This window comes from Zonotrichia leucophrys, chromosome 3, assembly GCF_028769735.1.
Source record: "Zonotrichia leucophrys gambelii isolate GWCS_2022_RI chromosome 3, RI_Zleu_2.0, whole genome shotgun sequence".
NCBI lineage: Eukaryota > Metazoa > Chordata > Aves > Passeriformes > Passerellidae > Zonotrichia > Zonotrichia leucophrys.
In genome coordinates, this window is record NC_088172.1 from 89,057,918 (window position 1) to 89,346,275 (window position 288,358).

Here is a 288,358-nt window from a genome sequence, read left to right on the forward strand (position 1 = left end):
AGCTGCTGGTGCTCCCCTGGGTGTTCAGTCCAAAGCAGGTTTCAACAGGTCCAAAGAAAAGGGAAAAAAACCAAAAGTCCAGGGAACTTCTTTGCCTCAGCTAGCTAACACTAACTAAAAGCAAAAAAGAGCTCTGTCCCGCTGTCTGCCCATCCACAGACAGCACAGTCAGGAGCAGGAATGTGGAGGAGTAAGTGCAGTGTCTGAAAACAAAGTACTGCTTCTTCTTCCTCCCCTTCACTCTCTGGAACACTCTTAAAGGTGCAAAACTTATTATTCAACATAAACAGAATGAGACAATTGGGGATAAAAGCATCATATAGTCAACGCAGGACATATCCCAAACATGGATAAACATCAGACCCTGTGAAACAGGCCTCTCCTGCTAAGTGTTTGTAACTTTAGTTGACACAAAATTACATGAGGAATTTGAATGCCTGCTAATATTATCTGTCTTGCCTATATTAGCATGTTGTCAGATGTGTATCAATAAATCTTTCATTGCAGATGAAAAAGGAAAAATGTTATTATGACTGATGTGGAAGTTTTCATTACTAGGACTGTTAATTTCTTAGATTATTAACTGAGTTTCTTAGTTATAGCCTGAGCCATAGGATTTCAGGGCAAATACATAATTTTAAGAGCAATTGATGGTGTGTCATCTTACAAGTACCAAAAAGGAACTTGTCTCAGGATGACAGGGAATCCTTCAAATTCAATATCTTTGTCGAAGACGCAATCCACTGAGCATGCAGGGTGATGGTCTTTGTCATTCCTTTCCCATCTTTCAGAAGTATGTATTTCAAACAACATCAGAGAAAGCCCACCCTGGCAGGTCTGTAAGTGTGGATGGAGTCCATGCATGGTGTCTCAAGGATGTATGAATGATGCCTGAGTCTCCCTTCCAGGAGCTTAGCCAGACAGAGCTGGTTTCCCTGTGTTATACCAGTGACAGTGACTCTGCTTCTGGAGGATGTTCTGAGCCAGACCCATTGTATCAGGGGCAACGGCATCTCCAATCCCAGCACTGGCACTCTGTCACCATAGTGATTGTTATGGTTCCTTTTTATGTCCTTCACTGTTGGAGGAATAGCTACATGACAAAAGCCACATAAACATACTCTAAATGACTAACCATGAATTGAAAAAGTACCGGACCCAGCTATCAAATGCAAGGACACTGTGTCCTCGAGCATAGCTGTGGCCCGATAACTAGATGCTGTAATTGAGAGAGAGAGACGTGAGAAAAGGGAGATATAAGTCCTAAGGAATGAGGAAGAGCTGATATTGTAGTATAACCAATAGACTGCTTGGCTTACAGAATATGTATGGGCTTATTACTTGTTGTGCATAAATGTCTGATGCTCTAATCAATAAACGAAGCTTGCTGATTCTCATATTGAGCGTCCCGAGTCTTCTCTCACCTCGACACTTCACGTCACAGGGGGTTCTTTTTGTTCCACTTGCGGTTTGCCCACATTTTAACTACTTGAAATTCCTACACTGTTTCCCATCTCAAGAAGCTTGATCTTGAAATTGAGCAGCAAGTATTGCAAGATATCCCCAGTGGACCCTTCAGAACCTGCAGTGGCAAGTGAGCAGCTTTTTATATGTACTTTCATATTTAGATCAGCTTTATGTCGATTACAACTACCATAACCCCTAATTGACATAATAATTTTTTTCCCTTCCATTTTAACATAAGCTCAAATTTCACACAGAACCAGTTTTCTATGCTTAAACTCTATTCAATACTGGAGCTAGACATAGATTCATACATTTTAGTAAGTAGGGCTTTCCAGCTTCATTAACTGATGTACCATGACAAGTCTGGCCCACATGATGAGTTTCTCCAGTGTTGCTAAATTCAGATCTGATCAGCTAATGGGTAGTTTCATACACTCAGTGATGCAGAAGATTTTTTATTATTGAAGTAAAGCCAAACTAGAGTTGAATGCATTATTCAACAGATTTTGCTAGTTCATCAGTCTTCAAATGGATGGCCTGGAGTCACTTCACTGTCCCAGGAGACAGATCATCTAAGAGCTTTTCTTCTCTCTTATACTCTATCTCAAGTAATGACTGATGGTTGCAAGCTCTGCCCATATGTGCTGTTCTCACACTCCTACTGCAGAAGCCATGGATACGTGAAGTGCCCAAAACTCATTAACACACTATTACTCGTCATTCTTTTCCTGCCACTAGGAGGCTGCCTTGTGAAGATGATGTATAGCTCCTGTGAGATGCACTGCTCAAAACCTTCCCCTTTCCACTGAGCAGCCAGGCCAGAAAAGGCTTTTGATCACTATCACTTTGACTTTGTTAAAAATTTGAAAGGCTCTGTTCTCTATTGATTGATTTGCCTTATAGCAGCAGGGATGAAATAAGGACTAGCTTTTCAATTTTCCTTTCTCACAGCTTCTTGCACCTCAGCAGGACTTCATGGGATGTGGACTACCTGCTCTCCATCCAGATCCCTCCCTGGAGTAGTATTGTAGGGAATGCTCTTTGCAGAGTGTCCAAGCTGCTGCCATCCCTGATGGCAGCAAGTCCCAGACATACTCTGCAAATGATGATTTTATACAGTCAAAGCTGATCTAAAGAGCTGTTGAGGAAAACATTTTCTTGGTCCAGCAAACCCATAGGACTCCGTCTCTGAAAGCCACTTCCTACTGGTTGCTTACTCACTTGCTCCTGCTGACACAGCACTCCCCCCAAACATTTTCAAAGGCAATGAACAGTCCCTGCAACAACTCAAGTAGACAGCAGTAGCATTTTTCTCCTCTAACACCTAAAAAATCAACACATGGTAAAAAAGCTACTAATCCAGCTACTAATCTGCCAGAATTGGAGGTCAAACATAGATTTCTTCTTTTTTTTGAGATCAGGCTAATGTCTAGTAATGGATTGCATGAACTTGTTCATATTCTTTCTAGCTTGCATTATTGAGACGTAATGAATTAATAGGAATATTCCTACAAAGCAATTTGTTTTTCTTGAGATTTTAAATAGAGATATTGCTGTCAGTAAAATATATATTTTTTAATTATTTTTTTTAACTTGATTTCAAGTGGTTTCACCAGTCCCCACAATTTTGAGACAACCTGTATTTGGCTGTTGCAGAACAGGACTTCCATCTGGGATCTAATATCATACTCATGCTTTGCTTACAAGCTAATTAGAACTGCAGCAGACAATGCTTAAAATGACATTTTGTGCTGGTTTTGCACGACTTAATTTTTGATGAGGACCAAAGAAGCCAGCCACAAAAGTGATTTTCTGTGAGGAGCTGCTACAAGCTTCCTTTGTGCCTGGCAAAACCAATCGCTGTCTGGCTCTGAGAATAGGCACACTGCTAAGCCAATTAGAAAAGCTGGTAACATTGTCACTCTAGAGATGGACACACAACATACACATACACTTGTCCAGTGACAACAATGGCTTCTTCTTTATTACAAGTTGTTCTCAGGTACCCCTAACAAAGTGTGATCTTAAGTCATTTGTTTCATCAAAACAGCTCATTATATTCACTGGACAAAGAAAGAGCTTATTGTATTTTATTGGTACAAGGCAATTAACGTCAATAATTAATTGGCAAGAGTTTAGAACAAATTATTATTAAGGCATGTATGCTGCTTACTAAGGCACGTATCCTCTAACTGCAAGTATCCCTTATGTGTCTATTTGATCGGTTTCCATGCTAACGGTCTTGCTTTTCTTCCTTGCTATGGATAAACTTGTATTTTATCAATTTCTTCTGCTAACTCAGTTGTTTGGCCTGCAGGCCAGCTGCTAAGCCCGTCCATGTAATGTCTCTATGATAACATGTTTAAGAAAGGAAAAAAACATGGGAATCCTCTTTCTTCCTGCCCTCCAAAGGGTGGTGAGGGGGCCACTGGGCTCCTTCCCAGCGTGTCCAGGGTGCCTTCCTAGCGCAGCCGCTGGGGCCGTGCCGTGGCTTGCATGGTGCCAGCGGGAACCACATACTCAGCAGTGAGAGGCATGGCGAACAATTCTGCGATGTGGAGCGCAGACAGGATCAACCTTTCAGCCTTCCAGAACTCTACAAAAACTTTTTAATTGATAGAACTTGTAAACAAACAAACTTAGAGACACCAATTCTCTCTTGAATCAGAGAAAAGGGAAAGGTGAAGACATGTGAAAAGAACAACATGGCAACAACTCAGGTCAGTGCAATAGAGGGAGGGGGAGGAGGAGGTGCTCCATGCATCTGAGTTGAAGTACTTCTGCAAGCCATGGTGGGGACTGTAATTCAACAAACTATTTCCCTGTAATTCATGAAGTGAATGGGGAGGGGGCACAAAATTCAAAGGCAGCCCATGAGAAAAAGGTGGTTGTGTTGGAATGTGTGGATACTGAGAAGCTGTGATCTGGTGAGAGACTTGAACAGACAGAGAACCCTTGCTTCTAGAGACAGACGAAGAGGATCCTTGCGTTTATACTAAACCAGCTAATCCTTAAAAACTACTCTCCATGAACCAAATGGCCCACAAAAAAAGAGTTGTGGGAAGACCGCTTGGCCCCTGGGAGGGACTCACATTGCAGCAAGTTGGGTGGAACTGCTACTCGTGAAAATTTAACCACATTAGAAAAGTTCACAGAGAACTGTCTCCCATGAGAAAGACCCCATGGCATAGCAAAAGAGACTCCTCTCCCTAAGCAAACTGAAGAAAACTTTTTGGAAGTGACAAACTGACTAAAAACTCCACGTTTTATCTCCCTGTGCTGTCCAGTGAGAAGGAAAGAACAGCTGGGGGGGGGGGGGGGGGAAGGTATTCTAAAGGTTTATTTTAGTTCTCAGAATGCTAATTCTTTAAATTCTGTCTATAAATTTTTCCTTATATCTTTTAAGTTTTGATCCTGTTTTGCCTTTGGAGTTTTTTCTCCTAATAATTATCTCACCCCACATGACTTTTCATTGTTCTTTCCCCCTCCTCTGCCCAACTATAGCAAAGGAGAATGAGTGAATAATTTTTCTCATGGGTACCTGGTTTCTAGCCAGTGTCAACCCCCTGACACATTTATCATGACGTTTTGATAAACAGCAGGTTTTCGCTCGGGCATGTAAATGTCAAGAAGTAGAGCTCCTAACAACCAGTTTGCAAAGATATTTTCAACCTGAAAAGAAGGTTCATGGTGTGTTGGCAGATATATGTTTATTAGTGATCAGTAACTGACCCAGTAGCAGCCTTGGGTAGGTAGGATCTTCCTTACCTCTTTTTTTAGTTATTACCTTACGAAAATAATACTTGGCATGATAGGTATGCTCCAATCAGATGTTTTCTAGTTAGCTCAGATGTCTCAAACCAATCCAGAGACCTTTTATGCAGGAAGGATGGTGGGCAGACAACCTTTCAAGAATTAAATCTTTGTATCATAAGATGAGAGAAGCCCTGATAGTCATCCAGTCTGTTTTTCTCTGTAAAGGCAGCATTTGTGACATGTCCTGACAAGAGGGTTTTTTTTGAAAAAATTTTCTTAGATAGAAATCATGCCTTTCCTTAGAACATTGAGTTAGAAGAATAATTGTCCTTTTTGATAGAGAGACCTTTGGTTCTGCTTTTCTTTAGAGGTAACCTGATTTTTCATTGGTGTAGATTTAAGCCTCACCATTTTGTCTTTGCTTACTATGGGTGTGGAGAACATATAGGATTGCGAGAAATGTTCTTGTTGTCTAACACTGCAGCCTACCTCCAGCACAAACACAGCCAGAGGCCTGAGGAAGAGTTACTAAGTTCTCAATTTGATTCTTCCTCTCCTTGTGGCAATTTTGTTTTGTTTTGTTCTGTTTTGAATGCTTTTCCATCCCATTTTTTTTCAGACAATTCCTCTTTAGGCTGCACAATCATTGTATACTCTCCCAAGTCTTGTCTTCTAGACTTCTGACCATTGCCCTGTTCTGTGCCTTTCTGTTCCGGTTTGAAGGCAAATCGCTGGGAGGATTTAAGTCCACACAAACATCTTCTGAAACATTCCAAATGAGAACTACAATTTAATAGGAAAATTACAGTAAAGTCAATAGCACAGAAACACCGGTTTAAACTGATAAAGTCACAATACGACCTGACACCCTGTTGGTCAGGTTGATGGCAGCAGTCCGATTAAATGGTAACTACAGTCTCGTTGGTATGATGAGTGTTGTTCTGTCCAAGTGGCAATACTGTAGAAAAAGGTATGGTCCTTCTCTGGAGATCCAGTAGTGGTTATCAAAATTTTGTGCTCTGGGAGTCCAATGGTAGGGCTGCTCTGATGTCCTAAGCTTCACATTATACACAGGTAGGGATGTCTGGTTCCTCCCCTAGGGTGGGGCATCTCACAATGGGATGATGTAATTCTGTGAATCCCTCTAACAGACCTTGATGACCTTTTAGTGGATCTGGGCCCCCCAGGGTGGCTGCTGCTTCCCTGGAGGGAGCTATCAGGGCTGGGTTGTGGAGAAGATAAAGAACATTGCCCCACCATTTTTAACAGCTCATGTAGATGGTAATAGAATACTTTTGGTTACACCTTCCATTGTAACCTAAGACACTTTCTTAAACCATACTTACTATACTGATCATATTACATCAGTCCAACCTTCAGCCATGCTGATTATGTATGATTATGTACCTTCTTTATGTCCCATTTATATCTCGTTGATCTCCTTAATGCTCTGTGTTATCTGGGAAGTGTGTTCTGTTACAGATAGCATAAACAGGATTTTTGGCTAAAATACATGATATAAAGAAGATCTGTGACTTGCTTTTGAAGATGCTTCCATTCTGTTTGAACTAAATGGGGACAAAGTCACTTGTTCTTCAGATGACTATATTTGAAACTTCTAACAATGGAGACTATTTATACATCTCCCTCTGCATCTGAGACCTGTTCTTTCATTGTTACTGAGGCTATTGCTATTGAGTCCTGAAAAAGCTTGTAGTTGTCTTAACTTGTGCTGAAAATGACCTATTCCTTTGGACCAGGCAAAAGGATTTCTTTAGCAACAAATTCCAGTCCATCTCTGCAAATTTGGAAGCGGTACTCTTCTTGCATGTAAAAACAAGAGCTCATGCTTCTCCATCCTGCTATCAATTAAGTGGGTGTGTTCCCCCACACAAGTGTCTCTATATGACAGTGCAGAGCAATGCATTTAATATGGTAGCAAAAATGGGAGAAGGTAATCTATAAAAAGCCCACATTCTCTCGACATTTTCATGTACTTTGTTGTGGGAAACAATGCAGTATCGTGAGTCCCTAGATGAGAAAATGACAGACTGGATATATCTCTATATCTATCTATCTATCTGTCTGTCTATCTATCTATCTATCTATCTATCTATCTATCTATCTATCTATCTATCTATCCTTAAATGTTCAACCCTTGAATTTCCACAGTTTCATTGAGTATGTACTTGCTAGACTTCTGTGTCATAATAAATAGAGCCTTGAAAGTGTGTTTTAGATACACTACAAGCAATTGAGGGCTGTTGCTGAAAGTTACACTTGCTTGTAGACACTGACCAAATAGATGTTTGAAGGTGATATTCAAATGACTTCAAGATTCAAAGGGATATGTCTTGCTGAGTCTAAGGGAGCTTAAGTACATGTGTGGAACATTTCCCTTTTCTCCAGAGGAGCTCTGCTGTTCTTCGCAGGCATACTGAGAAGCAACACAAGAAGTGTGTGCCCCCAATGGTGCAGTGATGGAAGGATCAAGAGAGATAGATAATAGACAAAAATGGGCTCAGCTGTGGATGTAGTGGTGTGCTCTGTCTTCATCATTGAGACTATGACATGTGAATGAGTCACTGAATGTTATTCAGGATTGGGACAGTGTTTGGCATCTCAAAGGACTGGTATCTCCCTGAATATCTGTGTGACTGAGAAAGCTTTGCCTCAGAGAGGACTCTAATGATGTGAAACACGTTTTTAGTGGTTTGCTATGCCTGTGCTGATTTAAAGTGGTATTTTTGTTTAGAGCAATGTACAGGTTGTCCAGTCATATATTATCTTGGAGTGTTTTTAAGAGACTACATTTATGGAAAACCAAAACCAAACAAAACCCACAAATGTTGCTTCTTTTTCCATCTCCTCTCCCCTCTTGCCCAACTGAAATCCATGGTCAGGAAATTGCCATTTATTTGGGTCCCAGTCCTCGGCAAGTACTCTATACTGGCTTTTAAATCTTCCCAGTAGCTGAGAGTTTGTCCCAGACATTATAAACTCTATAAACATGCCTTTCAATTCAAATCTTATTAGCTTTTATTTGCAGAGAGGTTGCCCTAACATGGCAGAAATCATGAGCTGTTTTTCAGATGCTGTTACTGCATAGCAGCTGAGTTTGCCAATAGATCTTGAATTTCCTTTTGGCATCTAGCCCAAGGGAACATACAATGAGCAATTTCCTCAAACATAGCATTGGTGGGAAATTCATCTTTTTCTTAGCTAGCCTAGCTACCGGATCTAAGCAGGGGGCAGTATGACCTTTGGCTTTGATACTCTGAAACAGACATTGGAATAGAAAATCTTCCTCAGTATTGCGCTGTCTGTACTTCCACGGGGGCATTTCAAATGATACAACTGCTTTCTTATCCTACCATTTTCTTAGAAGTTTCTTTATTGTAGCTATCAGTAGGCTGTTTACTAAGTAATGTGTAGTCCACCAATCCTGAACAAATATTTTATTCCTGGTAAGGAGAGAGAATTTAACAATCAAAATGTAACCACACAGGCAGGAATTATATTTTGAGTCTTCAGTATTAGCTTTTCTATTATTAACTCTTTAGTGTCTAATTCTGATCTTGATATACTCAAACCTCCAATGGTTATTTCACCAGTCACTAAATTTCAGTGTTTTTGATTTTGAAGAATTTCTCATTCTTCTCTTTACCTATCTTTGCAGTTGCTAGATTCTTCAAATTATCTCTCACTTCAAAACCGTTTCTCACACTTTTTTCTTTCAATTGATGATTTTTTTAAGTGATGAAAAGCTGTATATGCATGACTTGTGATGCCTTGGATAGGTTTTCAAAATTTCTCCTGAGCTAAAGATTTCTATATATCCTCTCACTCCATCTACATAATTGTATTTCATAGTTCCCATGGAAATTTTTGTGGCCTGTTGCCTGTTATTGTTGTATTGCCACACTCTGAGTGTTCAAATAGACAGCTTGCTTTACTGTAAGGGCTTTGCAACATAACTGCTACTGCTACTTAGCTGTGGTTTTCATTCATGTCCTTCATTCATTTCTTTCCCTTCAGTTTGGATCTTTGGGGCTAAGATTATTGACCAGATGAAACCTTCAACCTGTTTTGTATCAGGGACAGAAATTCAGGTCACTAGACAAAAAGTTAATTCCCACTTTGGTTTGTCTGATTTTTGTTTTCACAATCGACATGCGCTCCATACATCAGGCCTCAGTCCCTTTCAGTTGGTGTATTTTGCCTGTCCATAATGTACAGGACTTTTGGAATAAAGACACTTCAGTGTAGTCAACTGTCCTCCTCCACCTCTCATCATTCTTCTTCCCTGGTAGATTCCCCTCTCTGGGCACAGTTGTCTAGGGTCTTTTGGCCGCTTTGCTTGATCACCCATCCAGCTCTGAATTAGGACAAATTCCATTATCTTTGCTTGGTTTGCATAAATGCCCTTTGCTTTTCTTGACAGTCAGTTTTGATCATTAAAGTCTTCCTCCTTGATGACTGCCTTTACTGTGCTCTTGTCATACATCTTAGTCCAGGTAGAACATTTTAACTTTCTGAATGGATTGTTGCTTTGCTGCCCTTTCTGCTAGATTAAATTTTGTCAACTTCAGCAAGAAGCTTCTGGGGCTTTTTTTGTTTGGTTGGATTTTAGGGTTTTTTTCCTTCCCCTGGCCTGGAGGCTTTTCACCAGCAAATTTTTTTCAGCAGTATTTTTGTTGGGGTTTTTTTTTTGTTTCTTTTTCTCCTTGGTCTGGGGAGCCTGAGGGGCGGCTTTGGCAGCTCTGAACTCCGCAAAGACCAAGCCAGCGAAAGAAGGGACATTAAACTCCACCAACTTTGCTGGCTGCAAGAAGATCCATGCCTGAAATCCATCAGGTTCCCAGCCGCTTTGTGAAGTCTATGCCCCTCGGCCACACAATGAGGTCGAGGTGGGGTGCTGTTGCAGCCTGAATAGTTGCTAGTAAAGCCCAGGGTAGGGAAATAAAAAGGGCTTTTGCATAGTACCCACAGATGTTTTATTCAGCCGTGCACTAAGATGTTCAGGTCCAAGGCACACACACACAGATGGTCCAGGTTTCTCTCTCCCTAGGGACCCGCCAGGAGTAAACCTGGTCTCAGGGCAGTACGAAGATGAAGGTAAATAAGGGAATAGGGAGGGAATGACTCAGGGACATACAAACGGACAGGAATGGGGGAAGGAGCCAATGGGGTCTTAACAGCTTTTTGAGGGAAGTTTCTTGTGTCTCCCTAAGTTAGGGGATGCCCCCCAGGGCATCCACAGGGTGGAAGGTTAAATTTTCTTTCTTTTTCCTGTGCTTTGTGGATATCTTGCTTTGTTAAAAAACACTTTTAATAAACTCTTTAATAAAGAAGTTTTTTTTTTTTCACTTTCATCCCTGGCATTTATTTCTCTCATTGACAGAAGAAAGTGGAGTTATTGAAGCCCTTTCTCTTTAGAGAAAAACACTCATTTTAAAGTGTTTTTCTCCTAGAATTTGTCTCCAAACCGAGACAAGGAGCTTGACATCTACAAGGAATATGCTGGTGTTGTTCCTGCAGAAGGGGAAAACAGGTCCCACTATTTTTATTCCTTCTTGATCTTGATTCAGGAACAGAGGTCATGCTTACTTATCTAGTGTTTATTATCTTTTTATTATCTTTTTCAGTGTCTTGCTTCACTTTTGGGAACTTATTAACATCACTCTCTTGAAAGAGAGACTTAGGAAGCGCTTTGCTGCGTCCTTCATCTTAGCTCATAAGTGCCTGGCTTAGAGGTCTTTCTATCCTTGAAGAAAATTTAAACATTCTGATGATGTCTACTAATCTTACTTTGACAAAGCCTCAATACAGAGAAAGGTGAGCTTAGAAATTATCCCTTAGTCACCTTTAATTTGCGTTCAGTGTCATTGTCACCATGCTAGAATCAATGTCTGACAAATGTAAGGATGAACACTAACTTGTTCAGCTTCACTGTGCTGTCCCCTGCCTCTACTAGAGGATTTCACATGGATTTTGATGTAAAATTGCATGTTCATGTGATGCACTGACACATGACTCTTCAACTAATTAAAGTTGAAAAGAAGGGTGTTTATTGCTGTGCACTGGACACATGTGGAATCATTTCCAAATACAAGTGCAAGGAGTGACAGACTCTTGCTCTCTATTTATAGAGAGAAGGTTTTACATATCCAAGCAGTTTCTAAGGACGCATAATATATAATCATTACCTGTCCACTTCATATTATAATCAGTTGAATATCCATTACGGCTGCACAATTGTACTCCCTTAATTGGGTTGGTGTGATTTTGAAATAAGGGAGTGGGTGTATGGGAGGAAGAAAACTGTCTTCCTCGTGGTGAACTCTTCACCCATGGCCCAGTTGACAGGACTTTTTGATCTGCTGGTCACAGTCCAAGCCTCTCCTCACTGTTGGATTATTCTTAAGGCAAGGTATTTCTATGATCTCTGCTCCTTCACAATTGCTGCATCTATCTCTGTCACTCCTAGCTTCTCTTTCCTAATGTATTTGTTACTCTTTAACTAAGGTACTTGATTCTTGCCACCTATATTACTAGCTTAGTTTCTTAACTAATTTTAAAATCTTAACTAAAATATGCAATCTTCTACTAGCCCAATTATATTCCCACCTGGCCCCTCAACTCGTCTACAGTTTTCAATGATCCTAAATATATTTCCAGCTGACCCCTTGACTCACATGTGTATATTTTTAACCTCAGGCTGCTAACAGTTGACTTGGTCTTTTTCTTCCAAAAGTTGTAAATGCAAATCTTTTTGTTCTTGGTAATTCCTGGTCCTCTGCTGAATTAAATAACTTTTTGAGTAATTTTATAGTGACTTGTAAAATTAAGTATCATCAAGCTTTTTATCAATATACCTGTACTTGTAGCAACTCTAAATGGGTGGTCTCAACTTTTCAACAGTGTATTTCTTCTCAGGGAGGTATGTTTTTTGTTACTTTTTCCTTCTTCCTTCAGAGCAACTGACTTGATTCCTTGATACTTTTATGTTATAAATGGTGTACATTTCCCAGTCCAGAGCTAAACTCACTTCTCTCTTTTATACTTCTTTGTAAATTTTTTGTGAGATTCTAGTTATTTTCATTATGGATTCTGGATGTTTTATATATTTTTTCAGAAGGGATGCCTAAGCTAACCAAGAACCAAAAGTGAGCCACACAATTGACTTGGATTCATTTCCTTCTTCCCATCATAATAGTCTGAGGTTTTATATCTTGCTTCACATTTACCTCTGTACTTGTCAGTTTCATTGAAGTAGTTTGGTTGTCTTGCTTTGTTTTGTTCTTTTCTTATTTTGGGAATGGCTCCAGCTGTTTTAGAAGTTGTTAATGAATTCATATTCTCTTTCAAAAGAGAATATGAATTCAGAAAATAAGCCCAAAAAATCAAGCCCTTGTCTTTGGGTTAGTTATTTTAGTAGCTGTGGCGTACCTTCAGGACAGGGAATACTACCTCCCAGCAGGATCCTCATCACAAAGGAATGGGGACCAATAAGAGGTTTTGTGCTGTTTACAGTTTCCTTTAAATTCAGCTACTATTTCAGCCAAAAATATAGAGTATTTGAAGTACTCTGCTGGTACTAATTCTCTGACCACTGAAGTAATTGTCTTTTTAAGCTCTTGTAACGCAAGTCAGCAAACTTACAGAGTTTGCTTTTATCGCCAAACAGGACTACCACATTGCACATAATTCTTTGATTTATGGTCTACAGAATTCTCTTGTCAAGAGCAGGATGTAGGTCTTTCAAGATTTATGCTATTAATATCATGCCGAGTCGAGTCTTTTATATTTCTCTCCCAGAATTTATGGGGTTTACTTGGTGCTAGAAGACATAAGCCACAAAAATTTTCAGGAGTAGAAAATATGAGGCTTGGGAAGCTTTCAATCATTTCTCCAATGGCCCAAACTTTGGATGCTGAGCTCAGTCTTTTGCACATCTGCTTGAACTTACCCATCATCTTTGGATGTTGTCACAACATACAAAGAATAAATTTACGGAATATTTTCTAAAGGGGTATTGAAAAATTAGAGGATTCCATTAAGGTACTGATCAGTATTAAATCAATGACTAATGATTAAACTTTGGTATAAAACTAGGCAACAAGCAATAATTACTCATTATTTTGAATATGATATAGATTCTGTTAATGTGTAGCCTCCAGTGCTGGAGGGTACTGTTAACTCGAGATCAAAGCTGCCCTGAGGTAGCTGGAAACATGTCACCTTGGTAAGTATCTGTGGACAGGGTGAGCATTTTGTTTACATCATCATATCTCTTAATTATCCAAATTTTAGGTGAAATGGTTAAGAGATTAGGAGGGGAGAGTGTGTCTCTTTCAACACATCACTGAGTCAAAACCTACCCTTTCTGAGGTTTGGTGTTTTTCATTGAAAGATTTGCAAATCTTATTTGTTAGTACTATTATTTGTTAGTACTGCAAATGATTTTCATCTATTTGCTGCTTCATGCGCTTAAGGAAGAGGAGGCATATGAGGAGGCGGGAAGAAGAGACAGCTTCTAAATATGATGTTTTCTCATGGTATCCAAGAACTTTGGTCCAAGCCAGTACAAAACAGAAAGGTAGGGTAGAGGAGAAATAATAATAAGGAAACATCAATATCTCTCACTAAGGTGGGTTGGTATGTTTGATGGCAGTAATAGCTTAAGCTAAACAGTCAGGGATCTCATACGGATACTTATGAGCACAAAAAATTAGGTGAATAAATGTTTAGAGTGTATTCTTATGGTGCTCATTACTTTATTTTACACAAGCTAAATGCTCTACCTGGCACAAGATGTGTAAGTCTGTGGTAAGACTATTACTGTCTTGGTTTGGATTGCTTAATGCAATATTAAAAAATACTTGGGCTTTGTCTTAGTTTTACCTGATATTTCAAGCAGAAGTGCCAAAATGTATTGAGCATAAATACTAGGGTTGTAAATAGGCCATATAAAGCCTAGGAAAAAGTGGTTTTTAGGGAGATGCCTGTGCAATGAGTTCTTTTCTAATTCAATGTCATAAGTTACAATTGCAAGATGTAACCAAATGTATGTATCACCATCTGTTAAAACCAAGTGGGGCAGTGTTCTTCATCTCTTTCATGACACATCCCGAAGTTCCCAAACTAAGGCAAGTCTAAGTTGGGTGATATTAAAGGATCTTGTCTACTATATGTATGCTGTAACACTTTTTTATTGCTCATATATATGATGCAAATTTGCAAATCAAACAATCACCCTATACCATCTCTGTCTGCCTGAGTTTAGTTTAGTTCATCACTGCCTGTTTCATATCTTGAGGAGTGTAATAATATTCATTATAGGAGTAAATTATGTTTCTTATGAACCTTTTGTTATGGCTTTCATTACAACCTATGATCTACAACTTTTTTTGAGTTTCTTCCTTCTTCATTGGTGTGCAATTTATTTAACACTTTTTTTTGGTACTCCTTTAATTTCACATTGTAAATGTTGTTGTTCTTCAGCTACTTCATTAGCTGCATTCTGTTCAGCAGAATTATTTCCAATAAATTTTTCTTATCTTATTTCTTGCTGTTTCACGAACTGTTGCAGATAAGCTTGAGCTCCAAGGGGTGTTCATTCTCCTCCTCCTTCCTGATCCGTGTCTCCACTTCATGAAATCCACCTAGTAGTTGCCTTGAATATCATTACTTGCATTGATGTTTTTATAGTATTTGTCTTCTCTGTTCTTGGCATATGCCCATGAACTTTTTTTAGTAATGTTTTTCATAAGTCTGTGCTCTTGCTGTTTTTCTCCTACATGTGTATCTTATTTTTGCTGAATTGGAAAACTTTGCCAGAGTACAAAGATCTGTGCTTTATGCACAGTGGTAGAAGAAACAGGTAATATCTGCTAGGAAAAATAGTGTAACAAAAGAAAGTGAGCTTTGAAAAAAGTTCTTTTGACTTTTCAGACAAATTTCAGTTTCCTGAAATCAACTGCTGAAAAAGGCAAAGTGAGTTATTTTTAAATGGATAGTTGTCACTCTTTTTGTCAAAAGCTTTGCTTTTCTGGGACATAAAGGAAGTATTTACCATGTAAGGTACTTTTGGGCATTGGTTTCTCCCAACATGGGGCCCTGTTTATAGGTGAATGGACAGGACACTTCATACTTTCAAGAAAGATTTGAAGTTTTGTGTAGTCTACCTGGGTGAAAAGAAGGACATGGGGCTGTATTTTATAATCTGAGGTGAAGTGTTAACAGCTGCTGTCCTATCATACACTTGATATGTCCTTTCATGTCTCTCCTTTCTGCCTGTTTCTATTGTTTCCTAGGACAGGGATCAAAGCCAAGGTCCCATTCAAGGCTGTGGGTAAGATCCTGGACTGATGAAACTGAGTGCATGGCAATGGAGACAACATCTCTATCTGACCTGAGGACAGAGATTAGGGGATTTGTCAGTGTTTGCCATTGCAACAGAATTATAAGATACATTAAACCCATGGTCTCTCAAGTTTAATGCTGAAGATGGGTATGATGCTGTAGTACACAGCCCAATTAAAAAGCAATTTGAGATTTTTTCCTCCTTTGCTATTTGATGACACTTTCAGAAGTTTACTATGACATCAACAAAAGGAAAGATTTTTCCTACAACCATAGCTCCTTAGTTGCAATTAAGATCCTACAATGATTAGGGTTGGAAGGGAACCTAATCAGAGATGATCAAATTCCAATTTCTGGGTCCTCAATGAGAACTGATGGACGCTGTGACAACTTAAACCAATTGTTACTGTGGAAATGCTGTACTACTGGAGGACTTTCGTTTTCAAATGAGCAATTCAAAAAATTGATGGTAAATAGGGCTTTGCAAAGCTTTTGTTGGGGTGCCACCCACGCTGCTGAAGTGCCCTGCCTAGCCAGGACTTGTTTGAGCGTATGGTGGGCATGCTTGATCACAGCTTGACCTGTGAGGGAGTGGGGAATGCCGGTCTTATGCTCCACCCTCACTGCTGGAGAAACTCGAGGAACTCCTTGGAGGCATACACTGGGCCATTGTCGGTCTTAATCTCCCAAGGAATCTCCAACACTGAAAAGGCTTGAACCAGGTGTTGTTTGGCATGCACAGCCCTTTCCCCTGCATGGGCAGAAGCATAAACCGCACCTGAGTATGTGTCTATGCGGACATGCACATATTTCAGGTGACCAAAACTGGGAATGTGTGTGATGTCTGTCTGCCACACTTCACAGCTCCCAAGGCCTCGGAGGTTAACCCCAACACTCACTGATGGCACAACCTGGAGCTGGCAATTGGGTCAGGTGGCCACAATAGCTTGAGCCTGACTCCATGTTAGTTGGAACTGATGGATCAGACCTGACACATTTTGATGGTATTGCTGATGACTTAGCTTTGCTTGTTGGAAGATGTCTGGAAGGCATGCCATTTCTGCTGGGGCAGCAAGGGAGTCTGCCTTGCGATTTCCTTCTGCGATCTCACCTGGCAAATCAGTATGTGACCTCACGTGCATGACATAGAACGGATGCTCCCTCTGCGAAACTAAATAACTTGGTTTTGAGACCAACCTGAAGAGATGCTCGTTCTTGATGTCTTTGAGAACTACCTGCTCTGCCCTGGACACTACTCCTGCCACGTAGGCTGAATTGGTAACCATATTAATTGGCTGCAAGAACTTCTCAAAGGTCTCACTGCTGCAGGCTGTTCGGCGACTTGGGGCGACCCCTCTACAAACTCAACATCAGCTTCCCAGTGCTGAGTCTGATGATTTCTCCAAATCATCACCGACTTGTGCGATGCCATCAGTGAACACTGTAAGCGCCTTGTGTAACCTCTGACTTATCTTCTCAGGAGCAATGAGGTGGAATTCCTCGTTAAACAGCTTGTGTGATGGGGCGTGGACTAATACCTGTCCACTGTAGCTGTCCAGAGATAGCTGGCAACTGGCATTGCTCCCAAGTAGGTGCTCTTAACGTCTCTTTGGTCAACCTCTCCAGAGAGTTCCTTCCGTCCTTACAAAGTTTGACCAGGAGGCCAATACACTGGAAGCCACAACCAGCCAGCTCACACAATCCTACCCTAGCCTTCTGGATCAGCTGAGCTATCAGCTCCCGTGGCTGTGTGATGGCTTTGGATCGCTGGTGGGAGAGGAAAACCCACTCTATGATTAAGAGTGAATCCTTCTGCCCTTTGATCCACTGGAATATCAACCCGTGTAAGTGTGGTAACTTTTCCAAAACAATGAATTTGAAAGGCAGCTCGGGCTGATAATGATGAGCCTGCCTCTTGGCCAAAGCCTTCTGCACTTTCTGGATGGTGGTTTTTCCGTCTGGGGTCAGTTCCCTGGGAGAAGCTAGCTCTCTCTCCCCTTTCAATAAATTGAGAAGGGGAGGTAGATCCTTGTTGGAGAGGCCTAGCCAAGGCCTGACCCAGTTCAAAGACCCACACAGGGAATGGAGACCTGCTAGGGTTTTGGGGTCTCTCTTGATTTCCAGTTTCTGTGGCACAACGGTCCACACAGTGATCTCCAAGCCCAGGTATTTCCAAGGTGGCATCCTCTGAACCTTGTCTTCCTGCAGTTGGAATCCAGCAGAGGTTAAAACTTTAACCACTAGGTCAAGTGTGTCTTGGAGTATTATGTCATCAGGGACACACACAAGCACATCATTCATGTAGTATAGGATGATTGACTCCATTTTCTGGGCATGCACTAGGGAGAGCAATGAAGCCACTTGCAGATGGAAAGACAGCATTTAAGGCCTTGAGGCAATACTCTCCACTGGAGCACTTCATTGGGGCTTCTGACTGATGGTTGGAACTGAGAAGGCAAACCGTGGCGCATCTTCCGGGTGTAGGGGAATACGGAAGAAATGGTCCTTGATGTTCAGGGCAGCCAATTGCAAATTTTGGGGAAGCATCGTTGGGGAAGGCATCCCTGGTTGGAGTGACCCCATGTCATCAATTACCTTGTTTATTTCTCTTAAATCATGGAGAAGCCATCACTTGTCCTTCCCTGGCTTTTTTATTACAAAGACTGGGGAATTCCAAGGGCTAGTTGTCTCTTCAATGCGTCCTTTAGCCAATTTAGCTCCTCGACAAGCTCCTCAAGTGCCTTCAGCTTTTCCTTACTGAGTGGCCACTGATTTACCCAGACTGGTATATCATCCAGCCATGTTAACTTGTGAGCAGGGCACTCCACAGTGGCTGCTTCTGAAAATCCTGGGGTGTCTAAGGGATGACGAATTTGACCCCCCACTGGGACATGGGAGTTTCTCCCCCACAAGGGAACTTTGTAATCAGTGACAAATGGACGGACACTGGCCAATTTTCCATCAGGTCCTTTAATTTGCACAACGGTTTTTGATATCTTTGCCAATGTGACTCCTTCTACACCTTGGATTTTTCCAGCCATGGGTTGCAAACCCCAAAGTGACTGACACAACCTTTCAGGTATGATTGTCACATCTGTCCCTGTGTCAAGCAACCCTTCCACGTGGACATGGTCTGCTTCACACATTAGGTTGCATCCCATAATGGGTTTGTCCTCACCAACCACTTCTGCCCAATAGACACAGGTGCCTTGTCCTCTACTGAGATTTCTGATGGAACAGGAATGGTCAATGGGCAATGATTTGCCCCTTGGCCAAATAGAAGGGTGGCTGTGGACCGTGCGCCAGGGGAATGAGGTATGAAGGTAAATGACATAAGGACATGTGCTGGGTTTTTGGTGGTTTTTTGTGATGGCAGTTTTCCTGTGAAAATAGCAGCACACTGACATTCAGATTCATAAATGTATGCTTTATGCTATAGAATCCGCTGTAAAGAAAAAATAACAAACCAAACCAGGCAAAGATCTCCTCAAGTACATGTAATAATACCAATTTCAATTGTTACTGAAAAATGCACGGTGCGTGACTAACAGCCATTTCCAAATGTCATAGAATTCTTTGTCCCGAGAGGGACAGCACAACTTATATCAGATTAGCTCTAAATTCAATATGTTCTGCTCTGGTGATATATCCAGGGTTCGAGTTGAGAGAGGGAATGTATTGTGAGTCTGTAATTCAGTTTTCTACTCACAATCTTGCAAGATTGTTAATGATCTGGATAAATTGTTTAATGTACTTTTTCATACTTTTCAACCCATATTTTTAGTAGGTCTTATTTTTGTTTGTAGATTAATTTACTTCAATAATGTGGGCACTAACTTTCATCTAAAATGTATTGACTTACCATTTTGTGGCATGTCAAGAAATGAGCCAGATCTAAACAAAGAAGTGTGTAGCAGTTTGTTTGGGGGATCCATGGGGAGTCCCCAGGGGGCCCCCTAAACTGTATGTTGGCTGGCAGCAGCAGGCAGGCAAGGAGACTCCACTCGGCTTCTGAGGCTGCTAATTAGATGAGGGTTTATTGGGGGTCCCACCGCTGGGAGCAGCACAGTTTCTGAGGGAGAAGGAGGGAATGAGGAGGGAGGGGGAGAGAGGGAGAGCCTAGGGAGAAAAGGAGCCAAGAGCTTCTCATCTCCCTTGCACAGCTTAACAGGGAGATTCAAAGTGGGCGTGGATTAAGACTTGGGCCCATGAGATTACATGATACCTCAGGAGAGGATCACAGGTTTGGAATAAACTGTACAGTTTTGAGGAGTGATTTTGCTGTCGGCAATTTGTATACAACTGTGAACAGGATGGGACACTGGAACTAGTGCTGTGATCTGTTTATTTCAAACATCAGTTTCAGTACATTGTTATGACAATGGCGACAAGAGATGTGAACAGCTCGCTGATTTAAATAGAATGCTAAGGAAACGCAACATTACAGCATAGCATAAAGCTATCTCAGTCTAAGTTTCAGCTAATCACACATAGAGCAAAAACATATTGACAATAATTCTATCTAATCATATGAAGCACACGTAACTGTAGTTAACACAATAGAGACTTATTCTTTAACACAATGGTTTGTTTATGAGAGACAAAGCACAGAGACTCATTCATATTAACCTTCTAAATGTATACTTCAAATATACTTTTTGCAACTTAGAAGGGCAAATCACATAGGCTTATTCTCTTTCTCACGTCTGCGCTACAGCTTAGAAAACTTTTTCTGCTGCCTTGTTCAATGTTCACAATGTTCAGCAATGTTCACGAATCTGCTGTCTGAGGCCTGTCTTTTTTACCATTTTCTCCAAATCTTGTAATTTTATGGATCCTAACAATTTCCCCTCTCTGTTGACTCAAAAAGAAACTTTCATATTCATGTCATTTACTACTTGCGTTTCATAGTTCTACTAAAAAATTTTTGCTTACTATTTGTTGGAGGTCTATTCTTGCTGACTCTAAGCATTGCTATGTTACAGCACAGCAACTTAATGCTGTGAAGTCTTAGTCAGTGAAAGAGATATGAATTATGTCTGACAGTAGCTATAAGTCATTGTTCAAAAACCTTTTGTCGGTTTTAGGGTCTTAACTCAAAACTGTCTTTTATTTCTACACCTTTGTCTACTATTTTCTTTTTCTGCTGCCTTAACAATGTTCACAAATCTGCTATCTGAAGCCTGTCTTTTTTACCATTTTATCAAAATCTTCTAATTTTATAGATCCTAACAGAGTGAGACTTAGCATACCATTTAAATAAAATGTAACACCACAGTTCACCCTCTTTTTGTTAGAAAGAAAAGATGAAGAGAAATATGACAATTAACAATTTAAAAAATGAAGCAGTAATTACACAGTTTCGCAGCATAAAAATAAATGCAATTGCAGTGAGGATTATGTTTTAAACAGTCCATTTGACCTGTTTGTTTTTGTGGTAGGCAGCAAAAAAAAAAATGAGCATTTAATTGTAATAAACGGGTTATGTGGGTCCATATTGCAGGTTTTAAACAAATTTAAAGCATGGGCGAGTGCTTAAAGGGCTTCAGCCTTTGGCATTAAGCTCATATGAGAGTTTTGGAATTGCCCTTTTCCGTGTGACTGGTCCAATGGTGTCTAACTTTTTCCAGCTGGCTTTTCGGACCACCACAGCCCCCAGTTTTATGCTGAGGTGTGTGAAATACAAGCTGTGTTTCTTGTCAGGTACATACAGGCAATGTGTGTATTTGTGATTGTGATATGTGTGGAGACTGACAACATGTCAGTTGCGAATTCTAATAACTGAGCAAAGTAAAGCATGGAAGAACACCTTTGAACCTATCTTTTGTTTGCAATTAACCTTAGTTGATTTAGGAGTATTAGAATTAAAGCATTAAGGATGTTGTTTTTTGCTTGTAGTTAATCCTTAAAGGGTTTTGCAATAATAACCTTTTTAGAATATTGCTTGTATCCTTGAAACGATAGCTTTGGAATATATATAAAGGAAATATGCTTATCTCCTGCCTTAATAAAGCAGAGAAAAACAGCTTGAGAAAGGAAGATGAGCATCAACTCAAGGATTTATAGTTTCAACCAAGGGAAGCTGGACATGACTGTTATGAGATTTATAGTCTTTGCAATTAAAAGGTGAACCCACATCTGGGGAGCTGGACTTCACCAGATGGGATTCGTCTTTCTTCTTTCCGAAACCAGAGTACCACCACCTGGGAATATTTCTTTTGGGATACATCCTGAGAAAAACTAAATCACAATAGTGTATAGAATTGTGACGTAAAAATTTGGAATAGAAACCGCTGATGAGTAAAAACTGGAATAGAAACTGCTGAGAAAGCTTATGAGTACCCCTATAAATACCTGCAACCCTCAACTATCGATGTGCAATTGGAGGGAAAACTTCCCCCACTGTACCCAGCGCTGTATTTCTCATACTTTACCGTATCAATTAATAAATTAGGCTTGAATATTGGCCTAGTCAAGCTTCTGATTTATAACAGGTGTGAACTTCTGCTCCCCCTCTCAGGGACAGGGAACCACCTGGAGCCCCCTGGACTCCAGGCAGGTTTGCGGCCTCAGATTCTCACCCTTGGATCTGAGTTTTACCACTGCTTTCACCTTCCAACCAGTTTAACCCAGAAGACCCCCAGTTTTAGGTCATTAAAAGAAAAACAAAAAGATAAAAAGGAAATTTGGTTTCAGCTACTACCTAAACTCAGGGAGCATTCACCACAAAAACCATCAAAATACTTCCTCAGACATCATTTCAGGTTATCAGTCACCCTCAGAAGCTACTGAGGACAGCATAAATCCAACAGCGATTATGATTCAGCAGTCTAATGCTATCTGAACACTCACTATTAAAGAAACAATTGAAAACTGCTTCTCATTGGATCTACCCTTGTGACCAGACAGATCCCTGCTTTATAAAAACTGAAAACAGACCAATCTGTGATACAAACACACATTTAAACTAGAAAAGCATAATTGGAAAAACTACTTCATGGGGATGGGAGGGAAATGGAGAGAGGATAAGAATGATAAAAACGTTAGAGGGTTTCAGGATAAAAGTTCTAGCTGACAAGCTCTTTTCAGCTAGAACAAGTGGGTAGGGATTGGGAATTGGGGAGGTTTAGAGGAAGCCAGGGGTCTGTAAAAGAAAAACCTTTTCAGGATACCCTGCGCCTTCGAGTGGCTTGTTCCTGGTGAATTAACCAAAATAAGGAAAAAAGGGGTATGGATTGCAGAGAAGGATGTTATCCTGCTCTTGGAATAACAGGAGAAGCAGATCATAAAGTACAATTTTCAATTCAACGAAATATACAAGGCTGTTAAAACTGGTATTACAAAATTACTTCAGCATTGGGGTTTTGTTTCTTAGATTCTTCTCTGATTCTAGCTCTACCTTGTGTGACTTGGAAGGCAGAAGGTGGGACCTAGGAGTTGGAGGGGAAATTGGTTCATGAGACAGGGAAGGGGTGGAGCATGGGGGCGATAAAGTGGAAAGAAAGAGATTTTGGGGACGAGAAGTAGAAGATGGTGCTGTGTTATGTGGCTGGAGTAATCTTGGCTGACACGTGGTGGCGGCTATGTTGTATCTCTAGGCTATGTAGCCACAGCACACACAGCGGTACCCATGTGTCATGGTTTGAGCCTGGCACAGAGCCAGTGCCCCCATGAAAATGCCGTCACCCTGGTGTCTTCTGTGAGATGTGACTAGAAATAAGCAAAACAGGCTCCAGCTTAAACATAAAGAACACTTTATTACCTAAACTACAGTTAAATAGGAGAAAACTATAAGGAAAAAAGAAAAAAAAAAAGTTGAAAACCTTACAAAAAACACTTTCTTCCTCCCCACCACCAGAATTTCCCAATCCGATACATTCTCCCAAATCACCAACTGCCCAGCCTGACACCACCCTTTAGTATACTCAAACTTCAGTCCATGAAGAGGAGAGGAGTCCTTCTTGTTTCATAGGCTTCCCCTGGAAACATGCTGAAACCTCGTGTGCTTCCAATGTCACTCGGCACCGCCCAGAAAAGTCCTTTTGCCGCTTGTGACATCTTCCTTCCATGCCCAGTGCTCTCACCACTGTGCATGGACCAGAGCTGCTTCTAGGGCTATCTTTTAAGGATGCCTTGTCTCACTCCAAAAAGGCACAGTCTCTGCTTCGGGACATCTGTCCCCCCCATATTTTTCCAACTCCCTGGGGCCGAGGGGTCCCCACGATGAACCCTCCTGGTTCTGAGGCACTGCTTCCCACCCAAGTGCAGTCTCTGTGTCACAGGAACAAACTGAGTCCATGGCTACAAGAAAAGTCCAGCCAAAAGGCAACTCCAATCATCTCTCACCACTCAATCATCTCCACATCTTTCGGGCCAGGCCCTTGTCTCATCTCATCTCCTATTTCCCTTCTTATTCAGCTCTGAGGGGGATCAGCATTTTTGCAAGGCCCCAATCATAAAAGAAAGGGGTTAAAACTTCCAGTCTCTGTCTGTCCCGGAGCACTCAGGTACTCCCACACGCGCTGCTGCTGCTCCGGCCGGCACTTCCCCCCCTTCTCCTCCTGGGCCGGCTGCTATCCCATTCAGACGCCGGCTCTCCCTCTCTCTCTCTCCTGGGGGGAGTGTTACTGCCCGATGTCTCTTGGGGCTGCTCCTCCACCCTTCCATTCTCGAGGGCCTTCTCACCCCCATGTCTGTCCAGGCCCGGGCCTACAGCATGGCTGCCCCTCCCCCGCCCAGCAGCAGCGGCTGGATAGAGGAGGGAGATCTCACGTCTTCGCCTCGACGTCCCAAGAGGCCTCTCAGGGCTGAAGCTCTGGTTTTTAACCCCTGTGTATTCTCGGAGGTGTGTCCAAACCCCACTGGTCACACCAGGTGCCAATATCAAACTCCGAACATCCATTGGTTTGACCACAGCCTCCCAGAATTCCCACTTCTTCCTGGTCAAACCACCATACCATGTTGAGCCTTAGCCGTGTGGCTGCTGTGCCGGGCTCAGCAGGACGGAGTGGACTCCCCGCGGTTTGATAAGAGGAAGGCGGGTCAGGGACGGAGTTAGGGAGAAGGAGCAGCGAGGGGCGGAAAGACCGAGGAAGGAGGTCACAGAACTGACGAAAGCAGTTTTGGGGAAGTGCAGGGCTTGGGCAAAGCTGAAAACTGCTTTTTGCTCGTCTGATGGCTCCCCCGCAGAAACTGGTGGAACTTGGTTCCTTCTTTCGCCACTGCTGTGCCCCAGGGCATCGGCTGCTCGGGCTCTGCGATCCCCACTGCCCGCCTGCTCTGAGGGCCCCCCCCCCACCGCCTCCGGGCTGGGGGGGGGGCGAGCTTTGCTCTGCCGCCGCTTGCCAGGAGCCGCTGCCACGACCAGCAGACCGACGAGCCGGCGGGCGGCTCCGAATAGCCATGTGGCAGCCACGTGGCGTGGGGGAGCCGGCAGCTGCGGGCGGAGATCTTAAAAGCTCTGGCGGTGGCGGGATGGCGGCGCGGTGTCTCCCCGGGCCTCTGCGCGGTGGTGCCAGGAATGGCTTTTATTGTGAAGCATGGCAGGAATGCCTTCTCTGAAATGTGAAGTGGCCTCCCAAAACAAATATAATTTTGATAATATGCTTATTTATAGCATGCTGCATTTTCCAGACTTATTCATGAACAGGGTGCCAATTTGCAAGCACACAAAGCATTTTTGTTTAAGTGGATAGAGCAGACAAGATAAACAAGGAAACAGGAAAATGTCTTTTTTTTCTCCATTGACCAGGATAGGAATAAAATCCTGTGGAAGGGGCTAGCAGTGGGCCTGTTAGCTAAAGGAGCAAGAAGTAAGAAGAAGAAGCTGATAAGGAGCTTTCTCCAAGGCCGTAACCAAGGAGATCGAGAGAAGGAAGATAAGAGCATTCTGCAGCTGGATGAAGCGATTTTAGAAAGTTAGGTGGAGTCAGAGTAACTTTTCACGAATGGCATGATATTGAATTATTGTGGCCAATAGCTAAGGTAGAAGAAGGGTAAACAACTGGAAAGTGTATAAAAGATCAGCCATTTTCATTAATAAACTGTTGCCAAGTGTTACCAACTGAGACTACTTGTGGTCTCTGCTTTATGTCGTGACCGCCTCGACTGCGACATTTTGGTGACGCCGACGTGATAAGAACATAGTCGGTGGGGGCCCATACGGGGTCCTAGCAATTGGCAACCGTGACCCACTGGGACGTAGTGGGGGAGGCGGTGTTGGTGCAGCTGAGAGTGGCAGGTGGAAGCCACAGGGAGGTCCGGACCTGATTCCCTCCAATCAAGACACCTGGAAGTAGGTGAGCCACCAACTAGTAATAATGGGACAAAATTTATCTAAAGAGGAAGAAAGTGTTTTGTCTACATGGAAAGTTTTGTTAAGAAATAAGGGAATTAATACGTCAGACTATGTGCTTCGTAATATATTGCTGTGGGCTAAATCACAGAATTTTGGCACTGATCCCGACACAGCATTTAGTGTTAAGGCATGGAAGAAAGTCGGGGACAGACTTTGGCAAGTTATTCGAGCGGGAGATAAAACAGCTGTTGATTTAGCAGTAACCTGGAACTCGCTCTTTGAGGCTTTAAAAGAATGGAAAGTAGAGAGAGAAACGGAGCAAGATGCGGACAAAGAGTCGGGGCTGATAACAGAACCTGATGGGGAGGCTGAGGCAGAGGGGGCCTCTGAGGTAGAAGGGGGCTCTGATGGGGAACTTGGTGAAGAAAGTTCGGATGCCATGGGAGTTACCTGGCATGCTGCCAGAGCTTCTGGGAAAGCTGCCAAAGCTTCTGGGAAAGCTGCCAAGGCTTCTGGGAAAGCTGCCAAAACTTCTGGGCAACCTGCCCTAGCCTCTTCTTATCAGACCCCTAAGCCTCCTTATCTCACACCTGCGCAGCAGCTCGAGATGGTGCCTGTATATACTACACCGCTACGCCAGTTAGCTGAAATGTCTTTAGCAGAGAGAAAAACCCAGCCATCTGCCCCCCCGCTTCCCTCCTCTCTGGTCCAGCCGTCCGCCCCCCCGCTCCCCTCTGAGATGCTTGGACAACCTGCAAGGATGTATCCTCCTTTACCTGACAGTGACAGCAACAGCGAGTCAAGTGATGAGTCTCCCGCAGTAACACCTGTGTTGGGGCAAGGAGCTCTGGTCCCTTCATCTTCTAAGAGCTCTAGCCTTACTGCCCCATGGACTTTGCCTCCATGCCAAGTCACTGTGCTTCCTCGACATCCTCAGGAGTTTTGGGAATTTGTTAGGAGGAAAGCAGTTGAAGAAAAGAATTGGGACATCATAGAAAGGTTAGGTGCTCCAAGAGTACCTCAGGAGAACAGTGCCAATGCAAATGTTGCTTGTGATAACCCTATGGCTTTTCCAGTTTTCAAAGCAGCTCCTGGAGCAGGACAGAATGACAGTCATCACGTCTTCGCCTGGAGGGTTGTGCAAGACGTCCAATCAAAAGTAGCTCAGTATGGTATTAATTCCTCAGAAGTAATGCAGTTAATACGTGTGATTAATGCAGATTTGCTTGCACCTTATGATATCACTCATCTTGCTACAATTCTATTCCAGCCAGTACAATATGGTGTATTTCAAGAAACTTGGAGGCGAGTGGCTGAGCGCACGGCTTTAACAAATATGCAGTTGCCTCAACATGACCCTCGTCATGCTGTGGGTGTTGATGCCCTACTGGGCTCTGGGCCTTTTGCTAATCCAGATTTACAGGCAAGGTGGGATCCTTCGATTTTGGCACAAGCTCAGCAAATTGGCATGACTGCCTTAACTAAAACAATGGAAATGGCAGCTCCAAAGCAGAAATATGTTACTATACAACAAGGGACGAGAGAACCATTTTTGCAGTTTGCAGAAAAACTTGCTGCCGCTATTGAGAAACAGGTAGATGATGAAACTTTGTGAGAGAAATTGTGTGTACAATTGGCTAAAGAAAATGCAAACCCAGACTGCAGAAAGATTATTGACACTTTGCATGGGGAACCCACCTTGTCTGAAATGGTTACTGCTTGCTCAAAAGTTGGTTCAGTTGAACATAAAATGGCAGCTCTTGCTGCAGTGTTAAGACCTTCAGCGAAGTGTTATAATTGTGGACAACAAGGGCACGTAAAGTCACAGTGTACTGTCCGGAAAACAACATTTAGGCCAAGTGCAAGCAGTGATGTTGTATGCAACCGTTGTGCTAAATCTGGGCACTATGCTAAGCAATGCAGGAGTAAATATCATGCAAATGGTCAGCTATTGCCGGGAAACCCAAAGAGGCGCGTGGGGAAACAAATACCCCAACAACCACAACAGCAAATGCGGGTCTTCCCAGCCCTGCAAAGCTACCCATTTGCGAACAATTCTCAGGGGCAACAAGCGGGTCCGCAGGGATTGATATACCCACCGCTGACACAGTAACCATTTTAACAAAAGAAATATGTAAAATGCCTCTTGATGCCTATGGTCCGATAGGACGGGGATTGAGTGCGTTTTTGATAGGGAGATCAAGTACTACACTTAGAGGTATTCATGTGCATCTAGGGCTTATTGATGCTGATTATTTAGGGCAGATTCATGCTATGGTATCCATTGATGACCCTCCTGTTACTATTCAGAAAGGAACTTGCATTGCTCAACTTGTACCTTTTGTGAGTTCTGTTCCAAATACAGTGGACCGAAGTCGTGGCACAGGAAGCTTTGGATCGGCAGGAGAACCTCAAGTGTTTTGGACTGAGAAAGTAACAGAGAGCCGTCCAGAAAAGACATGCACTCTCACCGCCAGTGGATGTCATCCAGGAACTATATCAGTAACAGGTTTGATTGACACTGGAGCAGATGTCACAATACTCTCACGACTTTGCTGGCCTCAATCCTGGCCTCTTACTCGTGCAAGTTTTGGACTCCTGGGGTTGGGTGGTGCTACAACAGGTGGCCTGTCAGCCATTGTAATTAATGTAAAACATCCTGATGGCCAACAAGCTAACATCAGACCCTATGTTGCCGATGCTCCTCAAAGTTTGTGGGGACGAGATTGTTTATCTCAATGGGGTGTCAAAATTACTACGGATTTTTAATGGGGGCCACTGTGTTGCAGGGCAATGAACGTCCAGTTGTACCCCTGACATGGTTGACAGATAAGCCTGTCCGGGTTCGCCAGTGGCCCCTGACTACTGAAAAGCTTACTGCCCTGCAAGAATTAGTTACAGAACAATTGCAAGCAGGACACATTGAGGAATCATTCAGTCCCTGGAACACCCCTGTTTTTGTAATAAAAAAGAAATCGGGAAAATGGAGGCTTTTACATGATTTACGGCAGATAAATGCTGTAATGGCAACAATGGGAGCTTTGCAACCAGGCCTTCCTACACCCACGATGATTCCACAGGAATGGCAAATAGTTGTCATTGATCTAAAAGACTGTTTTTTCACTATTCCATTGGCTGAGCAGGACAAAGAAAAATTCGCTTTTACGGTGCCTTCTATAAATCATGCGGAACCTGATAAAAGATATCAATGGAAGGTACTCCCACAAGGCATGAAAAATTCGCCAACTATTTGTCAATGGTTTGTGGCACAGGCCTTGTCAAAAGTGCGGGAGCAATTTAAAAACTGCTACTGCTATCATTACATGGATGATATCTTGTTGGCATCTGACAACAAGCAACAGTTGTCAGCTCTTAGACAATGTGCTGTGACAAATTTGAAAGCCTTTGGTTTGATCATTGCTCCAGAGAAAGTGCAGGAACACATGCCTTGGAAATACCTAGGTATGTTGCTGACCAACACTCAAGTTATGCCTCAACCTGTAAAGTTAGACATTGATGTTAAAACTGCTACTGATGTACAGAAATTGGTTGGTTTAATAGGTTGGATTCGATCGTATTTAGGCATAACTAATCATCAGATGCAGCCATTGTTTGATTTGCTTTCAGGCATCACTTCCTCCACTGATGAGAGGCAATTGACCTCAGCGGCAAAAAAGACCCTAGAAGAAGTTGAATTAGTCCTAGCACACAAATTTGTTAACAGGATAGATCCCTCTGTTGATGTTCAATTGTTTATTTTTAAGGACCATGAAATACCATGTGGAATACTGTGTCAATGGAATGATAATTGGGAAGATCAGTTGCATATTCTGGAATGGATATTTTTATCTTTCAGATCTCGGAAAACAGCTCCAGGACTTTATGAGCTTTTTGCAGATATTATCATCAAGGGTCGCAGGCGTTGTCATGAGATTTTGGGACAGGACCCTGTGACCATTGTGATACCTGTACAACAGTGGTATTTCGAATGGTGCTTTCAAAATAATCATGAATTGCAATCTGCCTTATCTTGTTTTACAGGCCAAATCTCGTATCATTTGCCTTCTCATCCTGTTCTAACACTGACTAAAGAGATCCCTTTTGAAGGCAAGCAAATTTGTTCTCCTGTTCCAGTGGAAGGTATAACAGTTTTTACAGATGGGTCCGGGAAAACTGGAAAAGCAGCTGTGGCTTGGAGAAAGGATGATCACTGGGAATATCAGACAATGATTCAGCAGGGATCTCCTCAACTGGTTGAACTTTCTGCTGTTCTTTTGGCTTTTACTTTGTTTCCTGGTTCTGTAAACATAGTTACTGATTCAGTTTATGTTGCCAATTTGGTTAAGCATTTAGATCAAGCAGTGTTGTATAATATTCAAGAGAAACCATTGTTTACCATATTAGTGAAGTTGTGGACAGTTATTGGTGTTCGAAAACATTCTTACTTTATTATGCATATTCGCAGCCATACATCATTACCAGGATTTTTTGCTGAAGGCAATGCCTATGTAGATTCTTTAGTAGCTGCTGCTGCAATCAAAACTGTACCCAATGTGTTGCAGCAGGCAATTTTATCCCATCAATTTTTTCATCAGAGTGCTCAAGCTTTACAGCAGCAATTCAAATTGTCTACTGCCGAAGCAAAATCTATTCTTTCCTCTTGTCCCGACTGTCATATGACTCATGTTACTCAGTATTATGGTACCAACCCTAGAGGTCTTTTTGCGTTAGAAGAATGGCAAACTGATGTTACAAAAATGCCAGAATTTGGTCGCTTTAAGTATATTCATGTTACAGTTGATACTTTTTCTCATGCAATGGTTGCTTCAGCATTCACAGGAGAAAAAACTTGAGATGCTATTCGTCATTTTTATCATGCCTTTTCTATTCTAGATGTTCCGTGTCATGTAAAAACAGATAACGGCCCAGCATATGCTTCACACAAAATGCAAGCATTCTTTCGTGCTTGGGGCATTGAGCATTCAACAGGTATTCCACATGTCCCCACGGGCCAAGCAATTATTGAAAGAGCTCACGGACTTCTTAAAGGTCAGGTTCAAAAACAAAAAGGGGGAATGCAACAGGAGCCACCTCAAGTGAGATTAGATAAAGCTGTTTATGTGTTAAACTTCTTGCGTCCCCTACCTGACTCACAGTTATCTCCAATCTTTTGCCATTTTTCTTCTTTGAATTCTAAGCAACCAAATTTCCATAGAAATGTCAAGGTATGGGTCAAGGATTTGATTACTGGTATATGGTCTGGTCCAGTGGAACTGATAACCTGGGGAAGGGGTTATGCTTGTGTTTTGACAGATAATGGTCCTCGATGGGTTCCTGCTCACTGTGTCAAACCTTACCTAGAGCGTGCGGAAAAGGACAGGATCGATGGTTCTGCAGCTGAAGCAGAGCGTGCGGATGACACTGGCTAAGACCATTTATCGGTACTTGAAGATGGATGAAGGACAGGAACAATTGTATTAAGAGTGGGAATTTTGTTGATGGTTGTGATTGTGATTTTGTGTGTCCCCTCTCTGCTTGGGTTTTTGCAAAGGGCCCTGCAAAAATCCATAGCAGCTGTATTTACAGTTCAAAAACAAAAAAGGGGGAATTGTGGAAGGGGCTAGCAGCGGGCCTGTTAGCTAAAGGAGCAAGAAGTAAGAAGAAGAAGAAGCAGATAAGGAGCTTTCTCCAAGGCCGTAACCAAGGAGATCGAGAGAAGGAAGATAAGAGCATTCTGCAGCTGGATGAAGCAATTTTAGAAAGTTAGGTGGAGTCAGAGTAACTTTTCACGAATGGCATGATATTGAATGATTGTGGCCAATAGCTAAGGTAGAAGAAGGGTAAACAACTGGAAAGTGTATAAAAGATCAGCCATTTTCATTAATAAACTGTTGCCAAGTATTACCAACTGAGACTGCTTGTGGTCTCTGCTTTATGTCGTGACCGCCTCGACTGCGACAAAATCCCATTGCCATTGTGAAAAACGCCAATCACTTGTTTTTAAAATTTTAAAAGTTTAATAGTAATAAAGTGGTTATAAAACTAGTAATACAATTAGAGTAATAATAATTTGCACAATTTGAATAAGGACAGTATGAGACAATAGAGACAAAGAGTTACGGACGTCCAGGTACCTTTTTTTGGGCAGCACGAGCCCAAAGAAGGACCCCTGTTAACAAAAGATTAACCCTTAAAACCAATAGCCTGTTGCATATTCATACACTTCATACATGATGCATAAATTCCATTCAAACACAGGATTCTGTCTGGTCATTGTCAGCTTCTTGCTCTGAATCCTAACAGTGCCTTCAAGGCAGGAAAAAGTTAGTTTCTTTTTATAAGAGGGCAATAAGTTCTTTTTCTCTGAAAGATTTAGGTGTCCTGTGGCTGCTATTTCGCTGCAAGTTGCAAGTCCTTTCTTTAAAAAAAGTATCTTACATAGCAGAGTTTCTATTTTAACATTTTTTTATACCCAAAGCTATATTTAACACAATACTTAAGAGAATTAATACAGCATTACTTTCTAACACAAGACATATAATATTAATTTTAATATTTGCGAAAAGCCAATCATAAAATCTGCATTTTTCACAGTCATGATTCTCAGCCTTGTGTTTTGCCTCAAAACTTGCTCTTCTCAAATTGGCTCCCTTGACAAACCTCAGATGCCATAAATTTTAGGTATGATAAACTTTCTGCTTATCTCTTCCTTCTTTTTTTGAGCTGGCCAAGGCACAGAGGCTACAGGTTAATTGCTTTATATCCCTTACTGAAAAAGACACAAGAGTCCCAAAGGGAAGCAGTCTAAGCTGCTCCCCAGATGTCTTTCCGCACAACATCAATGTCATGGACTCTAGGGCTTTTTTTGCTCAATCTCTATTTCTCTTAAATCATATGAGGCAGTGTGAGCTGGCATTGAGCTTTTTGATCTTTTGTTAGCCTTTCCTGCTTGACTTCGATATTTTCATGTTGTTCAGAGACATCAAATATTTTGATGACTCAGAGTAAGACACGCAATTAAGTGTAATAAACCCATTCCTGTGATTAAGGACCTTTTCGTTTAGAGGCCCAGCCAGAAGCTATAACTGAAGCAGCAGAACAAATTAATATTTCATTGATGGCTTCTCTGGTCTGGGGGTATATTAACTAAAAGTTGTGCACAACAGGAAAACAAATGCATTTTCATCAAACAGCAGAGAGCATGCAGAATTGATGACAAAGGTCAGTAACTGAAACATAAACACTGAAGTACAGTCATGCATTCCTGGGAGAAGTGTATGGGAAAAGGGAAACTCAAGAAACTTTAACGTAAGGACATTTTAAGAGATTGGGAAATGACAGTAGAGTGCTGCAGGAAGGATGTGGAAATCATACTGCTCAGCACCCTCCCTGCGGCAGGAACAGGGCACAAGAAAAATATTGGTATTATATTGTTCCCAAGTAAGGGGAGATATACACCTATATTTGACAAGATTTGGTAAATATACAACTGACAAGTGTTGACATGTGTGAATTCTCTGTCTTGGGATGGCTCAGTAACTGCAGTGCTGTGGGGTTAAAAGAGAATGTTCAGATGCTTTCCAGTTATTCAAGACAGAACAGCTCTTTCAGCCTCTCCTATTTCAGGAAAAAAAAACCTGACAGTTCTGGAAGAGATTTGTGCCCAGTTTGTGGTTCAAAATGTTTGGATGGTTTCTGGTTGTGGAAAACTCAGTGGTGTCAGTACTGATAACTGGCTATTAGAGAGTGAGGACTCAAGGAGTAGAACTTTTTGGGATCCTTCTTGGTGTTTCCTGTAGTTCCTCAGTATGCTTTCCAGTTTTCCTTTCTGTTTCATACAATGTTGCTATGTAGAAGTGGAACATTTCCACCTCCTAAACCCAAACTTCTTTCATCTTTCAATTTTGTGAGGAATTTTTAAAATTTAAGTATTTCTGGCCAGTTTTAATCAAAACTAGTTCAACTTCTCCCTTATTAGACTCTCTGTTTTCATGACTTGAGGATTTTTATTTTCAATCCGAAGTAAATGCTTCTCTCAAGCAAGTAAAAACATTTAGTTGATCACAGGTTCCAGGCAACTGTTTGGTGAGCGGGCAAGGCAAAAGCAAGGATGACTTCTAACATACTGTCAATCACTAAGCGCTGACAATTTTGCTACCATTTGGCCCTTGAAAAAGCATTGCCTTCTGTCTCTTAATACTGTTTGACCAAAAATGTAAGAAATCAGGAGTGCAAGCACATTGACATTCTACCCCCTGGATTAAGTCTATAGGTCTGGCTGGTTTGCTATCTTAGCCTATTTTCAAAGTCCAATCTAGTATTTTAAAATCTGGCCTAACTAACAGTACAGACCTGTACAATGAACAAAAAATATCAAAAAATATGGACGGGTTTTTTTTTTTTGTGATTTTTTTTTTTTTTATCCTCTTCCAGAAGCATTTGGTTTTCTTTGGGCACAAATAGTCTTAATTTTTTACTTTGATAATTGAGTTATGCTTTATTTAGTGTTAATAATGTTTATTGAGTTCTCTCTGAGATGGTTATGTATCCCTGCTTAAAAATAGATGTTTATAAAAGAGCTAAAATTATTTTCTGGCTGGCTGATTGGATCATTGCAATTTTGTTAGACCCACTGGGTACAGAGAGGTAAGTCTCATGTTTGCTGGATGCTCTTTTAAATGCATCAGCCATGAGCATCCCTGATAACATTTATTATTACCAGGATAGCTTCAGAGAGCTATAACTGACAGTTGAATTACTTAGCCGATTTCCTGTATTGCCATCCATTAGCCCAGCCTTAGCAGTGAATGACAATAGTATTAATATTCATAAGATAAGACTTTGGTAACATTTTGAATACAGATTGAGAAGCAGAGAAATGAGAAAAGCAGTCGGGGTCAGATCTTCAGACATCATAAATTTGTCCCAGTGGGCAATGGGGGTGTGCTGCATTTTGACATTGTTCTTTTGAGTACTTCCCACTGGAGAAAACTTCTTTAATTTTCTCCAACTAAAGACTATAGAAAAAATGTTATTAAAACCACCATAGAGCAGTGTTCCCTCTCCTTGCTTTTAGGCCAGAGGCCTGGGAAGTTGTGCTGGATTTGGCTGGGGTAGAGTTAGCTTTTGTCGCAGTGGTTGTTGTACGACTGAGTCTTGAATTTTTGCTGAACATGGGGCTGAAAATATAGAAATAGTTTAGATATTGCTGAGTAGGGCTTACACAGAGCCAAAAGAGATTTTCCATGCTGAATGGCATCATGCTCAGTATATAAAGTGGAGGAAAGAAGGAATAAGAGTGGGATGTTTGGAGAGATGATGTTTGTCTGCCCAAGAACTATTACATGTGATGAACACCTGCCTGTCCATAAGAAACACTGAATTAATTCCTTGTTTTGCTTTGCTTGCATATGCAGCAAATTTTGCTTTCCCTATTGAACTATGTCTTCATCTCAACCCACGAGTTTCCAGCTTTTTTACCTTTCCCTTCTCTCCCTCATCTTGCTCGTGGGGCAGCGAGTTGCTTGACTGCTGGCTGAGGTGAAACCATGACAGAAGTTAAGCTGGTTGCTGCTGCTCCAAGGTGCAAAACTGCGGTTTGGGGTAGAAGACAGGTGTGACTGTGCCTCACCTTTGTGATTCCCTTTGAAGCAGCCCACTAAGGCTCCAGGGCTCTGTCCCAGTCCTTCCTCTTTTCTCTTGCTCTTCAATTTCTGTGACAAAAAGAGCCCAGAATAGCGTGGCCTCTGTGACAATTCGCCAAAGAATGAGAGGAAATCTAGCTCCAATGTTGGCTGCTCTCAGGAGAAATAGCTTTGGAGACACTGCAGAAATGTAGCAGGCCTAGCTGAGACCGGTCTCTACACCCATCATGATCCCCCATACACCATGACAGCTCCCCCACTTTCTTGGCTTCATTGCTTTCCTTTTACAACAGATGAATTTTCAATTATTTCTGTATCAATAACATGAGCTCAAAAGATAGTATGAATGAGAGACAGCTGCTTCAAAATATTTTTTCCTTAACTAAGCAGTTGTGAAATTTTCTTTGGTTGTGGACAGAACAGAAGAGATATCAAAGGTTTTTAGCATTCAGGCCATCAATTATGCTTCATAGGAACTAGCACTGTCCTAAGAAGGCAGAAAGTGAACAAAACCTGCTCTGCTTGTTGCCTGAACCTAACCTCAACAGAAACTACTCTGTCCTATCATGGCGCCATTGACATAAGGCTATGCCAAGATTAAACTTTATAAAGAAAAATATAATTCTTGTAAATATTAATCCATTTTATTCAGTGGCAAGAACCTTTGGTGTTGCAGACAACTTTTATGAAAAATCCTTTCCTTAGGATTTTTCCTCCTGAGAAGCTGAGAGGCTTCAGGAACAAAACGCAAACATTGATCATCTGCTGCTGTGGAATGCAACAAGTAGATCTGTGATTGGTTCATGTTGGATGTTTGTAATTAATGGCCAATCACAGCCCAGCTGGCTCAGACACAGAGCGCAAGCCACAAACCTTTGTTACCATTCCTTCTTATTCTATTCTTAGCTAGCCTTCTGATGAAACCTTTTCTTCTATTCTTTTAGTATAGTTTTAATGTAATATATATCATAAAATAATAAATCAAGCCTTCTGAAACATGGAGTCAGATCTCCATCTCTTCCCCAATCCAAGAACCCCTGTGAACACCATCACACCTTTGGTGCTTTCTAATAATAATTTAATTAATTTCTAATAATAATTTAAAATCTTATGGTGCAGGCTAAACAGGTAACCAATTTCCAAGCAGACTGAGCAGTGAATGAGGCACCTGTTTTCCTGCTTTTAATTTAGGGGTTGAGTAACTAGAAGAAAGGCAAAAAACTTAATATATTTTCCCTTCAATTTTTATTCTTTGTTATTTAAATACACCTGGCTCTAGCAAATGTTTCCACTACTGCCAAGTAGCCAAAATTAGGATTTTCAGAACTGATTAGATGGACAAGGTATGTTGAAAGGTACCTGTGAAAATTTTACTGAGAAAAAAGTATGTGCTGAACTCTTTCTGAAAATCAAAAGAAGCAAGGCTTTTTTTTCTATTTTGCAAAAGAAAATCCTTCTTAATAATGTATTCAGTCCTCAGGTTGTATTGACACAGATCTGGGTGGGGTTTCTCCTTATATATTGTGGTTTTAAATGTATTTTTTTTTTTTTCGAAAGGAAGACTCATGGATTAAAAAAGGGATACACATTACTTGAGACTGTGTTCAGCAATGGACTTGGGTATGAGAAGTTTTCCTGGTAGCCTTCTGACAGGCTAAGACAGACCCCATGTCCTTTAAAGGGTGTGGGGAGAACAACTTTGTGCTTGAGAAGGAACTTTGATCCAAACCAGATAATAAGATTTAAGATGAGTATGAATTATGAATCTACTCCAGATTAAAAAGAAAAGATAAAAGCTCTCTGATGGTACCCTTTCTCAGTGGCTATTTGTATTCAAAATATGGCTGAATGCTTTTTTCCTGCTACCTCACTTAGTTATGAACATTTTGCTTTTATTGACAAACCTGCAATTTAGGATGAAAACAGTTTGCAGCTGATTAAGGATGGTGTGCCTGGCAATTTGTTGCTAATCTCTCTTATTATGCCTTCATAAAAATGGTAGTCATGGTATAAATCCTAGTTTAAATCAATACCTGGAAGTGCTAATCTCTGAAGAGGAAAATGTCAAATACCTCCTGCTGTGTGCAGAGTCTCAAATTCTATGGCATAAACATTAAAGGCTACTGAAATGATTCGGCTTTTTTTTCCTTTACACAAAGTTTTGCACTTCCTTTTCTAGCATTTCAGATGTCATTAGCCTTTCTTATATAAACTTCACCATGGTGGTGGGTGCATGATATGTCTGACAGTGACACATGGTCACTGTTCACCCTGTGGAGGAGCGACTACTGGTCCCAGCTCTCCCCCAGGTATTATCTTTGACAGTGCCTTGAGTTATGGAGTCAACTTCCTTCCTTAGTCATGGGATCTCTTCTGAGAAAAGTTTCTGAAAGCCCTAGGTGTTAGTTGCACATGTAACTGCAATGTAGCACTTAAATGATCAGTCAAGAATCCTGCAGCCAAAATAAGTGGTAAATTTAATCTGTTTTGGGACCTTAACCTCAGATTTGAATACTTACTGTCAGTATCCTATCCCATCCCCATGACGTTTTCCTTGCTATTAACATTGGGACACACTGTGTTTTTAAAACCCTGCTCTTGGGTCTGCAGTGCCAGAGGGGAAAAGGCAAGTAGATGAACTGTAAGACTGGAAGATGACTTAGAAATGAGGTCATAGTGTGTTTCAAGGTAAAACAACTTTACCTGCCCACTGTTTCTGCTCCATCTCTGCAGAAGTATGTGCTCTGGTTTCTAAATTAAAATTGTTCTCATAAAAATATTTCAGAACTTAGAGAGTATTTTTGCTGCCACTGATATCCTTGGTTCTCTGCAAAGACAAACTGCTTGAGCACCATAGTGCATTAGAGAACCTAATTCTGTAAAGCACTTTTTGTAGATTTTTCATTATTGAGATTAACAAACCGAGAAGGACAGAAATGATCTATATAAGTTTTTAAATTTTAGAAATTTTATTTTTATAAATTTTTTATAAGCTACATATATGTACCTTATAAATACATATATGTTTGTTTTTATAAGGTACATGTATGAATTTTGTTTGTAATTGTATTAGTTCTGTTGCAAAAATAGAAGCCAAAATTCAAAAAATCTTTAATTTCCTTTCATTATGCCCATGGATAAAGACATCACTGATTCCATCTCAGCCCCAGGAAGAGCCAAGAAATACTGTGCCATTAGTATCTGCAGATATGTCTTAATGCTCTCTTTGTTTTAGACAGCTGTTTCTGAAATATGTTCTAGTAGTCCTTCAAATACAAGCAGCAGAGCGTGTATCAGGCAGAGATAGTTGGGACTGGGGGGTCCCTGTAATCCTTACTAACAAATTAACAAAGTATTAACAGATTAGTGACTAAAGCTGCACTAGATTAAAGGTTTTCAAGGAAGAGACACCTGAGTTTGGGTGGTGTTCTCATAGCGATAGAATAGCATGAGAGAGGGATGACTGCTAGAAGAGAATCATAGTGTGTGCGAATGGCTGGTTGCAGATACCCCAAGAATTATTTGGTCTCAATGGACCTTTAAGAAGTGTTTTTTGAGATAGGGACAGCTTCTCTTATAAAAGAAGCTCTCTTCTCCTTAAGATTTTTGTGTGTTTCAAAAAAACCCAGCCTGTTTTCAGCTACCATCTTTAAGGAAGTGACCTTGAATTGCACATACTCACAGTGATTTTCTCCTGTAAAAATACTGTCAGAAAGAATATGTCTAACACAATTCTCTTTTTACAGCTCTGCAGCTGGAAGGACCGCTACTATTCTCCATTTCACAAAAGAAGGTATCGTTTCTCTCTGGTTTTTGGCAACTTTTGGAAGCCAGAAACAAGTAAGTGTTTGTCCTGGTTTAGGGCAAATTTGTTAAAGAACCTGCAAAGGAGGGCCCCTCCAGAAAGCAAAACCCACACGGCCCCTCCCCCCAACCGGTTCGGGAAAAAATTCCTTGGAGAGAGGTGGAAAGAACCTGTTTATTTGACTGGCCCAGCACCCCCCAGCACACAAAATGAACAATACCCAATGACACCGCTTTGAGAAAGATGGCAAAATCAGAAAGTCTCTTTCGGGGGGTGGTTGCTCTGTTCTCAGTCCCTCCGGCACTGGGCCAGCTGCTGCAGCCGAACCTTCGGTGTTCCCGGGTCCCAGTCCAGAGCAGGTTTGAGATGGTCACAGAAACAGGAGAAGAGAAACAGTCCAGGAAGCAATGTGGACTGTTTAGCTAGAACTAGCTAATAGGCAGAGGCGAAAGCAGAGCAGAAGCAAGAGCAGAAAAAGAGAGCAAGCAAAAGCAGCAAGCTGAAGCTGGAAGTGAAAAAACAGCCTTATGTACCGCTTGTCTCTGTGTCCCTGATAAGAGAACCCCAAACAAAGCTTCCACTCTTCAGAGCCGGTCTTAAAGGCACAGAACAGATGAATGGGGATATACAAGCATCATAACGTCACCCCAGGACATTCCACCCCTTATCCCCATATCATTCTTACCCCACTATCAGATCTCCCTGAGGTACACATCGTGTTGTTCCATCTCTTTGTATTATCCACCACTTGCAACCTGGTCCCTGAGCAAAGACAACCCCACGAATGGGTTTATCTGTACTCGAGGCAGAATTGATCCACACAGTCTTCCCTAACAAACCTCTGATATGTACCACTGGGACTTTGTCTCCTTCTATTACATTCAGGGACTCAGACTGGGCAGGACCTGCTCGGTTGGTGGAACCTCGGGTGTTAACTAACCAGGTGGCTTTTGCCAGATGCTGCTCCCAATTCTTGAAAGATCCCCCACCCAAAGCTTTCAACTGGGTTTTTAGTAGTCCATTGTACCTCTCCACTTTTCCTGCGGCTGGTGCATGGTACGGGATATGGTACACCCACTCAATGCCATGTTCCCTAGCCCAGGTGTTGATAAGGCTGTTCTTGAAATGAGTCCCCTTGTCTGACTCGATCCTCTCAGGGGTGCCATGTCTCCACAGAACTTGCTTTTCCAGGCCCAGGATGGTGTTCCGGGCTGTAGCATGAGACACAGGGTAGGTTTCCAGCCATCCAGTGGTGGCCTCCACCATGGTCAGCACGTAGCGCTTGCCCTGGCGTGTCTGGGGCAGTGTGATGTAGTCAATCTGCCTGGCCTCCCCATACTTGTACTTGGACCACCGCCCACCATACCAGAGGGGCTTCACTCGCTTGCCTGCTTGATGGCAGCACACGTCTCACAGTCATGGATAACCTGAGAAATACTGCCCATGGTTAGATCCACCCCTCGGTCTCGTGCCCACTTATAGGTGGCATCTCTGCCCTGGTGGCCTGAGGCATCATGGGCCCATTGAGCTAGGAATAACTCTCCCTTATGTTCCCAATCTAGGTCTATTTTGGACACCCCTATCTTTGCAGCTTGGACTACCTGCTCATTGTTTTGGTGCTCCTCATTGGCCCTACTCTTGGGTACATGAGCATCTACATGGTGGACTTTCACAGGTAGCCTTCCTACCCTGGTAGCAATGTCTTTCCACTCACCAGCAGCCCAAATTGGTTTCCCTCTATGTTGCCAGTTAGCCTTTTTCCACCTCGCCAGCCATCCCCACAGAGCATTGGCTACCATCCATGAATCAGTGTAGAGGTAGAGCTTTGGCCACTTCTCTCTCTCAGCAATGTCTAGGGCCAGTTGAACAGCTTTGAGTTCAGCAAATTGGCTTGATCCACCTTCTCCTTCAATAGCTTGTGCAACCTGTCATGTGGGGCTCCATACGGCTGCTTTCCACTTCTGGTTCATCCCTACGATGCGACAAGAACCATCAGTGAAAAGAGCGTAGCATGTTTCCTCTGGGGGCAGTTGGTTATAGGGAGGAGCCTCTTCAGCATGTGTCACTGGTTCTTGTTCCTCTTCATCTGTGACACCAAAATTCTCACCTTCGGGCCAATTTGTAATGACCTCCAAAATCCCAGGGTGATTCAGTTTACCTATACGGGCGCGCTGAGTGATGAGAACAATCCACTTGCTCCATGTAGCACTGGTGGCATGGTGAGTGGAAGGAACCTTGCCTTTGAACATCCACCCCAGCATTGGTAGTCGGGGTGCCAGGAGGAGTTGTGCTTCAGTGCCTATTACCTCTGAGGCAGCCTGGACTCCTTCATAGGCAGCCAGGATTTCTTTCTCTGTTGGAGTATAGTTGGCTTCAGACCCTCTGTAGCTTCAACTCCAAAATCCCAGTGGTCGACCCCGAGTCTCCTCAGGCACCTTCTGCCAAAGGCTCCAGGACAAGCCATGGTTCCCGGCTGCAGAGCAGAGCACATTCTTCACCTCTGGTCCTGTCCTGACTGGGCCAAGGGCTACTGCATGAGCAATCTCCTGCTTGATCTGGACAAAGGCCTGTTGCTGCTCAGGGCCCCACTGGAAATTGTTCTTCTTGCGGGTGACCAGGTAGAGAGGGCTCACGATCTGACTGTACTCAGGAATATGCATCCTCCAAAAACCTATTGCACCCAAGAAAGCTTGTGTTTCTTTCTTATTGGTGGGTGGAGACATTGCTGTGATCTTGTTGATGACATCTGTAGGAATCTGACGCCGTCCATCTTGCCACTTCACTCCCAGGAATTGAATCTCACAAGCTGGTCCCTTTACTTTGCTCTTTTTAATGGCGAAACCAGCTCCCAGGAGGATCTGGATAATTTCCTTCCCTTTCTCGAACACTTCCGCAGCTGTGTTCCCCCACACAATGATGTCATCAAATACTGCAGATGTTCTGGAGCCTCACCCTTTTCCAGTGCAGCCTGGATCAGTCCATGGCAGATGGTGGGGCTGTGCTTCCACCCCTGGGGCAATCGGTTCCAGGTGTACTGCACTCCCCTCCATGTGAAGCAAACTGAGGCCTGCATTCTGCTGCCAGAGGAATGGAGAAAAATGCATTGGCAATGTCTATAGTGGCGTACCACCTTGCTGCCTTGGACTCAAGCTCATACTGGAGCTCTAATATGTCTGGCACGGCAGCACTCAGTGGTGGAGTCACTTCATTCAATGCACGATAGTCCACAGTCAATCTCCATTCTCCTTCAGATTTTCGCAGAGGCCAAATGGGGCTGTTGAAGGGTGAGTGGATCTTGCTGACCACCCCTTGGCTCTCCAGCTCTCGGATCATCTTATGGATGGGGATCACAGCATCTCGAGTGGTCCTATACTGCCGTCAATGCACTATGGAAGTGGCAATTGGCACTCATTGCTCTTCTCCCGTCAGGCATCCTACTGCAGATGGATTCTCAGACAACCCAGGCAAGGTGTTCAATTGCTGGATGCCCTCTGTTTCTACAGCAGCTATTCCAAATGCCCATCTGAGTCCTTTTGGGTCTTTGAAATACCCACTTCGAAGGTAGTCTATGCCCAAAATACATGGGGCCTCTGGGCCAGTCACAATAGGATGCTTCTTCCACTCATTTCCCGTTCGGCTCACATCAGCTTCCACCAAAGTGAAATCCTGTGATCCCCCTGTCACACCAGCAATAGAAACAGACTCTGTCCCCACATGTCTTGATGGGATTAATGTGCCCTGCGCACTAGTATCAACCAAAGCTTTGTACTCTTGTGGTTCCGATGTGCCAGGCCAACGAATCCACACAGACCAGAAAACACGATTTTCCCTGACCTCTACCTGGCTAGAGGCAGGGCCCCTCTAAGCCTGGTTATCATTCTTTCCCTGGGTGTATGTTTTGGATGTTCCTTCGAGGGGATCAGACAGGTCATCATCATCATACCTGACCATTCGCTACGGGCAACTGGAGCTGCTTTCCTCCTGGTGGCTTCCTTCAGTTCACGCACCCGTCGTGCCAGAACAGTGGTAGGTTTCCTATCCCACCTTCTCATGTTTTCCCCATAATCACGCAGGTAAAACCACAGCTCAGCTCGTGGGGTGTATCTTCTCTCACCATCTGGGAAACGTCTGCCTTGGATACTGGAACTTCAGATCTGTACTGCTGAAATTTGGAGAAGGTCTTCTTTAATCTCCTCTCTAAGCTTATGGTTCTCCTCTATCTTATCCTCTAAGTTCTGCAGATGTGTTTCTACCGCTGCGATTCTGGCATGTGTCGGGCCATGTACAGCATCTGCATATGCTTGGAGCTTCCTTGCCATGTCAAGCACAGTCTCACCCCTCTCATCCCTCTTCATGATGGCTAAGGCAGAAGCATATTCATGTGGCCTGAGTCGTACGAGTTTTCGCCACATCACAGACATGCATGGTACTAAGTCTGGGTTCCTAGTTGTTACATCATCTGAGAAGATAATCTCGGCCACGGCCATTTCTCTCAGGCGTTGGATCCCTTGCTCTATTGTCTTCCACCGAGTCTGCTGCATATAGAGATCGTCTGCACACAGGTATCTTTCTGCTACACTTCTTAGGACCCGTTCCCAGAGGCTGTGAGAGTTAGCCCCCCTCATCATTCCTTGGTCTATGACAGGATTCTGTGACAGGGATCCCAAATGCCTGGCCTCAGTGCCATCCAGAATTGTAGTCTCGCCTGCAGCATCCCAAAGACGGACCAGCCAACTAATTATGGATTCATCAGACCTTCGAGTGTAATCCTTCCGTAGGCCACGAAGGTCCTTCAGGGAGAAGGACTCAATATTGGCATCTGATCTTGCATCTGCTGCTTTGCCTCCTGACTTTACGTCAGGAGGCACTGAGGTTCCTTCTCCTCCATCATCGTCATCATCATCATCGTCCACTGGTCGATTGGTCTTGTCTGTGCATTTCCCACTTCTAGTGCTGCTAGCAACAGCCATGGGTTTAGCTGCTGGCTTCAAGCCTGGAGTGTTAGCTGCAGCCTGAGTCACCGGGACAGTTGCTGATTTATCTCCCTGCCCCCCTGCCTCTGTCTGCTGCCCTAGAGTATCTAGCAGTGTGCGATAAGCATATGCCAGGGCCCAGCTCACTGCAATGACCTTCCTCTCCTTAGGCTCATCCTGGTACTTCTCTTTCAGATATTTCCCCACCTCAGCTGGGTTCTGAATTTGTTCATGGGGAAAATCCCACACTACAGGGTCAGAGAATTCCTTCAGGATTTGACCCATATCCTCCCATTTCCCACACCACTTAGGATTTTCCACACTGGGCTTTACTCCTGAGTCAGGGGTCTCATCAGCCCATCTAGAAATCTCAGCCCTCATTCTAGAGAAGCAGCAGGCTGTATAGAGGAAGGTTACCAGACTGAATACCAGGAAGATGGTTTCTTTAACATTGAAGGGAAACTGAACATCCTTCACTAGTGATGCAACTGATTCATAGGAGAAGGAGGAAAGCAGAGGCTGAAAAACCTCATTCCCTCCTGCTCCTCCTGTGACAAACTGGATGCATAACCACAGCCATGAACCAGTCATACCTGGAACAGACCCCAGCATGTTTATAAACTTCTTGCACATTATTGCCACCAAACCCAGCAGGATAGCTATTCTGGTCACAGCCCCTCTGATGTAAAAACTACGTATTAGGGGCAATACTAAAGCTATTTCTGGATAAGAAAATAAACCTAGGGACCAGAGAGGTATTAAAATCTCAAAAAACCCTAGGGACCAGAAATGCATGTAAACCTTCACCCCAATAGACATGAATCCCAAAAGCATGGCTATTAGCTGATTTAAATGAACACAGAGTAATAGCAGCCAAAATGCAGTCAAAACAGGGTTTTTCCACTCTCTCTCTCGCCTCATGTTTGGGCGCCAATGATTTGTCCTGGTTTAGGGCAAATTTGTTAAAGAATCTGCAAAGGAGGGCCCCTCCAGAAAGCAAAACCCACATGGCTCCTCCCCCCTGTGGGATCTCAGCACCTCAGGACTGAGGTGCCGAGCCACCGAGACCACCCTTGGGGGGCTCGGGAGTCCTGGAATGTTGCCAGAAGTGTCTGGTGGCTGGACTTTGATCCTACACGGGAGACGACACCTGTATGAGGATAGGAGGATTTCACCGGGGTGAATGGTGAAGGGATTAGTTAATTAGAGGGTGAGACACAGGGTTTAAGATTGCTGTACAGGGGGGTTTAGAGAAGTAAGATGGAGGAATTGGGGGCGTGTCCTGTCCTTCTTCTTCTTCTCCTCCATCTTCTGTAGTGATGGTGGCACTTTGGGATTGGTCATTACTGAAAGTGCACCGGACAATAAGAATAAAAAGGATTGGGGAAAAATGATAAATATTGTACACGTAACAATGGGTATAAAGATAGGTGACTGTCTGGAGGGCAGGCAGAGTGTGCTCATGCCTGGCTGCTGAGCAGACCTCTGTAGGGCCGAAAGAAAATCTTTTAGATAAACATTAATAAACATAAAGACCGAAAGAAGAACTGAAGCCTCTTCTCGTCCTTTGATACGCGGGCTGCCCCAAGGCCACTCCGGGCCTTTCCAGGCCCTTCAAACAGCCGAAAACCGGACACCCCCCAACCAGTTCGGGAAAAAATTCCTCGGAGAGAGGTGGAAAGAACCTGTTTATTTGACTGGCCCAGCACCCCCCAGCACACAAAATGAACAATACCCAATGACACTGCTTTGAGAAAGATGGCAAAATCAGAAAGTCTCTTTCGGGGGTGGTTGCTCTGTTCTCAGTCCCTCCGGCGCTGGGCCAGCTGCTGCAGCCGAACCTTCGGTGTTCCCGGGTCCCAGTCCAGAGCAGGTTTGAGATGGTCACAGAAACAGGAGAGGAGAAACAGTCCAGGAAGCAATGTGGACTGTTTAGCTAGAACTAGCTAATAGGCAGAGGCGAAAGCAGAGCAGAAGCAAGAGCAGAAAAAGAGAGCAAGCAAAAGCAGCAAGCTGAAGCTGGAAGTGAAAAAACAGCCTTATGTACCGCTTGTCTCTGTGTCCCTGATAAGAGAAACCCAAACAAAACTTCCACTCTTCAGAGCCGGTCTTAAAGGCACAGAACAGATGAATGGGGATATACAAGCATCATAACGTCACCCCGGGACAGTGTTGAAAGCTTATGAGTAGGAAATTTGCAGATTTATACCTAAGACAGCTGCTGACAGATTCTGTTCACATAAGCAGTTCTTCTGTAGAATCAGCAGGACTGTGTACAAGCAGACTTGGGCACAGTCTGCTTGTCTGAGATGACTACTTGTAGTAAACCCCTCAGGTTTAGCCAGGGCCCTTTGGAGAACAGAATGCTGACACAGCGGCAAAGAAGTTTCCTGTCTCCAGGGACATCCGCCTTGTACCTTATCCCTATAGCCATGTAAGGCAATATATTGTTAACCCTACTATTGGTCACTTATGGTCACTCTAACACTTTTGCCATTGGTCAGGATTGGATCCGGGCCAAGGGTATAAAAGTAGCATACTGTACCCCTACTAACTCGGAAGAAGAAGAGCTGAGACCCTTCACGGACCTCCACTAAAGCCATACTCGTGGAAGAGCCAGCGTCTTCTGCTTCTCCTCTCTCTACCGTCTGCTGGAGCCTTAGGCCAAGGGAAAAGCTACCTAGCAAGCAAAGAGCTTGAAATCATAAGAGCTGCCTAATCACTAAGAGCTGAATATTCCCCGCTTGCTAGGGCTGTCCCGCGGCCTTGGTCTGAGAGCGAGCTGGCTTCTGGCACCCAGTCCCCTTGGGGACTGAGCTCTGGAGCTGTAACAGCTTGCATAGGGTAAGACCAAGGAAGGCTCATTTAACTACTACAGTGCAGAATTGCACTGTTCTGCCTCCTTTGTTTCAGTCAATTCTGTTGACATCACCAGAAGTTGTATTATCTGATGGAGTTGAAGTAGCACCTTTCCTTTTCCGGGAATGAAGTAATTTAGTTTTATTGTAAGGTATGGAGGCATTTCACACCTCAACATTTCCATATTCCAGCAAGGACTAAATGCAATTCAAGTGACCTCTCAGGAATTTGTGTGGTGAATCTAGTAAGCAGATTAAATCTTACTGTGGCTCTGGGGAAATGTGTGATAAATTAATAACTATTCACCAGCTGGATTTGTTTGCAGAGTCTTAAGGGCATACTGTGATGATGCTGTGCTGAAAAGGTGCTGCATTCCAGCCCTTACTGATGTACAGAGACTGCATTCGCTGATTATTTAGAGCTGGTGTTAGTTGGTTTGCAAGATACTATGTCAAATATTAAAATCAATACCTATGGAGATGAACACTGGGCAGCTGTACCAGAAATGGAAACTGTTGCAGGGAAGCTGCCTGGAAGGGGGCAAACAGGAGGCTTCTTCTTTTCTGTGACAGAAATATGCATCTTGTTCACACGTTTGATCAGTTTTTAAATCTCCCATAGCAATTTCTCGCAGTGGCTTTCTCACATGGGCTTTGCACATCTTTTGTCCCTATCTCTTCCCTATGTGTCTCTTTCCAAACATTTTTCTTTTCTCAATTTTCATTGATTTATCAGTCTTTCACTTTTTTGCCTCCTTGATTTATTTCTGCATTCCCATTGCCTTCTCTCCTTGCTTTTCCTTTCCCTCAGTCTCATACATTCTTTCTTCAGGCATCTTGCCACTTTTTCCTCATTAATTCCATCTCTACATTTTCCTGGGCAGTATGCAGGGGCCAGCTGGTAGGGTGTAATTACCATTGCCACACCCAAATGGGAGCAGGCCTGAAGCTTCTTGAGCCCTTAAAACCATTGCATCTTCCAGACACCCCTGGGCTTTGAAAAAGGAGAAGACCAGCACACGGATCCTGACTGATCACAGGTAGTTCAAAAGGGGAGCTGCGGCTCAGTTTCTTCTTTAGGGAGGCTCTGAGACTTCTACCCTTTCCAAAGAGACCCCCAAGGTACAACTAGAACCTGAGTTGTTATGTTGGATCAAGGTATCCTCTGCTGTTTTGCAGAGAAGGTCAGGTCAAGGTATTCTTGCCATATATTTTTGGATTTTTGCCCTCAGTTGTCCTTGGTTTAATGTAGTCACAACTGGTAGAGTTAAGTACAAAAGGTACAGGTGGTATCCTGCCAGAAGTATATGTTTTTACGACAATAATGTGCCTGGTCTTAAATCCCCCTTCTTTGTCAGTGCTTTCCCTTAGATGTGTGATTCTGTGATCATGTTTTTAAGAGCAGCCCTATCCCTTCTCTTCTGTTTTGGTTGATTGAAAAAACCCAGCTGGACTTTGCAATGTTTGGGCTGACTCTTGGTTTCCATGACTGTCTTAAGTGGGGTTTTTTTAAATACCTGCAGCAATCTCAATCTTTCTTGAATCTGAGTGTCCAGAATTATTTATGTTATTCCAAATATTCCCAGCATAAGTAATTAAATTCTTGACTACAGAGAAAGCCTGCTTTTGTCAGAAATATTAGGTAACTAACAATTACTAATGACTATCAGCAGAAAAATACCTAATAAGTCCTTCAATTTCAGATGCTATTTAACCTTGCAACAAACACTGATTTTAAGATATAATTTCCTTTAGACATGTGTGAGTAGTTTGTATGATTTTAGTAGTTTGTATCACTTTTCCTGAAGTCAATCTCAGTCCTAGCATTTGTTTGACTTATCTTCATACATTCAATAAAATAAATTCAGATCTGACATCTTAGCCAAATCCTTGGAGGTCAAGAAAGCTGCCATAAGCCCATTGCAGCTTTGTGGCCTGTAGCCACAAAGATATCCTTCTCCCACTGTTGCGAGTGCCAGCTCACAGCCTGCTCCTGCTTTGATTTGCTGATGACCTTTCCTTTCAGTGCTCAGCCCTGTTGAGACTCTCATGAGGGATGCTACAGAAACGAACAGAATCCCTTCCTGAGAAGAGAAATGCCAGACATTAAACAGGCAGCTGAAAAAGAGAAGAATAAATACAAATACTCGGTTCTTGAGAAGGAAAATATTGTTTCTCTGCCAAAAAATTAGAATCCTTGTAGAATCCAGTCAGTTGCTTCTGGAGAGAACCAGTGTAGCATTTGTGTTTCTTTACAACATTTAATGCAAGTATTTCAATACTGGGTACCTGATTAAATTAGATATCTCTAATTTATATATATGTTCCCATTATGTAGGTGGATGTCACACTGGAATGGAGGGAATTCAATCTCTGAATTCTTGTGTTTAACCACTCCCCTTTAAGGATGTGCAATCACTACATAGGTTTTATTTTTTAAATCTTTTTGTGAGGACCATCATTTATCATGGATTTGTGGGTACTTTTATTAAGATGATTAATATATTACTAGCAATCACTGTTCAGTTTTAAGATTATTAACAGACTGCTGAATTGTTCCCCAATAGCATAATGGGTACATTAACCCATGTCTGTAGAGCAGCACCAAGCTGTGATAGTCACTTCTTAAACAGGGTGATTCAAGATGTGATTTTCAAAGTATGAAGAAATGAATGATACTGGTCCATCTGCACTGGGCCAGTTCAGGAAGAAATGGTACTTGCAAGGTAACAGGAGTGGAAATATGGTGTCATTTATGTGATTGGATAGAAGTGAAAATTGAAGAACAAAAGAACCATCCCCAAACAAATAAAACCCTTTACCCTTCTTAAAGGAGGAGCTGTTTCCTAGCAGTACCTATCAAGGGATTTGTTTCAGTAAAGAAGGTAGAGAAGGAGGATTATTGTATCAGGACATCAGTAGTGTCTTTTAGGCAAGGAGCACACTGGCATGTGCCATGTATCTTGAGCTGAGAGCACAGCACACAATTCTTTCTTCTTCTTCTAAAGGGTTCAGAAACGGATACATTTTCATGACAGCCAGAATAAGGGAAGTTCATTCATTTTTATATAACTGATTCAGTTATAGAGCTGAAACATTTATTCTTTTTTTTTTTTTTTGTTTTCTATACGTATTCAAGGCCTTTGTAGAATAAAGACAATAATTAACATTAGTGCTAAGCTGTTTTTATCCCTAGACCTCAAGTGCTTTGGAAGGATGAGAGTTACCAATCTGATTGAATGGTTCCATCTACCCAGTTAAAAAGACTTCAGGCAATTTTTGGAGAACCTGGTGAATGAAGCCCAGGCTGTATGGGATTGGACAGTGGGGAAAGACTCCTTGACCCCCTTCTGTGGGGCTGTATCTTGTTCCTCAGAGCTGGAGTTGTTTGTATGCATGCTTGTTGGTGTGAGAAGGCACATAAGGTAGAACGTAAAGGAGATAAAGGTTGTTTTATATAAATTCTTTCACTTTTGGAAGTTAACTTTGTGGAGTATTGAAAGTGAAAATAGCTACTTTTTTTGACTGTCTTGTTTTCTTCTACTGAAGAGCACTCTGTCTTTGCCCTGAAATGGTTTAAAAGAAGCTGGAATGTATTTCTGCTAAAACTCAGTGATGCTCAGTGTTACAAATCACCTCATTCCCAGGATAAAATCTGTTGAACAGAAGCTTCACTGGTTGCAGTGCTGCTCTGACTTCTTGGTGTAGCTCAGGAAAATGGGAAGGGTCATTGCTGCTGATTTTATTGCATGATTTGTTGAAACAGAGGCAAATACAAATCACCCTGTCAAATCAGTAAAGCAGACAGTGTCACCTGGGCCTCAAAATACATTTTATTAAAGGGTTTGTCTTGGAAAGGAAGAGAAAAATCTAGCAACAGATCTGAAGATGAGGCAGTTAAGATAGAAAACATGCCCGAATTTCTTATTTGAGGAGCTGAATGTCCTCACTTGTCCCCTTGAAAAGGTAAAACTGGACAAGTCATGATTTATCTGGTGCCTGCGGTTTTCAGCTAAGAGTGAGGAGTTCTAGGCTCTAACCACTTTTCCAAGACCCGACTTTATTTTTTATCCAGTGGCTCCTGAATGTGAAGTGCGTGAACAGTCTTTTTACCCAGTCTAAGCTTTAGGTGGTTACAGCCTATGGGATTTCAGCATTGCGTTTCTGGACTTGGTTAAATTTTATCTCCTTAAAGCTTTAAACCCTCCTTGGTGTGGGAGGAGAGGACAGAGAGGATGGGGTTGGGACACCATGGGACGATTCAATCAATCATCTGTAACCAACTCCCTTTCTTCCAGAAAGTTCCCTGCTCCCCACTTTTTCATTGGATCTCTCCTTAAGAACATCCTCTCTCCGTTTTTCTATTGGCGTATCCCAAATCACCTCACCCTGAGCCCTCCTCTGTACCCCTTTCCTAATGGTTGAATCATACCTCGATCCCGCGTATCCTTCCTCCTTAAAAACCCTGGTCTCGCAGAAGATCGGGGCTCGAGCACCCTGGTTCCGGTCCTCTTCCGCTGGGGCTGTACCCCGCTTTCCTTCCCCACCTGCACCCTCGGACTTCCCTATATTAAAGCCTGTTGGAACAGCGCTTGAGCCCTCGAGACCTCCTTTTATTTGGCCGCTCCGTCATTTCGTCATCCGGGACTGTGTGTGTGCTAGCGGCGGAGACGCTCCCCCAGCGGGATACGCCCAGGAGGTCTGGCCGCACCCACCCAGAATCGGGGCTCCCGGCAGCAGCCAGGACCCTGAAAACCCACACCTTGGGATATGATGCTGGCGTCCATTGGGTCATAATCCCCAAACACAGTACCTAAGACTTGGTTAAGTCAGAATGAGATTTCAGGAGTTTTCGAAATTCAATTTGGGACATTTTTTGCTAAGGTCGTTTGAAAATGGAAGCTTGAGGACTTGTCTAAGTTCCATGCTCTTGAAAACTTTCTTCGTGCATAGAAATCCATTCTTTTTACTTTTCTCATGCTGCTAGACTTTTCTTTAATAACTTTCACATACAATTCAATAGTTCTAGTAGCAAAAGAAAAAAAAAAGAAAAAAAGCACTTTAAAAAGTGCTTTTCAAATTGTACAGGCTAATGAGTAACCCAGTAGTGCAGTGAATTGGTAAATAGCCCTGGTCTTACAGCTGTCACGTAGTGCATGAAGATGAGCTGTAACCAACTGTATTGTCCCTGGCAGAAAGATTTTTGAGGGTGACTGTGAAGGGGAGGAACGCCAGAGTGAACTTGCATTGTTTCATACAAGCTTTGAGTTAGGCTGAGTCTTTCAGCTGGAGAAACTGAACTTCTGGTTATTGACTGTGTCTGTTCTTACAGTGGTAAACAGAAGAGTTGAAACCAAAGTCAGAACAAAATCTCTTACTGCCGCATTGAGCACATTTTGAGCTGTGTGGCTGGTGCCACCTCAATGAGGCCGGTGTATTTCACCAGCTGTTAAAAGTATTACTCATGTAGTGAAGAGCTCAGGAGAGAGGCAGTGAAAGATTTAGAGCAATGCCACCTAGTGCTAAAATTGAATCTCCTGAAACAAATAAATTTTAATTTTTGCAGGCTGTATGTCTTCTATTTTTTTACTTTTTCAGCAGTTCCACTTGTTAGCATTAAACTTGGGTGTCAAAGAACCGCCTTGAGGCACAGTTAGAGGATTTGCTCAGCACCAGCTTGGAGTTGCAATTAATGGCTCATATCTTACCGAAAGCAGCAGGGAGAGCTGACCAGGAGGGGTCTTCTTGCCTCACTCTCCTGTCTTATATCAGTTAGTGGCTGGCTACTGATACCACTACTTAGCAGGTGGGTGTGCATCTGAATTTGACCATTTTTAGCCTTTGATGCCTGATTGTGAAAAATTTTCACCCTGCAACACTTTGAATAAGGTGACCATCTGTTCCTTATTAAAAAAAAAAAAGAAAAAAATCTTTTTTTCAGTGTTTAGCTTATATCAGTTCAATATAAGGACGTATTTTTTCCAATATTTTGGCACTGATCACACAGAGGAGTCTATACAATAATTTCATAAGATCCATGACTGTTCCATTGGAAATAGAACATTGCAGGCTTTCTTTTACCAGTGCTCATTTTTCTGGTTGTTTCCTTTTTTTTTTTTTCCAAATTTCTTTTCATTTTTGTATTTTCTGGTCATACAAACAGCTATTCGATATCTGCAATGCATTACTGTGATCCTTTAACAATTGAAAAATTAGTAGGACTGTTCTACATTATGCACTTCCATAAGAAAACAGAATATCTTTTCCACTGAGACTATTTTTTCTCATGATGCCCTTCATGATGTTGGTGATCCTTCTGCCTAATTTCTTCATGGAGGCTGTCACCATTTTTCAAAGAGATGGCTCCTGAGAGTCACCTGAACTAAAAGAACCTGGCAAAACAAGCCTTTGGGCAAAACAGCAACGCGCATTTGGAGAGCCAGATGCTTTCTTTCATTTTTTAAAGATAGTGATCCTTGGCTCTGCAAGACCAGTGTATTATCATATATAGTGGGTAAGATGTGCATACAAAGGCAAACCTGTCTTAAAAACCAGACCTTTTATTTCCTATTAATCACTGATGCTGATCTGCTCCCAGCAAGAGATAAGGATTGCAAAGAGCTAAAAATTATTGAGAAGTCTCTTGAAAGCCCCCCCCCCCCTCCCCCCACCTTGAAACCACCATGGTAATGGAAAATAGGGTTTCACTTTCTGAAATCTGTGGTGATGGAAAATAGGTTGTCACTTTTTGAAATTTGATCATGTAGCAAAGTAAAAACAAAACCAAAATGACATCCAAGCCAAATGACACAATAAAATAAATTTCAGTTTTCCCTTACTAAGGTGTATATTGAAGACTTGCATTCTCATCAGCTCCTTGAGGCTTCTTTATTTTCTACAAGTGAAATAAGGATTTAACCAAACACCAGGTTCTTCCAGTAGTTTTGAAATGAACTCTTGAGTACAGCCTGCACATGCTTTTGTTGTGTTCATTATAGTTCTCTCACAGAAGAAATAGTAATAGTAATACATTTCTTTGTGAACAGAAAGATGATGAAACACCTCAGGAGAGGCGTTTGGGGCCCAAGTCATGTTTTTTTCCTAGTGATTTACTTGTTGGGGGTTTTTTTGGTTGTTTTTTTCTTACTGAAAATTTGCTTTTTGAATTCTGAACGTGTAGTAGCTATTTGGTGAATTGTCTAGTAAGCCATGATACTGCTTAGCGTGACAATACGCTTAATGATTTGGAAAAGGACAATACTAAAGAAACAAAGGCAGAGAAATAGAGATGTTTGTTTTCATACTAAAAATCCAGACAAAATTATTTCTGCCAGAGGAGAATTTCAAAAAATAGACAGCTTTATTACTCATCTCCCACTGAATTTCAGTGAACTTTGTATGGCCTGGCTTTTAGAAAATCCTCCATTTTTCTTTTCAGAAGGTTGTTTATTGCTGTTGTCTACAGCACAAGCACTTTGGAACCTCTGAGTGGAATTAAGTTTCTTTGTCCAAACAGTCTCAGTAATCATTACAGCAGATATGAGTTGAAGGGGAAAAGCAGAGTTTTCATTTCTCCCTTTGCCTTTCCCATTGCTAACCTCTAGCAAACAGCTTTTTGTAGCACAGCTGGTGACAGAGGGGCTGGGGTTTTGGCTGGTGGCAGCCTAACCTCAATCTTACCATGTTGGGACATGGCACACTGACTCTCCTAATTCCCAAGTCAGTATCTCTATTAGACTGTCTGCAGCATCCTCTGCACTTCGTTTCACAATTTTTAGGTTGTGCCTGCATTCCAGCTTCAGTGCCTACCTACCAGGAGTGTAAAAACACCACTGGTTTCTAGGAAAAAGTTTTTAGGCAGAGGCTACGAATGAGGCTCCCAAACATGACAAAACGAGAATAGCTATATAGAGATCCTGAAGGAAATTAATTTCAATAGGGTAAACATCTCTTAACTTAAAACTGATATTTTGGTGTGATGCTTTAAGCCATTTTGTGGATTTTCTTTTGATTCCTGCTGACATGAGAGGAAAGCTGCTGCTCTGTAGGCTTTTCCAGGGTGGGAGGTGAAATGCGGGTGTGTGAAATTGTTACAAGGAAGATCACAGACTAATTCACCTCAGTCATCAACCAAGCACCTTAACTCTGGTAGTACTTGGCAGCTGAATTGTGAAAAAGTTGATCAAAGCTGCCCAGCACAGAGGATGGCAATCATTTACTTGTATTTGTCTGTACTTTTTGATGGGCTGCAAGGCTTTAATTTACAATAGAAAATGCAGATACTTTGTAAGTTCCAGCAAAAGGATATTTATACAAAGAAGTTGTGATATGTTTATTTTCCTATTAACAAGTAGAACAAAGTTAGTAGTAGAAGAGTTTAATTTGCCTTATAGAAAGTTAAAATTTCAAAGACAAACTTGAAAGAAACCTATATTCATCTGGATATATGGTGCCACATCTCTGATTTATGAATGCAAAATTAAGTCTGTTCATAGAGAGCTTTTAGCTCAGATGAAGACAGCTTCTTATTTTATTTTCATTCTTGCCTGTATAAGTTACTTTTTTGTGATAATTTCTCTTGGTTTTTCTTTAAAATCAAATGCTAAGAAATGGATTATGGATTTTCTTCTGAGTTGTTATTTTTGGTTGGAAGCAAAGTCTGAGATTTTAATGCATGGAATAAAAAAAATTCTGTAAACATATCATGTTTCATATAGATGATTGTTAACTGCTAAGATAAAAATTATCAAACCTTCTGTGGGAAGCATAACATGTTTGAATGAATGAAGTCTAAAATACAAGATTTTTCAAATTTTTTTTATTAGTAATCAAACACCCCCAACAATTGTCATGGAACTGTCAACACCACATGTGAGTTATGATTGCAATAAATTGTATTTTTGGGGACAGCTGTTTTGTTTTGTTTTTTGAGCAAATGTTCACTATTAATGTTCTACCAAAGCTGAAGAGCTCCACCTGTATGTTGTCATCCATTCCTCTCTGTCAAGGGCTCAGAAAGTTGAACAAACTGTAATTATTGCATTCTATTTCTCAGCCTTTCTGTAATGAATTTGAGACACAGTCGGGAATTTCCCAAAGCAAAGTTAGATTAGTTAGTAATTGAAAAAACTTTCATCACCTCTGTGGGTGGACTTCTTGGAGACCAACTTTCTGGATCTTTTCATGTTTTGTTTTGAATTCCACTATCAATGTATTTTTTATGATGCATGATCTCTGTCCCTAACTCCACACATCCAGTCATTTTCCTTCACCCACTCATTCATATGGTCAACAGACATCTTTTTACCTCATATTTATTGTACCCTTTCCCCTAAGTCTGTTGTTGGCTTTTAGTTTGTTTTGGCTTTTTAAAATGCTAATATTTCCAGGTCTTGCTTAGAAGCTTTCTCTCACCCATTGTTATCTTCTAAAATGTCACTGAGACCATCTGCTCCAAACTGACTCTGCTGAGCAATTCTAGTTCTCTAAGATCATTTGCACAGACATTATTTTTCCAGACAAATTGTCTTCAGAAAAGACTCAGTAGCAGAAAAAGCATACAAGTATGGCAAAGGTAGCAATCATATCATCTTAAAATAAATGAGGCACATATTTTTATTAATTTTAGTACCTCTTTGCCATAGCTACCTAAGCTGAACATTTGTCTACATGGATATTAAGCAGTGGCTAAGAGCTGGATTCAAGGAACAACTTCTGTGCATGGATAATCATATTCCTATTTAGAAAACAGATGTACATGCCATAGTCTCTTGACTCTTTCAGAACAGGCCTAGCCTCAAACCCTTTTTTAAAGGGCTTAATTTTTCTTTTTTGTAGATGTGTATTTTACCTGTAAGCTATTTCTCTCAGTTGGTTTTGGATTGTGCCCTCATTAAGGAAGTGTAGGAGATTGTGCTCAGTGGTTATCTCAATAGTTTTCACTTTCCTGTCACGTACCATGTTGCTTAATAGCCCCTCTGGTCCTTATGTCTGGGAACATAAATTAAAAAAAAAACCCAAATTGCTTGAAGAGGTAATTACACCTTCCCTTTCCCATGCTCATTGCCTGCAGCCCTGCTGGCCTGTAGGCAATGGATGCTGAAAACTACACTCTTTAATATCTGCATTATCATGTCACTAAATTAGTATATGTTCACTCTGACACTTGCATAGATAAAAGTGTATTGAAAAGATTCTGATTGCAACTTAAAGTTTATATAACTAGAAGCTGTGGAATAGGCTCTCAGATTCCAAGTGTCTTTTAACTTTAAAAGGCCCATGCAGTTTCACATGGTGATGGCACAAAATATTTTATCCTTGGTCATAATTCCTGTGCCTGGTAACTGCTAAGCTTCCTGGGCCCACATATCTTAGATATAGATGGAGTCCCTGCTGTAGCCATCTCTCTCCAGTAACATCATTCAACATAACATGCAACAGATCATGTGCCCATAAATAATTCTTCCATTGTTAATATATTTGTAACAGTAATTAAATATTTTGATAGTATAAAACAATGAAAATGGTCAGAGAAGTATTTTTAAGTAGGGAAAATGATTTTGAAGTCATCTAAGATAGATGTATGCCAAGCTCTTTAATCTAGAACCCCCACACAGAAACAGCAACTGCTGTTGCTTGGCTTCATCATGCTTGGCTTTGCTGAGGTAACTCATCCATCCATCATTGTACTAAAATGGCCTAGATATGTTTTATGAAAATCCTCTTTGAGATAGTCATGGCTGATTACCAAATCAGCCTAAAGTGTATGGTAGCTGTACTCTCTGAGCTCATTTACTGTGGCTTTTGCTTTGCTCATACCTATGCTGCTCATTATTAAAACAAACCAATTAAATTTTGCTTTTATACACTGTCATAAGATGATCCACAGCAATGATAGTGGACAGACACACTGTTAGAGAGCTTCTAGAATCCTGAAGTGACTTTGAGCCTGTAGCTGTAGTGGGCCAACTCAGCATGGGATTTTTTAGCTCAACTTCTATGGCATTTCCTCATAGCATTTCACTCTATTATTTTCATTCTGTACATTCAGTTATGCATGTTGTCCTGTGTTCTGGACGCACAGACAATATACGCTTTATACTCCTCTATATTCTCTAGTTCTTGCTTTTATTCATATAGGTCTGTCCTAAATAAAATTGTCAAATGATACTGTTTCACTTTCTTTCAATTGTGGCCTTTTAAACTAGGCATCCAATTCCTTTCCTTGGAAATCTCAAGCCTTTTTAATCCTATTTCTTTTCTTCTAAATGTAGGTATTAGCCTGCTTCAGAGTCCACTTAAAGCATATATGCTTACTTCACAGCTTCAGAAAGATAGGTTTAATGAAGACTCAGAGTTGTGCCAAAAGATGCTTATGTGTTTTGTTCTCTGATAATGTGCAATTCAATTATTGCAATGCTCTGTTTCCAGCTCTTTAGAACACTACTGCTCATGCATCTGCTAGGATGAATTATTAAAGATGAAAGCAATGTACGTCTTAGACTTAGGATTCTGTTACTTCCACAGCAAGGAAATGAGTTCTTGCAACTTCCTCTGACATATTGGTCTCTTGGCATGTGTGAGAGTCAGCCTGAAACACCCCTCATCTGCCTCACGATCGTCATTAGGGAGACCACCGAAGAAACAAGACCCTTCCTGTCTGCTGATCTTGTAGGGGAAAGTCATATGCCTGAGACCTGAGAGCGTTAGTTAGTTATTGTTTTCGCAGGTGTTGTTTGCCGTATGCTACGTTGAGCCCAAAGAAAGGGGCACCATGCCCTTTTTGCAACAATAGCCTTGGAAGCTGTCCCACCTCTCGGCCTGGGTGGACTTCTCCTGAGTTTCAGGAGGTCTTCCACAGAAGACCCTCACCTGTTTTACAACCACCGTATCAGACAAACTGAGATGTAAGAAGCCTCTCCATCAAATACTGAGACATGAAACCCCTATGTGAAAAGGCCTCTCTCCTCCTTCCAAGGACAGGGACTGAAATCCCTAACCTGGGGGAGGGTGTGTGGGGGAGGCAGGCTGACCAAAATGAGATGTTTGCCTGCAGATGTGACCACTGCAGGTGGGACCAAGAAGACAATGGCTCTTGCTTACTGCTGAGAACATGGACTACCTGTTACATCTATTCTTTATTGTATCTGTCGTCGTGAATTATCATAATAAAACCTCTGAGTTAGCTAGAGATTTTGAGATCTCCCCGATGTAACAGGCAGATCCTCAACTGGACTGGACCAAAGGACTTAATCTTCACATTTGGTAGCTATATCCCCCTCTCTCTTTCTTTTCTCTCTCTTTCACTATCTTTTTCTCTCCCTTAATCCCTCTATCGCATTTTGCTGTGGTCATTTAATAAAGGAATATGTGTTTTGATTATTACTGTAAATCCCCATGTCGGTTTTTTTCACCCTGAGATCAATCCACGAACCATTATGAAACCCATTCATAAGGACTGATTGTGACATTTGAATTGGCGTCATGGACAAGATTCTGGTAGGCAGAGGGGTTTTGCAGGTGTTAAAGGCAATACCCCATACTCAGCTGAGGGTTCTGTCTCCGGAATTTCACAAAAAGGTCTCTTGGTGCAAAAGGGGGAATCTGTTCTGTTGTGTTTGTGTGTATCTGCACTGCCTGGGAAGGAGGGGGCAACTTGATGCAACTAAGCAGGGCTTCCCAGGCAAATTACTCCCTTCACCTACCCAGGGAAGTAAGGGAAAACAGAGCAAGAGCTCTGTGGTTGTTTAACTTAAATCAGTATTTCCCTGTTGTAGTTTTTTGTTCCCTCACAAAATTACTGTTTTGTGTGTGTGTGAGTGTGTATCTGGACTGTCTGGGAAGGAAGAGACACTCCTGAAGTAACCAAATAGGGCCTCCCAGGCAGATTCTGTTTCTTCAACTACCCAGGGAAGCAAAGGGGGACACAGGAAAGGCTGTGTGATTGTGTAACTTAAGTTTACAATTAACTCCCTGGTGTAGCTTTAGTCCTTTCACAAAATGACTAAAAACTTCAGTGCAAAAGGTAAAGCTGAATTTTATGCTCTTCTTGCTAAATACAATGCCACACCTTCTTCAGGAGGAGAAGAATGGGCAAACTGCAATTGTGTGCTGGTTTAGGGCAAATTTGTTAAAGAATCTGCAAAGGAGGGCCCCTCCAGAAAGCGAAACCCACACGGCCCCTCCCCCCAACCGGTTCGGGAAAAAATTCCTCGGAGAGAGGTGGAAAGAACCTGTTTATTTGACTGGCCCCGCACCCCCCAGCACACAAAATGAACAATACCCGATGACACCGCTCTGAGAAAGATGGCAAAATCAGAAAGTCTCTTTCGGGGGTGGTTGCTCTGTTCTCAGTCCCTCCGGTGCTGGGCCAGCCGCTGCAGCCGAACCCTTGGTGTCCCCGGGTCCCAGTCCGGAGCAGGTTCGAGATGGTCACAGGAACAGGAGAGGAGAAACAGTCCAGGAAGCAATGTGGACTGTTTAGCTAGAACTAGCTAATAAGCAGAGGCAGAAAGCAGAGCAGAAGCAAGAGCAGAAAAAGAGAGCAAGCAAAAGCAGCAAGCAAAAGCAGCAAGCCCAAAGCTGGAAGTAAAAAAAAAAACAGCTCTGTCTACTGCTTGTCTCTGTGTCCTGATAAGAGAAACCCAAACAAAACTTCCACTCTTCAGTGCCGGTCTTAAAGGCACAGAACAGATGAATGGGGATATACAAGCATCATAACGTCACCCCAGGACATTCCACCCCTTATCCCCATATCATCAACATACTACAACACATCATGCATTATTCATACAAAATTTCTATCTGTTCCCCCAAAATTACAAGCAATACCCATCATGCCTTCATCACATCCCCACACTGGACCACTGAATCCAGGCCCTATATTACAGAGCTGCAGGATTCCCCCTTTTCACTTTAGTCACTTAAAGCTCCATCTATCACTTGCTCAGACCTTCGACACTTACACATTTCCTTCTCCATCTTCCACTTGCCCAGACCTTCAACTCTTACACATTTCCTTCTATCTCATGTCTGTATGGTTTAATGTACAGACAATGGCAGTAACATCCAATGAACAGTGATATTGCACATCATTCTTACCCCACAATCAGATCTCCCTGAGGTACACATTGTGTTGTTCCATCTCTTTGCATTATCCACCACGTGCAACCTGGTCCCTGACTGGGCCAAGGGCAACTGCATGAGCAATCTCCTGCTTGATCTGGACAAAGGCCTGTTGCTGCTCAGGGCCCCACTGGAAATTGTTCTTCTTGCGGGTGACCAGGTAGAGAGGGCTCACGATCTGACTGTACTCAGGAATATGCATCCTCCAAAAACCTATTGCACCCAAGAAAGCTTGTGTCTCTTTCTTACTGGTGGGTGGAGACATTGCTGTGATCTTGTTGATGACATCAGTAGGAATCTGACGCCGTCCATCTTGCCACTTCACTCCCAGGAATTGAATCTCACGAGCTGGTCCCTTTACTTTGCTCTTTTTAATGGCGAAACCAGCTCCCAGGAGGATCTGGATAATTTCCTTCCCTTTCTCGAACACTTCCGCAGCTGTGTTCCCCCACACAATGATGTCATCAAATACTGCAGATGTTCTGGAGCCTCACCCTTTTCCAGTGCAGTCTGGATCAGTCCATGGCAGATGGTGGGGCTGTGCTTCCACCCCTGGGGCAATCGGTTCCAGGTGTACTGCACTCCCCTCCATGTGAAGGCAAACTGAGGCCTGCATTCTGCTACCAGAGGAATGGAGAAAAATGCATTGGCTATGTCTATAGTGGCGTACCACCTTGCTGCCTTGGACTCAAGCTCATACTGGAGCTCTAATATGTCTGGCACGGCAGCACTCAGTGGTGGAGTCACTTCATTCAATGCACGATAGTCCACAGTCAATCTCCATTCTCCTTCAGATTTTCGCAGAGGCCAAATGGGGCTGTTGAAGGGTGAGTGGGTCTTGCTGACCACCCCTTGGCTCTCCAGCTCTCGGATCATTTTATGGATGGGGATCACAGCATCTCGAGTGGTTCTATACTGCCGTCAATGCACTATGGAAGTGGCAATTGGCACTCGTTGCTCTTCTCCCATCAGGCATCCTACTGCAGATGGATTCTCAGACAACCCAGGCAAGGTGTTCAATTGCTGGATGCCCTCTGTCTCTACAGCAGCTATTCCAAATGCCCATCTGAGTCCTTTTGGGTTTTTGAAGTACCCACTTCGAAGGTAGTCTATGCCCAAAATACATGGGGCCTCTGGGCCAGTTACAATAGGATGCTTCTTCCACTCATTTCCCGTTAGGCTCACATCAGCTTCCACCAAAGTGAAATCCTGGGATCCCCCCTGTCACACCAGCAATAGAAACAGACTCTGTCCCCACATGTCTTGATGGGATTAACGTGCACTGCACACCAGTATCGACCAAGGCTTTATACTCTTGTGGTTCCGATGTGCCAGGCCAACGAATCCACACAGACCAGAAAACACGATTTTCCCTGGCCTCTACCTGGCTAGAGGCAGGGCCCCTCTAAGCCTGGTTATCATTATTTCCCTGGGTGTATGTTTTGGATGTTCCTTCGAGGTGATCAGACATGTCATCATCATCATACCTGGCCGTTCGGCTACGGGCAACTGGAGCTGCTTTCCTCCTGGTGGCTTCCTTCAGTTCACGCACCCGTCGTGCTAAAACAGCGGTAGGTTTCCTATCCCACCTTCTCATGTTTTCCCCACAATCACGCAGGTAAAACCTCAGCTCAGCTCGTGGGGTGTATCTTCTCTCACCATCTGGGAAACGTCTGCCTTGGATACCGGAACCTCGGATCTGTACTGCTGAAATTTGGAGAAGGTCTTCTTTAATCTCCTCTCTAAGCTTCTTATGGTTCTCCTCTATCTTATCCTCTAAGTTCTGCAGACGTGTTTCTACCGCTGCGATTCTGGCATGTGTCGGGCCATGTACAGCATCTGCATATGCTCGGAGCTTCCTTGCCATGTCAAGCACAGTCTCACCCCTCTCATCCCTCTTCATGATGGCTAAGGCAGAAGCATATTCTTGTGGCCCGAGTCGTACGAGTTTTCGCCACATCACAGACGTGCATGGTACTAAATCTGGGTTCCTAGTTGTTACATCATCTGAGAAGATAATCTCAGCCACGGCCATTTCTCTCAGGCGTTGGATCCCTTGCTCTATTGTCTTCCACTGAGTCTGCTGCATATAGAGATCGTCTGCACACAGGTATCTTTCTGCCACACTTCTTAGGACCCGTTCCCAGAGGCTGTGAGAGTTAGCCCCCTCATCATTCCTTGGTCTATGACAGTATCCTGTGACAGGGATCCCAAATGCCTGGCTTCAGTGCCATCCAAAACGGTAGCCTCGCCTGCAGCATCCCAGAGACGGACCAGCCAACTAATTATGGATTCATCAGACCTTCGAGTGTAATCCTTCCGTAGGCCACGAAGGTCCTTCAGGGAGAAGGACTCAGTATTAGCATCTGATCTTGCACCTGCTGCTTTGACTCCTGACTTTACGTCAGGAGGCACTGAGGTTCCTTCTCCTGCATCATCATCATCATCATCATCATCGTCCACTGGTCGATTGGTCTTGGCTGTGCATTTCCCACTTCTAGTGCTGGTAGCAACAGCCATGGGTTTAGCTGCTGGCTTCGAGCCTGGAGTGTTAGCTACAGCCTGAGTCACCGGGACAGTTGCTGATTTATCTCCCTGCCCCCCTGCCTCTGTCTGCTGCCCTAGAGTATCTAGCAGTGTGCGATAAGCATATGCCAGGGCCCAGCTCACTGCAATGACCTTCCTCTCCTTAGGCTCATCCTGGTACTTCTCTTTCAGATATTTCCCCACCTCAGCTGGGTTCTGAATTTGTTCATGGGGAAAATCCCACACTATAGGGTCAAAGAATTCCTTCAGGATTTGACCCATATCCTCCCATTTCCCACACCACTTAGGATTTTCCACACTGGGCTTTACTCCTGAGTCAGGGGTCTCATCAGCCCATCTAGAAATCTCAGCCCTCATTCTAGAGAAGCAGCAGGCTGTATAGAGGAAGGTTACCAGACTGAATACCAGGAAGATGGTTTCTTTAACATTGAAGGGAAACTGAACATCCTTCACTAGTGATGCAACTGATTCATAGGAGAAGGAGGAAAGCAGAGGCTGAAAAACCTCATTCCCTCCTGCTCCTCCTGTGACAAACTGGATGCATAACCACAGCCATGAACCAGTCATACCTGGAACAGACCCCAGCATGTTTATAAACTTCTTGCACATTATTGCCACCAAACCCAGCAGGATAGCTATTCTGGTCACAGCCCCTCTGATGTAAAAACTACGTATTAGGGGCAATACTAAAGCTATTTCTGGATAGGAAAATAAGCCTAGGGACCAGAGAGGTATTAAAATCTCAAAAAACCCTAGGGACCAGAAATGCATGCAAACCTTCACCCCAACAGACATTATGAATCCAAAAAGCATGGCTATTAGCTGATTTAAACGAACACAGAGTAATAGCAGCCAAAATGCAGTCAAAACAGGGTTTTTCCACTCTCTCTCTCACCTCACGTTTGGGCGCCAAAAATTTGTGCTGGTTTAGGGCAAATTTGTTAAAGAATCTGCAAAGGAGGGCCCCTCCAGAAAGCGAAACCCACACGGCCCCTCCCCCCAACCGGTTCGGGAAAAAATTCCTCGGAGAGAGGTGGAAAGAACCTGTTTATTTGACTGGCCCCGCACCCCCCAGCACACAAAATGAACAATACCCGATGACACCGCTCTGAGAAAGATGGCAAAATCAGAAAGTCTCTTTCGGGGGTGGTTGCTCTGTTCTCAGTCCCTCCGGTGCTGGGCCAGCCGCTGCAGCCGAACCCTTGGTGTTCCCGGGTCCCAGTCTGGAGCAGGTTCGAGATGGTCACAGGAACAGGAGAGGAGAAACAGTCCAGGAAGCAATGTGGACTGTTTAGCTAGAACTAGCTAATAAGCAGAGGCAGAAAGCAGAGCAGAAGCAAGAGCAGAAAAAGAGAGCAAGCAAAAGCAACAAGCAAAAGCAGCAAGCCCAAAGCTGGAAGTAAAAAAAAAAACAGCTCTGTCTACTGCTTGTCTCTGTGTCCTGATAAGAGAAACCCAAACAAAACTTCCACTCTTCAGTGCCGGTCTTAAAGGCACAGAACAGATGAATGGGGATATACAAGCATCATAACGTCACCCCAGGACAAATTGGTTTACCTTAGAAAATGGTATTGATAGAATATGTTCTTTGCAACATGAAACAAAATTCAAACTGGTCAACAATAAAACCGTCCTATGCTCAGTCTTGGGAGCCTGCCTCACAGCAGCTATAGAAACTCGCTTTAAGTGAAAAAGTGAGGAAAATGCTATAACAGACTCCCTCCAAAACCTAGTTGAAGTTTTGCAAAAACAATTGGATGAAGAAAGAAATGCAAATAACTTATTATGAGCTGCCTTGAGAGAGAACATGTTAAAAATTCACATAAAACGGATTCCTCAAAAGAGGCAGAGGAGAAGGAAACTCCTCACATCAATCAAAATTGCCCTCAAAAAGAATTAGCCGTGATGAAAAACTGTGGGGAACACTGCTGTAATAGCATAAAACCTCTAATTAAAACAGAATGAACTATATCAATAATGAAGATCTTGACCCGCACATAACCACTAAAGAAATTCCATACACTGCTACTGAATTAACAAAACTTGCAAAGCAGTATGGGCTTCTCCCCCACAAATCTGAAACAGAACACATATGTCAAGTGTCTCTCACCTGGGGAGATCAGATTCATTTGTCAGAACAAGAAGCCGGTGGGTTCTGGGGACATGGGGTGTTCTTAACAATGGGAGACAGATGCATCCCATGGTCCCTAACTCAGGACACAGATAATTGGGCAGAGGGGCTGAACCCCTTGGAAAGGAGAGACCCTTTGGTTGGTACCCCTGACCAACTCCAGGAAAACATTCACAAAGCCAGCTGTCTGCAAATGATTCATGAAAAGAAATTATTCCTGGTTTTGAGTCACCAATGCAATCACTTGTAAAGCCTGAAATTACGACCTCTTTAATTCAAGGGCTTCCAGGAACACTTAAAATCTACAGCAATTCTCCTTCAGAAAACCATAGTAGCTATACCCCCCCCCCCGCCCCCTTTTCTCTGTCTTTTTCTCTCCCTTAATCCCCCCATCACATTTTGCTGTGGTCATTCAATGAAGGTATATTTGTTTTGATTATTACTGCAAATCCCCTGTGCCATGTCGGTTTTTTTCACCCTGAGATCAATCCACGAATCATCATGAAACCCATTCCTAAAAGACGGATCATGACAGCATGGCGCCATGCCATGCAGCCCTCAGGGAAAGAAACATCTCCTTTAAAGTTAGTACTTCATTGAGCTCATAGTGAAAGCCAATTTGTAATTGGCTTGCACTATGTAGTAATTGTAGTAATTTAATGGTTGTTTAAAAATTGTAGTAATTTAATGGTTGTTTAAAAATGTAGTCAGAAATCCATTTGGAATTGGGATTTTTAAACTAATTTTATATCAATTTCTTTAAGCACTGTTGTAGTTTTCACTGGTAAAGCTAGTATTGTTGTTTATTTGCCTTGTGTTAGACAAGCCAGAATTTATGGGGGAATCTTAGTCTCTTTTACTGGACTACCTGATGAAATTGAAAAAATTGTAGTTTTTTTGATCCATTGTATATATGACATTGCTTGTGTCTGGGAGACACTTAATACTGTGTGACATATCAGTAAATAAATAGGATACAAAAATTAAAACAGCCTTTCTGACACAGACTAAAAACTGATTAAATGCTAGGTTCTTAAGTATAATTACAAACTGGGAATCATTGCTAGAGTTGATTTGATTCTGCAGAGGTTCCAAAGGACTGGGGCCAAGAAATTATCTCTGTAAAATCTTGCTAATCCAGTACATCAATATAAACTCATTACTAATAAAGTGAGTAGGTTAAAGAAGAAAGCCATAAAGTATAAAAGAGATTAGTGCCAAGTGATTGATTGGAAAGCTCCATGCACGTAAATTATGTGTATTTTGACCAAGTACAGTCATAAATATCTAGGTACAAAGATTGTTGGCCATGCAGGATACAATGACCCTTCCTGAAGAGCGCTCAGGGAAGGATGAGAGATCTTAGAGTCAGCATCAGCATTGCTGCACATCAGGAAGACTCGGCAGCATGCAGGCTGAATGAAATCCTCAACTGGTGAAGGACTGGGTACCCAGTAAGAATAGAATTGTGATGTAACATCCATTTAACACTGGCCTGACCTCTGCTGAAAAAATATCTGATGCAGCTCCAGTTCACAATTCAAGAAGTAAAAAGATTTATGTGAATGGTTGAAGGGATGGAAAATATGCCTTACAGGAAGACATTGAACGTAGTGTTAACTTTATGTCTTTATCATCACAATCTTAAAAGTCATCTGGAGAAAATAACAGTTCATCAGTTCCATGAAAAAATTCATATTAAGAGCAAAACCTAGAAGTCAGTGTAGGATTGATCAGCATTTTAAAGAAAGGCACAGATATAACTTCTTACAAATTACTGTAAGCAGTCATTGGAACATTTCCCCAAAGGCTGTAATAAATCAGTCTTGATTGTTAATTCAATGTTTGTATGTTAAGGAAAAAAAAGGACTACAGAGCAGATGCAAGAATTAATGCCAATAAGCCTTTAGTTAATATAAAGTAATACGTTAGAAATCCCAGTGGTCCTGTCTAGTCTTAAACTTTTGTAGTCATCAACACAACGACTTTTTATTGAAATTGCTTGTTTTGGTGGAGTTTTCTCTTCTTGGTGTTTAGTTTTTACTTTTTAAATCGGCCTTTCCTAAACTGATCCTTCAAAAAAAAAACCAACTTATTTTTTAACATCACACAGACAAAGCCATGAAAGCTTGTCATTATAAGGTTTACAAGCTATAGACAGTGGGTGCTCGCTTGTTGACAATGTCCCTTTAATGGCACCAGCTTGCAGAGCAGTCCTGACAGGTGGCAGTTGGGGCTGTCGGAATATGCACAGAGAATGATTCAGTCACATCCCTCACCCAGACCTGTGCTATGATCTTCATTTCTGAATGTGTGCAGGATCTTGCCTTGCTGATAAGAGGGAGCGAGGAGGGCTGCTCCATTGCCTTTGTTATTGGTGTTCCTCTTTCTGTGGCCTGGCACCAAAATAAAAAGAGGTGTGTCAACCCAGGGAAGACCTCTGGGAAAAGAAAAACCTATATACAAGAATTCAAATCAGACAAAATGCCTTTCTCCTACTTTTATTTTCCTTTTGTTTCTGATACCGAGTAACAGCTGTGGATGGAAACCAGCATGGTCTCCGCTAGCTATCAAGTGAACACCAATAGGTATAACTGATCCAGGAGCTCAAAGGCCCCAAGTTACCTGGAAATGCTTTGATACTGTTATGAATAAGAAGCTTGACTAGGCCAATATTCAAGCAGCAATCAATTTATTATTTGATATGGTAAAGTATGAGCAATACAGCGCCGGGTACAGTGGGGGAAGTTTTCCCTCCAACTGTACACCGATAATTGAGGGTTACAGGTATTTATAGGGGTACTCATCAGGTTTTTTTTCAGCAGTTTCTATTTCCAATTTTTTGCTCATCAGCAATTTTTATTCCAAATTATTACATCACAATTCTATACACTATTGTGATTTTAATTTCTCAGGATGTATCTCAAAGGAGTATCCCCAGATGGTGACGATCCAGTTTCCGAAAGAAGAAAGATAACTCTAATCTGGTGGGGTCCAGCTCCCCAGATGTGTGTCCACCTTTTAATTGCAGACACTATAAATCTCATAACAGTGATGTCCAGCTTCCCTTTGGTTGAAACCATAAACCCTTGAGGTGATGTTCATCTTCCTTTCTCAAGCTGTTTTTCTCTGCGTCAATAAGGCGTGAGATAAGCATATTTCCTTTATATATATTCCAAAGCTATAGTTTCAAGGATACAAGTAATATTCTAAAATTATTCTTCAAAAGGTTATTATTGCAGAACTCTTTATGGGTTAAATGCAGGCAAAAAGCAACATCTTTAACACTTTAATTCCAATGCTTCTAAATCAACTAGGGTTAATTTGCAAACAACAGATAGGTTCAAAGGCCTTTTTCCATGCTGTATTCTCCTCAGTTATTATTAGAATTCACAGCTCTCCCATTGTCGGGGTCCACACATTTCGCATTCACAACTACACACATCGCCTGTTTGTACCTGACACAAAACACAACTTTGTATTTCACAATACTGGAAACATATTGTAAGGAGAGGCATTGCTGACTATTAAGGAAAACAAACAACTAGGTTTAAAGAAATAATATATAAAGTTGTTCTTAGTAACTGCCTCTTCTTTGATCAAGCATCTAAAAGATGAATTCTACCAACACTAATACTAATCTCTTTATGAGACTGCAAAGTTGTTTTCCTTCTCGACTGTGCCATTTCTCATGGTTTACCTTTCCTTCAAGTTTGATTTTTTTTCAACATCAGTCATTCATTTACAACACTTCTGTTTATGTAACTGGGCTTTGGATTTATCTTCAAGTTGTCATTTCCTTTCTGTTTGAATAGGGATTTCTTTTATCCAGAGGAAGGAAATCAATAATTTGTCATGACAAACCAATTCTCATTTGGATTCACAATGATGCAGTCAGCTCTTCTGTTGTTTTCTAAAGCATTTTAGGATAATGGAAGAAGAGCCTTGTTTCTGATTTTTGATGTTTTCCTTTGTTTTCCCTGATTTATTTAACATCTGTACTCCAATTGACCATTTGCAGGACAGATTACAGTAAAGCTATAATTTGTTTGTTTTAAAGAAGATTGTGCTTTCTGTGTCCTAAGTATTTCCCAGGGGATCATTCAGGGACCCATCCATCAAAGGATTGACCTTTGGTATGACAAATTAACAGATGTATCTGCAGGAAAAAGCTAAACTATACTTTGCCATAAACTTGCATAATCTGTACTTTTCCTTTCCAATCATAGCAGATGGCAGATTACTTACAGAACTGAGCTCCCATTCTTTTTAGGTGCTGCTACCTCTGCAATCCCACCCGTGCACAGAACATTCTCAATGCTTGTCTGTCTCAGCACAGGGAAGGCTCAGGTACTTTCCTGCCAGTCATCGCCTGAAAAATGTTTGGGGATTGCTCAGGGAGCCTGGACACCTTTGTGTTCTTGAGCATCCTGGCAGTATAGACTGGGAGCCAGTGAGGAGCCCTCAGCCTGGGCCTAAGGTTTTCCCCTGTCATTGCACTATCACTGCTTAACTACGTCCCTGTCCCTTTGCTTTTGTAAAAAAGGGGCTACAGGACAGGTTGCAGAGGGCCCTGTGAGCAGCTGGTGCAGGGTTCTGGCTAGTATGGTAGGTCTGGGGTAACTCCAGATATTTTGTGTTCCTGGGTCGAAGAGAGAAGCTGGGCGCCAGTCCCGGCGGATGAGGGTCTTGCCAAAGTCTTTCGTTCTCCAGTCCCTACAGCCACGCGCGTATGAGCTCCAGGTTCGGAGCCTCCCCTCGGCGACCTTCCCGCTCAGCAGGAACAGCCGGTGAAGTCCAGACTCGGCTGGGCTCGGCTGGAGCTAGGAGGGGGCTAGCGTGCGCCGCGCGGGTGCAATCGGGGGCGCGGCTTTGCAGGGGCAGGACTGTGGAAGGTGGGAGTGAAGCGTGGGTGGGGTGCTGGGAAGGCGTGCCGAGCGTTCCGGGAGCCGCGAGCTGGGAGGGAAGGGGGGCCGAGGCGATCCTCCCCTCCATGATTGGCAGCGCGGCGCGTCCCCCCCCCTCCCCGCTCGGTTGATGCTGCCCCTCGGCCGCGGTGGAACGCGCATCCACACCGCCCGGCCGGCTCTTCCGCGCTGCTCTCCTCTTGCCTCTGCTGCGCTCATTTGTTTTAATTTTTTTTTCGTCCTCCTCCCCTCCCATCTTTTGGGCGCTTCCCCTCTCGCCCGCCCGCCCGGCGGGCTACCTCCGCGGGTGCGCAGCGCGGGGCCATGCCTCCGGGGCCGCCGCTGCTTCGGGGCTCCCTCCTCCTCCTCTTTCTCCTGCACTTCCTCGGCCCCCCGGCCAGTGGTGCCGTCTACAGCAACCATTTCTTGGTGGAGCTGCACGACGGGGGCCAGGCGGAGGCCGAGCGGGTAGCGGCGGAGCACGGCTTCGGTGGGGTGCGGAAGGTAAGCCCCCCGCGCAGGGTGGGAGCTCTGTGGTGCCCTTCACGTTGGACTCAGGGCATGCAGTTTCGTGTCGTGGGCATGCCGGCTGCGCAGGGGTGGCCCTGGCGCGGTTCTGGCCGCCCCTCACCTGCGGGAAGGGATTCCTGCTTCTCGAGAGGCTTTGAGGAATAGCGGTGCCAAGAGCAATTGCAAGTGCTCTTCGACATTGGCCCAGCAGGGTGGTTATCTTGGAGGGAGAGCGGAGTTTCCCACATGGTGACTCCGTGCCTTTTGACTTACTACGTAAACATCCTGCCCTGGAGAAGCTCCCATCCTGCGGGGCTGAGGCTGCCACCTGGGGCTTCCCGAACGCCCCTGGAAGGGCTCGGAGCACCTGCGGGAAAAGGAAAGACTCATCTCCATGGAGAAGCCTGCACACAATTTTAATAGAAGATTTCATAGGGGTTTTGATACTCAATTTTTAATGCTGGTGGGCTTCTTTATACTCCGGTTATTCTCCTAGAGAAATAGGATGACCCCATGATAAGTGTGGATGTTTTTCACTAAAAATGTAAGTTGGGAAACTTCAGTTGCCATTGGACGTTGTTTTTGCTCCTGAGGTTCTAGGAAATCAAGTGTAGCCAGAATGTCAGGTCCCCTCCTTGCTCCCAGAGCATCCACCTGTGTTAGAAATCTCTCCCATTCAAGTAATAATTAGACCTCTAAATATTTTAGGGTACAGTAAGACCTTGTGTGAAAACAGGGAGAGGCTGGTAGAGCGCCCTGGTCGTTACAATTCTTGGCACACTTGCTTAGAGGGATGCGAAAGGAAAGCGTGCTGTGAGTATTGCTGCTGCTTGTTTGGTTTTTTTATTTTCCTGGGAGTTATACAATGACAGCCTGGTCCTGCATCCAAGGAAATGAATGATAATACCACCCTGAATTTGAATGAGTGAAATGGCTTTAAGCCTTGATTTAAAAATTAAAATTAAAAAAACATATCAAGTGAGACTCCCTCCCTCAGGTTGCCTCATTTTAACTCCAGTGGGAGCTTATTAGAGAAATGAGGACAAGATTATTGTTGGTGTGACCACAGCTAATTCCTGCTCTGATAAGATGCTTTTGTTTTAGGCACACAGACTTGTGATAGTGACAACTGCTGATCCATTTGGGAAAGGATTCATTGTGTGCATTAGGTTTTGTTATATGAGATTTAGATAGCTTTTTGGTTAACAGTTTTCCTTTTCTAGTCTCTTCCTGATTGTGCTCCCTTCATCCTCTCCTGGGGTTATCTGACTGATAAGGCCCTATGAGGATAGAAGGGTATGTTCCTGCCTAGATCAATTTGTTATGACTTTTGCTAGATGTTTTCAAATGATCCTGTGGTCCAAGTGGGGAAGAGACAGGAAGAGAAAGAGGATTTTGTAGGATGGAGAAATGCAGCTTCTGGACTGTTCGAATCCTCTCCCCTCTACCATGCTTGTGCCCAGGACGCCTCAGCCTCATTAGGAGACATACAGCTTCTACATGGAAATCAGCCTTGTAGCTCACGTGAGCTGGAGGGAAGTCCCTTGAGTGTGCAAGAGGAGAGAGAGTACCTGTTTTCCAGGAGTCACTATGGGGACGCTGTGGACACGGGTGTTTCTAGGAATGAAGCGGAGCAAAACCATAGTGTGATGTGTGTGTGTGCTCATGGCGTGGGGCAGCAGGTAACTGCAGTGGGTCCTGTACTCAGCACATACTGTCTGAAGTTTTCTGGTTATACTATGCCAATCCCTGAAACACCGGTAAGCTTGCCACCCCTCCTCCCCAGCTGTAAGAGGAAATAGCACTCTGCTTTCTGCAAGGCAGTAATTTTAGGGAAGGGGAAAAGTTGGTAGGGTTTGGGTGTGTTGGAGGATAATCCGTGAGAGGTTGATAGCAATCTCTATTAACAGGGTTTGGGTGGTGATAATTGGCTGCCAGTAGAAGCATGTATCATTTATGCCAGTGGCTCTTCAGTTCTCTTCAGCTGAGGAATCTCCTCTCTGCTTTGCTATTGTCAGGCTTGTCTAGCAGTCTACAGTCTGCAGACAGCTTTCATGGTGATATTGACAGTGCAGGAAGTTGAACGTGGCCATGTAGAGAAGGGCAGAGCTGTTAGTGGGAAGCTCTCGAGGGAAACTACTATGTGTAGATATGCTGTCTAATGAAATTTTCAAAAAATACCAGCACACTCCCCACTCCCAAATTACATCACAAAGAGAAGTGGTCTTTTAGCTACTTCAATGACACATGCTGTTAGGATGATATATTGAGTTACTTACTTAAAACAAATCCAGTTAACTTTGCCCATATTGGAGAGGAGCCATGGTCTGAAAATAATCACCTTTGTTTCAGTGCAGTGTAGGAACACAAGAGCAGATTCTTCTTTTTTAATGTATGTGAATTTAAGTTTCATATGAGAAAGATTCCTTTTGTGCCTTTAGGGTATCACAGATCTCTTTTAACATGATTTTATAGGAGCTGGTTTTTAAATTATGTATTTTTAGTGCATTTTTTCCCCCCAATAACAAGGAATCTCTGAGCAAGTGCATACTACATTTACTTAACAGCAGATTTCTGTAAAAATACATGAGAAAGCATTGCCTTTAAGATTAATATTATGGACTGCATGATGTGCTTTCTAATTGATTCTTTGGCCATGCTCCCTACCATCATTTTGAAACCCCTACAAGATGTCAGGTAGGCTAAATGTGCTTTAAATTCATGGTTGGTAAGTTGATTGAGAAGGGCTTGGTACTTAGATAAATGCTTTGGTGCTTTTGTTTAGGTCTAGGGTCCTAACGTGTCAAAAAGAGTAGTCAGTTTTTCTTTAATCTTCCCTGAATTAATCCTGAATACAGACGTCTTTCTAATGCTGATTGTGCGCTTTGATTCTTATTTTAATATTTGCAAATTTTCAGTCCATTTTTACCTGCTAAAATTGATTCTGTGTATTTCTGGTGAAAGAGATGCTGGGATAAAACATACATTTTCTTAAAATGGTTAATCTTACCATCTCTGAGCATTCAGGAATTGTGAGAGTGCCCCCCTAATATTGTAAGAACTGCAAAAAGAACAAGTTTTTGGTTTTGATTGATTTTGCCCCATTTGATTTATTTGCCTGTTGGCGTGGTTGTCACCAGAATACGTTTCTTAATGCAGGCTGAAAAAAGCTGCTTTCTGATCTTGGCTTGCAATTTTCAATTAATTTCTAGCAAGGAGAGGTGGAAGATGCATTTAGAAAGGTCTTCTCTTTGGAGATCAGAGTTTAGGCATCTCTTTCCATTTCATCAACAACAGCGAGACTGAGAGAGTCCACAAAATGCCAACATAACTAAAAGGCTAAATATTTTACATTGGCGTTTTAACAGGGTTTTAAACAGCTAGTGGCCCCAGATTTTAAAATAAGAACCAAACATGGATTTGAAAACATGGAGAATTTTGTTTATGTTGCCTAAAGCTGTTCTTTTTTTACCTTGTATCACCTGATTCCTTATCCCTCTAAATCTTGCAAAACTCAGTCTTACCTGTCCCAGCTGTGACTGCTTTGCTTGCTGTTTTTTGCTTAGGAGGCTGCTTGTTGAGGACCAGGCTTTGTGAAACCAACCAGTAATTTCTTGATTAAACGCTGCAAGCGTTCAGGTTTTCTTGTTTTGCTTTTTTTTCTCTTTTTTCTTTACCTTGCATAAATACAGACTTATCCAAAGCAAAATTAACAGATAAAGAAGCTATATTTCTTACTGCAGCACAACCCACTTCCCTGCATTTAGGCAGGGAGCCTGTGAGGTGGGAGTTGATGTGGTGTAGAAGGCAGACCAAGAGGCAGAATAATGAGTTCACAGCCTTGAGAGCACTTTGCTGGGATTTCTGTCTGAGATCCTGAACATTTCATCCTGGGATGCACATACTAAAACCTTAAAATGTCCTCCTGTGCAGATCAACCTCTAAACGTGGAAAATAGATGTTTGCTTCTTTTTTTTTTTTTTTAATACTTTAATATTTTGTGTTTTGCCTTCGATGCGTAAACAGCTCCAGGAGCAATCACTAACTAACCTGGAACAAACAAAAAAAAATTCCTGTTACTTAAATGTAATCAACTATGCGCATGAAAGCTGTAAATTATCAAGAAGATCTGTAAATCACAGACTCAAGCACATCCCTAACCCAGTTTCTGTAAAGCTCCTTCTCTACTAGACACTCAGACTGTTTGCTGGTGGTGAGTGTTCTCTTTGAACTATGAAATAACTACCTTGTCAGATTTTACACTTGTTTGAGTGTAAAACAATAGGGTTAGTCTCCCCTACTGTAGATCCCCGCTGTAACTGCTTCATTACTGTTTTGAATATGTGCTGTAGTTGTTTCTCAGCAAAACGTGCAGATTAAACCTTACCTTTACAGATTTTTGGGGTTTTTTTTCTGAACTACAGCTCAATCAACAGAGTTATGGAATTCTCTCAGTTTATAAAGCTGCCTGCATTTTTAATTTTATATATTCCATATTGTTTGGACCCATTTGCAAAACAGAACATGTGGTAGAGACCCAGCAACTGCATCACAAGTGCAGTTCTTTTTACACTTTTTTTTTTATGCTGCAGCCCAATAGGGAAATATGCAATTATTGGTTGTCATTTACAATATATTTAGTTTTGCCAGTGTCAAGGAGAAAACCTGTAGGAAGTGGACAGCATTCCCTGAATGCTGTGATCCCAGCATACCGGAGCATGTTGTGTACTAATCGATCTGCTGCCATCTAGCCCAGAGTGCTGGGCATGCTTGGCATTTGTTTATTAGCAGGCAAATGGTCCCAGCAGACTGGGTCTGCTGCTTGTCTCCTTCAGAAAAGGACAGAGGTGTTTGAATTTTTGTTATCTTTTTGGAAATCCAACTGTTGTGTGAAGGTGAAAGATAGCCTTTTATCTTCTTCACATAACATGCCAGATGACAAGATATAAGTGTTGGGGAGGATGAAACAAGAAAGCCTTTTAAATATGACTGCCTGGCAAAAGATTTTGAGAATATAGAAACTATAAGCGAGATTGAAATGAAAGCAACCTTTGAGATACCTTAGTTGAGACCAGTTGAATGTAATCCCCCCTGGAGGAAACAATTCCCTCTGCAAGCAGGCAGGCCTAAGAGTCAGAGCAGGCCTTGCAGCTTGGCAGACGGGGCCCAAAGAATAAGATCTAGGGTTTAACACGTAAACATAGTATGGTAATGTAGTAATTCTTATAGGTTGTGTGGAAATGTTAGAAGATATGCATGCTGTAGTAGATTGGTTAATGAGAATCTGCATATTCAACACTAAAGATGATTTATTGTGTTGTAACGGGAGCTTTGCTCTCTTTTCGCTCTTTTTTGGCGCTTTCTTATCTGTCTTCTCCCTTATCTCTTTGCTCGCTCTTGCGCTCCTCTTCATGCCCTTTTCTTTCTTTGTCTCTTTGTCTTCCCTCTGCACTTCTTCACCCACTCCTTTCTACATGCTCTCCGCTCTTAAACTTTTGCCGTTGACTCTCTTACACTTTAAGCCTCTCTTCTCTTGGCCCTGCTCCGAGCTGCAGCTGGCAGCTCACAACAGGGCCCTGCACCCACGCCCTTTGTAATAAACTACAAGTTATACGACTTAGCTTCAAAGAGATCTCATCTCCGTCCATCCCTACCATGCGTGACCCCCGTCACACCTACAATAAGACCCTGCCAACTCTTAGGAAAACTTGTACTGCTGTAACTATACTGATGTGGTTAAAGTGGGGAAACAAACCCAATTGCACTGCTGTTGCTATCAGTGTAGGAGAACAATATTAGCAGAAATTTAATTTCCACTGGAGCTTTTAACAAGAAAACCGTGTTGATTTCAAACAAACAAACAAAGAAAACCAAGCAAAAGCAACAGCAACAGAAGAGCTTCTTGACTCCCTGGAATATCTAGGCTGATAGTAGTTACTACTTAGTGCAGCTAAATGGAAGTTTGCATATGACCCTTAATCTCATCCATCAATGGAGTTGTTAAATTAAAATTGAGACATGCAACTCAAGTTTCAAAGGCTTGTAATCAAGCAGTTGCAAAGTAGTTGCCAAAGCGTAGGTAGAGTTTATCTGGTAGATAGTTTCCATTAGTAAGTTCTGAGAAATGTCCATGCTCACAGAATATTCTGTGAACTGGAAATCAAGCCAAATTGTTAAAATTAATGATAAATTATGCCAGTTCTTACTAAAATATTATAGCTGAGAAACCCTTTTGTGCAGGTCTAGTCCACAGAATGGGTGGGTAGTTTCTGTGTGAGCAGTAGTAGCAAATTCAGTGCTGTTAAGAGATGTAAAATTTACCTTTGTCCTGCAATGTTATTCCAGTCATCAGAAACCCTGTTCTTCTTCTTTTTTTTTTCTTTCAACTTTTTCAGATAATTAAATGGGTCAGGTCTCTACAGGATGCTGCTGCATGGCGGCTATAAATATTGCAGTGAGCAGCTCAACACTTCCATCCATCCATAGCCTCTGGTGGGAGGAAGCTGAACTGCTCGAGTATTTGTCAAAGTCTAGTGTATTGCTCTTGTAAACCAAGGCAAACTCTGCATTTAACTCTCAGGAGTTCATTGAAAAGGCAAAAACCCTGTGCTACTGAAATGGAGATTTAATTTCAGCTCAGCAGGCTCAGGCTGTGTTTTGTGACAGAAAGCAGCATCCCAGAGAGAGCTGCATTTGGTGTGTACTGCATGAAGTTCTGAGTGGCCATGATGCACAGTTTATCAAGCAGTGTGAAATACAATTTGGTCATAGATTTATGACAGTAGCTCAGCAGTGTAACTCAGCTGCGCTGGCTCTGTTTGGCAAGTAGCGGGAGCTTGGACTTAAAAAAGAAATTTGAGCTTGGCCACTCTCTCCATTTATACACTGTGATATAAATAAATAAATTGGGTAGTAACAGCTCTTTCACAAGGAGTGAACTGGGACATTGTCCTATATTACCTACCTTCTTAAACAAGACTTCTGTGGAAATATTACATTCTTAACTACTTTGTCCACAGAAAGCAAATGGTAATATTGACCTTGGTGTTTACATCAAACCAGTTGGCACATGTGTCCCAGATACTCATGACTGAACTAAATTATTTGCTTACAAGATGAATAAGATGGCAATATGTCAGAGAAGTTTTATCCAAAGAATCAACCTATAAAAACCTGAAACACAGCAAATATATATTTAAATATTATTATTATTATCATTATCATTATGTAGAGAAATTTGCTGTTTCAGATGATTGTTGGATACAAAACTAGAGCCAAAGAGGTAAGTCTTCCTTGTATACATAGTAAAAGAGGTGGAATATAGCCTTCCCTTTCCTGATGACAAAGGATCCTTCTTTCTACCTACTCATTTTTTATGAAAAGCCAGTGAAACGGAGGAGTGTGATTCTGAAATGTGCTCTGTGGGTGAGTACTGCCTCTGTCACCTACTGTGCAACACCAAGGGCTGCAAAAGCTTCTTTTTAAGGCTTTTAGCTGCAGCCAAATATGGTGAATTAGCTATAACCATGACAGTTGGATTCCCATCAGTCCCATGGGGACTTTATGCTTCCCTGTATCAATTAATTTTAGAACGGTATTTCAGTTGAACTTAGCTGTTTAGAAGTTACTTAGAGCCATTTGTAAAGTGGAACTGGCAGTTCAGAATTTGAGTGACGTATTCAAAATCAGAACTGGAACACATTTACACATTTGGAAGAATTGGCTGCTAATATTGATGGAATGGTGGTTGTGGATTATGACATCATCATCTTGACAGCATTTCCACATTTTAATTTTTATATTGCCATTTAAACCACCAAACTTCACAGGCAAATGTACTTTTCATCTCTTAACTGTAAAACCATTCAATTTCTCCTACAATTAAGATATAGTTCAGAATAGAACCATGTCAGGAAAGCTAGTGGATATTTTTCTTTCTTTTGATGAAGAGTAAAACAGTGTGATTCTGTAAAATCCCTTTCCCCCCTTCTATCTGAACGGTTATTATTCATGTAAAATATATTATATGTTGCTAGAGAAACCAGTTTTTCAAGCTCTAAAGGATGAAAAATTTTCCTTTCCTACATTTTTCTTGCTTGACTAATGTCATAGGAGCAAGATAACATACAAGCACATACTGGACTGAAAACAATTTCTGCCAGCAATTGACTTCCATCATTTATTAATTGGCAGTAAAAGATTTAATTCACAGATGCTTGAAAGGTCAGTGAGGGAGGCCCTGGGAGGAAGGGTAAGGGGTGGTGTTGGGTGTTGCTGTTTGCTTTCCTTCCTCATCATTATTGCTAGGTATAAGTCATACTTTTTTTCTTCTGTCTACCACAGAGCTCTTGATCCCATTCAGAGCAGCTGCTCCTGGTTGTGAAGTGACCATTATGCTTTTTTGTCAAGAGTCAACAGAAGCTCTCTCCAGGTTGTGGTGGTGTGAGTAAAGGATTTGCCTCTGACCTGATCTTGTGGTAGTGAGGCTAGTGTCTATGACTTCCTCCTAGCAGAATCAAGAAACTTTACAAAAATAAGGAAAACAGCAGTGTTCCAAAATGTTTTCTTTTCTTGGCTCTGATGAAAATGTTTTTCTTGAGGCTTCCTTCCCCTGCTTTTCTCAAGCATACTACCTTATGTTAAAAAAAAAAAAAAAAGAGAAACAGTGTGACCCTTCTGTCCTTTAATGTTGCAGTTTTGTTTCTAACCCGTGGACTTCTCTCCCATGAAGCATATATTTTTTGAAGGATCTGACTGCTTCTCTGGCAACTGGAAGACTTTTTCAGTGTGCTGTAATAACAGAAACCTCTTTGTGAAGCACTTGCTGTCTATTGGCTCTTCCTTGGCAGCCTAGCATTAAACAGACATGAAGTAAAAAGGAAAGAGTAAAGGTTTTGAATTGCAAGAGTGGTCAGATCTTGTAAAAGTGTCAGTAAGAGCTAGCATCTTTGCATTAGAGTAATTCACATAATCTGTGCCTTCTTGAATAACTCTTATCAGTAACCAACTAATTTTGCTCTGAGTTGTTCTTATCCGTCTACTTCATTCAAGTTTAAGTTCCTGACTCTGCTTTTAGATGCTGCATGAGCTAAGCACTTGCACAAATGTTTATGTAGCCACTTGGTTACATGAATGTAGACTTAAAAATAATGCCCAAATGCCTTACTGGAAATCAGGATTTTAGTGTTTAGCAACGTCTTTCCCCTTCTTCATTGGTGAAGTTTAAGTACTGGCATTTTGTGTCTGGGGCATGCTGCATCTGAATGTTGTTGTTTAAATAGCAAACTTTAGCTCATGGCTTTTATCTCTGTGTTTCTGAAGCTGATGTGACACCAGGCTCCTGTGTGACAACAGTAGTCAGCCTGCTTGGTTGCATGCTTAAAAGGAGAGATGGGTTGGCTGTAAATCAGGAGTGAGGCAAAGTGGCCTTTTATAAGCAGTGCTAATTGCTTCAGCAATATTGATCTATCTCAGAGGCATACCATAGCCATTTAAATTTGCAGACTCTAACTGAATCAAAATGTTTTTTATGAGTTTTTTCTAAGGAAGATCTACTGATAGGAAGAAGAGATTTCTGCTCAATATTGCTTAAATATATTACAACCTTTAACAAATATTTGTTGTTAAAGAGGTGCCTGATTTCTCACAGATATATTACATGTGTAGATATACCCATTAATATATGTTTGCAATGGCACTTGGCATTTTACATTTAAGAGTTCCATATCACAGTCTGTAATGCTGTGCAAACATTAATTAAGTGAATCCTATCAATAAATAAAATAACTAAACTAGTACTTATAGGCATATGCCATTTTACATAGGAGGCAACTGAAACAAGAATGTTACTGCTCTAATTGTTAAAGATTCTCCTAATATAAGAAGATACTGAAACTCGTGTCTTTGGAAATTTAGTTCTGGCTCTGTCCTAGAGCAGAGTTGCTACCATGTTTAGCAAGAGCAGAGAGGGAAATAGCAAAGGAAATGGTCATGGTTTGAATGACCTTGGAGAGAAGGTCGTTTGAGGTGTGTAAACTTACACACAATATTAGCATCTTGAGAGATGCTTTGAAAACACAGCAGAACATCAAAAAAGTGACAGGATACCTTGAGGTACAGCTCCAAGCAGGAGACAGGTACTTAGAGCCAAAATTTTATTCATTTTTGTTAATAAAATATAGACCTGGCAAAGCCACTTCTGGATTACCATCCTTTTTCCTCCCTTTATTCTTACAGCATGACTGCCTCAGACTAAATGAGTTATGGCTAATTAACTGGGTCAAGTACTGACTAATTATCTCTAAAGAATGTCTGGAGTCTGATTTCTGTTTGTCTTCTCATTTTTGTTTGTTTAGGTTTGGGGGTGTGTGTGTTTGTTTATTCTATTTTGTTGTATTCCTTTGTTATTGTTTTGTTTTGTTTTGTTTTTATTGGGTGGAAGTGTTTTTGTTTTGTTTTAATGGGATGGTAAAATTCTCCCAATTTGTGTAAAAAAATTATGTGTAACACATACTTGCTTTAAGAAAATTTGATTGATTCACCTTCTCATGAAATCTTATTTACTTAATTATTCTAAATTATGTGTGTGTTTAGTTGATCTTTGTGTGGTTGTAATGGAATTGTGTAGCTGAATGATTGAAGAGGTTTCCTCCTTTTCCCAGTGGTCGTTTGTTGCTGCTAAAAATGACAACACAGTTGGTAGATGCTCCCAGTGACTTTTTTGGTACTGAACTCCAGAATTTTTTCTTGTTCCCAGGGCTTGACTGAGGTGCTTTTCTTGCTCACACACCCACAGCCACCCCATTTATGTACGAGGATATAATGATGATTGTTCAGCCTTTATTTCAGCCTGTCAGCCAAACATAAATAATCACCTACTCCTGGTAATGACAATCTGGATTAACCCAGACAGTCCAATTTGAGGTCTAGTGTATAAGCAACATTCTCCTCAAAATCTGGGAGGTATCCTGCTTTCCACAGGGCATGTGGTAGACTTGATAATGGTGTTTACAGTTACTGGGGAATAACAGATAAAAGTCTATAAACTGCACAGATCCATTCCTATAAATTAGAATAGCCATTTTTAAAGTGTCAAATGACTTCTTCAGTTCACTGATAAAACTATCAGCAAATCCAGAGTATTGTCACTGATGACTTGATGTGCTTGCAGGATGGAGCTCTTCAGTGACAAACCTAACAATGATACAGATCAGTAAAACCTTACACCTGTGTGATTCATTCAATTGCAGATCAAATTCCTAGTATCACAAACTTGTAACCAAACCTATGAAGCAGTGTTTTGTAAGTGCTTGGAAACACTGGGTGGGGTAATCGAACAACAAAACTGATGAGAAAATGACAGTAGCCATTGAACATCAGAATTGATCTACCTGAACAGCAGTGCTTCTCTTACAGACTTCAGAGTAGAAGAGCTCCTGGGGCTCAGCTCTGCTTGTATTCTAACAAGGCCACCTCAGAGAAGTGAGATGGATCATGCTTTGAAAGAGCCTTTTTTTTTTTTTTTTTTTTTTTTTTTTTTTTTTTTTTTTGCCATGAATTGTGCGGGGCATTCAGATGAATTCCATGCGGACAGATTTGACATGTAATTATAAACGCAGTCCACAACCGGTTAAGTTTCTTCCATTTACTTTTTTTTATTAAACACCTCATGTCCAGCTATTGAGGAGACTGTTTAACCTTGTTCTTGCTGCATGCAAGAGGGATTAGACAAAAGGCTTTGTTTTATCCTTTTGAATAAAATAAAATCATAAGGTACATATTCTACAAATTCTTTGGACATCACTTTTGACTTTACACTGTTTCTAGAGGAGAAAATATTTTGCTGTGGAGATGAGGAAACCTTTGAGAAACCATTGGAAATGACTTCTGCTGGCTTGAGAGGATGTAAGAGAACTTTCTAAGCAGTGTTGCTGTGTTATTACAGAATACCCACTATTCTAAATAACACTAGCAAGTGGTCTTGTTATCATGTGTGTTAAAATATTACCATTGAATTTTGTATCTGTCTAGTTAGTCTTGGTCCCTTCTTACTCCCACCACCAGTTGCTGATTCCTTTAAAAGATGGTTGGATATTTATATGAAACAGAGCTGAAAACACATGAAAATGTCTAAGACAAGCATTTATGAATTAATTTGTAAGAGAAATTTTCACTTTGTGTTACTAAATTGATTTCACAAGGATGATCTTATGATGTTTTCATATGAAATGTACCTTCTGGGAGTGTTGAAGCTATGGCTGTAACACCTCCACCTGCCAGATTTGCCAAGAGAAGCAGATTAGACTTTGGTGGAGGCAGCTGGCTAGGACACAGGTACAAGGGGAACTGAGCTGGAAGACTGAATCATAGCACTCGCACCTGGGCCTGACTGTGCCAGTCCTTGGGGCTGAGGAGCTTGTGCAGAACTCTGGTTACAATGGAAATCCTTATTTTGTGCCTTCAGCACAATTATAGCACACAAATGAGCAAGTGTGAATCCTTGCCTGGGGCCATGGGGACGCAGTAGACTGGATTTAATGTTGGGTAATCTCTGGTGCAGCTTTAGTCCTCTGTGTTATTTCACATTTCTCTACCAATGTTTGAATTAATCCTTTCGTGTTTGTGCTTTGTTCTGTGTCATTTCGGTGCCTGAGGCCGCCTGTGTTTCTAGCTGGCTCTTCCCTTACATGGCCCTTATCCTTAAAGTGAGTGAGTGTTTTTGACTTCAGACTTAGCTCCCATTTATGTATTTAAAGGTAAAATAATTTCTAATGCTAATTGGGGCGGGCAAAAATTAGAGCAAGAGAGTTTAAAAATGATTATTGAATATTTATAAGCATCCTCAGTTCTTGGTGAAACTGGGATGAAAAGGTTTCAAAAAGGTTTCTAATTTCTGCTATGAGGTACTTTGTTGTACTTCACTTACAATGGTAACTGAAGGTGTGAGGCCTGTGGGGCCTGCAAAGGCTCCAAATACATTTATTTGTACTGGGTTTATTTTCTATTTATTTCTATTTATTTTCTATATATTTTCTGTTGGTGTAATTACTGAGCAGTAATGGGATGAAGGAGCTCACCTATGCCAGTTTATGGTTCCTTTCAAAGTCAGGAGGGATAAGCTTGGGCAGTGCTTGGACTCCATGGGGAGAAATGTTTTGTGTAATACTTCTTTAAAGAAAGAAAAATATTAAATTATTATTTGGGGGATGGGTATATATTTTTTTCCTTTAGCACCAGTGTTTGAACTCTCACATCCATGGCCACATATTCATACTAAGGCAGGCAAGGAGCTCTAAGGAGGGTCTGTGTCAGCCTGGCTGTGTGAGTGCTTTCTGTGAATGCCATTCACTGACAGATCCATTTATGCTGATTTAGGTGACCAGAGAAGGTGATAACTTGCTATAAATTGCCCTTCTTGTATTTATAAATGATTTTGCTCAAAAGAAAGTTGTTGCAGACTATTGTCCCCATTAGTAATTTGGGAGAGGAACCTTAACAAAAGATTAAAGTAAACTGATTTTAGAATATTACAGTATTGGGGAGAAATCATTGGAAATTATGCACATAAGTTAGCAGAGTGCTGTAGGTATTCTGCGTTAGTGTGAAAGGCAGTATGGGAAGGCTGGGCAGAGGTAGTTCCCGTTAAAATAAGAGGGGGCAATCCAGGTTGTTCCTAAGCTTTTTGTGGGCACCATAATGTATGTAGGGCTCTGTAGTGAGCCAGTAGAATGCAATGTTAAAGACAAGGAGCCAGAAAAATTTTATATTAAAGATAAGCCTTGGAACCAATGTTCATGTTTTTTTTGTATTCTATATGACCTCTTAAAACTAGTGACAGACAGTGAATGCTGGACCTCTCCCTGAGAGCCAGATAAAATATTGATGCCACTGGCAGCTTAATTCGACTTGGGAATTTTCTTAAAAATTTATTGCTGCTTCATAATACCTTTGCTAGCTGGGCTTTTCTGGTCAGGAGATGCTGATGCTTGTTTTCTGCTCAAGGTGGTCTCACTTGCTGCAGTTTTAGAATGAGGAACAGTATCTGATTTTAGTCTTTCTGTGGCTTTTTTTTAAACTTCTGCACTGCTTTGCAGCTGATATTGATTTTCTTTGCTTTGTAGCAGCGAAAACTGCAACTGGTGTCACTGTGCATATTGTTCAAGGCAAGACTAAGAAAGAAGAGCAGTTTGATTTTGTCAGGTAGACAAGATGGGATGGGAGCCATCAGCTCTGGGGTACTGTCTCTATGTGCTGCCCCATCCTGGATCATCCTAGGTGTCTCTGAGAAACAGGCTACTTTATACCTGATTTTTCCTTCTCAAAGCAGTTGAGGGCTCAGCAGTGGACTGTCTTTTTCTCCCTTTTAGTACCAGGGAATGGCATCTCTCAGGAGCAATGCTTGGGCCTGGCAGGGAAGAATTGTAGCTGCATGTTTACAGCACATCTTCCCAGCAGTGGCATCTAGGGCAGCACAGATTCACTCCCTTTTCTTTCTGGGGAAAGACTTGTAAGAAGAAGAGTGCAAAATGGTTAGGAACCATGAATTAAACTTACTCATTTTTATTTCAGTAATAATTACACCTCAACCTCTGTGATTCAGCAGTAGCCTGAGGACAGGTAAGAAACCTCAGATGTATTAGTGCTAAAACTGTGGACAGTTTGAAACTTGTCCTTCTTCTTTCTGTACCAAATGGTGCATCTTGGCAGTCTTCATAGAATCATGGATTGTTAAGGGTGGAAAAGACCCTAAGATCATCAAGTCTATTTTGATTTTTGAGTTAAGCCTCTTCCACTGAAAGAGTTTTTCTTTGCTGCATTTAGTTGATCACTGAATTTTTAAAAGTTATTTTCTGGTCCACATTCTTCAGGAAGAGGGTTAAAGACATTTCATTTTTGCTCCAGAAAGTGTTATTAATAACCACAAGGAGGCTGCAAATATGAAGAAAAGAAGGAGACAGGTGGATATAAAATGTTTTGCTCTGTTTGCTGTTTTGTATTTGTGATTCTGGTTTTGCTCATATGCATTTTCCACCAGTACTGTTATACAAATATTGCAAGTAATGAAGTGCTTGTAATTCCTGAGATTCTGGCAGTTGTGCCTTGTAATGGACAATATTTATACATCAAGGCAATAACTAGGCCTATTTCTAAATAATCCTCCTCACTTGAATGTTAAAGTACTTTCCAGTAATTAGTTATCTTACTTAACTGCTAATTTTTTTTGAGGGCAGGAAGCAGTGCTTTTGTCTTACAAAAAGGACCTGAGCCACGAGGCTGAGTGCATTATTGTTCCATGGTACATGCTGAGCCTGCTGCTGCTGCCAGAATAGTAATTTTACTCCATAACAATTCCAGCTTTACAGCTACAAGATTACAGAGCAGATACTGTTGATGACACTTCAAAGTCTTTATGTACAGGAGATCTGTTTTAATTTCATTTCAGTATTTGCACTGTTTATTTGTGTTATATAGCACTATTTGCTCTTTGGCTATAGCTCCAAATCAAAAGACATTTACTGGAGTAGATGATAATGGGAATGTAAATCCTCCTGTGAGCTGCCTGTGTCCTCCATTTGGTTGGGACCAATAAGTTACTGGCCTGGTAGTAGGAGTCCCTCATAATTGGAAGTTTCAATCATTCCTTGTATTCACAGATCTTAGTGGAAAATCCTCTTCAAAGCTTCACATTTTAGGCCCTTTCCCTGGTGTCTGATTTCTCCCAAATGTATGTTCATTGATTTCAAGGATTTACTGCAGGGTTTAGATTCTTCCTGAAAATTGCTTGGTTTCTGCTATTAATTATTCACAATTACCAGTGCTGTATCACAATCTTTCAGGTATTACCTTACTGAGCTGCCTTCCTAGGTGTCTCCCTCTGGGTTTGATTGATCTGGTGTGAAAAACCATGTGAATCGTTAAATATCCAAGTTCCTCAAAGATTACTGGGATAACTGTGGAAAGAGTGGAATAATCTTAGTCAATCTTATTACTTTGTCCATAAATCTAGTCATTGTTGTACTAATTGTAGTTGCTTATGGTCAAACTTGAATACACCAGCTTTAAAAGGTTACTATATGCAATATTGCTTCCTGCTAAGAAGTATTAGAGACTAACCTTATATGGAAAATAAACAGCAAATATCTGTTATTATATATTTCCAGATATGTTCAGAATTGCTTGGTCTAATCCTTAAAGGAAGAATATCAAGATCAATATTTGACTGCATTTGATTTTAATGGTTGATACTAAAATGAAAGTAAGAAAAGTAGCTTGATTTAATGGAGAGAATTAGAAGACTAATTGGGCCACAGACAGCAAAGGATGGTATTCAAGCTGTAACTTGTAATCTGCCTATTTTGATTGTTTTTCCCCTACATGTTTTTCAGGCATAGAGTAATGTATTAAGTGTGGGGGAAGGGGCCTTTTCCTGGAGAGCCAGAACTATTACCAAACTCTGGATTATGTAAATGCCTGATCACCCAGCAGGTAAAGATGTCAGATAGAAGTTTAAGTGTAAATCTGCTTTTTAAAACAGTTATCTAAACCAAGACAGAATTTGAACTTTCATCGCTGTCGTGGTTTAGGCCTGGCACAATGCCAGTGTCCCCATGAGAATACCCTCTCCCTGGTGTCTGCTGTGAAATGTGACCAGGAATAAGCAAAGTAGGCTCCAGCTTAGAAATAAAGAAAACTTTATTAACTAAACTACAAGAAAAAGAGGGGAAAAAACTATAAGGGAAAAAAAATTAAAGCCTTACAAAAAGCACTTTCTTCCTCCTCCCCACTGAAATTCCTAACGCAATACATTCTCCCAAATCACCAACTCTCAGTCCAGCACCACCCTTTAGAATACTCAATCCTCAGTTCATGAAGAGGAGTACTTCTTGCCCCATAGGCTTCCTCTGGAAACACCGTTGAAACCTTGCGTGCTTCCATGTCACTCAGCACCGCCCAGAAAGTCCTTTTGCCATTGTGACATCTTCCTTCCATGCCCAGTGCTCTCACCACTGTGCATGGACCAGAGCTGCTTCTAGGGTTGTCTTTTAAGGATGCCTTGTCTCACTCCAAAAAAAAGGCACAGTCTCTCCTTCGGGACATCTGCCCTCCCAAATTTTTGCACCCCCTGGGGCCGAGGGGTACCCACACTGAACCCTCCTGGTTCTGAGGTACTGCCTCCCCCTAAATGCAGTCTCTGTGTCACAGGAAAAAAAAAATGGTTCCGTCTATGGCCACACAAGAAAAGTCCAGCCAAAAGGCCACTCCATCATCTCTCCCCCCACTCAAGAGTCTTCTCCACTTCCCTCGGGCCTATCCCTTGTTATGTCATCTCTTATCTCTCTTCTCATTCAGCTCCAGGAGGATCAGCATCTTTGCAAGGTTTCTATCATGCAGGAAAAGGGTTAAAAATTTCAGTCTCTGCCTGTCCCAGAGCTCCTGCACTCCCACGCTGCTCTGGCCAGGCACCTTCTCGCTGCACTGCCCCCTTCTCCTCCTTGGCCAGCTGCTATCACATTCTGTCGCCGGCTCTCCCTCTCTCTCTCCTGGCGTGGCAGGGTGGCTGCCCGATGCTCCTCCACCCTTCCGTCCTCAAGAGCCTCCTCACCTCCACCTCTGTCCAGGACCAGGCCTACCGCAGGGCTGCCCCTCCCCTGCCCAGCAGCAGCAGCTGATGGGGGAAGGGAGATCCAACCTCTTTGCCTTGAAGTCCCAAGGGAAACTCCCAGCGAGGAAGCTCTGATTTTAACCCCTGTGTGTTCTCAGAGGTGTGTTCAAACCCCACTGGCCACATCAGGTGCCAATGTCAAAATCTGAGCACCCATTGGTTGAACCACAGCATCCCAGAATTCCACTTCCTGGTCAAACCAGCACAATAGCTCTGACTCGGAGGATATGTACAAAGTGCAGGAGACTTTGCTGGCCTTTACTGTGAGGTTTCATAGTCTTCTTTCTCCTTCTACCTCATCTGTTGTATTTTTCACAAGTGTGTGGAGCTGAAGCTAAATACTCTGATTATTCACCCAGAAAAGCTTTCCAGTCAGCCATGCAGATCAGCTCCAGGGAACCATAATGATTTTGATGAAATCTCCTTAACTTTTCATAAACACTTTAAAAGAGGTCTTTTTTATCGGAGCAGAATGCTTTGATTTTTTTAAAAAGTTACTTCATGCTTATATATCATACAGAGTGGAATTTTAACATGAAAATTAAATGCTTTCATTTCATTGATAGTAAATGTTTCAATTAACACAAAGGAATACTTTGAAGAAAAAGAAAATCCAAACTTGCTTACTCATTTTTGGAATTACGAGATTTTAGACTTTCAGAATTCACCATCTTCTGTTCCCACACTGCTTTCCATGTATAGTAAAGTATGTTTGTGGAAGTGTACCAGATATAGTGATAGATTGACTGAAACAGGAAGTAATTTCATAGAAGGTGATTTATATTTATGCACTGTATATATGTGTATACAGGAACAGAATCTGTTTTATGGCAGCATGATGCCGCTACCTGTATTCAGCCCAGGTTTTCTCAACATTTTTTCTATCTAGACGTCATCCTTGGTATTTCAGTAAAGAACTTTGATCTCCTGCTAAGATGTTTATGTTATCATGAAGTACAGATAATAAAAAGGAAAGGAACAGGCTGTCATAGCTGTTCTAGAATATCTCTTTTAGAAAGGTATTTTACAGGCAGGGTAGTCAAACCTTTGAAGTTGAAGTATTCATAGCATTAATGTGTAACTTCCTAACCATTTTTTCCAACTTTTACAACGACTAGCTTAGTTTAAAAATGTGCAGTTAGTTGTTTAGATTTAAATGTTCAACTAGAGTGTACCTAATAAGTTCAAATGGGGAAAGAACTGATCACTTGCGATTCAAGTGGAGCTTCCTAATTAAGTGCTGGAAATGCAATGTGTTCTCCTAACACTATGTCTTTTAGCCTTCTAAAAGCTAAATGTCTGTGAGCCTTCCAGTTGCTCTCTGCCAGTCCTGAGAAGTGCATTTAATGTTGGGAAACCCTCCAGAGGTGTTTGCTTGCTCCTTAAATGTCTTGGACATTAAAGGTGCAGAACACTGTTCCCACCTGAGCACTGAGCTGTTTTCCTGATACGCTTTGTGTGTTCCATTTCAGGGTGCTCAGAAGAAACTCCAAGTATCATATTTTTCTGAAAGTGAAATATGCTTTCTCTTTGCTTTCTGCCTTCCATCTTATGGTGTCAATTTGAGTATGTTACAGCAGCTCAGCAAAGTATTTATATAAGGCTCTTTTGGTGAGAGATGCTCTCTGGAGTTTCAAATCTTTTGCAGTTAATTTTGTTCTTGTATTCTGGCTTTTTCAGGAAATAAGAAATGCTTCCTCTTGGGATCTGGGGTGTCTGTCAGAAATATTGACACTGTTGACCTTAAATTTAAGGTGGAAAGAGTACCAAGTGCATCCAAATGAAGTTATGCACTGCAAACCTGTAGCAAACAACTTTAATGCTGCTGGGTGCACTTCTCAAAAATAACTTAAAAGTGGCATTCTCAAGAGTGATTTGGGCTCTTTGGTATTACTCTTCACAAGTCTTGTTGTAGATTCCTGAATCACTTCACAGGTAAAAGTTTTTTTGTCATTCTTATTAACAGCCAATAGCTCCATTATTTTTTTTTTTCCTCTCTTCTTCCTCAGCTCCCTTTTTTAGAATCTGGATACTTTTTTTATCACAATGGTCTTGCTAAAGCCAGGAGAAGACACAGCCTTCAACACAAAATTCGTCTGGAAAAGGACTCCAGGGTAAGTGTTTTTTCTTTGTTACACAGACCATTTTTTTATGTGATCAGGGTGATGATCAGATCTATGGCTATGATTATGGGGTTTTTTCCCCAATGCTTGTTTTAAGCTTGCTGGCTTCTGTATGCATACACTTCCCAAATAGCCTCAGCTTTTATTTTTATTTCACTGTTAGAAGTAGTCATACGTTCTCTGAGATGTGTCCTCTCTCCAGTAAGACTCAGTGATGCCATAGTCTCCAGGACATCCCTGTGCACTCTGTAATGTGGGGAGAAGACATCTGAGGTGCATCTCCTGGTTGTCCTCTCCATGAATCCTGCTACCCATGGGTTATTCAGCTCTGAATACCTTGTGGTATGAATGGTGGCACTTTCTTAGCAACTGCCATAGATTCCTTGCTTCTCAGGGAATAGTATAATACCAGTTACTAGGAAAGTGTAAGCTGTCAAACTTGAGTAGTTCTTTTAGAGGCTCTTGCTTGCAGTCTGTTAACGGTCTGCTTAGTTTTCAGAAGCATAAACCTCTCAGACAGGAAAAGGCGGTCCCTTTTGCAGAAAGCTATGAGCTGGCACTGACAAATTCTTTTTCCTTATATGCACTGGTTTGATACTGGGCTGAAGTTGGACCAGGTAGCACAAAAAGTATATTTACTGCCCAAAGAAAGTAGGTCGGCCTAAGGAGTGATATCTGACAGCAAATAGATTATTTTTTAGTCCTTCATTAAGATGTCAATTCACTGCACTGTGAAGAGTGGTGAAGAGTGTGAAACCATTTTATTCCAGACAGAATGTGATTGCCAGATTTGTGTTACTGTAACACCTGTGACAATGAAACACTTGAGAAGAAGAGAAAAATAGGTAAAATAAGATCATAATTGTTGTGATGCTAGAGCAAGAAAGATCTGATGAATTCCCAGCTTAACTTTCCTGCTTCTACAGAAATTTCAAGTGATTCCAGGTCCAATTAGGTTGCCCATGGCTGGTCACTTCTGTAGTTGAGAGCCATGTGAGGGAACCAGATAGGTTCCAGGTGCTGCCTGCTCCATTGCTCTATCCCAGGATGCTAGTAGTTGGGTACTCTAGGGTACCTCTTCCTGGTCCCCTTCTCTAAAGAGAAACATACGCATGAGGGATTACAAGGCAGAGATGTGTCAAACCTGCCTTGAACAGAAATTCACAGGCTTCCATTGTTTGGTTTACTAAGTAGAGATCAGAAAGTAAATCACTGTGGAAAATCTACAATTAGTGGATACTAAAGCAAATGTCCTGAGGTGTTTCCTGTCCCTGGACCACCCAATCTTGTAAAGTCACTTATGAGAAAATGCATGAGGAAATTTAAGAGAAAAAGCACACAAGTCAGAGTCATTACATATGCTCTTTGGAAATAAATATTTCTGTAAGTCTCTGAAAATTTTACAAATACCTATGATATTTGTAGGAAACCACCAATTCTCACTGCAGCCTAATGTCTGAGTACTCCTGTACTAATTTCAGACTGGCTCTTCCATTGATACCTCTAGACTAAGTGTCTGCACTGCTGTTAAGAGCAGCTTAAGTGAATCTGCCTTCTCTTTCAGAGATGGTCCCTTTTGTAGTTATCTGATACTTGCAGTTTCTATACTTGCAGTTGGCTTCTGTCACATGCTGTGAAATCTCATTTTTCCTGATAATGTCCACCTCATTGTGCTACTGCATGTCAGTGGCTCCCTCCTTTGATTTCAGGGAATAAAGCTGTGTTTAAATAACTGAGAATATCTGCAATATGAGAAAAAGGATGAGCCTGGGTGAATTCTGACTTCATGGTTTGCACTGGAAAATGGAAGGGGGATGAAGCAATGTTTCATCTCCATGTGTAAAATGACATTTTCTCATCTAGCCTGTCCTGTTGAATAGTCCTTGAGCTCTTATGATACCATATAGGTCAGTTACTTTATGTAATACAGTTTGAGAGCAATTAAAAAATTAGTCTTGTCTTCCTTCTTCTTTTCTATGTGAAGCCATAAAAATTCCTGTCAAATTTGTCTATAAATGGAAACATGAGTTGTATTGACAGTATTTAATTTCAAACTCTAAAAGCAATTTCTAAATGTAATGGCAGCTTTCTAGACCATTTACAATCAATTTTACTTAGCAACAAATGTTAGCACTGTCATGGTTAATATGTTAATGTGTGAAGCCAAGAATAAAATGTTCCTGTTTTCAGGCTAGCGAGGAAGAAAACTACCACCAAAAGGCTAGAAAATCACTCAGGAACCGTTACGGTAAATGCTGCTGCAAAAAGTTGCTTGGCCCTACCCAAATGTGAGAAAGTGGACTGCACTTATTCTGTATGCTTCTCACTTTTAAGGAGGTTACAATGCCCAGCTAATTTTAGTTACTAGCTGGAAAACAGCACAGATGTTCACTCAATTAATTAATGTTTTTTAATCAAGGAAGTCCCTTGAGGATCCATGTCAGCTTTTCAGGAGTCTAAGACAGATGTTGCAGCACTATGCAGACAGGTTACTGCATCATTTTCATGATCTGCATGTCTTTTAAAATGCTCAAAAATGCTTTGTTGTGTAAAATTTACTGTATGTTTGAACCAAAATCTTTTGGAGCTATGCTACAAACATTACGGCAGTTGTGTGATAAACATCACTGCAGTCAAGGAGGTGGAAATGGAATGTTACTGAATTTCTAGAAGTCCAGCAAGAACTATTCTTTGTTTTGGAGAACCCTCTCAAATACAATGGTTTTAACATTATTTAATAGATTCATATTGCTGAAGCCTGGAGCAGTACTGGCAGTGGATGAAGGTACATGTAGTGTTGTCACATAGTGTGTGAACTGTTCAAGAAAAAAGTGCAGGTGCATGAGGCTTTTTGCTGTCAGTACTGTCCTTTCAGGGATCCTTACTGTCAAGGTGGCAAATTCCACAGTGAACTGAACTGCTTCAAATGGAAGCTCTTTTGTTTAAATTACATTATTTGAGGTATGGAGAACCTTCCAGGAGAGCTTTGCTTTGACTCTTTTGCATAATTTGTAAATTTCTGTGGTTTCCAGGTGCACTTCTGTTTTGTTATTTTAGCTTACATACCTTTGGTGCCAAATGAATTGCAGGGAGGGGAGGGATTCCCTTTACTATTTTGAGATCTTTAAGCTGGAATTCTAAATGAGCTAAGGCATTGCAGCAACATCTCCAGCATTCTTCATGTGAAATTGCAATTTCACATGCATTTATTTCTTTATTCCTTTAGCAGAAATGTCTCAGACCAAAAGGTCAGCTATTAGGCTTTTTTGTCCTTGGAAGACTTCAGTCAAGGGGCTGCTCTACTTTTCCCTGGAGCTGCAGACAGGAAAGTAGCCCTTGCCATGCTCCATGGACACAGACAGCTAGGAGGAGGTGACAGCAAGGATAAAGGCCCTCGGTGGAAAAGCTGTGAGGAGCCAGAGTAGTATGGGACCAGGCATCAGTGTGAATGTGAAGAGAGAATAAGTGGGAGAGGCTGGAACAAAAGCCCAGAGTCAGTGAGATGGTTGAGTGATCTGGGAGTGGAAGAGTCCATGAGCTGAGTGGGACATGGAGGAGCATGTACTGCGTGGAGAGAGTGGAAACAGGTATCCACACTGACGTCAAAATCCGTAGCTTCAGAAGTTCAGGTCACAACACAGCCTCAGACCAAGGGGACCTTTAGAGAGTCTTCCCTGTAAGGGGAAATACCAGCTTCTGTAAGACCAAACTTTGCTTTTAATAGTGAGGGCTAGGGGTATGTTTATCAATGTGATTGCCCTGGAAAGGTGAGTCAGAAATACGGAGATACTTCATATTGCCTTGTTTGTTAGTACAGTAGAGGCAGGGTGGGAAATTGAGTCTTCTCGTGCTCCACCACAGTTAAAGGAAAACACAGCCATGGGATTTGCTTCTGTAGTGGCTGATGATGCCATGTGCATGCCAGTTCACTCTGTCATTCCCCTTCCCAGAGGGGCAGGGAATAGAAAACATAATCAAGGGTTCATGTATTGAGATATGGATTGGGAGAGATCATTCATCAAACATCATGGGCAATACAGGCTGTAGGTAGAGATATGAATTAAATTTATTACACTAACCAAATCAGAGCAGGATTATGAACCCTTAAGAACACCTTCCCCTCACCCCTCCCTCCTTCCCAGCTCTACCTTCTACTCCAGCAGTGTAAACAGACAGGGAATGGGGTTATGGTCAGTTTCATTGACCATAACCCCATTCCTTTGAATCACCTGTGGTTTCTTTGGTTGCTCAGGGGGGAATTGTTTCTCCATGCCACTTTAGGGGCCTTCCCACAGGAGACAGTTCTCCACAAACTTCCAGCCTGAGTCCATCTCATAAGCAGCTGCTGAAAACTGCTGCAGTGTGAGTCCATCCCATGGGCAGCAGTCCTCCCAAATCACTGCAGAGTGGGGTCACTCTTGCATGGTGTGCAGTCCCTCAAGGACAGGCTGCTCTAGCGTGGTCTCCTCTCTCCATGGGCCTCTCACTGGGTCACAGCCTCTTCTCAGGCACCCCCAGCTCCTCCACGGGTTGCAGATGGATCTCTGCAGCCCCATGGATCTCCATGGGCTGCAGGGCACAGCTGCCTCACCATGGTCTGAACCACAGGCTGCAGAGGAATCCCCCCAGCTCTGGTGCCTGGGGTAACTCCTGCCCTACCACTGACCTTGGTGTTTGCAGAGTTTTTCCTCCCATATGTTCTCACCCCACTCTTCTCTGGCAATTGCAACTGCACAGTAACTTTTTTTTCTTTCTTCTTAATTGTGTTATCACAGAGGCATTACCACAGTTTCTGATTGTCCTAGGCTTGCCAGTGGCAAGTCTGTCTTTGGCGCTGCCAGGGCTTGTCTCTGCCAGGCATGGTGGAAGCTTCTAGCAGCTTCTCACAGAAGCCAGCCCTGCAGCTGCACTGCTGCTAAAACCTTGCCCTTCAAACCCAGTACAGTTTAATTGTTACTTTCAAAGCTGACTTACCTTCTGGTCTCCTGTATTATAAATACAGCTGTGGTCTCATCTATATTATTATGTAAACATTTTAAAAAGTGGTCACATAAATAAAAGAAAAAATTAATGGTAATTTTGTTGCCTTTTTGATTAATAGTTCTGTATTTTTTGATGTTGGTGATTATTTTCTGTTAAGAAATAGTCTTCCACGAAAGAGAATGGTTGAAACATAGTTTTTTCTCTCAAAGATTATTTTGGTTTTTCCAAGTTTTAGATAAAATCATTTTCCTCCCACACAGTCGCTTTTGCCACACAGCTGCCAAGATAAATCCTGCTCAGGAAAGAAGCTATAATATTGTCATGGTTTCACATTGACAGGAAGTAGTTTTTTTTTTGGATATGCTGTGGTTACCAGTAGGTGCTTATATTTTAATATTGGCACCTGGTGTAGCCACAGAAGTTCGGACACACCTCTGAGAACACACAGGGATTAAAAACCAGAGCTGCACCCCTGGCAAGCTCTTTTGGGACTTCTGTGGGAAAAGGTCGGATCTTGACGATGGAAGGGTGGAGGAGCGCCAAGAGATATCGGGCAGCCACCCCCACCCCCGCCAGGAGAGAGAGAGGGAGAGCTGGCGTCTGAATTTGATAGCGGCCAGCCCAGGAGGAGAAGGGCAGAGTGCGGCAGGAAGGTGCCTGGCCAGAGCAGCGTGGGAGTGCAGGAGCTCTGGGACAGGCAGAGACTGAAATTTTTAACCCTTTTCCTGCATGATAGAAACCTTGCAAAGATGCTGATCCTCCTGGAGCTGAATGAGAAGAGAGATAAGAGATGACATAACAAGGGATAGGCCCGAGGGAAGTGGAGAAGACTCTTGAGTGGGGGGAGAGATGATGGAGTGGCCTTTTGGCTGGACTTTTCTTGTGTGGCCATAGACGGAACCATTTTTTTTTTTTTCCTGTGACACAGAGACTGCATTTAGGGGGAGGCAGTACCTCAGAACCAGGAGGGTTCAGTGTGGGTACCCCTCGGCCCCAGGGGGTGCAAAAATTTGGGAGGGCAGATGTCCCGAAGGAGAGACTGTGCCTTTTTTTTGGAGTGAGACAAGGCATCCTTAAAAGACAACCCTAGAAGCAGCTCTGGTCCATGCACAGTGGTGAGAGCACTGGGCATGGAAGGAAGATGTCACGATGGCAAAAGGACTTTCTGGGCGGTGCTGAGTGACATGGAAGCACGCAAGGTTTCAACGGTGTTTCCAGGAGAAGCCTATGGTGCAAGAAGGACTCCTCTCCTCTTCATGAGCTGAGGATTGAGTATTCTAAAGAGTGGTGCTGGACTGAGAGTTGGTGATTTGGGAGAATGTATTGCGTTACGAATTTTGGCGGGGAGGAGGAGGAAAGTGCTTTTGTAAGGTTTTCATTTTCCTTGTTGTTTTTTTTTCGTTTCTGTAGTTTAGTTAATTAAGTTTTCTTTATTTCTAAGTAGGAGCCTGCTTTGCTTATTCCTGGTCACATTTCACAGCAGACACCAGGGAGAGGGTATTCTCATGGGGACACTGCCATTGTGCCAGTGTCGAACATTTGCCATGACAAATATATAGGGAAGAGCTGAGTCCCATTACTGATATCTCTGTGCTAGTGGATCTATGTTGCTATGGGGAGAATAAATATGTGTATCGAGGGAGGAACGGTTAAATGACAATCTTCCACTGAGAGTGGGTTTGGCGCTTAGATGATGATTTCTTTGGAAAGAAACATCCCAGTGATGTAAGTTGTTACATTTCAGAAAGGGATTAGAAAGGGAGACTTGGCTGTGCTGATCCAGGAATCTGAGGAGGGTGGATACGGAGCTTCTTCCAGGACTAGTTAACCAGGTGCCCATGGTTAGCAGTACTCCCAAACTGCTTGTCTCATGGAACAAGGAGAAGAAAGGGGTTGTAAATGCAGAGGGTTTAGCTTTTAATTGAATAAATCAAAATCTTTCATCTCCTTCCTTGCCTGAGATCCTTAATGTGCCCCCTTAATGTGACTGACTTGCACTGGGTTTAGTATTTTGCACTGAATAGTATGTTTGTATCACATGGTTTGTTCTGTTTTTCCCCAGAGCCCCTGTGGTGGTGGTCTCTCCTCAGGTTACTCCTCCCCTTGCCCTTCCCATCACTTGTATCCCATTGGCTGTGGCTCCTCTCCTCCACCCCCCTTTGTCTGGGTTTAAAATCTCCCACCATCACACAGTTGACCTCTTTTTACCTCTCCCTGACCCTCTTAGAGGAGTTCCACAATAAATCATGGGATGGTCATCCCGAGGAGAAAGAGCGCCTCCCGTCTTTTACTTTAGTCCTCGTGAGATTGAGTGGGGCCAGGGATCCAGAGCTAGCCAGATTGGACCCCAAAGGCCCCAGGATGAAATCTCAGAGCTTACTTGTGATTGGACCCTTGCAACCTGTGAATGTAGAAGTGCCCTCTGCCCCACTCCCAGGCAGGGGTTGTCCAGTGCTGCCAGAGTTTAATATTTCATCCATGGCTCCTCTTTAACAGGGAGAAAGGGGGATGGATGACAGCTTGGGAAGAAGCAGCACAGCAGCCCTTAGCAATGGCAGCACAATGTATGTCAATCGTCAGGGCCTTTTCCAGGGCATTAGTGACAGGTCTGAGCTGGGCTAAAGGTGGAGCCTTTTGTCTTGCTCTCTTAGGTGTCAGCACAAATCTTCCCCTTTGCAGAAATTAAAATCTTCCTGATAAGATCAGGAAAACCCAGTTTTCTTCAGTTCTCTATAGTTCTCCAGCCAGTGTGGAATGCAGTGTTCTGGGGACACAAGGACTAGGAGCCATTGGAGCTTTCCCTTGTTCAGACCTTTGTATTTGCTATGGAGGTGTAACTTTTTTCTCCAGCCTTCTGTTACTGAATGCAAATAACATTCTGTCCCTGGAGTAGAGCAATAAGAGAAATTAACAATTAGGTTTTTTCAAATGGCAATTCTTGGCATTTTTCCTCCTGCTCCATGCCCCACATTTCCTGGTTAAAAAAAAAAAAAGCTTGGAAGGTATCCCAAGATGCTTCTTCCATCTTAGAAGAAAGCTTGTTTGCTCCTGAAAGCAGAAGGACAGCAGGAGAAGAAGGGGCCATCACTTGACCAGTTCCCTGTTGTAATCCTGTTGTTGATCCTGTGGGTGAAGGGGAAAAACTGCACTGTTTTTACAGTTCACCACAGCAGTGATCCCAGAATCATACAAAACTTTTGACTTCTGTGGAGCTAAGCATGATATAAATTAATGTAATGCCTAAGACTTGACATCCTCTCTCAAATCTTAGATGGAGGCTTCAGGTTCATCATCCAGTTCTCTGCCATGCCGGGAGGTTTGTGTGTGTTATGACAGAGAGATGGCAGAATGGCGGGACAAAAAACCCTTCATGTTTTTGTCTCTTTTATGTAAATACATGCTGCAGATGGTAGAGGTTGACAGACTTCCCAGTAAAATCTATTTAGCATTTTGCTGTGATATCTGTTGTCATGGTGCTGGTATTCTGGTAGGATTATGTTCAGGAGAAATTTGGAGCTGCCATAATTTTATGAGTCTACAGGGCAGCATTACACCTGCATCAGTGTTACCTTTTGATATGAAACAGAGCATTAGGTAATCTAAAAGCTCTGCTTGAGTATCTGTATTAAATATTGAACAGCCAAGGAAAACTCATGGGAGGAAATGTCTTCTTTCCAATACTGAAAAAACCCCCAACCTACCCTCAAACCTACACACTATTCATTGAAGCTGCACTGCACACAAGTACTGAAGAAAGTTTTGTCTCAGCCGTCCTGATGAAGTGTAGCATGTTGTGCAGAAAACAGGCAGTGACTTCCACGAATGGATCCCTGGGTTATCACTTCTGATGTAAGTTGTCTTATGCTTTATCCAGTGTGTTTCAGGAAGAGTTTCCAAGAGTTTGTACCTGTTCACAGTGGGGAGCCGCTTCTGGTGCTGTTACCAGCTACTGTTACTGTTTTTCAGGTTGATATCATCTTGTACTGTATTTATATTGCTTTCCCACACAGCTCAGGGCAGTTTTTGAAAATTCTGTGTTTCTAATTCATAATTAAGCCAGCTCACCAGCATTGCAAGAAAAAACGACAAATTTTTTGAGGGAACTTGAGTCATCTGTATGTCATCTGGTAATTGATCTTGTGTGTGTCTTATCGCTGAGAAAATTTAATGCTTAAATGGGCATTTTTCTTCTGTGATCATTGGACCCTTTGCAGATATTGGTGGGTCGTTCTTGAAATATATGTGCTTATTATCTGAGAACACAAGAAGAAAGAAGGAGCAGAGGTCACAGCACAGTGTTTAAAAAAAAAAACAACAACAAGAAAACTCAGACACAGAGTCTGTTTCTGGGAAGGTATTCAACCTCACTTCAGACATGGAAAGAGAAAGGGTCATACAGGCAGCAGGGCACAGATAAATAATTGCAGGAAATATGCTACATATGGTGTACGAACTGTGTAATTCCAAATGAGAAATCATCAGGGCTACAAAGAGGAGATTTAAGTGTCTGTTAAGTGAGGAAAAAGGTTTTCCTACTACTCTGCCCTTCTTGCAATGCTTATATAAGTAAGGAGGTACTCCTCTGCCTACAGAATGCAGAGGATAAGCTAGTCTTTAGGTCATTAAATTGCTTTTGTGATAATGTCAAAAGAAATGTATCAGAAATTCAGTGAGGCATCAAGTTTGGTTTGTGACTACTATGTACGTAGCATGGTTGTTGTCACTGCAGACAGTGATTGCTGCATTCCCTGTGATTGCCTGTTTAAAACTGAATCTGAGGGGGTCCTACTTTTGTTGTCCCTGGCTTTTGTAGACTCTGTTCTTGCCTAGAGAGGGTTGCTGGATTTAACTGCTCACTGAAAGCCCCGTCCAGCTCTGTTTTGTGTAGTTGACCAGTGGGAGTTCCAGCTGTAAAGCACCTAGCTGCTCTTTAATTCAGGTATCACAATTATTATATGATCAGTTTCTGTCTTCAGAAAAAGGACTCTCTGAAAATAAAAAATGATGAGGCCTAGAGTTATTCAGATACTTAAGCTGTCACTTAGAATGATAGGGAAGTCCTCTTAACTGCAGTGTGAGGGTGTTGAGCATGTGCTGAAGAATTTCACAGTTTCTAAGTTTAAATTCCTCAGATCTTGTGCGGCATCACTGGCTCATCTTTGGACTGCATATGTATATTGCATTTGTGATGTGCAATACAATTCTAAAGTAAAATATCACAACACCATTGAGTATTTCAAACAGTTTCAACTGGAGAAAATTATGTCCCGCACAATGTAAAAGCTAATCTTAACTGATCTATATATCTATTTGTAACTAGAAAGATGGAGAAAAGAACTCAATTGATCAACATCAACATTAAAGAATGTGGAAAATCTTTTATATTTGTTATATGAAAAAGTGCCATTAGCTGCACACAATGAAATAACAGACTGTCAAAATGATGTCAAACTCAAACATGGAATGTCTTTTATGAAAATACTGTATAACTGCGATTACAGGGTAAGCTAGAAGTATTTCTATTAGAAAAAAATACAAGTGAATGTACTGTAGGGTGATAGACTGCTGGGCAAAGGCATCACTGTGGAGATTATTGTAGAATTTTCCAAAAATAAAAGAAAAATAAAAGCAGTGATGTACTGTAGTCTTGGTGCCACCAGGATCTGGGGAGTCTGCATGGTTGGTGGTTTTAAGACAGCATTAGACAGTGACCATGGCTGAGCTGGATGTGGCTAATTTCTCTCTGTGGCTCTGGGATGGTTTAGGTGACCCCTTGAAGCTGCTTCGTGTCACGTATTGCATCATTTTCGTGTTGCTGAACAGGATACTTGGGGTGAGGCAATGGAATGAGCTTTATTTCTCAAAATGGCTTGTAACCATGAGGAAGTTCAGTACTTTTACAAGCTGGACACATTCAGCCTCTGTTCTGCTGTCTGTAATTTGCTGAATTTGCATTAGTTAAGTTTCTGCTTTATTGTTGATGTCTTTTCTCCTGACTGCAGTGTCACTCCCCTGTCTCCCTCTGCCTTTTCCTGTTTTCCTCTTGTTTCCTGCCTGATGCAGAATCTCTGTTTCATAGTGCAGGCCTTGCTTTTGTCATTTGTCTGTGCAATTTCCAGCCTAGGATTATCAGAGGAGTCTGTTAAATATTACAATACATGCAGTGGCAGTGTTGAGGCTGTATGATTTAGGGTCTTTTTAGTACAATGTAGAGAAGAATGGACAGAGTGAGCCAGTGGCTTTGCCTTAACATGGAACCTACTGTGATGCAGAATTTTGCTTTGGTTTAGGACAAGTTTGGTTTGGTTTTGAAAAAGGAATGCAGTGCATTGGTATGCTGAGCTGTTATGACTCATTTAATTACTTTAATTAGTTTAATGTTTGTATGTTATGTTATGGCTGTTAGTCACTGAAGGTTGTGAATATCTCAGCATTCACTGGATCCAGGAATCCATAGGCATACTGCTGGTGCTTGATGAGTGCAAAATACGTGAGGGTTCAAAAATGACCAAGTTACCATCATTAGAGCTGTGATAGAATTCAGACTGCCATGTGCAGCTCTGTCTTCAAGGTTGGCTTCTCTTCCAGTTTAGGAAGTGTGTCTTACTCAGCTATACTTCCTTTTCTCCTGTACAAGTAAATAGTATGCTAAGAAATCTTTCTCAGGAACAATGCAACTGAACATTTTGGGCTCTGTTTTCTTTTGGGCAAATCTCTAAGCCTAATAGAAAATACAGAGGCTGGAAAACTACCTTTCAAAAGATTTTAAATATACTGTTTAACATACAACTTGGGAAGATTATAAAATTAGTAAAATATTGTATCTGTTATATATGGTACCCAGACTGTGAGATGATAGGTCTAGAATGGAGCAAAACTACAAGTTTATTTCCATTCTTTATTGATGTCAGAAAATCAATGTTAAAATCAAATGTTAAAACAGTTGATGGAGTTTCTTGTGTGTACACTTATATGACCAGAGCCATTTAATGTATATGACATTGGCAGTAAATAAAAGGTGGTGCGACTGAGGGTGTGCAGTTAAATCAATAACAATGTGAGACTGGAATACTTTTTGGTGTTGTGTTTTGGGGTATCTAAACATGGTGTGCCAGGGCTTGTGTCACAGGGCTGTGGCTTTGAAAATCCCACCCCCTTTCTCCTAAGAGACTTAAGTTAAAAGAATCTCTTTAATGGCATATGCTACTGTATCAGACAATAAATGTATTATGTAATTCATCCACTCATGCCATTTAACCTACTTTACTGTTTGTATGCACGATGTGCTCCATGAATACAAAAAGGGGTTTTACTGAGGTCACCGAAAGTTGATTGCAGGATTTGGAGATACAATGGAAATAAATGAAAGGTTTAGTTCTAAATTATTTTAGTAGTAGTTTGCTGCAGTAGTTATTTGATGCTGCATTGGACTTCTGCTTTTTCAGCCTCTAAAAGCTCAAAATAACCAATAATAATTAAAATGCTAATATGTATGTCATGGGTTAGTGAAGTTGAATAAATGCTTCTTGGCCTTGGGAACTTCCATACTGAAGGAGAGAACAGGCCTAGGTGGAACAAAACACCATGGAAAGACTAAGAAATATTAAACATCTCTATGGTACATATTTTCTCTAATTATTTGTAAAGTATCAATTCCATCCTATTATAAATGGACTCTGTTAAATATTGCAATTTTGCTTATAAGGAATGATACCTGAATGACCACATTTCTGTGAAAATACAGCTTTGTGTTTTATGTTGCAAGCTTCCTACTCTCTGAGTGCTAAAAAGAAGTACACCCTTATTGTAGGTACAGATTTAATATGTCATCAGTGTAAATTGTCTGTCTTCATCGTCTTTATCTTACTTGATTCTGAGCATTATACTTCCATACAGAGGAATATATGGTAAGGGATCCATGAGCTTTGCAGACATGAAGTCTTCACAGAAGAACCAGAATTGTCAGATCTAATTATTATTATTATGTTCCTGGTCTCACAGCAATGTCACTGAGCTGATTACTCTCAAGCTTTAGGTTATGTAACACTGCAGTGCTACAGTTAGCCTTAATATCTGGTTCTCTTCTTCTTTGCCAGCTCTTCATACCCCTATTCCTTTTCTTTGGAGGAGGCACAGATTCTTGTCTGCATCAAGAACCTGAAAAATAAAATAAGCCACTGGGGTGAGGAGGTGCCCTGTGTTTTGTCTTGGAGTCTGAGGGATTGATTACATTTGTTCCTATCTAACTTGACTTTGTCATGCAGCAAATGTGATAAACTCAGTGCAGAGCCCATAATCTGTTGCTTTCTCTGGTGCTCACCCAGCCTTGCCCTGCAGAGCTTTTGGATTGTTTTCATCCTCCCTACGGTTCCATCAAAGTCAGAGCTATTATGTCTGGAGGCATTTTCTCCCAGCAAAACAAGGAGTTTGAGGAGCTATTGGCTGTAGCTACTTCATGCTTTGGAAAAACCAAATGTAGTCAGTGACTGCACTGTGACTTAAAAAAATGAAATACCTTCTATAAACCTTATAAGCACCATTTTAGCTGTTCTTTTTTCCAACTCAAAACAAGCTGAACTTGTGTTCAAAACTTCGGTTATCTCCTGGCCCTGCTCCCTTGGACCAGCAAGTATCACTGGCAGAATTTGGACAAAAATGCTGGATATCTTAGGCCAGGATATACTAATGTAATTATGCAGTGCTTTCTCTATTTTCATTTCTCAACTGGAATGCTCTCCTGGAAAAATATTCATTGGAATATGTTGCAGTTTGTTTGGGGATCCCTGGGGAGTCTGTAACACTGCAGGAATATGTTTTGCTTCTTTTGGAACTTGAGCTTTTCTTGGAATGATTCCCTTCATTGCTATTGGTCTGTTTATTTTCTGAATACAGGAAGGGAAATATCCATGTTAAACTTATTTCCCTGTTTCCAGCTCTAACCATGTACATATCTTATAATTTTAAAGGGCCTTTCCCACAGTTGTGCAGGGCATGTTATAAGAAAAACTTACGAAATTTTTTCCATTGGACAGTCAGCTAACTATAATTACTGTTTTCCCAAGGAAAAAAATATCTTTAAGACTTCAACTCATATTGTTGATAGTGAGTCACAAGGAAGTAGAATCTACATTTTCATGTTTGAAATACTTTATCAGGAGAAAAAAATGTAACACCAAATTATTTTATTTAGCAAAAAAAAAAAAAAAGTTTCATTTTGTTTCAGAGTTTCTGGTTGGAACCTTCCAGATTTTTTTCATGGTCATTTTTGGCTGTTTTCTTAATTTTCATTATTTTTTCCAAATGAACATCCTAATCCCAGACTTCTGTTGGTCTGAGTCCAGTTTCTAGATTGTGAAAAATATGTTTCATGCATGTTTCAAGGAAGAATAGCTAGTGGAAGACAACCTCCAAAAGAAGCACCTGATCATCAGCCAGGATTCCTCCAGCCAGCCTTCTCCTGGGTAGCTTGCTGCTTACTTCACTTGTCATCTTAATTGGTTCTGGATGGCTAAGAACAAACTTGGAGGCAGCAGTGCCACTGTGAGGGACTAGAGCTTCTCACAAACAAATCCAGGGGCACTCAGCTCACTCTGCCTTTTCTGAAAACATCTAAGGAGGCTGAGATTTCATTCAGTCAGAGCAGACTTTCCTGTTCTGAGGAGATGATGCAAGCTGAGTGGTGCCGTCCCTCAAAGGAGAATGAGTTTTACTCATAGTCTATAATTTACTGCAAACTAAAAAGCCCACCATTTGACTTGAGAAGATGATGAAAAACCTGGAAAAGGGGATATAAATGATTGGGTTTGGGTTGTTATCCCTGAGGATGAAGACTTTGTATGGAGCGAGCAACTTCCCATAGGGACAATTTTTTTTGTTTCATGTCAGAGTTGCCATATGCTGTCTCAGTGAATTTGGATTTTAATGATAAAGTGTTTTTACTTTCATGTGCAAGTAAGGTTTGGAAGAAAGTTTAAATGTATAAAAGAAATGCAAGTTTCAGATTGAAATGGAAAGGTATAAAAAAGAACATTGCTTTTAGGAGTCTGAATCAATCTAACATTTACTGGTGTCCTGCTATTCACTGTAGAATGTTGAACACTTACATAGAGAGAGGATGTATTTCTTTAAGGACAGCTGGTTACGTGAAATGTTGTTTGTCAGAAAAATCAACTCAGTGTGATTTTTTTATTAGCACTGCACTTGAGAAGTGTGTGCAAGGTGAATTGCCTACTTGACTTGCGAACAATGAATAATTCAGTGGGAGCCAGAAAGTCAAATGAATCTTCCCAAATACTTTCTGTCTTCCTACAGAATAGACAAAAGTGAGAAAAGGACTGCTTCAGTCATTTAACACTTGCCGCTGAAATGATCTGTCCATCTGAAATAATTTGTAGTCTTTTATAGTATTTAATGAAACAATATTTAAGTACAGGTTTCAAAGCACATTACAAATATGGATTATATGTATTTCACAAATGCTGGAAATAAATGCGGGAAGAAGAGGACCTTAAGTTTTCCAAAAGGTCATATAGCAAAGCAGAGGTAAGTAGGAGTAGATCTGAGATGCCCAATCTGCTGTCTGGAAGAAAAAAATGCCAACGACGACAACAACAAAGTAGAAGTTGGATTACAGCCATTTGTAGTGTTTACAACACCTGGGCACTAAGAAAACTGAGATGAGAACAGTGGGAGCAAAATGAAACCCGAGATTAGAGCAGATCCTCTGAAGCCCAAAAGATTTACGCAAAGGACAGTAACCTTAAACTGTAATTAGTTGACTAGTGCTTCTACATGCATGATCTGGAGGTGCAGGAGAAAATACTGTGCTAGAGGCTATATAAGCATAAAAAAACAACACAGTTGTATGGAGTCATTTGTCCCTAGGTATATTCCAGTATTAGTGATCCTGCCTCTGTTCCTGTTCTTGCTTCTGCCTGGCTCATTCCAGCTTTTCCCAGGTATTTCTTTATCCTGGGTAAAAGCAGCAGCAAATGGAGAAAACTTCTCCAGCCTTAATAGAGATTAGAGCCAACTTCATGCTCAGGAGACTTTAACCTAAATGACACTTTTTCATTTACTATTTTCATTCTTTGCTGTCCAGTGAACAACTTGCTTTTTGCATAAAATACGCACAAATTGACTGAATGTGTTTTACTTCATATATCTGAAATATACATGTGCAATGTTTCCCAGAAGGTAAAATCCAGCAGCACCTTGCCTTTGTATTTTCAGGTGAAAAGCAGCAGATATTTGGGGAACTGTGTGTCTTTTTGCTACTTTAGACCTGCATTAGACTGTACTACTGACCCCAGACTTGTAATGCTTGGCTGGGGAGGAGATGGTTTGTTAGATAGATGTATCAGTGATTTCTCAGCAATTAGAGTTATGTAGGTGTTAGAGGTTTTTATAATATTTGCTTATGGAACTTGGAGGTCTCCTGGATCTCAGCAAGGAATCTGTTATTTAGCTTCCTGCCATCTTCCTGCCTGAGCTGCCAGAGGAGCATCATCAGGACTGGGAGTCTTCTTAAGTCTGATCCCACACTGCAGCGCTGCCTCCAGGCTCAGGTTCTGTCATTTGTGAGTGCATTACACTCTGATGGAGATGGAAATGAAATGATAAATAGTTTTTGTCCCCTTTGCGAAGTTATTAGAAACCTCTTTTAATGTATTTTTCTTGATTAAAACAGCAGCTGCCTGCCCACACTGACTAGGGGAGCTAATGATTTTGATGAAAGACATGATGAATAATTTGCTCGAGATTTGTATGGGGTTTTTTTGCCAACTCCTGAGTTAAACTGAGAGGAAACATATGGGGGAGAATAGGAGAGAACTTTTTTCAGTTCTGCCTTTATTTTTTTTCTTGTGAAGGTTGACAACAGATAAGGTGTCTTTTTCCTTTTCAGCCCTATTTTATATAAAGAGCTCAGATAAGATTTCTGAGCAATAAAGTAGCTTTCAAGGACTGTGTTTTCATGAGATCTCAACGAAAAAAACAAACATAATAACCGTATTCTTCCTTCATTCTTGGCCAAGCCATGACCTCAGTTACACATTCATGTAAGGTATGAGCTTGCGCTCTCAGCCTCTCTAAATGTTGCCTGCTGTGGGAATTAATATAAAGGAAAAAAAAATTGCCCTGGACAGTTTTCATCACCTGTTAGGACCTGTGAAGTTTGAGTTCAACTGGATGGAGGCTTTGAACAGTTTTTCCCTAGAGGGATGGTGTTAAAAACAAGAGACAGTCGTTTCTCCAGTTTGCAGCAGTGAAAATATCTGAAGTAATTTCACAGAAATGAATAGAGTGGACCCTTGGACAAGAGAAGATGGAACCTGGGTCTTTGCACTTCTGGAGAACTGAATCTTTTCCAGGAAGCTAATACCAAATGTACACTGTTGTTCCAATGTAGAGGTTCACCTGATTATTTTTTGCTGTGGTGTTCCTGAGATTAAGAGTTTAAGTATTCATGCCTCTTCAATCATGACTGTTTGTTCCTGACACCATTCTCTGTTCTTGTTGTTGTTGTTGTTGCAGGGGCAGCTGGTGTTGGGATAGGGAATATGATTGCATTTTAACAAGTTCTTTCTAAGCTAGGACATTATCCAGATCTCATTTGCAATTTGGTCCATGGTGAAATGGAGTGAGATGAAACAGGAGAGACTAACAATAATAACTGGGTTGACCTTCCCTGAAACAAAAGTGAGGATGATGAGGGGCCATACCCAGAAAAGAGAAATGAAATTTTCAGACCTTTTCATGAACCCCAGAGGTTTTTTCTGGTCTTTTGTTCAGGTTTCCCTGTTTTGCAGGGAACTCTGTGTCTTTTTGCTACCTTAGACACTCCTATTACCCTCAATCTCATAAAATGATATTTTGAACCAAGACTTCAGCAGTTTCATCCCTTATATAATTCTGCTGAATTGTTGGCATCACTTTTTTTTTTCTAATTTTTCTTTGGTGATGGTCATTTATAGGTACAGCTCACCTTGCCCTGAAAGAAAAGGCCCAGAAGAAAAGACATCATCTCTGATGTCATTGCATTGGTGACAACTTGCCACGTCTATGATTCTGCCATTTAGCACTGGATGTTTTACACTTCTTCAGGCCCAAGACACGTAGGACTTTCCATCCTGGTGCCAGTCTAGGCATCTCTTAAAGTTGCCATGAAGTGAATCCTTCTGCTGTAGTAGGTTATTTTCCTAAATCTCCTTTTTGTTGCTGTGGGAAGATACATCTTGAGTGCTTGCCATAACACAAATTAATTCTGGCTTTTTGGAAACATGAAGAGCCCCTAAATGCGTGTGCAGCAGGCACTGTTAGTATTAATCAGAGATTCATCATTTCTCATATGAAAGAAGTACAATTTCATGAGGGAAACTTTTCTGTTAAATTTTTATTCTGTGGAAACCATAACATGAATTTGGTCTCAAAGTCTGAACTGAGTAATTTCCATAGAATTTGCATGCCCATTTTTGATTGTCTGCAGTGAGAATCCTGAGCAAATTATTTTCTTCTATGATCTGCTAAACATTTGTCTCATTGGAAATAAACTAGGAAGAGAAAGAAGTATACAATGAAGACAGCAGTTTATGGGAGTCTGTGGAAATCTTTGGTGATAGACTAAATCCTAAATATGTTTTTGCTATTCTCAGTCCTTTGAGGTATGGGCTGCTTTCAATGAGCGTGAATAGAGGAGTCGCCATTAATATTAATGCAAGTTATGTATGTGCGCTGGGAGCAAAATATACCCTAAAATCTAATTATTTTATGCTAGTAATTGAACTGAAAAGATACTTCCTCATTCCTGGCAAAAAAAAAGCAACAATCATTCATAGAATTTTCAGCAGGAAGAAAATTTTATCACTTCAGTAAACCAGCCTCTGCTCTGACCCAGTGGGAACTAGGAAAAATTCTGGTACCAAAATCCCTGCTGTTGCACATGCAACTGCAGTTAATAATGAGTTTTGTGTTCTTCAGGAACCATTTTTCATTGCTCTAGGCAGTGAATAAATAGAGGGGCTTGTGACAACTTCAGACCACTTGGATGACCTGATCCCTTGAAATCAAGGCAGAAACCCCTTTCTCTCTAAGATTTTTGAAAAAAAAAATTTAATTCTGCAGATGTGCTTTAGAGAGAGGCTTGGCCAGCAGTCTGTGGGACAGGCTGCTGGAAAACATGGGCAAGGATGTAAAAAGCCTCTCTGCTGAAGTGGGTTTTGAGAAAACCCATTAAGAATGTTCAGACCACATTTCTGTGTCTTAGTATCAAAGAGTGGTTTGGGTTAGAAGGGACCTTAAAGACTATCTAGTTTCAACCCCTGCTGGGCAGTAACACCTTCCAGAAGACTAGGTTGCTCAAAACCCCATCCAGCCTGGCCTTGAACACTTCCAGGGACGGAGATGCCTTGTGCTGCCTGTCTCTGTGTTGTCACTGAGGAGAATTTCCTCTGTGATGAACTCAGCATATTAATGCTTGTCTCAGTTTCACGGGTTTTTTCTTTCCCTGTGGGCTCTGTTATGCTTGGGCCAGCTGCGTGTGTCCTCACCACTTCACTGTGTTGGCTCTCCTGCCTACAGTTTCATATGAGATGTGATCCCTTTGCCAAGTCATTCATCATCTGGTGTCTCTCTTGTCAAGAAAAGAGCTGTAGGCTTTTGCTGGGGGCATATGGGTTCAATATGCTGCTCAGGCTGAGCACTGGACAGCTCAGGAGTTCAGGTGCATAATGGTACTGTTGTGCCAATTGATGCCAATCCTCATCCCGGATTCTGGGATGAGGTGGGGAAAGTGCACTGATGTAGATATCCCTGGGCACCAGCAAGCCCTGCAACTGCACTCTGCAGGCTCTAAGGCTGTGATGCCTTATGAAGGCTGACCTAGAACACAGACTAGATGGAGCTAAAGAATAAAGTAGGTATTTATTAAAGGCCTCAGTGGATACATTTTGGGCAGCACAAGAGCCTGACCAGGGCTACACCCAAGATGAACCTAAAAATGGTCACAAAATGGATGACTGGTCACGAGGTCTCACACTTTTATAAGTTTTGGTCCATTAGCATATTGGAACTAATTGTCTAATTGCAGCTTTAGTCCATGGAGTCCCATCCTTGTTTTTCTCTCTTCAGTCCATGTTCTTTATGCTCTTGGACCTGAAATCCGGATCAGTTGTCCTTGGTTCCCAGTTAGAGAAGGAATTGTTTTATCTACCTGCTCTGTGAAGAGAGCTTACCATCCCCTAATACGAAGCCCAGACCCATACACTAAAGCAGTACAGAATCTGAACAATATAAAAGCTTAATCTGAGGCATCAGCTGGAACTGAAAAAGAACATTTGACAGTTAAAAGATAGGATTCTGATGTACATGTCTTGACAAGGATCAAGTACAATCCTCTGAATGTATCAAAACAAAAACTAGTTTGGATAAAGGCCAGAACAGTAGGACTCTGGCTGTTTCTTTCCTTTTTGTAAGCCAATCCCTTACTTGTCATTTCCCCCCACCTTTCCTCTTATTACAGAAAGTGTTCTCTAGAAATGATTCTGTTTTGATGTGTGGCAGATGGCCTGTCCCTGGCAGGTATACTCTACTAACCCAGTGCTGTACAGTAGTGATACATAAACCTCTGCTGATTTTATTAATGTGGTTGGTGATGGGGATCCATAAACCTCTGAATCTAGGCACTGAAATAGTGCAATTGCAGCCTGCACAGCTCAATCATCAGTAGCTTCCTACTTGGCTGGGAAAGTCAGGGATGGGAGCAAGTTCCCATGTCTTTTCTGTCATGTGTATTATGGTAATTAAGTAGCTGTGAGCAACTGCTCTGCTTTGGTTGCCTGAGCAGATGTGTGAATGTCAGCAGCAGCATAATTGCCATTTTCCCCCTGTCAAAAGACTGACTGGCTTCTGCTTTGTATCTGGCTTCTAGTTATGAAATTTCCTCAGAGAAGACATTGTGCAGCCCATGTACTATCCACTAGACAGCTCTTTAGGAAAATCAGTGGTTTGCAGTTTTTTATCTTTTTTCTGCTGCAATAGCAGCAGACCTCTGAAGATGTTACGGATGGTCAAGAAAGGCTCACTAATATATCACTACCACTCATGTGAACATTGAAGTTTAAGTATTACAGGTTTTAAATACTAGAATAAGCTGAGACTTCTTTGGCAATTGTTGCTGTATCACTCCAGGCAGGCAGCTTTGTAAAAAATAGCCTTTGTTCTTTATTAAAGCTAAATGGATCTTCTGCAGTTGTCATTACCACCTGGTTGGAAAGTGTTGACAGCAGTGGGCTGTAATCCCTCCTAGCAACCTGTCAGCATGGTACAGTGAGGACCCAAATCAGGGCAGGGACCCCAGGAGCTGCTGGAGGAGGGGTGTGTGGTGTCCTGTCTGTGCAGAGGTGCTCCCTTTCATGGTAGCCAAAACAGCTCTTCTCAGCTTTAAGCTGCATTATTTGATCGCAGAGCAGGAGAAGCAGGGAAAAGAAAAATTGTATTGAGCAGTGACAGTGCAGAAGAGATTACGAAAGAGAATAATTATATTCTGCAGGGTACTCTGAGTGTTGTAGTCAGGAAAACACAATCAGAAGGCACTTGGTGTGCTTTTTGAAACCAGTTTTGAGAAAGCCTGGATTCTGCATGGTGGAGCCAACTTTTACTTCACTGACACCTCCTGTCTCCAGGTTTGAGGACTGACAGCTAGTTTTAAATAATTATTTTAATTCAGACTTTCTTAATTTAGATCAGATTGATTTTCAGCTGAGTTCATGCACTGCATGTAGGACAGCATCACTGACGCTAGTCTGCCTGCCCTCTCTCCCAGGGCTGTGATCCTATTTTAAGTCTGGAAGCTGCTCTTCAGCTGAGATCCTGGTAACAATTTTCCTACCTCTGGATCCAGTGGGGACAAGCTGCTCAGAAGGAGCAGATGAAGCTGAAGTAAACCTTTATTCTAAGCTCCAGGCACAAGGGAAGTCCCATACAGGTCCTGCTATGGTAACCATGACTGAATGCTGTCATTTGATTTAGGGATCAACTATTCAAAAGTGTCTGGGTTTTTGACTCAGAAGTGGTTTAGAAATGGAGTACAGATGAAGAGCAAAACAAGTAAAATAAAGGACAGGGCAACAGGCAGCTCTTCAATGAGACATTAGGGAGGATTTGCTGTAACATAGAAACAAGGGTAATGTGTGCCAGTAGTTGTGTGAGAGGAAATGCATATTATAATTTTCCAAGCCGATGGTCCAAGGTGAGTGATGAGCTGTTTAGATTAAATTTGAGTGGGAAGGAAGCTCCCATTTGGAGAATGAAGTGAAAGTATGATGAGTTATAGGTAAGGTCAGAAGCTGGCTTTTAATTGGAGAATCACTTTGGTGACCAAGGGGTGTTTTTTCAGCATATGCTGCAGACTTAGTTTTAAGACTCCATCCTGCTAAGTATACTGCTAGGCTTGACATAGCTAATAGGAAGAGTAAGCCTAGGTTGAGATCTGCTAAAGAAAATGGAAGGGGCAGTGGTAGTTTCCCTAAACTACCTCCATAGGTATATTGCAAAGCCTTTCTAATCCGTCCATATGGAATATATTGAAACAAAGTCTATAAAGCAAATTTGCATCTTTACAAAGGAAATACATGAAGTTAGAGGTGAAGCTGCTTCAGTTCGTGCTTTGTGACTCCAAATGTGTCTGGGCATTAGCACAAATATTCACACATTTACAAGAAGTCTCTTCTGTGTTAGGGTGAGTCAAGGGGACATTTCTACAAAAAGAATAACTTCAACTTTTAGTTGAGTTTTCCCATAAAAACCAAATTCAGCTGATTTTTCTCCAAGTGGTATTTTCTCACAGTCCTACATATCTGAAGACTTACTTTGTGAAATAAATTAACTTAAAATCAGCAGTTAGAGAAATCTTTAGCCTATGAGCACTCCTGTTTTCTTGAGATGTATCAGATATTCATTGCTTGTGTGGAAGTAGCTACTGTACTAAGGGAATCTCTAAAAAGGTGGTTATATAAAGATGGATTGTGTAGTATATATCTTCCTATAGGACCAGTGAGTTGTGGAGTAGGAGGGAAGTCCATTGCTAGATGACTACCCTGGGGTATAAGAAATGGTCCAAAGTTACAAGTGATGACAGAGTGAATAATTAAATTAGAAGATTCAGCATCATATGAGCATCTCTCTTCTTTGCGCAGACACAGCCAAAACGTTTGCAATCTCAAATGTGATCTGGGCCTGATTTCCATTTAAACTAAAACCCTTCTTATACTGCAGAGAGGGTGCAAATATAACTTAGACCTACTCTGGTTATCACCTCAAAGATTGGTGATCCTCTTTGTAATAAGTAAAAATCACTCTAAAAAAGACTTTTGCTGTTGAGGAAGAAGAAGAAGGCAAGTTTGGTTTTTTCCAATCATAATGTTTTAGGAAAGTCGTATCTGCAGTACTTGGCAAAGGAATATAAGATAAAGTTTCTGCAAGTTGCAGTTCTCCTAATTTTGCAGCTAGGTAGGATCTGCAGTTGATAATGACCTAAATACAAAAGGCCCAATTTTATTTTCTGCAACCGGGCATGTTGTTTATACCCACATAAGGGGTGATTACTCGGATTGATTTGGAAAGGCTGATCATTTCTTTGACCCATATAACTGGTGGGACAGCAAAGTGCAAAATTTACCCATAAGCTGCCGATGAAGTGTCCCTGTGGTTTGCAGTCTCTGCATATCTACTGGAAAGACAAATGTATAGTTATAGCCCAACTCCAGGGAATTTCTTTGTTACAGAGATCTTTGATTTTGTAACTGAAGTGACTATCATGGCTATCTTGCAAGAAGATGAGGAAGAAAATATAATTTACTTTGTCTTTTTTTGGTATTATGTAGAATAAGAAGAAGTTTTACATTCCTCTGGAAACTTCTTAAGATTTCAGAAATGCTCTCATGCTGACTTGTCTAAGAAGTGGGAAAAAAATTTGAAACAGATTGCTGAGAATAGCCAGCACCTGTGATAGTGTAGATCCTGATATGTTTCTCCTGTCCAACTGAAGAGTTGGACAGTTTGCTTGTTCTTGAGGCAGTGCACAGAATATCAAGATATGCAGGGCTTTTTCCACTGTCTCAGTGTTTCCACTTAATAAATTGTACCCCGGGCAAAAAAAAAAAAAACTGGCAAAGAGGGCATGATGCTATGAAAATTTGTTTTACCAAATTGGCATTTTCTATTGTAGACCATCCATACTCAGCATTGATTTTACATTGCAGCTTGACCAGCTCACTTGCATTTCAAAGTAGAAGCTGGAGGAGCTATTGATTGCTTAGCTGAACAGGTTGACTATGATCTGCAGTCTCCTTTTATGCATTGATTCCTTGTCTCTTTACTCTCCGTATCCTGAATGTCTCTGAACTGTGAGAGGGCTGCTAAATGGACAAAAATATTGATTTCCTTTCCTCTTCTTTTATTTTCAAAAGCTCCTTATTTACCAAGAGCAGAACTAATATCAGGAAAACAAAAGATAAAAAAAGGCAGAAGGATGGAAATTTTTGTGTATTTTTTAAAAAACATATGAACTTGGTTGAAACTGGAGTCCTGTAAGTTGTGTTTTCATCAAGAAATTTATTTGCCTGTATGAAACCTTTGAACTCAGGCTGTTCAGCTTCATATTTTACTACTGTCTGATCGATAATGCACTTTTGGGGTGGTTTCCTAAACGGCTGTACCTCTAATATTAGGATTATCCATGATTTTTGCAGAGAAGTTAATAAGCAGTCCCAGCTATGCCAGGTTTTATTGCAGAATGAATCAGTAAGTCTTTTGTTAGAGTTTTTTGTACAATGTTTTGTTCCTATTTTGTTCACCCACAAGTGTGACACATTGTAATACCAAGTTTAGAGGGACAGAGGAAAAATTCAGGGAACATAAGCTGGAGTCAAGTAAAAATTAGGAGACATGCCAAGAGGGATCACTGGAGGGACAGCATTAATGTCCACACATTTACATATCTGCTGATGATCTATGTAAGCTTAAAACATGTTTGGGATGGCAAATGGGGCTGGTTATGGAAAGGGTAAAACTAGAACTAGTCCAGAACATCCAAGTGTGATGATAAAAATACCCAGGAGGTCCTTGATATCTAGTAACATTGTTTCAACTAGTAACAAAAAAGTAAAAGCAAGGTAGAAGGATGCCTAAAAATAATGAAAAAGAGCTATTTTACAGGGAGTGTTACTTCTGTAAATCAAAGCAATTCTCATGTTGTCTGTGCTCATCATTGTGAAAATAACCATTTAAAAATAAAGAGTGATACAAGTATTTTATGGAAGGAAATGCACTTTTCCTTTAATGAAATATTTGAAATGAAGGAAAAAAAAGGTTCATATGTGTGGTGGTGTTCACAGGGGTCCCAGGATGAGGGAAGAGACGAGAATCTGACTCCATGTTTCAGAAGGCTGAATTATTATTTTATGATATATATTATATTAAAACTATACTAAAAGACTAGAAGAAAGGATTTTATCAGAAGAAAAGAAAAGGAAAAGAATGATAATAAAAGACTTTTAGAGAGTCTGATACAGATGGACTGTGATTGGCCATTAATTAAAAACAACCACATGAGACCAATCAAAGATGCACTTGTTGCATTCCGCAGCAGCAGATAATTATTATTTACATTTTGTTCCTGAGGCCTCTCAGCTTCTCAGGAGAAAAATTCCTAATGAAAGGATTTTTCATAAAATGTGTCTGTGACACATGTGTCCTTTGCTTAGATGTGGTAGGGAAAGTTCCGTTGATAAACTTCCAAATTTCTAAGGATTTTTCTCTAACACAGGATTTATGCTGTAGTAGCTGCTACATCTTTGCTATAGGGTAAGTTCCTGTACAAAACACTTGCCAGGATGCAGCTGGGGAGAAACTTGGAGAAATTGTTATGAATAATCCTCCAGAAACATCTACATTTAGCAACAGTGTCTTGTTGCTAGGTATGGAGAGATCTGTGAGAGCCTTTGAAGTCATTAGTTTGCTTGAGAGGAGCAGTTCTCATTTTATTAGTAAGGATTGGATGGTCAGTGACACTCACAAGCCCTCTGATATCCCTGCTTGTGCTGTCTGGGCCATGAAACAGGCTCAAAAACTTTGAAAACTGAGCAGATAGATCTAACTCTGTCACAACAAATGGCATCAATTTTCTGCATTGCTGTGTGTGATGGGTTGACCCTGGTCACATGCCAAGTGTGTGCCAAAGCCTCTCACTCCTCTCCAGAGCTGGAAAGGAGAGAGAAAATATAACATAGGAAGGTTCATGTATTGAGATATGGATTGGGAGAGATCATTCATCAAACATCATGGGCAATACAGGCTGTAGGTAGAGATATGAATTGAATTTATTACACTAACCAAATCAGAGCAGGATTATGAACCCTTAAGAACACCTTCCCCTCACCCCTCCCTCCTTCCCAGCTCTACCTTCTACTCCAGCAGTGTAAACAGACAGGGAATGGGGTTATGGTCAGTTTCATTGACCATAACCCCATTCCTTTGAATCACCTGTGGTTTCTTTGGTTGCTCAGGGGGGAATTGTTTCTCCATGCCACTTTAGGGGCCTTCCCACAGGAGACAGTTCTCCACAAACTTCCAGCCTGAGTCCATCTCATAAGCAGCTGCTGAAAACTGCTGCAGTGTGAGTCCATCCCATGGGCAGCAGTCCTCCCAAATCACTGCAGAGTGGGGTCACTCTTGCATGGTGTGCAGTCCCTCAAGGACAGGCTGCTCTAGCGTGGTCTCCTCTCTCCATGGGCCTCTCACTGGGTCACAGCCTCTTCTCAGGCACCCCCAGCTCCTCCACGGGTTGCAGATGGATCTCTGCAGCCCCATGGATCTCCATGGGCTGCAGGGCACAGCTGCCTCACCATGGTCTGAACCACAGGCTGCAGAGGAATCCCCCCAGCTCTGGTGCCTGGGGTAACTCCTGCCCTACCACTGACCTTGGTGTTTGCAGAGTTTTTCCTCCCATATGTTCTCACCCCACTCTTCTCTGGCAATTGCAACTGCACAGTAACTTTTTTTTCTTTCTTCTTAATTGTGTTATCACAGAGGCATTACCACAGTTTCTGATTGTCCTAGGCTTGCCAGTGGCAAGTCTGTCTTTGGCGCTGCCAGGGCTTGTCTCTGCCAGGCATGGTGGAAGCTTCTAGCAGCTTCTCACAGAAGCCAGCCCTGCAGCTGCACTGCTGCTAAAACCTTGCCCTTCAAACCCAGTACACTGTCTGAATAGTGTTTAGCAGTCTCTTCATCCCTGGTTATCATTTCATTTGTAGAAATGAGCTGTCCCCATCACCATTTGAAAGTAATTCAGTTTTGCTTTGTTCATCTGACTTGCTGCAGTTCAAGTAGATCTTTTCTTTTTGCTAGTGAGGAGCTTCAGTGTTACTACTTTTATTTTGTAGTGGAGAGTCACACAAAAATGGATTACTTAGCAGCTTTAACAGAAATGTAGAATGCGAGATGGGTGATCCTCTCTGACATTGTATTTCTCTAATATATACACCTCTCATGATACAGATGAAATGGATAGTAAAATTAAACATATTTGTCTAAGAATTTAGAAATCAGAGGTGAAAATATGCGCTCAGTAACTTAGTATTGGCTTTAGCCGCAAAGGGATGTCATTTATGAATAACACCCCTAAGAGCTTGTGAATGCTGCTGAATGGACATGCTGTCCCATTCTCATAGCTTTCTAAAGGGTTTGTCACTGAAATTGTGGGAAAAACAAAAACTGTCTAACAACATTTTAAATGTTAGAGAGTCAAGGTGTTATTTTATTATTTGGCCAAGATGTATCACAGAAATCATCCATGCATAGCCTGATTCTGCAGAGAGAATCATTCCATGATATATGACAAATACTAGATTTTTCAGATTTTTTTATACAGTCAAAACTCATAGAAACAAATTGGGTCAGTGTTCATTGGTCTAAAGTTGTGTAGTTCTTAGTACTTGGTGTCCTATTTTATCTATATTTCTTTGCTTCTGATGTTAAGTACATCTTCATTATTTGATTTTCATACCAGTCTTTTCTGGAGGAGATGTCTCCAACTCTGCCAGAGGTAGAGTCTGGGGTAGATGTTCATATATGGCCACTGGTGGCTCTTTATCTTTTGGGCTATTCCCAGTCTGTTGAGATGTTAAATTCATCAGACCTTATCTAGAGGCACAATGCCCTGGAAAGAAACTTAAAATTATTTTTCCCCAGGGAAAGGCAAACAAAATCTCTTGACTAAAGTTATACAAAAATTTTTAAACTGGTATGTTTTCCAATAGGTTAGATGTGCTGATCACTGTCTCAATTGAACTTTTCTGCTTCTCTCTTTTGTTGCCACCATGTTTCTTTGGATATGAGAAATTAATGCTGCCAACAGTCAGTACAGCGTTCCACTATCTGAAGGTGGTTTGTTTGGTGGTGCCTTTGTGCATCTGGACACACTGTCCCAAACCACCTTCAAGGGATGTTGATCTTTAGTACAGTTTATAGGGCCTGACTCCAGCCACCAGCCTGACTTCTTGAAAAAATACAGGCTATTGGTTTCTGTACTTCACCTTCAGGAACAGACCTGTATTAACCCTGAGGCTTTAGAGAAAAAAGAACCATTGCTTCCTTTGATTCATCAACTCACTGCTATGTGCTTGTTGGTTTTTAAATCCCCCAACATGCCTATTTGATGTCATCAGTTGGGACCACCTTCTTCCTCTGGAATTTGATTCAAATTCTCCTGTTTTGAAGTTCTTGGTGTTGGAGGTTCAAGCTGTAGGTACTGTTCCACTTTTGTACACCCACTGGTATGAATGATTTAGCAAATCTGTCATTTATGCTCAATATAACAGAGTCATTTAACTGCAGGATCTCATTGGTGCAATTTACCCTGTTCCTTTAAAATGAGGAGCTGATTGTCTTGGCATTCATGGGAGCAGAGAGCATAGTACAGTGGTGCAGTTCCTTGCCCTTCCAGAGCAGTACTGAAGTCAATTGATTATTTTGTGAATTGGTTTTGCATGCATATCCTGCTGGTTTATCATCATCCAAGTGACTGTATGCACCATGCAGAAGTATAATGAAAATCAATACTAGAAACCTTTTTTCCCTTGTAAATAAAGCCATCCATGGGCTACCTTTGATACATGACCTTCATTCTGGTTACAACACAGCTAATAAATTTTTCATAATTTAATTTTTTGCTAATAAAGTAGATGCTCAGGTTCTGATCTGTACTTAAACTTGTATCCCAATGAAAAAGGAAGAAATTACTTAGGAATGAAATAAACAAAAGGCTGTTATTGTGGATAAATAAGCCTAATTTTGAGATGGTAAAATTCATGCTATTTTTGTAAGAAAATCTTTTTGTTTCACTAGGTTCTAATAAATGTCATACTTCACAGGCTTGAATCATTTAGTGACTGTTATCAAAAGCCTGAGTCCTATAAATGCTGCTTTATCTGCTTCAGTTAGAGAAATAAGGATTTAAAAGCTGGTTTGAGGTTGCATTGTGCGTGGGAATGAGGGCTGGGTTCCAAGTCTGAATGTCACACAAGCCGATGGGATTGTGCATGTTACAAGATGAGAATGTTTTCCAGTACTTTTCTACTGTTACACATGTAGACATGTTCTTTTGTGCATGTGTTTATGAAACCTTGATATGGTACTTAATGCCTTTGTATTACTGGGGACGCCTACTCTTCTTTCAGAAGTAGAATCAGATGCAGTCCCTCTCCTGATCTAGACTACATATGAAAGCAGAAATTTCCTTCTTGGGAAAAAAAAGTGCGTTTTTCTAACACAGGTACCCAGTTAGCAAGAAGACAAAGATTTTACTGAGTCAGCTGTGTGCAGCCCTAAATGGGCAGGTTTCCACACAGATCACTGGATTTGCATGATCATTTTCCAAATTTGTTCTTTAGGGATCTTTTTTTCTGTAATATATGGGTGTTACCTGTTCTTGGGCTCATGCCGCCTCTCTGCGCCCTAGTGGCATTCCCGAGAGCTCTGGTCCCCAGCCCGGAGGGGGTGGGGATGAAACCATGGGGCAGATGAGAGACAAGCCTGCTGCGTTTGCAGTGCAGAGGGAGAGGGCACGGATGGAGGAGACCATAGGTGGTTTGCTGTGGGGAACAAACATCTCCAGACCCCAGATGGGATTGCTGGACAAGGTTTCTATTTCCCTGCTGCTGGCACGCCTCAGTGGTTTTGGGAAAAGGAAGCGTGTCCCCACCCGTGCTGCCATTGTACTGGCAGCAGGGTGCAGGCCTGTGGGAATGCAGGGCCTGCCTCATGGGTTTGGCCTGGGCCGTTGGGCTCAGGAAGTTTTTGGGCCAGGGCCAGCATTTGGCCTCTTGGTGTTACTGGGGGTTGAGGTTTCTCCTACCGGTCCTGGTCCCCCTTTGTGGGCCAGTTTTGTGAGGAAAAAGGCTAATTCTTACCTTGTGCTGGTTAAGATCATGCTGCAAGGCAGCTGACTAAGGCAATTTGTAGCTCATGGGAAAAGCTACGAAGACCTTTTCCAAAAATTTCAACTCTTTTTTTTTTTGTTCCACAAAAATGCCTGATCTTTTCCAGTTTTAATTGTATTGCTTACTGTTATTTGCAAATATGAGGAAACCCCCTTTGTTTTTGTGGTGAAAAGGAGGTTCCAGAATTTCTGAGAATGTTCTGTCTGTGGATGGTGGCATCCTGTTGCCCCTTCTCCAAGTGAAACATTTAGAAAACAGCCTGCAGAGTGGTTTCAGTTCAGTGAAAATTATGCCTCTTTGAGGGGTGTATTTCCCTTGTCTCAGAAAATTATAATGTTATACAAAAAATACACCATGTTGTATTGTGAAGATGGAACAAATCAGACAAAAAAGATGATACTGAAGAGGGAAAACAGCCTGTGCTATTTCTGCAAATTGCTCTCTTCTCTTCCTCTCCATTGTCTTAAAAGACAAGCCAGGGCTCCCCAGCATTGCTTTTTAATTGGTAGGAATCCTTTTGTACTTAATCCTAATTCAGTGCCTTAATGCAGGCAGGTCCTGCAGAGCCAGCAAGCTTACATGGGAGCACAAACGACTGAAATCTTTTTCTCTGGCATCCCTCTGCATGAGGCTTGTCTTCTGTTCCTAATTATGTTCTCTGGTGACAGCTTGGGGTTTGCAGTGGCTAGCAGAGAGGCAGGGGAGAGGCTGGGAGCTGGGAGGCAGAGCGACACATGTTGCTCTGTCTCCATAGCATCACTGAGCTTTGTCTTAGAGCTGTCAAACACTGTGCTTATAGCTTTCTTTACTGTGTCCAGTGACCTGGTGCCATGAAGTACACCTTGTATGGGTCCTGCTTAGTCACTGTCCTCTTACCAGGTTATTTCATATTAGATTTTTTCTTTACTTTCAATCCATTCCACTTTTAATGAACCTGCACAAGTATTGGGAGCACACATATAAGTGAAAGAACTGATTCAGTATATTACCACTTGATGCTGTGATAAATAGGTATGATTCATGCTGATAAAAATTGAAACAGTAATCAATATTGATACAGTAATTAATATTTGGGAATAATAAAATAGTTAAAAGTTGTAATGCCAGAGAAGAGAGGGAGAGGAGGGGCTCCACCCCCCACCTTCCCAGCAGATGTTCGTGAGGACCACAGGAAAGAAGCCGAAGGTGCAGTTGCTAAAAATTAGCAAAAAACATGGTTGGGTCCCAGAAAATGCTAATTATAAGGTATTTATTGCCTTGATCTGTAGATGTAGTGATACGTTAGTCTTGGCTTACATTGTACTGGCTTGGTGCGCATGTGTAACCCAAAGGTGAATTAAAGGACACAGATGAAGACTGTGAAATGAAGATCAGATGACCCCCAAAGACTGGTGCGACCACCAAACCGAGTGGTGGCACATGTGTGGTAAAGGTGGTAATGAGGGCGGAGATAGAGATATGACGAACTGAAAATGGGAGGAGATGGTATTTACACATGGCATAAAAGGGGGGAATCTTTACTTGGCAAGCTTGTACGTGATGTGGCAAGGGTCCCAGAACCCTGCTCCCCATACCCCGCGGTTATCTTTTGCTTATGCACTAATATTGGAACCAAATTATCCCTTATTTTAATCAAATTGTATTGTATCCAATTTTATATTTTTTATTTTAACTATTCAATTAAAATTGCTACTACTGTTAATATTGTTTGGGTTTTTTTATGATGGGATAATTGGTCAAACATAACAATGCCTTTAGTTAAGGAGGTAAAATTCATACAAGTATATTGGTAGAAACCTTTGACACTGCCTTTTCACTAGGGCCATGCTGTGCCCTATCCTACTCTCTGTGAATTAGTATTAGGTTTCTGGGGTTATAGTGAAACAATAGAGATGTGAGGAAAATAGCTTTTAGCCCCCATCAGTTAGATCCCAGTTTCACCTCTGTCACAGACACCTCACTGAGCACTGTCTCTTACGCGCATGCTTTAATTAACTGAGACAGAAAGATGCCTCCAAGAATGATTCAACTGTCCTAAGATCTGATTGAACCTTTGGATGAATTTCTCCTGTGTTGATTTTGACTGACACTATATATATAAGGTTGCTATGACACAGTAGGGTAACTCGTATGTATGTATTTTTAATCTGAAATGCCAAAGTCACACTTGTAAAAGTTGTTCTCTGAGTTATTAGATTTGTTAGGGGGTCTTACTACCTTCTTGTATTTAATGATTTTAATGTTTTTAATAATTTTTCATTTTAATTCCTCTTAGATCAGATTTTTTCTTTTTCTCTCTCTCTCTTTTTTTCTTTTTTTTTTTTCTCATTTTTTTTTCAATTAAATGTTAGTACTCTTCATGCTGTCTTGTTGCCAGGTGTTAGGCTAAAGAGTGCAAAATAAGTATGCCAAAGTTGACAGCACCTTTTGCAAGGTCTGTGAATATGTTACTGATATTATAACTCCAGTTACAGCCACTGAGTGGTCTCCTTTAGGAAGGCTCTTTTACTTGGGTACAAATAAGATGGTTATGGTCTGACATTTGAAGTTCCTGCCTCCAAAGATATTTGCATGTTTAACTTTTCTTATTTTCAACAGTGCTTCCTTAAATGTCTTGTGGATTTGTGGTGCATGAAGAAAAGGACTTCTGAAAATCTGTGATGACTTGTGTTTTATAACCTGTGTTTTCATATCCTATACTTCAGCCAGTGTGGTCAGTTTAGTGGCTTTTTTGCCATATAGTTTTCCTTACCAGTATATTTATTTATCACTTGTTTAGTGCAAGGATAATCCTTGAAAGTAGATCATTTTACAAGACATTTTTGAGAGCCTCAGAAGTATGATGAAAGCTCACAAGACCAGATTTTTTTCTTCCAGAAAATTTCTTTGGCAGTGTCCAGTCCTGCTATAAAAAAGGCGAGTCAGGGGGATTCTTTTTGATAGATTTATTGGATGAAAATAAAATGACAAGGCTGCCAGCACATGTACAGCCTCTATAGGAGTCCTTCACCTCCTGTATAATGTTGTGGCATAAATAATCAGATTGTTCCTCCCTATCAACCAGGAAAGGTTATCTAATGATCTTATAATGCCCTGGAGAAAAATCTGGAAAAGTAGAAGTGTGGTTGAGACCTGCTTCCTCACTCTGACATATGTCTACGGCTTGGAGCTGTGACATAATTGGAATTTGTTAAATAATTTTAGCTTCTATTTTGGTGACAATGGAAAATACAACTGTGACAAGAGGACTCATGATAATAATGATGCCTGGAGAGGGGCTCACTCTTATGCTGATTGGTTGGTGTCTAAAACATGTTCAAGCTGAGTTTTTCTCCAGATAGGTCACTCTGGGGGAATCTCTTCCCCTCACAGCTGTTGCAGTAGTCCTGGAGCTTTCTACCTCTTTGTAAATTCTGACTGGAATCAGTCCCTGGTTTAGAAGTTGCAAATGAATGACACAAATAGTGTGTTTTCATAACCCTTATCACTCATGAAAACAAGTCAAAAATAAGCTTTTTACATGTGTCAAGAATGCTGAGGTAAAGATGTAAAAATTAACCCTTCCAGGTGAGGAAAGCTGTGCAACAGGAGGGATTCATCCGAAGGAAGCGAGGATATAGAGACATCAATGACATTGACATCAACATGAATGATCCTTTATTTACAAAGCAGTGGTACCTGGTAAGTTCTGAGAGAAAATCACAGTAATCATAATGAAATAATCACAGTAATCATAACTAAATCATTCAAGTCGTTCTATGCAGTTGCATTGTTTCCCAACAGTTCTTTCCAAATGCAGGACTTGGGAATGGATCCAAGGCTCTGTTGTGTTGGTTTTAATTGTACCCCTTTTATATTGGGAAGATCCAGCACATTTCAAGAGATAAATTTCTTTTCAGTCAATGGAAAGATCCTTAGAAGGCTTCAAAGAGAACTGTATTGATGTCCTGTGGGCATTGCTGGTGTGCTGATGTGATCCCTAGAACTGCATATGAATGATGTCTTTGAGCTGTTGCTAGGTAAAATATTGTTATGGAATTATAACAAAAAATTAAAATGTATTTGCTAGCAAAAGTTAAAGCTTTTCTTTTCTTATGTAAATTTGAATATAATTTGGCAAAAAAAGAAGAGCTGAAAATGGGTGAATTTTGGCTTAAGCTAATGTCAAAGGAAATTTGTATTTTGCTTAATTGTTTCAGTTTTTTTTGTGTCAGTTTTTTTAGAGTGAGAAGTCTTTAGTCATGAAAGAAAAGTTCTATTTTTACTTGGAATTGAAATGATTTTTTAATTTAAAAAGTTGATAAAGTAATTCTGGTCAGTTTTATTGTTGCAACATATTTATGATTAAATACTCAGTAAATACAGTACTGCGTTGTTAACTTAAGAAGTGTATTTTTGCTTAAGAGTAATGTTTCTTCCTCTTAATCCATTTCTTATGTTTCATTAATCCACCCAATATGGCTGCAGGTTTTTTTTTCTTCCTGAGGCAAAAGTTTTCAAATGAATTGGAGGCACATTAGCATGGATGGGATTTTATCCTTGATGAGTTGATAAACTGAAGTGAGGATTAAATCACTTATCTTCTGGTAGTTAATCAAAATGTTGCAGTGATAAAAATAACAAAAATTTAGGACGCTATACAGTAGATCCCTGCTTTCAAGAAAAAGTATGTCCTGCTCATAAAAAAATCCTCTGTAAAATCAGTTGTTCTAACTTTTTTCTTAGATTGATCCACTGGCTGACATGTTAAATGGAAAACTCGTTTTTTGGGGTCCAAAAGATTCTGTGTTTAACCAAATCTTATAAATCACAAAAAATTGAATTTTGCCAGTGTTGGATTTTGTCAGGTATTTTTTGTTGTTGGGGATTTTTTTGTATGTTTTTTGTTTGGTTTGGGGTTTTTGTTTTGCTTTGTTGTTGTTGTTTTTGTTTGCTTGGTTTTTTTTTTTACAGCTGCATTATTGCAGTAGATATGATTATGGACAGATGCATACTCCAAAAACATACGGAATATGTTTTCTGTACCAAAGATGCACATGCAAAGGCATAAAGGAAGAACCAGTGACTGTGGAAATATGTCAGTCAAGTAAAAAAAGCTTTTTTTTTTTTTTTTTTCACTGATGTATTAGATTAACACTGGTCAAGCAGATGGGACTCCTGGACTTGACCTTAATGTAGCTGAAGCATGGGAGCTGGGATACACAGGGAAGGGAGTAACCATAGGAATTATGGATGATGGTAAGTGAAGACTGAGTACTAATTTAATCCTTTAGGTAGACTTTTTTCATTTAATTGAAGTTAAAAAAAAAGATTAAAAAGTAATAATCAATTACTTGTAGTGGTGAGACTTCCAGCCTCTGTAAATACTTTGAGATCTTCAGGGAAAATATGATACAAAGATAGGGGTACTGAGGAATGGATATCCAAGCATTAGAAATAGTTTGCAGTTATCATTCAGATATCTTCCAGGTCACGCTGTCATGACTATTAAACCTAAGGAGAAACTCCCCTTGATTTCTGTAGGCACTGACTGGAGGAAGAAATTGCTGTACAAAAAATATGAAAGAAAATGTTTTTGGATTACATTATTTTCAGTCATCGTTGATAGCAGAAATAACTAAACACTTTCATACTGAATATCAGTGAAGATCTGCATATTAGATATATTGCTAGTTTCAGACTAAGTTCAGGAAAGATGAAGATAAAAGGTACAGTTGAAGTTACAGCTCTTCTACTTATGGGTTCTTGCTGAAGTAAAGGAATTCCATGCAGTCTTTCAACACTCTTTGGAATAAACTTTGAATGTTTTCCTTTAATGGGGCTGAATAAAATTAAAAATAAATAAAATGTCTGTATCAACATATGTTTTCTAGAGTCAGCTGAGATCTGTCCTTACTTATTTCTGTTCCTCACTTGCTTACTCCTGTGGCAAGGTTTTTGTGGAAGTAAGAAAGTAGACTCAGACATCTGGATATTAGGAAGAAATTCTTTGCTATGAGGGTGGTGAGATACTGTAACAGGATGCCAGGGAGGTTGTAGGGGTGTTCAAGGCCAGCCTAGATTAAGTCTTGAGCAACTTGATTTATGTATTGGTAAAAGATCAATCTCATCCAAGAGATGACCTCTTGTGTCATGATTTCACTGATCTCACAGAGGCGGGACCTGGCTTTCAGATTAGCAAGGCATGACTGTCATGGGAATGATGGCAAACTATCTGAACTTTGCGTCAATAAAACTGATGGTCCATCAGATACAGCTTTCACAGAAGGGAGCAATTTACCTTATAATTTGTTTCTAGGAACTCTAAAAAAGATGGCCTGGATAACAGGATTCTTCATAGAGATTTTTATTGTCCATCTGCTTTTTGGATCAGTAACAAGGGTCTCTTAAGGCTAATCTAATGCTAAGGACCTTACAGAATGAGAAGTAATCCTTCCATCAGAAAAACTGTGATGATGTGGCATTCTCCTTGCAAATGAAATAGATCATGTAATGGGGAAGTGATTAGAAAAACAGTATTGAGTGGTGCTGATGAAAAGGTAGCATGAGATTGGTGGCTTTTGCTTTATATGTTTTAACTGGCTATGTAATAGGTCATCGTATCCCAGCTGAGTGTAGATCTGCCACCTTTGTTACACCATCCACTGGGATTTTTACATTTGCCATGTATAGAAAGATGCCATGCAATAGAATGAGTATTCTATTATTCTATTGCCATTCTATCATTCTATTGCAATAGAATGAGTATTACACACTTAGAATCTTTAGCACGCTACCAAAATGTGGAGCCTATACACAGATATTTGCTAAAATTATTTAATCCAATATTTATCCTTTCATGCATATAATCTGAAATGTTTGCCTTAGTGATCACCCCAAGTCTACTCTAGGTAATTTTCTACTTAATTTACATTGGTTAAAAATACTCATTTTTCTATCCTGTACTGATCCAGTGCTTACTAATCTTGTTAGTTTGGTATGTCTTGAGATGACAAAACTCATACAAAGATAAATTGTGATTTAAACCTTATAAATAAATGAGATCTAGTCTACAAAACAGTAAAGTTTGTCATTCAGCTCACTTTTTCAAATGGCATCTGGATTTTGACATAAATTATTGAAAAGTCCATTTAAAAACTGGAATCTCACTTCAATCAGTTGCATTATTCACCATGATTATTTTCCTGTGGTTGTAAAGGAATCTTATTCTGTGATCATTAGAAAATCTGTTTTTAATCTCTTAACCTTTGGTTTCTGTTCTGTCATTGTCTTGTTGCAGGAATTGATTATCTGCATCCAGATCTTGCATCAAACTACGTAAGTTCATGCTCATGTTTTCTGTAAGATGTGGATTTTCTTATTACTATAGTCTCTGCTACAAAATTTTAAATAGGGAGTAGAATAGCAGTACAGCTGGACTCCTGATCTTAGTGATCATACATTTCCCATTGAAAGAAGCAGACCAAAAATGGGGCTACCTATGCAAGGAGTGGAAATGTGACAAGGCTCTTTGTGGAGAAATGACGGTCTTGTGTCACATTAAATAAGCTGCAACTTGCAATATTGGATTTAGGACAGAAATGAGTAACCTGTGAATTAGAGTTCTCTAAGTCCTGCTATTAAGATGCAGAATGCCCCTATCACTTGGAGAGCCATGGAGTTGTGGGCTGTGGCAAGGCATGTATTAGCCTTTGAAACCTCCAGGAGCAGTTTCATTCCTTTATACCAGGTGTTTTGATCCAGTGCTTCAGAGCATGTGCAGGGCAGATTGTGTATATTCTCAGCACATGCTATGCAAATTGATTGTTCTTCAAATCTACCTCAGGATTCAGACCTTTGGTGTTCCTGCATTTCTTAACTCTTTGTCTCCCTCCAGCACTCCATTGGCACTAGCACTCCTATCTTCAGGTCCCTTCCTGAGGGAAGGCCAGGCTGCTTCAGCTGCAAAATGTGGTTTAGTTTGCAATTGCAATTAAGTGAAAAGAGGAACAAGGTGAGATGGAAATTTTGGAAAAAAATGTCAGCCACTTGGATAGAACAGCTCCAAAATGAGGAAGACAGTTATTTTTACATATGGGCAGTTTGGAACATAGTAACACACAGAGGATGAAAATCTATTTGTGTTGCAAGTAGCAAAGCACATTTGGTAGATAATAAGTGGATATAGAATACTTTGGAGAAGGCATTTGGGAAACAGCTGACCACAGAATGCAGATTAGCCAGTTTCACTCCTTGTGAACTGGCTTTAATACCAGCTAATTAAACCCTGTGCTCTGACTGCAAAATTCTCTTCCAAGAGAAGTAACTCAGTAGGATGTTCCCATAAATTGACAGAAATAAATAATTTCTTTAAAAGCAGGCTTTTTTTTTTTCAGAAATTGTGCTCTGTGTGTGTTCTAGTATGTGATGTGGGCAAAGCACATGCTCTACATTCACTTTTCAGCAGCAAGTGTAGACAAAGTATGCGGGGATATTCTGTTTCTAAAAATCATGTTTCAAATACACAAGCAAAAAGTCTACACAATATACCTGATACAAGAGTTCTGTTGTAAACAGTGAAATTAGGATCATGCCCACAAACAAAAACTAGATTCTGCTGTAATACAGTGCTTTCTCTTTAAATTCCAAAATATTTTGTGTTAAATGATAAATATAGTCCAAAATATTTTGTGTTTAATTATAAATATTTGTCAGGTTTAGCAGAAATATATTGGTTTTAGAGTGGCAATAGTGAATATTGTGGAAATTAGTGGAAAATGACACAGAGAAGGGCAGTGCACAGACATGATGGTGGAAATCCTGAAGTAATGGAGCTGGAGAGAAATCTGAGTGTTAAGAGATTACTGGGATGAAAATTGTAAAGAAAAGCTGTCTGGACATGGGGGTCATCATACCTTTAATGGCAGTCATGGAAGACTTGTGAGAAAACTGACTTGAAACAAGGATCTGAAAAGATTTGTGCAGGAGTGACTTTGTCCAAGTGAGGACACTGCTGATCAAACCTGCCATCATCTCCCTTCCCCAGCCACAGCAGAGCAAGTGCAGGGCTTGGTTTGCCTGTACTTTGCCTCTTCCTGCAAGGCTGCACGGTCCTCCTTGAGTCCCAGGAGTTCCTGCTCTGGCAGCCTCTGCTGTCTCTCAGAGGCCATGGGGGTCTTTTTCCCAGTAGGTAGTAATTTGGGCATGAACTAAAGATGAGGACTTAAATTCCACTGAAGAAAATATCAGTTTAGATGTAAAAATGCAATGAAATGAGTCTCTTAAGCTGACATAGCAATTATAGACATCTTTGTAAAACTCCTGTATCACATTCTTGGTGTTTCACTATATCTGCACTTTGGGGCAGCTTTCACTGAATTACTGTTGTTTATTTTTAGCAAATAAAAAGCTTCTCAATTGTATTAAAGCCTGCTGCATACCCTGGCAGTGTCTGTATATCTTGCTTGGAAAATTGGGAGCAATTAGAAAGTCTCTCAAAGGTAGTAGGTTTGGCAGTTGAGCATTTTCAAGTGTAAAACCTTGTCCTTGGATCCTCATTTTAATTTGGCTTTTATGATTTTGACTTTCTGGTTTTTTTTGCTTGAATAGTTTAATGGAGCTTAGCACTTAGATGAAATGCAGGGTCAGGGAAGAAAAAGATCTTTCTGAGGAAGAAAACTTTGTACTTTCTCTTAAGATGTTGAACTTCTACCTAGCACTTGGAGTGCACTTTCATCCATATTTTCCTTGTAGTTTTTTTAAGATTTACTGCTTAAATCATCCATTTCTGGTTTTAATGCTCTTTATATACATGGAAAGACATGTGCCTGCTCATTGTGTGGGTGGACTGCTCTCCCACCATCGCCTCCTGGCTTGCTGCAGTATATCTACTTGCTTTTCTGGGATCAGGGAGTTATGGCAAAGCTGGAATTTTCCATTCTACACTGTGAATGCAGAGACACTCATTGTCGAATGATCTGTATTTTCTTCCAAGCCTTGGAAACCCTGCAGGGAACCTTGGAAACCTTCAGGAAACTATTTTTTTCACCACAAAGAGAGCCCTTCATTATGAACTGCTAATTTAAAAGCTGGGGCCTAATCTACACCATGGTTTGCTCTCAAATGATAATGTACATATAAACCCAGCAATTTTCAGGACTGATTTCTCCAAGATACAGCATCTGAGTGAGAAAGAAATGTCAAGTTACAGGGGCTGCATCTGAGATATGTCTAATAAAAGGGAAAAAAAGCAGCTTTTGGGGATGGGCATAGCAAACTATTTTAAAGAAAGAACTAAGCAAATGGAGATTTCTTGTGCCACAAACAGAAACATAAGCTAAGCTCTCTCTGATACCAGGTTTTTATTGCAGTATTTTATCCTTGGCCTCTGCCTGCTGGTGAAGGTCAGTGTAGCAGCATTTTCCCACTTAGAGTAGTGGGGAGCTGATAACCTCCTATAAGTGGGTTTGTCCCTGATTAGCAGAACTTAGAAAAATCAGGATCCCACCAAGAGACTCGGGCTAGGAGTGAAAAATTGCTGGTTTCAGTGTCTGAACTCTGCCTGAAACTGAAAGCTTGGTTCAACAAACCTAGAGAGAGAGAGAGAACAAGAAAAACACTGTAGGAAAACTGGAGGTGACTATGTGACTAGGTAACATTTTTACCAAGTATTGATAAATGTACAATGAGAATCAAGCAGCAATTCTTGGTAATAGATAGGAATGGAAAAGATTTTGAATTCTGTAGAATTGCACAGATGTGACATGTACAAACAAGCCTCAACCTGAGCAGTGGTTCATTGCTGGCCTTGCTCAAACCTCCTCTCTTTTCTTGTCTGTACTACAAGTCCTTATGGTGCAGCCTTATCTTCTAAGGTCCTTGTCACTGTCACTCAAACTGTAGACAGGAAAGGCCATTTGTAAGGAATGAGGGAAGACTTTTGGATTTACCTCAGGGTTAGTCAAAGTTTTCCGTCATCTATAACTTCTCATTTAGATGTGAACAGCAGATTGCCTTACCTATCTTCTCTTCCTGCTTTGTCAGCATCTCCAAACAGAAGGCAGTCTTTCTCTCATCACTTTTGATAACTTATCTCCAGCCAATACCGTAACAGCTCCCCTTGCCTTGCTGACAGTGGGAGCATATTTTTGGAATAATTATCTTATCACATAAGCAGTGAAGCAGGGAAATGTTCCACTTCTGTTCTGAGCTGCATTTGCCATTGTTTGCTAGAGGAACAAAAACACCATTGGATAGTCTTTACAGCCACAAAACGAATAGGAAATAATACAGGCAATAAATTTTGCACTGCAATATGTACAGCAAAGCATAGCAACAGCACAAAGGATCTTCTTACTTTTAGAAAGTCTGTTTTTCCTTCATTACCATGAATTTCTGAGTATGATTTGGCCTCCCTGCACAACACAAAAAGAACCAGCAAACTGTTCTGGTAACCATGAGCCTGAGCACAATGATTTACCAGTACAAACCATTAGTATCTCCAGTAAAAATCTCTAGAGCATAGTTGTGGGATTTTGTAGAGCTGACAAAGCTGCACTAACATTTATTGATCCACACTGCTTTGCCTTGGTGACCCACTGCCCCCCCACCCCTAAATCCCAGCTGATTTTTTTCCTGAGTCCAGTAGAGTCCACATGTAACTGGTGGGGAGAAAAATGTTGTCCCTTCTCAGGGCAAAATTTGTTGGAAACACTCTGAAGAGATTGAAAAGCTCCCAGTGTCTCTGCACTTAATATGAACCCAGGGAATCCTCAGGAATCGTAAACATGGGAGAGTCAGGTTCCTACTGGCCTAGTGTATGGTATCAGGCAGCTTTATGAAATCTGATTCCTGTGGCATGATTTTTAAAAGACTCTGAGACAGACTGCATTTCCTGCTGCATTTCAAAGGGCTATGCAGCACATGCACTAGACACTTCATTTCAATAAACATTTACTTCTGATACATTAAAGGTATTTTATGGGAAAACTCTATGTGCTGACTGTAATTGCTAGTATCTATTTTTAATTGTAATGTTAAAAAAGCATTTATTATAAAAAATATAATAACTTGTTTTAGCACATCACTAATTAGATTTAGTTGGTTGGTTTCTTTTTGGTTTTCTGGTGTTGCTTTGGAGTTGGGGTCTTGCTAATAGGTTTTCTAAAATAAACACTAGCATAAAACCTAAAAATGATCAAACAAATCCTGGGATAAATTCACAATACACCCTTCTGCTAGCACTGAAAATTCAGTTAGAACACTGATGGATGAAGGCTGTTCTGATGAAGGCTGTAATGAAATTTCTGCCACAATCTGCTTCAAGAAATTGCTGAGACAGAATGAAGCGTCTCTTTTGCCAGGATGGAAGGATGGATCAAGTGTTAAAATGCGAGGCTGACTGATGCCTTAGCAGTCAAAACTGGTAGTCTTCTGTTGTGCTGTTTATGCTGCTCAGGTGGCGTCTGGCAGCTCAGGGGCTTATTTTAGAATTTAGATATGATTACTCAGGACATGCATGACAATAAAGTTTCACTGAAAAAAAATAGAAGTTACCGGGAAAATAATTAAATTCTCTTTCAGACGTAGCTATTTTTTTTCTGTTATTCTGTACAGGATCAGCTTCTGGGCTGCTTTCTATGCACTGTGCAATCTGTTTTGGTTTTTTTCCTCAGAACATAATAAAGGCTAAAAAAGACATGATGCCCTCTCTGATCATATCAGCCAGGCATATAAGGTTCTCAGTGTACCTGGAGGGGTGTCCTGAATTAGTCACATACAGAAAATGCTTCAAATCTTGGAAAGCATAATGGGCTTCTACAAACAGTCCTTGCCTGCTCCCAACAGTAACTGCTATTAAAGGGACATGTCATTGGTGCTTGTATATTGAAGTCTAAATAAGATGACTGTACAGTTCCTCTGCTCTGTACCTTATTGCTGCTTAACATGAGCACTGCCAATGGGGGAGAGAAGCCTGTGTAAAGGAGATGTCAGTGTCTTCCTATTTAATGAAAGGTAAAAAGTTTCTGTAATAGTAATCTCTAGCTTTCCACTTAATCAAAAAGATGGAACAGCAGAAAGAATGTAAAGGCTTGTAGCAGAGCTATTTTGTTGGTGAGAGCTCCATAGAGGATTGAGACTTAACAGTAGGAACTGCTGAGTCATAATGAGACAGCAAAATAAGCTCCTGTCCCATAGCTTATCTATGTAACCTCATAGGCCACTTCTCCCTGACCTCTACTATTGGACAAGTTTGGATCCCCCTATACCGTATAAAAAGGGGCTGTTTTAGCCCATTTGACAGAAGAAGAACTGTCGCTGGAACCCTTCACAGACTCCCCAATAAACCACCGCTGTGGAACCACCAGGACTTCTCCTTCTCCTCTCTCGCATCTGCTTCGGCCTCAGCCAAGACGCCCTAGCGATCAAGCAAAGAGTTGAAATCCGAAGAAAGCTGGTAATCACTAAAGAGCTGACAATCACTGAGCCTGCTAAGGGTAGCCTGCGGTGGCTGCGAGCTCACTGAGTATTCCGACACTGTCTCCCAGAGGGACTGAGTTCCCGGACCATCTTGCATCACTCGGTTGATAGGGCCAAGATCGGGGCTTTATCATAAAGGCTGTTTCTCCTCTGGATTATTTCATGTGGCCAGAGGGCACAGAAAGAGGCTTTTTCTGCAAAAGAGGCTGTGACTTGTGAGGGAGATGTGATTGCCCTCAGGGGAGATGATTTGTGTCACAGAGCTGTGTTTGCAGCTGAAAGCTGGATTTCTTCCACTGAAAGTTGTTATGTGAATGGCTTTGCTGAAGCCCATTTTTAGAGATCTGGACCCTGAATGCTTGACAAGACCTGGGGCTTTGTGATTAGTACCATCCATGCAGCTGATGTCGGCACCATGCCACTGATGTTGGTCTCTCCAGGGGGATGCACTGATTTATGCTGGCTATAAAATAGCCTTAAAACACTGTTCTTTGGAATCAAAAAGTACTCACGTATTGTAGTTGCATTTGACCATTATTATTTTCTGATCAATGTATGCTGCAAAAAGTTTCCTGCTTTATTCTATATTAGAACCACCTGAAAGGGATAATTTTCAAGTTAAATACATGCCTGGTGTGCAAGCAATGTGAGATGGTGCCAAAGATACATACTGTGCAAGCTAACAAGCGCTCATTGTCTGCAGCGTTTATTTTGCTCTATAACCAATGCACTTAATCAGTTGCACACTGAGAAAGTATAAGGTGGCTAATCACTTTAATCATAAAGCACTAGTATTAATTTTCACTTAAAGCATCATCTAGGGAAAGTAAATGAAGATTGTTGAAATGAGAAATGCACAAGGATGAAAGAGCAGATGACATTTCTGCATCAGTTCTAGCTGATGTTTTTGGAATTGGCTTGTGTCTCTCTCTAGGGTTTCTCCAAGTAAGCCTTTTTATAAAATTAAAGTGTCCATGGCAAACTGAAAGTGAAATATTTTTATTTTGAATCAGTTCAACCTAATTTTAAATATTTGACAGAATGTGCTGAATTAAAAGAGCAGCAATCAAATCCCACTCTGGTGCTTGGTGCACTTGGGAGAAGAGGGTCAGTCACATGGTCCCTGGAGGCAGTGAACACCACGTAATTTTAAAGTCAAGTTCAACAAATTGAAAAAAAGGGGTTTCCTTTCCCCAAAATGGAAGTAGTACATTTTGCATTGAAAATGGCCCAAACAATTTTTAAAGATTTTTCCATTTGAAAGCCTTTATTTTCTGTTTCTCAAAGAATAGCTATTTAGCTGCTGATATTTTTTAAGACCCTAACCGGTGTGGAAATCCCTGAATATCCACCAACATTTAGATGCAACTTGATTAAAATTCATGCTGTAGTTATTTTTGGTTACCAAGGTATCACCAGGGAAGTCTGAATTAGATGGTACATGTGGAGCACTGTTCCCTCACAAAGCTTCATCAAAATTTGATGGGGTTTAGGGAGAGTTTTTTGGGCCCAGTGGTGATTTTGACAAGGAAAGTCACAACCCCACTTTTAATTACTGGACTTTCAACTTTTAAAAGGAGAGCTTTGGCCAAGTCCTCTTGTAGGAGCATCGGGGGTTAGGACGGTTGGGAAGGATGGAGAGGAGAGATCTCTGAAGCCAGGTCATGGAACTTGTGGTTTATTGCAAAGGGCCTTCTGGGAGCTGCCAGCCGCTGCTCGGAACAGGGCTGAGAGAAGAGAGGGGTAGAGGGCATGAGGGGGTAAGAGCGTAAAAGGGCAAGAAAGCAAAAGCGTAAGAGAGAGAGGTTCCCATTACAATACAATAAATCTTCTTCTGTGTTGAATATTCTAATTCTCACTAACCAATCTAGTACAATATACAAATCCTATAGCATTTACATACCGCCTATAAGAATCACTACATTATCATACTGTGTTTCATTTTAAACCCTAAAAACTACTCTTTGGACCCCTTCTGCTAAGCTACTAGGGTCTGCTCTGACCCTTGGACCTGTCTGCAGGCAGAGGGTATTGTTTCATCAAAAGGGGATTACTTTCGGCCAGCCACACCATTGTTTCCAGTTGTTCCGTAACTAAGGTATCTCAAAGCTTGCTTTCATTTCAGTCTCACTTATAGTTTCTATATTCTCAAAATCTTTTGCCAGGCAATCATATTTATGATGCTTTCCTGTTTCATCTTCCCCAATACCATCTGGATAAGCCAGTCTTGCAAAGTAAAAGAGTGCAGGAGACCTGGAATTTACAAGTAGTGCCCTTTTTTTGAAATGAAAATGGCCTAGATACAGTAAATAAAGGTACAGATATTCACCAATACTTTAAACACCTCTCCTTCACTGTACCTGTAAAATTAATTCGGTTAATTTGAAATGAATTCAGTCTTTTCCATCCTGGCACTTGTGGTAGTGTTCGTGGCGGTCTTAGGATGAGGGAAGAGATGGGAATGTTGACTCCGTGTTTCAGAAGGCTTGATTTATTATTTTATGATATATATTATATTAAAACTATACTAAAAGAATAGAAGAAAATATTTCATCACAAGGCTAGCTAAGAGTAGAAAAAGAAGAATTATAACAAAGGCTTGTGACTGACCGAGAAAATCTGGACAGGTGGACTGTGATTGGCCATTAATTAGAAACAGCCACATGAGACCAATCACAGATCCACCTGTTGCATTCCACAGCAGCAGATAATCATTGTTTACATTTTGTTCCTGAGGCCTCCCAGCTTCTCAGGAGAAAAAATCCTAAGGAAAGGATTTTTCAGAAAATATCATGGCTACAGGCACTTCATCTTGGCACGGTTATTTGCTTTGCATTGTTTGATTTTATTTATTTACATTTATGTTCTTCATGTTAATATTTTATTTCTTGGCAGCTATGTAGGTAGTTAAGATATTTTTAAACCCCTGCCTTATTTCAGATTGCTTTGATTTAAGTATAACGTTCACAATTTCTGTTTCTTTCCAGAAAGCAATATGCTTAATGAACATCTCTTACCAGAGAACAGAATAGCAGTGCACAGTGTCTTATAAAATGCTGGCCATATTGAAGTCAATGGTAGTTTTTGTGTTAAAATCAGCAATTTGACAGATCATGTAAATTGCAGTTTGTTCTACTGTACATTGCCTTTATTTTTTAAGCATAGCAGTGAGAGGCATAGACTTCAGCAGAGCAAATAAAGACACCAAGGGCTGTGGAAACATAACTGCCTGGGATAGCATGTTTTCCTGTGGAATGGGAGCTTGTATTTGATGAAACTTTGGCTACTTCCAGTACTGTATAGCTGGTTTTTTGGTGAAACTTAAATGTGTATTGTAGAGGATACCTCAGTCACACGTTCCCTGTGCTGTCCTTACTTGTAAACATTGATGCAGATTGGGAATGTTTGGAAATGTTTTTCAGACAAATCGTTTTCTGATTTTTTTTAAATGAGGTGAATCTTTGAATATGTACAAAGATGAGGATGAAGACTGTGCTGTGTTCAAGGACTTCATCATTTCAATGCTAGCAGATGATTTTTAGAATTCCTTCGTATGTGAAACGAAATCACTTTAATTCAGTGGCACTTAACTCATTTGCAGGATTAGTCAACCATGATACTGTGTCTGACAGATGTAGTTGAGGATCTTTGTCTCAGTCATCTAATGATATCTAGGACACTTCTTAAATTTTAACATCCAGCAAATTGCTGTGAATACATTAGCTATGATCAAATATACTAATCTTTAACAGAAGAACCTGGAATGATCATGTACTATCTAGAATCTTAAATACTTGAAAAACTTAGTATGTGTGAATTTACATGAGCCCATTCTGAAGATTCCACCTTTTCTCTCTGTATTGGATTTAGGTGGTTCCACATGGAATGAGCAATGCAAAATTTATTGCCAGAAAATGTAAATTGGTGCATTAAAATTCCTGAGAGCCCAGTATGTCTTGACAGGTGTTAAGTCACATTATAATTCTTCCCTGGGGTACTAATGAGGTCAGCTTAAAACCGAAATAACACACAATAGGTCTTCAAGACCTTTTAACTCTAAGGATTGTACATCAACCTGTGTTTGCTTTTTGTGACAAAAGAAATGCAGCTAATGATTTGCATTATGTTTTTTGAGTCTCTTCTTTGAAATTTTCACCTCCTTTTGCTTCATCTACAATGTCATTTTTATGTCTTCATTCATCTTCCATATTGTCCTGGTTTAGGGCAAATTTGGGAGGAAACCTCCAAAAGGGGGCCCCTCCAGAAAGCCCACCCACACGGCACCTCCCCCCCAACCTATTCAGGAAAGATTCCTTGGAGAGAAGTGGAAAGAACCTGTTTATTTAACAGGCACAGCACCCCCCAACACACAAAATGAACAATATCAGATGACAAAACTTTTTCATTAGTCTGAAAAAGATGACAAATTCAGAAAGTCTCTCTTGGGGGTGGTTGCTCTGTTATCAGTCCACCCGGTGGTGGGGGCAGCTGCTGCAGGCCACAAGGTGCAAACTCTTGGTGTTTCCCACGTCACAGTCCAGAGCAGGCTCAAGTGGTTCCAAGAAAGCAAAAGAAAAACAGTCCAGGGAAAATTCAGACTGCTTAGCTAAACTAACTAATGAGCAGAAGCAAAAAGCAAGAGCAAAGCCGGAGCGAAGCAGAAGCAAGAGCAAAGCGAAGAACAAAGCAAAAAGCAAAAGAGGCACTATGTACTGCCCCTCTCTGTGTCCTGCCAGCCATGGGGGAGCAGGCTGATAAGAAACCAAAACAAAAATTTCACTCTCCAGAGCCAGTCTTGAAGGCACAGAACATAATATCCAGCATAAACAGAACACACAAATGGGGATACAAGCATCATAACGTCACCCTAAGACACATATTCATGCAATTTAGGTGAAACACCAGCTGTTTGGTTGTTAACAGTTCTCTTGTCAGCTGAGAAGCCTTTCATGAGAAGGAAAATATCCAACCAGTTTTCTGTCCTGTCTACTTTCACTTTCAGTTCCTCTGCATCACCAGGCTAGCTTTCCCTGTCCTCCCCTCTCCATAACCCACACGGACCAGGTCTCTCTGTTGTAAGTCATCCCCCAAACCACCTAAGCTGTTTTGATTTCCCTCTTTGCAAAGCTCCAGTTTGGCCATTCTGTAACAATAGGTTGGTAGCCTCTATAAGTGGTCATCTTTACCAACCTGCCATATTTGTTTTCTGAGTGCCATTGCAACCACAAGTCCAGTAATGCTGCATGTTGCAGTGAGCATTGCTGATAATTGTCAGCTTTTTTGGACTCTGCAATGTGGCTGCCAGTGCCTGCTGATCACACACTGCAGCAGGGAAAGGTTGGCTCTCCCAGCATAAGTGACCACTTCTTGCCAGACTGTGTCATGCTAAATTACTTGACTTGAAGGACTGCTGAGTTTGTATTGCAGCCGCTGAGCTATAGGTTTTCTTACAGTGATGAAAAAAAAATCTCCCTAATCCTTCACATGCCGCTTAAGAGACCTTGGTGCTGGGTGTGATCTGGATCTTGCTATGTTTGATGAGAAGAATCCATGGCATATTTTGCTAGATGTTGGGCTCATGGACAGGAGCAAGATGGTTAAGCTCCCCGTCCCTTCCTGCTTATCCTTCCAAGAGGTTCTAAGTGCTGGCTGCCATCAAAACATTGCAAACACAACCTTTACTGCAGCTCAGTGCCCAGCAAGCACATATTCGATGTAGCGATGGTCTTGTCAGCTATTACTTACAGGGACACAACTAAGAATAATGGAGTTGGACCTCATTTCTCTGCTGCCAGCTTTATACCTCTATTACTTTTTCAGCTTCAGTAGGTCAAACTAATGCATAATCAAAGTATCTGAAGAGGAAAACTATCCATTGGAAGAGGAATGTGGGCAAGGTTTTTAATAAAATGGAATGCTAAAACTAGATGAAAAGTGTGTTCAGAGTATTTTTCTGTAGAAGTCACTGCACAATTTGTATTTCCTATTATAATAAAATAATCCAAAACTCATGTCTCTAACAACTTATTTGCCCTTCCCCCCCCCTTTTAATTTCCCCCTGAATTAAAGAAACCAAGGAGTTCACTCTATAACCCAAGGCTTTAAATTTGCTACTTGCCCTGAAAATCTTTAATGCAACTAGTTGCCTAATTTATTTTTATTTTACTAATTTTATTGCCTTGGCCTTATGACTCCCTATGAACATACCTCCTTTGTGTGTTGTAGGTACAGCTTAAAGGTTTTTGTGCACCCCCTCTGAAAATTAAGTAATGTTTGGCTGAGCAGAAATAGGTTTCAGTTCTGTAGGTTAACTTGCTTTTACCTTCAGAGCTCTGGCTCTGAGCAATTAACAGCTGGTGATGTGCTTCAGGTTTTTTCCCCATCAACCTGAAAATTGTGGAGCAGGCTAAGAATGCCAAGAGGTGAATAATGAAGCAGTGTTTTATTATAAACAGAAATTAATTTGGCTGCTTCTTTTTAGTAAAGTCTCATGTCTCCCTCAATTTCTTTTTTTCCCCTTATGTCAGGTAAAGATGCAGGGGAAAGTAATGGAGGGTATTTCAATAAGCTGGTTTTATTTTTAAAAATTGATTGCAAAAATTCTCTACCTCTTAAAAAATGCCCAACGTAACATTTTCTCTGAGTCTTTGTGATTCCCATTTTTTTGGTCCTGTTTGACTATACATGTCTGAGCTAAGCATTAGCAAACAGCCACAGGGTTAGATGGCAATTAGCTGGATACATTTGGACTTTCATTTTGTTGATTGGGAAAACACCTGACAATCTTGGTACCTAAGAATTAATTTCTGATTTGTTTCCAGTTCTTCAGAGCTGGGAAGTAGCTGTGCTTAGATCTTCCTGGGTGGTAGATCTGTAGCACTGCTGTACTGCCTGTTTGCTTTACCCTGTGTGAAATAAAAAGTATGTTTACTCCACTCCTTTTTTTAAAAATGCTCACATTCTGGGTAGCATTAGCCAGTAGTGGAACTAATGCTGGTTTTCTCATTTTGTCGGCAGGGGAAATAGGAAGGCCATTATTTTGGTAAAAGTAAAATAAGTGATTGTGTGACATTTTAGTGCTATGTGGAGAGGATCAGTTACTTGACAAAGAAATCTGTTTAATATAGAAAAAGAATACAATGTGATATGACCTCAGCAAAGCTATTTGTCTTCATAACTGTAACTTTAAAAATAATGCTACCTTAATGAAGATAAATGCAAATGTTAAAGTGAGACTCCATGGTTTTTTTCAACTGCCTTTTTGTTTGTTTGCTTTTAAACCTAAGAACTGAAAAACTTTCAGCTTTGCAAAGTATGTTGTTAAATAAGAAGTGGGGGACAGCCAGCTTGTCTTCCTATAAACTCTGAAGCTGTATTATTAGAATTCTTACATCTTATAAGCTCAACAATTTTAACTGTTGTAAATGAAGCAGTAGAAGCTTGTTTGCAGTCAGTTTCTCTTCTTTTGACTATAATTGCCCTAGTTTTTCCTTTGGCCTAACCCAGATGCTTGGTGATTGTTGAGGAAATTGAAGGTTTTTTCAGAAATAACTACAAAATGAAATCACTGTTGTGGTGAGCTCTTTACTTGCTCATGTTATGGCCAGGTAGAGCCTGTACTGAATAACTGGAACTGGAATACCAGGAGCGCTTACAGGCACCTCAGATACTGTTCTGGACCCAAGACACAACTCCCATCAATTTCAAATGATGTTCTGATTTATTATTCTGTGGCTGTTTTGAAAAGAACAGCAGAGAAGTGTGTTGCTGTCTTATTCAATATCTGGCTTGTGTTGTCTGGCTCAGTATTTTTACTTTCGTGATGTACCTATAAGAAGTGGGTAAAAGGCTGCAGTTTCTGGGGAGACATGGCAAATGTCACCAGTTGTGAATTTGCTCTTTAAGATTAATATCTTTGAACAAAACCCATTACTTTGTGGATATATTCTTGGTGTTTACATGGTCTTCAAAACAGCACTGAATTTGCTGGATAGAAATACAGGACATGTACATTAGTTCATAAGAGGCAGAGGCATTTAAAAAGTTACAGAGCTTTTTTCATTTCCATTTTAAAATCCCCACAAACCAAACCAAAATAAAAGTGTGCTTCCCATGGCAGAGAGGAGAGGGCTTATTGTACAATGGCTGACTTAGCAGCAGTGTCTCTGGTTTTTTGTTAATGATCTTTTAGCCTTGCAGCATCTCTCCTAGGTTAAATATGTTGTCTCCTCTTTCACCTTTTGGTGAGCATATTCCATTTATTTAAGCCTGTGTGTACAAAACTGAATTTCATTTTGCCACCACATGATCTTCAGACTTATTTTAGTACAGTTTCCCTGAGATGTTTTATGTTGTAATTGTACTTCATGGCTTTGCTTTCTCTTTGGATCAGTAAAGAAATCAAACAAAAAAAAAGGTATCTTGCTGCCTCAGATCTAGTACAGGACTTTAATGTCTATAATAGAATCAGCCTGTGACCAGTGGGATGTGCCTTTGTCTCCTGCACTAGCATGTGAGCATAGGCATATTTCTTGACTTACAGAGAAAAAGGAAAGTGTATGTGAATTACGCTGCAGAAGCTTTTGAAGTAAGACAAAAATTTATGGGCTTACTGCATTATTCAAGGTACATAATTTTATTACAGTGCTGAACAACTCATGGGACGACTGATTTATTGTTAGTGTCATATTTTGCATTATGAATTTTTTGCACAGATGATTTTACTGTATGTGTTTGAAAAGGTACAAGACAATTCTTTGTGAAATTTTAGTCTAAGGTTATTTTTAAGGAAAGCAGAATTTTATACAGAGGCAAAAGTAATCTGTCATGGTATACAAGCCATTACTTAATAAATTATTGAAAGGGTCTCATCCTTAGACCTGATACTCTTCTGTTAGTATTTTGTTTGGTGTAGAGGCTAGAAAGCAAAAATAGAGATATTCCTTCAAGAGCAATACCATTCCTCTCTGTAATAGCATTTTTGTTATATAATAGATAATATTTATATGTAGTTGTGTATAGATAGTGACTGATAAACATCAAATCACTCTGCAGCAATGAATTGATTTTGATTGAACATGAGGGATTAGATTCACCTCATTGTAATACCCAGTGCCATTGACTGGTCTAAGGCCAGACCAGTGCTTGAGGTTGGAGGCTCAAGTTCTCCCCAAGGCTGGAAACCAGGCAACTGCCTTAGATATTGAAAATCAAGTGGTAAACACTTCAAGTCTAAGAGAAGGAACTACCAGTAGACTAGTTTGGCAAGAAAACAGGGCACTGAATCACCAGAGTGGAAAACCAAAGTGTTCCCATTTCAGCATGCTGTTGTGGATCCTCATCTGCACTGGTTTTGATTGCAACCTCACAGATTCCTATGCTAATTAATTCTCCATGTTAGCAATAAACTCCCCTCTTGCCCACTGGGGACTCCAGCCTATGGAGGACAAGGGCAAAACACAGATTTTAATATTCACTTCGCAAAACACAAAATGAAATATTTAATCTGTCCACTCAAGCAGTTCCCTTTGTGGTACAATTCTAAAATTGTTTAATTTCTTAGTTTTGCTTAAAAATAAGTAACAAAAGCTGAGGCTTAGGTATTTGTGGATTTAATCTTTAAATTAGGAACTTGAAGCAGTCCATTTGTACTTCTCTCTGCTGTTTCATTATCCATTTCACTGCTTCCATAGTGTGTGAAATACTCCTTTACAATGCTGAAACTCACTGTCTTTCCTCAAAGACCCTAATGAAGATAAATTGCTCAGTTAGCAGTTGTTTTCTTTCCAAGACTTCTTAATTTTGCCCTTTGTTGATGGTTCCCCCTCCATTAGTTATCTTTTTCCTATGAGTGCTGTGATCCAAAATGAAGCAAATGAGAGCTCAATGATCTGGCTAAATAACTTGGTTGATAGCCTGCCTAAAGGTATCTTTCCATAAGCTGCCTTACCTGGGGTCTGCAGTAGGGCTGCAGTTCGCTGTAGGGTATCTGAATCATTCAGGCTGGAATCCCTTTGTCTGTCACTGCTGTGAACATGAGTGGTACACCAGCACAGCTAGAAGGGCTTTTCAGCCTTAATTTATGCACAGGGGAATTCTAGAGTCAAGAGTGGTTGCTAGAAGGTGCTTGCATATTTGATGATGTCCTGAAAAGTCAGCCTTACCAGACCCCCTTTGAGCTTAGGGTATGTAAGTGGGACTGCATTTCTACTAAATGGGAGAATAAAACACAGTTGACACATGACTGAGTGTAGACCTTCATTTGTACAATATTTTTAGAGCGGAAGCAGAAGTTCTGAGTGAATATGAAGTTGGCAGTATGTCTGTGTGGTATCTATGACAGTGAATTTTGTAATTCATTAAATGTTCTCTGGAAAAGTACTTGTTTTCTCATGTTTTTAAATCTCCCCCTCAGTAATGTAAATTTCTTAAATTATGAGAAGTAGTAAAAAATAACTGCTTGTCCATCTTCTCAGTACTAGTCATGAATTATAGACAAATGTCAAATTCCCCTTTTTTCCCTGGCTGAAAAGTGATGTTCTGTTTACTCTTAGCTCGTGCAAACCTCTGCCATTGAAAGTGCTGTATAAGCAGTTGGGGTAATTAAAATAAGCAAATTACCCAGACACTTGGGCACAAAGACTTAGAAGCACTGAGAATTTGTAGCTATAGCTGACATGACTGGAAGGTATCTTTGGGCCAAAAATCAGGGCCTTAGCGTAGAGATATGGAGAGATCTGTAAGAATCTCAAGAAGAAATTAATCTCTGAGCTGGAAGACAGCATTAAGTCATTTGAGAGCCACTCTGAAAATCTCTGCTCCATTAAAATGCTGCAAAATATTTACTGTCTGCGCTGTATATAAGCAACCAAGCTTTGAAGTGACCACCCAAAAAATCCCACTGTACAATAACTTGAAAGACACTTAGTTTTGCCCTCTAAGTATCAGAGGCAATGTTATCCTCATTTCATCCTGGAACAAGTTTTTGGGAGTTTAAGGGTTTGAATTCAAAACTTGGGTGCTACCAATGGGCTGTCTATTCCTGTATATCAGGAACTGAAATTCAGATGAAAGAAAATGTTTTTAGGAGCAAAGCTATTCATGCAAAAATCTCAAATTATCTTCAATAGCATGCTCAGCCAAATCTTAAATGGAATACAAGTACACATTAATTGAGAATTAACATAATTCAGTTTCTTGAGTATGATGATTATTAAAACATAAACTCAATGAACATACACTTGAGAGGAAACTGCTAACTATTTTTAAAAGCCTAATTTTCAGACACCCTTTATTTTTTCATTAAGAGAGAAAAAAGGAGATGGCACTTGACTTTCTGAAACTTTCTATTTGCTTCATATGGAAAAGTTGCTGAGTGTCCTTAACTGCTGATAGGACAAGTCAGGAATAAATTAGATTTATATAGAAAGCAGAGACATGGGATGACATTTTGAGAAGTGCCTGAAAGCCACATTTGTGAAGCTGTTCAGACAAAGGAATGAGAAAATACGCAGAGATTTTCGGGTATATGCACTGGCCATTAATGCAGTTTTCACAGTTGAATTTTGAGAAATGTACATTCTTAGGCATTGAAATGCTTTTAGAAATCTTACTGTTGTAGTGTCACAAAGGAGGTTTTCAAGAATACTTCTTTTCTGGAAGACCCAGGTGTCTTGTCACTTCCACCACCATTTGGAAAATTAAATTACTGCCACAGCAAGTAATTTAATACCTGAATACTCATGTAAGTGTTGATGTTGATGCCCAGTAGTAACCTGATCTCTCACACCATCTCACAATTGACCATGCTTGTCTACAGGAGGCTTTGCATGCCAGAAAGCATTGTTCCCTAGGCTTGCTGGTGTGGAAAATGGGAAATGCCACAGCACTGTAGGGACTGGTTTCTGTCCAGATACATCTCCCAGAATGAAGTTTGCTATTGATTCTCAGCTTTTCATTCAATTTGTGTTTCACTTCATGTCTGTTCTTCCACTGATTTTCTGTGTTCCTTGTGTTTTGTAGAATGCCAAAGCCAGCTATGACTTCAGCAGCAATGATCCCTACCCCTATCCCCGCTATACAGATGACTGGTTTAACAGGTAAATGGATTGTGGGCAGCCTGCTCTTCACTTTGGATTGAGTAAGAAATTCTGCATTTTTGTGAAATGTCTGTTTTCTGCTAAATTCAATCATCACAGAACAGACACTGCAGTCTCACTGCTGCTTGAAAATTTGAGGTTATTTACAATGTCATTTTTTTAGGTTTAGGGTTAGGGTTAGGTTTATAGTTTATAAATTATGTTGCTGCTCCAGAAAAGTATATTTTTAGATTGTTCTATAAGTGATGGCTAAATAACTTTTTGTTGAAAACTTTTTAAAGATTTCAGGGCTCAGACTGAGTGCTTATCAAAAAATATTTCAGGCCTATTTGATGTGGTTTTCATCTCTGACTTAGGGTGACTGGATGGTCTCCTAGTTTTGGATGGGGGTTTTTGTTTTTATTTCTAAAGAAATCAATTGTATTTCTGTCAGAGTGACACAGCAAAAAAGCAGCTGTGCTTCTACCTCAGATACGGGCCTCCTGGAATGGATTAAAAAGAGTTAGGAACTGTGATATCTTTCTTTGTAGTACTGCAATTTTTCGGCCAAAGCAAGATCTCAATGAGACTTCTGCTTCATTTTGTGAAAGGACCTTTGACACTTTTAAAGCAGTATGAATCCAGTTAGTGAATGGAAAGTCACAGAAAGAGTAGGGCTCTAATTTGTGAAGGTCTGCTGACTTTCTTGCTTTATTTATGTGAAGGATCTTTTTAGCAGAAAGATACCACTTAGCTCTGGAGAGGAAGAAAATTAAAATTAGCTTTAGTATGTAATGGTAGCTTTTGTTGTTTTCAGTGTGGAACTTCATAAAATTGGGTATGTTCTGCCAAGTCCCATTAACACAGATTCTGCTGCTATCAGGTATTTTATAGTGGGGCCCAATTTGCTGTCCTTACCTGTTTGGCAAAGTAAACTCTCCCTGGAGGGAGAGTTATATGCCAAAGTCTCTTTGAATAGACCTCAAACATTCCAGATGTGGCAGGGGTTATTGCTTCTGGTCCCAGGTGCCCCTGACTAACTTCAAGCGCTTCAGTGAAGCATTGAGGGTGAGCAGCACTATTGTTTGTGATCCAGTTTTTGATAATTGAGAACAACATGATTCAGGTTGTCATAGAACTGCATCAGTTTCCTCTGTTTCTTGGGTGAATGTAGTGTTCAGGTCAGCAATAGGAGGGGGAAAACCACAGAGATATCCTTTACTGTTCTTTCTTTTCAGAAAAAAATAAAATTGATACTTAGGAAGTATAACATTGTCAATAAACGTTAGTCATACTGGGATGCTCCATCCCTGGAAATGTTCAGGACCAGGCTGGATGTGGCCCTGAGCAGCCTTATCTCATGGGTGGCATCGCTGCCCATAGCAGGGAGATTGGAGCTAAATGATCTTTAAGGTCCCTTCCAACCCAGACCTCTCTATGATACGATGAACCTTCAGATTTCTTTTGCAAGACAGGGAATTTTCTGTCTTGCAAGGTAAATCATGGGAGCAACACATTCAGTGGAGCATCCCTTTCCTGCCTTCATAGTATAAGGAAGGATTTAAGATGCAAGATTCTTAGTTTTCTGCAGGTTAAGATGCAAACAAGCATACCATATCCAGCTTGTGCAGGAGTAGCTGTAACTGTTTTCTCTGTGTATTTCTTTGCTATTCTGTTAATTGAGATGACATACTCCTCTATAAGCTCTTGCCATGGCTTCTGACTCCTGAATTAGTGTCACTAGTAGGTAACAGCTGTCTGCCTCTGACAGTCTGTCCCTATGTGTAGCTACACTGGTGCATCTGCATAGGCCATGATTGCATGGAATATCTATTGAGAGAAACCTGAAATAAAGGCTCCATTTTGCACAGCCAGTGATGCATCTCCCATCGAATTTTATGCATACAAAAGTATCAGACTCGAAATAGGATAAAGAACATATTCCATAAAAAATACATTTCTATGTGAGCAATTCAAGTGTTTTGTGGAACAAGAAGCAGAGGAGTGATCACTAAGGGGCTTTTGTGAGCTGCCAGCTGCATGTGGAATGTGTTAATTAGACTTTAAGAATAAATAGGAGAGGTTTTTGCATGGAGTATTTCATTATTCACAGCTGCTCTGCTGGTAAGCACAAATTCCCCTTCCATTTGGGGCCTTGCAAGACTGATGGAATCACTCTGGCCTTTCCATCTAACAGCCACTGGCCTATGAAACCATGCAGGGTGGTTTTTGGAAGGGAAGGATGGTGCCTCAGGCAGGAAATTGCTATCAGGCAGTTCAGCTGCTGCTGTGGGCAGAGGCCCAATAGATGGCTTGGCAGCCAAGGGGTTTATTCTCATGTTTGCTGTATTCACTGTTTGACTGTGTTCAGATCCACAGCTTGGGGACCCAGCAGGAGAGTGTATGCTTGGTTCAACGTGGAACAGAGTTGTGCTTGAGCCTGAGGAGCAGTGGGAGCAGTGCAGGAACTTGAATCAAGCCCTGTTCCCAAAATGAGAGGCAGCCCCACAGAACTCAGTGTTTTCTAAGAACCACTTTGGGAACTGACTGATTTTGATCACCCTCTCCTTCTGAACCACATTCAGTACCTTGGCATGTACCACATTTTGCAGTGAAGTGGTAGCCATAGGAATTAGTGGCCTCATACTACTGTCTGATTTCATGTTGTGAGCATGCAGAAGGCATAACTTGGGCTTTCCAACTCAGAGCAATGAGATTACAAATTTCTGCCCTGATCTAAATTACCAGTAATTATCTCTGCTCCTATGGCCTTTGTATTCTCTGTATTCTCTCACTCAGCTAATGAGTTAGCAGGGAAAAATTTATTTGCTATTTTGGAAACCTATATTCTTCAGATGTCAGAATCTTTTGCTAACTGTGGATCCAAACCAAAGTAGGAGAATGCTTTCCCTTCTGTAAATAATGCTTAGAGGCTGACAACATCATGTGAGTAAAAAGGGGATTGCATTTGCCCCACAAAGTGTCCATCTGAGCTCTGCATGTTTAATTGCTGCCCAATGCAAGCAGCTAAACTGGTCAAGAAAGGCAGATGGTCCCAGCTATTGAGACTGCAGCTCTGCATAGCCCTCCCCTGCAAACCGCTGAAGATAGGATGGTTGGGTCCTGTCCTTTGCTGTCTGCAGAAGCATTTCAAAGCAGATGACAAAGTACCTCAATAAAAATATGTGCCACCTCTGACACTTTCAAAAACATCACTAAGGAGGCACGCACAGGACAATTGGCAATGGATTTTAAAACAGAATTATTTTCAAACACAAAGGAGAGTGAAATTTTTGTAGCTAATATAGAGGTATTTTTTAAAATACAGTATGCAAAACTGTTTTTCAACTAAATCCACTTTTGCCCTTACTTTTTCTATGCATGTTCACATAAAATGTGTTCACTTACATAAAACTTATGCAAGACTTGCTCTACTTGCGAATATATGGTTTACCTTTGAAGTAGCTTGTTCACAGATGAAAATATTTTGTGTTTTATTCCCCTATGTTAAATATTGAAATAGAGAAGAGGTGAACACTGTAGAGAAAGGCTGTGATTTTTTCTTCTGACATGAGTAACTTCATAGAAACCACAAAGGTTTATCAATGATACATGAGCAGCAAATAGGTCTGAGTTGGAAAAGTCTGCTATTTGCCATTAATAATTCAACCAAATGCATTTCCATGAACTCGTGATTTTTTTTTTCTCTCTAGTCAGCAGCACAATATTGAAATTCTGAGCTGCTGGAATAGGCCTGTTTACAGTCTCCATTATGTGGGCCACTGCTCTGGAGAGGACCTTCTGGTAAAACCTTTTTGTCAGGAAGGTCCTAATACAGTTTTTCTCACTGTAATCTGGCAGCATCAGTGATGTTTTGCACCCCAGCATTCGTCAAACCAATTTTGAACAAAGCTATTTATTCTTCTCTGTGCCTTGTAGTTGGCCCATAGATGACTAGATAATGAATGCCTAGCATTGCTAGCACCTACCAATGAATGTTGTGCTTCTGTCACACTTCCTTGAGCAAGATCATGAGGGAAAATCTTGTTGTTTGATTGTTGATAGAAATTTCTGTAGCAGCTGAATAACAAATCTGTATTTCTGTCTTCTCTGCCCCCTTTGTAAAAGGAAGCGGATGAGATCTTCTGTCATCTCTCTTTATGGAACTGCCTCTAAAAATATATTCTCCTAAGTAGAGCAGGAAAAAGTATGTCTTGCTTCATATCTTTTTGTTAATGTTACACTATCTTTGCCAGACACCCATAAAGGGAAAGAGAGGGAAAAAAGATGATTAAAACAGTTTTGCTGCCTCTCAGGATGGTCCATCTATACTCAATATAACCTTTATAATACAGCATTTTGAATTGCATGAATCCTTAGTATGCTGTAGAATCAGTGCCAGTTTCAATGCTCAGAGTGGATTGATGTGAGCAGTAGGATGGAGTCATATATTGATTCAACATCTTAGACTAAAAAAAACCCTGACAGCAGCACAGGTTTCAGTAATTTCCCTGCTGCTATGCTCTTTTTTAAAAACTACGTTATGTTGTCTGCATTTCTTTTCTTTTGAGTTTAATTTCTAGGATGAATTAGGAGAAAGGAAAATGCAATTTCCCTTCCTGCAGGCGCCACTGCCAGTGGTGCCAGTAAATGCCACTACAGCTAAGAGTCTCTATTAAGAGCTGTAAAGCACTTCATAGACACGAGGTATTATTGAAATACCATGTGTCGGCCCAAACCTGGACCTCTGTATCAGAGCAGACTATTCCCACTTGAGCAGAAAGCAATTGCTCTGTGAGCTGGAGCACCTTGTGAGCTCTTTTGGGAATCAGGCACTGGATGAGAGGGATGCATGTGCCTTAGGTCCCACAGCTTTGCGCCTGGCCAGCCATGTGCAGCTCTGCTGCTGAGGAGTGCAGTGACCATTGTGGCTCACTTCTCCTACTCCAGCTTGGTATTGCACCCACCTCTTCCTGTAGCATCTTTTGTGGGCAGGGATATGCTCTTTGTATATGTTCAGACAGCAAAAAGGCAGCCAGACTGTTCCATAAGGTTCAAAGTAAGGGGTGTCACGGTGTCAAGATGCAAAAATAAAGGAACTAATATTGATTTTTGTATTTATGATGTTCTGTCAGGGGCTGTTTCTACTAAGATTTGTTAATGAGGCAGAACCTGTCTCACAAGCTAAAATGAAAAGGCCTGTATAACTTTACAGTTAAATGCAGTGTAGAGATACATGTTAAGCTCAGAGCAAGCCTCACTCATCCTGCGGAGGGGAAATTGGATATTGCCTGCTTCAGCAAGGAATGAACACGTGCCAGTATTCAGCACTCAACAGTTTTGCATTGAATGGTTTTCCTCTGCAGCACTGGGAGCTGACTGAGGCAAAACAAGCTCACAGTGATCCAGCTCAGCTCAGCATGTGCATTAGCTGGGGTTCATCTGGTCTCTCTGCCTTCCTTTTCACAGCCACGGGACAAGGTGTGCAGGAGAGGTGTCTGCTGCTGCCAACAACAACATCTGCGGTGTGGGAGTTGCATACAATTCCAAAGTGGCAGGTATGGTAGCAATCCAGGGTGTAAATAGCCCGCTGTGCTTCAGGCAGAGCTCCTCCTGCAGAGACAGAGGGTGTTGCTCACGAAAGGGCTGCAGATTGGTGCTGGACCATGTATTTCACAGTAGCTGGAGAGAGAAATTTCTCCCTGGCTTTGCCTTTTCAATCAAGGGCCTTATAAATAAAGGCTTTTTAATAACAGTGCTAAAGAGCAGCTCTGCTCCTTCATATACCAGCTCGTTTGTATGCTGATTTTCAGTGCTTCTTCCCTGAGTACCTATAGAATTGTTTGTGCCAAATCTCATTTTGCAGGAGGTAAAGTATCAATTTCTGCTGCACTTAAAAACCATTTGAAAAGGCCAATCTTATGCTGCTCTTACTCTTTAGGCTCTCACAGGGCAGGACCTGCAGAGCTGTATATCTCTGTGGTTGTTTTCCTCTGTTTTAACAGTGATGCAGAGTGATAGAAGCAGATGTGGAGAATGAAACAGGTGGTACCTAGCACTCAGCATCCATACCTTGGTATTTTTGCTTCTAACAAGTTCTTCTCTGCACATATATACTGAATACAGTTCTTGGAGTGAGTTAGGCTCTCCACACCATGTGTCAGTTTAGTTGAATCTGAAGAAATCCTGTTTTCCTACTCTTAAGACAGTTCCATGATGAGAACTGAGGTACAGCAGGCAGAGATAGATGCTTATGAATTTCACTTTACTTTCCCTAATCCACACCAGAGCATCACCCATTTCTTCTCGGCGATGGTCCACAGTGTGTGTACATGGACAGTGCTGCTCTGCTTGGCCAGTTCCTGTTTCACTGTAGTGTCAGGAGAATCTGAGGAAGGCCACATTTCACCTGTCACCTACATGACTGAAAGCTGAATCTCCACCAGAGAAGAGCACCAAGCAATGTTTGCTAAGCTCTTACTCAAGAAATATCAGTGAGAGTTAGTAACTGGCTGGGCAGGTCTAATAAATATCTCCTTTCTTCAAGAAGGGTAACATCTCCTTCAGAGATGGGACATTCCACAAAATTTACATTCTTTCAAGAGTACTCTTCGAGGAATCTGAATTGAGACATGGGATTTTGTCTGGACCATGTCTGTATTATTCATAAAACTCTACAACTGCAAGCTGGTTGCTTAAAAGCAAGAGGTTTGACAATATTTCTGGTGACCAACAGCCAACAGATAATCTTCTGTGTTGGTCCACTTTGCATTAAAATCCCCTCAAGTTTTTGGAAGTGCCAGCCAGCCTTCCCTGCCTGAGGACAGTATGCATTGGCAACACCACTGTGTGGTCCATGGCACTGGAAGTCCATGAAAGCTGAGGGTCTGCTTCTGTCATGGTTTGGAGTCATGTTTGCAGAATGAATGGGTAGTTGATTGCAGATCTGCATTTTATAAGTATGGGAAGCAATTTCTCACCAATTGAGTTTGACTTCATGTTAGCTTGAGTTAGCCCATCAAGAGCATCTGGCTTTGGTCTGATTTCTATTTGAAATTTATACCACCTTTTTTCCAGCCTTATATTTGAAACACAATGGTTTTTTATTGAATATAGCGAAGTCACTGGCTTCTAAATCAGGATCCTTATTGCTATTCACACTGTTTGGCACTGATTTCTGCCCAGTCTCTGTCCTAAACCATTGGGAAAAGCTGAACTTAAACTTGGGGATATAAATAACGCTTGTAATGAATCCCTGGTTACTCAGGTCTCATCCAGAGACCAAGTGACAGGTTGGCTGTCACTGGAATTGTCCTATGTGTGAGGTACGATGGGTGTAAGGGCTTGCACTGCTGTCTGTTGCACTCTGGCTCACTTAGAGTCAACACTTTAAGGTTTTATGAAGTTGACATATCCTAAGATTGTATCATTTAAACTCTTTAACTTCTGCTGCAATATGGGTTAAAGGAAGTGGGTTTTAGTTTGCTTTTTTCCTCCACATGCTGGCCGTATTTTGCTATTGCATCTGCATGTTGACAGAATGATATTTTTCCAGGAAATTGCTGTGTAGCATGTTTCCCTCCTTTGATTAAATTCTGGAGATGCACCCAAATAAACAGAAAAAAATTACTTGAAAAACTAATGACATGTGAACACAAAACTGAATGTAAGTTAGATGAGGGAGGGGACCTTACTCTTTTTTGCTAGCTTACAGAATCTTATATTAAATGCCATTGATATTATTTAAGCACTGAATTTCTAAGACTGCTGAATTCCGTTATTTTTATAGTGTTCTCAAAGATTAGATGGAAAGTACGGTGTAATTAGAAAGCTGACAATAAAGTTCTTTTTCTGTCTGGGCTGTGCTGCCTTGGTGGCTGGGTGTTTAATACTGGCATCCTGCTGGGTAAGCACACCCTGGTGACATGGGAATGTCAAGTGTAGAATTACTGAATGGGTAAAACTGCCAGTGACTTAAAATATCTGTAACTGGTGGCCTTCTGCAGGTGCATAGATTACATTTTGTGCTGGGTAGTGCATATTTCATGCTTATGTTGATTAAAACTACAGGTATTCGAATGCTCGACCAGCCGTTTATGACAGACATTATTGAGGCTTCCTCCATCAGTCATATGCCTCAAATCATAGATATATATAGTGCCAGCTGGGGACCAACTGATAATGGGAAGACTGTGGATGGACCTAGAGAGTTAACGCTGCAAGCAATGGCAGATGGTGTGAATAAGGTAACAGTTTTAATAATCTGGGTTCTGGGGCAGAATGGTGTGTACATGCTTGTGCAGAAAACAGTGACTTGGGAACACAATGCATTTGCACAAATTATCAAACTTTCACCATATTTCAAGGTTCCTTTGATGCTCTCTCTGCAATATTTTGGTATTGATTTTATTGTATAGTCTCAGCATACTCTGTTTATCTCTAGCCTGCTAACTGATGCTTTTCATAGGCCATTGCAGTCAAAATGGAAGAGCCTGAACCTGTTGAACCCAGGTTGAAATATGTCAGCTGAGCCACTGACACTGCATTTTCTGTTTTGGCATGTTACCAATTTAATTATTTTTTGGATTTGGAGTGTCTCTTGGATTACTCATTATATGGTCATTATTATAGCTGTGATTGAGCTGCAGCAATTCAGATGTCCCTGGACTAATATCATCCAGGAGACTCCTTGTTTATTCCCACATTCCCAGCTCCTTCTAGGAGCAGTCTGTGGTCTTTGTAAAAGACACTCAATATCAGTCTGTCATCTGTTTAACCGGTACACTGTAAGATGGTTGGAGGAAATGTGTGTGCCACAACTCAAAAATAAAATAAATTAGCCCAGACAAACCAACCTTGCATGGCTTTATCTCTACCTCTTTAGTGTCATGCAGCCAAGACAACCATGGGTGCCCCCTGGTGCTCTAGGGAATGAGCCTCCTCCCCTTGGCTGGTTGTAGATTGGTTTCTGTATTGACAAGACCTGAAATTACCCAGAACATCTGCAATGGTTTTCTGTGGGAGCTCCACAATTACTTTTCTATCCAAATTATTTCTTCCTTTTGCTTGTGCCAGATTCTCCTACTCTTCATCACCAGCTCACTGTAAGCAGCACATTCTGTTTACCATGTTTTGTGACATGATAATTCAATCTACCGCTGACAAGTAGTGAAGCATCTAAAGCTTTCTCAAATGCTGACCCTCGGATATTTTGCCTGTAACAAAGGGATTACAGTTGTCTTCATGCTTCCACCCATAAAATTGGCAATGTACTGCAAGAACACTGGAAGACTTGTCAAAAATTCCTTCTGTCTACTCAGTTTTTTAGTATAAACTGTACAAACCTCTGATGAGTTGAGTCCCTCTGAAGTCACCTTACACAGGCTGTGTTTCTTCTTGTGATTTTCATTTATCTAGTGTTTCCATAAAGATCCCCTTAAACACTTTGGTCTTGAGGAGAATCTTTCTTAGGTGTATGACAATTCTAGCAGCACCTTGATGTGTTATTGTTGCTTGATCTCTCTTCCACTTACGTTGGTTGTAGCAGATATAAACTTTGAACACAGAAAAGTTTCCATGTAATTTCTGTGCTGTCCTCATCCAATGGAGAACTTGTGTAAAAGTAGCAAAAAAAGTGGAAGATTGAAAACTGAACTAGAGTTATTTTACCCTTCAAGAGAAGCAGATTTTAAATCATAATCATGGGGATTTTTTGTAATTTGGTATAAAAAATACCTTTGAATTAACTTGCTGTCATATTGCCCTATGCTTTAATTTGTGCAGTTACACTGGAATTAACCTTCTCTTTCAATGTTTAATATCAGAGTAGGGATTTTTCTTTTCTGTTTCATTGCTTGGTTGGAGTCCTATACTCAGAGGGTTGGGCATATTACCTTTTTAATACCTTGCCTTCAGGAGTGTTTGTGATTCTCTTCAAGAAATAATTTGCAGTATTAAGATAAAAAGGGGCCCTGAGATCACTTACGTTGAAGTCTCAGGAAAGAGAGAGCGCAGTGACAGTGATCTGTGCTCTGGCAAGGATTGCTTTTATGAGGAGACATATGTCTCTTTTATCAGGAGACGTAAAATTAACAGGAGAGCCTGCAGTAGTAAACCAGTTCTCTCGGCCGTTGGAGAATTAGGAGGAATTATACTGGATTCTACAAAAAAAAATATTGCTGTCTTGGGACAATTACACTTAACCTTGTAGTGGCAGTATCCCAGCTATCTCCTGGCAGTATGTGCACAGAAGATGGGACAGTTCTGTCCCAAATAACTCCCTCTGTGTTATGATCCTAGCTTTATCTACCCTTCTTTTGCTCATTACATTTCCTAATAGAACAGTTTTTTTGGGTATAGTTTGTTCTGATTTGGTTTTTTTGAAGAGCCAGATTTTCTAGAGGTATTTCAAGCTGTCAGTTGATACTGGGTATTCTCCATGATGCTCTGAAAAACCCACTACAGAGCTGGCTGCATGTAAAGGAAGACTAACAAGCCTTTGATATAATGCCCTTTTACCTAGTTTAGGTCTATAATATATGCATCACGTTCTCTATTGACTAAAAATGTAAATCTAGTTTATTATTATTTCTCAGTGTAACCCTCCTATCTTATTAAAAAGTATCTTTTGTAAACTGAGAGACAAAAAAATGTAGGAATTCTTTTTATCAGCCTAGAGCTGATTCTCACCAGTTATGGCTCATGACTTAATGATGAAGCTGAAATATTGGTGGGGAGGAAGCAACATGCTGAGAATAAAAATGTATTCTTAAATAAAAGCAATACTTCCAAATGTCCTAGAAGGCAAAATAAGAGCTCTTGCATGGAGCAAGATTAATATCCTTGCTTCTAATGCAATAAAATAAAAATCAGTATGTAAGAGCGATACAGAATTCTTACACAGAATGTGCATTTAATTGAATTGACAAACACAGGTTATCTTTGCCTTGCTGCCACCACACTTGGGAGCCCAGTTCAAAGAGGACACTGCCAAGTATTTCATCCTTCCCACAATCTCCATTCTCACTTTCATATCCTTCAGAGTTTCTCCTTCCAGAGCTACTGAGATTTGGGGATAACTAGTCGCCTGATAATGACAATATGATAAAAACTGCAGAAACTGTGAAACTTCAAGTTTATATGTCTGTTTTTATGTCTTGAAGCCAGCTGGACTAAGGCCAACATGTCTTCTATTTCTGATATATATTCTTCTAGCTGAAGATGTCCTGGCTCATTGCAGAGTAGAGTTGGACTGGATGGCCTTTAAAAGGGCCCTTCCAACCCAAACTATTCTCTGATTCTATTTTCTTACCTTTCCTCTTCCATTATCCATTCTTGGCATGTGTTAAACTCATTCTTGCCTTTGCCTTAATCATACCTTCATTTTGGTGGGCTGTTCGCTTGGAAGGTAAGTAGCATTAATAGAGGCAGCTCTGAATTAAGGACAACAATCTGTCATCACACTGGCAACTCCTTTACGGGCTCTCTTACTAATTATATCCAAGGCTAAGCACAAAATTATTAGTGTGTGCATGAACTGGGTGTCAGCATAACCCATGGAATCAGAAGTTATTGGGAAAGGTAGTCAAGCTGCTTTTTGTTGCTAAGATATTTTTTAATGTGATCTGGCTTCACCTGTGTTATCTCATGGCTTTAGTTCAAGGACAGTGGTCAGCAGCATGGCTGGGTCACTGAACATTGGTGGTTGCACTGCAAGGATATGTGACCTAACAGTTGAATTAGCAAGAATTTGGGAATGGGGATTGAAAGGAGTTTCATACACACAAGGGTCCACAAGTATTTGGCAATTACCAGCACTGGCCTGACACAGGTGAACACTCTTACCTGATGCAACTTTCAGCTGCTGGAAAATACTTATTTGGGATGTAACTGGAAAGGACTTTTAAAAACTTTTAGGTTTTAAAGATTAGACTGAAAGTTGTATGTTTACAGTACTTGTCTAATGAGGGGGCCTTGCATTCATTGTATGTATTGTATGACTGGACAAAGCAATCCTGTGTGATTTACATATCCCTTGTCTGAGCTGTGCTTACCCACTTTGGGGGTTAGAAGGCTTGGAGAAGGAGGTAGAGATGATGGAAATCTCTCTTAAATAGAGACTTTCTGTTCTTTAGTATCTTGCATCCAGAATTGTATCACCTGTCATCTTAAACAGGAAAAGGCTGTTGCAGACATCTTTTGTGAAAATCCTTTTCTTAGGATTTTTCCTGCTGAGAAGCTGAGAAGCTACAGCAACAAAATGTAAACAATGGTTATCTGCTGCTGTGGAATGCATCAGGTGTGTCTGTGATTAGGCCATCTTGAGTGTTTACAATTAATGGCTGACCACAGACCAGATAGCTTGGACTCTCTGTCTGACCCACAGACCTTTGTTATTTATTCCATTCTATTCTTAGCTAGCATTCTGAGAGGAAAACCTTTCCTTCTATTCTTTAATATAGTCTTAATGTAATGTATATCATAAAATAATAAATCAAGCCTTCTGAACATGGAGTCAACATTATCGTCTCTCCCCTCACCCAAGAACCCCTGTGACCACGGTCACAAAAGGCAGCCTAGGTTAAGGACACATTTTATGGTATAACCTGATTGTAGTGTAGTGTCCAGTAAACACTTCTTATTTGCCATTTCATGAGTCTAGTTCTTTCCAGCTTCAGTTACTGGAATTTAAGGCAACAAAAAGAAGTAATCAAATAAGGTGGTCTCTTATCTATTGCATTTTTATGATGTAGACTTTTATATTAGGAGGTTGTGAGTGGTTGCTCATGGACTGAATGAATTCCTTGAAATTTCACCTTCTCAGCCAGAATATATAAGACATGAGCCATTTGTGCTTGTGCTGGTGAAAACATCACTGCTACCCTAGTGTAGTTCTACCTAAGAAAACAATGCCCAAGTACAGATTACCTAGGGAGCAGTATTAAGAATTCATAGTCACATCATGGCTTTGTAACTGGGCTCACCAATGAAGGAAGAATTGACAGTGTAAAAAACAAAAGGAAATATTTTTCATTTACCTCTCTCCAAGTGCACAGAAATTGTGTTATTATTCTTTGAAAATATCATGTTAATGAAGTATATACAGTTAGATGTCACATGCCTCTAACATAATTTTATTGTTCAACAGCTAAGTGAGGACAGGAAAATTTATTATATGACAACCATCTGATTACTCACTTTTTGAGGAAGCCCAGCAAGCTTCTTTATAACTTGGGAGCCCTTTACTATCATATTGCCATTGTGTCTGAAATATGCATTATAATTCCATGCCTTGTCTTTTTCATCTAAGATAAAATCAAACCTTATTAAAACCCCACACATGTTGTATCTGCTTGCAATTCTGAACCCTGGTCATCTGACAGGGATGTTTTCTAAGGAGGCAAGACAATAATGTAGCCTGAAAATGCTGATTTTGTTGTATCACTCTGCCCCCAGGAGTGCTTTTTTGCCTAATCTCTGTGCCACAGCTCAGCAGAGAACATGCTTTAGCTTCCCAGCGAGGCTGATACTGCAAGCTGGCAACCTTTGCACAATGCTTCCAGGAGCACAGATGGACCTATGAGGCTAGAGTTCATCACACCACTTGTGAATGCTGGCAAGGGAAACCAGCATTGTCACTGCTAAAGAGTAAATTGGGTGTGTAGAGTCTTTCTGAGTGATAATCTAGTTCAGAAATAATGAGAAGAGAATGAGATTGATTTTTTTGCAAATATTATCAATACTAAAATTAGGCCTGTAGAATTGTTGTATTATCACTTGTGGTGCACAGCCCAGCATCCAGCAAAAGAGAAATGGCTAATTAAAAGGTTTTGCCTTAGCATTTTCCAAGTTCCCTCTTGTTGCCCTGCTAGACTGAACCCTCCCTGAAACCTAATGCTGCCTGTCTTCACCAAAAATATAATTTTACATATATTTCTCTTGGCTAAGAGAAGCCCATCCAATTTCAACAGCAATTTAGATGTAGAAAATGGCTCAAACATTATTTTTAGCCAAAGGAGGTATTAACAATTAAGCAATTAATTATGGGTTGGCATATGTGAGTTCAGTACTCTTCTGTGACCAATTCTAAAATAAGTTACAGAAAGCCTTTTTATTAGAGTTTATGAATTATATGTCTTAGATTTTTTGAGCCTTGTATGCAGCAGTCTTGGAGTTTGGTGGTTATTACTTGACCCAAATAGTTTCAGAAATCTGCTAGGACAAACTGGACAGACAGTTATTAAAGGCAGCAAAATGTGAAAGGGGCACAAAAAGGAGAAGTATGTTGGAAGTGTGGTTCCAAATGATAGTTATCCTCTGCAGAGTAGCCAAGTGTTGAACTGAGTTCTTGCTCCTGCTAAAACAGCCTTTCCTCTTCCGCTGTTGAATACCAGAAGATTAGGCCAGCAGAGAAGGGACAGGGCCTTCATCAGTGGTGAATTTGAGAGGATAACACTGCTGCTGTTTCTTCCCACCTGAACTGCATGGCTTGTGGTTGTGCTGGGCTTTTCCAGGGTTATAATTCAGCATCTCCAGGCTTTCGGAAGGAACTGGAGAAGTGTAAAGGCATTCAGCTCAAACAGTGTAGCTGTGCGCCTAAACCTGTGTGGTGGCAAACTTTGGCAATCCAAGTATGTTTCCTGCTATGTTTTCTCTGAGGTATCTCTGAGGCTAAATCAAGGTTGCTTGGCTGGCTGTCAGAAATGTGTTTCTGCCTAAATTTTGCTTTAGGTTTTTAAAAGTGCCCAAGTCATCAGTATAGGAAAGGAGCAAAGGGATCCAAGAAGTCACAGGCTGCCAGATTGCTCTAGGCAAATCATCCTGGCAGCTGGAGGAGCCAGGGGAGTGAGAGATGTTAGGAATGCAGGAACATGCAGGCAGGCTCCAGAAAACCCTGGCAATACAAAAAATGGGCAGCAGTTCAGGGATGCCAAGGAGTCGCTGCCTCCAGCTGACTTGTACTGCATAGCAACCTCTGCAGTAGGATGTTGCAGCCTGAATAGCTGCTAGTAAAGTCCAGGGTAAGGAAGCAAAAAGGGCCTTTGCATACTATCAACAGATGTTTAATTCAGCTGGCCAGTGAGATGTTCAGAGTCCCAGAGCACCCACATGTGGAGGGTCCAGGTTCCCCTCTCTCAAGGAGCCCCCAGAGTGACCCTGGTCTCCGGGCAGTACTAAGATAAGGGCCAATCGGGGGATAGGGAGGGAGTGGCTCAGGGACACAGGAACAGACATAGGAGGAGCAGGGGAAGGAGCCAGTGGGGTCTTACGGGCTTTTGAGGGAAGCTTCTTGTGTTTCCCCAAGCCAGGGAATGCCCTCCAGGGTCTCCACAACTCCCCATTTTGAAATTATTAAGAAAGCTTCTCTGAAGGATCAACTGAATCAACACAAAATGACAAAAACGCATAAAAACCCTCCACATGTGTGTGCTTTGGGACTCTGTTAAACATCTCACCACGTGGCTGAATTAAACCTCTGTGGATATTATGCAAAGACCCTTTTTGCTTCCTTACCCTGGACTTTGCTAGCAGCTATTCAGACTGCACAAATGGCGCACTGAACAGGTCTCTAGGAGAGACCTCTTCTCCTAGAAAACATCTGCACTAGACCACCCTGAGAATTTGGGCTTTTTTTACCCCAGTGTGGTGAGTTTGAAATTTTGGTTCCTTCCTCCTGTTACTCTCCGGTGTTGGGAAGAGACTGGGTTAAGATGGAAACAGCACTCACCCATGCAGAACAACAAGTTTACCTTGTTATAAATGAGGTTCCATATCTCTAATTTAATAATTCACAGACTTAAAATTTAGCAGCAGTTTTTAATTGAGCAGCCATTTTATAATACAATCAAATATAATCCAGTAGTTACAAAAAGAAATTTGGCAGTGGCTCAGATAAAACATAAGCAAAAATTGATCAATTGGGATATGGGGAGGGCATCCCACCCTGCCTCACGTACAAAAGGCAAAGGGTCCAAACACAACTTATATACTGTATGCTAATGCATATTCATCAATGTTTTCCCATAAATCTCCTCCTATTTTAGATTCTCAAAATCTATGTCACTCCACTGCGCAGCGCATGCTCCTGTTGTTGCAAGTCCTCTGAATAACCTGGCAGGTGGTGTGTGCGCATTAAGCTTTATGTTATGTAAGTAAGCACTATGTTCCAATTAAGCCGTATTATTTTATAGATAAGACCACTATTTTAGACTCCTTGTCTGGAATTGTCCCAGTTTTTTTCTCTTTATTGTCCCGACTTCTCAAGGTCGGTCCAAACCAATAAATTTTTGGAAGTAATTTGGGAAATTTGAAAACTAAGACAGAATTCTGTTCTTTATTTAATATGATGATGAAATGCATTCTGAATCTTGAGGACCATTTAAAAAACAGCTGAAAACACCTCCTCCGTGTTCCCCTCTTGGTGCCCCTGCACCTCCTCCCCTGTCACAGGGATAGACTCCTCTGGGTTCTACACTGTTTATTTACTCCTGCTGCCCAGGTTGGCTCTCACCACATGGCCGCAGCCGCATGATCACATTCACGTGCTCAAGATGGCAGAGACCCCATGGTTGGAGCTGCGGGGTCCCCCCTTCTGCCCTCTGGTACTTACGCTTCCTCCCACAGACGTGTTTACCTTGGTTGCTATAGCACTGCGAGACGGAGCAGATGGTGATAGCCATCCCCCCTCGCACTGAGCAGCTGCTCCCACAGAAAACCCACGGCCTCCCCACTGCTGCTCCACATGGCCAGAGTGAGCTGGCTGATATTCGCTGCCCAGCCTGCCCCGTGGCAACCCGCTGCGTGGGGGTCAAGGGCAGGTGGGCAAGACCGGCGGGCCCAGGGTGCTGCTGTCACCGGGCAGGCGGACAGCCCCACCGGGGGATGGCTTAGAGCCGCAGTCCTGGCAGCGAAACTGCTGCCCCCATGCCAGCAGTGCCCGCAGACACCAAGCAAGACAGACCCCTGAGAAGGAGAAGAGGCTGAAACTCAGCATGGCCACCAGCACTGGGAGTGTGATGAACTTTGCACGGCAGCACACCAGCACCAGCAACGCGTCTAGCACCACCAACACAAACACAAACCCACTGACAAAGGTAAAAAAGTCCTTGCCGTGAACATTTTGGGGACAGTGAAATGGTTCAATGTCAAATACAGATACAGTTTCATAACCTGGAATGATAACAAAGATGTTTTTGTTCATAAGACTGCTATAAAAAAAATAACCCCAGGAAATACCTCCACAGTCTAGGAAATGGAGAAATTGTGGAATTTAATATAATACAAGGAAGAAATGGCCCCTAAGCAGCCGATGTGGCAAGACCTGGTAGAGTTCCAGTGCAAGGTAGTAAACATGCACCAGACTGCAAACCTGCGAAGCATTATCCACATCATAGAAGTCCTCCACACACCTACCAAGGAAATAGAACCCAAAAAATTCCTGTGGCATCTGTACCCCCCTCCCAATTTTCCCCTTTTCCTTTCCATTGTCCTGTTACTCTTTTATGTTCCCACAAATTCCCACCTCCCTTTCCCTTCACATATGGTCTCCCTCCACTAATCTTTTTCCCCAGAGTTCCTTTGTAATACCAGAGGGAGCGTGATTAGGAGGGAAAGAAAGGAAAGTTTCCCTAAGGTAACCATCGTTTTCTTAAAAGTTAATGATTTCTATTTAGAGTTTACAACAGGCACACCACCACTTACACTGCCTTATACAGGATCTGTAACAGCCAACAACACTGCCACAGGTGACAGAGAACCAATCCCTGCTGAAGAAACCTTCTCCTGACTCAGTTTCCTGATAAACTGTACTAAGCGAACACCGCATCACTCCTGCCAGCTCTAAGAAATCTGTTTGGACATTGGGGAGTCAGAGTTTTTTGCATTTTGAAAACTGTCTTATGAGTGCTTTTATGTGTTTTTGTCATTTTGTGTTGATTCAGTTGATCCTTCAGAGAAGCTTTCTTAATAATTTCAAAATGGGGAGTTGTGGAGACCCTGGAGGGCATTCCCTGGCTTGGGGAAACACAAGAAGCTTCCCTCAAAAGCCCGTAAGACCCCACTGGCTCCTTCCCCTGCTCCTCCTATGTCTGTTCCTGTGTCCCTGAGCCACTCCCTCCCTATCCCCCGATTGGCCCTTATCTTAGTACTGCCCGGAGACCAGGGTCACTCTGGGGGCTCCTTGAGAGAGGGGAACCTGGACCCTCCACATGTGGGTGCTCTGGGACTCTGAACATCTCACTGGCCAGCTGAATTAAACATCTGTTGATAGTATGCAAAGGCCCTTTTTGCTTCTTTACCCTGGACTTTACTAGCAGCTATTCAGGCTGCAACAATAGGTAGCTATGCAACAATCAAACAGTCAAAGCTTCAGGAAACACTGGCTCAGGTACTAGCCCAGCAGGCATAATGAATGAAGAAAACAACAAAGGGGAAAAACATAGTTTAAGTAATGCCTCAAGTTACATCAAGTGAGAAAGGATGAAGTCTTCTGCCAACTCACTTTTGCAAGGTAGCTTGCAAAAGATATTTATCTAGGATTATGCACTTATGGAAGATCAGAAAAAGGGGTAAGAATATTTCTCGGGGAATGTTTCCTCATGGTGCAGCTTCCCACTAAAGACACCGGAAATAGAAAACCTGCTCTTTTCTTAAAGAGAGCTTCACAGGAACTGTCTGTGAATTACTAAACATATAGCCTTGCCAAACACTTAAAACTGGTTCAACTTGAATTGAGAACTGGGCCTCCCTTGGGCTGGTATTAAATCCACCATGATCCATTTTCATCTCTGAGTGAGATATATCTTCAGATGGCTCAGAAGGGTGAGTGCCAAGCCATGCATCACTTTTGGAGGAAATTAGCAAGTTTCTACAAGATTGTGGAGGAAAGATACTTTTTTAAAATGTATCTTAAAACCTTCCTGGTGTTGTGTTCTTCCTGACTCTTCCTTCAGGCTCCCTCTGGTGGTTACAGTTGTATGTTACTGTTGCCTTCTTCCATCCCGTTTTTGGTCCACATGCACAGCAGCTTGAGTCACACCAGTAATATTTTTTAGGTTCACATAAGGTTGAGATGCAAATCAGAGCTTTCCGTTCACTTTAAATATGACGTTTGGTAAATACAACTGGATTTTATTTTTCTTGCTTATCATAGAATCATAGAGTGCTTTGAGTGCTTCAAGAATCTAATTCTTGAACCCCCACTGTGCCACGAGCAAGGATGCGGCCCACTAGATGAAGACTAGATCAGTTTTATTACTACTACTATCCAGAGAACTGAAAATATACTTTTCCTGAAGCTGTATATTTCTACCTGGTAAACTACACGATTCCTGAGAACAGCCACCAAACAGCTTGCCTGTGCAGGCAGTCTCTCTGTGGGATCTGACTGTGTGACATGTGAACAACAAGTCCTACGCATCATTACAAATAATGCAGTTGGACTGCTGTCAGTTTATTCCAGCAGTGTTTGCTTGTCTTTCAAGTCCTGGCTAGGAAGGAAGGGCAATTGAAATTAGAGTATTAAGAGATGAGTTGTAGGTTTTAACACTAAGACCAGTTATGGATATGACTCCTGTGAAAGCAATATCGTGAAGCCATTCTCAAAGTTACAGTAATTGCATGCATAAAACCCATCCCAGAGTTTCAGTTCCTCTGTGACTTCCTCTTGCTTCACACCAACAATATGTTACATGCATTTTCTGCCATTCAGCTACAAATCTCATTCATGGGGTAAAATTCTTGGCAGCACAAAACAGTCCTGCTGAGCATGGCTAAGTTTTTTTCTGTGTGCTGGACACTGCTGAGGTTAAATTCATATTAGCACTTTAGTGAATTTCTCACATGAAATTGGACTGTTTCCCTTTAAAATGTCAAGAAAGGAGATTGTTTAAGAACGGGTCCATACATGACGAGCATCCTATTCCTGCCACCTGCTTTCTGTGTTGGGCAGCCACCTGTTTTTTTGGGTCTAAGGCTGTCCAAAGCAGGTACAGAGTTGCAAAGTGGTGTGGTGATGTAGGTGGGCATGATGGCAGCAAGATTGGGATGTAGCCTCTGAAAGCAGTCCAAAGACAAGGTTTAGGCCCGTAAACTAATGGCAGTCAGAGCAAAAGATGGGATATGGAAAAAGTCCAAGAGAAAAAAGGCACAACTGGTCTTGTTCTACTGAATTTTATTTTTAAAATAAATTGCTAGCATGATTTTGTTCTTCAAAGTACATATTTTTGCAACAGTATCCTCCTCCCTTAAAATGCAACTGATAGCAGGCCTTTATGGAAGTTCTTAGATGGATTTCAGAGAGCTTTTTCATAGTCATTATCTTTATTATGAAAATCTGTGTCCTGAGATGTTACATATCCCAGTGTCAGCAATCCTGCTGTGCAATTCAGTGAATTATAATGCAACTCACTAACGTGCTTGAAATAACGAGGTTGCTCTGTTCAGTGGGGTGCAATGAAAAATAGAAGCTACTGCTGGGAGCTCAGATTTGATTTAGAATCCTGACTGAAAAGGTTCCCTATTAAAATGCTACTGCAGCTTACTACGTTTTTATATTCATTAACTTCCATTTCATGCTGTGCAGTGAGAAGACCAGAAGAAATTTTTTAGTCTTTTGCTCAGTGCGTCTAAACAGTGTGTTAAATTCTAGCCTTGCAGACTTCTTGTGATCTTGGAAGTAAATGTTGGACTACTTGAACTAAACGTACAGAGAAATGGTGGCTGTGCTGGAATCAGTTGGAGATCTGAGTTTTGAGTTCCTTACCACAGATCTTTCCCTGAGAGTTGAAGTTCTCACATCTGACTCTTTCAGACAGCTCCTACCTCTTTCTGACTATGGAATTAAAAGGAGCTGAGTTGATCCTTTCCCACTACCTGCCTATCTAGAAGCTGGGGAGAGGGTATGGATTTCTTTTGTTTAATTAATGGCAAGCCTTTATAGTAGCCCTTCAGCTTCAGTCAGTCCTGTCCATCTCAGAATATTTGCGGGACTGTTTTTCTGTAGATTTTTTGTAAGGCCTTGTAGTTTTATTTTCTCCTTAAAAGTAGAATCTGGTTTGTCAGAAAAACAACTCTGAGCCAATCATACCTTTGGAAAAAGAAATGTATTGAGAGAAAATAGTGCTGGTAGAGCTTTTTAGCCATTGTCTGAAACAAAATGGATCTTACAAACCCAGCCTGTGAGATGACCTATGTCCCTTTTAAAACACTTTTCCTCATAGCACTTAGACCATGGCATAAATGCTAATGAATCCATAAAATGTCTTGGCATGTGCCACAGGAGCCTTCAGGGTGTGAAGCAAACCAGGTGATAAATTGAAGTGCTTTGTGTACACAAGATTGCTGAACTGGCTTTGGCTGCCATTTACCTGGATTTAATAACCTGCATAGATCTGTGTATCACAGCTGAAGTTGCATATATGTTTTATTTGTGCCATATTTCTCCTTTATAGATGCTCAGGTTTACAATTAGATGTGTAGTTGTTTTACCAATTGATGGGGATGATTTAAAGGACATGGACACCAATAAAGAATGGCCTTATTTTACTGCTAATACTGAGGCAACACAGAGGTGAAACAATACATTTAATAAAACAATAAGTTTACTATGCATTTGGCTTCAGCAACAAACAAAACAAGCAAGATAATGCAATTAATAATTACTGTATGAGAGACAGAGAATAGTGATTGAGAAAGATACATCACCAATTGCCTAAATACTTTGCCATCATCCAGAACCCACAGCCATTGAGGCTGTTGCAGTGGCTATTTGGAGAACTTTCCAGGGAACTGGGAGGTCCTAGAAGTGCGTTCACTCCTAAGTGAAGTCTCCAAAGTCACTGCAAATGAAGTGTTCCAGCTTTTATAACACACTTCCCAACCAACAGGGACCAGGGTTTGGCAGAGCGCAGGCCATGGTGGGAATAGAGTTTCTTGTAAATAAACATCTGGTGATGTCAGTTTGGAAGGTTTCTTTAAATGATACATTTGTTAACATATCTTGCAGATAGGTACATAAGGTCATGTGAAAGTTTTTAAAGCAGCCAGTTTCATGTTAAAGCAGCTTGGTCAGTCTGTATGCAAGATTCTTTTGTTAAATGGCTAACCATAGACAGTATCTAGTTCATGATTTTCAGGATTCATCTAAAGTCAACTTTGGCTTGGGCCTGTTGTTCAGGCCTGAGCACTTCAGAAGTTTAAAGTTGCTGCTATCTCCTATTTGCTGTTTAACTCCAGAGGGTTGATTTTCTCCTCTCACAGGGCCGGGGTGGAAAAGGCAGCATCTATGTCTGGGCCTCTGGAGATGGAGGCAGCTATGATGACTGTAACTGTGATGGTTATGCATCGAGCATGTGGACAATCTCCATCAATTCTGCCATAAATGATGGACGGACAGCTCTGTATGATGAAAGCTGCTCTTCAACCTTAGCCTCCACCTTTAGTAATGGGAGGAAGAGAAATCCAGAGGCTGGTGTGGTGAGTCCTGATACTATTGTGCTGCTGTTGCTGTCTTTGTGCATGATGTATATCTATCTGCATGACCTATTGCAACTCTGTGTACTTTGGAGCAGCAGATGGTTCTTTGTTGTGAGGAATATTTTCTCATTTGCAGTATCTGATGGTGCCAAAACTGTCAGCTGAGAAGATGTGGGATTTTTACTGAGAACAGAATGATCTTTCATCTTTTAGAGCTTCAAAGGAAAGGCGGTGCTTTCCTTTATCAGAAACCAGATTACAAAGTTCAGTTCAGTTCACTGTCCTCTTTGTGGAGGACAGTGTGACAGAAGGTTTCTGTAAAAATCTAAGTTAACATCTGAGATAATATTTTCTTGTACTGGCAGACTTCTGCTGTACAAGCAGCACAGAGCAGAATGACATTTAATCACCCACAGAGGACATATAGGGGTTCAGATTACCAGAGCCTGCTGTTGCTGCTGGGCTGTACCTACAGCTGGAAAACAGGCAAGTTCTGTTCAATTGTATTTGGGATTTTCTTCCACTGTAATGATCATCGCTCTTCAGCACCTTCAGAGTAGTTCAGTTTACAGAGTGGAAAATGCACACATGCTGACTCAAAGTTATTTTTTGCAAAAAGCTGTTATACATTTTCCATGGCCCTGTTTCAAATCCCCAAGACACACTGTGCAATCCTAAATGCCCACATGCAGTAGCAGACAGAGCACTATTTTCTGTCTTCAGTCAGCTCTGTGATGATACCAGCCAAAATGATCTGTGGCATCTTTGTAATTATTGCCATAAAATGCATTTCTGAGGGGTTTTTTCTGGTCTCTGCTAGTGACTAATCTGCACAGAAGACAGCAGCCTGGTGCTGCTGCTGGTCTCGGAGTTGGACAAATGTTAATAAATTCAATAGTGTTACCAATTCTAGTTTCAAGTCTTTTTGACAATCAGAAATGAATTTAAGGCCTTTGGTTAAGCCATGTTTGTTAGAAGTAGATGGGTTCTAAGTGATAATGACCACTGGTTTACTACCTGATGACTTGCTCTTTCATTTATGCTCTAAATGTGTCTCACTTTGGTTTTAAATTGATACACTTTTCCAGAAAAGAGAACAGAGCATGGGCATAAATACAATGAAAAAGCAAGGGCACTAACTCCACTTTCTGAGTATTTTTCTGAGTCTGTAGCTACAGTGAAAATAGGATATCTAGTTTTATTAATTACATCTAATGTCATTGCAGGCTACAACAGATTTGTATGGCAACTGCACCCTGCGTCATTCAGGCACATCTGCAGCTGCCCCTGAAGCAGCCGGAGTGTTCGCCCTGGCCCTGGAGGCTAAGTATGCTGTTGAGAAATTCCTCATGGGCTCTAGAGAGGAGAGGGGCTGTGGTTTATTTAATGGTGTTCATAATTTCAGTTTGCTGGCTGTGGCATGAGGCTGCAATAACCAGCTCAAAAACCACCTTGTACAGTAGTAACGTGCATGGTGACTTGCAGATGGAGCAACAGCCTTGCCAAAGTTGCATGGCAGATGTATTTTGGCTGTTTGGCTCTCTCTGTGTCCTCCCCATCCTCTGCATCTGGGAATTATACTTCTCTAGCACTGTTTGGAGGAAGAGATTATTTAATTTCTCCACACTGTGAAATGTGAATGCCCAGCCTATAAAAATATAAGAATAACCCAGTAATATGAGACAGGAGTTCATCTTGTGCCAGGATACTGTCTGCAATGACAGATGCTTAGGAAGAGGACAAGAAGTGAGGATCTTACAACAAGGGCTTTGTTGATCCATGATTTATAGAGACAGCAGTGGGTCTCTTCTGTTTAATAGCCACAGGCAGATTGATCTTCTTTGGAGTTGTCTAACTCTTTTTCAGATTGTCTGTATTTGGCACCTAGGTCATACAGTAAAACCAGTTCCTCAATACTTTTTTTTGCAATGGTGGTGTGGATTTTCTTTGTTTTCTTTGTTTCCTTAACCCATTTCTGGTAGCTTGCTTCTGTGTTGTGTAATTGCTCTGTTACATGAAGGAATAAATATCCATTGTCTGTTTACTATGTCCGTGGTATTCCTGACACTGGAACCATTTTTATATCTTGAAATCATTACCTTCTTCTCTACTGATTAGGAAAAGTTTTCCTTTCAATATGTTAATTTTTTTTTTCATGAACTGAGGCAACATGTGCTTAATTACAGAGCTTCAGTTGCTGTAACCACAGCATGAAGTGAGTACTATGTGCATAGTTTCCTTCAACAGTGCAGAATAATGAAGATTTGTGAGTTATTTCACAATAACAGAGCAATGGCTATCGTACTCAGAACATGACTTGGTCTAAGTCTCATTTTTCAGGTTTTATACATGTAAAGCACATGCCAAATGTTAAGCTTTGGATGATCATTCCTTCTACTATCAAATTAATTCAGTGGGACAGCCACTATATAAAATATTAATATGGCCATAAAAATGTAAAGGTTTAATGAATTTTCTGACCACTAAATGTTTAAACTGGACTGGAACCTTAATATCTCAGTAATAATTATTCTTTTTCATTTGAGCTACCCATAAAGACTGGAATTACTCTGCCATTATAATGAATAGGAATTAGACTTAATACCCCTGGCTTGCGCTAGAATTTCTAGGCTTTGCTGAGAAGGCAGCAGGAGAGAGAAGGAACTGTCAGTGTCTCCCATATCCTTCTGGCTGTATTGAATTGTATTGTGCATCCTGGATGAGCGTTGCCAGGAGTCACTGACAATCTCCCATGAAGCGTGTTCTTGCCTGCATTATGTCTGTCAGCTCATACACAATATAGGACTGACATGTCTCTCAAACCAGACCAATCTATGAAATAGAAAGTATAGCTTTAAGATATGGAGCAAGCTTTTAAAAGATCTCAATAAGAATGATGCAAGCCATATCTTCTTTTCAGCTGTCTTGTGTCACCTTGGTGAATGACAGTAATTGGCTGTTCTGGTGTACATTCAGCACATACATGCCTATTACTTGGGGCACTGAAAGCTGAAAAGCACATCCTTTTAGGCTGATAGTTTGAATCAGAAGTGGTTTTGCAGTTTTGGAGAACATATTTAGAAAAGTACTATATACTTCAAAACCTATTCTTATTCCCACTGAGCTCAATAGAAGGACCAATAGAAGCTTTGTTACTGATATTTGTGTAGTTACAATTTCAGTATTATTCATGGAAGCAAACTTTACCCAAAGCCTTACTCAAGCACAGTTTTTCTTTAATATCTGCTTGGAAATACTGTAATGTTTGTTTCTCATGTTGCTCTTCCACAGCTTGCATCTGACATGGAGAGACATGCAGCATCTGACAGTGCTCACCTCCAAGAGGAACCAGCTTCATGATGAGGTTCACAGGTGGCGTAGGAATGGTGTTGGATTGGAGTTCAACCATTTGTTTGGCTATGGTGTCCTAGATGCAGGAGCCATGGTTAAGATGGCAAAAGACTGGAAGACTGTTCCTGAGAGATTCCATTGTGTTGGAGGGTCAATACAGGAACCTGAGTAAGTGAATAGTCTGGTGGATATGTTTGGCTTCTTCCAGGCATCTGGAAGACCGCAAGCATTAAATTATATTGACAAAGACAGTTAAAGAAATTTAATGAGGTTTTTTTGTTTCCTAAGAAACTGTAACATTACCAGTAATGAGTTGATAAAACATTTTTTATTAACAATGCTTGATGAAACTATATGATTTTTCAGTTCCTGGCTTGTTGGAGCAGTACATTCTATAGCCCATCCTATATGCTAGTGCCAATAGTGTAAATGGCAACATCCATTTCTCCTGGGCACTCGCAGGTATATTTGTGCTAAAGTTTCTATGAATAAAGAGCCGATCCCCAAATGAAAATTGGGGAGACTAGCACTGTAAATTACATAAACTGCTGCCACATGAAATATCTATCAGCCAGGTCATATCTCATTCTGAGATTCTTCAGCAGACAATTTTATCTCCAGAAGACTGAAGCAATCATCTACAAGTACCAGCACTGAGCACTATAGCATTTAATTGTGCTTGCTTTAAGCTCTTAAATTCTCTAATTTCAGGGTAGGTAGTCAGGTTATTTTCTGATTTACCTTTAGTTGCTAAAGTGAATGAGTCAACAAATGAATGAATGAATGCTAATTGACTACAACAGCTTTAATTACTTTAATTTAAGTAATTGAATTTACTTAAATTTAAGTAATTACTTAAATTAGTAATTACTTAAATTAGTAATTACTTTAATTTAAGTAATTGAAATACTAACTTAATAATGGCCTGAATTATATCTATACCATTTGAAATTTGACTTTTCAGTGCCATTTTTGAAGCGAACATTATTCTATTGGAAAAAGAAAACAAACTAGGATGCCACCCTAGCACATAGCTCAGCCAGGGAAAGAGTGGGTTTTCCCCCAACCTTGCAAATTGAATTTGCATGATTCAAGGTTCTGCAGCTGAGCTCTGAATTTTAATTTATCTGTCCTATGCATACTCACAGGTAAAAAACAAATGAGAATACCAAAGCTAGTTTTAGGATATCTCTAGTTTATTAATAATTAAATGCACAATAATCTCATTATCTTAAGGTAGCTCCATTTACTGAAATGGGGATCATCTTAGAGGAGGAAAGAACATTCATTTCCGTGGGCTGTAAGGGTGTCTCGCTGTATATTGCCTGACACATCTATATATTAACAGTACTGTTGTAATATTTGTGTTCCCCAATGAAAATGTCACTGACAGGAGATGAGAAGCATTATGAAGTGCAACATGTACATTTTTTTAATTGCACTGTAAAAAAATTAGCTAGCTAAGTCCCAGCATCTCCAGAGATTCTTTGGAAATTAAAACTCTGCATTTTTGCTGTAGATAAGTGGGTTGTTCTTTTGGTTTGGCTGAAGCAACATTTTCTATGTATTTTCTCTATATTTTTATTTAAGTATAGATGTTTTTATATATAACGTATGTATTTGGTATAGATTTATGAAGGTGAGTAGTTGATACAGAGGTGTGTTTTAGAGCAGCATTGTCAATTAAGCAAAAGGCCAGGAAATAATTAACAGACATAATATACTGTGTACTGAACACAACCAGTATTTAAAACAGAAACATTTGTTAGCAATAGGAATTTTTCCTGACAAGGGTTCTGGCTGGTTTAGGGAAATACAAAATTTTAAGAAAACATAGTCCATTAACTGAGGAACAGGAGCACACAGGAGCTCCCTCTGCTCATCTCCCACTAGGTACTACACCTGCAAAAGTGAATATACTATATATAATCTCCCACTGGCTTCTATGCCATGGACATACTATATGTATATGTATATGTATATGTATATGTATATACACAAGTTGGGTAGTGGCGCATGGTAATGCTGTGGAAAATCCACTTTCTCTTCTTCACCTTTGTGTCAGGCTTTTCCATTAATCCTGGTTCTTTTTGTTTCTTTAGAAAAAATCACCTAGACTACAATAATTAGTCTAGTGAAGCGGAGACTATTTGATCCTACTTAATAGGAAAGGGGGAAACAGAGGAAGCGTATTCTCGTATTTTTAGAGAGCTGAGAGAGCTTTTGCACTGCAGTATTTGAGAATGTGGAGAGAAAAGCTTTTTGCAGCTGTCAAACGTTCTGCAGAGCAGATGTAGTGGGAACATACTGCTCTTGCTTCTTTGGGCTTTAGTCTGGACAGGAAGAAAAGACTCATACTGTGATGTCCCTCCTCATTAACTGAAGGTGAAGGAGATAAAACAATTGTCACATCTCTGGGAATGAAGCAGTGTTTGACAAAGCTTTGTCCACTGTGTGAAAAGGCTGTGAGACAGCATGAATTCAGATTGAGTTGAGATTGAGGCTTCCCATGCAGAGAAACTGCAAGCACGTGGCAACTGTGAAATTACAACCCTTCACATCTGTCTGCATATAGTGCATTTTTCTTGTGCTTTGACGTGTCAAATAAGTATCTCAAGGGTATTATATTAGATGCTCAAATGTTTTAGCTATACAATATTTATGTTATGCCAACTTCTGCTCCATAATGCTCAGAACAACACAGGTTTTTCAGGTTAAGTGTTTAAATGCCTTGAGGATCTTGATCTAAATGATGTTTTGCTCTGCAAGTACTTTCAAGAAGGTAATACTCAGTGGAAGGGGGACAGAGATTGGCCTGAGCCACATACCACACTACTACAAGTGTAGTATCTGGAGCTCATCTCAAGAAGAAAAGAATTAATGGAAGCTAGGCTTGAATGAAATGCTTTCACTGGTCTCTAAAGAATGTGGTATTTCATTAGCAGAGGGAAAAAGCTGGTACTGATTTCTTTTGAAAAGAAGGTATTCATTACCACAGGGTAGTTAATGCCCTTCAAAAGATTCTCAATTTGCACAACTAAGGTCAGGGAGAAGCCACTGGAAGACAAGATAATGACAAGGTGACTGGACTCTTTTGTGTCCTGGTCGCTTTCATAGTGATTGCTGTAATTCTTGTCTTTCGATTATTTCTTTTAGACAGAGAAAAATGTCACACTGCTCAAAGAATACTGATCATGAAGATGTAGAGCATTTTTACACTTTCAGTGTATTTTGCCAGCCAGTTTCTGAGGCAGTGGGTAATTGAAGTTGCATCCTGACCCCAACAAGTTAAGAAGGCACTTTACAGGCTCGTCTCCCCACCCCCGGGCCAGACAGCACTTTGGTAACTCAGTAAACATGTGCAGCTTCTTTCCTTGGTGTATGTACTCATGTACAAGAGCTGTTCAAGGATGGAAATCTTTGTGGAAAACTATTTTTCAAATGAGTCAACTCCAACATCCCACACTTATGCTGGTTTCCAAAGCAGAACAAGGACATAGGCTTTAATATGACTGCACTGAAATTTTGTTTTCTCTTCAACACCAGAGAGCCATTTGCTGCTGTCATTTAAGGAAACTGACATGACTGACTACTCGTGGTTCTTTTACTGAGTATGCACATTATTATGCAATTTCCCAATATAGGAGTGATAGGTAAAGACAACCATTTAAAAACCTTAAAAAGCAGTATGTGCTTCTAAAATTTTATTACTTCTCTCTTTCTGTAGGTGTACCTTTCATAATTATTTTCAAATTAAGGTTTTGGTATAATTTTCTAAAAGGGGAACATTTGCTTTCTGACCAGGTTTGCAACTATATTATTTCCTTACTTCTTCATGTATTAATAAGGAAAATCATACAGTGTTTTTCTGTGAGGCACTAAAACCCAGTACTTTTAGCATTAGCCATATTGTACTGTTTTAATTTGCTTAATTATCTTTTGACGCACAGAAAGATACCACCAAGTGGCAAACTGTTCCTCACACTGATAACTGATGCTTGTGAGGGGAAGGAGAACTTTGTCCGGTACCTTGAACATGTGCAGGCAGTTATAACTGTGAATTCCACTCGGCGAGGAGACCTCAACATCAACATGACCTCACCAATGGGAACAAAGTCCATTTTGCTGAGCCGGCGCCCCAGGGATGATGACTCCAAGGTGGGTTTTGACAAATGGCCTTTCATGACGACTCACACTTGGGGAGAAGACCCCCGAGGCACCTGGGCTCTGGAGATTGGGTTTGTTGGCAGCCAGCCCCAGCGGGGTGTGCTGAAGGAGTGGACACTGATGCTGCATGGGACTCAGAGTGCACCGTATATAGACCAAATCGTAAAAGATTATCAGTCCAAGCTGGCCATGTCCAAGAAGGAAGAGCTGGAAGAAGAGTTAGATGAAGCAGTGGAGAGAAGCCTGAAGAGTATACTGAGCAAGAAGTAGTGCTGTGTTGCATGACGGTGTCTTTCCTTCCCCAGACCCCTCTACTCACTGTTCTGCTGTCCAAACCTCTGTGTTAGATGTATTACAATGATTGTCTCTCTAGACAAATTATCATCCTTTCTTGATTTTAAAGTCATATATCTCGTCAATAATTATTTTACTTGCCACTGAAGCAGTCCATGTTTTATCTCTAAGCCAAAAAAAGTACTCCCACCAAATAGTATGTACAGTTTGTGACTGTAAATGATGATTTTTCTTTTGTGTCATACAAATAGGTAATAACCTGCGAAGAAATTAATGGCTTTTCCCTTCATATTTCTGTGATATATGTTTGTATTTTTAAAAAAGTTAATTTTTACACTGGAAGTTGGTGATAATTGAACACATTTTAAAAAAATGACAGAGAGAGGGAATCACAAAGAGATTGTCTGGAGAGGTCTTTGAACATGCTCCTTCTGCATCACTGACTTGAGTGGGACTTCCTCCATTGGGTTTAACCAAAGTACCACTAGACCCCACAAAAAGGAATAATCCAGAGATAAGGAACATTCACCAATCTGACTGGCAGAAATCCAATTCTTTTGAGAGTTTACAGTTACACTACATACACACTTCAGGTACAGGATGGATCAACAGATATGCAATAAGGAACGCAAAGCAATGACAAAGCTGGGTGGCAGGGAGAAGTGATTTGCAAACCGGGTCAGGGCCTTCTAGAAGCACAAATCCCAGTTTTGCTAGAGTTTTTTATTAGTTTGGTTGTTTTGGGGATTCTTTTCCTGTGTTGTTGTTGTTGTTTTTTGTTTTGTTTTGTAATTTTAGCAATTTAAATCAATTTACTATCTTACAGCAGAGCAAGCACATAGGAATGAGCTGTTGGATTTCTGGCAGCTTGTGTGCATCTTCTGGTCTCTCTACTGAGATGTTCTCCAGCACTGTAAAATGAGGCTGTGTCAGCATTACCAACCACAGACACCTGTTTTCTGGGGTTTGCAACCCAGCTGCCAGTAAACTGCTGTGGGGAAAATTTGAGGCACACTGTTTCAGTCCCAAAGCAATTTTTAATTTAAATTTCATTTTAAAGCTATATATTTGCTGGTATTATGTTATACAAATATATTTAAGGAGAAAAATATGCTGAAGTTTTTAAAGTGTAATGCAATGTTGGCCTTCTTGAGAAATAAAATGTAGTACATTTGGGAAGATTTGCTGGCAGTCATTGATTTTCTGTTTAAAGTCAGTCCCACCTTTACTTTTTGGGCATGAGTTAAAGTCCATTTCTCTCACCCTCAAGAGTATGCTCTGGCTATTGCTGCAAAACATAACATTCTCCCTGGTTGGAATTACTGATGGAAGCAACCACTACATGTTCTCAGGTGTGACATCCCAAATTTGACCTTTGAGAAATAAAGAGTCTTGATTCTGCAAATATTTAGGCACTTGCACTAAAGCCCATCAGTGGACCTACTTAAATGGTAATTTTAAGCAGATATTGCAGATCTTTGCAGGATCCAAGATCTACATTTTAGCAGTGACTAGTTTCAGATTTTTTAAAGTTATTTTTAATATGCAGAGTATGAATCTAAGATGCTTTAATAAGAGTTGTTCTGGTTGATCCGGTGCATAGTAGTAGAAACACATTTAGTAGGTAAATATTTATCTAACAAATTAAAAACATAACCCAAAGATTCTATGGTGAATGTGTTTCACTTAATAATGTATGAGAATAATGTTAATAGAATAATGTTAATTCAAGAGACTATCAGTCTTTTATTTTTCCGTAAGAGGTTTGTTCTTTCCTTTTCCAAATGAAAAATAAACAGCTCAACCTACTCAAAGTCTACGTGAATTATACTCTAAAGCCAAACCAAGCAGCCTCACACTACTCACAGGTTTCTCATTGCATGTAGCAGTCCCATCAGAAAAATTTACCATACATATATATATTTATGTACACATCTGTATGACTAAATACATACACACCTGTGGTATCACTCTGTGTGTTTTAAATATATATATAAATCATACAATATATATATTCAGAGTACGTTACATATATTTTCATATAAATATGTCTAGAATTACATATGCTATGTATGATATAATACACATACATCGTAACTTTTTGTGTGTATGTGATCAAAGAGGTTACTGAAAGTTTTTACTGGACTTCTAAAATCTGGAAAAGTTTTGGAATAAGAAAAGTCCATGTAGAATTCTTAAATGAACATGTACATGATTTTCCATTGCATTCGTGTAATTTTTCAGTTGTCTGGTAAATTATTAAATATAAAGCAGCAAAATAACTAGATGGCTGTCCATATTTTCATAATGCTGACATAATTTAGTAATTGAAAAATCACAATAATGAGTGAAAGTGGTGAATTTTTATATAATTATATATATAAAATTACATTTATATACAATATAGAGATCTACTTCAAATTCTTGGGGATTTTTGGTTCAAGGGATCACTCAAAAATATGTCCAGGTAGACTGAGTTTTTATGGTATTGCTGATGTAAAAGAAAGTTAATTTTTTAGTATTTATAATAAAAGGGAAAATTAAGCTCATGATGCAAAATAGGTAAGCCCTGTGATGATGTTTCATAATATCAGTAAAATAAAGAGCTGTTATAAACTGGCAGGTCCTATCATCATTGCTTGTCTGAAGGTACACAGGAGGTAAAATGCTGCTCTCAGTGTGATGACTTCCTACTTCTCGGCTTTTTACACGGCTAAAGAAATTTGTATCCTGCATACTGGATACAGAGAAGATAAAGATTTGATAGCAGCAGATTACGAATAAAGTATTTTATGTTAACTGTGAAACTCTGTCACACAAGATTCATGCCACAGGCTGGGAGGAGCTTTTTTTAAGTTTACTTGGCATTATTTTCATGGTTCAAACCCATTGGCTCCAAGGTCAGCGCTGCAAAGGCAGCAGCAGTGCAGGTGCTGAGCTGCACTGGGAGAAGGATGATCAAGAACAGAGGCTGTTAGTTTTGCACTTCAGCTCATAAGCAGCTCTGGTCCTAAGGAAATGCTACAGCAGATTTTTTTCCTCTGCTGTTTGGAGCACTTTGATTCACATTAAGTCCCCTGTTTCCCTTTTCATCTCTACTTCCCCCCCCATAACTTTTGGGTACTTTTTAGCTCCTTTGTTTCCATGGCAGAAAGTACATTTCGTTTTATAATACTCTGTCATCTCTGCAGCAGTACAATCTGGCAGGGAACCTCCTGATCTAGTTCTGGTCACCTCAGAAGTGAGAATGTGCCTGTAGAAACCTGATTCTCATTCCAGTCTCTTGTTGAATAGATGTTTGCAACTATTTTACCATGAGACTTTAGCATTTAAACACTTCATTGAGAATCTGCATTTAATGTAGAGGTTAGCTCCTAAAATTACGAGATTTATTATGCACTTCAGTAAGGTCACTATTAACCAGATACTACTAGTGGTTTTCTATGTAAATTTCATGCAAATATACAGAAAGTTTAGAGATTGTAGCAGAATCTGGCCCTCACCTCTTCTTAGTCCTTGAGTTCTGCTGGTTGCTACCCAGGCAATGCAGTATGTAATTTCCTTCAGCAGTAAGTGCCATCAAACGAGCTTTAGGAGCAGTTCTTACACCACACTGAAATGCTGAGCAAGGGTTACAGCCATCATAAACCAGGTCTGGGTCAGCAGCCAGTGGTGACACCACTGCACAAAAAGGATTAAGGTGGTGGAGGTATTCACACACTGGACACCTCACCCAGGCTGTCCTGACATTGCCTTCTTGCTATTGAATGAGGCTTTTTGTATTTTGAACATTGGGTCCACTGTATTGCAGTGAAATCAGATGGACTGGGAGAGGGGAAAGAATATCCAGTTCCAACCAGGTACTGCCTGATCCTGTTTATACTCTGCTTTGTGACAGAAATATTAAACAGACTGTCTGTTGCTGCAATGAGGATAGGTTTTTGGGTTTTTTTTTGTTTAGCTTGCAGCAGTCAAATTCTTTCAGCAGCAATTATTCTGGGCAGTTGCTACCACGTGACCAGAGTCCAGCCTGCATAGGCATTGATAAATTCCTTCTCTGCAGTTATTTACACTGCTAATATATTAAACTGAAAAGGAACATGCTCTAGTAAGCCATGTCTGGAATAAACTCCCACAGCATTCCAATAAACCAGCATCAACAAAAAGTCCTGACTAAAATTGTGACTGTGTGAGTCACCTCTCCCTGTTTCAAAGAATAAGGTGCCACTTTACCAGACATAACAATCACAGGAGATCAGATGCTACACCTGTGCTGAACCTCATGAATGAAATAACAAAACCCAACATATTATTGAAGGAAAGCCTTGGGTGCTGTGAGGAGTTCCTGAAGCTCAGACTTGTCAGCTCAAATGGCTTTTAACCTTACTTTCTTGCAGCTGACAGGAGTTAAAAGGCAGAAAGGCACAACAATGCTGGAAGCTGAAATGAAAACTTAGAACTGGCATTGGATTGAAGAAGAAATTTGTAGAGACTAATCTAGTACCACCCTTCAGTAAGTCTTGGGCTTTAGTGTGATCATTCGTGTGCCTGGAGTAAAGCTGAGGCCTAAATGGTGTATGAACACTTTAGGTAGAGCTCATTATTTACACACATACGCACACATTTACACACATTTCTCTGATTTTTAATTTGTGGGATTTTGTTTATTTTCTTGAGCTGAAGGTTTCTGGGAGCTGCAAGACTGTTGTTGCTGCAAGCGTTTCTTTTTGCTTCCCCAGGCATGGGAAGGTGGAAAGGCACTGCTTATTCCAACAATCCTGTGGAGCTCCATGTGACTGCAGGTGACAGGAGTGAGACAGGATCCTGTGGCAGTATGAAACTCTATAGTCCAAGGAAATACTTAAAAAGAAAATACCTAAATACTCAGTATTTGGCTGCACTCTGCTCAAAAGCTTGTTGGCATTTATAAGTACATCAGTTGTGTTGGTGAAGGACAAATAATAGCTTTTGTAAGGGAGATCTCCCTTCAGGGAGATTTATTCTGAGAAGATCTGCAGTAAGAGCTTATCTTGAATACAGGAAGTTTGTCTTTATTGCCAAAAAGAAAGGTCTGCCAAGCTCATTGCTATTTAAAGACTTTTAAAGGGAGATTTTTGGAATAGATTATTTAAGAGGAATCCAGCTCTTTCCCTGGACAAACTGCTGCACCAGTCAGGTGATGTTTACAAGTAGGATCTGTTTACAAGTAGGGTCTGTGAGTCAATGTTATAGGCAAAATAAACCCACAGTGAGTATCTTTGGCAGAAGGCAAAACTTTTATTAAATGAACCAGATGTCACAAGTTAACATTTGCAGCTATCTCAAAGATGGGGGGATCATACAGCAGTTGAAGGAGCAGTAGAGGAATATGCAAATTTGTCCTGGATACTGTGGAAAGCCAGGCAGCTCTGTCATAATAATTTCTTCCCGTGTGTTCTAATCATGAAAATGAGTTGCATAGGATGTGCCCTGGAGAGCGCTAATGGTTGTTGCACCAAAGGTGAGCCTACATCAGACAGAATTGCCATCAAAGTTTCAATCTGTTCCATACCAAACAGCAAAAATCTCACTACTGTATCATTCGGTCAGGAAAAAAAACACAGTCATTTAATAACTATGCCAGACAAATTGACTGTCAGAGGGTATGTGTCACTTAAGAGCCTTTGTCACCTAGTTTCTTCTTGCTTGTCTTCTCTATCATTGTCTCAACAATCATTGCTGTCTCTTCATATGTCTGAATTTTGTCATCTGAAAACTTCTCAATGGACTCCACCACCTCCACCTTCTCATAGCTCATAGAGCCAGGTAAGGCTGCTTCCCTGAACAAAAGGCCCTGTTTATCTTCTCGGTCATATTCTGTCTCTCGAAGGAGTCCTGGCTCAGTTGGGCTTATCAGACCAGAGGAAGTAACTGTCTCAGGCTCAGAGATGTCTGGGTACTTTGTGATTTGCTCAATTTTTCCTCTTGCTTTTTTCCCCCATTCAAGCACATCTTCTTTCCCCTCCTCTCTCTGTTCAAACTCTTCTCTCCTTTCACAGATTTCGCCTTTCTCTTTTTCTGGTGGTTCGGCAGGTTCTGGGAGCTCTGGTATGGACTCTACATCATCCCCATTCATCACTTTCCCATTGCCAGTGGAAACTGTGATCCCCCCACCAGCAGGAATAGAGGGGGCCAAGATGCATGGTTCTTCATAGCCTTCCTCCCCTGTCACCAGCACATAACGCCCTTTGGGATGGGCATCAGACTTAGCCTCTGGTCTCTTGTGGACTCTTATTTTCTCCCTCATAATATTACACAATTTATCAAAGGCTTTACTTATCTGGGCTCCATCAGGTACGTCCTCTGGGCCCATTTCTTTTTCATCAAATTCTGATCCTTCTTGCTCAGGTTCACACCTGACTGAGCCTTCATGCCTAAACTCCATCTGATCTTGGTCAAAACCTTCCAGAGTTCTTTCGTACATTCTTTCAGGCAAGTGACTGTCGGTTATGTCTTTTGACATCAGCTCCTTTTTCCTGGCAATTTTCTTTGTCAGGCCTTTTTGTCTGGGCTTTATACTGGCAATGTCTTGCATGGCCTGGGTGATATCTAAAAAAATACAAAGCAAAGGGAACAACAAACAGTGCTTGAATACAGTCACTGCAAATGCTAGAGCTGCCTCTTGCCTTCACCGCTGCAGGTGGAAAGCCTTTGTATCCCAGGGGCCTAAAAGAGAGCCAGACACCTTGACTCCTGACAATTTGGAGTATGGGGACAGATACTGAAAGTCATGTCAGGAGGGAGCAGCAGTGGCTGGTGGTCACAGAGCTGAGAAGCCACCCATCTACAATGGTATCACTCAGACACTGTCACTGAGCTCTTAGAACCCCCTGATTCCAATCTCCTGGGCAATCAATAGGCACAGATCCCATGAGAGCTTAGCAGCAGCAGGAGCATAGGCAAGGTATGATTTCCATGGCATGAGCAGCTAGAGCAGAGGAGACAGGGGTTGATACTGGTAATTACAAGAACAAGAGGACAGACAGATATTAACATACTTTCCCCAAGGCAGCTGTTTTGTCCCCTGCCACAATACAGTAACACACATGAAATACGATGCTCGTCATGCAGGAGAAATCAGTGGTGTGTCTAGAGCCAGGCCAAATCCTCAGCATGTATAAAATACCATTTTGCATGACAGTAATTATTTACAGCTGCTGAAGGTCTGGCCTCAGGCATGTTGGACCTATTTAATATAAAACTGCTACAGTTCACACAGCAGTTAGAAAAATTACAGCTGCATTACAAAAACATGCCTCATACGATGGTTTGTCTCTGTTCTCAAGGCAGTTTGTCATTATTGAAACCACAGTGAGCCTTGGATTTAAGTCAACCCATATGTTAGAACCTATCACATCAATTCCTTTGTTAAGAGCAGTCTTTCTCATTTAAGCCTGGCCATTTCCTTGTCAGCAGGTTTACAAGCATCCTAATTCTAACAAGCCAACATACAACATAGAGAAAACATAATTCATAGGAAAACAGGCCTCAAAAATGGCCTGTGGCACTCAACACACCTTGGTGCTCTTTGCACATCACTAAAGTGCAAACAAACTCAGAATGAGTCAACACAAAACCTGCAGCTCTTTCCACCATTTCAGATGCCTTTTGATTTTACTCTTGATTGGCCTAAGTAGTAAACTGCAGAAATTAGCAAAGAAATGGTTTTACTTGTGGTTTTGGCCTTTGACAGCTTGTCTCAGGGACAGTCGAGGTAAGCTGAAATGGTTGCATTTTCAAGCCTGTAGTCAGGCTGTCGTGACTGGTGGCCATATTAAAGACAGATGGACAAACTGCTTAAAATGCAATGATGCCTCTCCTGACACACACAGAAAGACACATCACAGGTTTACCTCTTCCCCTCGAAGCCTGAGGCTGGGCAGGTCGATAAATCTGTGTGAAGAGTGTGACTGGGGTTCCTGCTATAGCAGAGTTTAACCTGTGGAGAATATGTGTATCCATGAGTTCTCTCACAATTTCAGCAAGTGAAATTGTGCAAAATTAAGCTCAGAGGTTAAAAAAATGTACTTCTCTGTGGTGAGGAGTCAAAAAGAATGATGGGAATCTGTTTCTTGTCTGAGGAAAATCAAGACAGCCACAGCACCTTCACAGGAGTGAGGCTGGTTTTTGCCAGCAGGAGATACGGGATACTCCAGTAAGTAAAGTACACCAGTAATTACAACATGTAGCTACAGCTTTGCATTTAGCATGGCACTTTGAAGAGATGGTAGGTTTTTAGATGGGAAAACAGTCAATCCAAGCCTACCAGAGGTCAGCAAGAAATGTAAATCCACTTTTACCATGTTGGCTGGCAAAATAGGAAATTTGGAGCGGTCTTCCTTGGAAAACATTCAAGGAGTCAGTAGTATTAAGGGTTAAAAATTAAAATTGAGAGGCAGGCCTATTGCAAAACAGTTACTGTATCTTTGGCCTCCCCAGTCTGCTCTGCTGGAATTTGAGATATTTTGTCCTGTCAGAGACCCTGTGTCAATATGATTTTGGCATTGAGAATTACTCTGTTAAGGCACTTCTAACTAGAACTCAGTGTCCAAAATTAGACCCTGAAAATTAATTAAATTCCCATTCCCCACACATAGGATGGACTATTAAGTGAGTGTTCTTCCCCTGGATCTTCTGCACAGCCCAGAGCAGTAGTTTGAGTGCTTAGGGGTCTGGCTCTGCTGCTGTGAAAGATCCTTTTGTCCACTGTGGCTGATGGTGGACATTAGAGGGAGACAGTGGTCCTCTGTAGGTTTAAGCGCAACCCAAATCCCTGCCAGTTTCTTGTATTTTTCGTCTTTCTCCCCATGCCCAAGGAATGGCTTTGCTGGGAAGAATGCTTTGCTTTACAAGGCATTTGCTTTGTTTGCACCCTCCAAAAATCAACTTGCCGTTAGTGTTGAACAAGTGTCACCAACACCCAGTCTGAGGAGAGGATGTTCAGATTGATTTGTGTGCTCCTGACCTCTGTACACTGATGCCAGGACAGCATATGGAAAGGAGACTGCAAGGACAAGAAAGCCCAAAATGGCACTGATCCTTTCCTTGGCAGAAGTTTCACCAGATTTTGCATCTATTTCGATTTCTATCCCTAGATATCTACACCAGTGAAAGGTGTGAAAATGCTATAGCTTTGGGTGAATCAAATGTCCTTAAACATACATTTTTCAAATGAGAAAAAAGAGATCCCTGGTCCCTTTGTGATTGCCCAGAAATCCAGGCTTACCGGCTGTCCTCATTCTCGATGATCCGTTTGTACCTTTCCAGCTCATTCTCCAGGGACTGCTGGTAGATCACCAGCTGGCGGCAGTCAGTGGTGTACTTCTCCAAGATTCTCTCAGCCTCCTCTATCCCCTTCCTAAGGTTTTCAATCTGCTCATTGTAAAGCTGAATTTCATCATCATAACTCTCCTGGGTGTTTTTAATTGCTTGCTCCAGCATGGTTGTCTGGTAAATAAAATTGGTGGTGAAAGAAGCACCTTTGAAAAATTCACCATCCCCATATTTTAAGCATAATGAAAGGCAAGTCATGCTTTATTACAATGTGATGCTGCACTGCTAAAACACAGGAGCAATTTCACTACCTTTGTTCAGTTATTCAAAAAGCAGTAACATCACATTGGGCAGGGCCTAACATGGACAGTAAAAGTTCTTAACTGGGAAGATGAGCTTAAGAAATATCCACTCCTCCTTTTCTGTGCTCTGCAGACAGGGAAAATAAGACCAAAAGTCACATTTTAAACAAAGAACTCTTCTTTAGAATTCAATTCCTCAGGCTTTTTACTTCAGCGATAAAACCAATGAGCATATCAACCAGGAGGTGGCAAAAGTCGCTTTCCAAAAATAAAGGCTGAGTTTCAGGTGGGATATTTCACCCTGTAAATCTCCTCTCACTTTCTTCTGCTATTTTTAGCTATATATTATAGTTATTTTGTCACTTTTTTCCCCTACTTTTCAGAGATGCACTCACAAAAAGTTAATGGAGGAATAAGTGACTAATGAATTCTTCAATAATTGATTTATTTCTATATGCTTCAGGCAAGACAAAAAAAATACTTTTAAGAGGCTAAATACTAAATATAGAAGTGATGTCCCTTGTCATTAGTTTGGTTATGTTGCAGTGTATGAATAGACAGAGACTCTTCTGTTCAGTGCTCATGGAGTGGGGCCCCTGACCTCTTGGGCACATGGCTGTCAGGTCCACAAACAGGAAAGCAAAGACACTTGATGACACCTCAGTCATCAGATCCAGCCTTCACCATCACAGGCTACTGTGTTACTGACCTGCACTCATAAAGGTATTTCACTCTTGTAATCTCAAGGCACAAGAATGAATGAATGAATAATCTATTTCTAAATGGATGGAAAGATTTTATTTTGAAAGCAGCACGATTAATTCCTAAAAGACTGCCTCTCTCCACCTGCCAGCAGAAGGCTGATTTCCTCCCCTTTTACTTGATATTGATTCACTATCTCATCCCCATATTGATTCCTGTCCATCCCAGAGTGCATGTGTCCTTTCCACCAAAGCATCAGATGTGAGAAATAGAGACCAAGGAAAATACACTGTCCTGACCCTAATGAAAGAAGTTATGCCCAGGAAGTTATGAGCTGCTGCTATGGCTGTCCAAAGGAGTTCAAAATCCCACCAAATGATGCTTTAGTCAATATTTCATTCCTCTCACCTGGATGGACAACTTGAGGCAAAAAGGAAGCTGTACTTGGGGTCATTCTCCACCCCATCTGCTAAAAAATATTCAACTGCATGGAGGTAGAGATGCCATTGGCAACTATTAAGATCTGGTTTCTATCCACTGCAGCCTTCAGCTGCTCCTCCACCTCCTGCCACCCTCAGCCCTGCACTGCACTCAGGTTTGCAGGCACTGGCTGGAGACAGAAGGTTGATTTAAGGCAGGTTTGGCTGGGAGATGGGCAAGGACAACTAGTCAAAGTCTTTTTGCAACTCAGAGCTTGGCAAAAAGCACATGGTTTTTCCTGCTGGTCCAAGCACAGGAGAGATGCTGGCTTAATGCTTAGTAGTGACATGGATGAAGGCAGAAAGCCAAATGTAGCTCAATAGCCCTCTCATTTTTTTCTCCCCACACCAGTTCTTCCCACAGCAAGCTTAGCATTGGATGTGGCAGTGATAGAAAGGATTGGGCAGAGCCCTGAGGGTTCCCCATCAGTTTTTTTGAAGCCTATTTCCAGCCAGAACTCAGCAAGTAAGAAAGTCATAGGAGCCCTGTGGAACTTTTCCATTCATAATGTCCTGCTGATTCAGTCCTGCAGGAATTCAGTTGCATTGTGGAAATGTTCCCTCATCAGTCCCTCTGATAAGCAAAGATAGCTTCATTGCACCTACAATACCTACAGCCCACCCTGGCCAACTAAACCTGACAATTTGTTTCATTGAGAGAATGGGAATGAAACAGCTGAAGAAAAAGATGGAAATCTAAAAGGAAAACACACCTCCAAGTCCACCAAGTTAACATAACCATGTTAAAGCTGTGTTAGAGGTTTTACCAAGTGACCATAAAAAAAGCAGTTCATGAGCAACATGGTTGTGTTTATGGCTTGTGATTCCAATACCTCTGTCTGGAGCTTGTATTTCTGTGCCTGTAGCTGGCAGAGGATGCTCTTATATTCCTCCAGCTGGCTCTGCAGAACAGGGATCCTCCTCTCTGCTATCAGTTTTTCCTGGTTGGAAGAAAACAATGTGTGTATTGGAAATTATGTTTCACTCCTAAAAAGAGCCAAAAGAAATTGCACTACTGGAAATAAACTGTGAAGACAAATAGAAAATGGCAAAAGACAGATAAAAGATGGGCATTGAACCTCAAGCCAAATTCTGTTGAATGGTAGCACGGCTTTAAGAATAAAGATATCAGATACCAGGTCTGTAACAGTGCAGCTTAGACCCTGTAAACCTGTTCACATCTTCTTCCAAATAATGAACATTCCTGCCATAGCCACTCATATTGGTGGAAATCATCAAGTTTTCATCTAGTCTGTATCAATTAATTTCATTAAAATTTTCACCACATCTCACCCCTGCAGGATAAGATTTCCTTTCTCTTAAAATATTCATATATCCTGCCAGCTCCTCTTCAGAGAAGAAGCACAACTACTTCAAATATCTTTGTACCACACATTTTTGGAACTAATATATATGCTGGAGTACACCTGACAAACCTAATCTCTCTTTCCTCATTGATACAGTTTTTCAAAACTACAGTAAATTTTTTTCTCCCATGTTCACTACTCAGTACTTACACATTGTTTTCACCTAACCTTGGAGCAGAAGTTAAAGGATCTGGGACACTTCAGGTGTAAACATTATCTCTTTCTTACTTAGAGCTGCATATACTTCCCAACAGCAATACTTGCCTCACATATGCCAGTGGTTATTGGGGACACACGAGGAGTTGTCTGGATGATCTGCTGCAAGACATTGACATAGGTCTGGATTTCCATAAGGTTCTGTGATAAAATAAAAATATTTTCATTCGAAAATGCCATAGTAAGGTAGACATTTCCATGAACTCCTGAGGCTTATTTTTAGATACGTGATTCTTTTAGCCCATAAAAGTCCAATTCAAAAGTCCAATTCCAGTCAAGTTCAGGCTTGGGTTTGGAATGCAACTTACAACTGCTTTTGAGTGCAGGAGTGCTAGCAGTTTCATCATACTGAGGGTATATTACAGACTTTTGTTCATAGTTTTAATATATACAGTTCATAGTTTTAATTGAAGATTCCATTCCATTTCCAATTTCATAAGAGATTTTCAAAATAAGAATCACAAATATCTTTTCATGTGGCATGAAAAAAATAGTAACTTTTTTCAAAAGCAGCAAATATGGGACAGTGGCCTGATTCTAAGACCCACAGTTCTCCCAGGAAAAAGGCAAAAAGTGTTAAAGTCAGCTGCAGAGGAATCATACATTCACAGGCATATGCCTGCTGATTAACTGGAGTGTCCTCTCCCAAATAATTGGATGATGAAAGCAACAGCTTCCTTAGCATGAAATATAAGACAGCTTGACCAGCACTTTGGGTTGAACCATGACACCAGGTTGACAAATTCAAGACTCTGCTACAGCTGTAGTTACTGGACCCTGAGAAGTATGTTTGGGTGCTGGAAACCATCTGGGTTGTTGTGCCACTGAAAATAAATAGTGCTATATGCACCTACCAAAACATAAATGCAATTTGCTTAAATTTGCCACCATTTGATCATGGAGAAGGGCCAAGTTCCACATCTATCTCTACAAGGAAAACAGCAACTTCATCCAGTTACCTTCTTGTATCTGTCCTTTGTAGCATTGATGTCATCCTGCAGGAACTGGGACTCAATTTGCAGCTCCAGGTTGCACAGCAAGGCCTCATCAGCTTCCTGCAATGCAGAGACACGTGGCATGGCGGTATGTACGGCTGGAGTGCCAAAACCACAGGAGGCCCACAGGCACTGCATGAGTCACTGTGCACATGGAGCAGTCTGCCTGAAGTGTAAGAGCCTACTGTAACATACAACAGTATCATGAAAACAACAAACAGGAGCCATGTTATTCACCATGCCCTGCACAAATGTAATTTACAATGGAGTTTGGCACTGGCACTGTCAAAATAATGCTGGGTACCAAGTAGTAGATGTTTGAAATACCAGATTTTAATATCAAAATCTTGAAATGGTGGATGAATCTTAAACAAATGACATCAGCATTGATTTCTCTAGTGTCATGACAAGATCTGAGATATCCTGATGCCTTTTTAAGATACCTAGTAAAGAAGTCCTTCTAAAAACCCAGGATGATCTGCAGTATTTGCACTCTCTTTGGTATGTTCTCAAATACTATAAATATTTGCCAGTTTGGAGCCATTTCTGGCAATAAAAATGACATTTGACCAAGTTTAGAAAAAATCACTTTTCTGCATAAGTTTATAATGCTTTGGAATTTGCAAAGACAAAAGTTCCTAACATCCAATTAATTCAAAGAACAAACCATATAACTAGTAACCATGATCTCAGAGTATGCAGGTATGAGTGACACTGATCTTTAAATCTAATGAAATCTCCATTTCTGTTCAAAGGCTTAATTTAGATTTTTCCGATGTTCTGTTATTTAACAAAAAACATGGAATTTAGGGTAATTTCTCTGGAACTTGGCAATGTATTTTACAAATATGTGAGAGTAGTCATACATTTTATTTTTCTATTTAATGCATTATTTCTTTAATTTTTGAGAAAGCATCTTAAAACATTTTAACTGTATCTTCCTTGCAATTCTATAAAATGTGCCAGGTCCTCCACCAGTTTGCAATTTGCCTCAAGAAAGTCCTGCTTTGTGCATTTAGCTTAAAGAATAAAAAAAGAAGTATTTGAAGGCACCTCTTTCAAAATACCCATGTGCCATTATCAGCTGTAAAAATACCTCTGTGAGTGAATCACAGGTTGCAAACAAACCATTGAGATTTGTGGATGCAGCACATGACTGGTAGAAGAGGATTTTTCCTTTTGCATGCATACAGCACGCGCTGTTGAAAAAATGTGTAGATGTTGGCTGTCTTATTGTGCTGCTAAACCTCCCAGGCACAGAACTCTCCAGCAGGCTCTGCTTTGTGATCCAGGGGCTGATTCAGACACATCCAACCCAGCACATTCAGAGCCAACCATCAGGAATGCCTGCTGCTTTTCTGCACTCCTCTCTCGTCCTATTGAGAGGAGGATCAGCAGGACAATGGCCATGTTGGGAGGTTTGGGAGGGAGCCAAAAAAAGCCCCCAGGCCCTTAGATAATAACTATAAGCAAATATTTTTGCATGTGATAAAAAAAGCAGTTTTTGGCTTTCAAAATATTCCCTCAGAGGGGAAAAATACTTCTGCTTTTATTCCATGCTTTCAAAGAGACCAGCTTCCTTGATGGAGTTGTGTATCAGAACAGTGCAGTGTCTACACATTTTCTTTTGAACTTTGCTAATCACTTAGCTTCTGAAAAGACATTCTGCTTTATTTTATGATTCCAGAACACTGGTCCATGTGCAGATGCAATATTTTCATTACCATGGAAGAGAAATTATTTAGATCTCTCCAGAACCAGTATTTTCCCAGCTGTCAGATAATGAGTTTGCACCTGCACATGCAGGTTTTCGGGCCACATCTTGGGTCCTCTACAGAAAACCATCTGTATTTCCTCCAGCACTTGGTGCTCCCAGTGCCAGGAGCTGCTGCAACAGGGGTGTCCAGGGACATCCTGGGATAAAAAACATCCTTGTGCCTCAAGATTTGGTGAACTGTGCCTAGGGTTGGTGAATGATTTCAATTTTCTTTAGCTGCAGATTCATTGAAAGGAACTGTGAAGACAGACTTACCTGCTCCAACAACCCCTTACAAAAGAGTTACCTTCACAAATTTTTTTAAGGGTTTGCAAGTTGTTCAAGAACAGAGTGTTCTGGAAAATAGAACTGATGTGGGATGTCAAGAGCTCACTGAAGACAGAAATGCTAAAATGCACTTTCTGTCTTTTCTTAATATAAAACATGTTCTTAATATAAAACATTGATATGACAATGCTCCAGCAGATCAGGTCCAGCCAATCGTAGCAAGGAAATAAAAAAATAATCTCTATTTAATCCATCTTTAATTGTTTTCCAATACAGAAGATGAACGATAGCCTGTGCAAAGTAGAACTGGGGAAAGATATTATGTTCTTCACCCAGATGAAGGCTAGCAGTGAGAGAGGATGAATCAAGATTTTTCAGTTTCACAGACCTGGTTTGGAAACTTTCAAAATACTTCAGCCAACTACTGTCTTTCTCTGAGCTGTGTATTATATTAAATGTTGTTATTTTTATTATTGCTTTTCCCATGGTATTAGTTTAAGAACTATATTGATGTAAAAGGAACAAACCAAGGGGAGTGGCAGTGTCTCTCTTGTTTGGAAACCTAATGGGAAGCTGAGGGTCTGTCCTGGGAAGGGCTGACCGTATCCTGCAAGGGACTAAGGAGTTTTGAGATATTCCAGGCTTCAAAACATGGACTTAACCAGCAATTTTTCATGGCATGGTTATCATTAGTGACTGTATTTTAATACAGTAGCTATGTTTAAAAAGCGTAGGGAAAAGGTATGCACATGCCAAGGCTCAGACACTTACATAGGGAGGGGGAGGATGGAGAAGGGCATAATGACAAGAAACACCTTGCTCTGACATTTTATATTCCCACTGCTTCTTCAAAGTAGCTCGCTGTAGTAAATGAAACCAAAGGAAAAGATTGTACACCTTTCCCCTGGCATTTTCCCAGACTCACTTTATTAAGGTGCTCCAGGGTTTCTTTTAGCCTCTGCTGATACTCACGTTCATTTCTATACCTACAAGTAGAGAAAAGAAGATAGAGTTCAGTGGTTCATCCCTCTGCAAACTGCATTTTTATCTGCACTGTCATGCACAATATATGCTTCACGTTAAAGGAGAATATGAATCTTGAAAGGGCCCAAAAGATTTATTAATGCATTAGCATTAATTATTTTTTGGTCCCAGATGCTGCGGGTAATTTCAGAATTGCCTAAATTCTTGTCTTCAGCTTATGTAACAGAATACAATGAAATGCCATATATTTGCTATCACTTTTTTACAGAATGCTCAAGAATAGACTATCTACAATAAAAGCATATGCCATTGGTGTTGAACTATAGTGACAGCCATTCAACAGTGATTACTCTGAGGATTTGCTACAATGGCACATGAACATTTAATTACATTGTTCTTGGTTTTCTATTATACCTGTTGTTGTTCAATAAGCACTTTAATGACAGACACATTAAACATAATGATTGCAATTTTACATATTGACCATGTAGGAAAGATGTTGGATTAGGATGCTTAGATGGATCAAGCTTTGTGTCCCCTTTAATGGTAATTTGTATATTAGCTTGGTCAAAACAACAAGTGAGCCTTAGTAAGGACTGCATTTAACCAGCTATTCTTATGCTTTTATAAAACATGCATGAAGTGCATGTTCCTGGTGCTGGATGTATAATGTGTTTATGTTAGGCTTGAGGAAACAGCACATTTTCTTTAAGAATTAGGGCTCCACATTTGTATGTAAATAGAATTATCTTCTAGAAATTCTTTTTAGCCACAGAGTACAAAATTAAATTGTTGATTATTGTAATTTATTCCCTTCCTTAAGTAAACCTCATATGAAAAGTTCAACAGTAGATGTGGCTTAATGGGACTCAATTAAAAACAAACAAACAAGAAAGCAAACAAAAAAGCCCCTCAAAAATCACCAGTCAGAAGCAACTTTGGCAATGAGACTTTGCCATTGGTACTGAACAAGTGACTTATCAAAATCCAACAGCAGCACAAATACAATCCTAACCCTTTAAGTTTAACACTTTACTTTTCCTAAAATAATAGATGTAGAGAGATATAAAAAAACTATCATTATCTTACTTTCTACAAGAAACACTCTGGTAGGTGACAAGTCAGTTCTGGTGATTAGGATCCTTCATTTGCAATAAAAGCAATGGACACCAGTACAAGCCAAAATTCAGAACTGAACATAAGTTCCTGTCTGTCTTCTGAAATCATTGCTCCAGCCCATATGTGCTGGTGATTTCAAAGGGATTTGCTTCAATCAACAGGGAACTTGACAGCTCCTGGACTGAGCACATCAAGGATCAAGATATAATGATAATGTCAACCTCAGTTCTTCCTTTTCATCTCCTGAATGACGAACAACCAACATTATTCTCATCTCTTTCAATACATACTGAAAAACTGAGTGGATGATGTCACTCACAAACTAACCAGGACCACAAAGGAAGAACTTGACAGAACAAGTAAATGGATTTAACCTAGTGCTCTGGTTTACAAAGTTCTTCTGAAATCCCATAATATTAGTAGGGTTGGTCACTGGTCTGTTTTCAATTCTTACATGAACAGCAAAGAATCAAGTGAAAATGATGAGGTTTTATTTTATTATCACTCCAACAAATTGCTGAAAAAACAATGTCCTTTTTTGCCAATAAGTACTAACATCAGTTTCACGTCCAAGGCTAGAATATTTTTCAGCTTCAGAAGTGAAATTGCCTTTGTTTCAGGTGTTTACCAAGTAGCTCAATTCCAGCCAGTTTTCTATTTATTTAAAAAAGAAATTTTATGCACTTGACAGTAAACAGTTTCCTAACTTTGATATTTTCTGACAGCTGAACAAGAATGAAGCATATTGTGGCATCTTGTGAAAATCAAATACAAGTTACAATAAAAGGCTGGTTTTCTACTCACAGTAATATACAACCATCTGATGGATTCAGTGTATAAACCTCAGCCCTAATATAATTCAGATGTCCCTCATTGCTAGATCCTCACTCAAAAGATTTTTCAGTTACTAAAATATTCAGCTACATTTTCCTTTACTCTCAAATAACCCAAATATACGCTGTGCCACACAGTTGTAAATCCACCTGGCAGCTTGAGAGAATTAGTATTGCATGATTATCCTTTGAAGAAGAATTCCTTTCAAGTGATGTTAAATATTTTCCAGAAGATCAGTGCAAAAGTGCTATGGACCTCTTTGAAATGCTTCAGAGACCTCAGCATGCCTCTGTGCCTGCTGAAATGTATTTGTAAGAGCAATGGCTGAAGAGTCACAACCCTGTTATGCTTCAAAGTTGATTTTGATGTTCAGTAATTAGCTAGTCATGTCCAAAAATTTTTTATTAGATGGTTGCTGGTCAGACATTCCTGGAGCTTAAGAGCTTTTAAGTTATTTTGCTTCATTTAAAAAAAAAAATAAAAAGAAAAAGAAATTAAAAAAAAAAAAACACCCCAAACCCAACAAAACATGAACCTCCTCACCTAGTCAGGTAGCTTTAGGTTGGCAACAAATGCTTTTGGACTGTTGAAAGAAAAGGGATGTTAACTGGCTTGGGGTGTTTTTTTGTTGTTGTTTTTTTGGTTTTTTGGGTTTTTTTGGTTGTTTTTTTTTTTTTTGCATAGGGGAAAAGAACGGAGGGGAGGAAGTTGCCAGGCTCAAAGAAAGCAGATCTGAGGATTAAAGATTTCAATCACCTCTTCTTTTTGGATTCTGCCTCCACTGCAGTGCAAGGGCTCGCTCCCCTCCAAAGAGGAAACAAGAACAGTCCATCCCAGCAATGCACAATGGCCATATACTCAATTTGGCATCAAAGCTGAGCCTTTCATCTGAAGGAAAACGTTGAATCTGTTGAATCCTACTGAAAGGTAATAGCACCTCTGGGTGACTACCTTTGTCATTTTCTCTTTCCCTGATGCACTTCACTAACCTTCTCTCAACAGACAGCAGCAATTTGGGCGCCAAGGACAGCACAGACTATGAAAGAGAGGTCCTACAAGGATGATGGACAGGCCAGTAATATTTGTTATCAAGAGTCATAACCTGAATGCTCAGATGAGCCCAGGAGGGTTGTGTTTTGCTGATTTATGAACAGATTCTACCTGTGATATCAAGAAGCCACTGCTGAGCAGCTGACAGCCACAGGACAATATTCTTGCAGATTGCGGAGAGTGTGGAGGGCAGGCAGATGATCCTCATCTTAGCTGCAGCAGGATAAAGTCCTTCCTATCACTAGAGAAGCAGCATCAGTGCCAAGAAAATCCCTGCAGACCGGGCTGGAAGGCAGCTTTGTCAGTGGAGCCTCCATATCCTAGCTATTGCGTTTACCACTTCTTTTCATTTTCTCACACGTGTTGGGTCTCTACTGTAGCCCCAAGGGTGTTAGCTCATCAGAGTATCACCACACAGCAATCTTCTTCTGGAGAACACTGTGCCAATTACTGTGTCCAGGGAACCATATTGCATGTTCAAAACTCACTGCGTTTGCAGTGCACAAATTTTTTAAATAAACAATTGCTTAGCAAGACTTTTAATTTCTGAAGTCCATTAATCCTGTTCAGTCAAGGCCACTAAAATCTGGATTCCGGCATCTTTCCCAACATCATGGAGAGAGAAATACCATCCTGTCCCACAGCCAGATGCAATGTTGCTATAATGGTGGTGGTGAATAAAAGTAGCATAATTAGTCTTTTTATGAGATGCATCCAGACTATTCCCAGCATTGATTTTTTTTTTTTTTTTTTTTTTTTTGGCGCAACTTCAAGAGAAAGAATTCTTCCCTGGTACAGAATCTGAACTATTAATTAATGAGAAAAGCTATGAATGTGACCATAGAGAATTTTAAAATAAATTTTAATATAAGTTCTACTTTTTAATGGTTCATGAACATTTAATTGCACAGACCCAGTAGTCCTAGGCCCTACTCTGTCTAAATGCAACTTTAAAAGGTCTATTTATATAAATGTAGCTTAAAACGTTTGCTTAGATATAAATCTATTTCCTCAATAGTGAAGGTGAGTGAAAGAATGGGTTTTAAGAGTCAAAATTCTTTGCATTAGTGAAGGACACAGACATTTGTCAATTAATTGATTCAAAAGCTCCCTCTAAGAGATTTTGTTAATCCCAGTGCACCAAAAGCTTTATGGTTCAAGTTGCAGCATGAAACCTACAGTGCCTGTTGCCAATGGAATGCAGACTCAGGGGGGAGAGCAGGTCTTCAGCACAGGAATGTTTCTGGTTTCAGCAGCCCCTAATAGGGCACAAAAGATTATTCCTCCCATACTTTGTTTAGGGAGCTTTGTTTATAACTTTCAGGTACTGAAATCAGAACTATCAGATGGCAGAGCACATGTTACCAGAGCAGTGGCATTGTTTTAAAACCTGCAACTCAAAACCATCCCAAGTTTTTCAGACACTGAAGAAATGTTCATGTCTCTCTTCTAGACAAATTCAGCAGCTCCCAATGAAAAAAAACCTCACCAAATTTCACTTGTTGATGTAAACCAATTGGTGAAATTTGGTTAAAAAGCAGCCACTGTCTTTCCATTGTCATGGCCCTGTGTATCTTTAATTTTTAAATTGTATTTTTTGGCTTGAATTTAGCCAAAGTTTCCTTCTTACTTTTGTTTACAGCTGCTGAGTGAGCATCCCAGGATTGTACAACAAAGCACCACCATTTTTTTCTAGGAAGCCACTAACTACCCCTTTAGCAGGTCCTAGATCTTGCTTTCTGAAAGTACTGCCCTTTTTCTGGGTGTTGTCTCCTCATCTGGATTTTCAATGCCCTGTATTATTCCCCGCCTATTTACAGTTTGGTTAGAGCAGGTTTAATAAAAGTAAATTACTTTGTGTCACATTACTAATCCTGTACTATTCACATAGATTTTTAACTAATATGCAGCTAGAAAATTAAGTACTGAGTGTAGTCAAATAGTCATGGGCACTGTGTAATAAAAACACATGAGCAAGTACCGGAGTCAACACCTAAATTACAGCATTGACTCATAGTTGAATTTCCTGCTCATAAATATTGGAATACAGTTCTGCCTAATCAGGTGCTTATTACCCACTGACATGGAATCAGGACATTATGGAAATCTGACCACTGGCAGCAATAAGCCTCAGTGCACCTGGATGGGCTATTCTCTCCTGTCACATGAAAGAGAGATCAGGGCTTGGCATTTCTATAGGTATGCTGTAGCTCACAGTCCCCATGCAGATGTTCATTTGGCAACCTGGCAAATTTTCATGGGTGAAGTAGTCAGATAGATATTTTTGGGGGTAAAAATCCCTAAGTAACAGGAGGATTAAACTCTTTTGTCCTATGAGCAATGCTCACCAACTCTTGTGTAATTAAGCCATGTAACCAAAATTGCGTGTTGCTGGAGGGAAGGCACTCATCTCCATCAGCATGTGAGGCTCCTGCCCTTTGAATTATGGTGGCACAGAAGTTAAAGAGGTGAAATTAGGGGAAGCCTATTCTTATTCTTTCAGTAGCATGGGATGGAAATAAAAAATGCAAAGAAGAATAGGAGGGCAAATTTTACACACCAGGAAAAAGTATATCTCCCTTCTTTTCATGACACATCACAGATGTGGTTGGCACAGACTGGCTCAGGTGCTTCATAATGGCTGTAAATAAGAGTTTCTCAGAGACATCCTGCATATTTCAGGAGAGTTTTGCCATTGTGTAACTCTGGGCAGCTCAGACACAAGACTTGCTTTGAGGCACCTGGTAGTCAAATAGGGTTATTTCATCTTTGCAGTTCAGAGCACAGTCCTCCTAAGAACAACAGCAGCTGACATGTGCCAGGGCTGCTGCTGTGGAATGGAGAGGACATTTTCCCATCTAGGAGCAGTGAGACCGTAAAAGGCAGAGCTGCGGCTCCCTAAGTCCTGATACCTTACTTTTCACCTTACATGGGCTTACATGCTGTCCTTCTTGACAAGTCTGATACACACGGAGAGGCATCACCCATGCACAAGAAGTAGCTGGTGACACCAAACCCATACTTATTACAAAGATTAACTATGGAAATGACACCACTCATCTTCCATGGATTGTAAGCCTTACTTGTTGCAGTATTCATCAAGCATGCGCTGGGCATCCTTCTCCTCCCGCTCCAGCTTGGCTCGGTCAGAAGCCAGCTCCCTCATTCGTTGCCGGTTGAACTCAATCTGCCCAGCAAATGCTTCATCCAAGCCCACCAGCTCATCCATGCGCTGGAAGGTCTCCAGTTGCTTGCGCAGGATGGTATTGCGCTGTTCCAGCACACGCGCCCGGTTGATGTAGCTTGCAAAGCGCTCGTTGAGCTCCTGCAGGTTCTCCAAGCCCCGGGCTTGGGCCAAACTGTCAAATTCTGGGGAGCCTCGTAGCTCATCATAGGCATCTGACCGCTCGTACTTCTCCTTGCGTACCTCACGGAGGAAGCTGCTCCTGTACATGGCTTCAGAGGGGCTGTGCAGTGCCGGCGTCCCCTCTTGTGTGCCTGCCTGTCTCTCCAGTTTGAATCTGAATTACGTCTGGGGGGTTTGGGGAAGAAGAACTGAACATAATCCCCCCCTCCCAGATGATCAGGACTTGTCTCCAGGGTGGTTTGTGGCACTAAAGGCATCATCTGCGGGAGTGAACTAAATAAATCCCAATGGCCCCGCCTTGGAGCTGCCCATCCAGGCATCAGCAGTTCAGAGGAGGGGCAGGTACAGAAGGGCTAGGGGCTTTTCTTTTCAAGCATTGCAATCGTGTACAGCCAGGATAAAAGAGAGCAACGTCCAGCTTTCACCCGGTGGATTAAAGCATTATCCATGGAAAACAAAACAACTGCTTTGCAGTTTTAAAGGCTGAGCTCAAAGCCTTTCATGACTGTGCTGGGGGGAGAGCTTTGTCCCATGTGGGTGTCCCTAGGGCTGTGCACAGAGGCCTTCTGCTGAGAGAGGATTTTGGTGTGAGTAGATGGCAGCCCTTGATTTTTGTTATTTGACAGTTTTGTGATCATTTAGAATGATGGGATAGTATTTAACAATTAATATGACTCCAGCTCCATGGGCAAGATTTGGTCATTTGGTTCTCACTTCAGGCTTCATGTCAGGCTTTTCTGAAGGTTAATTCTACCTGGCATGAGAAGCACCCAAGCAGCAGTGGTACTAAAACCTCTGGCTTAACAAAGCCTCTTTGGGAAGCCACTTTCTTTGGGTATAGTCAAAAGCCAGGTCACCTCATGACTTGGTGGACTTTCCATATTATCCCAGGGGGAGCCACCATTCTCCCTTCACTTCCACCATAATGGAGTCTTGTGTGCTGCCATTCCCTAAGAGGCTTTAATTTCCCCTCGATGCATCTCCTCTAGTATTTTTTTCCTGTCTTTCATTTTGAAAAATTCTATTTCTTGGATGTGATCTTCCTTGATCTACTTGCCCAGACAGAAAGCCCAACACCAAGCCACTCCAATTTTGAGATCTCTGTTAATAATTTATATAAAAGTCAATTTCACTCCTATAATGGTCATATCTTAAATGAATACTTAAATCTCATGTATTTTGAAGCCCAACAGATCACAAGGCACTGATGGCAAGTACCGAGGTGAAGAAAGAAGTTGGTGCTCAGGTGACTCCAAAAAGTTCAACTTCAAAAAGAAAGTTTGGTTTCTCTGCTACTAAATCTGAGTCAAAAGGGAAAAATGTTCATTAGACATTTCCTATATATTTCTTCTTTTGCTTCAGATTATTTGGAAGTGCCATGGGGAAAGATCAATGGTGTTTCAGAAAATTTAATTAGGCTGTGCACACAGACTGTGCAGCTCCATAGTCTGCTTCCAAAATACATAAATAGCAAAACAGAGATAGATCTTTCAGAAATGTCTGGGATCTTTATGAACCAGTGAACATGAAACCACTGATCTCCATGCTGCACAAACATATCGACATTTGCAGCTCTTTGGCAGGAGCAGCCTGCTTACCCCAACAATGTAGCTGAGCTTTTAACAAATTTAGTCTTTCAGAAGAGATCAGAAAGTAGATTCTACTGGATTGTGGGTGGTGTCTTTTCATGGCAAGAGTTTTTATGGCTTTAGACAGCCTTTCAATAAAGTAATAGCCCATGTAAGTGCTATTCCACCTCTCTCTCAGTGGCTGGAAGAAGCACTGACTCTGTGCTGACCTTAACTCCTTGGTAAATGGACAGGTCTTTCAGTGACTCACCATGTCCCTAACCGCAGTAGTCTGGCTGCAGGGGAACACTTGCCGTCCCAGTTTTTGTTATTGAAATTTATCCCATGCTTTCTGCTGGGCAAATCTGGGTTTGGTATAGCATACTTTGCTATTACATGCATGTCTCTAAGGTGAGATCCCTGATTCCAAGACCTCATCTTGGGCAGTTTCTGTTGTTGACTTGCTATAGACGCAGCTTTACCAGGGCCAAGGCAGGCTTACATGAGTCAGGCTCTGTGTTAGTGACTTTTTGAGATGGAGTTGACTTAAGGAGTCACCCTGTCCTCCAGACAGCTTGTGAACATGCAAATCATAGAAATTATAAAATGGTTAAGTCTGGAAAAGGCCTCTAAGAACCCAGCTCTGCCATGTTCAATACTAAACCATGTCCCCAGCTGTCACATCCACAAGTTTTTTAACATTTCCAGGTATGGTGATTCCACCACTTCCCTGGGCAGCCTATTCCAATTCTTGATAACCATTCAAGCAAAAATTTTTTCCTAATATCCAATCTAACCCTCCCCTACCCCAACTTAAGGCCATTTCCTCTCATCCTGTTACTTGTTACTTGGGAGAAAAGACAAACCCTACCTCACTACAACCTCCTTCATATAGTTGCAGAGAGAGATAAGGTCTTCCCCAGACCTCCTTTTCTCCAGACTAAACACACCCAGCTCTCTCAGCTCCACATCATCAGACTTGTGATGAAGACCCTGCAGCACCACCATGTCCTTCTTGTAGCAAGCAGCCCAAAACTGAACACAAATACAGCAAATCAGAGTAAGATAGCCTAAAAGGAAAACCAGTTTGGAACAAACTGCAGTTGTTACTCTTTTCAAAAATAAAGAATCAAAAAAACCTCAGAAAAATCAATCTCCTTCTGTTATGCACTGAATTATTTGGCTCATCTAATGGACCACGAAGGTGAATTACACAAGGATCTTGTCCACTGTTTCCTATTTAGAGATGGCTCAAAGACTGAAAGGTTATCTGTATACACATCCATTAAATGCCTGACAAACTGCTTGAAATATTTTTAGATTTAAATCAATGAGTATGTATTGAAGAACACATATAAAGGACACTTTTCGTCCTAACAGTACCTACAGTATAAACAAGAAGGAGCATACAGAACACTTTGCACTTTCCCTCTTCATCCCCAGATTATGTGTGACTTCTTCCAATAACAAAATCTGAAGGCTGGTTCTTTGCTGTTGAAATGCACTATATGATATACCACCATCAACCCAGAATGGGTGTTTACTAACACAGCTCAATAAATCTCTGGTACAAGCGGGTGGTTTTTTTCTTCTTTAATTGTTTGTATTGCTATAAATCACCTTGCAATCTAACTTGGCTAAATCCCTAATGCACAACATGAGTATATTTTGGCAGTGCCAAAAACCTGCTTGTACTCCTTACTGCTTGGCTAAGTCAACACAAGTTTCTCAAACTAAATAAAAATGCATAAAATACATTTAAAAATGTCACAATCCAAAGGAACTATCTTTCTGATAAGCACTAGTCCAGTCCCAGCTGTGCTTGGCCACATTGTGCTGGCCATTCCTGTGGGGCAACCTTGGAGCTCCTGTACTCTCTCCCTGTCCTGGGAACTTCCAGCTGTGTTTCTTTTCTCATAGCAAAAACATTTTCTGCATTGGGTTAAGACAGGGTAAGAGTCATATAGATCCCCCAAGGCAGTGGGCTCAGAGTTTTCAAATTAATCCTACAAGCTGAGTGTTTTCTCAATAATAATATGACAGTTTGTTGGTACAACTGTTGTTATAAAATGGTCCTATCTACTGGTACAGCCCAGCTGAGGCACTCAATTCACCCTTGCTGTCTTTTCAAGTTATTTGGCTTTATTCAGAGCCTGATGCTATAGCCCAGGGTTTCCTGTTCCTGTAGTGCAGAACAAAACTTCAGAGAAGGTGTGATAATGAAATGTGTCACAAGTGTTTCATGCTGAGATGTCATAGAAGGAAATTGAGGTTATTCTTCATTTTGAAAACTGATGCTCAAGAGCCATGTCCAAATACATAATGTTAACTATCTGAAAAAACTGCTGTGAAGATATTCAAAGCAGAACCTTTTTGTGAATATGATCGATCAGAAAGATGAAATGAATTTGCACTGATTAGCTTTAAGGAAGAATTGAAGAACGTATATTCAAACATGAAAGAGACCAGCACACTGGAAAAAAAAAAAAGTCTTGTGTGTTTCTTCCTTTTCCATGATCATAGTAAATAGATCAAGAAATAATGACTTTAAGTTGTGCAATATAAGCTATGAATGAAATATAAGACAAGTAGGCTAATCGTTCCTCTAATGAAGCACAGGGAGTAAAATATTGCAAGATCTCAGTGATTTAAGCACTTAAAAGATCAAGCTAAACAAACTCTATCCAGGAGTAAGGGATGCTTGTTTCATCCTCCTTTAGGAGAGAGAAGAGTTTATTGCTGATTGTCAAAACACTATTGAGAGGTCCTTGCCTCTTCCCATGGCAAGTAATTTTTTCAGGACAAAGATTTCTAAGGTCTCTCCTAGTCCTGTGAGGTAAATACCCTCCCACTTCTTAAGTACCCTTGCATTCAGTTGCTGAATTTTCTTTAGACATTTTTATCTGGTGGGTCATGTCCATGCAGTGCATCACAGATGGATGCTGACTTGCACCCTGCTTCTTGGACTCTTCCCCCAGAGATATTTTTACCCCTCCAGGCAACACCAGGTTACCGGTCAGAGCCCAAAGGTGAGTTTTCCCCTATTATGTTATGCAGCTCTTGACAAAATAAGTGATTTGGTGCCACCAGAGGGCTGCAGTTCTACAGCAGGAGCAGGCTGTGTGTTGGAGATTCAGCACCATGTCAGTCTCTGAGATAAACAACCCCAGAGATTCCTGCAGAGAATTTGCTTTGCAGTGAGAAGGAAGCTGGGTTTTGTCATCATTGTAAATGTGCTGCAACAAGCTGTTTCTTCTGCTCGGGGGACCAAATCCTGCTGGGATAAGGATGAGTCCCCTAGCAGAGGTGGATGTGCTGACATAAAGGTACATATCTGCTGCATTGCTCAGGACACATCTCCCGCCACACCTTTGGAGATCCAATGGCCTGGCCTGGCCAGCAAGCCAGTCACAGCTGGTATCAACTCAAGGCCCTGGAAAGCTACACCCTAAGTTCAGGGACACTGTTTCAAGTTAGGGAGAGTTAAAGTTTGTTTGAATGGGATCATAGGAGTTATGATGTTAATATAGATTACGTTGCCTGTTATGATTAGTTAGGATGTTTCTAGTATGTTCCATGTTGGTGTATATAAGTTGGGATCACCCCTTTTTAGAGGTCTTAGTGTTTGGCTGTATTCAGGAGAGCTCTTGTTACTGTGGCAAGAAGAATAAAGGACCCTTGGATTTCCCACCTAAGACCCATTGCCCACTGGCACAGACATCTTTTGTGAAAAATCCTTTCCTTAGAATTTTTCCCTTTTCTGGGAAGCTGAGGCTCCAGAGAAAGAATGTAAAGAATGGTTATCTACTGATGCGGAATGCAACAGGTGCACCTGTGATTGGCCCATGTTGCATCTTTACAATTAAGGACCAATCAGAGACCGAGCTCTCTCTGGGACAGAATCAGAGAGAGCTCCTTTGTTTTTCATTCTTTTTCTATTCTTAGCATAGCAACTTCTGAACTTTTCTCTCTATTCCTATTAGCATAGTCATAATGTAACATATATATCATAAATTAATAAATCCAGCCTTCTGATCATGGAGTCAAGATTCTCATCTAGCTCTTCACTCCTGCATCCCTTGCAAGCCCGGTAACAGCCCACTTTTTCTTCTGCGCTGACCCCTCACAACATGACACAGATCAGGCCAAATAAATACCCCAAAGTAACAGCAGCACTGGGACAGATCGCTTTCTAAGATTTTTTGAAATCAGGCCAGAAGAAAGTCTGCTGCACACATCTAGTGCTCAGTTGTGCTCTTCAGAGAGATGGGCATGGAATTTGAGTAAAGGAAATGACATTGTTAATTTTTGTAGTGATCATAAACAAAATTTAAATGGCAGGAAATTTTTGTCTGTTTTGTTCTGGCAAGTCTGTGATAGTAAGTAAGTGATTTTCCCAATTGCAGTGGTAGGCAGACAAGTTTTACCCAGTTAAGCTGAGATGTTTTTCCCTTAATGTTGGCTATGAGCCAGAAGAAATGCCACTCTGATAGATGCCTTTTCAGTCAAAGGATCAGATGTGAAAATTGGGTAAATACTCAGGATTATATTTTTAATTTTCTGTTTTCTTTTTATTCTATCCACTTGGATTATTTTTCATTTTCTGAATAATGCAGAAAGCGGCAAAGGACAACATATCAAAAATAAATGAGATCTCTGACGAGGGATTCAGACTAACTCAGACCTCCTGGGAAAAAGAAGTAGAACTCAAGAAAGTAAGAAGACAGTTTGAGCTAGCTGGAGATAATATTCCTTTCAGCACTTAATATTCCCTGACTTGGGGCACAGAATGGCACCTATCCATACACCTCATTATTTAATAATATTGCTAATTTGTAAGGACAGAACATTTGGAGATACTCTGATATGTCTGTATCTTGTCACCCTGAAAATGCATAAAATTGAAATATCTATTCAGTCTTTGTAGAAATAACATTTCTTGAAAATTGATTCAGAAGCTTCAAGCACTGTATCTATTTCCTTGGCACTTCAAACCACAAAAAATTCACTTGAACAATTCTTGTTTTCTCAGAATGTCTTCAATGAAGGAAATATTTCAGACCAAATTTTTCCATGCAACCTTAAGGTTTTTCCCATTTCTTTTTGAGTGAAAAACACAGTAATTGAGATATATATAATTTTTATGGGACCAATAATATACTTTACAGTATAGAAGAGAGAAAATAAATCCAGTTTTCTCACTGAAGAGTTCATAATATGAGGAAAGAAAAGACATAGCATGTCTCATAAACCAAATGGTCTTTCCTTACATGTAGGAAAAAAAGAGTAGGTAGCTTTTTCTGTGGAGCTGTTTTATTTTCTGGGGGCAGAAAGAAAGTGGAAAGGCAGCTGAACTGAATATGGGTTTCACCTGAGCCCAGTAGGCAATAGTCCGAATTCCTGTGACAGAACAAGGAAAATAAGAGCCAGAGAAAATGTGCAATTGTTGCTGGAATAAATGCCTCAATTGAATGAAGCAATAGAACCAGGGAAGGGAAACAACAAAAGGCTAAAAAGAAGGCAAAAGGATAAACTTATATTTCTGGCTGATATTCAAAAGCTGTCGGCATATGCCAAGCTGGCTGCTTGGGGAGCACTACCAATGGTAATTCTAGAAGAGCTAATGGCAACTAAGCACTGACAGTAATGGGAGGTCCAGCACAGAGGACAAGAAGCCTCCAGCAGACTGGGGAGAGAATGGGGATGGCTCAGATACCCATTCCTCTCCTGCCTCTGACCCATGAGTGGCTCAGTGCCAGCGTCTTGTTAAGGACAGCCTTCACAGGGGAGAATGAGTGAGACCACAAACCACACGTCCCAGCACCTGCAAAACTGAAAAGCTGACCCTGATCCTCACAGCTACCAAAGGCGCCTGCCACTCAGGTTAAACTGGCATTCAGAGCTAATTGGCTCTTCCTGGCCAAATAAAGGAGCAAGAAGAGAGCCAAAAATGTGTATTTTTCCTCCCCAGCAGCACCCAAGTGCACACAGCATCTCCTCCCTGTCTCTGATGCCAGCAGCAGTTGCTGCTTTTTCATCCCCAGGAAATAACAATTAAAAACCACACATGTGGCAAATTATGATGTCTTTTCTAATAACATCCACATGGGTGTGTGCTCATTTTGAGGAGCAGTTCTCAGACACATTTGAGCAACATTTCATCACAATACTGGGGATGAATAGCCTCAAAATGAAATGGACCATTATAAACACTGTGCACAGAGAAGACTGCAAATTCTAAACACACACCATTTGTTTCTCTTTCCCTCCTCTCTGCCCTGGACATTTAGCAAAGAATTGCTAAAATCCTGCCTTAAATTTTCAGAATGTAATAAAACCAGGCAAGATGCTTGAATTCTCTCCAGCAGCAGATATATAAAGAAAGGTATTCAGTAGGGCTGATTTTTACTGGATCACATCTCCAGTGCAATGTCACAGAAATGAAGCAGACATGTTCTAATTGAAAAGGCAATTTTTAACCTGCCCTGTTTTTCTGGAAAATCATTCTGTCCTCAGAGCTGCCAAAGGCATTCTAGCAATAAACATACCTACAGAGAGACAAATAAACAACAGGGAGATTTGTGCCTTGAGAGCAGGAAACAGAATTCACCAATTGCAGCAAAACTGACCAGAGAAATTTTTTGAAAGAAATTGCACCAGGGTAGTGTTTTCTTCTCCTCTTTCCCTAATTCCACCATAAATGAAAGTGGAAATGTTCAAGAATGTAAGGCATGTAATAGGATAAATTAATTTTGAATAAATGAGAGGTGAAAACAGAATTCTCTCCCTTTTTGCAAGCTCTGCTTGCCATTGTGGAAGAATGGCTGGAAGAACAGGGTCATGGGTCCCTGGACATGCTGTACAAGCAAACCTCATGTTAGTTTAGCATAAGTAGGAGCATAAGTAGGCCGCACTGCTTGTTAGCTTGACATGAGTAGGCTTCACTTGACATAACTAGGCCTTACACCATGATAAGGAGTTTGCAAAGTATGCTGCATCATGCTGACAAGGTTGAAAGGGCAAGGACAGCAGCAAAAATAAGGAAGAAAAGATGTTTTGCAATATAGAAATAGAGAAGTAAAAGTGACGAGAATGAGGAAGAACCCTGTGTTAGAAACCACAAAGTAGGAGGAGTATGTAAAAATAACCTTTTGCTTTAAACCAATGAACTAACGACGAGTATGAATAATTACTGACGAGTATGAATAATTACTGAAAACATATAAAAGTACCGCTGTACTAGAAATAAACTGAAGCTTGCTTTACCAATCATATTGACTGATTGCATGTCTTCCCTGGCTGCCGTCATGCCATGAATCCTGTTAAAGAGAAAACATGATAAAGCCCTTTGTTAGTTTTCCTTCAGTAAAAGTTCAGGAAACAAAAAGATGATGTCTGTGACTTGAGGAAAAGATCTAAATAGTATTCATTAGAAATTAAACGCTTCCTATGATTGAAGGAGCAGTCCATCAGTTCACTGCCATTGACATTGGTTTGCATCAGTCCAGCAGTCATCTTGTTGTTGTCATGGTGTAAGCCTGGTTAGAGAACATGAAGGCTACAAAAAAATAAAGGAATTGGTGAGGTTAATGCATATAAGGGGAAAGACCAGCTGTCATCATAAATACAAGATTTTCCATGTTATAAAGGCATTTGAGGAGTCTCTTGTTCATCTCTCTGATGTCAGCGGGGAAAAGCTAGCTACGGGTGCAGTATCAATCACTGACATTCACAGGTATTTAAGTAAAAAATGAGAGTCCTGTTTATTTCCAAACTGTTTCTGAATGGCTTGTGTGAAGAGCAGACCACCATAAAGAGCTTAGGTGGCAATTTCAAGTTTTGAGGTTTTGGGGGAATAATGACAATCCCTGTTCAACTGGTCTCTGGGTGTTTGAAGAGCAAGCTCCTAGACACCTAGTGTTTCTTAGGCTCTCCAGCCACTCTTTCCTCCAAATAGGTTATGAGGTCTTGCTGTCAGCTGAATCACTGATGCAGAGCTTTTCTGGAATCCCCAAACATCTACAGGGAGACATGAAAACAAAACAACCACCCTGTTTACACATCTTCACAAAGGCAGCACAGCAGAAGTAGACCCAAAAGGTAGCGTTTCACCCTTGCGCCCCCCACCTTCAGCTGCTCTGTGCTGCTCTGCAGAGTTGTAATCACTCTTCTTCAATGCAGAGAAGGGCTCACTTCTTGAGTTTATCAGTGTACTCACTTCTGAGCTACATAGGTGTTTGGAAGCAAGATGGTAAAAGAGCTGCTAATCCAAAGATTACTTAATTACTCTGCCTAGTGATTGTTGCCTGCTCATCTCACAAATAAATGACCATTTCTTTTTGAATTTGGGTTTTAGTATCTGCTGTTATGAATAATCTAAACAACTCACTGTCTCTTTCACTAAAATGCACTTTAGAGCTCCTTTATTTTACAAAGCAACTGTTGGAAAATTTGGGAGTGGTCCCTGTGAAGTGTTTACCTATGTGTCTCTAGCTTCAGAAAAGTATTGGAAAATGCCTCCTCATGGGCATGGTCCTAATTAGCCTTTTAATTGGTCTGCTTTTTATCCACTCTCTTATACCTGTGCTACCATGGCCTGAGTCTCTGAGTCTCTTGTTAGTACCCTTAGCTGTTATCATGCCTCCAGCCTTGATTGCATCTAAAAACAGCCAGCAACAAACAAGGTAGTACCCTGAGAAGGCTCTCAGTAGGATAAGGTTTCTGAAATTAACTTACAAACAGAAAAAAAGCTTCTCAGCAGTGAGAAACACCTCCCTCGGACAGATTCTTCTGGTTTAAAAGACAGATGTCTGCCGAGGAAAGGCAGGAATCTCCCCAGAATGGAAAATATGAACCCCTCCCTTGAAATTATTATAGCCTTGAAACATTATGGGGCTTTCAGGATGTGGGCTTTTCAAAGATATGAGCAAAGAAATAACAGGTCTTTACTAGGAGATATATATATATATAACAGATTGGACAAACAACAGCAATGACAGCAACAGCAACAACAAAATAAACCCCCAGGAACCCCAGTGGCGGCCTTTCCTCGCACACCCTGCTGTTTCCCCTTTGGTGTGGCTATGACCACAGCCCACAGGGGGTGCTGTTACGACAGAGGTGCTGCAGTGACTCCCCTGCGCTGTCAGGGGGTGCTGCTGACTCCCAGCGAAGCCTGCGCACTGCTATGGCTCCCCCGTGGCCTCAGGGGCAGGCAGGTGCAGGGGGTTGTGATGATGCCTTGAAGAGGCTGATCTAGAATAGAGGCTAGACAGAGTTAAAGAATAAAGTAGGCATTTATTAGAAGACCTCAATGGATACACCTTGGGCAGTAAAAGAGCCTGGCCAGGGCTATACCCAAAATGAACCCAAAATGGTCACAAAATGGATGACTGGTCAAGAGGTCTCCCACTTTTATAAGTTTTTGTCTATTTGCATATTGGGGTAATTGACCAATTATAGCGTAAGGTTATGAAGTCCTGTGAAAAACACATTTACTCTCCTGTGAGTAAAATTGAAAAAGTTTAATAAAGGGCAATAGGAGAAAAGGACCATAGAGCAAAGGTTATTATGGCCAGGTGCATCTTGGCACTCAGCCAAGATCACACTGTAATCTTCGGCAATACCCCTTAAAATACCTTTTCCCTTACATCAGCCTATTGCATATTCATAGACCCTTATGTACAGTAAACTTTTCCCCAAACTAGTTTGCATGTTCCAAGAACTGTTTAGCATATCTTCTTGGATCTGTCTTTTTAGAGCATGCGTATTCCTTGGGTGTGGTTTTAGTCCATTTTTAACACCTCCAGTTTTTGCGCCTTGGTCCACACCATCTTTAGATGGTGGGTGCTGATAGCTGGCAGGTGCTGATATCTGTAGCAGGTGTCTTCTTCATATGTTCATTGGGTGTTATCCCATGTAAGCAGGCATTTGAAAACAAGCATACTTGTATCAGCTATTTCACTACTATGTCTAAGATTAATTAACAACAGAAATAAAAGCTATATCTTTATAACAAAATTTACTTTAACATCACACATATAAAATCCATCTTAATATTTGTGAAAAACCAATATTATCATAAGTATCTATTACAAGTCCCTTCTTGTTTTTCTCTCTTCAGTCTACTGTTGTTTATGCTCTTGGGCCTGAAACTTGTAATGGTTGTCCTTTGTCCCAAGCTAGAAAAGAAATTGTTTTCTCTACCTACTCTGTGAAGACAGTTCAGCAATGTTTAATATGAATCTCAGAACTACACACCTAGGCAGCACAGAATCTGAAAAATATGAAAGCTAAAACTTAAAGCATCAGTAGGAGCTCAGGTGAAGGGGCGGATGGGACATTGCTCCTTTGAGCAGCTCACAGGCAGTTCATCATGATGTTGGGCTACTGTGATGGCAGAGGCAGCCCCAGCTGCAGCAGCATCCCACACGTGGGCTGTGGACCCCAAACAACCAGGAAACAGGGAGAAAGCAAGCAGGCTTGCCGTGTAGAAACCACTGCCAGCTGGAGTCTCGGAGCTTCACACACAGGAGCAGCCACAGATTCAGTGGCCCCGTGGAAGGCAGTGCCAGTTCTGGTCCCAGGTTTCAGCATTAGATATGCTGGTTCTGAGCTCCCAAGTGACAGGGAAGCAAACCAGCAGGCCCTGGTGATAGTGCCACAGGAAAACAAACAAACAAACAAACCAGAAAAAATTCAAACCCACCAAGTACAGGGCAACAGGATGCAACATTATAGGCTGGGCATGGTGTGGCTGGACAGTGCCTAGGCAGAAAAGGACCTGAGGGTACGGTCAACAGCTGGCTGAACATGAGCCAGCAGTATAACCTGGTGGCCAAGAAGGCCAATGGCATCCTGGCCTGTATCAGGAATAGCATGGCCAGCAGAAGCAGGGAGATCATTCTCCTGTACTCTGCACTGGTGAGGTCACATCTTGAATGCTGTGTCCAGTTTTGGCCCCCTCAGTTTGGGAAGGACGTTGAGATGCTCAAGCGCTTCCAGAGGAGGGCAATGAAGTTGGTGAGGGGCTTGGAACACAAGCCCTGTGAGGAATGACTGAGGGAACTGGGGTTGTTTAGCCTGGAGAAAAGGAGACTCAGAGTGACATTATCACTTTCTACAACTTCCTGAAAAGTGGTTGTATTCAGGTGGTGTTGGTCTCTTCCTCCAGGCAGTTACTGATAGAATGAGAGGACACAGTTTCAAGCTGTATCAAGGAAAATATAGCTTTGATATTAGGAAAAATTTTTTCACAGAAAGAGTGATATAGTTCTGGAATGGCCTGCCTGGGGAGGTGGTGGAGTCACCATCCCTGAATGTATTTAAAAAAAGACTGGATATGGCACTTGCTGCCATGGTTTAGTTGAGGTGTTAGGGCATGGGTTGGACTCGATGATCTTTATGGTCTCTTCCAACCTAGTCATTCTGTGAATTCTGTGATCTCAGTTCAGATCCACTCACAGGGCCAGCCACATGGCTGCTGCCTCCATGCCCCCCCAGAAGGAAAGGCCTGCCCTGGTCTCAACCCCCACAGGATCCTGAGCCAAGCCTTCACCCATCTGATATTCCATGGGAGGGGGAAAGGGGAGTGGGAGCGGAGGGTGCAGGGGGAACAAAAGTGACAATTCTGGGCATTAGATGACTATGGAATAACCCCATCAACATCAGTGCCCCCTAGACAGATGAAAAGAAAAAGGCTATTTCTTTATTAAAACAATAATTTATAAAGGGCAGCCTTCTTTTCAGATATTAAAGAAAAAAATAGATTATTAGAATACAAGTATTTCTCCAATTGGGTTATCAAGGTACCTGTCACATTATGAAAACACTCAAATCACTGTTCCACTATTGAGAAAAATAATGACTCATTTCCCCAGTTAGATTCTCTGCGAATAGGTGCTAATCACAAATCTTCTTGACCACCAAAATTGCCCAATTTTGTTACAAAATTAACTACTTGTGTCATGAGAAACCAATTGAGTTTGAGGTTGCAGACACAGAAAATCATCTGCTGCCTGCCTTTAAAAAGTTAATAAAATGCACAGACAGGCTCACACAGACCATTATAATCCAAAAAGACTATCAACTTTTCAGTACAAAATAGATCAGATCATTATGCAAATAAATCCTAAACTCAATTTATGGTGGCTTGCAGTTGGTGAGGGACCAGTTGTCTCTCGGACTAATACAAAAGGCATTGGCACTGATTTTAAGCAAGACAATGAGTCTCATCTTCAGTCCTCTGGGTGGCAGTGAAAAAAAAGCCAAAATGTCAGGATCCTACAGATTAAATATGTGACATAGACAGCAATGGAGAAACAGGGACAGAATGCTTCAGAAGACCCTGTCTGTCCCTCTCCTGTCTGGCCTTGCCAGTAGTGACCCTTGAAGCAAAAAAGACATAAAGACATGCAGAGCAGACATCCAAAGCTGAACTTTGAGGTGCCATCATATCAGGAAACTCTCCTAAGGCCATGGCCATTGCTTTCCATATGTCACTGAAATTGTGGGAAAACCAGAAATTCTCCAGCGCCATCTTCTACTTGTTAGAGAATCAGGCATTACTTTAGCCAGGATGTTATTCTGTACAGGATCTACAGTATGAATCATTCCATACACACACACGCAGTGCAGTAGAAATCATTCCATCACACTTTTTTTTTATCAGACTCTTCACATGTTTATACATAAACTAAAGAAAAACTAAAGAAACTCTTGTTCATTGATTGCGTATTACACAATTCTTAGTATTTGGTCTCCTATTGGTTATTGATCCCTTTGTCTTTGATGCTAGTTTGGCCCTCATTCTTTGGTTCCCTCATAAACCTTTTCCCAGACCAGGCGTCTCTGACTGCTCCAGGAAGTAATGTTTGTTAATGTCTGTTTATCTCGTCTGCATCTTCTGTCTACTCCCAATCCGTAGATGTTAAACTCTCTGAGTCTAGGAATTTTCTTTTTGTTGATTGAAGTCCCATCAGGCCTCACCTGTTGAAATTCAAACCTTTAGTGAAGAGAGTCTTTTAAAGAGAAACCTTAATTTCATCCCCCTTGGCAAAAGTGAATAAACCCATGATTAAAGTTACTCAAAAAAGCAAAAAGTTGTATCATTTCCAACACAAACATGAAAAATGTCCCTTGGCATTCATTGCAGAATTACCCAATATTTGCCTGTACTGATTCTGCCTGAACACCAAGTATTTTTTATTGAGCAAAATTTTGGGTCTCAGGTTACTGCTGGCAGCAGTCTAACCTCTTGAAGCACGTGAAATAACTTCATGCTGGAATCACTGAGGGTCTATTACCTGACAAAAGGAAACCACTTATCATTTACTCTCAATTCACTGCATCAGCCTTTAGGGAAATTTTCCTAAACACTCAAGGCAAATTCTCCAACTCTGGTTGTACAGAATTGCTCTGGGGTCGCTGCCTGATCCTCCAGGCATGTTATTATTTTGTGACTCCCTAACAGAAATATAGAAAGCTGATTGTTACGATGCAGTCAACCATGTGATTTAAAGAGGGTGTATTAGGGAAAGAGTGACAGCCAGGAACAAAAAGAAACTAAGTACCCTGTGATGAGATGCATTGCAGGTTAAATTCCCCTTTTCTCCACGATGCCACAAATTCCCTCTAATGCTTGGCAGGTTGAGTCAAGGAATTAGAAAGTATCTGACAGGGAAATATTAATTCTCATTTGTAGAGAGGAAATAGAATTGAGGGAGATAATGGAGAAAAGCAGCCTTTAAATCTCCTTGTAACTCTCAGGAACATGGTATAGCTCTTACCCTCTTGCCACGCCTTGGCCATGGCCACAACTGGTTCCAAATCCCTGGGAGAGGATCTTGCCCAGCGGTGCTGATGATTGCAGATGTCCATGCTTCTCTCACTGACTCCTGATCCCAGCTGCCACTACTGTATCATGCTGTCCTTGGGAGCATATCACTTATCTGCATTTCTTCTAGCTTATCTGCTTTATCTTCCAGCTCTTGCCTTACATTAGAACAGACTGAGTCGAAGTAACATGCTCCCAGTTGTCTTGAGGTGTCTGCACCAATTTGTCCTTTTGACATTTCTTATTTTTATCATCTCTCCACCTCATTCTTATGCTCTTTGCTTTCAGACCACACAATTTCTGGTTTGACCTTCTCTATATTCCCTGAAACTCAACCTTACTCTAGTACAGGGCTGGACTTGCTGGTTTGGTTTGCAACCTTACATGTGTGTTCTTGCGGCAATGACTTCAGTTAGCTTTGCTGTTTCCACATCCACTGCAATACTGGAACTTTACAACTTGACAAACCCAACTCACAAACTGTAACTCCATTTTTTGAATTCTGCTCTTTTTTAAATCTCAAGATTACTTACCAGTTTTTGGGTACAAACAATTTAATGTAAAAAATTATGTCTTGCTGTAATTTTTTTAAAAGGATGACTACCATCCTCAAAAATGACATCATTTATTAGCATTGATCATGTTTTAGAGTGTCACAAATCATTAGTAATCAGATGCTGATGTACAATTTTCCTTCCAGTGTCTCGAGCAATTTATTTAATGGATTCACTGAAAGTTCCAAAACTAACAGAGATCAGACTGAACTGAACTGCTCAACTTCATTATCTTTTTCCTCCTATCACTGCAAAGCTTATTTTCCTCCTACTCTGTCTGGAAACTAGAAAAATGGGAAAACTTAAGACCAATTTTCCATAATACACACACAAAAATGACAGAGTAAATGTAGGTGGGAGTATCATTGGCCTTTTCCATGACCTATCTCCCATGTTCCTAGCACTATTAAGAGATTTTGCAAAACCAAAAAGAAAAGGGAGAAAAAAGGAATAAAAAGTTTCCCTTAGCTTCGTATATAGATGAGCTTGTAATAATTACTAAAGATTAGTAGCTGAAATGTTCTTCACTTACCTAGAGTTGCAGTTCTGAGAGCAGATTTCAGACTTCCAAAGACAAAATGAAAAGTAAAACCAAACCCTGTAAGAAAAAAATGTCCCTCTGTACAGCACAGCCAGATACTCTCTCACATGTCACTGTTTTTCTATTATAATTTACAGTTCATGGTTTTTTCCCTTAAATGACTTCTTTTAGTTCAGAACCCAGTGCTTTAAGAAAAATTATGCCATGGTTGGAGGCTGTGTGCTCACCAAAAGGAATTTGAAGAAAGTAATTTGTATATTGCTTCCTACAGTCATTTAGTGTTGGTCTTCACTGCGACCATTTCCTGTTTCAGTAAAATGTTATTTACTCCCTCCCTGTGAAAGGTTTGTGCAGAGCTCATTCTAAAGGGCATGTTGAGGCATGTTTGTAATAAACTCCCCTTGATTGTCCTTTCATTATAAATGGCTCACAAATGTAAAATACTTGACAAGAAAATATTAAAAGAAATAAATCTAAATTATTACTGCAATTGTGCACAAAAAAGCTAGTTACCCACAGCTATGTCTATTTCTGTATTTATGTCCAGTTTGCTACAAGGTCATGTCAGATAAGGTAAAGTAACCCAGCATTAGCATAAAAAATGTGTGCTAAACACTGAGATTTCATATGTGTTGCCTCCGTTTGATCTCTTGGAAGAATGTGCTTAAATTTCACAGGGTTGGATTACCGCAAGGGATTTATAACCAGGAAGCTCTGAGATCCACGCACACTGCAGCTGCAAACGGCATCCCAAGAGGAGCGCAAAAGTGGCGACCTTCACCGCTGTTTCCTTGGGACTATCTCTAACCCTAGGCAGATTTACCTGCCTTAGGTTAGGGTAAGGGTTACGCCTAGGGTTAAGGTTTTCTAAATCACGAAGCCCTACACTTCAGGCACACTACAGCTGCGAAAGGCACCCCAAGGGGAGCGCAAAAGTGGCACAACATGGCTGCTTTCACACCTTTTTCATTGGCACCATCCCAAACCCCAGGCTGATTTACCTGTCTAGGGTTAGGGTTAGGGTTAGGGTTAGGGTTAGGGTTAGGGTTAGGTTTTCTTAATCAGGAAGCCCTGAGCTCAGGGAACACTGCAGCAACGAAATGCATCCCAAGGGGAGTTCAAAAGTGCCACAACATATCTACCACCATTGCTTTTTCCTTGGCACCATCCTTTACACTAGGCTGACTTAACTGCCCAGGGATAGCGTTAGGGTTACACTTCGGGTTAGGGTTTTTTAAACCAGGAAGCCCTGAGCTCCAGGCACATAACAGCTGCCAAAAGATCCCAAGAGGAGCACAAAAGTGCCACAAAATAGCTGCTTTCACAGCTTTTTCCTTGGCACCATCCCAAACCCTAGGGTTAGGGTTAGGGTTTTTTAAAACAGGAAGCCCTGAGCTGAAGGAATAATGCAGATGCAAAAGGCATCTCAATGGGAGCGCAGAAATGCCACAACATGGCAGCCTTCACCGCTATTTCCTTGGGACCATCTCTAACCATAGGCTGATTGACCTGCCTAGGGTTAGGGTTAGGGTTAAGCCTAGGGTTAGGGTTCTTTAAACTGGGAAGACCATATCTGCAGGCTCACTGCAGCTGAGAAAGCCATCCCAAGGGGAGCACAAAATTGCCACAACATGGTTGCCTTCACAGCTTTTTCCTTGGGACCATCCCAAACCCTGGGCTGATTTACCTGACTAGGGTTAGGGTAAAGCCTAGGGTTAGGGTTTTTAAAACAGGATGCCCTGAGGTCCAAAAGCTCTGCAGCTGCAAAAGGCATCCCAAGGGGAGCACAAAAGTGCCACAACATGGGTACCGCTACAGTTTGTTCCTTCGGACCATCTTTAGCCATAGGCTAATTTACATGCCTTGAGTTAGGTCTAGGTTATGGGTTTTTTAAACCAGGAAGCCCTGAGCTCCAGCCAAACGGCAGTTGGGAAAGGCATCCCAAGGGGAGAGCAAAAGTGCCACAACATGACTGCTTTCTCAGCTTTTTCTTTGGGACCATCCCTAACCCTAGGTACATTTACCTGCCTAGGGTTAGGGTTAGGGTTACCCCTAGTGCTAAAGGTTTTTAAACCAGGAAGCCCTGAGCTCCAGGCACACTGCAGCTGCAAAAGCATCCCAAGGGGAGCACAAAAGTGCCACAACATGGCTGCCCCCACCACTTGTTTCCTTGGGACCATCCCTAACCCTAGGCTGACTTACCTGCCTAGGGTTAGTGTAAGGGTTAGGTTTTCTTAAACCAGGAAGCCCTGAGCTCCAGGCACACTTCAGCTGCGAACAGCATCACAAGGGGATTGCAAAAGTGCCACAACATGTGTGCCTCCACAGCTTTTTCCTTGGGACCATCCCTAACCCTAGTCAGATTTACCTGATTCGGGTTCGGGTTAGTGTTAAACCTGGGGTTAGGGTATTTTAAACCAGGAAGCCCTTATCTGCACGCACAAAACAGCTGCAAAAGGCATAGCAAGAGGAGCACAAAAGTGCCATAACATGCCTGCCTCCACAGCTTTTTCCTTGGGACTATCCCTAACCCTAGTCAGATTTACATGACAAGGGTTAGGGTTAGAGTTAAACCTAGGGTTAGGGTTTGTTAAACAAGGAAAATTTCACCTCAAGGAACACTTCAGCTGCAAAAGTCACCGCAGGGGAGCGCAAAAGTAGCACAACAAGGCTGCCCCACCTCTTATTCTTGGGGACCATCCCTAACCCTAGCCTGATTTACCTGCCCCCATTGAGGGTTTCAGTAAGGGTTAACCCTAGGGTTAGGGTTTTTAAACCAGGAAACGCTGAGCTCCAGGCACACTGCAGCTGTCAAAGGATCCCAAGTGGAGCGAAAAAGTGCCTCAACATGGCTGCTTTCACAGCTTTTTCCTTGGAACCATGCAAAACCCTAGGCTGATTTATCTGTCTAGGGTTAGGGTTAGGGTTAGGGTTAGGGTTAGGGTTAGGGTTAGGGTTAGGGTTAGGGTTTTTTAAATCAGGAATCCCTGAGCTGATGGAATACTGCTCCTGCAAAAGGCATCCCAAGTGGAGCACAAAAGTGCCACAACATGACGGCCTCCACCATTATTCCTTGCTACCAACCCTAAACCTTGGCTGATTTACCTTCCTAGGGTTAGGGTTAGGGTGAAGCCTAGGGGTACGGTTTGTTAAACCAGGGAACCCTGAGCTCAAGGAATACTGCACTGGCAAAAGGCATTGCAAGGGGAGCGCATAAGTGCTAGAACACGGCTGCTTTCACAGCTTTTTCCACAGCTTTCATCCCGACCCCTAGGTTGATTTACCTTTCTAGGGTTAGGGTTAGGGTTTGGGTTTTTTTAACTAGGAATCCCTGAGTTGAAGGAATACTGCAGCTGCAAAAGGCATCCCAAGGCAAGCGCAAAAGTGCCACAAAAGGCGGCCTCCACCACTTTTTCCTTGGGACCATCCCTAACTACAGCCTGATTAACCTGCTGAGTGTTATGGTTATCGTTAGGGTTAGGGTTAGAGTTAGGGTTCCTTAAAACAAAAAAATCTTACCTCAAGGAACACTTCAGCTGCAAAAGTCATCCCAAGGAGAGTGCAAAAGCACAATAACAACTCTGCATCCTCCTCTGTTTCCTGGGACCATCCCTAACCCTAAGCTGCTTCCTATTACTCTTGTAGTAAGGGTTAGGGCTAGGGCTTCTTAAACATGGAAAATCTCACCTCAAGGAGCACTTTACCTCTAAAAGTCATCCCAACTGTAGCGCAAAATTATCACAACAATGCTGCCTCTACAGGTTTTCCCTTGAGACAATGCCCAACCGTGGGCTGATTTACCTGCTAAGGGTTGGGGTGAGGGTTATGCCTAGTGTTGAGCCAAGTGTTAGGGTTACGTTTAGGGTATAGGGTTAGGCTTGGGTTTGGAGTAAGGTATACAGTTAGGGTTAGGGTAAGCGCTTGGGTTAGGGTTGGGTTTATGGTTAGGTATACAGTTAGGGTTAGGGTTAGGGTTAGGGTTTAGGATTGTGGTTAGCGTTAGGATTAGGTTTAGGCTTAGGGTTAGGGTTAGGGTTAGGGTTAGGGTTAGGGTTTGGGTTAGGGATAAGAGTCAGTTTAGGGTTAGGGCTAGGGTTAGGTTTAGGGTTAGGGTTATGGTTAGGGCTGGATTTAGGGTCAGGGTTGGGGTTATGTTTAGGGTTATGTTTAGGGTTATGTTTAGGGTTTAGAGATTTCTAAGCCAGGGAAATCTCACCTCAAGGAACACTTCAACGGCAAATGTCATCTCAAGAGGAGCACAAAAGTGCCTCAACACGGCTGCCTCCCCCTCTTTTTTCTTGGGACCTTTCCTAATCCTAGGCTGATTTAGCTGCCTCCAGTAAGGGTTAGGGTAAGGGTTACGCCTAGGGTTAGGGTTTCTTAAACCAGGAAAATGTCACTTCAAGAACACTTCAGCTGCAAAATTCATCCCAAGTGGAGTGCAAAACTTCCACAAACAGGCTGCGTCTACCTCTTTGTCCTGGGGACTATCTCTACCCCTAGAGTGATTTTCCTACCTCCCAGTTAGGGCTAGGGTAAGGGTTACGCCTAGGGTTAGGGTTTTTTAAACCAGGAAACCCTGAGCTCAAGGAGCACTGCAGCTGCGAAAGGCATTGCAATGGGAGAGTATAAGTGCCAGAACACGGCATCTTTCACAGCTTTTTCCTTGGCACCATTCCAAGCCCTAGGTTGATTTAACTGTCTAGGGTTAGGGTTACGGCGAGGCCTTTCTTTAATAAGGAATTGCTGAACTGAAGCAATATGTCTGCTGTAAAAGGCATCCCAAGGGGAGCGCAAATGTGCCACAACATGGCGATCTCCACAGCATTTTCCTTGGCACCATCCCTAACACTTGGCTGACTAACTTGCCTAGAGCTAGGGTTAGTGTTGCGCCTAGGGTTAGGGTTTGGTAAACCAGGGAACCCTGAGCTCCAGACATACTGCAATTGTGAAAGGGTCCCAAGGGGAGAACAAAAGTGCCACAACATGGCTGCCTCCCGTGCATTTTCCTTGGCACCATCCCTAACCCTAGGCTGACTTACTACCTTGGGTTAGGGTTAGGGTTAAGTCTAGGGTTAGATTTTTTAAAACCAGGAAACCCTGAGCTCAAGGAACACTGCAGCTGCAAAAGGCATTCCAAGGGGAGTGTGAAAGTGCCTTAACATGCCTGCTTTCTCAGCTGTTTCCTTGGCACCATCCCAAACCGCAGGCTGATTTTCCGTCTGGGGTTTGGGGTAGGGTTAGGTTCTTTAAACCAGGTATCCCTGGGCTTAAGGAATGCTGCAGCTGCAAAAGGCATCCCAAGGGGAGCGCAAAACTGCCACAACACGGAGGCCTCCACTGCTTTTTCCTCTGCACCATCACTAACCCTAGGCTGATGAACCTGCCTGGGGTTAGGGTTAGGGTTAGGGTTAGGGTTAGGGTTAGCGTTAGGGTTAGGGTTAGGGTTAGGGTAAGGGTTAGGGATAGGGCTAGGGCTAGGTCTAAGTTTACGGTTAGGTTTAGGGTCAGAGTTAGGGTAAGGGTCTGGTTTAGGTTTTCTTAAACCAGGAAAATCTCAACTTACAAAACACTTCAGCTGCACAAGTCATCCCAAGGAGAGCGCAAAAGTGCCACAACATGGCTGCCTCTACCTCTGTTTCCTGGGGACCATCCCTAACCCAAGGCTGATTTACCTACGTCTAGTTAGAGTTAGGGTAATGGTTATGCCTAGTGTTAGGGTTTTTAGACCAGGAAACCCTGAGCTCCAGGCACACTGCAGCTTCTAAAGGATCTCAAGGGGAGCGCAAAAGTGCCATAACATGGCTGCTTTCACAGCTTTTTCCTTGGCACCATCGAAACCCTAGGATGATATACCTGTCTAGCCTTAGGGTTAGTGTTAGGGTTTTTTAAACCGGGAAGTCCTGAGCTGAAGGAATTCTGTAGTTGCAAAAGGTGTCCCAAGGGGACTGCAAAAGTGTCACAACATAGCAGCCTTCACCACTTTTTCCTTGGCCCTATCCCTAACTCTAGGCTGATTTAACTTCCTAAGCTTAGGGTTAGGGTTTCGCCTAATGTTAGGGCTTTTTAAATCAGGAAGCCCTTATCTGCAGGCTCACTGCAGCTGCGAAAGGCATCCCAAGGGGTGTGTAGAAGTGCCACAACATGGCTTCCTGCACAGCTTTTTCTTTGGCACCATCCCCAACCCTAGGCTGATTTACTTGACTAGGTTTAGGGTTATCTAAACCAGGAAGCCCTGAGATCCAGGTACACTGCAGCTGTGAAAGGCATCCCAAGGAGAATGTAAAGTGCCACAACATGGCTGTCTCCACCACTTTTCTTTGGGAGCGTGCCTAACCCTGGGCTGATTTACCTGCTTCGTGTGCAGGTTAGAGTAAAATCTAGGCTTGGGGTTCCTTACACCAGGATACCCTGAGCTCAAGAAATACTGCAGATGCAAAATTCATCCCAAGGGGAACAGAAAAGTACCACAACAACAACTGCCTCCACCTCTTTTTCCTGGGGACAATCCCTAACCCTCGGCTGATTTACCTGACTAGGGTTAGGGTTAGGGTTAGGGTTAAGCCTAGGGTTAGGGTTTTTTAAACCAGGAATCCCTGAGCTTCAGGCACCTTTCAGCTGCGAAATGCATCCCAAGGGGAGCGCAGAACTGCCACAACATGGCTGCCTCCACAGCTTTTTCCTTGGTACGATCCCCATTCCTAGTCCGATTTACCTGCCTCCAGGTAGGGCTAGTGTTAGGGTTTTTTTAACCAGGAAGCCCTGAGCTCTAGAATCACTGCAGCTTCAAAAGGCATCCCAAGGGAAGTGCAAAATTGCCTCAACATGGCTGCCTCCACTACTTTTACCTTGGGACCATCCCTTACCCCAGGCTGATTTACCTGCCTAGGGTTAGGGTTAGGGTTCCGCCTAGGTTTAGGGTTTTTCAAACCAGGGAACCCTGAGCTCCAGGCACACTGCATCTGTGAAAGGCATCTCAAGAGGAGTGCAGAAATGCCACTACATCGCTGCCTCCAATGTTTTTTCCTTGGGACCATCCCTAACCCTAGGCTGATTTATCTGCCTAGGGTTTGGGTTAGGTTTAGGATTTTTTTAATCAGGAAGCCCTAAACTCCAGGCACACTTCCACTGTGAAAGGCATCCCAAGGGGAGCGCAGAAGACCCACAACATTGCTGCTTTCACAGCTTTTTCCTTGGGACCATCTAGAACCCTAGGCTTGTTTACCTACTTCCTAAGTACCAAAGCCACTCCCTCACTCCTCTCCACAGCTATAAAGGGGAGAGAAAATGTAATGAAATGTTCATGGGTTACAAGAGAGGAGATCGTCAAATACCATCATGGACAAAATAGGCGTTAATTAGAATTATGAATTAAATGTATTGCTAACAAAATCAGAGCAGAATAATGCGAAGTAAAGTAAAGCCTTAGTAACACTTTCCCCCCAACCCTCCCTCCTTCCCAGCTCTGCCTCCTACTCCAGCAGCATAAAGCAAGAAGAAAATGAGGGTTATGATCAGTTCATCATGTTTTCTATCTCTTACTGCCCAGGAGAGGAGCTGCTCCCTTGCTCCACCCTGGGTTCCCTCCTTTGGAGACAACTCTGTGAACTTCTCCAATGTGTGAGTCCATCCCATGGGCAGCAGTTTTCCCCAAACCACTGCAGAGTGGGATCACTCTTGCATAGTGTGCAGTCCCTGAAGCACAGGCTGCTCTAGCGTGGTCTCCTCTCTCCATGGGCCTCTCACTGGGTCACAGCCTCTTCTCAGGCACCCCCAGCTCCTCCACAGGCTGCAGGTGGATCTCTGCATCCCTGTGGATCTCCATGGGCTGCAGGGCACAGCTGCCTCACCATGGACTGAACCACAGGCTGCAGAGGAATCTCCCCAGCTCTGGTGTCTGAGGTACCTCCTGCCCTGCCTTCTCCACTGACTTTGGTGTCTACAGAGTTGTTCCTATCACATATTCTCACCCTGCTCTGGCCACAACTACAACAGTGCAGTAACTTCTTTTTCTTTCTTCTTAAATGTGTTATCCCAGAGACGTTACCACCACCTCTAATTGGCCCAGCCCTGATGAGCAGCACATCCAACTTTGGAGCTGCCAGGAATTGGTTCTACCAGACACATAGGAAGCTTCTAGCAGCTCCTCCCAGAAGCCATCCCTGTAGCCTGCTGGCTACCAAAGTGTGGCTGTTCAAACCCAGTGTACCCTCTAAGGGGTAAAATAAGGAAACAGATCAGAGAGTATGTTCATTGCTGCTGGTACTCCCAAGTTCTTGGAGGAAACCATCCATGTGAACATTGCACGGTGCTGTGTCCCCACATGATGCTTGGGGTTATCACAATGTGGCTCACCCTGCCTGGGCCAGCTCTTCAGCAGGAAAAAGAGGCAGCTCACAGTCCTGCTTCTTGTTTTAACAGTAGATAAATACACTCTGCCACTCACTTTATGAGTCAAAGGTCTGTTTTCTGTTAGAGTTGCCTATGGTAATGCTAATATGGAACAGTTTTATGAACACCATCAGCAATTCCAGCACAGTCCTTCAAACAAAAGAACTGAGAAAAGGGAAAAAACTGTAAGAAATAAAGTACAACATATGCAAAACTTACCAGTGCCTTTACAAGGTTTCTTGTTCTCCACCATAAAGCAAGGCAATCACAAGGTGTGCTGAAGTTTAGCTGGTGTTTTTCTGTAAAGACAAAGAGAAACAATAATCTTTTGCACAAAAAAGAATTTTTACACATGAATATGAGGAATCTTTCATGTCTTACAGCTGTTTTCCTATACTCTATGGAAGAGTTTGTGCCATTTCTGTTAGCCTGTAGCCTAAAATGGCCTGTGAATGCTATGAGTCATTATTTTTAATGTTTTTCTGGTTCAAAGTACCCAGTACATGTCCCTGTATGCATTTGGCGGCTGCACTGACACCCACCTCCAGTGGTGTATTTTGCAACACAAGACCAAGCTGTGTTTTGAACTCCCTGGGGCCCAAAGCACAGTGGTATTGTGTTGGAGGTCTGTGTAAGGCAGGAGGATGTAAAGCTGGGGCAGCCCCATCATGCTGTTACTTGGGTGTCCTTCCAACCATCCCCGGTCCTCATTAGAAGCAAAACTGTTCAGCATTCCATCCCCTACAGACACCACTGGTTTTCACTGTTCCCTTTGCCTTACCCTTTCCAGCAGGTACAAATCAGCACAATTTCAAGCCATTGTGAGGTTTTGTGTGTGGTAGATAGGGTCAGGGGTTTGGAAGATTTCGCGATGTAACGGGAAGGCAGGGCCCCTGTTCCCTTAGATAAGAAAATTAACATAGGAATGCAGCCCCCTTAACCAGATGCCAGTAACTTTCCATTCCCTACCCAGTAACTTTCCACCCCTTACTAACCATAGATGGTAAAGACAGACCCCCTCTGACATAGAAAAAGCCTAGATTATAAAACCCCACGAGAAGAGATAATAAAGGCCTTTTGACCGTCCACCACATTGGTGTCTGCATGTTTCATAGGCCCGAGCGACCCTGGAGAGTGGGTCGCCGTGCCGTTTCCTCTGAACCAGGTTGCCAGCCTTGTATCAGAAGGCAACATCTGGTGCCGAAACCCGGGAATTCACCCGGGGAACGGGAATTCGCCTGGACAGAGGACGGTGGCTGCACAGCTGGCCTAGTGCAGTGGGAGGTTACCTCTGGACCAGCATGGACCATGGGATCTACAGCTCAGGCTCATGAGCAATGGGGAATTAAATGTGAGCTCAGGAATTCTAATCTTGCTATTGCAAGGCTCCTAGAGCTGGGGATGATCGAACGTCCGGTAAATATATTATATTCGGAAGTGTGGGAGAAGCGCACTGCCGCCCTAGCAGAGGATACTAAGTCCTCAGGCAGTGGTAAAAGCCTCAAAGCGTGGGGGAAAGTAGAAGAGGCCCTACGCAAGACATTAGAAGAACAGGAGACGTGGAAAGCCGCACGTACACGATTATTAACTACCCTAAAACTGGGAGTGGGGGCCGCGATGCAAACCGCCTCTGAGAGCGATCGGATTGAAGGTGGGAATATGCAGGAGGCGGGCGCGTTCCACCCCTTCTTGAGCCCAAGCCCAGACCCCCCGGAGCCCCCAGGAGACCCCCCGGAGCTCCCAGGGGACCCCCCGACCATCTAGCGGAGCCCGCCAGGTCCCAGCCCCCCCGCGGAACCTTCCAAAAAATCCATGGTTTCTCTATCCGTCCCTTCCCCGCCGGTCGCTGGTCCGGCGCAGGAGGCAGAGCGGTGCGCGCGGTTCTTCTGGCGGGGACTCGCAGAGGGGGCGCAGAGCGCGGCCGGGTTGTCAGACCCCGCTGGGACAGGTAAAAACTCGCCCCCGCCATATGCGTTTGAAAACGGCGCCAAAGCACATGGCAAGGGCAGAAGGGAGGAGGGCAGGGGGCAGAAATGCAGTCAGCCTGCTTAACAACGCATGCGCAGGCGATCGGGGAGAAGAGGCGGCCCCTGCAGTGGAGCGCAAGACCAGTCAGAGCGCTCTATTCAAATTAGGTCCTTATAGGGCAAGGACCTCCCCCAGCCGGAGGCAGGGGGAGCCCAGGGGGAGGGAACGGCACCACCCCCGAAGGGAGGAGTGGGATCGAAGCCGCACAAAACGGCACGGAGCACCGGAAATGCGCCGGCAGTCAGCTTCTGCCTCAGAGTCAAGTAACAGCTGCTCAGACAGCTCGGAAGATCCGAGTGAGCCTGGCTGGGACTCGGAAACTGAGAGAGCAGAAGTAACGGTTTCAAGCGAAACCGAATAAAGCTTTAAATAATATCGGGAAACAATTGCAACACAAACTCACCGATTGGGGAAAATAAAAGCAGCTTGTGGGGACCGGGCACCGGTAGCCTCCATGCACGCTTTCCCGGTGGGGGTTGCTGGAGCGCGGGGGAACCAACAAAGGGCATATACCCCAGTTAACCCAAAAGAAGCCAAAGCGATTTCAGAAAAAGGGGTTAATTCAGCTGTAGTACCCACTCTTGTGGACGACCTTTCTAGCAATAACGATCTGCTCGCTTTTTATATTACGCAAATAAGCCGCATGCTTTTTGATAGGGCGGGGCGGATTGTATTTAAGCAGGAGTGGCAAGACGACCGCGTTAGCCCGGGCTTCTGGGGAAGGGCAGCAACTCAGCGAGCTGTCCCCAGCCGGCACAGCTTTCCCTGGCAGCACCCCCACTACGCCCGAGAGTGATCTGTAGGAGCTGCGGGAAGATACCTCGATGCAGCGGCCCAGCTACAGCAACACCCAGTGGGGCAGGGGACCCTCATACCCTACGCCCTCACAGGGAGCAGTCAATTTTGCATCCCCGCCTACGGTGCAATGGCAGAGCAGGGCAGCACCGCTAGTAACACTCTTGCACCCCCCACCGCCACAAGCCGCGCCAGTGGTACAGGGCCAGCAGGAGACGCTCCAGAGCGAGATCCCTGGGTGGCCTTGGCCATGAGAATAGGGAAGGAACCCCTGATCGTGTGGGGACATGCCGCCTTTACGGCAGTCAGGATCCACACACCATAGGGTTTCAGTTCTGAGCGGACACGGGACCAGACTGCAGTATTTTTCCCCACACCCTAGTCGCAGCACCATCGGCAAGCTAAGTAAGCCCGACCTTCATAATGAGCAGAATGAGACTGACGAGAATCACGAGTTTCTGTTTACAGGACATGCTCATGGGACGTCCTCGAGACGCGTACATCCCCATTCCAGAGGAAAGTGACAGACCACCAAGCCGCCAGACAGCGCCCGAGAGACCCGAAAGGGTGAGACCCAAGCATCAAGGGTGTTTCTGTGTGATTTTGCTGTTGGGGCTTGTCGCCAGAGGGCAAGCCAGCCCAGACCACTACCCCCATCAGCCATTCAGGTGGGTCATGCGACACCTTAGTAGCGACAAGGTGCTCAGGGAAATCACCACACCAAACATCCCATCCTTTGTGCTCCGCATCACCGACCTGTTCCCAGGACAACCAAAGGTAGACCCCAATTCCCCACATGCCACACACATGTACCTATCCTACTGGTGCCCAGCCTCAAACCCAGGAAAAAGCTACTGCAATCACCCAGGGTGGGGATATTGTGGGCACTGGGGCTGCAAAACCATAGTTACAGATGCCAGACCGTCAGGGCCTGGGTGGGACCTACAAGATTCCAACAAATTCTTACAGTTCACCTGGGCACCCCGCGGCTGTAAAACACCCGTCTTCCTCCAGGGAAGCTTTTATCGCAATCGCCATAAAATCTCAAAATTTGGAAATGCACTAGCTATAACATGACGGTCTTGCAGCCACATCACCCTAGTTGGGCCATAGGCAGAACGTGGACAGTAGTCCTTCAAGGGTCAAAAGAGAGAGTGAATGTGGGAAGTATCAGGCTCCAACCGTCGGCGCCCCGAGTGGTCGGACCCAACAAAGTGATTAAAAGCGTGCCGAAAGGGAGAAACGCAACCTACCCTAAAACCTTACCCACAGGGGTCAGCAATGTCCCGACCGGCCATGCGGAAGCCTTTCAGATAGACCACTCAGTGGGTCGGACTCAGACCCAATCCTTCAAATGTTAGAAGCTACCTTTATATCCCTGAACTAATCCAACCCTAACCTAACCGAATCCTGCTGGCTTTGTTACGATGTCAAACCCCCCTTTTACGAAGGAGTTGCTTTAAACACTCCCTTCAGTTATTCCACAGCCGATGCCCCTCACCAGTGCAGATGGGAAACCCCTCGCAAAGGAATCACCCTGAGTCAAGTCACAGGCCAGGGCAAATGCTTTGGCAATGCAACCCTAGCTAGGCGGAGAGGCAACGTCTGCACCAAAGTAGTCAATCCCAACAGGAAAAACAATAAGTGGGTAGTCCCATCTACACCTGGGATGTGGGTTTGCCAGCCATCTGGAGTGAGTCCTTGCGTGTTCCTTGCCAAATTTGATGACTCTAACGACTTTTGTTTCCAAGTTCTGATTGTTCCTAGGGTCCTGTACCACTCAGACGAAGAAGTGTATCACCTTTTCAAGGAACCCAGCCGGCTCCACAAAAGAGAAATAACAGGTGTAACTATCGCAATGCTGCTCGGTCTAGGAGCAGCAGGAGCGGCAACGGATGTCTCAGCCTTAGCGACCCAGCACCAAGGACTGTCCCAGCTGCAAATGACAATCGATGAGGACCTGCAAAGGATCGAGAAATCCATCTCCTTTCTAGAGAAGTCAGTCTCGTCACTCTCGGAAGTGGTCTTGCAGAACAGACGAGGACTGGATTTCCTGTTCATGCAGCAAGGAGGCCTGTGTGCCGCCTTGAGAGAGGAGTGCTGCTTCTATGCAGACCACACAGGAGTCGTAAGAGACTCCATGGCGGAACTCCGAAAGAGACTGGCTCAGAGGCAGAAGGACAGGGAAGCCCAACAGGGCTGGTTCGAGTCCTGGTTCAATCAATCACCATAGCTAACTACTCTGATTTCTACCCTAATAGGACCGCTGGCATTGCTGCTTCTAGCAGTTACCTTCGGACCATGCCTGCTGAGCAAGCTGGTCTCATTCGTTCAGACCCGCCTAGAACGGACCAATATCCTGTTCATAGGCCGGCGACAATTGCTGTGAATTCAACCAGGGAACACTGCCAGCCACAAGCCCTAAACTTGTCTGGCAAAAACTTACTCAGGTTTACCAAACCCCTTTCCCTTACCGAACTACAACCTTATACCTCATTTCAGTACCTATGTATATGACTACCTCATTCATTTGTGAAAAAGGGGGGAGGAGATGTGGTAGATAGGGTCAGGGGTTTGGAAGATTTCGCGATGTAACGGGAAGGCAGGGCCCCTGTTCCCTTAGATAAGAAAATTAACATAGGAATGCAGCCCCCTTAACCAGATGCCAGTAACTTTCCCTACCCAGTAACTTTCCACCCCTTACTAACCATAGATGGTAAAGACAGACCCCTCTGACGTAGAAAAAGCCTAGATTATAAAACCCCACGAGAAGAGATAATAAAGGCCTTTTGGCCGTCCACCACATTGGTGTCTGCATGTTTAATAGGCCCGAGCGACCCTGGAGAGTGGGTCGCCGTGCCGTTTCCTCTGAACCAGCCTTGTATCAGAAGGCAACATTTGTGCTCCTCCCCTACAGAAGCTACAGCCTGACACACTTGAAATGAGAAACTCACCCACACCAGCAGACATTATTTCTAACTATTCCCTTTCTTTTGATTAATCAGCTGCATCTCAAGCAGAGGTCAATCAAAAAACTGGGTCATAGTCCCTCTGGCTGCAAATATGTAGTATTTCCTACACACCTATAATGTTAATGGTGGCATAAGCATCTATATCTTGATCAGATATATAAGTTGGGGAGATTTCCTTAAAAGTTTTTGCGTAGTCCCACAGTACCCCCTTGAGTATCCCATAATGTTCCCAGTAATCTCTAGTAATCTTCTTTCCCTCTTATCAGCTGAGAAGTCTAGGATGAATCCCTTTGAGAAAGTCTGCAATTTCAGAGGTCCAACAAGTAGTGGTTGAAGAGTTTTAGTCTTGGATATTGTGCCTTCTATCCCTAGTCTGCTCAGCTGATGTTGTTGTGCTTCTTTATCAATTTGCCTATTGATTGCTCCCAATTAACTGGTAATTTCCAGCATCATATGGTTTAAATGGAGCAAGTAAATTCACATCTTTCCACATAACCTTGAAAAGAGGAGGAAAAGCATCTCTGAGAAGTTACTAGGAAAGGCTGCTCTTCAAATGTCAGAGGGACTTGTAGCGCTAAACATGCATCTCCAACATCATGCATCTCTTCTGCTTTTCAGTTTCTCAGTTGACTCAGGACAATAAGCACTTGAGACCACTTGGTCCTAGTGGTAAACAGCCCTTGAATCTACCAGATTTTGTTTTCGGTTGATCAGTTTTAGGCTGCTGCTACATTGCCGTCAAGGCTTTAGGCAGAAGTTACTTGACTTTATTTTTCTGTTTCCTCCCTGATGAGGAAATACTTCTTGTAGCTTTCATTGAAAAGAAATTATACTTGTATTTAAGCTTCCCCTCTTTTGGCAGCAGCTCTCTGATATCACAAATGCCTCTCATCTGACATTTCTGTTTGGCATCAGAGAACTCATTTTCTCATTTTCAGGTAACATCACTTTGGTGAGGCCTTGCTGCTTCAGGTGAAATGAAGGCAAGGATTTTTTTTTTTCTGGATCTGTGTTTTCCACAGAAGGAAGGGGAAGGTACCCATAACAGGAGCAGGACATTTGAGCACTCACATAAAATGCAAGCAGCATATTGTCTGGCCTAACATGCATCTCATATGTAATGGACATCTGCATTTTTATGAATGAACAGCCAGATGGATATGCCATTACATTAGGGCATACTTCACAAGACTGTTTGATCTTTAGTTTCCTTGTTTTCTAGGCAGTAGAAGGAATTAGCAGAATATTCTGCTTTCTTTTGATGCAGAAATTGGGACTTGAAATGCAGTAATCAGTTCTATTTCATCCTTTCAGTCAAGCAAAATTGAAAGATAAATTAAGGAACATATTATCTGGAAAAATACACATGTATCTCAATGATAATAGAAAGAGAATCACAAAATCAAGGTTCCAGAATGGATGAACACCAGAATTAGGCAGGAGCAAGTTAATATAGTTATTGGTTTTGCGTGGCTAGGTTTTGGTAGTGGGGGAGGCTCAATCTTCTTTGAGAAGCTGCTAGAAGCTTCTCCCATGTCTGGCAGAGCCAATGCCAGCTGTCTCCAAGAGGGGCATGCTCCTGGCAACGATTGAGCCCATCAAGAATTACAGTAATACCTGTGTGATAACATATTTAAGAAGGATAAAAAGAGTTGTTGCACAGATGCAATTGCGACCAGAGAAGAGTAGGGTGAGAACATGTGAGAGGATGTCTTGGTTTGAATGACAGGTATCTGCCAAGGAAGGTAGAAACCTCCCTCGGAATGAAAAATGCTACTCACTTCCCTCCAAATTATTATTATAATGATAAAAGTAAGGGTCTTTCAGACGAAGGTACGGGAAAAGGAATAACAGTTCTTCACTAGTATGCATATGGATAACAAGACAAACAAACAATGACAGCAACAACACTAAACGGAACCTCAAACCCAGTCCCAGGGGTACTTTCCCTTTTGGTGCAGTTCAGGTCACAGCCGGCAGGGGCACTGGTGGCTCCTGGCTGGGCAGAGTGGGTGCAATTATTCCCCCGCGCCTTCAGGGGGCGCTGCGGCGTGAGCTCAGCCACCTTTCCACGTGGCAATGGAGACTCAGGTGACACAGAAAAGGGGAGGTGGCTGCCTTGGCCACTTTTGTCACTTAAGTACCTGTCGTTATCATCTCTTAGGCAACAAATGGGACAAAATTCTCTGAAGGAAAGAAGAAGAAGAAAATAAATTCCTAACTTCCAACAGAGTATTAGCTCTGCAGACACTCAGGTCAGTGGAGAAGGAGGGGCAGGAGGTACTCCAGGCTCCTGAGCTGGGATTCCTCTGCAGCCTATGGTTCAGACCGTGGTGAGGCAGCTGTGCCCTGCAGCCTATGGGGATCCATGGGCATGCAGAGATCCATCTGCAACCCATGGAGGAGCCCACACTGATGTAGATGGGTGCTTGAGAGTAAGGAAGCCTGTGCTGGAGCAGGCTCCTGGCATGTATCTGCAGGCCCATAGGTGAGCAGCCCATGCTGAAGCAGATTTTGAGTAGAAGTTGTGACCCTGGAGCAGGCTGTGCCTATAAGGCACACACTGGAGCATTTTATGGAAAACTGTTGCCCATCGGGTGGACTCACATCTCACTCACTCATTGGAAAACTGTCTTCTGAGGGATGAACTCCATGCTGGAGCAGAAGGACTCCTCTCCCTGAGCAGCAGGAGAAACCACAGGTGATGAACTGACCATAACCCCCATTCCCATCTGCCTGCACTGCTGGGGGAGGAGGTAGAGCTGGGAAGGAGGAAACGTGTTTTTAAGATTTAATTTACTTCTTATTATCTGTCTCTGATTTTGTTATTAATAAATTCAGTTAATATCCCCAAGCTGTTTTGCCCATGACAGTATTCAATGAGTGATCTCTCCCTGTCCCTTAGCTCATGAACCTTTAATTATATTTTCTTTTTTCTATCTCCTTATGGAGGGGAGTGTGCGAGTAGCTTTAGTGGGTGCTGGGCATCCAGCCAGGGTCAATCCACTACAGTCTTTTTGGTGGAATGATTGTGATCATGAGTATTTTGTGATAGGGATAACAACTGGGAGAGGTAACAGGCAACACAACTGTACTGGACAATGTTAGAGAGTGGAATGATCATGCAGAATTTTTCTTGTAATTGTGGTGACCAGACAAGGGGTAGATTATGTGTAAATTATCCACTTTTGTTCAATATTTGGATGATGCTATCTTGATTTTTGTGGGGGTAATTTTTGTTTTGTTTTGTTTAGTTTGGCTTGTTGATGTAAGTGAAGGCTTGTGATGAATGTGGATTTTAATGATAATCCTTTAATATGTGATTCATAAAGGTGATGGGAGGAACAGTGGAGTAATCCTGTAGCTCCTCCACTACCAAAACTTGGCCACACAAACCAAATACAATAACTAAACCTCTGAAAAGAAAAATGAAAATGAGTAGTTTAAATTGCTCAGTATATACAAAAATAAAGACATTTAAAGTTGTCATCTTCCTCCTGTCAATGAACATATTGAAAAAGAAAGATGAGTTGCTGGAGGAAAACTACAGGAATTCCTCCTGGAAATAACTTCACCTTCAAGACACTTTCAAACAGTTGCAGCAATGACAGAAAAGTAAATAGGAAGGGTACTGAAAGCTGTAAGTAATTTGAAATTAACATCTAGGGAAGAAAATGTTGACTGCGTCTAAAAAGGATGTTCATCTAGAACTGATCTTGAACTGGTGACCTGATCTGGGTTGAGGCATTCTCCCTCAGTTCTCTCCTCCACAGCCTTCAGATTTGGCCAATTTTCCCCTCAACATTCCAAAAAACATTCTCTTGTTTGTTAGTTCATCTTTTCTTGTAGCTGAGTTTTGTTATATTTCTTTTCATTTGCAAGTTTGCTTCTTATGCCAAGATCTGTTGACACATTGAAGTTTTGATTTATCAAGAAGTCCAAATAACTCAAATACAATTCACTTGAAATTGAATGTGTTCCATAATACCATGTAAAAATTAATTGCTTTCCTTGCCTGTGGAGAGAGATAAGATGGAATTGAGCTACAGGCTATGGGACGTGCCTGCAGAATGCCCTGGCAGCACAGAGAGGCTTCTTTCTGCCTGACCTTGGGGGAGGAGATGTGACATGGCAGATGCCCTATGGAGAGGAGCCTGCTAGAGTGTGCTGGATGAACATGCACATGATGAACAGCATGTGATTGCCATCATATAATATAAGGACATTAAAGGGTGTTGCTGATGTGGTAATGTGTGATAGGTTGCTTTGTGAAAAATACCGTGTAAGGAAATACTGTGCCTTGAAGAAGTGTATAAAACCAGCTCATTTCTCTCGATAAATGTCTCAGTATCCCTGCTGATCTGAGTCCCTGCATCAGCCATTCACACCTGCCTGTAATCATCTTTATACAAAACCAATGAGATCCTACAGTACCTAGGCTAGAGCAACAGAATTGGGAAAGGAATTCCAGTTTTAGGATGCAAAGCATCAGTAACTGCATCACAGTGAAAAACCTTAATAGAAGTCTCTGAAGGGCTGCAAGCAACAACAAGCAACAAATTTATTTCACTGATCAAACTGAGGAAACAATGCCAAGAAGATATTAGGGAGTACTTGAGAATTTAGATTTAATGTGCCATTTCAAATCTTGTCATCGAGGTACAGAAAACCAAGACTTTTGTTTCAGAAATTTTGAGTTGACTTTAAGAATTCCATTCATCATTGTGCATTAGAGGTGACACAACCACCAGAGACACCAGAAGAATAACTGTTTCAATCCCGCCTTGCAAAATAAATTGCAAATTGCCCTTGCTTGCAGCTGAGTGCTGTGCATCTCCAGTTTGATTAACAGTGCCACAGGCCAGGTAGCCAAGAGCCATTCATAATTGCATTACAATTCTTTATAGATTTAATTCTATACAAGAAAAGCTAAGCTGGACAGACACTTTGTCAGACTGTCCCAGTAGTACCCTATTCTTTTTCATCAGTAGATCTTGAAGTGCTCAAGGACTCCATGACCTTTCAACTCAGCTATCTCAACAGAAAGTTGTGGCTTTCCAAGAAGACAAAGCCTGTAAACTTCCAAGGCTTTTCATTTTATATCAGGTAGGAGAAAAAAATTTAAAGCCCAGTAAAAATATTGGCTTCAAATAACTGAGATTTTTGATTTGCTCACATTTTAGAGCTCCAGACTGCAAATTTCCTCCCAAATTCTAATAATTTTCAACTAAATTAAGTAAATACAACAAGAGTGTTATACTAGGAAATATTTAGCAGCTTTTATAGTGTCATAGAATATCCTGTGTTGGAAGGGACCCACAGGCATCACTGAGTCCAGGTCCTGGCCCTGCTCTGACATGTGGATCTTACCAGTCAAAATACAGTAAGTATATTCTGTAGGAAATTATCAAGCTCTGGTTTTCCTTTTAGTGCCTTCCCTGTTGCATTTAGATATTCACCGTATTTGAGTTTTCTTTCTGTAATCCAAAAAGACCAATAAAGGATGAAAAGCTGACAAACAAGCCCCTGGCTCCTCTTTGTCTTCTGCCAAAGCGTTGCTGAGTATCTTCGACAACAACCTTTCCTCAAAAACAGTCTCTCTCAAAAATATATCAGAAATTGACAACAGCTAATTCTTTCTTTTTAATAATTTCCCTGGGCATTGCCCTCTCTGCCTACTAACTTTATAGTTCATCTGTTTCTCTCTGCACTGGAGGAGCCAGAGGTGGAGATGAAAGCATCTTGTGAGAAGCAGGTAACAAAGAGCATTAGTTAAAGCCCTTTGGAGCAGCCTTGAATGACATGTGGCATAGCAGCATGAGAAGTCCTCATAAGAAAACACATTTCTGTGCAGGTATCCACATATCTCAGCATATCTTCCCTACCTCCAGCTTTTACAGCAATACTGTATTTTTGGCACCAGCCCACAAGTTATGCAAGTCAGGGAGTCTTTAGAAGGTAATGCCAATGCTTAGATTTCTAAATGCAGGGCTAAATAAAAAATATTTCCAAGGCATTGAATTTGAACATTGCACTCCTAATATATACAATAGAAGTCAGCTGGACCTGTCAGCACTTCTGAAAATTTGGCTTGCCAATTACTGAGTCAGGAGCCTAATGGTAGATGTACATCCACTGCTGACCATCCAAGCTGCTGCTTTACAGATTTCCACACCACCAGCCTCTACAATTGCTCAACAGAAATGCCACACTCACAACGTGCAATTACTATGCCCATTCCTATGTCAAGAATTATTTATGCATTTAATTCAAAATGCCTTTGAGGTCTTCCCCATCCCCCACTTCTTGTTTCAATAATTATTTGATGGGGAAAACAGTTGTGGAAAGCATTTGTTTTCACTGTTCTCTGTCATCCTTTGAAAAAACAGTCCAATTTCTGCTTCATATTTATTATGGCAATATTTGGATTACAATTTGAATAAACAGCCAGGGGGAGTTTTGCTTATTTGTAGTTAAGTGTTTCTCAAGAACAGGGGTAGAAACTTCAGGTCAGTGCTGCTGCAACAGGAAGTACAAACTAATATTTTCCAAAGCTCACTAATTTAAATTACCATGTGTACAAACTGTCAGGAAATCAGTAGGAAGCTTTGCAGTGATTTTCTCCTTAGAAGGAGCATGGTGGAGAGTGAACTAACACACAGAGTCACACACCACATGGATGAGCATATTTATAGTAAAAGACAATATCTGGGCAAATGTGTGGTGACTGACCACACTGAAGCAAAGCTTAGGTGCAGCTGCTCAGAGGAAAACCCATGCAAGTCCCTAGGTCCAACAGGCTCCTGCTCATCATGCCTTCCTGGAGGCTGCAGGTACAAAATAACATGTTCCTGCTGTTGCATATGGGGCTGCTTAGAGTCTTGAGGCCAGTGATGTTCATTAATGTGCGTTCATTAATATCATTGCTCTGACTCTCACCTAATACTGTGCATGGTTCACTGATGCACAAAAGCCAAGACAGTGTGGTAGACAAAACATAGGCTAATGTGCCCTGTGCTTGGTATTCCTCTCTACACTATAAAACCCTTTTGCCTCAGCAGTGGCACTGGAAACCAAAAATATTCCTTAATTAGGTATTTGTAGGTTTGTGCTGGACCAGCACAACCTTATTTATGTTCCATCATGACTTCACTGATGTTTTCTGACTGGATTGGTTAATGCTTCTGGACATGAGTCCCATTGCTGCAGCAAATCAGAGCAGCTGGAAGAGGCAGTTCTCCAGTTGCACAGCTGGCTAGCACCAAAAAAGGGTCTGGCTCCTCACTTAACATATGTCACTTGGTATTAGGTGATTGCCAGAGATCAAATTTTTTTCCTTCCCCTGTCAACACTGCCCCTATTACAGTTTGTGTAACCTCTGTAAAGGGGTGTTGTTTGCATTAGTTTCTGCATTAACCATTTGTAAGTAAAGTCACATTTAGCTCTGATTTTAGCTGAACCCAATTTTCATATAATTCATTAATGTTGCTACAGTACCATCTCGAACCATTCAGACTTCACTCAAATGTTGTCCACTACATATAGTGTGGCTGCAAGATCATTTGTAAAGATAAGCAAAAAAAACCAGTTCAATCCCTTTGGCTAAACTTTGCTTAACTCTTTTTTTTGTTTGTTTGTTTGTTTGTTTTAAAGGGCTTGAGGGGTTTTGTGATTTATTTATTTTTAAATTCTGCACTAGGGTCCATAACTGAGGGTCTCAGAGAGAAGGTCACTTTCCTTCCCCATGTTTCCTTGCTCAGATGCCACATACCAGGTGCTAACTTTATTTTGGGGTGCTGTTTATTTGTGTTTATTTCTGTGCTGTTCCTGCTAGGACAGGAGCCACTCAGCCTGTGCCTCATTGTCACAAGGGAAAAACATATCTCCACTGGTAAATTCTTCATTTCTCTAGAAACAGTTTGGGGAGTGCTTTTGCATTGGCCTCCGTACCTACTTTTTGTTGACACAACCAGACTACTTCATTTGAGTCTTCATACTGATATGAAAATGCAGCTCAGGGAACACAGAAGCTGTTTTAAAACCCAGCAAAGCTGTTTTAAAACCCAGCACTAAGAAGCACCCTGGAAAGTCATTGTTGCATTGATAGCTTCATCTTTAAATCAGCTCTGGGACAGAGTGAGAGAAGGGAGAGCAGTGAAAATACGTGATACTTGTATTCTCCCCCTCATCAGAATAGCATTCCCAATAAACCAGCCAAGACAAACACCTTCTCATAAGTTTCCTTGAATTTAGCCATTGCCTAAGAATCTTGTAACAACAGAGTTGCAGTGTGGTTAATGCACAGGGAATACCCACAGCATTTCAACCCCACTCTACATGTGATCACTCCAGTGTGGTCAACCATTGTCCTCTCATGTTCAGAGATCAAGGCCCCTGCCAGACAGAGAAAGAAGGAACAGTTACAGGTCAAAAGAGGGTAGGTTACTCTGTAATTACAGACACAGATCAAGAAGAAGAATGGGAATGTTTGTATTGAGGAATAATTTGCACACAAGAGTCCCAATGAACAAACTGGACTTTTCCTTCTTGAAGGACAGAACTTATTTCTTCTTTTCATTACTCATGCCCTGTCTTTTTAAGGTTGTTAAAAAGTGCTGCAGATGAGCACTTTCAGATCCACAGATTCTGAATATTTCAGTTGACAGGGCATACATTTATTTATTACTTTAGAAGAATAAAGCATGCTTGGCTCAAATATAATTATATGCTGTACATGTACCTTATATTATAAAATTGATTAGCAAATGACCTAAGCTTCACTTTAAGTGTGCATTGGGACCAGGATCTCTGTGTTGCAGATGGATACACTCAGCATAGAAAAAGATCTGCTTTGCCACATGCAGTTAAAATAAGTCTCATCAACATCCCCACACATATCCCCCTTACAGAAAAAAAGATCTCTGGAAATCATACTGTCCAATCAGGCTGTCCAATTTCCCTTAATTAAAGTTGATGCAGATTCCTTTAATGAAATAAGATTAAACACGGCTTATCAATGAACCAGTATTAAAATCCTGTGCTGTTTGTCAACATGCTGGATCACAAGGCAGATATCTAGGTAATTACAAACCATGAACATTACCATGGGATTCTAGATATGTCACCAAAACATAGCAGTTTGCAATTCACAAGCCACATTGTGCAACTTGCTTTAATGCACCTTATTAAACATTTACGAAACAATTTATAAAAAAAAAAATCCCACTTCTTCCCACACTGCTAACTAAGCTCAAGCTCAATGCTTTACAAAGATTTATTGCTATCACAAGTGCTTTACTACCAAAGAGTGTGATCAGCTGGCGATGGGCAGATGTGGGCAGGAGGTTTTGGAGCTGAGGGAACACTAACAAACATCCTCCCCGTAACTGTGGCTGCTGAAAGAGGAGGCATTAATCCTGCAGCAAAGCCAAACCAGCTCCTACAATCCCTGTTCCTCAAATCCCAGTTTATGCCTTTCATCCTCTTTACTGGGCTTGGTTCCTGTATCATTTTGCTCTGTTTGCCTTACAGGAAATCGAGCCCAGGGTCCTCTTCCCTAAGAGCAGGACCTTGCCTTCAGCTTGCTGTGTGACTGCAGATGAACCAGTTGCAGTGATAGTCTGACAACACACATTGCCATTACCAAAACTTGCCATGGATACAGCACAGCACTATTTTCCCCAAAAGCATTCTTACTTTACCTGTTCATAAACAAGACTGGAAGTTTTTCAAAATACTTTGAGAAGTAATGAACAAGGCCTCATTCTTGTTTTACTGAAATTAAAGAGAAAGGAACTCTGTTATTTTAACAGGTAAGTTTGATTCTACTGATCAGCTTACAATTTGTAATGCTACATAAGATAAAGTTAAACCTGGATAATTTCAGCATATTTTTGAAAGATTCCCCCCCCCCCTCCAAATGCTGGTTTAGAAAGCAAAGTTCCAGTACTCACAATCTGTATTTTATCTGTTTTACCAAAGGATAAACAATTTCCCCATACATGTCTCTTCAGAATTGTTTTTTTTTCTTTTAGCCCAGGACTGAAGATAATGTTTTCTTACTAAATTCAGTATTATAGCTCCAGAGTGAATTTCACATAATTGCAGCCTGAAGGATATCTTTTGTGAAAATGAAAAATGAACACACTATTTACCTAACAATACTGTAGCATATGCATTCATGTTAGACATGAGCAGTTTGCTTCCCCACTTGCATTCTAAGATGCACCTTGCACTGCTGAGGCTCTGCTGGGAGGTTATCTGTTATAAAGAGCTTTCAGCTGCTGGGCAGAGAAAATGTCTCACTGCAAGCTAACTGTTAACTACCATAATTTGAGTCTAATTCACTCCTCCCTTCCCTTCCACACAGAGTAGCTTCCTGCTTTTTTGCAGTTTATAATAGTGCTAATTGTACTGGCTTCCCATTAAGTGCTGTCACCCCATGCTGTTATTGGGTTCAACTAGGTGTTCCTAGAGGATGAGCCACGCTTGCAATCCCGTCTTGAGCATTTTCATTCCAGCTGATTCATAATGTGCAGAATAACATGCTTTAGGGGTTGTTTTCTCTGATTTGCCTCCTGGCAGAAGTCCAGCTACACGGCACTGCCAGGCTGGGCTGTGCCTCTGGGTCTGGGGTGCTGCTGTCTGAGCCTCCTTCACAGGGCCATTTTGGGACCCAGAAGGCTCTTCAAACTATGTGTTCATGATCTGTCAAAGGTGCAGGTTTGATGTCTGGGTGTCTGTTCATTAACCCGAATGTTAAATGCATCCTGACCACATCAAATGTGTGGGCCTTAATAGGGTACCACATGTTCCTTGCAGTAAAAATAACTTTAGAGTAGGACAGTTAAAGTATGTTGTTAGTCAGAAGCTGAAAGGCTTTTTCAGAAATATAGTAATACTGACAGAAGGAAGAAGCAGCGGAAGAGTTCCTACTCATTCTCATCTCATCCTTATTCAGAAGCTGATCCACAAACTTTAATCTGTGTTATGACTAACCTTGCTTTTGGAGGAAGGGTATTTTGAGAAGCACTTTAGAGATGAAACATGTTATAATGAACCCCTGTAGGATCTTGCTGGCAGACTAAAAGCCTCCAAATTAAATGGGTGAGTTAGAAGGTCTTGTCTTGCATGGCCCTGCACTCTGCACATGCCACTCTACTTTCACCTGACTTTGCCTTGACTGTTAATTTTTCAGCCTTCAAAGTTTCTTTCACTCTTTCTGAAAGTCATATCTCCAATCAACTACATATGTTTCTGAAAACTAGAGTTTTTGAGGAAATTTACTCAAAGTTCTGATTTTTAAAAGTGGGATGAGATAATCAAATGTTATGAAGATAAAAAGTTTTTGACAGCAACCTAGGTTTTTTGGAATTTCTTAAATAGTTTGAAATGTCAGTCCTTTGCAATGAGCACACACAGTCTCTCAATACCAAAGCTGGGCAGTAGAAAGCTGTACTGAATGTATCATTGTGCAACAGACTTCAGTTGAAGTCTTCAGTACAGGTCCTGCCTGGAGTAAGGAAAATCAGCGGAAATTTTGGCATTGATTTTAATAGAGATGGGCTGCCAAATTTAACATTTCTGCCTTGTGTCCTCTGTGAAAAACACCAATCACCTGTTTTAAATTTTTAAAAGTTTAATAGTAATAAAAATGGCTATAAAAATAGTAATACAAATTAGAGCAGTAAGAATTCAGACAATTAAGTTAGGACAATAATTGACAATAAAAGCAAAGAATTGTGAACGCTCGGATGCTTTCCTCTTGAAAGCATGGTTCGCAAACAAAGGATTAACTCTTAAAAGAAATAGACTGCTTCATATTTAATATCTCATACATTATTCAAAAATTCTTTTCAAACAAAGGGTGTTTTCTGGTTGTTGTCAACTTCTTCCCTCATCTTGTAAATCAATCATCCTTGTACGTTGAAGTCTGGTCCCCAGTAAAGAGGCAATAATTCTTCTCTTGTGGTCTTGATGTCTTGTTGCTGTTATCTCTGTGCGAAGAATTTCTTGAGCTAGTTAGAAAAAGTATTTTACATCACATAGTTTTTATTTTAATATTATGTTATAGCCCAAAACTATATTTAACATGCTACTGTAAAGGATTATTACAGTATAACTTTCTAACATAACACATAAAATATTCATTTTTATATTTGCAAAAAGCCAATCATACAATATGCATTTTTCACACCTCTGAGATGCTTTTTGTAGGAGCAGAAAGAACTTGGAAAATTGTAGAAATAAGCTGAGCTCCTGTAGGTACTTGCTTGGCTATTGGCATTTGAATTCATGTCTCTTCCCAGGAAGCAGGATCATGTCTGGAAAGTTAAGCCCTGCAGCAGAGCTGCTCCCCACTAAGGCACTACCAAAATCTAGAGCAACAGTCCCATCCTGTTCTGTTCTGTCTGAAAAGATGAACTAACCAAGCAGACACTAGTTTGATGGAAACAACTTCAATTTCAGGGCTGGAACTCCCTGATGAGATACAAGGGGCAGCATTCTGCTGCCCTCAGCTGGGGTTTGATTCCCGGCAGCAGTGCAGACAGGGAGCAGTTACCTACTGCTAGGGAAAAAGCCAGAGAAAACCTGCAAAGAGGGGCCAAACTTTGCAGGGAAGCTAGTCAGGAGGTAAAATCCAATAATAGATTGCTGACTTGCTGGCTTGCTTAACATGAAATTAATTTTCATAGACTTTTTGATTTATAGCAGGATATGAACAGCTCAGTGCTTGCATGCAGGTCAGCTCCTGGTAGGATTGATATGAAGAGGGATAAGAACTATGAGCAGAAGGAACAGTTTCTGAGTACACATTCTCCATCATATATGGAACAAAAGTATTCCCTGCCCACATTTATAAGCAGTAGAAATGGGAAAGAGTGAGAAATAGATCTTCCAGTTAATTTTATCCATTTCCTTTCCCATATCCCCATAATGTTTGTTTCTTTTCCCAAACATCAGATTTTTTATGGCTTTAGAAAGTCAGCAGATACTGCCCAAGCTATGGAGATCACTGAATCCCTTCTATACATCATATACATAAAACATCTCACGCACCTAAATCTTGTAATCTTCTGCACTGTGAACAACTACCCTAAGTTAAACCTGTTGCACAATAGTTGTAAAATGAATAATTTTTATAAGTGGCAAACAGAGATCAGGATGCATTTGCAGAGAAATAAAAGCCATTCATTATGAAGGATGGTCATATTGCTTTTACCTATAAAATTCCATGTTGTAAATGTACTGAGACAGTCATGAGACTTGAAGATCTCCTGATCCTGTTTTGATACACATGAAAGTTATGTATAGCCATTTCTTAGCAGGCACCAAAATACAGAATCAAATATCCATGGATGTCTTCTAAAAAAAAAAAGCACATATTTAAATGTCTCAGTAAGGTAGGGAAAAGTTCTGACGATGTGCAATGGATAATAAGCAGAAGTACTTCAATTGCAGAAATAAATTTTTTCAGTACTTCCATCAAAAATAATTTCATAGTAATTATATTTCATAGAAATATAATTTCATAATAACTTCTAATGAAGCTTCAGGGTAAAGGTTCAAAAGTGTGTTTGTGTCAGATTCCAAAAAGTATTAAAGCATCTGAGAATATACCAGGTTTATGATTCTACAGAACTATCAGAACTATAAGCGAATTTATGCAGCCAAGAGTATAAACAGACAACACTATTTGAAAAACCCAAACCTTTCTTATCATTCATACTACACCTTCATCTCTGGAGAAACAGTATTTTCTGGAGAAATCTTGCTAATTCTCCTTGCTTTAAAAAACAAAACTGAAATCACAACATACTTGAGACTAGCTTTGCAGGGGGGTCATCATCCCAGCTTTACCAACTGAGGGATTTCACAAAGGATCCAGACAGCATCAGAGTAGCATGACTGGTCCCATGGAAAAACAAATGCTCAAAACTGAGCACTATTGTAAATTCTGGTGCATCACTAGAAAGCACCAGATGAACAGTTCTCAATGTCAAACACCAACTGCCAGCACCAAACACTTTCCAAACTGTAATCCAATATAAGATAGCAAATGAAGTCCTTGAATATATTACCCAGAGCTTCTACAGAAAGAACCTGATGCCTGAAAAATATATATTGAATCTGAAAGCAAGACTCCTACTGATTGCAAAAGGCTCAGAAAGAATCTTGGTAAAATTTCCATGTGACAAAACTGGGCACCAGGTGGGGTGGGGTGGAGAATGTATGAAGTGAGAGGAGAAATGTGTTGACTTCAGAATGGAAAAATAATAAAGTGTAAAGAAATGTCTCATGGGGCAAATCTTGCACAGGCCAGTGACAGCACATTACTCCATGTACTTAAATCCTCAATTACTGATAGTATGCATTACAAAATTATACTTATCTTCTGAGGGTAGGTGTCACAGACATCTTTTCATGAAATCCTTTCCTTAGGATTTTTTCCTCTAGAGAAGCTGTGAGGCCTCAGGGACAAAATGTAAATAATGCTTATCTGCTGCTGTGGAATGCAACAGGTGGGTCTGTGATTGGTCTTATGTGGATGTTTGGAACTAATGGCCAATCACAGCCCAGCTGGCTCGGACACTTTGTCCAAGCCACAAATCTTTGTTATTCATTCCTTTCTATTCTTAGCTTAGCTAGCTTTCTGAGATGAAACATTTTCTTCTAGTCTTTTAGTATAATTTTAATGTAATATATATCATAAAATAATAAATCAAGACTTCTGAAATATGGAGTCAAATCCTCATCTCTTCCCTCATCCTAAGATGCCCGTGACCACCGTCACAGGTAGGAGCACAGAATTTTTAATTTTTTATGCTCACAATCTAAAGCCATGACAATTAACCTTTTAAGTGTATGCTGCCAAAAAAATCTTTTGTGAGTTTTACATTTTTTGGTAGTTAGGAGCAAATTTAATCCCCTTCAGTGTCTTTTTGGACATGTAATCCTTGAGAACTAGAAAGAAATTAGCACAATCAGTAATCTGGCAGGTGATGATGGCAAGCACCCACCCAAAGCTGCTGGGTGTCTCAGAGCTGTGCCTGCAATCATTCTGCTCCCTTACAGTGAAATTGATATGGCAGGACATGGAGACAAATGGAATAGATGCCAGGAGATGGCCAGGATTGGCATTATATGTTCCCACTGGAAGATCATGTGACATTGATCAGGCATCAAAGAAAACTGCAGGGAAAGATGATATTTTTTTTTACCTGGTGTGTGAAGTGTGCTGAAAAGAGGCCCCAGGTACCAGGAGGAGAATTGCCTGATGCATTCATTCTTTCCTGTGCCTGATGCATTCATTCTTTCCTGTGCTTGTCTTCTTGTGCAGGCATGTATTTTATGTTGGTGACAGCTACTAAGTGACTGGCTGCCTGTGTGCAGGAAAATACCACTCCATTTAGGAAATGTAGAATCTGCCTGAAAACAGAAGAAAAGCAAAACATTGGAAAGATTTAGAAGTCAAAGAAACTAAATGCCAAGGCAATCATCTTCTGAGAAATAAATCAAGGTATCATTTTCATACACTGTCAAATTATGACAGATAAACAGACCATCTAAAGATAAAATCCTTTTAATTTAAGAAAAAAAAAAAGTTTGCCTTCTGGGAGGGCCAGCCAGCTGATATTATGTATTTCTAAGGCATTTGTCACTAATGCTTCACTTTGAAGCTTTCACTTCAGTGTTGTCAACAAAATTACTGTCCCCATTCAGTACATGTAACCAATTTCTTGTAGATCCATACTGCTCAGACAAAACTGACTGTCATGGCTCAATGTCTGCCCCCTTCAAAAGGGGTTCCACTGGAAAATTGTAACACTTCAGACAATCTGCATACATTTTGTTTGTCATGAGGTACACTGTTTTTGAAGAGCTTACATGAATGAGCCTTTCATATTTTAATAAGCAGGTGCAAAAAGAAAGAAATAAAATGTCCCATTTTTTTGGGACACATTAAACTGGGTGTTTCAGAGGATGCATGAAGCAGTCATAAGGCTTGAAAAACAGCTATGGGAACTAATTTCCAAGGCAGTTGAAAAGGGAACTTAATATATCTGGTATTGGGTGTTGGAAGTCATATGCCTTTTTTTCTCATCATTATCCCAATACTTCGTAGAGCTCTGTACTAGCCTTTTCTATACTCCGAGAAACTCCTGTGAAGAGGACTGTCATCATATTCTGTGCAACAGGTCCTGACAGAGACAGGACACAGACACAGACAGAGATATGAAGCATTTTGGTAATGTATGTGTTGAATAACAATAAAGACTGATGTTTCTTTAATACCTGGGAATCTGAAAGACAGAGGATAATGTAATACTCTTGCTTTCTCTTTCACTTTCTCTGTGAATTGGCCTTATTTTAGCAAACACAGGACCAATTTTCATCCACTTCAAATCCCTGTTCTGTTGTTTGTAGAAGGCAGTAGCTGTCAGCAGTAGCATTTTCACATCTGCTCTTGGCTAAACATCGTAAATTATGCTAGAATGGCTTCTGTAAAGATGCACAGCATGGGAAGATTGAATTTGCTGTTTTAAAAAGACAGTGGAAAAATATCAGTTGAAACACCAGGTAATGAGAAATGTGTAGGAGTCATTTTCTGTTCTCTTATTTTTATAGGAGGTAGAGAGAAGTACAGAGTGGAAATCAGGAGAAGCCATTAGGACAGGCTCTGTCAGTGCCTTTTAAGTCAAAATGCTTAATGATTTCAACAAAATATTAATCATGTTAAAGGGATTTTTCTGCTAAATGAACAGGACTAATGTCAGGGTCAAGTTGCATTGTTTCAGATATAAGTCCACAGCTGCATTGGCTGATCCATGATCAAAATCTGTGGCAAATGGTATCAAAGACAGACCTGAAGGCTCAGGATCTTGCCATGCTAGTGGTGCAGTTAAGCTCTCTTATCTACATCCAGGGCTCTTTTTTGCTAATTGCTTGGCAATATCTGCTGGCAGATGTTATTTCTAAGGCAGAACATTTTCAGCTTTTGCAGCCATCCAAGGAGAGAGAGAAAGTGTCACGGAAGGAGACCAGGACACCAGTTGGTTCATCATGGCCCCCTTTATTGAACAAATATCAAACACTTATACAGCAAATAATAAGCTTATGAATATTCTGTAAGCCAAGCAATCTACTGGTTAAACTACAGCATTAACTCATCCACATTCCTTTAAGACTACGTTCTCTATCTCTCCTGCCTCACTGTCCATTTCTTTATCATGTTTTGAGAGAATCAAGGACACATTATCTCACACCTGCAAGATTTGGAACTAACTATGGTCTTGTACTTTTCCATTCTCTATCCTGTTACAGAAACAAAAAAGGCCTCTGCCTGTCTCTGCCCTAGTTAGGACATCTTTCCCAAATTAATTTGGCTGTGTCCCCTCTCCTCAAGCCACTCTTTGACAAAACCCTCCACAAGAAAGGAAATCCAAGTTGTTATAAATGATCAAATTGAGAGCCAAATTTATAAGAAAATTTAGTGATGATTTATTAGATTGTCAGCAAAACAGAATTTTGATTGGCAAAAAAATCCCAGGATCAACGCTGGGTGAACACACGGACCTGACCCCCGAATGTCAGAGTGCCGTTTTGCACAGCAAGTTTTTATACAGTTCATTCTGCCTGAGGCAGAGATGACCGAATGTTCCTTTGCATCCCTTCACATGCAGAACCGGGGCTATATGTGTGCAGAGTCAGACAAAAGTCCAGTCCAGGTGTCTAGATGTTGTCAGAGCACTCCGGAGAAGTTGGCATTCACATGGAACAGGGTGGTGCCGGTGATCACCGGTAGTAGTATGTTGTGGTGTGTTGTAATAACCTGTCTTAAACTTCCGGGTCCCTTCCCCAGGTGTGCCAATACCCCTCTTCCCCTTCCCCCCTCGCCCCCTGCTGGGCTGTCAATCAGTTTTAACATTCCAGCAAGGCATTGTGTGGTTCGTCACTTTCAAAGGATGCCCCTCAGGCCTGGGGGTCATTGGCCTGTTTAGGTGTCCCTCGTCCCTTGAGACCCTGCTCCTCCCCCCTGGTTGGTGGCTCACCTGTCCCTCCCGTCCCCCTGTCCCGGAGCTTAAAAGGTGAATCAGACCATGTGCTCGGGATTCTGTTGGAGCTGTAACCAAGATTCAGACCTCTGTGACCATGGAATAAAGCTCTGGATATCAACCCTCCGGCAGAATCCGTCTCCTTTCTCTTCACCATCGCCTGAAGCCTCCTCCCCTGAGGTAAACGGAGTTCCTAACAAGCCTGGACTTGTTCAGCTGCCCAGCTGCAACCTCCAGCAAGCTAAAGGTGTCTCTGGGGTGATATGCCACAGTTGCCACCTTTGGCCCAGCAGCAAGGGTCAGACTGGCCTAGGCACAATCTACTTGGTAATATTGGGATTCATATTCCAGTAGTAGTAGAGGCAATCTTCGAGGTGTGAAATCACTCTTGAGTGGTCCTGGCATTCCAGGGGAGTCAATGATCATCGCTCAGGAAAGTTCCATTTTTACATTAAAGGACTTGATACTATCTTAACATCATCCGGAAACTGGATGAAAAAGAATAAGACTCTGGTCCCAGCTGGGGTAGTCAAAAGACATAGCTTAGATCTTATAATATTTTATACTTTAATAGCACGAATTATCTCTACCATATGCTACAAAGTGAAATTCAAATTTTCACAATGAGGAAGGAAATAAAGTTGCAATTTCTTATTTCCAGGTGAGTTACCTGCCATAAATTGTGAGGCTGCAGGCTGAATGCAATTAGAACTGGTCAGCCCTCCCATTGGTCCTTTTGGAGAACAAACCCTGAGGTGAGAGCAGCTGCATCATCCAGTGAGGCAGATCAGATTTATAAAGCCATGCAGTGTAAAACAAACACACTTATCCTAAAGTTGAAGCTTGAATGTGGCCACCAGCTTCCCATGGGACACATTCTCTGGGTTTCACAGACCAAATTAAGCCACCTATTAAGCCATCAGTCTATCTTGAGCTGTAATGAACATGCTTCATATTTTGTTCTGCTCCTGTCCTCAGCTGCTGTCAACAGAAAAAGCATTTTAGATCTTCTTGAGAGAGGTGGTGTGTGAGTGCTTTGACTATGACAGCAAATTAGGTTAAAAAAGGGTTCCCTGAGCAATTGTTTCCTATTCTGACAGAAAACAATGAAAACAGGTATCTTGTGAGACTTCTCTCATCCTCCAGTAAAGTCTTGTCTGAATCACAGTTTGGCTGTATCATGTTACCAATTAAAAGTGTTGAAAATGTTAAAAGTGTTGAAAATATTAAAAGAAGTATTAGTAATTGTTAAAGGCTTGAACATTTTTCCAGATAATTTGAATTAATGTAGTCAGACTTCCCTAAAAAAGGAAATGTGGCCTCTCTCCTACCTTGGAGAATGTCATTAACTGTTCATGTAATTTGGGAGCAATGGATCTTACATGTTTTGTGGCTGGGTATTCAGTTCTGGTTTATCTGTTTTCATACAATATAGGTGAAAGGAGTAAAGAATGCCCTTGCCAGAGCTTCAATGTGTAACACTTATGGCCATTCCTGAGAAAGTAATTACAATCTTGAACTTTTAAAATGGCTTTATGTCTTCTTCAGTACATATGTACACACAGTTTTAAACTTGGGCTTCAGGAGAAATATACTCAGATGCATGTCTTCCCTTCAAGCTCTTGATATTGTTAGATGTAGAAACTTTTCCCTAGAAGTGAGATTGCATGTCAGCATGATGCTGAGCTTAAAATGACCAAGCCATACTTCTTAGAATTGCTTTTGTGAGGTTAGGTCAGGGGATAGAGATACAGAGGTGAAACCTGGCGTGAGAGGTTCATGAGGACTGCATGGCTTAGTGAAAGATTGGGCCAGTGGGGCTGGGAGATTTAGAGGCTATGGATGACTTCCTTTCATCATTTTACCCTCATATTCTGCCCCTGAAACTCTGTTTCATGAAAAGACAAACATTTCTTCAAAATACATCCTTCTGCAAGGATGTCCCTTTTGATGGACACAGGCTTTTTATGTAAGCAACATGATTAATGGCTCTCTTGTCAGCCATTCAGGGAAGACAGGAGTAATCTCTGGGCCATTTGCAGGGGACTTAAAAAGGCTCTAGGGAGTTCAGGCGATCTGGAGCAGTGAACAGGGCATAGCAAGCAGTGAGTGTGTGGCATTGCAGTTTGCAAAGGCAGTATGAGCAGGAAAGGGAGCAGCCACCTTTGTGGTGGTGGGTTGTGTGTTGAGTGGCTGTGGTCTTTTGGCTGGCTGTGGGATGTTGTGTGGTTTTTTTTGTTTTGTTTTGTTTCGTTTTTCCCACAGTAATGGTTTACAAACAATCAAAAACCATTGCTGCTGCTGCCAGCAAGAGTGTGCTAAGCTAAACAAAATCCCCCAAGAAGCTGTGCAGGTCCCTGGCTGCAGACAGTGTGTAAGCCTGGTGTTAGTTCCAGAGGACAGTGCATGAGACATCTGCATGCAGTTTGAGTGTTCAGCTCTGTCTGGTGGCAGAGCCTAAGGAAGAAATGGATAGTCTAAGGAGTATTAGGGAGAGCCAAAGAGAAATAAACCAGGGGAGTTACACCCGTCCAACCCTGAGAGAAACTCAGCACTAATCACAGGCACTCTGCCCCTCTTGCCATCGGGCAGCAGGAGAAGACCAGTAGATGGGGGGGATGGAACTGGTCCTTGCTTAGGAGGTAATTAAATTCCCTCCCAACCCCCATCACCTTTTCATGTGCCCTTACAGAATAGATATGAGGCTCTTGTTCCAGAAAGTCAGGCAGGTGACACTAAAAAATAAAATCTGTCTGGAGGTCCCCCATTTGCACTTTGTCTGTCAGAAGGATCACAACTTCAAGTTCTAAGAAGAAAAGAAGGGTAGTTGTAGTAAGTGACTCCCTATTGAGGGGAACAGAGGGCCCTGTATATAGACCAGAACTATCCCACAGGGAAGTCTGCTGCCTCCCTGGGGCAGGGATATCATCAGGAGACACCCGGAACTAATTCAGTCCTCTGATTATTACCAGTTGCTGGTTGTCCAGGTTGGCAGTGATGAGGCTGACAAGAAGGGTACCAGGGTAACTAAAAGGATTTCAAGGGTCTGCGTTGATTGGTTGATGGGACAGGAGGACAGGTGGTGTTCTGTTCAGTCCCTTCAGTAGCAGGAATGAATGATGAAAGGAACAGGAAAACCGACTTTATCAATGAATGGCTTAAGGGTTGGTGCCATCAGTGGAATTTTGGATTTCTTGATCATGGGGCTACTTTTACAGCATCAGGCCTGCTTGAGTGAGATAGGGTCCATCTATCTAACAAGGGCAAAATAATTCTAGCCCATGAGTTGGCAGGGCTGATTAAGAGGCCTTTAAACCAGGTTTGAAGGGGGAAGGAGATAAAACCAGGCTCTCCAGTGAGGACCCTCAGGGTGATAAGCCAGAGCTGGGTGAAATCAGCAGTCCTGCTGAAGTTCATGTACAGTAATGAATGGGTAACAAACAGGAGGAGCTGGAAGCCATGGTACAGCAGGAAAGCCCTGGCGTTGTCACCATTATAGAAACATGGTGGGAGGACTTGCACAACTGAGTACTGCAATGGATGGCTACCAGCTCTTCAGAAGAGACAGGTGAGGGAGGAGAGGTGTAGGGAGGCTCTGTGTATTAGGGAGGCTCTAGAACTTGAGATTAATGACAATGAGGTCGAATGCCCATGAGTAGGAATCACAGGGAAGACCAACAAGGCAAATATCCTGGTGGGAGTCTCTTACAGACCACGCAACCAGGATAAAGAGGTGGATTAATTATTCCGTAAGCAGCTGGAGGATGTTTCAAGATCTTCAGCTCTTGTTCTTGTAGGAGACTTTAACTTGCCAGATATCTGCTGGGATCCCAATCCTCAGAGAAGAGGCAATCTAGGAGGTTCTTAGAGTATGGAGAAGATCTTGTTCTAGCTGGTTAGTTAGCCAGCCAGGAATGGGGCTCTGCTAGACTTGCTGCTTACAGACAAAGAAGGGCTGGTGGGAGATGTGGAGCTCAGAGGCTATCTGGGGAACTGTGACCATGAAATGTGAGTGAAACAGAGTTCTCAATATTCTGTCAAACAAGGAGGGGCGCCAACAAAAGTTCCAGACTGGACTTCTGGCGGGCAGACTTCAGCCTATACAAGAGATTGATTTGAGGAGTATTTTGGGAAGAGACCCTTAAAAATAAAGGGGTCCAGGAAGGATGGACATACTTAAAGAAAGAAAGAAGTTTTAAAGGCACCAGAGCAGCCTGTTCCTATGTGCTGAAAGAGGAGCTGACAGGGAAGATGACTGGCCTGTATGAGCAGGGAGGTTTTGAAAGAACTACAGGAAAAAAAAAGAGGGTGTATCTGTGGTAGATTGTTTTTCTGCTGTAATTTTAAGGTGCTCCTTATTGTGAGTTTATAGTGGTTTGTTCCATGTACCCCGTTCAGTTTCCTCAATGGTTTTGCCCTGAAGTTGTTTATACTATTTTCCCACCTAATCTTCTGTCAGTCCCCATGTCAATCTCCCTTGCACCTCCCTGATTTCCAGACTCTTTTCTGCCAATCCTGGAAGTACTGCCCTCTTCCCTTGTTCGTCAAATGCAACCCCACCCCTTTCTCTTGAACCTTCCTTGTCTATCACCCTTCCCTTGAAGTTCCATTGGTATGCCAAGCCTGATTCCCTCCCATGTTATCCCCTATTGGTTACCTAGAATTTGATCCTGCCTATGTTCCTCCCCTGCTGTCCTACTATTGGTTATCCTCCCCTAGTACCCTCCCCTGTTCTTAAGTTGCTGTTACCCTGTTGGAGCTTGGACGCCTGTTATTTGTGTGTGGACTCTGTGGGAGATCAAAGCCTCTTGAGAGCTTATACAAGTGGTCCCTCTCGTCCCCTTTGCTCTGGCATCCTCGACTCGGGATTCCTATCAGCAGCTGCACAGAGCAGCTTTGCTGCCTCTGGGAGTTGGGCAGCCCTGCTCTACTGCCGCCCAGACTGACCCGAGGGGCGGAGAGGGGGCAGCCACTCTTTGCACGGGCCAGGACGTGGGAGCTAGCTGGCGAATCACCAAGAGACTGCCTGAGTCATGTATCAGTTTTGGAAAGAGGGGCAGGCATTCTCAGGAAATGTTTAAGGATGTTGCTAGGTCCTTTAGGAAGAAAATTAGAGAGGCGAAAGCCCAATTAGAACTTAATCTAGCCACGTTTGTAAGAAATACAACAATCTGGTTTTATAAATACATTAATGGCAAAAGGAGAGTCAAGGAAACTGTCTGTTCTTTATTGGACATGGGGGGGAAATACAGTTACCAAAGGCGAGGAAAAGACTGAGGTACTTAAGACCTTCTTTGTCTCAGTTTTCAACAATAAGACAGGTTGTCCTCGTGAGCTGTTCGATGGAGTCAGGGAGCAGAACAGTTCCCTTTAATCTAGAAAGAAGCAGTTAGTGATTTGCTGAGCTACTTAGATGCTCACAGGTGTATGGGATCAGAGGGGATCCATCCTAGGGTGATGGGAGAGCTGCAGAAAAACTTGCCAAGCCACATGTCATGATTTACCATCAGTCCTGGCTCACCAGAGAGATTCCCAATGACTGGAGAGGCCAATGGGAGCCCACTCCAAAGAAGGGCCAAAAGAAGGATCCAGGAAACTCCAGGCCTGTCAGCCTGACCTAGTGCCCAGCAAGGTTATGGAATAGATCATATTGAGTGTGGTTACGTGGCATTTAAAGGACAGATGAGGGATCAGACCCAGCCAGCATGGATTTGGGAGGGGCAGGTCCTGCCTGACCAGCCTGATCTCCTTTTGTGATCAGGTGACCCTCCTGGTGGATGAGGGGAAACTGTGGATGTTGTCTGCCTGAACTTCAGCAAAGTCTTTGACACCATCTCCCATGGCACAGTCCTGGAAAAGGCGGCAGCTTGGACAGATGCAAACTCTGGTTTAAGAACTGGCTGGACAACTGGGCCAGAGAGTGGTGGTGAATGATGTTGCATCCGGTTGGTGGCCAATCATCAGTGGTGTCTCCCAGAAATCTGTGTTGGGCTCAATCCTGTTTAATATCTTCATTGGTAATCTGGGTGAGGGGATTGAGTCTACCAGATGACACCAAGTTGGGTGCCAGTGTCAATCTACTGGAGGCTAGGAGGGCTCTGCAGAGGAACCTGGACAGACTGGATAGATGGGCCAAATCCAATGATATGATGTTTAACAAGTGTCAGGTTCTGCACTTTGGCCACCACAGCTCCCTGCAGTGCTACAGGCTGGGGAGAGAGTGACTAGACAGTGGCCAGGCAGAAAGGGACCTGGGGAAGTGTCCTGCTTTAAAAGACAGGTGTCTGCCAAGGAAGGCGAGAACCTCCTGGAAGGCAAAATATGATTCTCATCCTTCCAAATTATTATAACTTTGAAATCACAGGGCTTTCAGGCAAAGGTATGGGAAAAGGAAAACCAGTTTTCTACTAGAATATATATAACGAGACAGACAAACAAACAAATAACAACAGCACAAACAAACAAACAAACAAACAAAACCACAAACACTGTCGGAGCCTCTCTCGGCTGTCGGGCACTTTCCCCTTCGGTGCAGTTCCAGCCACAGCTGGCAGGGGCGCTGGTGGCTCCAGGTTGGGCCGTGTGGGTGTCATGATTCCACTCCTGCAGGGGGCGCTGCGGCACAAGCTCGGCTGAGTCTCCCTCACGTGGCAATGGCGACTCAGGTGACACAGAAAAGGGCAGGTGGCTTCCTTTGCAAAACCCACAGGGAACAGCCGGTCTCAGTGCTGCTCTGTGTGGCAAACTGGACTGTAGCAGTAACTTCTGAGCACAGGGCTGGAACAGCAGAGCTGAGCAGACCAAACAAAGTGTAGCAATAACCCTAAAGAGGTGGCAAGAACAGCATGGGGCCAGGTGGACCTGGGGTGTTAAGCTTAAGTGTAGAAAAAACCCCTGGAGCAATGTCAGAAAGAGTGAGGGCTGGGTGGTCCCGGGAAGACAGAAAAGGTGAAGGAGGATGTTTTGGGTTTCTCCTGGCTCTCACGTGTCCCATGTGATGTCCTGGTGACAGCAGAAGCATCCAGGCTCTGACAAGCTGAGGGGAGGTGGGAAGCATCCAGGCTCTGGCAAGCTTCCTCCAGAGGAAATGAGGAGGTGGGGTATTGGGTTTCCCCTGAGGCACCCAAGCAGATGGTGAGGGTCTCTCCCAGTGAGTTTGGGTGTTGAAAAGTCCCAGTTCAGTGGCCACTCTTGACCCACAACAAGGAGAAGCACTGAAGGAAGAAAGTGCAGTAGCAGTGAATCCTCTCTGCAGCAGCAGTCCAACACCAAAACCACAACCATCTGACCTCTGAGATGGACAAGGACTCCCTCTCCCCAGCTAAGAGACTGCTGAAACCACACTACCTCCCCACTACTCCCCAAGACCAAGAGGACACACCCTTAAGCTCCTCCAAGGGAAATTTAAGCTGGATATTAGGAAGTTCTTCACAGAAGGAGTGAATAGGTACTGGAATGGGCTGTCCAGGGAGCTGGTAAATTCACCATGTCTTGAGGTGTTTAAGAAAAAATTGGGTGTGGCACTCAATGCCAGGGTACAGTTGAATGGGTGGTGTTAGGTGATAGGTTGGACTCAATGATTTCAGAGATCTCTTCCAACCTAGTCAATTCTCTAATTCTCTGAATATAGGAGTTGAAAGCTCTTTCTTTGCCCTTTCCCACAGTAAAAATGCAGTGTAAAAATACATCACTACAGTGACCTGGACAGGTAACATCTCAGGGCAATATACCTATGTAAGCTCTAATCAGACTTAGTCTTGCCCCTTGTGCTGAGATTGCAGACAAAGTGGTATTTTCCTCATTGGGAATACCTGTTCAAGGAGGTAAGGCAAGACCACCCTCAAGTCTTGCAAAGTGCACAAAAAGAATCATGGATTCCTTGGTCCAAAAAGCTCTTACATCACTGTGAAATACCTGAATTCCCACTACTCTTTCTAAAAAATTGCTGAAATGCAGTACTGTCACCTTGCAGGTGCATTGCTCCTCTCAAAGATGAGGCAAGGGAAAAGGTAAGAGCTAACTCTTTGCTTTCACAGTAGCCAGGGGTCATTTACAGGTGATTTTCTGCCTCTTGGCTGGAGAACTGTAACTTCTTAAATTTTAAGAAGTGAGCATACCTTGCATGAGAAGTTCTTAAATTTATGGGTAGGTGTAATATCTTTGTTTGGGTGGTAAACTGAGGCACAATCTTAAGAGTTCTTTTCTGTCCCTTCTGTTGCAGGATGTGGCATGACATCTATCACCCGCTCCCACACCACAGACAGTTGATGCATAAACAGATAACCTAAGGGCTGAAAGATCCAGCAAGCACCTAAAGGGCTCAGGCCTTAGCTAAGAATCAACATCTTAGTCTGGAGACCAGATGTGGGAAGAGATAAAAGAAATATTCTTGACTAAGAGACACTGTTTTACAAATCATAAAAGACACATGAATTATCGCAGAGGTAGAAGCCTTCTACACACACACCCTGAAAGTGCAGGAGACCTTTCCCTGGAGCCTGGATGCAGGTTCCGTGGTTACTTCTCTGGGGATTGAAGGAAAGGATTTCGATGTATGCCCCACACACAACTGGATGGTAAGATACATTGAATCCTAAGTTACATTATTTCTTCACTAGGTGTAACATTAATAGGTATCTTTAACCTCATGCTGTGTGTATCTACTAGTAGTCTCTTCTCTTTTTGTCTTTATTCCTTTGTAGTATTACTTTAAGTCTTATGTCAATTAGTTTTATGTCTATTAAAAAAATAATTCCTTCTATAATAGACTGAATCAGCCATTATTAAAGAACTTGTGAATGAGAGTGGGCTTTGGGGTGCTGGCTGCCTCAATAAAGTTACTGCCTGCTGCCAGAGGCTTGGGCTAAAGGAGAGACTTCTCTAAACCCCCAACCATTCATAACACAGGGTAGACATAGGTATATGTTCACACTTGCTCAGGTTGTAAGAAGGGAGTTATTTGGCACAGTGAACTCCCACAGCACCCACCAAAGTAAAAAATAAACTGTTTTCTACCAGGCCAGCATTTAGATAATGATGAGCTCCAATTCCCCTCAGCTCACCTCAAGACCTCCAGTCTTGTAGTGTTTGTGATCATTCTGAATAGCAGAATATCATGTATGTTACATGTTGGCATCTTCAGACAGCAGATATCTGCAATTTGGCATGAAGATATGTGGCTGTTGATGACTGAAAAAGAGATATATATTTGGACAGATTGTTCCAAAGCTGCTCCTGAACCAGACTGCAAGAGATATGGATCACCTGCAGCTCTCACTGACCTTCTCCTTGCTAATGTAACCATGCTTCTGTAACCATGGTACTGTGCTTCTGTGTTACTCATAGTTTCACTGAAAACCTTTATGGTGTCTGGTTATTTCCAGTCTACTGAAATCTGCTACTGGTAACATCTGAGTAAGAGTGCTCGCTCTGTAGTGCTCTCTGCCCTCTTCATTAGCAGTTTTTCAAAAATGAGGCAGAAATAAATGGCCTTTGAGTAATACATTATGGGCTGTGGAGAGCCTGGTTCAAGCATGGCTTAAAGAAAGAGGCCATGAAGGTACTCAGCTGAGGGAAAGATAGAAGCCTGCTGTAAAGCAGCCTTTCCCAGGCTTGATTCTGTAAATAATTAAGGTTCTCAGCCACCTTTTATATAAACAACAAGATTCTCAGACCGTTCTGTCCTTGGCTGCTACTGGGAACAGGTGGCTGGTCTGGGAGCAGATATGAAGGTTTTGAGAACTTTTCATATTATGGTGAGAACACTGATCTTGGTTTCAGTAAACTAACTTCAGGTATTGTAAACAAAAGGAGGAGCTGAAGTTTTCTCTACAGCCTATCGGGAGCTCCGATTTTGCAATATGCATGAAGTGAATTAACACTGTTATAAAAAGTGGCTAGTTGTCCAGGTTTAGAGCAAATTTGGGGAAGAATCCCCCCAAAGGAGCTCCGGTGGGAAAAGCAGATCCAATCGGCCCCTCCCCCCAACTGGTCCGGGAGGAAAGAAAAATACCTCCTTGGAGAAAGGTGGAAAAAAAAAAACCCTGTTTATTAAACAATAAGACCAAAACAGTATCAAAACAATGAGACCCCTTGCCATTCTAAATGAGATGACAAACTGAGAAAACCCCGGGTTCAAGCAGCAGCTCACTCAGTCTCTGATCAGTCTCTCAGTGCTGGAATTGTCGCAGGCCAGGGCCGGCCCAGTGGGCCACAGCTGCAGCTGCCGGTGCTCTCCTGGGTGTTCAGTCCAGAGCAGTTCCAAGAGGTCCAAAGAAAAGGGAAAAAAACAGTCCAGGGAACTTCTTTGCCTCAGCTAGCTAACACTAACTAAAAGCAAAAGAAGAGCTCTCTGTCCCGCTGTCTGTCCGCAGACAACACAGTCAGGAGCAGGAATGTGGAGGAGTGAGTGCAGTGTCTGAAAACAAACTGTGCGCTTCTTCTCTCTCCCCCTTCACTCTCTGTAACACTCTTAAAGGTACAAAACTTATTATTATTCAACATAAACAGAATGAGACGATTGGGGATAAAAGCATCATAGAGTCAACCCAGGACATTCCACCCCTTATCCCCATATCGTCTGCTTACTACTAAAACTAATATAAATTCTAACTCTACAAGTACATACATGATACATCCATTATACAACTATACACAGACAATGGTAATAACATTCAGGAAACAGTGATATTTATACAGGTTTTATCCAACAATCAGGTTTCCCTGAGGTACACATCGTGTTCTTCCATCTTTTTGCATTATCCACCATGTGCAACCTGGTCCCTGAGCAAAAACAACCCCACGAATGGGTTTGTCTGTATCTGAGGCAGGATTAATCCAAACTGTCTTCCCTAATAAACCTCTGACATGTACCACTGGGACATTGTCTCCATCTACTCTCTGCAAAGGCTCAGATTGGGCAGGGCCCACTCGGTTAGTAGAGCCTCGGGTGTTAACTAACCAGGTGGCTTTTGCCAGATGCTGATCCCAGTTCTTGAAAGATCCCCCACCTAATGCTTTCAATGTGGTTTTTAACAGTCCATTGTACCTCTCCACTTTGCCTGCAGCTGGTGCATGGTAGGGGATATGGTACACCCACTCAATGCCATGTTCCCTAGCCCAGGTGTTGACAAGGCTGTTCTTGAAATGAGTCCCGTTGTCTGACTCAATCCTCTCAGGGGTGCCATGTCTCCACAGAACTTGCTTTTCCAGGCCCAGGATGGTGTTCCGGGCTGTAGCATGAGGCACAGGGTAGGTTTCCAACCATCCAGTGGTGGCCTCCACCATGGTCAGCACGTAGCGCTTGCCCTGGCGTGTCTGGGGCAGTGTGATGTAGTCAATCTGCCAGGCCTCCCCATACTTGTACTTGGACCACCGCCCACCGTACCAGAGGGGCTTCACTCGCTTGGCCTGCTTGATGGCAGCACACGTCTCACAGTCATGGATAACGTGAGAGATACTGTCCATGGTTAGATCCACCCCTCAGTCTCGTGCCCACTTATAGGTGGCATCTCTGCCCTGGTGGCCTGAGGCATCATGGGTCCATCGAGCTAAGAATAACTCTCCTTTATGTTCCCAATCTAGGTCTATTTTGGACACCCCTATCTTTGCGGCTTGGTCTACCTGCTCATTGTTTTGGTGCTCCTCATTAGCTCTACTCTTGGGTACATGGGCATCTACATGGCGGACCTTCACAGGCAGGTTCCCTACCCTGGTAGCAATGTTTTTCCACTCTTCAGCAGCCCAAATTGGCTTTCCTCTACGTTGCCAGTTAGCCTTTTTCCACCTCGCCAGCCATCCCCACAGAGCATTGGCTACCATCCATGAATCAGTATAAAGGTAGAGCTTTGGCCACTTCTCTCTCTCAGCAATGTCCAGGGCCAGTTGAACAGCTTTGAGTTCAGCAAGTTGGCTTGATCCACCTTCTCCTTCAGTGGCCTCTGCCACCTGCCGTGTGGGGCTCCATACAGCTGCTTTCCACTTCCGGTTCATTCCCACAATGCGGCACGAACCATCAGTAAAGAGAGCGTATTGTGTATCTTCTGCTGGCAGTTGGTTGTATGGTGGAGCTTCTTCAGCTTGTGTCACTTCTTGTTCCCCTTCATCAGAGAGACCAAAGTTTTCACCTTCCGGCCAGTTTGTAATTATTTCCAGAATCCCAGGGCGATTCAGTTTTCCAATACGGGCGCGCTGTGTGATAACAGCAATCCATTTGCTCCATGTAGCACTGGTGGCATGGTGCATAGAGGGAACCTTTGCTTTGAACATCCACCCCAGCACTGGTAGTTGGGGTGCCAGGAGGAGTTGTGCTTCAGTGCCTATTACCTCTGAGGCAGCCTGGACTCCTTCATAGGCAGCCAAGATTTCTTTCTCTGTTGGAGTATAGTTGGCTTCAGACCCTCAGTAGCTTCGACTCCAAAATCCCAGTGGTCGACCCCGAGTCTCCTCAGGCACCTTCTGCCAAAGGCTCCAGGACAAGCCATGGTTCCCGGCTGCAGAGTAGAGCACATTCTTCACCTCTGGTTCTGTCCTGACTGGGCCAAGGGCTACTGCATGAGCAATCTCCTGCTTGATCTGTGCAAAGGCTTGTTGCTGCTCTGGGCCCCAGTGGAAAGTGTTCTTCTTACGGGTGACCAGGTAGAGAGGGCTCACAATCTGACTGTATTCGGGAATATGCATCCTCCAAAAACCTATGGCGCCTAGGAAAGCTTGTGTCTCTTTCTTATTGGTGGGTGGAGACATTGCTGTGATCTTGTTGATGACATCGGTGGGAATCTGACGCCGTCTGTCTTGCCACTTCACTCCCAGAAACTGGATCTCTTGAGTAGGTCCCTTGACTTTGTTCTTCTTGATGGCGAAGCCAGCTTTTAGGAGAATCTGGATAATTTTCTCCCCTTTCTTGAACACCTCTGCTGCTGTTTTCCCCCACACAATGATGTCATCAATATATTGCAGATGTTCTGGAGCCTCACCCTTTTCCAGTGCAGCCTGGATCAGTCCATGGCAGATGGTGGGGCTGTGCTTCCACCGCTGGGGCAATCGGTTCCAGGTGTACTGCACGCCTCTCCAGGTGAAAGCAAACTGAGGCCTGCATTCTGCTGCCAGAGGAATGGAGAAAAATGCATTGGCAATGTCTATAGTGGCGTACCACCTTGCTGCCTTGGACTCCAGCTCGTACTGGAGTTCCAGCATGTCCGGCACAGCAGCGCTCAGGGGTGGGGTCACTTCATTCAATGCACGATAGTCCACAGTCAATCTCCATTCTCCTTCAGGTTTTCGCACAGGCCAGATGGGGCTGTTGAAGGGTGAGTGGGTCTTGCTGACCACCCCTTGGCTCTCCAGCTCTCGGATCATCTTATGGACGGGGATCACAGCATCTCGATTCGTTCGGTACTGTCGGCGGTGCACTGTTGAGGTGGCAATTGGCACTCGTTGCTCTTCCACCTTCAGGAGACCTACTGCAGATGGGCTGTCTGACAGTCCAGGCAAGCTCTTCAACTGCAGCTATTCCAAATGCCCATCTGAGTCCCTTTGGGTCTTTGAAATACCCACTTCGAAGGTAGTCTATGCCCAAAATACATGGGGCCTCTGGGCCAGTCACAACAGAGTGTTTCTTCCACTCATTTCCAGTCAGGCTCACCTCAGCTTCTACCAAAGTAAAATCCTGTGATCCCCCTGTCACACCAGCAATAGAAACAGACTCTGTCCCCACATGTCTTGATGGGATTAATGTGCATTGTGCACCAGTGTCAACCAAAGCTTTGTATTCTTGTGGTTCAGATGTGCCAGGCCAACGAATCCACACAGTCCAAAAAACACGGTTTTCCCCAGCCTCTACCTGGCTAGAGGCAGGGCCCCTCTAAGCCTGGTTATCCTTCTTTCCCTGGGCATATGTCTTGGAGGTTCCTTCAAGGGGATCAAAAATATTGTCATTATCATCATATGTGACAGTTCGGTTACTGGCCACTGGAGCTGCTTCCCTTTTGGAACTTCCTCTCTGAATCTTCAGTTGTCTCACCCGTTGTGCCAGAGCAGAGGTAGGTTGTCTATGCCATCTCCTCATGTCTTCTCCACAATCACGCAAATAGAACCACAGCTCAGCTCGTGGGATGTACCTTCTCTCGCCGTCTGGGGAACGTCTGCGTTGGGTACCAGAACCTCTGATCTGTACCGCCGAGATTTGGAGAAAGCTCTCTTTAATCTCCTCCCTCAGTTTCTTGTGACCCTCCTCTATCTTGTCCTCTAATTTTTGAAGACGTGTTTCCACTGCTGCGATTCTGGCATGTGTTGGGCCATTCACAGTGTCTGCATACGCTTGGAGCTTCTTTGCCATATCCAGCACAGTCTCCTCACCATCATCCTGCTTCATCATTGCTAAAGCAGAAGCATATTCTCGTGGCCCAAGTCGTACAAGTTTTCTCCACATCACAGATGTGCATGGTACCAAGTCTGGATTTACAATGTTTCCATCATCTGAGAAGACAATCTCAGCTACTGCCATTTCCCTCAGGCGTTGAATCCCTTGTTCTATGGTTTTCCACTGGGTTTGCTGCATATAGAGATCGTCTGAGCACAGGTATCTTTGTGCTACACTTCTTAGGACCCGTTCCCAGAGGCTGTGTGGATTAGCCCCGCTCATCATTCCTTGATCTATGGCAGGATCCTGTAACAGGGATCCCAAATGCCTGGCTTCAGTGCCATCCAAAAGTGTAGCCTCGCCTGCAGCATCCCAGAGACCGACCAGCCAACTAATTATGGATTCATCAGACCTTCGAGTGTAGTCCTTCCTTAGGCCACGAAGGTCCTTCAGGGAATAAGACTCAATATTTGCGTCTGATCTTGCACCTGCTGCTTTGACTCCTGATTTTACGTCAGGAGGCATTGAGGTTCCTTCTCCTGTATCACCATCATCATCATCATCCACTGGTCGATCAGTTTTTTCCGTGCGTTTCCCACTTCTAGTACTGGTAGCAACAGCCATGGGTTTAGATGCTGGCTTAGGCTCACTGTCTGGTCTGGCTGCTGGCTTCGAGCCTGGGCTGTTGGCTACAGCTTGAGTGACTGGGATAGCTGATTTATCTCCCTGCCCCCCTGCCTCTGTCTGCTGCCCGACAGTATCTAACAAAGTGCGATAAGCATAGGCCAGGGCCCAGCTTATTGCAATTAGCCTTTTCTCCTTAGAATCGTCATGGCACTTCTCCTTTAGGTATTTCCCCACCTCTGCTGCGTTCTGAATTTGTTCCCGTGGGAAATCCCAGTCTACAGGATCAGAAAATTCCTTCAGGGTTTGGCCTATATTTTCCCATTCTCCACCCCACTCAGGATTTTTCACGCCTGCATCTGCTTCTGGATCAGGGGTCTCACCAGCTCCTCTGGATATCTCAGCCCTCATTCTAGAGAAGCTGCAGACCATATAGAGGAAACTTACCAAATTAAATACCAGAAAGATGGTCTCTTTAACATTCAGGGGAAACTGAACATTCTCAAAAAGTGACATAACCGATCCAAAGGAGAAGAGGGAAAGGGAAGGCTGGAAAGTCTCATTCTTAGCTCCTCCTCTAACAGACTGAGTGTAGTTACTAATAAATTTCCAAAACATACCACTGGAATTGGGATGCAGGGTAGGATGAAGAAACCATAAACCATACATGCTGTAAACAGAGGTCAGTATCTTTTTGAACGCTTTATAAATCATTATCACCAAGGCCAGCACAACAGCTATTCCAATCCGTACCCCTCTACCGTAAAAATTACTTGTTAAGGACAATAATCCTAATGACCAGAAAGGTATTGAAACCTCAAAAAGGTCTATAGTCCAGAGCCATACAGAGGCTTTCACAACCAGAGACATCAGGGGTCCAAGCATCATGGCTACTAACTGCTTTAACAACAACAGACACACAATTAATAGGGCTTTTTTCCACATTTTCCAGCCCCACGTTGGGCGCCAATTCATGTATTTGTCCAGGTTTAGAGCAAATTTGGGGAAGAATCCCCCCAAAGGAGCTCCGGTGGGAAAAGCAGATCCAATCGGCCCCTCCCCCCAACTGGTCCGGGAGGAAAGAAAAATACCTCCTTGGAGAAAGGTGGAAAAAAAAAAACCCTGTTTATTAAACAATAAGACCAAAACAGTATCAAAACAATGAGACCCCTTGCCATTCTAAATGAGATGACAAACTGAGAAAACCCCGGGTTCAAGCAGCAGCTCACTCAGTCTCTGATCAGTCTCTCAGTGCTGGAATTGTCGCAGGCCAGGGCCGGCCCAGTGGGCCACAGCTGCAGCTGCCGGTGCTCTCCTGGGTGTTCAGTCCAGAGCAGTTCCAAGAGGTCCAAAGAAAAGGGAAAAAAACAGTCCAGGGAACTTCTTTGCCTCAGCTAGCTAACACTAACTAAAAGCAAAAGAAGAGCTCTCTGTCCCGCTGTCTGTCCGCAGACAACACAGTCAGGAGCAGGAATGTGGAGGAGTGAGTGCAGTGTCTGAAAACAAACTGTGCGCTTCTTCTCTCTCCCCCTTCACTCTCTGTAACACTCTTAAAGGTACAAAACTTATTATTATTCAACATAAACAGAATGAGACGACTGGGGATAAAAGCATCATAGAGTCAACCCAGGACACTAGTTGATGAATAAATCAGAGTCAGATGCTGAATCAACAAGGATGGGTCACTCCCTTCACTTCAACAATGGGCCACTTCAGTGCACTCCCAGTATCAGCAGTGTTCCAGAGCATCACCTGTCTAATGTGCCTGATTTCTTTCAGCTAATTCATATGCTACTCTAAATTTGACTTAATGAGTACAGAACATTATACAGATCAAGAACATTCAGGGCCTTCAGGTGGTGTAAAGCAGCTGCGAAATCCTGAAGGGTCAAAATGTACCCATGAACTGCTGTTTTCTGGGAAAGATACCCTGTCTCTCTAACATTACTCCCTTAGTAAGGTTCAACTAGGCCAACTTCTGCCATCATGACATATGGCAGGATTTTAACATTCCAAGGACGTGGTACCTGGTGTCTCGTCTGTGACTCTTCAGGCAACCCGTGTGCTACAGCAGCTTTTGGAATTTGCCTGCCCTTTCCTATCAGGGCAGCTGGCACTCACCAGCAGGTGCATTTGCCATGTGTTTCCCTGATGAAAAAGAGACTGCAATATTTTCTGCATGATTCTCTCTTTATTTCTTTATTTTGCACAGATGTCTCCTGCCATCTGATCAAAGAGACTGAAATCCTTATCTTAAGAGTACTTGCTGGCTAAGTTCTGTACTACTCCGGCGCTCATTTCTCATTTTCCTCTTGGATCTTAAATGTTTCTCCCTGCATTCTTTCTGTTTCACTACTCCACCTTCCTTCTGCAAATGTCAGTCAGCCATTACTCTTACGTGTCTGTCCTCCCAAATTACCGACCTTTGATTTGTAGAGAAGAACTGTAAGTTTTATCTGGGAGTTATGTGGAAAGAGTTGCTTTTGGAAAACTCTCATTCACTTGTTTCCCCAGGCTTTTTATTTTTGTCAATCAGCATAAATTCAAACAGTCAGGGTGCAAGTGGAGTCAACCACTACTGGGAATTTATCAGAGGCACTGCAAAAGATTTTGGTTGTTACAAATTGCTTTAAAGGGTTCTTTTAAAGCCTTAGAAATTTTAGCAAAACAGCAGAACACATTTCTAGACATATATAGCAAAACCAGAATACATTTTGAATGTGTTTGATTTTTATATAGTGATTTCTAACACTTCCAAAAAGATTTATCATGGAAAGATCAATTTTCTCTGGTTCTGTAAACAGTTATCAACATGTTCATAAAACATCAGATAGAAAACTCCTGACACCCTCTCATTCTTCCAGTGAAAAATTAAAGCATTAGAAGGTACAGTAGTATCTTGAAGAATGTGGATCTTGATCTTATGACTTAATTGCCATGTCACACTTTTCTGCTCTTAACTGCTTATGCTTAGTCTGTGTGCTGAATAACCCTCGATGTAGCTGGAGCCAATAGACAATGCCCAATCAATCAATCATTTGACAGTTGACAGTCAACAACAGTTAACAGAACAGTTAACCATCAAGAGAAGGAAGGTCTTTTAGAGATTGAACTTATTTCTCACTCCATGAAGATAATGAACTTTATGGACTACCCCAGAAATGGCACAGAGACAGGAGAAAGAATAAAAATACTACACCCAGAATAACCTTTAAGCAGTATGAAACCAGCAATGAATGAACCTAAGCACAACCTCTGATTTAAACTTTGCACAGGATGTAGTTTGGGGTATATATTTCAATTGTTGCTTTTGATAAATATGTATTTTTTGAAAATACAACTGGCTTATCTGAACAGAGTCAGAACATGATAGCTGATGCTTCTTAAGTAATTTTGGCCCTGCTGCTTGGTCTACACAGCTCTTGTGGATTCAAAGTGAGCAGCTCACATAAATCTGCCAGGGGCCTCTGCCAGTGAGCTTCAAGAGTTTGAACATGTGAACAAAATCACTCTCCTAAGTAAATAATAGGTCTTGAGCCATTACAAACAAATAATTACACTCAGGACCCTTGCCTTTCTCTTTTCAGCACATGGTGCCAATTGGTTGTTCTGTGGGAAAGATTTAGGATTGGCTCTGTAATGGCATTGAAAGTAAACATTAACAATTAATGTAATGCATTATCACAGTATTTTTAAATGGGTGCAAATTGATTTTTGAAGAGTATCCAAACCAATCTGTTTTAGAGTAACTGCTAACAGTAACTTACCTCTTTGTGGTGCTTAGCATTTACTGAAATAAAAATGCACTATTCTAAAATTTATGAGAATTTATATAGATGTTCTAATGAACTTATCAGAAAGTGCAAAAGTCTTCAGTGAGCTGCTTAGGATGGGCTTCTGACAGCATAACTGGTATTCAAGAGACAAATTGTATTCCAAGATAGTTATTAAAGTCCAGCAAGGCCATTTGGTGGGCCTAAACAATGATGTGTAATTCAGTATGAATAGACATATAAAAATCTGATATTATGAAGTGTTTCTCAGCTACCAGGAGCCTTGCTGTTCCTGTATTGAATAAAAAGCACTCAGAAGTTATGTCTACTATTTACAACTTCAAAATCAATTAGTGCATTATTACTGGTTAATGTGAGAGTTACAGGAAAGCTGTGATAAGGAAAAACAAATGGAAGAAGGAAATACACAATTATTGAAAGTCCCAGTCTTGGTAATGGCTATTTCTTATTAAATATAAATGGATGAGAAATGTCTGTCTCTAATACTCTTGTCAGATCACCACAGGGTAACAAAATTATAAATCATCTCCCACAGGCAAACAGTTTTTTGTGTAGGAAAGAAGCCAGATGTTCAATTGACTTATTTGGATTCTGCTGAAGGAGAGGCATCTAAGTGAGTTTGAGAGACAAGAGAAATGAACCTGAACCCTGGTAACAGTTTACAGGAACTGTAATGCAAATGAATGAAAGAATGCAAAGAGCCAGATCAGAAAATCATAATTTTGTCATCCTGCTAAGAAGGTGAATGCTCTCCCTCTATTAAGTCATCAATATAATGAATTATATTGTAGGTTAACCTAATGGATTATACTGTTTGGAACTCGACATTTTGGTAGATTTGGATTTGAAAACACATAAATGGACTTTTTGTTTCTGATAGTCAATGAGTTATCTATAGGGTGCAGAAGTTTGCCATGTGGAGTTGGAACTTACTTAAAACATGTATCGGTCAGCAGGGACTGAGCTCCATCCAGAACAGTGTGTAGCAAAAGATAATTGGGTAACACAGATCAACTAATTATGACAAGATGAGCACAAATATTTTTCCACAATACATCAAATTTGAATAAGTAAACTTGTTATCTCATGGAAACAGACTCTAGATGAATTCTTGTAGTTCTCTGCCCTTGCTAAGGAAAGCAATAATAAAGCCCCCCAAATGTAAAGCTTTTATAAAATCTAATAAAAGACAATTGTTACAAGTCTGGTCAGTGTCAGTCTGGTCACATTAATTCTTACTCAACATAAAAGCTTTAGCCATTCTATGTCTTCTCTTGTTTCCACATATTTATCTATTTCTATAAAAGTAAATTATCCTCATGCACATTTTAGATTTATGCCTTTCATTCCAGCTTTATTATTTTCATCTGGTCCCAATTGCCTTATTACATTTTTGTGTTGCTCTTGCCATCGAGCTGTTGGTGGTGATTACCACTTCAAAAGTTAATATTCATCCTGGAAGAGAGAAATATCATCTTCTTTGGCTTTGGTGAAGTCCCCAGTACTGACTTCCGAAGAAAATGCCATCACCATGAACAGGAATTTGACAGTAAAGGCACACTTCAAACATTATCTTTAATATCTGGAGGCCAGGACTGGAAAAAAAAGTCCTTAACTGTCTACATCTTACTCCAGCACTTGCTCTAGTGCTCAGTGCTCAGGGCACTGCATGCCCTGACTCCTCGCATTTCCCAAAGGTGTTCTTTTTAAATTCTCTTGAATATCTGCGATGCTGCAGGCACATCTGGACAGACCAGTTACAGGCAGGATAAGCCTTTCCATATGGTCAGGTCTTTGTGAGGTTAAGAAGCTACTGAGCTGCAGTAAGTGGCACTATGAGGACTTAAAATCTTCTTTAGGGCCAAGATGTGATAAAGCCTCCCTAGATTGCATTGAAACAGGCTCTGGGTGCTTCTTTACATCATGAAAGCTGGAGGATGGTGACTGGTGAGGCAGGTGTGGAAAGTGCACAGTTTGTACATCTGTCACTCCAGCTACAGTGGAAGAAGCCACTCACCTCCAAACTGAGCACAAGCACTTCCAAAACACTCTTGTACCCTTTGAATCAGGCCCTTTGTGAAATAAGTCACCTTTTACTCAAAGATATGTTTTTACATGCTCTGTGAGTCCATCCCTTTACGCATTCCCAGCACAAGGAGAATCTATTGTTTCTTGCTTGGCCTATAGGTTTTGTAGGCAATAAAGTGTCCATGAGCACAGGGTAAAAGCAATTAAGCATTTATACCTGGTAAATGAGATTCAAATGCTGGAACTTTCTCAGTCACTAGTAGTCACTGATGCTTCTGTCACTCCCAGTTAGCTAAACCATTAATTTTTCTGGTATGATAAAAATCGAAATCCTGCTCCTAAACTGTAACTTGCTCCCAGGACCTGTGTGACAGAGAAAGAGAACTCAGCTGAAATCTGAGTGAATTCACACATGTGAATCTGAAAAACGTTACAGTCATCTTTCTAGAGTTAGCACATGCAAGCTAATTACAGTCCCTGAGCAGAAAAACACTTAGTATGGGTTTTAAATTAGTGTGACTACAAGTAAGAGATCAAAGTTATAGAAGCAGGCTGCAGTTTTCACAGCATATCTATGGAGTTAACACCTAAACTCCTGTTTTCTGCAGCAAAATATCAGTGTCATGTTTCTCCTTAGCAGCACACGACAGATCATGGCTGCTTCTGACTCTTTCTGGAAACCAAAGGGACCAAAGTTCTTTCTAAAGAGCACTCTACAGAGCTCTACAGGGGGTCACGTGAGAGATTTTCATGTTTCCTACAGGCCCCTTGCACATTTGCTATGTTGTTTCCCCCTCTCTGATGAAGTAATAAATCCTTTGGGGCTGAAGCTGCCTCTCACTGTGGTATAGCACACAATTTTGCTTCAGGTCTCAGTGGAGGCTTTTAGCTGTTACTGTAAGATAAATTATAGCAGGTAACTACAATATAGATGCTCTGTAGTCTTCAGAAGGATCACCTGTCCCCAAAACTAGTGTTTCACATGTCTCAGCTAAAGTTTACTTGTTTCTTGTTTATTTATTAATTGAAAATACCTTGTGCCTAAAGGTAAAACAATCAAAAGTTATTAGCTTTTATCTGGAGGAACAGATATCATTTTAACCACAGCTTTTTTTGTTGGCTACAGTTGGCAGACCCTCACGCAGAGGCAAAGCTTTTTGATTTGGTCAAGTAACAGATCATTAAGCACAGCACCAGGCAAACCCAGAGAACTAGGAAAATTTATAGAGAATGCCTCCAAAATATTTCAGCTTCAAGTTAGGCAGAACATACCTTTCAGTTGTTCACTCTGGCCCACTGACTCAAACAGTAAATACACTGGGCAATTTAATAGGTGGCTGATGCCAGCACCTGTGGCTACAGATAGGAAGTGTACTTGATGCTATAAAGAGCAAAGTTGGTAAATTTGCTGTAGGATCACAGAAAGGATGTTTCTCTTTAATGATTTCTAACTGACAAACCTCTTGCAAACAAGACATTAGTTGATTTCAAACTGACAAACCTCTTAAACTTTGGAAAGCCTTTCTCATTAATTCAGCATTCACAAGTGGTAACAAGATTGTCATCCCTGCAGCACAGGATGTACAAAACACATTCCTGAAAAACTGAAACTTGAGAAAACCTCCTATTTCCCAGCAGCTCTTCCTCTCCCATCACCTTCACAAAACATTAACCTTAAGGCTCACCCAGACTTTCATTTCTCAAACTGTGAATAAAGGAGAAGCCTCAGAATCTGAGATACCAACAAGCAGAATGTAAAGGGGCAGTGCTGCGACAAGATGGGAGGTCCTGTCCTCATTAGCATCCCTCCAAAACAGAGGTTAGGGATGCCCCTCAGCCTGGAAAGTGCTTCCTAGGGAGACAGTTCTGAGTGCTACTCAGACCTACAGTAAATCTGGCTGCATTTGCACCGAAATTTGATTAGCCATTTCAAACAAAGAGAAGCATTTAGCTTGTTCTAATGTTTTACGAAACTTGCGAACCTGCAGGAGTTTTCCTGTGTGAACTGTCTCTAATTACTGCTGTTTTCTTTTAGCTTTAATCAGAACATGGAACATCTGCTTTGACGCTCATCTCAAGGTAAAATGCTGATACTGTGAATGGCAACATTGTCAAAATGCTCTGATATGTTTCATCATAGTTACATTTTTATTGTCTTCTTTAAAAATTTAAAGGAAAAATAAAACCACTTAAATATTCCATTTTGAAAAAATTAGGAGTTGTTCTCATGAAATAAAATTCTGACAAAAACTTTGAGGAGTCGTGTTATGCCATGATGTCCTGCAGCAATAAAGCCCATACAACTGCAGTTTATGTGCAGCAAGTCCTAGTACTTATTTCTCTCTTCCAGCAAAACTCACATCCCAAAATCAGCGAAATTTGGGTAGAGGTTTTGTACACCTCTTAAGCTTGTAGATAGGCAGGGGGGTAGAAAAATCCACTTCTTTTGCAGAGTGTGTTACATTTTAATGTTTTGTTGATGACATTAGTTTATTTAGGGTGAGAACATCCTGCTGTGAACTACTTTAATATGAGAAAAAAAAAAAACTTTGTCACTGGACAATGGATGTATTTTCCAAGTTTCTTTCCACAGGTTGTTTTCCACAAACATGTTTGTTTTGTCAGAGGGATGAAGTACACCAAACATCATAATAACCCAGACAGAAGAGGGATCCTGGGTTTGGAGGAGTAGAGAACAATCTCAGTAGTAGAGAAAAGGTTCCATATAAAGAGAGCATGATATTGCTCTACACCCCTCTGCAAATTGACAGACAGCAGTGTATTTTGGTCATAATAATCCATCACAACACAACTTCCCATCCCCCAAAATGATAAACCAAATTAAAGTTGGGTGCAAAGAAAGTGCAATTAAAACTGATTTTTTCCAAATTTCATGAGAGGTGGCCTAAGGCAGAGATCTGCACAAGAAAAAATCTGCTCCACAGAATACAGCACTTGGCTTTGATATTTTTCTCATTAAAGGAAAAGCCCTAGGATGGGTTAAACAAGTGACAGTGCAGGAATGAGAAGCAGCAATGTCTCCCTGCAGTAAAGAGGAGCTGTACTCCTTCCTTCCATGCTGAAAAGCAAGGGAACAGACTTCATTTACGTCCTCTTCTGTTTATTTCACACACTCTTAAAATGCACATTCCCTTTGTCAATATTCACAAAAGAGGAAGCAATCAGTGAAGTAATGCATTTTGCTTAGGGAGAAATGTAAATTCTCTCACTTTGAAGCACAACCTAATTCTCACCTCCAGAAGTCAGTAGAATGTAGCCATGATATTTTCTGAAAAATCCTTTGCTTAGGACTTTTTCTCATGAGAAGCTGAGAGGCCTCAGGAACAAAATGTAAACAATGATTATCTGCTGCTGTGGAATGCAACAGGTGGATCTGTGATTGGCCTCATGTGGTTGTTTCTAATTAATGGCCGATCACAGTCCAGCTGTCCAGATTGTCTTGGTCACAAGCCTTTGTTATCATTCTTTTTCTATTCTTAGCTAGCCATCTGATGAAATCTTCTTTTAGTATAGTTTTAATATAATATATATCATAAAATAATAAATCAAGCCTTCTGAACCATGGAGTCAAAATTCTTGTCTCTTCCCTCATGCTAGGACTCCTGCAAACACCATCACAGTAGAAGACCTTTCTTAGAAAGCAAATTTTTGCACAAATATACCGTTTCATTCTGGCTATTTCCAGATCTGAGAATAATAACTTGAAAGTAGGTAAAATATGTCAAACCGAAGGTCTGCAGAGGTCAGTATTCTCCCTCTAATTGTGAATATGGAGGCAGGCTGTTCTGTATCCTGTACATTGTTGTTATTTGTTGTCCTCTGGTATCAGCTGTTTTCCCTGTTGTTTTTTTCATTTTCTCTTTTTGCACTTTCATGCCCTATAAGACCTCATTGTTTACTTAGGTTCATGCCTGGCCATATGAGGAGGCTCCAGTATGAAATGGATAGAAGTGCATGGGAACAGAGCAGAGAGTCAGACTTTTCCAGTTGGGATGGACTCCTAGCCTTCTTCTTCCACTGTGTTTGTAGCATCTGGATTTATTCTCTTAAGCTGCAAACCATAGATTTTTGCTGGTCTGCATCAAAACAAGTATGAATATAGACTACAAACCATGTCCTGAATCTATAATGGATGACTGTTTAAACTGTTCAGAGATGCTCCATGAATATTTTAGTTAGAGATAGGTCAGCCTACGAGTAAAAAGTACAGTTGCCTCTTACATGGCAAATGAACAGGTGTAGAATGGTAAATCAACAGCATTTATCTCCATTTTTCCAAAGAATGCCTAAACCTTCTTTGAAACTTTTGAACACATGGAAGAATTAAGTGTCTATACTCTGACAGGGCAGCTGTCAGAGTATATACCCCACTAATTTCAGTGAGGTTGAGAGATCTTCAGGAAATCAAATGTTGCATGGGGTCTAATATTTGAAATTTTTCCTTGATGTCTGTAAACAAAAAAGCTTCATCTTAATCTACAGAAACTATATTTTCTTCTTTTTTGTTTTCTGGATATCATCAAAAACAAGGCTTGGTTTATCAATATAAAGCAAAACCAGATGAAAATTTACAAACTACATACATTGTTTCTAAAACTTAGAACAGGTGTAATATTTATTTCCTACATAGCATACATACATACTACATCACTAGTAGAGGTATCAGTGTTTGTGACTTCAGTTATTGAAAACTGTAGGTGAAAAAATTTCTTCGGTACTTGAATTTTCAGTACTTCAGTAGAAATTAGTGTCTGAGTGTGACAGTGGTCACAGGGGTTTTAGGGTGAGGAAAGAGATGAGAATGGTGACTCTATGTTCAGAAGGCTTGATTTATAACTTTATGATATACATATTACATTATAACTATACTAAAAAGAATAGAAGGAAAAGTCTCATCTCAGAAGGCTAGCTAAGAATAGAATAGAAAGGAATGAAAAACAAAGGTCTGTGGCTCGGACAGAGAGAGAGACCCAGCTCTGCCGTGACTGGTCACTAATTCCAAACATTCACACGAGATCAGTTACAGATCCACCTGTTTCATTCCGCAGCAGCAGATAACCATTGTTTACATTTTGTTTCTGAGGCCTCTTAGCTTCTCAGAAGGAAAAATCCTAAAGAAAAGGATTTTCACAGAAGATGTCTGTGACATCTGAGGAACAAAGTCGAATGTGCATCTTATGCTTGCATTCAGGAAATATTGTATATATTACTTTGAACACACTGGGGAAAAGTCTACTCTAGAGCTAAGGAACTGATGACTGAAAGAAGTTATGAATATAAACTCTACAACTATGAATATAACAGATAAGTCATATTCATAATACAGAAAAACCTCTAAAAATTAAATGGGATGAACCTCTGACTTTAATCCTTTCCCTGTTTGTAGATTCGGATGTTCCCCAACGTCTTACAGAAAATATTTTTATATAGCACTTTAGACCTAGGAGCAATCTTCCAGTCTATAAACTCCACATTTAATTTCTGTTGGCTTTCATTTGTCTCATCAAAATTTACTCTCTAAATTACACTCCCCAGAGTATTTTCACTGAAGATAGCAGGACAATCCCAGTAAGGATGTTCTTGTCAGTTGGCCCAGAGGAGTCAGGAAAGGTGGGTGAGACACAAATCTAACCTTTTGAACTGAAATCTTGCTCAAAGATTTGAGTCAGAAAGCATTCTCCAATTTTTCCTATTTGACCTTGTTATGGGTCAAATGGGAGCTTCAGACAAGCACTGCCTTAGGCTAAGACTTTTGGCAGCAGCTTGAATTTAGGCAGCTTGCCCCTAAATCACTTCAGCCCACAAGTTGTCCAGAATGGTAGATGGGGTCATTATAAAATGCATTACTTATTGAATAGATAGAAGATTAAGAGTCAAAAGGCCTTAAACAGAGTTACTTACTACACAGTATAAAAGAACCACTAGTAGATTACATGAAACTGTGCACAAGATTAGGGTACCTATATTAAAGCTAGCAAAGAAACAGTTTACATTAGAAGTCAATGTAATTTATCACTGAAATGACAATAGTGTACATAGAGTCCGTTCACTCAATCCCCAGAAGAGTAAGCACAAAGAATTGGTGTCATGACTTTGGGGAGAAAGCTCCACATGTTTCCAGGGAATGTGCAGAAGATTTCTGCTTTGTGAAAGTTTGATGTAGCTTTTAGAGTTGTAAAGTGAAGCGTCTGTCAGTCAGAAATTCCAGCTTATCTTTCTACATGTGCTTCCACAGCAAGATGCCCACTGTCACCTAAAACCATCAATTCCATGGTGCTGAATTAACTCCATCAAGGCAAATTGTCTTGATTGAGTCATTGCACCAAGGCTTAGGTGAGCATATGTGAGATGTCCTGAGTTATTTCATCAGCTAAGGAGCAACAGATATGCTCTCATGTGGTGGGGGAAGATGCCCTGCTACAGACCTTGCTGTGGACCTCACAAACTGAAAAAGCTAAGACAAGTAAGTGAGTTGATGATCACAGGGATGGCTTCTGTTTACTCTAAAAATGTCATGGCCAAACAATGCTACTGGTCAAATGCCAGTTTTGCAGGCATTAGCAGAGGTAAAGAGATGTTTTTACATTCTGGAAATCTCAGCTGGAGGAAAAAGAGTTTAGTACCTTAACAAGAACAGACACAGTAAAGATGAGGCATTTACTTGTATAAATAAGTAAAAAATATGCATCTTGAAGTCCATACCCCAAATGTTTCACTCAAGTCTTACCTCTATTTTCATATTCAGGAAAGCTGAAAGGACACAAGGAATAGAGGCAACCAAATGTTCAGAATTAAATAGAATCATATAATATATAGCAAGTACTAAAGCTCAGAAAAAAAATCAGGACATGCCAATGTAATTGATATTCCTGTGCATTAAGACATAGCCTTTTGAAACATGATATTACGCTGTTTTATTTAAGAACTTTTAACTCATCATTACTAGATACTTTTCTCACTAAACACCTATAAACTCCAGACTAAATTTCTTGTCTAGGGTGAATACAACACTAAAATTTCCCTGTTGGCACTCCATGCATTACTATAGAACTGCTTGGGGGTAGTCATCAAGTTCAGAAGTGGAAGGTCCAACATGAAAAACTCAGGTCTGTCTGTGAGAACATGGTGTGAGTGACTATCTGTAGGCATAACTGGCATCTCCAACATTACACTGAGATACTTTGAACAAGCAGGATAGGTCTGAGTCTGCCAGGAGATGAGCTGGTAGTGTCTGTCACTGGAAATGTCGGGGAAGGTGCAAGCAGCAGCTCTGACTGTGAGCCCATTTTGCCCCAAAGTACATGACAGACCATGCAGCAGTGGTGGCCCTCAGACAAAAACCAGCAATCCAGAAGAACTTAAATAATATCCATTTGCCATCTGACTTCCAGGAGCCAGACAACTGCCTCCATGATGGCATCTTTGAAAGTCTCTACAAAGCAATCTCTCAGAAGTCTGCAGTTCCCAAGCTCCAGTGCCCCTCTTCACAATGCTAAGATGATGAAGTGCATTATTTATGGATTCAAATGGTACATTCTTCTCCCAAAATAATTGTTGTATAATTGGGATAATGTACTTCATTGTCTGCCTAAGTGAAAGTTGGGTAGGAAATAACTCCTGGCTTTCAGCCATTTGATCAGTAGTCAGAGCTGACTGAAAACTTACCATCACAGCATTCAAGAATAATTAATCTTTTTAAATAAACAAAATATGTCACAGTAGCACTCCTCTTCCTTACAATATTTTATAGTATTTTCGATTGAAATAATTTTAAAATGTCTTTTCCCCCTTCTAAAAACTCTTGCAATAATGTACAAAGCAAATACGACACTATTTTCCGCCTTTTCTCCTCCTCAACCTCTTCCCATTATCAATCCTCTTGTATAAGCAGATGACTGTCAAGATTGTGATAGGGAGTTATTACCTCCGTACAGACAATAGGTTGAGTGACCATGCCACTGCAGCCTTGGGAAGGTTTTCAGAAGGAAGTTAAGAAAAGGTCTCCAGATTCCTGAGAGCTTTACAATGTGAAACAGGGGAAACTGAATCAATTTGGCATATAAAAGAGAGGGTAAAGACTGATAAATTTCCTGAATGTGTCCACAGTGCTGTAGTGGAAGTAAATATACTCAAGTACCACAGTGGGATCTCTGTAGCTGTACAACCACAGTAACATGTTTGGCATGTTAATTAACTCTGAGTTAATTATTCCTGAGCTAGTTTACTCAGGAGTTAACACAACTTTCAGAGCAAATTTTGCAGAGAACTCTGAGTCCTGGTTTTGCTGAACTGAAGGAGCAGAGAACTTATCTTGAGAAGTTTGAAGCCATTTGTGGCACTGGAAAGGATTTTATCCTCTTGACTTCCATGTCTAATTTGGAGAGGTTGCACTTTTGATAAATGTATGAAAACTATCCTTCTGCCTTGCACTGAAAAATAAAATTTCAAATCCTTAAAACATCTTGCAGAACCAGACCCAAGGGCAGGAACTGCATCTTTGAAATATCATCAATTATGATATATGGAATACATGTGAAACAACAGGTCAGCATCAACACATCAACAGTCCACATCAGCACTAAACACCTGTGTGAGGGCAAAGATTCAGACACCTGTGAATGCATACAGATATACCTCTTCAGGCTCACCATCTCAGGCACCCTTAGAATATAACAAATCACTGCCTCTCACTGCAGGATTTGCTTAATAACGAGCTCTCACCTCTTCGCAAATCCTGCACAGTTTCTCATTAGCAGAATTACAAAGATATTTTCCCTTAAGTATCCAGCATTTCTACTGGCAGGGCTGAGCTCTAAACATGAGCAGAAGCATCTCCTATGAAGTTTTCAGTAACTCAAGGTCTTTAACATCTTCTGTTTTAGTACTCTTGAGCAGAGTCTGAATCTGTTGCTATTTGTCTGTGTGGGCTGCATTTCCACATTTTTAAAACATTATTACAGCAATTCTTTACATCACAATGATATGACCTGACTAGATTTCAACAGAGTGAGTAGCTTTATGTTTCAACATTTTAGGAGAGATTCTCCCAGACAAAACGGTGATTTAAGTATGGAAAGATTCAATGACCAAAAGAACCCCTCAAACCTAGTTCCATATGTGACATTCAGGGGAGGCTAGAAGCTCCCTTTCTCCTCTCTTTAATATCTGAAGATGTTAAATGAGGAAGACTCAATAGGAAGTAGCTAGCAAAAGTGAAGAGAGAATTATACAAGAATCAAAATATGTGAATGGAGAGTAATTTTCTGAATCTAAACATCCACACACAGAAAATAAAATTATTCATTGAGAAATAAATCAGGATTGGAGATAAAGTAATTTGGTGAAGAAGAAGTAGTAACAGATATCTATCTAGGTTAAGAACCTAGCTGTAGTATTATGTATACAATGACTGATATTTTTCAGCTCAATCTTCTGATCAAACTAGGAAGAGTAACAAAAGAAATAAAAAGAAAATAAATACAATTATCTGTAGCAAAGTATTTTTGTAGGTTTCTAATCTAGTAAGGAAGTAGAGAGAGGGAGAGGAGGTACTAATCAATGAAGTGTTGCTTTTTGCCTTACTGGTCTGCCAAGAAAAAAATCTACCTCATATGTCAGATTTAACCATTTGTATACATTGAGAGTAATGATACTGAAAATTACCATAAATCTTCCTTACTCTGATTTTTTAAAATCCATGACAAACATTTAATACATTCAAATTGCAACAATAAAGTTGTTCTAGCAGGGCTGGAAGTTGGTGATGAGCACCCTTACTCCTGGTCCCCTCCACCTCATGTAGTAAAGCTGAGAACTCCTAAGTCAATAACGTAATGATTGATACACAATCCTTCCTGAGCTGGGTAAAGATGGTGGAAACACTGAGACAGAGTAGGGATCCATCCTGAATTAGGCGAAGTGTCTAACAACGGTGAAAAGTCTGTGAGGCCAAAGCTGAAGGAAAAACTCGCATGCCGAGACAGCAAGGAGACAGAGAAAGAAAAACAGAAAAGACCATGAGGTCAATTTGCCCCGACCTAGAAATTCCTTTGATAAAGAAGAACTGGTGCTAAATGTCATGCGGGATGAATATGTATGAACTTATTGTGAAACTGTATGCATATGCATTTGGAAGGGGGATAAAAGGAGGTCTGAAATTTTCAGGGGTACGCATGACTTTTGAGGAGAATTTTCTCCGTGTGTGTCCGATGCCATAAATAAACATACCGAGTTTTACAACTTTTATAAAGTTGTGAGGTTTCTTCTTTTCTCCGCAAAACATTATGGCGAGTCAGGCAGGAGTTCTCTGTCCCCGCGGGGGCAGGGGGGATAGATGGACCTCCAAGGTGCGCCCTAGGATTTTTTTTTTCCTGGTGGGGCTCCACTTGTCTCAACTTGCCACCTGCGAGGACAGACAATGACCCGCTGGCCTGCGGAGGAAGATATGGTATGTACTGAGGGGCCCCCGGGGGGGAGGAAGGCGAGCAAGGGAGTAAACCACCCAGAGACGTCTGGGTTCATGGGTTCAGCTGATAGAGCAGCTGTATTAGAGACGGGGTTCATTGTTCAGATAGGGCAGACCGCTAGCGGCTTTGGGGGTGATCCGGGTGAACCCGTGTATGTTTGTATTGGAGATTCGTAGTTCTGGTAGAGCAGAACTGGTGAGCCCGTGTGTGTTTTGTTTGTGTGTGTGTGTGATGTCCGGACACTGTGTTGCTGTATGGTTAATGTGTGTGGTCAGTGCGCTGTGTTTGTGATCGTGCAGGTGATAAGTGTATGGTGTATAAAAGAGAGTAAATCTACAGTGCCCTACAGTGCGGGGGGGGTCAGTACTCCCCGTGTTTGAAGCAGCTGAGTGAGGCCAGAGGCGCCAGCTGCAGCTGGCTGGGGGTCAGGGAGAGAAGTGCCCCGCGGAGAAGCGAGTGGAGGAATGTCAGTAATGGTATTTATCGTGTTTGAATGTAGTGATTTGTGTAGATTTGGTACATTTTAACCATGAGTATGAGCTCAGAGAGTTCCTTTGCCTTGGATGTTTGGACTTGATCTCTAGACTGTGTGCTGTTATTTTGATTGTGTCCAGGAAAATTGATATGAGTAAATGCCGAATTATGGTATGCTGTGTTGTGTTGAGAAAGTGAGCACTTTGAGAAATATGCCCTTTCCCAGTGATTTTGTGTGGTGATTTTCTTCCGCTGCATTGTGGTAATTTGATTCTCAGATTGTATAGTGGTGTTTGTGGAGATTTTAAGATTTTGTTGCAACAAGAGTAGCATTTTACATAGGAGAACTATAGTACGGTGATTTATGCTTAACCACGATAAAGCGAGTTAAAGGAATTCCAAGAATTCTCCCCCTCCCAGCAATTCAAGCCTTGGCCCTAGTGAATTTGAGATAAAGGGGGGGGGGGGGGTTGCATGTGTCTGTGTCTGTGGGCATATCAGAGTTTCGGCTGTGACTAGCACAGCCTTTTTGCAAAGCAGCAAAACAAGTGTAAGTAGGCACAGTGCTTAATTAGATTGTGCAAGAAGAGAACTAGAGAAGACTGATATTTTGTAAAACAGAGTTTATATAGAAGAGATGAATGAGATGAATTAGTTAATGAGACTTATGAGATTTATGAGACTTCAGTTGGTACTGCAGTAAGTCTTTACTGGAAACAATCTGCTGAAAGGATTTAAAGTTCTCTGTAACAAACAGAATAGCCTGCCTTTGTGAGCAATTTCGGGGAGCCTTTGGTACATCAAGAGGCTAGCAGGCTGTGTGAGGTGACTGTGGCTGTGCCCTGGGCACAGGGACAGCTCTGGCTGCCCCGTCTCCCCAGGGAACACGGGAATGGCCTGTGGGCAAGAGCTGGATGTGCAGGTATTATTGCAGTGCGGTGTTTATGAGAAACACTGATATTGCTGTTTTGCTGTTCTAATAGGAAGATAAAAGGGATAGAGTTTTTGTATGCTGAAATGTCTTTTGTTTTAAGAAATCACCCAGAATGACAAAGAGACTGTGAGATCAGACCGCCCTCTGGTCTTGGCCCTTGAAAAAGAAAACAAGGCAAAGAGAAAGCAAATCAAACATGTTGTTCAGCATGCAGCATAAGATAGCAACATATGAAATCAGGCAAGGATTATCATGCTGAAATGCAAAGCAATCACAGTTCGCAAAATGAGTACATATGATTTGCTAAAGGCTCCTCCCAAGGTAAGGGAGGAGGGGTAAAGATGACCTCCCCAAAAGGGAAGAATTTTTGTCAGCACAAGGGTCATATATTCAGTTTTAAATAAAGCTTTAGTACCTGTGGAGAATGTTTATGTTGTAGTGTGGGGAATGAACAACTGGCCAGTCTGAGAAGGCATGCTTTTGCTAACCTTTAAAGTAACATGTGTACTATGTGTACCTAAAAGCTTTTGTACAATTCGCTCAATTTGCTAAACATTCTCAAATGAGAAAGGTTACTCTGGAGGCAAATAATATAAATATGTTAGGCTTAATATTAACAGACGCTGAAATTAAGAAAGACATTAGTAAAGAGATATTAGAATAAGTAAATAAGTGTTTTCAAGGGTATGGGCCTCTGCTGTACCAGGGAGAGTGAAAGATGCTCCCCCATGGGATGCTCCCCCATCAAGCTTAATGAAGGAACACAACCAGTGAGAACTGAGTAATACCCTCAAAGGGAAGGTAAGGAAGGAATCAGTCCAATAACTGACAGTAGTGGATTAAGGGCTGTCAATAAGATAACACAGAATTTGTACCCTGTGGTAGCAAATCCATAGACCTTACTAATTTGTTTAACACCTGAGCTAACCTGGTTCACTGTTTTAGGCCTAAGAGATGCCTTCTTTTGCCTCCCTATCCACGAAGCCAGCCAGAAAATTTTTGCATTCAAACACAAGCTCACATAGTCCATGTGCCTGAAGGCTTCAAAATTCCCCACTCCGATTGGAGAACAGCTTGCAAAGACCCAGAGTCCCGGGAAGCTCCACAAGAGGAAAGGAGGCTGTTGCAGTACGTGGATGATCTTCTAGTAGCCACTCAGATGAGGGAAGTGAGAGAAGCCTGGATGGTAAGCCTTTTGAATTTCCTAGGACTCCAAGAATGCAGAGTCTCAAAGAAAAAGGCACAGGTAGTGAAACAGAAGGTAATTTACCTGGGGTAAGAAGTGAGTGCTGAGCAGCAGACTTTAAGGCAGGGAAGCCCTATGCCAAACCCTGAACCCCAGACAACGAAAGAACTCCAAACCTTCTTAGGCATGGCAGAGTAGTGCCAGCTGTGGGTTTATAATTATGGACTGTTCGCCAGACCCATCTATGCTCTTATTGCCAATGGGAACTGAGATCTCCAGTGGACAAGAGACGCCACACGGGCCTTTCACCAGCTAGAGAGTCCCCTCATGTCGGCTTCAGCTTTGAAACTTCCAGATGTAAGTAAAGCATTCTTTCTATTTTTCCATGCAAGGAATTGCCCTGGGAATATTGGCTCAAGACTTGGGCCCATACCAGAGGGTAGTTGCTTACTTCTCTAAGCAACTAGATGCAACAGCCGAAGGATGGCCAGGTTGCCTCAGAGCTGTAGCAGCAGTTGTGCTGAACATTCAAGAGGCACACAAGTTTATCCTGGGACAAAAATGACTGTGCTAGTGTCCCACACAGTGTCCGCAGTACTGGAAGTAAAGGGTGGCCACTGGCTTTTCACCAGAGAGGTTTCTGAAATACCAGGCCATCATGGTAGAGCAAGATGATGTAGAGATAGTGGTGACTAATATTGTCAACCCAGCTTCTTTTCTCAGTGGAATCAAGGAGAAGCAGTACACCATGATTGCCTAGAGACCATTGAAGCTACGTACTCCAGCCACTCAGACTTAAAGGACACTCCTCCGGACGATGCAGAGACCTGGTTCACTGACAAGAAAGCGACATTGCAAAGTTCACAGTGACTACCTGCAGAGAGGTAATAGAGTCTGGACCCTTACCAACAGGTACCTCTGCACAGGATGCTGAGATAAATGCATGGACCCATGCCTTAGATACAGCAAAAGGCATTCAGAGTTGTGTATGCACATGGAGCCATCTGGAAGGAGAGGGAACTGCTGACCTCACAGGGAAAGAAGAGACAATCCAGCTGCTGGAAGCAGTTCAGCTACCTGAAAAGGCATATTAAGGCACACCAGAGAGTGAGCTTAAAATTGGAGGAAAGAAATGAGCTGGCGGATGGAGAGGCAAAGAAAGCAGCAAAGGGTGAGGTACAGATTTCCCTCGAAGGTAAGCCATAATACAATAATACTAATCAAAAGAGACGTACAGCTGCAAGGGGTGGGCTACCACTGAAAGAGAGCTAGTAATCCCTTCCCATTTTTGTGCTTACTAGTGAAGGAAGGGCACTAGAAAACACACTAGGGCCTAACTACTTAAAGCCTTTTGTAGAGTGTGTCTCCTTTCTCGAAATGACCAAGGCTGCGAGTGATACAGAGTGCATTGAAATGAAGTGTTGACTTTGAAGTAGTAATTCCCACAGGCTTTCTAGAACACACATCTGATTGAAAGAATTGTTGTATCGTTGTCAGGAATTTATATGCCACTATCACTCAGGTGAGCTGATAATGTGATCCTTGCCTCCAGACTAACCTCAAAATACCCCCAGGCCAAAACTCGGTCAGACTGGGAGAGGCCATGGGCCTGTACAGCAGTGGCAAATCAACTTTTCAGAACTCCCAAGGAAAGGGGGGTATCAGTACTTACTGGTATTAATAAATACATTTTCAGGGTGGCCAGAAACATTCCCCACCAGGACTGTCAAAGCTCAAGAGGTGACCAGATCATTTTTACAAGAGATAATACCATGCTTCAGAGTTCCAGCCACAATATCCTCAGATAAAGAATCACCTTTCATTTCCAAAATAGTGCAACAGATTAGTAGCCATCTGGGCATAGATTAAGAACTTCACACCCCATACCGCCCCCAATCAAGCGGCCAGGGGGAGAGAATGAATCATTTGATTAAGCAGCAAATCATAAGACTGGGGCAAGAAGTTAATCTACCCTAGCCCAAGCTCTTCCACTAGCACTATTGCAAATTCAAACTAAACCTTTTGAGCTAAAGGAATGCTGAATCCTTTTGGAATGCCTTATAGAAGACCATATAGAATACAAGGGGAATGTCCAGAATGTCAACTTACATAGTGGCATTAAGCAAACAGCTCAGAGTAATTGAGAAACATGTGGCTGGAACTCAGAGCAGGGAGTTAGATAGCCTGGGGATGATGTATATGTTAAGTCTCTTACAGAGAAGACTTCGGAAACATAGTGGGAGCGACCACTGCAAGTACCTCTCACCACCTTCACTGCAATCAAAATCAAGGAGCAGAATGCCTAGATCCATCACTCTCGGGTGAAGAAGGCCCAGAAGCCCCTTCAGGAGTGACACCAGGAGACAATGAACTGAGACTAAAACTTGCTCGGGCAAAATGAGTATATTGCGGTTGGGAGTAGCTCATACTTTAGTGTACAGAGTTGTTTTGTATGGAATTATAACTGAAGTTTTAGAACTAGAGAGTACCTCCACCCAAAGCAATGAATGGCCTTGGTCCCTGGCATTTAATCAGTATACTGGATCCATGGGAAAACCTTCTGAGATAAAAGATTTAAACATATCTACCGTAGTAATCCACGAGAATCAGGTATGTGAGGAGCAAGAATAGCAGGAACAGGAACTGTGAACACTTCAAGGAATCTGAGGAGAAGAAATCAAAGTAAAGTGCTGGGTCATCAATAGGATGGCTTATGAGAGACCAGATGTAATTAGTGTCTGAACCTCCCCTGGTGTATATGAACACCAGGAAGTCTGTGATAACCTAAGTGAATCAGACTGTTGGTGTAATTTCACCCTGATACAGCCTGTAGAAGTGACCTGCCTTTGAGCTCGAGTTACTGTCAGACTTTCATTTGAACTCAAAGTGGACACTGCACTTTTTACCACAGCGAGGCCTTATACACCCCATACTAGTTCAGACTCTACCCAAACTCCAAACTTGAACCTAACGTAGTAAAGACTGAACAACAGCTATTATTCAATCCAGAATGGTCTCTCAAACGTGTGGAGTTGATTATGCAAATTAGCATCTCAAAAATCCAACCAGCCTGCTCCTCCTTCCTAAAAACTTTCTTTGAGGGCTGGACAACATGGTCACAAAAACAGGCATATCTCAGGAGCAGAACAAGAAAGGAAGGAGCCAGCTCTCCTGGTGCCTAAAACCAGGAACACCAAGAAATCAGTTTCCTTAGGTCATTTTCCAAGCTGGTTGGCTGAACCCCCAGGCAATGGCTGGTAAAGGGTGCTGAACTGCAGGTGGTAAATTAACCCAAGCAAGGAAGGTGATTCTCCTTATTTATAGCTATCCCTTTTCCTACTGAGATTCGGATCAGTGATTGTCCCAGTCTGAGGTGGTTGGATTCTGCTTAAAAGAGGTAGAGAGAGAGACCCCCTCAGAGCACAGCAGCAGGCTGTGGGATTTTGAGCATCACTTTTGTGCTGAGTATTTCAAGTAGCAGAAACCTGGTCCCAGTCTCTTCTGAGGCACTGCAATGAATTTAGGCTTTTCTCTCAAGATTTCCCCTCCATTATCTTCTGCCCTGAACACAGTCCACAGCTGGATCTTAGCTAGGGGCAAGGTGGGTGAGGTTTTGTAGACCAGGAGAGACATTCCTGCTTGCCTCACATCTGGGAAATCAGATGCTTTGGAGGGGGAGGGAGAGGTTAGATTCCCTGAGGTCTCTACATTTCAGAACAAACATCTGCCTCAAGTATGACCTAAACCTCTGTCAGATACAATGGTGAAGTGTGTCTGAATTTGCAGTATGAGCCCAGCACATCCCTCTGGCAGGGAGGGATGGTCATGGACAGAAAGCAGTTCCTGTTCCCCATAACAAACATCTAACTGGCATATTAGGGACAAGATTAGGAGTTTTAAATGGAATTGATTCAGAAATACTGATGAATAAACTGGCTGCTGCAGCAGGTAGCCTAACAAAATTGAAGCAGCCTTTCTAGTAATCTCTATTGGCATTAGGAACTAGCCAGTGACAGATTTCAAAAGTACTGCCAAAGTAAACAAGTATGAAGAGGCCGGGGACCAAGACCACAAATTGATAGTAGAAGCACTTAGTATAGTTCAAGATAATGTGTCTTTAGCTTTCAGTTGTATACAAGCACAGTTATGGATACAAGCAACAGCAGCTCTGATCATATAGGAAAGGAGTGAAGGTAATTTTCCAGCTGAAATTCGGAAAATTGAGTAGGATAATGCAATTGATTTTGAAAGGAAGTTTCAATCCTGGTGGACTATGGTGAATTTCACCTATGATCCTGTTTCTAATGTGGCCACTGCCTTTGTGCTTACCATACATAATGCCACTGTTTATGTTATCCATTCCATCATTGCCCTAGGATTAAATCATGAAAAAACAACACTCTATCCTTCAGAACATAGAGTGTGGTTATGAAAAGATGAATGAAAAGTGGCAGACAGTAAACTTAGAATCCTGCATTACTAGAGAACAAATGAGATTCATTTGTGAAAGCAATACTGTTAATGCCCAGGATGTGTTTGGACACTGAACAGAGTATTTGCCACTTTGAAATTCATCCAGTCACTGACCAGAAAACTGTGCTCGTATATACTGGAAAAGGGTGTATGTTTGAGAACTGCTTGTGCTGCTGTACAAATTGATAGCAATGATGTTATTCTGTCTAGTAGAAACCATTCTAATCTCTGTATTTGTAATTTTGTTAAGATTATTGGGTGTGATTTTTCGTATTTGGTACCAGTAACATCCCACCAGCTGATTACAGCCAATTACACAGTGTATCGTAGACTACCACCTACCCCTATTGGGGTGAACCTTACATTGGTAAAACAATTAATTAAGCACCAAGACCTATTAGAAGTCTTGAAAGAAATCCAACAAAGGGGAAAGAAAACCTTAATTACTCTCCAACATGATACAAAGGAGATAACCAGAGTTCTAGTTCTATTCTAGAAAGAATAAAATATGGATCATCACTGGTGAGATATGATGTTTGGGTGGTCACCAACTGCAAATGGAATCTTTAATAAGTTGTGCCACCCTATTGTAGTTTTACTAATATTAGTTGGGATAAGCTTAGGATTATCTATTACATTGTTAATTTGGAACTGGAGAATACTACAACAAATGGCTGTACTAACCTCTTTATCAAACGTACATAGTGAAGCATTAAAAGACACTTATTGTCATGAAAGTTTTCATTAAGTAAAAGAATTTACTTATTTCCTAGGAAAGAGGGGAATGAGACAGAGTAGGGATCCATCCTGAATTAGGTGAAGTGTCTAACAACGGTGAAAAGTCTGTGAGGCCAAAGCTGAAGGAAAAACTCGCATGCCGAGACAGCAAGGAGACAGAGAAAGAAAAACAGAAAAGACCACGAGGTCAATTTGCCCCGACCTAGAAATTCCTTTGATAAAGAAGAACTGGTGCTAAATGTCATGCGGGATGAATATGTATGAACTTATTGTGAAACTGTATGCA

General features: G+C 41.7%; 2 protein-coding genes across 4 annotated transcripts; one reads left to right on the forward strand and one right to left on the reverse strand.

Moving 5' to 3' along the window:
- Positions 1 to 70,848: 70,848 nt before the first annotated feature.
- Positions 70,849 to 178,649, forward strand: PCSK2 (proprotein convertase subtilisin/kexin type 2). 3 transcript variants are annotated; one of them, XM_064709195.1, is made up of 12 exons: positions 70,854 to 71,381; positions 91,059 to 91,163; positions 125,216 to 125,329; positions 126,778 to 126,886; positions 128,928 to 128,965; positions 147,128 to 147,204; positions 152,653 to 152,741; positions 155,254 to 155,429; positions 169,441 to 169,656; positions 170,883 to 170,983; positions 172,948 to 173,175; positions 176,958 to 178,649. In XM_064709195.1, the coding sequence occupies exons 1-12, from the start codon at positions 71,202 to 71,204 to the stop codon at positions 177,442 to 177,444; spliced, it is 1,920 nt and encodes a 639-aa protein (XP_064565265.1). In that variant the 5' UTR covers positions 70,854 to 71,201; the 3' UTR covers positions 177,445 to 178,649. The 3 variants fall into 3 exon arrangements, with proteins under 3 accessions (XP_064565267.1, XP_064565266.1, XP_064565265.1); XM_064709196.1 differs by lacking the exon at positions 91,059 to 91,163 and having other exon boundaries at positions 70,853 to 71,381; XM_064709197.1 differs by lacking the exons at positions 147,128 to 147,204; positions 152,653 to 152,741; positions 155,254 to 155,429 and having other exon boundaries at positions 70,849 to 71,381.
- Positions 178,650 to 183,121: 4,472 nt separating this feature from the next.
- On the reverse strand, positions 183,122 to 200,326 carry BFSP1 (beaded filament structural protein 1). Its single transcript, XM_064707040.1, has 8 exons — positions 199,956 to 200,326; positions 193,811 to 193,871; positions 190,806 to 190,901; positions 189,895 to 189,987; positions 189,097 to 189,204; positions 186,734 to 186,954; positions 185,361 to 185,446; positions 183,122 to 184,056 (listed from the first exon to the last, which is right to left on the reverse strand). The coding sequence occupies exons 1-8, from the start codon at positions 200,324 to 200,326 to the stop codon at positions 183,122 to 183,124; spliced, it is 1,971 nt and encodes a 656-aa protein (XP_064563110.1).
- Between the last annotated feature and the right edge of the window lie 88,032 nt (positions 200,327 to 288,358).

What these genes read in the sequence shown, in the direction of transcription:
- PCSK2 (XM_064709195.1), top strand. Translation starts at nt 71,202, where the DNA reads ATGCCTCCGGGGCCGCCGCTGCTTCGGGGCTCCCTCCTCCTCCTCTTT. An exon ending in ATACAATTCCAAAGTGGCAG is followed by an intron (nt 152,742 to 155,253) that starts GTATGGTAGCAA and finishes TTAAAACTACAG; the next exon opens with GTATTCGAATGCTCGACCAG. An exon ending in TGGCAGATGGTGTGAATAAG is followed by an intron (nt 155,430 to 169,440) that starts GTAACAGTTTTA and finishes CTCCTCTCACAG; the next exon opens with GGCCGGGGTGGAAAAGGCAG.
- BFSP1 (XM_064707040.1), bottom strand. Translation starts at nt 200,326, where the DNA reads ATGTACAGGAGCAGCTTCCTCCGTGAGGTACGCAAGGAGAAGTACGAG. An exon ending in CCCTGGAGCACCTTAATAAA is followed by an intron (nt 190,902 to 193,810) that starts GTGAGTCTGGGA and finishes TCTGCATTGCAG; the next exon opens with GAAGCTGATGAGGCCTTGCT. An exon ending in ATCGAGAATGAGGACAGCCG is followed by an intron (nt 185,447 to 186,733) that starts GTAAGCCTGGAT and finishes TATTCTCCACAG; the next exon opens with GTTAAACTCTGCTATAGCAG.